At 39.0% G+C, this 288,358-nt stretch overlaps 5 protein-coding genes, 1 long non-coding RNA gene and 2 pseudogenes across 12 annotated transcripts in view; 2 read left to right on the top strand and 6 right to left on the bottom strand.

The window, feature by feature from the left end:
* Positions 1-17,870, bottom strand: part of KYAT3 (kynurenine aminotransferase 3) — a 58,049-nt gene extending 40,179 nt beyond the window's left edge. Inside the window, exons 1-2 of one of the 2 annotated variants that reach the window (XM_032361541.1) lie at positions 17,778-17,870; positions 12,017-12,113 (exon numbers count right to left, since the gene is read on the bottom strand). In XM_032361541.1, coding sequence (XP_032217432.1) covers positions 12,017-12,112 — 96 coding nt within the window. In that variant the 5' untranslated portion in view covers position 12,113; positions 17,778-17,870. Of the gene's footprint in view, positions 1-9,151; positions 9,504-12,016; positions 12,114-17,777 lie in introns of those variants that run through there. The other variant, XM_032361542.1, reaches the window with a different exon arrangement.
* Positions 17,871-30,579: 12,709 nt separating this feature from the next.
* On the bottom strand, positions 30,580-34,092 carry LOC116568186 (annotated as a pseudogene).
* Positions 34,093-34,606: 514 nt separating this feature from the next.
* On the bottom strand, positions 34,607-51,466 carry LOC116567894 (guanylate-binding protein 1-like). 3 transcript variants are annotated; one of them, XM_032303278.1, is made up of 12 exons: positions 51,384-51,466; positions 50,346-50,458; positions 43,841-44,049; positions 41,544-41,671; positions 40,284-40,393; positions 39,820-40,016; positions 38,718-38,960; positions 37,554-37,834; positions 36,693-36,905; positions 35,798-35,900; positions 35,371-35,564; positions 34,607-34,793 (listed from the first exon to the last, which is right to left on the bottom strand). In XM_032303278.1, exons 3-12 carry the CDS (start codon positions 44,028-44,030, stop codon positions 34,677-34,679), a joined length of 1,776 nt encoding a protein of 591 aa, XP_032159169.1. In that variant the 5' UTR covers positions 44,031-44,049; positions 50,346-50,458; positions 51,384-51,466; the 3' UTR covers positions 34,607-34,676. The 3 variants fall into 3 exon arrangements, with proteins under 3 accessions (XP_032159169.1, XP_032159170.1, XP_032159168.1); XM_032303279.1 differs by lacking the exon at positions 51,384-51,466 and adding an exon at positions 50,554-50,571; XM_032303277.1 differs by lacking the exon at positions 51,384-51,466 and having other exon boundaries at positions 50,346-50,511.
* A 10,597-nt stretch (positions 51,467-62,063) lies between these two features.
* On the bottom strand, positions 62,064-90,646 carry LOC116568185 (guanylate-binding protein 4-like). The gene is made up of 14 exons (XM_032303721.1): positions 90,335-90,646; positions 84,293-84,488; positions 80,676-80,803; positions 78,598-78,707; positions 78,188-78,384; positions 75,568-75,813; positions 74,384-74,664; positions 73,005-73,217; positions 71,814-71,916; positions 71,293-71,486; positions 70,344-70,434; positions 69,739-69,935; positions 64,957-64,997; positions 62,064-62,094 (listed from the first exon to the last, which is right to left on the bottom strand). The coding sequence occupies exons 2-14, from the start codon at positions 84,480-84,482 to the stop codon at positions 62,064-62,066; spliced, it is 2,022 nt and encodes a 673-aa protein (XP_032159612.1). The 5' UTR covers positions 84,483-84,488; positions 90,335-90,646.
* A 13,094-nt stretch (positions 90,647-103,740) lies between these two features.
* On the bottom strand, positions 103,741-129,682 carry LOC116567893 (guanylate-binding protein 4-like). 4 transcript variants are annotated; one of them, XM_032303273.1, is made up of 12 exons: positions 129,594-129,650; positions 128,340-128,375; positions 125,861-126,056; positions 114,854-114,981; positions 112,538-112,647; positions 112,133-112,335; positions 109,880-110,125; positions 108,732-109,012; positions 106,923-107,135; positions 105,583-105,685; positions 105,045-105,238; positions 103,741-104,141 (listed from the first exon to the last, which is right to left on the bottom strand). In XM_032303273.1, exons 3-12 carry the CDS (start codon positions 126,048-126,050, stop codon positions 103,923-103,925), a joined length of 1,887 nt encoding a protein of 628 aa, XP_032159164.1. In that variant the 5' UTR covers positions 126,051-126,056; positions 128,340-128,375; positions 129,594-129,650; the 3' UTR covers positions 103,741-103,922. The 4 variants fall into 4 exon arrangements, with proteins under 4 accessions (XP_032159164.1, XP_032159163.1, XP_032159165.1 ...); XM_032303272.1 differs by lacking the exon at positions 128,340-128,375 and having other exon boundaries at positions 129,594-129,682; XM_032303274.1 differs by lacking the exon at positions 128,340-128,375 and having other exon boundaries at positions 108,861-109,012; positions 129,594-129,682.
* On the top strand, positions 129,042-261,364 carry LOC116567897. The gene is made up of 3 exons (XR_004276419.1): positions 129,042-129,152; positions 185,355-185,440; positions 261,203-261,364. It is a non-coding gene; the product is annotated as an uncharacterized LOC116567897 (long non-coding RNA).
* On the bottom strand, positions 209,375-220,523 carry LOC116567895 (guanylate-binding protein 4-like). The gene is made up of 6 exons (XM_032303280.1): positions 220,406-220,523; positions 215,584-215,785; positions 214,361-214,445; positions 213,807-213,997; positions 212,691-212,870; positions 209,375-210,071 (listed from the first exon to the last, which is right to left on the bottom strand). Exons 2-5 carry the CDS (start codon positions 215,668-215,670, stop codon positions 212,697-212,699), a joined length of 537 nt encoding a protein of 178 aa, XP_032159171.1. The 5' UTR covers positions 215,671-215,785; positions 220,406-220,523; the 3' UTR covers positions 209,375-210,071; positions 212,691-212,696.
* LOC116567896 lies at positions 221,706-232,653 on the top strand (annotated as a pseudogene).
* Positions 261,365-288,358: the final 26,994 nt, after the last annotated feature.

The raw sequence follows: 288,358 nt of genomic DNA, 5'->3' as shown, positions 1-288,358 counted from the left end.
TTGTTACAGCAAGCAGCCATAGGAAACTATTAAACACAATCTATCTGACAACACAGAGCATGGTGATTAAAGACATTAGGAATGTGATTAAAGAAAATTACTAAACCCTTCCAAACCCACACTTCCTTAGCCATAAATTGCATATAAAAATAGTATTTACAAAATAGGACAGCTAGAAGGATTAAATGAGACAGCATGTGAAGCACATACTGCAGACGCACATGGTGAACACTCCCAAGACATTTATTATTACTGTCACTTGACTTAAACAAACTCTCTGCCCTCCCCTCTCTACCAGGATAGGCAAGACATCACCAGACACAATTCTAGACTCTTAACCTGCTGAAATAGCACCAGAGGAGTCTATGTAGGAACCCTCATTAAACTTCCCTTATTTTCTATTCTTAAACCTCTTTTCCTTTTCTTGTCACTTCTCTATAAATTTACTGTTCTTTCTTATGATGCTATCCAAGCCCAAGTTCTAACAATCCCTTTGAGTTAGTTATTCATTACTGAGCTCTCCCATGTGTACGTACAATGCATATGAAAATTAACTCTGTCCGTTTTACTCTTATCAATCTGTCTTTTATAAATCTAATTTGCAGGGCCTTAGTCAGAAAACCTAGGAGGCTGGATGACAGAGTTATATTATTCCTCCCCTACATTCAATAGGTTCACAAATCTTAAATAGTTGCCAGGTGAGCCACAGAATGGGAAAAAGTATTACAACACGTTATCTTACAAAGACAACTATTTGGAATACGTTAAGGAACTTCTACAACTCAATGGGAAGGCAAACAGGATTTGACAGCCACTTTGTAGAAGATATATGAATGGCCAAAAGCACGTAAAAGATCCCCAATGTCATTAATCATTAGGGAAATGCAAAGTAAAACCACAATGAGGTACTACTAGATACCCATCTGAATGGCTAAAATTATGGATACTAAGTGTTGGTAAGGATGTGTAGTAGCTGGAACTCACACAACTCTAGTGGGAAAGTAAAATAGTACAACCACTTTGAAAAGCTGCTTAGCGGGGCGCCTGGGTGGCTCAGTGGGTTAAGCCGCTGCCTTCGGCTCAGGTCATGATCCCAGGGTCCTGGGATCGAGTCCCGCATCGGGCTCTCTGCTCAGCAGGGAGCCTGCTTCCCTCTCTCTCTCTCTGCCTGCCTCTCTGTCTACTTGTAATCTCTATCTGTCAAATAAACAACAACAACAAAAAATCTATTAAAAAAAAAGAAAAGAAAAGAAAAGAAAAGCTGCTTAGCTTAAAAAGTAAACATAATTGTAGCATACAACCTAACCATTCCACTGTTAGGTATTTACCTAAGAAAAATGAAAACGTATGGTTACACAACTGCTTATACACAAATGTTCATAGTAGTTTTATTCACACTAGCAAAACACTGGAAAAAATCTGTAAGTCCATTAACAGGTAAAGGGGTAAACAAATAACGGTACATCATTTGTTTATATATGCTATATAATGGCATACTATTTAGAAATAAATAATGAACTACTGATATATTACAGCATGCATAAATTTAAAAATCATTAAGCATATGAGGAAATGATAAAATAGTACATATATATAATACAATTAATATAAATAATTTAAAAATTTTTTTACACATTTATTTATTTATTTAGAGAGAATGTGTGTGAATGGGGGTGGGAAAGGCAGAGGGAGAAGAGAGAGTCTTAAACTCCACGCTCAGTGTAGAGCCAGATGCAGGACTTGATTTCATAACCCAGAGCCAAAATCAAGAGTCAGAGGTTTAATCAATTGAGCCACCAGACATCCCTAAAATAATAACTTTTTTTTAAAAACAGCAAACTAATCCACGGAGCCAGAACAAATCAACAGAGACAGGGATCGACTGCGAAGGAGCATGAGGGATCTTTCAGGGTGACGAGCATGTTCTGAATGTTGATTTCAGCAATGGCTTCATAATACATACATCTTTTAGTAGTCAGTGAGTTTTACACTCTAAAATGGTTGCTATTTATTGCATCTTGATAAAGCTGATTTTAAAAAGCTGCCAGAGTAGTTTCTTATAAAACTAAAGATACTCTTACTATATAATCTCTCAATCACTTTCCTTGGTATTTACACAAAAGTGGTGAAAAATTATGTTCATAAAAAATCCTGTGTGTGCATGTTTATGCAGCTTTATTTATAAGTGCCAGAACTTGGAAGCAACAAAGACATCCTTCATTAGGTGAATGGATAAAGTGATACAACCCGACAATAGAATATTATTCAGTGCTAAAAAGAAATGAGCTATTCAGCAAAGAGACAATGCATGCGGAAATCTTACAGGCAAAATCATGAAGACAGTAAAAAGATCAATGGTTTCCAGGGCTTGGGAGGGGGAAGGAGGGATAAACTGGCAGTAAAGACAGGATTTTTAGGACAATGAAAATATTCTGCAGGATACTGTAAAGGTGCATTTGTGTCATTACACATTGTCAAAATCCATAGAATGTGCAACACTAAAAGTGAACCCTAATATAAACTGTGGACAATGTAGTTTCATCGTAGTTTCAATGTAGGTTCATCGATTGGAATAAATGCATAACGGTGGTGGCGGGTATAATAAAAAGGCAGGCTATGCATGTGAGAGGGCAGGGGATATATAGGAATTCTCTAGTTCCTGCTCAGTTTTGCTCTGAACCTACCTATAGTGCTCTAAAAACCAGAGATCTACTAAAAAAGAAAAAGAGAGAAAAAAAAGGTTCCAGAGCATTCTAAAATCTTATCTTCTTTCTCCCTTTGAACAAAATACTCCTCAATCAGGCAGGCATTAATAGAGCTATCTCATAGATTTTGATGTCTTCCAAGTTATGATTGTACATACAGTCCAAAAACACCCCAGACAAATGGGTCTTTCACCACTAGATGGCACAGAATGTTCCTGCAATGGTAGAAGAACCGAAAGTAAAACTCCTAAGCGGAAACATAGAGCAGGGATCAATGACTTAAGATATACATGGGGAAAATCTAATTATATAAAAGTCCAGCTTTTAAGCAACATATATAGTTGTTTCATGTTATACTTACTTGTGTCTAATATCCTGTAGCTATTTGGTATTTGTCGACTAAACAAGTGAGGGAAAGGGAAGGAATCTCAATCCCTTCTGAGAGACAATACATTGCAGAGAAAATGAGTTCTTTAGGGGAGAATATGGAGTGGTTACAGCACACCCTCACAGGGCTAATTCTAGCAGAGCTAAATTTGGTCTTTAACATATTTTGGACCTTTGCAGACTGAGGGTAACTGACAGACATGCAAACTCTGGTTCTAGAATTTTGATTGACTTCCCTCCATCCAGGGACTGACTTTCCTTTGAACTGGTTGTAACTTGTTTTATTCTCTCATATGAATAAAATAAAAATCCTTAATACACATTCATTTTTACATCTGTGTAAGTCAGGATTTTGCCCTTTTCTGAAAATTATCTTTTAACAATACCTGTAGAGAAACAAGTTTATTGGAAGCAAGAGTCTTCAAACCTGGGAGCTGACAGAATAAACATATGGTTGGAATGCCAAAAAATGGGACTTGGGTAAAGGAAAAAAAAAAGCCTGATTTATTCTCTTTGAAAATCAGGCTTGGGCGAAGATCCTGTGTGTTTACTGACCCCACCTACACTCACAGAGGTGAATCTTTTTGCCTGTCTGGACTATATAAACCCATGCCCCAACCCTCAAAAGTTAATTAGGTTGGGATGGACAGAGCCAAGTTAAATTAATCAGGACAACTCTCGGAAATATGGATTTGAGATTGGGCAAGAGGTCTTGGGTTCCTACTGTGTATTTGTACCAGGAAGATACATAAACTAGATCTGGGGCCCTGCCAAACTGTGTCCTGCAATATATGCCTATATTCCAATTAAAATTTCCAAGCTCATTTAATACAAAAGAGTTTCAAGCCAAGTAGATCTTACTTTGAAATTAAACATCAAAACTACAAGCTGTGTGAAGTAGGGGGTTACGTGACTTCTCTGAAACTCAATTTCCTCATTTGTTAATAAAGAAAATGAACCTGCGCCCCATGCAATTGCTATGATGCTTAAGCACAGTAAATCCGTAGTGGAAAACATACCATACACTTAACACCAAGTGTCCACTTAGGAAGTGGAAAAGATTACCTTAAATACAAAGAGGATGAGTGACTTAACACCAAATATGGTAAGGAGAATTGGGTAGGTACTAACTGTACAAGAGATAATATTTTCACATCAAAAAAGAGAGCTGTGATTTCTTTAGGAAGGACAGACCGAAGGAAAAGAGAGTTTTTGTTTCAGCTGCTATAAAATGAACGTTTTGTGTTTTTCTGATAGACATGTAAATTTTAGAAGATGCTTTAAAAAAATTTACCTATTTTTTTTTTTTTTTTTTAGTAGGCTCTATGCCCAGTATGGAGCACAGTGTGGGGCCTAAACTCACGACCCTGAGATCAAGACCTGAGCTGAAATCAAAAGTCGGATACTGGGGCACCTGGGTGGCTCAGTCGGTTAAGCTGCTGCCTTCAGCTCAGGTCATGATCCTAGGGTCTTGGGACTAAGTCCCGAGTTAGACTTCCTGCTCTGCCAGAAGTCCACATCTCCCTCCCCCATCCCCCACCCCTCCCTCCCCCTCCCCCTGCTTGTGCTCACTCTTGCTCTCTCATTCTATCAAACAAATAAATAAAATCTTAAAAAAAAAAAAAAAAAAGAGTCTGACACATAACCAACTGAGTCACGCAGGCACCCCAGACCTATCTTTTAGAGTAGTTTTAGGCTCACACCAAATTGAGTAGAAAGTACAGGGTTCCCATATACCCCCACGTACTCTCCCCACCAATAACATCCCGCATCAGAGTGGTGCATTTGTTATAGCTGATGAACCAATATTGACACATTATCACCCAGACTCCAGTTTATCTTAGGGTTCCTTCTATGTGTTGTAAATTCTATAGGTTTTGACAAATGTGTAACATGCGTCCACTATAGCGTCATATAGAATATTTTCCTTGAGAAGTCCTATTTAGGAAGGCTATTTGGAGGAGAAGCAGACAACATATTATTAATGAAAACAAAGCAGAAAACCCGTGGGCTACAAACTGTAGTCTGGATGATTAACCCTAAAATAAGGTTAGTCTAACCAAGGATAACATGGTGAGGTAGAAGAGGGTGTTCCGTGAGACATCTCATCAGCAAGGACTCCTTTCTTCCTTCTTTGCTTCTTCCCTTCCACCTTTCTCTCATCAATCACTAATTCTTTTCTTCGGCTTTCTGCTGCCAAGGGATAATAAAGACTTTATATCCCAGTTTCTAAGCGTTTGAGATCTAGGTGTTAAACAGGGGACAGATAGTGATTTTTATCCTGAGTTCCTCTTCTTTCTTTTCTTGCTTTATAGCAGTAATTCTTTTCTTAACCTTTAAAGTATTATTTATCATGTTTCTGTTGGCCATCTGGATGTCTTTTTTGCAGAAATGTCTGTTCATGTGTGGGGTTATGGACATTGGGAGGGTATGTGCTATGGTTGAGTGCTGTGAAATGTGTAAACCTGGCGATTCACAGACCTGTATCCCTGGGGATAAAAATACATTATATGTTTATAAAAAAATTAAAAAATTAATAAAAAGATACTTAGCCAATTAAAAATAGCATAAAATAAAAATAAATAAGCAATTTAAAGTATTATTTATCTAAAATTACAGAAGCAACAAAAATACAATGTTGTGAAAACAAGCAAGTGATAGACAAATTGTAGCCCAGCCCCCAGTACAGTCCTTTCCTCAGAGTTACCTTTTATGTAAAAAGTTTCCATTGACAGTCGTGATGATCTTTCCTGTTCTTTACCATCTATCCTTGAAACAGAAAAATTCTAACAAAAAATCCTTAATTTAATCGAGGTGCCTGAAATTTGATGGGCTGTTTGTAGTATTACTAGTATCTAGTTGGGAGGATTAAAAAAACCAGTACCTATAAAAATTCCTATAGATGTAATTAAACTTCTTCCTAAATTGTCTCAAATATCCACACAGGGCCTTGAACCAATAAGAGAAGACCTAATCAGCCAGGAGTCAGTTAATTCTGTACCAGCCCCTTTAATACTCAAGGGTCTGGCTAGTCTGGAAACCTATTGGAAAGGGACAGCAATTTGTCCAAATCTATCAACAAGACAGTTATTCCACCTTTCCGAAACATCCTTTTGTCACAAGTTCCACCTGACTCAAAATGGCTCACGTGGCAAACCTCTGTTCAGCCGCTTTAGCACCCCTGAAGATCCTGACAGCCAAGACCTACTTGCCCTTACTTAGAAAATCAATATATCTGGACAGTTGTATTCCGAGTCCAAGGTTCACAGAGATCCCTTTTTATTTCTCTGGATTAACCCAAACTTTCTCTGTAAGCAGACTGTCTTAGGATGCTCTTCTGCCTTTGCCACCAATCTTCATCTTAAACATTGTTAATATTCTTAATCCTGGCACATTATTGCTCCTGCCTAATGAAGGTGAGCCCCACGACCGGGAGGTACTGGCATCCTACTTCATGACGCCACATCCTGATCCAAGGCACACCCCTTTGACTAATTCTGATCTAATTTTGTTTGTGGATGAGCCATATTGTAAAAATGAAAAAGGGAATTTCCAGGCTGGTTATGCTATTACCACCCAATATAAACTACCTGGAGAGGGAAATCTCCCACAAGGTAAACTGGCCCAACAAGAACTCCACACCCTCACCAGACTGTGCCAGCTATCAAGAGGACAAACTATAATATTTATACACTAGTCAATACATTGTTGGGTTGTCCATGAATTCGGAATGTTATGGAAACAAAGGGGTTTTCTCATGTCCACTGGGACCCCGATCAAAAATGGACAAGTACATGACCACAACTGCTCTTTTACCTTCTGAAGTTGCCGTCCTCAAATACAGACACACACTAAAAGGACTAAGCCTGACTATAAGGGAAATGCCCCAGTGGACTTTCATGCAGAGACAACAGCAAGACAATCTGTAAAGGTTGTGGAACATGTGGGTAAAGTCTATTCCGCTTCTACAAAAGAATGACCTCTTGTTGCCAGATTTGCCATCCTAATGTCCTTGCGACATGGCAACAGTCTGCTCCTGAATCAGAAAAATTAGGATGGGCAAATAATGGCTATAATTTCAACCGTCAGGGATATGGGAAACCCAAGATGGGCCCTTCATTCTTCCCAGCCCCTTGGCAAATTCTATTTTTTGATTTTTACATTGCTTCACCCACCATGATGTGTTCAAAATAATTCAATTTATAAATAAACATTGGTGGGGAGATTTCTACAACACTGCAAAACAAAAACAAAAAACAAAAACCAGTTTATTGTCAGTATCTAACCTATCAGGTCCATAGTTCTGGAAAACCCATTTTTGTTCCCAGATGCCTCAAACCTCCTCCCTGTGGACCTTTGGAATACCTGCAGCTGGACTTCATTCATTTGCCACAATTCTGGGATTATCAGTATGTTCCTGTTATTGTTTTTACATTTTCTAGCTGGCTAAAGTTTTTCCCTGCTGTGAGACTAATGCCCTCATCACGGCAAAGAAACTGTTAGCAAACATGCTTTCCACTTGGGGTAAACATTCTACAATTTCTAGTGATCAAGATACCCACTTCACTGGGAAAATCATTCAAGCTTCAATAAAGGCCTTATCAACATCCTGGAATTATCATTGTCCCTAATACCCTAAATTACTGGCAAAGTTGAAAGAACTAATGGAATTTTCCAACCTAAAATCTCTAAGCTTAGACTCTACTGGACTCCCTTGGCCTAAGGCGCTGCTGCTAGCTCCGTTGCTAATTGACAATATCGTCCTTGGAAAATATACACTCACTCCATATGAGATGGTTACCAGTAGGCCAAAGTCTACTGGCATGCAACTTTCTGCTGATCCCCTGCCAGTATGATCCCTTTTCTGCCCTCATGCCAGTATGACCAGCTACTGTGAGCCTTTAATGACTAATGCTAAAGCCTACCATCAACAGGTTAAAGTAGGGTTCTCTGACCCCAGTTCAAAGGAGCCTGTGGGTTAGTCTGGAGCCTGGTGATTTTGGAAGCCCTGTTGCAGAGAGGGGGTAAAAGCAGCTCTCAAGCCACATTGGAAACGACCTTACCAAATGTTCCTGACACTAGAGGCCAAAACTAGAGGGCACTGAGCCTTGCCTATCACAGCTAAAGATGGCCCCAACTGACCTCTGGTCCTGTATAGATGCTGGAGATCTCTAAATTGAATAGACAAGGGAAGACAAGCTGTTCACATCAAGGTGAGCAGCTTCTGCCCAAGGTGCCAGATCAAGACTTCATACTTTTAACATGAAATCTTTTTTTCTCCTTTTTCTTTCCTCTGGTGACAGCCTGGAAAGATACACTCTCATGTGTATTTCCCAGGCCATTGAGGAGTGGGGAGGTGTCATCTTTCAGACTGCTGGCTGGTCATCAAAGATTCCAATCTGTCCATGATGCTAGAGACCCCCTCGTCCTCTCTGTAACTAATTTCTCTTCTTTTCCTAATGTCACTGCAAACTACAACTGACTCCCCCAGAAGACTCCCACTAATTTCAACGTTTACAGCCAGAACAACCTGTCCCTTGCTTTTATCTTTCTTCAACTATGAGTGTATGGACCCAAGGAAACACAACTACTTATGTAAACCTTGGTACATTTGCACCCCCATGTTCTTGTGATCATCTAGCTTCTGCTCCCTGCTCTAAGGCATCTCACCAGCAATACCCATCTTTGCAGGGTATTTAGAATGAACAACTCTCTCAGGCTAGGAGATTTTCTTCTGGTGGATTTTCTTCTGATTTTCTTCTGCTAGGTATTTAGAATGAACAACTCTCTCAGGCTAGGAGATTTTCTAACTGACCCCAGGCTGGAAAGGGTGAATGCAATAATCCCTGAGAATGAATTCATTAATAGCACCACCTAAAGGGAATGGTTGTGTGTCTTTGAGGCAGTTAACATTCTCCGTTGGCCTATGAATGCCTAGTTGGTGCACAACTGGGCAATGACTCTTAAGTTAATTGTACAGCTAACTTTTTACAAACAAACTAAGACATCTCATTAGTAGATTCCCTTGAACTTATACCATCGAGATAAAAAAGACCTACCAGGAGGCATTCATGATTCAGGATTTGCTTCTTTTTGGCAGGGCCATGCTTTCCTGGTTAGGAGTTAATGAAAACAAGATGTGATCAGAAACCTCTCCCTCACTCTTGAAGAAAACGTAGAATCTGTTGCTAATGGCCTAGACACCCAACAAAGACCTTGAGCCTCTCTGGCAAAGTTGTCCTTGATACTAGAACAGCTCTTGATGATCTTATAGCTGAACAAGGAGGTGTCTGTGGTGTGGCCAACACTACCTGCTGTGCCAAGATTAGCATTCTGGGAAACTGAAGCTAAATTACATGAGATCACAGGAAAAAAAAATGACTCCTGATGAGGGAGCAGGAGGCTGGCTGAGGACAAAGCAAAAGCTGGCGCCTTGCACCCCCTCTTCACCTGCTCCCCTCCATATGTGTAGCATTCCTCAGGCACCCCTGACTGCCATAAAACGATAGTTAACTTGCAGAGATCACAGTCCTGCAAGGCAGGAGTCTCCCTTGGTTTGCAAATGTCCTTGAGATTTACAACAAAGAAGTTACCTTATCAATAGCCCAATTTCCAAAGACTCAGAACTCAGTTCCTCAAGCCCTAATGTCACCCTCCCCTCCATAAAAAACCGAAGGAGGTGGAGGTAGAAGGAAAAGTAAATAAAGTTAAGTTTCTTCTAAACCTAAATCTCATTAACAAGGATGCTTGATAGCAGGAATGTAACATTCCACCAGGAGACTCCCAATTGTCTTTATGTTAATGCCTCATTAGAGGGAAAGTGACCTTGACTTGATAGTAACCAGGCCTTCAATATCCTGATAGTATTCTTTGCCCCAATAGCCCTTCTGAACACCCCTTTGTCCTCACCTACCCAACTCCTGTGTATATCACCAGCCACTCCTCACAACCCGGGGCAGCCGCAGCTCTTCCTGCCCACGGGTCCTGTCCCCGTGCTTTAATAAACCACCATTTTGCACCAAAGATGTCTCAAGAATTCTTTCTTGGTCATCGGCTCCAGACCTCAGCTCACCGAACCTCACCTAGGTTCTAGAACTTCATCACTTCCATGGGGGCTTTGACTTATTTGATTTTGACTGGTTTGGGTCTTGGGGCCGTGGCTGCAAAGTACACTCCAAACACTGGGAATTCTCCTCCGTACAGCAATCGTAATAATATTCCTGACGCACTGTATTCTCTCAAAAGCTTTACATGCATGTGTGTACCCATTAACCATCAAACAAATGAGTGGACCATCTAAGAAATGAGGAAAATAACCAACTTAACAAGTGTAAACTGGAAACTGTGACCTGTGAATATCAAGAAGTTGAACAGGAATATCAGGACCTATAGGCACCAGACAAAGAAACAACGAAAACTGTGAATTTCAGAGTGGTAGCTGAGAGTGGTGCTAGTGACTTAAATTTTGATCACATCTCTCAGTTACCTGGAGAATTGAGAGAATTGTTAAAAACAAAACCACAAGCCCAAAATGATGCCACTTAGATCAAATTCCCAAATTGGGGCTTAATACCTAATCTAATGACACTTTCAACCTCCACCAGAAATGTTCTCTTAACCAGTCAGCCAGGAATTTTTCAATTAGTGCCAAAAAGTCCATCACATGGGCCCCTCACATCCCCCAAAGAAAGATGAGGTAATCTGCATGATAAGATCCCTCGTCATCTACCCCCCCACCCCACCAATGGAAAGCCACCTGGCCTGGAATTCATTACTTTCCTTTGCTAATTACTTTCTTTCCCCACCCTCCTTCCGTTTTTTGTATCGCTCCCTGGGGGCTCTTCTCTGCCTCCCGGATGGGATGGGTGCCCTGCTCACGAGTCATTTAATAAAGCCTGTTAGATCTTCAAATTTTCTCCGTTGGCTTTTGTTTCTTTAACAGTACCATCTAGTACCCAGCCCATATACATATTTTTACGATTGCCTTTAAAAATATCTTTTTTACAGGGGCACCTGGGTGGCTCAATCAGTTAAGTGTCTGACTCTTGATTTTGGTTCGGGTCATAATCTCAGGGTCACAAGATAGAGCCCACAATGGGCTCTGTGCTCAGCAGAGTCTGCTTCCCCTCTCTCTGTCCCTCCTCCCTGCCCCTCATACATGCTCTTTCTCTCCCCACCACTAAATAAATAAATAAATGAATAGATAAATGTCTTTTTTGCATTTCATTTGATTGCATCAAGTTCATAAACAAGGTCCACACACTGTATTTGCTGGATGAAGTTCTCAAGCCTCTTTTCATCCTAGAGCGGTCCTTCTAAACTTACCCTCTCCCACTTTCTCCCATGTCACTGACTTACTAAAGAAATTAGGTCAGTTATCTACCCTGTGGTTATGACCCACATTTTGGATTTGTTTGCTTTTCCATGATTTCACGTAACTTGTTCCTCAATCTGCTATATTTTTTGAAAACTGGAAGTCACGGGGCCAGCACTGATAGTCACTGTAATATCCTATCTTGAGTAGACAAAGCATGCCCTTTCTTGGGAGTGTCCGTATTAGGCAGGCGTTGAGTGTGGTATTTTGGTTATGTTGCTTAAAATCTGTGACCTTGGGCAAGTTAACACACCTATCTAAGCCTCCATGGGAAGGAAGTATAACAATTCATAACTTTTTGAGTTTTATAAAGATAAAATGAGATGATGAGAAGGCAATGCCCACCCCATGTCTGATAGATACACACACAAGCAGTCGCTCAGGGAGTGTCAGCTCTAACAGTGACAGACGATACCTCCGGTTCCCATAGCATACAAATACTCATTCCAATAAAATGCTTATAAAGTACTTGAAAAACTGTCCTTTTTTTTTTTTGACATAACAGGATATGCACAATATTTATCTGTGTCAGTGATTAAGCAATACATACAGCAGAAGTAGGGAGTCCAAGGATTTTTGAAGAATTAATTGTCAGGAATTTTGCTGTACTGTTAAGGGACCAGAGTCTCCGCTGGGCCGAAAACATGCTGTAGAATAAAAGAAAAACTTTAAAAGGAAGAAAATGTATGGTATTTACATCACTATCAGATACTTGCAGCTACCTAATGGACCATAAGCTTATATAAAATATAAGTACAAATTGTTGATAGCTGTTTTCTTCCCATATGTAATCTCTCACCACTAGAATCATTCTAATAGAACCCTCCTTATATTACAAAAATTTATGCATCTGTCATTTTAAACTAAAGATGTGTAAGGATATTGTAAATTCAAAAAACAAGGCTCTCATTTAGTCAAGGGCATAAAATTACACTAAGTAAAAGTTTCATTTGTAGCAGCTATAAAAACCAAAGTATTTCAATCTAGGAAATACTCAATTCTCATAATTTCCTGGATAACAGTCACTGGTAAAACAGCACAATTTTTGACAGTAAATTAAAGTGGTTAAACAGAATTTAGTAAGTTGTTTGAAAAGGATTATATCAAGTCCTTGACAAATATAAAAAATATATGAATGAATCTTAGGTTATTTTCATAGATAGTACTTTCTTCAACAATCCCATAGACAGCGAGCAAACTATTTCAATAGATTCCAGTTACACAACAAGCATGCATTCTGAATTACATCTCTACCTGTAAGGAAATCTTACCAAAGAAATAAATTCTATTACTGTACTGCACTTACAAGAAAACCCAGCATTCTAAAAAATATCCAAATGTGTAAGAAGAAACTTCTCATATAAGGTTTTACTTATGAGAATGCTGTATCAAGTGGATGGCACTTCCTCTATCTCTGGTAGTTAATTAAACTTTAGAAAGAGACATACTCTATGACTCAAAGGAATCCACTGAAGCCAGCTAGCTATGAATCTATTCAAGTTACCGAAATGTTAAGGCTACAGAAAGATTTAAAGGTGAGAAATAATATATTGGATGCTTCTTAAAAGGTTAAATATAAAATCCTGACCTTGTCAACAAAATCTCAGCTTCAAGTGACAATCTTTTGCCATTCTATTTCACTTCCGCCCTTTAAATTCTCTGCAAAGCACTTTTGTAGCTGTTTTTTGGTTGGTCACTCATTCACTTATTTCATTATGTTTCATGAACAGGGACCTGATGTGTTTAGTTTACCAATGCATTCTCTGGCACCCGGTAGGCACTTGATAAATAACAATATTAAATGACTGAATAAATACAGAAAAATCACACTATAAATTAATGATTTAGGTGGACTATTTATGAGGCCTTTTATGAAATATTGATTCCTTTTTTTTTTTTTAAGATTTTATTTATTTATCTGACAGAGAGAGACGACAAGCAGGCAGAGAGGCAGGCAGAGAGAGAGGAGGAAGCAGGCTCCCCGCTGAGCAGAGAGCCCCATGCGGGGCCCGATCCCAGGACCCCGAGATCATGACCCAAGCCGAAGGCAGTGGCCCAACCCACTGAGCCACCCAGGCGCCCCAATATTGATTCCTTTTTAAAGTAAATAATTACCCCTCATGTTGTATGTCTTTCAAGTTGAAGAACAGGTTTTCTTAAATCAAGAAATGCCTAGTCTTCTGTCATTAACTGTTCCGTTCAGGAATAAAATATTAACTAGGTTAGGCAATATGGGTTGTTTTAAGGAAAGGTATTACCAAACAGGAACAATATCGAAAAATCTTATTTAGTATCACGGAGTTACTTGATTTAGGATAATACAGTTGTTTTCCCCCCACCCCCAGCAAACAAATGTCCATTTATTTAAGTTCAGCCCAATTTCTTAGGTATTCAAGCAAAGTGTAAGCAAAATGCTTTCTTGTAAGTAGAAAAAAATTTATTTTTGAGATAAACTAGGTGAAAAAACAGCATAGGAACCAGGGTACCTCAATTCTAGTCCTTATTCTGATATTTTAAAAAGTTCTCATACATTATATATTAATAAAAATAATTTTAAAAATTAAAAAGTTTTCTATCCTTGGACAAGTCACTGATTCTTGCTGAACCTCAGTTCCCTCATTTTTCAAAACAGATGAATATACAAACCGTTGATTTGAAGGTCAAGTCAGAAGGGGCTAGTAAATCAATGGCTCATCATGTGTGAGCTTAGGCACAATTCTTGGGAGATTTCACTCCACACTGGGTGAACCATACCCTCTGGCCAGCAGGTCTCAGTGCCCATTCTCTTTAGGGAGTCAACACTAAATCCATCTGTTTTCATCTGGAAATCCCAAAGTCTAAATTCTGCATCATCTCTAGCTACCTTCAACAGTATATTACATCCACGGTACAATGTAATCCCTGGCAAGTGACCCAGTTCTTCTTTTCTCTGCCACTTTCCATACCTTCCACTGTGTCTTTTGGAACAAACAGGCCATAATCAGCAAATTTCAATGTATCTTTACATTCTCAGTGTGTTTTCTTTGCTTTAATGCCAATCTTATTGTTCCCTTAAGATACCATTTCTACGTTCCTCAGTGCTGGCTTTTGTTTTAATATTCCACACCTAAGTCTTTCCCGTTGTCCATTTCACCACTTCCAGACTATTAGTTCCCTCATCTGCCTCACTAATGTTATCTCCTGGTCTGCTGATAACTTCCTGTCATTACTATAGGCATACAGTTTTCTTCTCAAGCCAAGTACTGTGATCATCCCAGATAATTTCAGTGGCTTCAGAGAGGATCCTCCCAACAGCTGACAATCCCGTATCTGTTGGTCTTCTGCTCCATTCCACCTTAGTCACTTTCCTGCCATTATATCCTGACCCTGCACCTTACCATTACCTCGGTCTGGTCTAATTCCAAAATAACTAACTGAATGAAACATTCTGCTTTTTGACCATAAGCTACCATCTCTTTCAGTTAATTATTCTATTCTTCAGTATTATCAAGATCTCTAGGAGGCTTCCTCTCCTTTTCCCAGTCAGCCTTCCCATTCCATGATTTTCCAAATTAGAGGCCAGTTCTACCACTTTGGTAATGTTCTTGACAATGCCTTACCCACCTGTCTGTCCTTTCACCTGTTTTCAACACTCTAGCCCTGGAGGAAGTCTTCCACAGAGTCTGGTTTTCCCAAGCTGTGGAATGCTGGGGAAAGTCAAATGGGACATGTTCGATTTCACCATTAAATTCATGGTCATCAATCTCAAGTTGATTCCCAAACTCTCCAGCATTTATGCTGTATTTTATAGAAGGATGGCAGAATATGTCACCTCAAAATATCCCACTTTAGCCTAAGAATTATTTTGAGCTAAAAGCACTTGAAAAACAGCAAACACAAGAAGAGCCATCTGATTCTTCTCCTTCTTTCTGAAAACAGGAGATAAAATTCCCATGTGGAAGGTGCTCTCCCTGCACAGGAAAAAAGAAACATTCCTACATGGAAGGTTGAAGCTGAGAGAATTCTGTAAACACAGAACTTGTTAAATAACTCTTACCTTCCTTTAGCCTCCCCAAATATTTTGGTTACTTTTCCACAATTGCCTCTCCCAGTTCAACCTATATAGCAACATTTGTTTTTGCCACTGCTTCAGGTCTTCATTTTCTTAGGATTCTTGTGTCACGTAGACCTTATATTAAATGTGTGTGCTCTTCTCCTGTTATCTGCATTATAACAGTTCAATTCTCAGGCCCAACTGGAAACCCTAAAAGAACAGGCCATACTTCTCTCCCACAGTTGAGAATGACTATATTTTAATTTTTCCCACACTCCTCTAACCTAAAAGCACTTTATTCCAAGTAGATAACCTTGATTCCTATCACAGAGAAAACAGAAGCTATCAGATTTGCCATTTCAATGTACTCAAATTGAAAACACCAAACCCCCAAATGCTTTCTTTCCCCTTCTATTATAATAAAGAAAGTGACCCTCCCACAAAAGGATAATTCTTCCTCCCATGACTCACTCTCTGGAGACCTTGCTCCAATGATTTTTACCCCTTTCTCTGGTATGTGCAATGTTCCTTGCTTATATTTCTTCTGGTTAAAAAACAATAAATACAAAATATAAACAAAAATTAAAATTCTTGACTCTACCTTCTCCTCCCTGTTGCTCATTTCCTCTTCAAATCAAAATTTCCAGTTACTTTCTCGTGAGAGCTAAGTTTTTAAAAAGTTATGTTCTCAGTTGTCTTCTTTTCCTCAATCTATACTTTTCAACCTGGTGCCAACTGACTTTTGTACCCAGGACTCCACAGACACGGCTCTTGTTCAAGTCAGCTTTGACCTTCATATTGTTAAGTCCAGTGAACATCTGGCAATCCTCTCACTTCCCTTGAGCTCCCTGCAGTTTTAGATCCTGTTGGTCAAACCCTGTCCCCTCCCAGAAATCCATGTACCCTTGGCTTTTGACATACTACAGTCCCTCATTTCCTTCCTACCTCTCCTCCAATCTGCCACTGAATGATGGAATTTCTCAAAACCCACATCTGGATTCTGTCTACTCACTCGTTAATCTCTCACTAACTAATCTGATTGTGGGAAGAATTGTGGGGACATCAGTGCAAAAAAAAAAAAAAAAAAAAAGCTCCAGAAAAATCTAAGTAGGCTGACATACAGATTCAGAACCTCTGAAACTACTCCTTTTCTTTTGTGCTTTACATACACATTTTGACCAGCACTTCCTAATGCAGTTAACACTCCATACATATATTCACAAATAATAAAAATAGATGAACAAATTTGGATGTCATTGAAAAGTTGGGAGAAAATCCAAATGTATATGGCTTTTAATTCTAAACAATAATTTCACTGTATTTTTTTCTAGTTTCTCCTTAAAAACAATGTTCTATTAAGAAAACCAGGCAATTGTGAATCAAGGTGATCTGGTAAACCAGATTATGGCATATTGTAGATAAGGTCAACTCCATATTCAAATACCATGATCAATAAAAACCAATGTATTTCTTATCACGGGAGCCAACTATTTAAAATGAAGTTATGTGTGGCAGAAGCTGAGAAGGCTGGTGAATTGCTGGGGGCGGGGGTGGGTGGGTAGGGTGCAGAATCCACAGCTACAGTGTGAAAAAAATGTAGACAAAGTGAATTGTATCAAGTTTGAAAGTCGGGCCTTAAACCCAGATGATCAATTTACATATAACCACTTTGCACCTGCGGAGGAGAGAAAGAGGAAGAGATTTATGTAACTTGACAAAGTTCCGAAAGTTCAGGTTAACTGCGAGGTCAGGGAAGGCTAAGGTGAATGTTGCAAACAAAGGCTGATGCTAATCAACGCACCACCCACGCTGTGACGTCCGAACAAAAGTTATTTCTGCTTCATGCTCTCCCTGCCCATCCACTTCTACAATGTTTATAAGGTCCCCCCGTGCAACAGAAGGCACCTAGAAGGAGAACCGGTACTGGCTGGGGAAGTACATTGGGAATAATAAGCCTCCAAGTCGTGACTGGAGCAAGAGTGGGAAAAATTAGCCATATTTAGCCCGAGCTAAAAGGCGGCGGATCCTGAAACTGCTGGAAAGCCGTTCTGTGAACAGGGGTCCGTGAACTATACATGTGCCCAGGGTCAGAAGTGGGGCTGCCTGGTTTCCAGAAGGAACGAGGTTTCTGCCCAGCACGAGGTGACACTTGCGGCCGCTGTGGCAGAGAGCGAGCTGCCCAGCTCTCGCCCCCCGCGAGGCGGGGGACCGCCCGGAGCCGCCGCTGGAGCTGTCCGGCTCTTTCCACGACGCGCTGGAGATTCCACACTTCACTTACTTGGCAGCAGAACAGCCTGCGTTCCCTTTCTTCTTAGGAAGCCCGGTTATGGACGAACTGGAGTCGGTGTTCCCACAGTGCCAGAGGCGTCGAATCAAGAGCCAAGGGAGGCACAAAGCCCGTCTTTTTGGATGACCGGGGGGCAGGGGCCGCACGCTGCGAGGCCAGCTACGTGCCCAGAAGAAACGTGATTCAGCGCGGGCGCCGGCCCCCGAGCGCGAGTCCGAGCCCTGAAGGAGATCCAGCCCGGCTCTCGACCCCGCGCAGCGCAGCGCTCGGCGACCTCCCTCCCGGCGGGCCTGGCTCCACAAGACTCCGCGCGCCGGGCCCGCTGCACCGGCCCCGTTGCACCGGCCCGCGGCGCACTCACCGCAGGCGCGCTCCAGTCCCGCCTCCTCCGGCTCCCCGTCCCCGGGCGTTCCAGGGCGGAGTGGGAGCGGAGGGAGTCGGAGTTGGGGGCGGCGCCCGGCGCGGCCGGACGCTGGGGCAGGGTGCAGAACGTGGATTGGCTGAGGCGTCGGCCGCTAGCGCGGACTGGTTCGCTCGGGAGGCGGGGTGGGGTGGCGGGGAGTCGGCGGGGCGCGGGCTGCGTAGGCAGGTGGAGGTGTGGGGCTGTGGTAAGTCGGCGGGGTAGAGGCAGGTCTGAGCCATGGGGTGGGGCGGGAGACTTGGATAGGCCGGGAATTGGGGATGAAGACTAGGCCCAGGGCCCTAATTAGATATGCATCCTTGATTTGGGTTGGGGTGGTTGTAGGACAAGGACTGATTTGGAAGAAAGGGCAAACTTGGGGCACTGAGTTTAGGACAGGGATTGCTGTAGATAGAATAATGTTGGAGCGTGCTGGCGGAGGGCAAGTCTAAACAGAATGTGTGGAGAATGTGAAAAGGGATTTGTAGATGTATTCATCGCCTGTGATGGGCGTAAGAAAAAAAGCAGGAATTGACCGGCGCCTGGGTGGCTCAGTCGTTAAGGGGCTGCTTTCAGCTCAGTTCACGATCCCAGGATTCTGGGGTGGAGCGCCGCATGGAGCCCTGCATCGGGCACCCTGCTCAGCGGGAAGCCTGTTCTTCTCCCACTCCCCCTGCCTGTGTTCCCTCTCTCGCTGTCTCTCTGTGTCTAATAAACAAAAGCTTAAGGGGGGGGGGGAAGCAGGACTTTACATCTCTTAATAGAAAAAAAAAAAAGAGTTCGATTAGAGAACCGACAAGGAAAGGGAGTGTGACACTGGAGGGAAATACACGACATTTCAGAGTTTAAGAAAAAATCGCCAAGGAGAAAAAGACCCCACCAGTCTTAGATGAAAACACACCACCAGTCTTAGATGATGTAGTGCTAGTGAAAGCACTGTTTCTGTTAAGAATCACATTTCACAATTGGACTTTCTTCCTCTCCTATTTTAAGAAGATGGGTGGATAGATGAAGTGAGAGTGACAGCAACATTGTTACTTAAGCCTAGAGGAAGGAGCAAAGGTAATCTCTGGTTGAAGGAATATACTCTTCAACTAGGTACAAGGAGGTTCAGGAGACAATTAGGTGAATGGAGAAATTACTGGGTGCTACAGAGACCCTAGCCCTAGATTGTGAATTGTTGTGGAAACCATTTAGTTGTCAATATTTTCCAACAATTTGTCAATACTCTCCTTTTTGCTGGGCAATATTGGTGGTCCGGAAGGCCACCAAGAACACACCTCTAGTCAGAAAGTTGGGTATATTACTGGTTGCAATGAGGGAGAACACACACCCTGGGGAGCCATGCGTTGGTTATTCCAATAACAGGGCGTTAGAAATGACTTAAAAATATTTTGCATGTATTAGGTGATTTGGGGGGAGGATTCAAGGAAAGGGAGATTCATTCTGATTTGAATCCTGTCAGGAAGTAGAGGCAATTGTAGGATGAGGTATCATATGACATTTTATATAGGAGAAAGGAAATTGCAAGTGTAAATCCGGAATTGGTAAAGAGGCAACAATGTTGCCAAATGGGAGAGGAGGAAATTTAGTATTTTTGCAGTTTCCATTATGACCTAGTTTTTAAATCTGTGTTTAGGCAAGATTATTATTTTTATTTTTTTTTTTAAGATTTTCATTTATTTGACAGAGATCACAAGTAGGCAGAGAGGCAGGCAGAGAGAGAGGAAGGGAAGCAGGCTCCCTGCCGAGCAGAGAGCCCAATGCGGGGCTCGATCCCAGGACCCCAGGGTCATAACCTGAGCCAAAGGCAGAGGCCCAACCCACTGAGCCACCCAGGCACCCTAGGCAAGATTATTAAGTGATCTTGTCTGTTATCTCACTTCATCATGATCACAGAGTGATTTTTGTCTCATGTTGGTGTTGTGTTAAACTGTTAAATTCTATAGGTGAACACTGCAGCCAGTTCCTAACAACACTGAAGCCTTAAGGTAAGTGTCAGTTCAGTTCCCAATGTCTGGTGCTGCTTTTCTTTTCCTCACAGCTAACAAATATGAATTGAGTACCTAGGTGCTGAGGCTACTTGAAAAAATGAGGCAGAGGAAGTGTGTGTCATAAACCTTACAGAGGGAGAAACACACATAGAGGCATTAATATATACAGTGACTTCGGATGATGATAAGTGCTATAAAAGAAGCAATAATGGGTGGAGACAGCAGATGATTTAAATAGGATGGTTGGGAATTTCTTTTCTTTTTTGTTAGGGGTGACATTCAATCCTGAATTGAATGATGAAGAAGCAGCCTTGCAAAAAATGATTCTGGAAAAGAAAATAATAGTGGTAAATGCCCTGAAAAGGGAATAAACTTGGCATGCACAAGGAATAAACGAGATCAGTGTGGTTTAAGTATAGCAATCCAGAAGGAAAGTGCTTCTAGATTAGGGTAGAGAAGAAAGCAGGGGCTGTATCATGCAGAACCCTGTAGACCCCAGAAAGGAGTTCAGATTTTATTTTGAAGCAGCCATTGGGAAACATTTTGCTGAGGAATAATGTAATCTTAATTACATTTTTGTAAAAAGATACTCTAGCTGCTTTTGAGAAGAGACTTGGGAGCAGGCAAGAGTTGAAGCAGGAAAACCTCTTAGGACGTTGCTAAAATGGGGAGTGATATTGGTCGGGACTAGGGTGGTGGAAGGGGAGGGAAAAAGGGCTAAGGATCTCAACATTCGATTCTGCTGACATTAAGTTACTGCTCCTATGTCAGCATTGCCCCTCCACCTTCAGGTGTGCTAGGTTTCTCCAAACTCTTTACTCATCATCTTCAGAGTATAAACTGCTAATCTCTTGCTAAGATGAAGAGGAGGCAATTGACAGGGCTATGTGGACCAGGAATGGGGGTCTGGAGATCTAATCGTTTCCTAGAAAGTCCTTTAAATGATCGTTCTGTGTTTAGTCCTGAACCTTTGGAGAGTCATCTGGGGGTAAATGCAGCTGCCATTTTTACTTTCTTCATGACTGGTTTAGGACTCAACTTACCTGAATCTGTTGTCTACTACCTGTCTGCTAGAAATCCCACTTGCTTTCTAACTTCTCTAATTTTTGTTGCCACTCTCTTTCCTTTTGTTTTTGTTCCCATGGGTTTATGGCTTAAAATAACCTCCCTAATGTTATTTTGGTGGGCTTACGTAGAGTTAAAACATAAATATCTTAGATTTGCTGTCTCTTGCTGTTATCGGTTTACATACAGACTCATTAAATGACTGAATGACCAAATGCTGGGGATTCAGATGCTTTGTTCCTACATTAAGCCTCATGTTATTCTTTATACTCATGTTGATGTGTAAGAGAAATCATGTTGATGTTAAAGAGAAATATAGAAATATAAGTGATTCCCTGGAATTAATCACTTAAATATAAGTGATTTTCCTTACAGAATAGATAAACTGGAAAGAAGAGCTTAGGGGGAAAAGTGGCACAAAGGTCAGTAGATACAAGCAGGTGAGCAGTGAAGTTCAGGTCTTGGGGTCTAGCTGGTGACAGAACTTCCAAAATTTCAGCAGAGTTTGTGGGTAGTTGGTATAAAGACTACATTTCCACCCTCTGTTGTAGTTGGGTTGGGGATTAAACTAAATTCTGGTCACTGGGATATAAATGGAAACTATATGCACTTCATCCAGGAAAATCTTAAAGGGCTAGCATGCCCTTATTGCTCCCTTGTTCTGCAGTTCACCTGACAGTCTGTGTACAAACAAGATGGCTGCAGATCTCTTGGGCCACCAGATGGAATGTGCAAGTTGAACATGGTGGAACAATAAATAGAATGAGAAAGAAGGAGGCTGAGCCCATGACATTAGGGAGCCACTATTCCAGCCCCACATCTACTGTATTTTTTTTTTAAGATTTTATGTATTTATTTGACAGAGAGAAATCACAAGTAGATGGAGAGGCAGGCAGAGAGAGAGAGAGAGAGAGGGAAGCAGGCTCCCCGCTGAGCAGAGAGCCCGATGCGGGACTCGATCCCAGGACCCTGAGATCATGACCTGAGCCGAAGGCAGCAGCTTAACCCACTGAGCCACCCAGGCGCCCCATCTACTGTATTTAAGTGTGAGAGAAATCAACTTCAATTCTGTTTAACTCTTTCATATGAATTTTCTGACATGCTGTTGTACTGTGACTGTTGATGTGTTCCTGACTTTGCTAGTTTGCTTACCAAAGGCATTCCACTTTACTTTTACATGACCTCCCAGGTGACAATAGAGGAGTAACAGGGAGGAGAACAAGGTGGAAGCAAAGCTCCATTGCCTGGAAATGCTTCACAAGAGGTATTAATGCTTTCCAGCTAGATAAATAATAGCTATACAAACATTAGTTTAAGTAATTCAAAAACTGTAGTAGAAATTATACATTTTCCCATGGAAAGCATGGATCTGTTTATCTGTCTATCTATCTGTCTATCCACACACACATTTGACTGGATTTATAGCAATGTAGCTATTAGCATTGGTTACTTAATGCGTTCAGAAAGTCTTCATAGTCTCTGAACAGTCTTTTACAAGAGAAAATAAATTTTGACTTTACAAATAAATTTGGTAGGAAAAAAATTAATGCAAAACATGGGGTTCATATGTAAGATACAATAATATTTGCTTTGGCAAATATTATACCCTTCTAGGCTAGGTGTGTGGCTTCTGGCTAAATAGTGTTAGAAAATGTCCCTACTCAAGTGATTATCATTGTGTTAGAATCTAGTAGAAAACGCTCTTCTCAGGGAGGTGTCATGTGTTTCTTTCTTTCTTTTTTTTTTTTTTAAGATTTTATTTATTTATTTGACAGAGACCACAAGTAGGCAGAGAGGCAGGCAGAGGGAGAGAGAGAGAAGAAGGCTCCCCGCTGAGCAGAGAGCCCGATGTGGGGCTCGAGATCCCAGGACCCTGAGATCATGACCTGAGCTGAAGGCAGAGGCTTTAACCCACTGAGCCACCCAGGCGTGCCAGGTGTCATGTGTTTTTTCTCAATCTACTCTCTCTCTGAAATTCAGGGTTCACATTCTTGATGGAGCTCTCAATCTTTCAGAGGCCTCTCTCTTACAGGCTATATGCAGATTCTCAGCTTCTAAAGAGTTTCTTTCCTTTTCTTTCTTCCTCTCTCTCTCTTTCTTCCTTTCTTACCTTCCTTCTTTCTTTCTTTAAAAGGTTTCCTTTATTTATTTGACGGAGAGAGATAGAGCCCAAGTAGGCAGAGCGGCAGGCAGAGGGAGAGAAGCAGACTTCCTGCTGAGCAGAGAGCCTCATGTGGGGCTTGATCCCAGGACCTGAGCTGAAAGCAGCCCTTAACTGAGCCACCCAGGTGCCCCGACTAAAGGGTTTCTATGGTGACGGCCTTTTGATCTCTGTATTTGTCATAGTGTGCAGTATCTCTTTGGCACTTGCTGCCTGTGGCAGTGCCACATGCGTTATGCTGGGTGGCTCTCCAGAGCAGTGGCAGGAAATTACCACCAGATTCTCTAGGTCTGTAAGGAAGAGATAATGATGAAATCCTTTGTGAGGAGGGAGAGGGAGAAGATTCTCCTTTAAATAGCACAATAATATAAATAACTATCAAATTCCTGCGATAGTCAATATGATGTTAAATAACCAAATGGTAAAATTTCAGGGAGAACTCTCAGGAATGGAGTTGTGATGATAAGCAGCATAAGGATGTTCACTTATATGTTTAAAGATATATATGGTATGAAGTGTTTACTATGGCAGGCACCCTTCTGGACTCTGCTGATTCCAGTGATGAACAAAACAGTTCCTACCCATGTGGAGCTTGTATTTTAGTGGGAGAAATAGGCAATATATACTGACAAACTGAAGTGGGGAAAAGCCGCGATAAAAATGCCATGAGGAAAAACTAAAATGTTGGCCACTAGATGGCGCTCATTGCCTTTTTCTTTTCACTTAACCAATCCACTCAAAAAGAGATGCTAAGTGCATGACTTACTATTAAAGTTGTGTTTTGGGGTCAGGTGATAGGCTGTCTCTCTCTCCCTATATTTCCCTCCTAATTTGGATTTTATTTTTCTGTGAACCGAAAGGGGGAAACAGAGTTAAGACATACTATGGAGCCAACCAAGATATCTTAGGATAGGTGGATTAGATCAGCTCCTTCTTATATCATAGAAATCCTCTCTGCCCTCAATTTCCTGGGTTTTTCCTTTTATGTATTTATTTGTTTAATATCTGTATTCACAACTAGACTATTAGCTCCTCAAGAGGGGGACTACAGGAATGTTTCCCAGTCCTTGACAGAGTACCTAGCAAGTACCTTTTGAATGAATGACTCCCTTTAATCCAAGTAATTCCTGTTTTCCAGGTGGTCTCACCTAACTCCCTAGGGACTCTGTTTTGATGTTTGGTTGGGGGAAAAAATCTCCATAATAAAACCTTAGGTAAGTTTGTCTGTCTTGTGTTCTGTGAATTCCTCTCTGCCAAAGAACTCTCAGTCAGTGGGAAATGTATGTGTGTGTGTGTGTGTGTGTGTGTGTGTGTGTGTGTGTGAGAGAGAGAGAGAGAGAGAAGTACTTTTTGGCTTTCTGAGTACAGGGCCGTATTTTTTCCTTTTTCTACTTAGAGAAAGCCTAACACACCAAATGGACACGCATATTCACATGCACACACGGATACACGCATATTTTCCTTTTCTTTTCTTTCTTTTTTTTTTTTTTGAGAGAGAGAGCATACCCATGCTTCCAGCTGTTCATTGCTTATATATAGAAATGCAGTTGAATATAGATTTTTGAAATTATTGAAGTAAAATTGACATACAATGTTACATTAATTTTAGGTGTGTAACATTTTTATTTTTATTTAAATTTTATTTATTTATTTTTAAGATTTTTTTTATTTATATGATAGACAGAGATCACAAGTAGGCAGAGAGGTAGGCAGAGAGAGAGAAAGGGAAGCAGCCTCCCTGCTGAGCTGGGAGCCCCATGCAAGGCTCGATCCCACAACCCTGGGATCATGACCTGAGCGGAAAGTGGAGGCTCAACCCACTGAGCCACCCAGGCGCCCAAGATGTGTAACATTTTTAGAAGTAGAGAAAAGACAGGAAAGTATCCCCCAAACTGAAAAGGCATTTTGAGACCAGAAAACAAAGCAGGCCACCCCATACAGTTTACACAGTTTTATTCAGGAAAACTTACCAAGAGGGAAGATCTGGTGGAGGAAGTCCATGTCAGCTGTCTAGTTATTCTGCACAAAATTCAGACCTTAGTCCACAGATTTTATGGAATGAGGGGACACTCAGAAGGGGCACTGTAATGAGATCAAAGGGTTAGCATGTACCTCAGAGGGCTTCCATACACCTGACAGCTACCCTTCAATTAGATTTTGTAGTACTACCTATGCATGGAAGGGGAAGGAAAGATGTTATCTCTAACAGATTCCTAGGAGGCCAAAGCAAGCCTGCCCCCTTCCCTACTTGAGAGGCATTTCTAAGGTATGTATATTAATCTCCAAGGGGCCCAAACTCGTAGTCAATGATGGAGTCAGTATTGTCAGCACTCCTGGAGACATACTGATTTGACAATTCTGTGCTTTACTCAATGTTTACTGTAACTATTATGGTCACCATCTGTCACTATATAGCATATTACAGTATTATTGACTATGTCTCCTATGCTGTACTTTTCATCTCCATGATTTATTCTATAACTGTAAGTTTGTACCTCTTAATCCCCTTCACCTATTCATCCTATATATACATATATATCAACCTACATCTGTATCTATATATCTCACCTCTTCTTTATCCATTCATCATTGATGGACATTTGGGCTCTCTCCATAGTTTGGCTATTATTGATAATGCTGCTATAAACATTGAGATGCATGTATCCCTTCGAATCTGTATTTTTGCATCCTTTGAGTAAATATCTAGTGGTGCAATTGCTGGATCATAGGGTAACTCTATTTTTATCTTTTTGAGGAACCACCATACTGTTCTCCAGAGTAGCTACACCAGTATGCATTCCCACCGGCAGTGCAAGAGGGTTCCATTTCTCTGTATACTCACCAACACCTGTTGTTTCTTGTGTTGTCAATTTTAGCCATTCTGACAGGTGTGACGTGATACCTCATCATGATTTTGATTTGTATTTCCCTGATGATGGTGATGTTGAGTATTTTTTCATGTGTCTATTGGCCATTTTGCCCATTTCTTAACTGGATTATTTGGTTTTTGGGTGTTGCATTCTTTATAGATTTTAGATACCAACCCTTTATCAGATATGTTGTTTGCAAATATCTTCTCCCATTAAATAGGCTACCTTTTAGTTTTGTTGATTGTTTCCTTCACTGTGCAGAATCTTTTTATCTTAATGAAATCCCTGTGATTCATTTTTGCTTTTGTTTCCCTTGCCTCTGGCTAGGTAACTAGAAAGAAGTTGTTATGGCCAAGGTCAAAAAGGTTTTTGCTTGTGTTCTCCTCTAGGATTTTGATGGTTTCCTGTCTCACATTTAGGTCTTTCATCCATTTTGAGTTTATTTTGTGTGTGGTGTAAGACAATGATCCAGTTTCATTCTTCTGCATGCTGCTGTCCAGTTTTCCCAAGGTCATTTGTTGAAGAGACTGTCTTTTTTCCATTGAATATTCTTTTTTGCTTTGTCAAAAAATAGTTGACCATATAGTTGTGGATTTTCTGTTCTCTTCCATTGATCTATGTGTCTGTTTTTGTGCCAGTACCGTACTGTCTTGGTGATCACAGCTTTGTACTATAGCTTGAAATTTAGAACAGTGATGCCTCCAGTTTTGTTTTTCTTTTTCAGAATGGCTTTGGCTACTCAGAGTCTTTTGTGGTTCCATACAAATTTTAGGGCTATTTGTTCTAGCTCTATGAAAAATGCTGGTGATATTTGGTTAGGATTGCATTAAGTATGTAGATTGTTTTTAGTAGTAGAGACATTTTAACAATGTTTGTTCTTCCAATTCATGAGCATGGAATGCCTTTTCATTTCATTGTGTCCTCTTCAATTTCTTTCATAAGTGTTCTACAGTTTTCAGAGCACAGGTCTTTTACCTCTTTGGGTTTATTCCTAAGTATCTTTACGGTTTTGGTGCAATTGCAAATGGATGGATTCCTTAATTTCTTTTTCTGCTGCTTCATTATTGGGGCATAGAAATGCAACAGCTTTTTGCATATTGGTTTTCTATCCTGAAACTTTGCTGAATTCGTGAATTAGTTCTAACAATTTTTTGGTGGCATCTTTCAGGTTTTCTACATAGAGTATCATGTCATCTGTAAATAGTGAAAGTCTGACTTCTTCCTTGCTGTTCTGGATACTTTTTATTTCTTTTTGTTGTCTGATTGCTGAGGCTAAGACTTCTAGTACTATGTTAAGTGGTAATGGTGAGAATGGACATCCTTGTCTTTTTCCTGACCTAAGAGGAAGGCTCAGTTTTTCCCCATTGAGGGATAGTATTACTTGTGGGTCTTTCATATATGGCCTTTATTATGTTGAGATATGTTCCAAATATCTCTACTTTATTGAAGGTTCTTTTTTTTTTAATCAAGAAAGGATGCTATATTCTGTCAAATGCTTGCTTCTTCTTCTTCTTTTTTTTTTTTTTTGCATCTATTGGCAAGATCATATGGTTCTTATCCATTCTTTTATTAATGTGATATATCATGTTGATTGATTTGGGAATATTGAACCAGCTCTGTAGCCCAGGAATAAATCCACTTGATCTTGGTGAATAATTCTCTTAAAGTACCGTTGAATTCAATTTGCTAGTATTTTATTGAGGATTTTTGCATCCATGTTCATCAGGGATATTGGCCTATAATTTTCTTTTTCAGTGGGGTCTTGTCTGGTTTTGGAATCAAGGTAATGCTGGCTTTGATGAAGTTTTAGAATAAAAGTGAGGTTCTGTGGGGTGAGGTCCAGAGCCGATGACCAAGAAAGAATTCTTGAGATATCTTTGGTCCAAAATGGTGGTTTATTAAAGCACTGGGACAGGACCCATGGGCAGAAAGAGCTGCTGCTCTGGGGTTGTGCGGAGTGGTCCATTATATACTTGCAAGTTGGGAGGGGGTTAGGGATGGAGTAAGTCTCTAAGGAATTTTGGGAGCAAGTTTTCCGGGACCTTGAGGGTCTAGCTGTTGTTGGGAAAAAGGTTATTCATTAATGATAATAAAACCTTTGTCATGAACCCTTTAGATGTATATCAGTGGGCCTTATGCTTGGGAATGATTGTATCTTGGAGGATTTAGAGATAAAGGAAGTTTCCAAAGGAATTGTTAAAGTAGACTTACAGGATCCTGGTTGGGGGTAGGGGTAGGTCAGGCTAGGATTGCCCTTTGCCCTTAACAAAGCCTAAAGCTGGAGGTAGTTGAGTCCCTAGAGGAATATCAACTCTGCCTGTTTCAAGGGCTTGTCAGTGGGTAAGGAAATTTAATAATTTTTCTTCTGCCTCTGTTTCCCATATCAGCTTCATAGAATGAGTTTGGAATTTTTCCTTCCATTTCTATTTTTCGGAACAGTTTGAGAAGAAAAGATATTAACTCTTCTTTAAATGTCTGGTAGAATTCACCTGGGAAGCCATCTGGCATAGGACTTTTGTTTGTCAGGAGATCTTTGACGATTAATTTAATTTCTTTGCTGACTATGGGTCTGTTCAAATATTCTACTTCTTCCTGTTTCAGTTTCGGTAGTTTACAAATTTCTGGGAATTTTGCATACCTTCTCTCAATCCCATAGATCCATGCAGGCAGCTGAGAGCTCTTACCCCTTTTCTTTGTTCTTAGTTACCCCAGAAGTTGTCTCTGCATGCTTGAATGAGTTGAGATAGAAGTAGATCTTTTGGGCAGCATCCTGAAAAGTGAGGGTAATGTCAGATAGTTGCTTCACTCATTTTTCTGCCCCTGAGGGAGAAATTGTGGGCTGAAGGGATTTTTTTTTAGATGCTGACTGTTACAACTAATGGGAGGGACTGATACCAGTAAAGTGAAATAGCATTCTTTTATCGGTGTTTTTGTTAGAGAATGAGGCCTAGGACTTCCTTTTCCATCATCTTGCAGATTTTACTTCCTTTTATTATTTTTGAACTACAAATGTTATTTCTTTAGAAGTTATAGTACAATTCAGGTCATCTATTTCACCTTGGATTGGTTTCAGTTTGTGTTTTTGTGAAATTGGTCCATTTCATCTAATTTGTTGAAAATATGCGTGTAGAGTGGTAACAGTGTTCATTTTTAGCTTGTCTATATATCGAATATTTAAAAGATTTCTTAAATCTTTATGTTTGCATTCACTTTTCATTGACTATCTTTTTTGGCCTACTTGATTCTTTTTTTTTTTTTTTGGCAATTAAACAAATATTTAATTCTAATGGAATAAATGAGAAAAAATAACTCTTCAATGAAATATATATATGAGGCAACCTTTCAAAGGGATGTGGTGGGGGAAAGATTGAGAGAAAGATGAAGAACCAGGGAGCTAAGTGGGCTGTTGGACAACACCATTTTTAGCAAGTCAAAGCATGGCTTTACCCTCTGCCAACATGTTAAAAAATATATAAATTTTTCTAATAAGTTTAGCACATAAAATAGGTACCAGAGAAAGCATGATTTTTTTTTCTTTCTGAATTTGTTCATTGCTCAGGAATATTTAGCATATAGGTAATAGTTACAATATATATATATGTATTTTTAAGCAGAGAATTAACTATACTCCCTGCTCCCCAATCACCTTTGCAATGTGTGCTGACTGACTTGTGCTCATATTTCACAGAAACCATCAATCCCCCATCATGTTTTAACTTTTTACTAATTATCTGAAGTGGAGTTAAGCAACAGCCTTGAGAGAAATTAGGAAGTACTTCCATATCCCATCTTACCCCCGGGCATTCTCAGGATTCTTCTCATCGCCCCTTTTATTGATCTTACAAAAAAAAAAAAAAGTTAAGACTTTAACAATCTGTAACAATGTGGACAGAGGGGAAAATATAGGGCCAAATACAGTGGTACCTAATGAGTTTTCTAACCCACTGAGCCACCCAGGAGCCCTCAGTGAGTTTTTTTTAATGCATGTAAAAACTCAAAAACATGATGTCTCTATTTTGAGGAATCTATTTCCTAAACATCACACCTAATTCTAACCTTTGTTCTCCATAAACAAAAGTCAATCATCCCATCAAAATCACCAGATGTCAGCAATTTTAGCAAATAGTTGGTCTCTCCTATAAGAAAACAAAACGGACTTAAGCAGTCTCTTTTAGGAAGGGGATATATAGAAGAAAGTATACATATGTACATATAAATTTTGCCCCTCAAAATAAACTGAATTTTTACATCTGCTGTATAAAAATGTCATTCTATTTTATTATGTGTATATTTATGTATAAAAACCACCACAGCCAATCTTTGTGAAAGGAGAAGGGGGCGTCTAGAAGATCCCACCAAGAAAATGGGGCTTGGTGCCTCCAGCCTAAAGAACAAATTCGAACTGTGTCTGTGGCCCTGTGGGTCTAGCCGCTTAGGGGTGGCTCCTGCAAGGTTTGCTGAGCAGGAGTACCGGCTTGGTACTGCCTTCTTGGAGAGGGAAGGGGGACCCATTTTAACAAGCATCCATCATGGAGTCTACGGAGCTGGTCTTCCTTAGGATAGATGGTACATGCCGTATCCGACTGGAGTCACACAGAGTCCAATGGCAAGATGGGAAGCACAGATCTATGGAAAGGGTAGGACGCCTTGTATATGCATGCTGCTCACAGGGACGAAATGATGGGGAAAGGGAGGCCGAAACCAGAGGGCAGGCAGCACGGGTTTTGCAGCCATTTTCAGCTTTTCTAGTTCTGCCTCCTGCAGTCTTTTCGCCGTGGCCCGTTGGTTCTGGAACCAGATTTTGACCTGGGTCTCTGTGAGGTTTGGAGCCCTGGACAACTCTGCCCTCTGTACAATGGAGAAGTGCTGCTTCCCGTGGAGTTTCCGCTCCAGAGCAAGAGGCTGGGCCGTCGTAAGGGGTATTCGCGGCTTCTGATGGGTCTTGTGCTTCTGGAGGGAGCAGGTGGCGGGTCTCCTGTGTTTTGGCTGCGGGGAGTATCTCCCAGGTTCCTGCATGCTGGGGGCCCCATCTCCTGAGTTTTCCGACTTGACCGAGGCAGTCTCCAAGGGCTTACCCAGGGGCCCGGTGGGGTGAGGGTGGTGATGGTGGTGAGGGTGGTGGAGGTGGTTTTGCCTGGCTGGCAGTGGGGATGCCCGCTTGGGCGGCTTCTTGTCCCAAAGGAGCATGAGCTCCCCCAGCTTAAGGGCAGGCTAGAGACCTCCACATGGCATTCCTCCACCATCCCCTTCACTCCCCCAGGCCCCGGCCCAGCTTAGCCACCGTTGCCTGGGCCTCCTCATCAGACGAAAACAGTTCCTTGCCTTTGATGCAGAAGCCATGACTTCCCTGACCTATGGAGCGCGGGACTCCGGGCCCAGCTGATTTTTGACCTGGGGAGGACAGCTTTCACTGAGGAAGCTCTGCTGTTTTGTCAGGATCTCAGTGTTCTGTGTTGTCTTTCTCTAAATCGGGGGATCTTATATATCCTTTCACTAAACCCACAGAAGGAAAAGTAACATCCTGACATTTAAACAAGAGAAAATATACTTCTCTAGGTTAAAAAGAATTTCGGCAGAAGAACACCATAAGGGTCAGCAAATATCAGTCCTAACGTGGGGTAGCTTTGGCAGACTGAAAGCTGAGAGCCTTGAATTACCTTTTTCTTGTTATTGTATCACCCAATGACCCATCTCAGATACACTATATCAGAAAGTCAAGAGAGGGGTAGGAGCCAAGGAATTTTATACTTAGTACATCGGTTTTATTTCACAGCTGGACTGAGGACCACTGTTGGAAGCAACATGCCTCCCTGGGGAGAGAGCTTTATTTTGTTCCCGGAGACAGTATGGAAAAGGCACTAAACCAGACAAATCATTCAATGGCATTAGCTGCTTCCCTATATTTCTCTCATCTTGTAATATATTGAAACATTGTGTAATACTTTCAAGATCCTAACATACAATTTAATACACATCCCCTTACAAATGTAAGCAATGTAAGGCAGATACATAGAATTTGATCAGTGTTTTAATAGAGCAGTAATCTGAAAACTATGGCTTGGGGGGTGCCACCTATATTTTAAAATAAAGGTGTATTGGACACAGCCATGCCCATCCATGTATGTATTTTCTATGACTGCTTTCACACTACATGGCAGAGTTGCACAGCTGAGACAGGAATTACAGAGACCACAATGCCATGAATAGTAATTGTCTGGTCTTTTGCAGGAAAGTTAGTCAACCATTTCGATGAAGAGTAAAGCCTTATTTTTTGCTGAAAACTGAAAAAAAACCCTACCCTATCAGAAATAAAAAGACTAGTGAAGCACATTTTATTTTCAGCTTGAAAAAAAATTTTTTTATTAACATATAATGTATTATTAGCCCCAGGGGTACAGGTCTGTGAATCATTAGGCTTACACATTTCATAGCACATACCCTCCCCAATGTCCATAACCCAGGCACCCTATCCCTACACACTTACCCACCCCCCAGCAACCCTCAGTTTGTTTCCAGAGATTAAGTCTCTTATGGTTTGTCTCCCGATCCCATTTTGTTTCATTTTTTCCTTCCCTACCCCCCACAACCCCCCACCCTGTCTCTCAAATTTCTCATATCAGAGAGATCATATGATAATTGTCTCTGATTGACTTATTTCACTCAGCATAATACCCTCTAGTTCTATTTGTGTTGTTGCAAGTGGCAAGATTTCATTTCTGTTAATGGCTGCATATTATTCCACTGCATGCACACACACAAACACACACACACACACCATATCTTCTTTATCCATTCATTTGTTGATGGACATCTAAGTTCTTTCCATAGTTTGGCTATTGTGGACATTGCTGCTATAAACATTCAGATGCACGTGCCCTTTTGGATCACTACATTTGTAGTCCGATTGCTGGGTCATAGGGTAGCTCTATTTTCAACATTTTGAGGAACCTCCATGTTGTTTTCCAGAGTGGCTGCACCAGCTTGCATTCCCACCAACAGTGTAGGAGGGTCCCCCTTTCTCTGCATCCTTGGCAATATCTGTTGTTTCCTGACTTATTAATTTTAGCCATTCTGACTAATATGAGGTGGTATCTCATTGTGTTTTGATTTGTATTTCCCTGATGTAGAATGATGTTGAAAATAATTTTTAATCATTTTAAGAAACAGTCACTTACCTAGGGTTTAGAAAATTAGGATAAATTCTATATACACTATGTAATACCAAGAACACTATTTTGTTGGCCAAAAAATATAAAAAGAAATCTATAATTTCTTTGGGGGGAAATCAGCAAACTTCCAAGTACAGACTGCTAAGAACTGGGAAAATATTGCCTAAATTATAAGACTATAAACAATCTAATAATTTAGTTCAGTTTTCTAATATATTATCTGTCATCATTTAAGGTCCATCTTTGTGAATTATATATTGTTATAAATACACAATGCATAATTGTCATCACGTTACTATGTTCAGCCCAGTGTCAATTACCTAAAATTCTAAAATGTCTCTTTGAATTTATAATCTGGGTGAATTGAACAAGAAAGGAGAGTTTCCTTTGTTGGCCTGTTTGTTTGTGACCCAACCCCTACTCATGCTAATGATTTCTTCCATCTTCTTAAGAAAATTCTGTAGAGGTTCTGGGTCTCCATATAAGGTGGCTTGCTTCAGCTTGGAATCCATCAGGAAGGCTGTCCTTTTCCAGGGCCTAGTGATCACATAACTGCTCAGACTGTGCAGTTGTGACACAGTAGAAAACTGCACACACACCTTCTTCACTAAAAAGCTAAAATGGTTGTCCCTGACATTGAAACCCATTGTACATGTGGCCAAACTGATGCTCCACTTTGTTCTTAAATTTTTACTTAAGATTTGGTTTTTATCCATTTATCAACTAATGGTCACACAGAAGAATAAACTGTTCCTGAATGTTACCAGCTCAAATACCTTCTGTGTTGTTGGAGAGGTAAAACTGACCTTTGTTACACAACTTAAAATATTTTTAGGAGGATGGACATGGTTTTAATTATAGCACTGCATGTCTTTGCAAATTTAGAGTGTTATAAAAATGCAAGATCTAATTATTTTCAAGTGTAATGCTATATTTCCAAATTCAAAAATTACTTAAGCTATGCCTTGGTTAAGAGTGACCAGAGGGGGAGCCTGGGTGGCTCAGTGGGTTAAGCCTCTGCTTTCAGCTCAGGTCATGATCCCAGGGTCCTGGGATTGAGCCCTGCATTGGGCTTTCTGCTCAGCAGGGAGCCTGCTTCCCACCCCTCCACCCTCCACCCCCACTGCCTGCCTCTCTGCCTAGTTGTGATCTCTCTCTATCAAATAAAAAAATAAAAGTTAAAAAAAAAAAAAAAAAACGAGTGACCAGAAAAGCTCTGTTCTTTAAGTCTTCAGCTTATGACGCATACTGTCCTTGGCCTTGCCATGTTCCTCCGGAGATTTTCTATCTCATTATGAAGTTGTTTGCTCTCATTTCGGAATCCTTCCTTTAGTAGTTGGGACTGTTCCTAAAAACGAAAAAATGGAGACCGAGTATATCAGGTGTCCACATTCATAGATTTTTAAAAATATTTCATTTCTTCTTGACATTTTCTCTACATATACTTTTCATTAGTTTCTCTTGGGCATCCTGTGATTACAGATTACATCTGTGATTACATTTCCACTGAGTGGTAAAGACAGTTCAGATATCTTACCCAGCTCTGTGACCCTATAAAAGTTATTGGAACTTTTCTGAACTTCTGTTTCTTTTCCCAAGTAATAGAGGCATGGTAGTTCTTGCTTCATACAGTACTAAGCAAGAGATACAAATAAGTGATTTTTCAGAAAGGCTAGCAGATAGCAGCCACCACTGATTGAAGGATGTACAGATAAAGGACTAGATGGGACCTAATGCAAATAAAATCTTTTAATAACCAGGCAGAAGCAGGAGCCAGGTCAGGCAGGAAGACAGAAATCGAAAAATACAAGTGGTGCAAGGACCTTCTTCTGGGCGTCTTGTTCTCACCGCTACACTAAGATATGATCAGGGACAGTGGAGAGGAAAGAGAAAAGCAGAAACCTCAAGGTAATGTAATTAAATACCTGAAGTTTGCAAGCTAGAGTTCTCTTTTGTTCTTCCAGCAACTGGATTCTATCCCTCTCCATCTTCTCAGTTAATTGTTTCACATGTTCCTGATAGCTCCTCTCTTTCTGTTCCATCATCTGCTGATTCTTTATTTGCATTTCCTCCAGTGCTTTTGCTGCAGCCTGTGCAGATTCGGCTTTCACACGTTCCACTGTGAGGAGGAAAAAGAAGAAAAATATATGTGAGAAAACATGCTGTCCCTTCTTTCCCTGCACACTTACCTGTCCTTGTTGCTGCTCACTGCATATGCCCTACTCAGAAATGACCTCAGCAAGGGCATCTTCGTTCTTTTTGCCCAAGTGTAAGGATCACAGGCTTACCCAGCCAAATTATTTAAACTTCGAGAGCTCTAGAGGCTATCTAGTCTCTGGACTGTCTCCTCACCTTCGATCTCCTTTTCCTTTTCTGTGAGAGTCTGGTCCGTCTGCAGAATGGCATCAGTCATAGACTCTTTGGACTTCAAGTATTCCTGAAGAACCTCTTCAGCCTTAGGACCAGAGAACATGGACTTAGTAATAGGAAATGGCTAGAAACTCTTGTTCCTGATTGTCTTCCCACCATCTTTTCCTCTAGGAATTGCTCCTCTGGGCCCTGGTGTGGCTGCTGGTCAAGATTCCTTGCCACTTGCAAGGTATGGGCACTTGCTCCAGGATGGCCAATCATGGCACCCTACTAAGCAGAATCCTTTATAGGAGACTGATAGAGACACTGGGGAAAAGAGATTCTTTGTTCTTTCAGACTAAGGGCTCTAGTTTGGGAGTTATTGGTGCTGTGGTATCCTTTTGAGTGAGTTACTGAAAAAGGAAGCCATCATGGAGAAAGCAGATCAAAGGAAAGTTAGAAGGAGAAGGAAAGACAGAAGCGTGGGGTTGAGGAGAGTAAAGACAGAGAGACAGGTGATGGCATTACTTGAAATCTTGAATCCAGCTGTCCTTAAAGCCAGTCTATAGCCTAAACTGATGAATTACCATTTTTGTTTAAGTGACCATTACTGGGTTTCTGTCCCTTACAGCATAAAGATCCAGCTATAATAGTGAATTACAGTAACAACTTGGTGGTTAATCTGAAAATCCAGTTAATAACTCAGTTATTAATTGAGTGCACTCTTTTGGATGAGCACATAGGACATATGTGGTATAATAGGCTCCCTGTACATGTTTATCAAATAAAAGCATGAATGCTGTTGTTCTTGCAATGTGTGCAATTACACTTGGTCATGCTGTTCTTCCAAGGAGGCATGTCAGCAGCTTTCCAGAATCAGCAGATAACTCTTGGGTACCTGTATCCCCTTCCCAGGTTTCTGAAGGTACTTTCTCTTTAGCTCTTGCATCTTCTGGATAAAGAGACGATATCCTCCTGGTTTAGAATAAATCCCCTGCTTCACAGCTTCTTCTAGAGGACTGAAAATATCCTTAAGTAAATCTGAGCAACGATCTGTTGATGCTTGCTGATTCTGTTTAAAAAAGTCATCTCGCTTCTTTTCTAGTTGGGCCTTTAATTTAAAATTGAAAAGTAAAAAGAAAAACAGGGAGAAGATGTTAGCTTGACCTTGGAGATATTGGAAAGGCATCTCAAGAACAAGTCTATGACCCTAGAAAAAGTTATAGGCACGTCAACAGGATCATATCCTTCCTCTTGCTCCCGACTCTTACTAAAGTCCTTTTTCCTTGGAGGTGAAGTTCAGAGCAGAGATTGCTGTCTTTTTTTTTTTTTTTTTTTTTTTTTTTTGCTACACCTTTAAGAGGTAGACTGCTTGTCAAATTATACCAGTGATTACATAGAATAGATGTGGCTCAACATAAGCCTGCATATGATAATCAGGACTACAATTTTCTTTGCCTTTGAATAGGATATCAAACCAGTCTGAAAACAGTGGACATTTGAATAGAAGCTCTGATTGTTACCTATATACCGTTAGTTAAATTTTGAGAAAGATTATTATTCATGAAAGAAAATTGTTTTAAAACTTGGAGTTTATCATAACAAACTTTGTTCTTCTTTTTATGATAATAACAAATAGTGATTATCATCATTCTAAAGTCTAGTAAACATTCCCTCTCTCAAAATAAATGCCCATTTCATTTTCTGTTAGTATTCTGTTTTCCAAGCCTTAATCCATATAAACTTGAGAATAAATTACCCCTAAGTCCTTTTGAAATAAATGGTCTACATCTTTGAAGGAACTATTCATAAAGAGTTCGATGGCCTCTTTCTCACACGCCTGGTGCAGGTCCAGCAGCTCCTGGAGGGTTTCTGTGGGCAGCTGCACCCTCTGGCTCATCTCCTGGTCATAGTGGGCAATGGCCTTTTGCACTGCAGCTGCATTCTCGATCTGGGCCAAGGCCAGAACTGCATTCTCCATGCAGGGCAGATCCCCACTACTGATGGCGTTGACATAGGTCAACACCAGGTTCTCTAGACCTACAAATGGAGAACAAATGAGAATACTTGTTGCTGGTGGGATGAGGAAACATTCTATTCTGTGTAATTCTGATCACGTCTATTACTACTCATTTGCCTCACAGCTTCAACGTCCTCAGGAAGCTTGCTTCCTTCCAACACCCAGCTGGAAGCTTCTTGGAAGTGCAGATTCTCAGCCTGTGCCCCAGATCAACTTAATTAGATCCTCCTCTCTGGCAAGAGGCCCAGGTGATATGTATACGCATAAAAGGTCAAGAATCTCTATTATGGTTAACATATGTCTATGTTTTTTGAGTGTTTGCATCCACTTTATCCCCCAAGCATCATTAGGACAGGAACCATACCACTCTCATTTAAGTCTTTGTCATCAGCCCTGGTCTGTGGTAAGCATTTGATCAATATTGTAGAACATAATCAAAAGGAGTTTTGTTTGTTCTAGCATAGTGTTGTCCAAGAAAAATTTCTGGAAGATGGAAGTGTTTTATGTGTATAATACAGTATGGTGTCCAACTGCTAGCCCCATGTAGGTATGGGCCTTTGAAATATCGCTGAATAATTGGAATTTTAAGTTATCCTTAATTTTAATTAATTTGCACTTAAATTGAGAGAGCTATACTTGTATAGTGGCTCCCATATTGGGCAATACAGGTCCCATTAACTAAAGTAAATTTAAGAAATAGAGCTTTTTCTCCTTTGGCCTCTCCCATCTTTTCTCATCCATGGGAATTTGGCTAGTAAAATCTATTAGAAATGTTGGTGTCATCTAGAATTTGAATGGTAATAACAGTAGGATTTGCATTTTTCAAAGCTGTAACTGTGTGGATATAATTCTACCCTCCTTTAGTCTTAACAATGAAAGAAAAAGACTAGGAAGAGGACTCACGAGGTCCATTGATTTGGATGCCTCCTGAAAGAGTTTTAGTTTTGGAATTGCTAAAGATGTAGGAACAGAAGAGTGCAGTTTGTTGCACAAATTCAGAATCCAGCTCATTATCATGCAATGTCTCAAGCTGGCCTAGCTTCTTCCTGTGAGTGGGTCGATCAAAGATAAAGCATTTCTTCTTTGGGAAAAACTTCCGGATACAGAGACGGGGCAGATTAAAATTGTGGTCACTTTCAGTGGTACCTGCAGAAAGATAAAAAAGAAATTTCCCAAATATAGAGGCTTGCAAACCTTTTTCTTTGAACAGCCAAACAGTAAATATTTTAGGCTTTTCAAGACAGGTGGTCTCTTTTCCAGTACACAGTCCTGCTGTTGCAGCATGAAAGCAGCCATAAGCAATCTATAAATGAATGGCTATAGCATTATTCCAATAAAATCTTATGCACAAAGACAGCTGGCAGGCTGGATTGGCCATCATTTGCCAACCCTTGGACGGAACACTGTTCAGGCTTTAATCTACTTTCTTCCAATCAAGGCCTATTCTTTTTATTTTATTTTATTTATTTATTTATTTATTTATTTTTCATTTTTTATTTGTTATAAACATATATTTTTATCCCCAGGGGTACAGGTCTGTGAATCACCAGGTTTAAACACTTCACAGCACTCACCAAAGCACATACCCTCCTCAATGTCCATAATCCCACCCCCTTCTCCCAAACCCCCTCCCCCCAGCAACTCTCAGTTTGTTTTGTGAGATTAAGAGTCACTTATGGTTTGTCTCCCTCCCAATCCCATAAATCAAGGCCTATTCTATTCCATAGTCCTTAGCTAATTGCAAGCCCTAAGCAAGGATATAAAATCAATCTAATAATAACACAGGAAAAGATGAAAGGAAAATAATTTATTCTTAGAAAAGAGGAGACTATAATTTAAAATCAAATTTATTAATTTGTGCATCAAATAAGCAATAATTCTTAGTTATAGCTAGCTATGAATAAAGAGAAAACTATAAATGTAAGAAAACCATAAATGGAATGCTGAACACAATAGTTTCTTGTGTTTTGTTATCTCCTTTTAATTATAAATCCCTGCCTTTCACCTCGTTTAAGCTTGAGTGAATTCTCCAGGTACTCATCTGCTGTGATGGGTAGTCCATTTACTTCCAAATCTAAGGAAAAATCCCTCAGTGTCCACACAAAATCTGGAAAGAAGCTCATAAAGTCAGCTGAATCTTCAAACCCATTGGCATTAGGGGAGGATTTTGCCCTGATTCGATCTGACAGCTCTGTCACATAGCTGAGTAGCAAACTAAGGAAAACTAGCAGAAAAGAACAGTGTCTTCCATCTCATATTAGTTCTATATATTTAAAACCTTCATTTCACCGTTGTTTTTAACCCGTGTCAATTCTTCAATGGGTACATTGGGTCTTTCCCTTACCCTTGAATTATTTCTTATGTTTTCTCTTTTTGTGCTTGATTCACCAGGATTCACAGCCAAGCAACTGGTTTTTAAATAGGTCTCCCCTCCTACTTTGGTGCTATTTTGAACAACAAAAAGGATACTGTAGTTGGTCCATGGCCTGCTGGTTGATGGTTCCCATGCTGTTGTACACAAAGGTGCTGCTCAGGAGTATTGCTAGGGCAAAGATCCAGGAGTCATTCTGGTTATTACCCTGGAAATCAGAACACATTTGGGCTGAGATGCTGAGATTATGTTTCATTCTCCTGGTACTTTGCAGATCAGCAGCAGTAAAAGGATGCTCATTTAATTAGAGCGTCATTGTGTTTGTTTGTTTGTTTGTTTTAGTTTAGTTTGCTTTAATTTGGTTAATGACCTATATGAGAAAACCAAATCCAAACAAATATGTGAGTGAGACTTCAGTTTTGGGTAATTTTATAATTAGTATTTTTAGTTTACATTGATTCTGTCTAGGTCCTCTTATGATCATTGACAGGTAATTCCAAAACAAATAATCAAGATTGGTGGGCATGCTAAGGCTTTAAATATAACTTAAGTTTAAAGTTTTCTTTTCCTTTTTACAGCAAAGTTGACTTACATAAGAGTAATAATATGTGTAGCTACTTCATTGAGCAATTATTAGGCACTTAACATTTTCCATTACTTACCTTATTCAAAACAATACTATGAGGCAAATATAGATATATAGATAGGCAAAAATCTGTTTTATAGATTTAGAGAGCTGAGGTCAAAATAGGTCAAATAACATGCCAACACCACTGAGTTAGTGACAAGGCTCATATTTAAATACAAAGGTATGGGACTTCAGAACCTGAATTCTTTTTTTTTTTTTTTAAAGATTTTATTTATTTATTTGAGAGAGAGCAAGAGTGAGAGAGATCACAGAGGGAGAGGGACGGGGAGAAGTAGACTTGCTACTGAGCAGGCAGCCTGATGCGGGGCTTGATCCCAGGACCCTGGATCATGACCTGAGCCAAAGGTAGACTTTGAGCCACCTGAGCCAACTGAGCCACCCAAGCGCCCCAGAACCTAAATTCTAACTAAAGTTCTCTGCAGGACTGAACTCATGACATCGATTTTATTTGTACTACTTTTATGTATCTGGGTTGACTGACTTAGCATATAGGCCATTGTTAATAATTAGAATACTACCCACTAACTACTATGATTTTCTCAGATTCTGCCTTTTGAATGTTTTCCTGATCTCTGGTTGCTAAACTTGGTCTCAGGGCACATAAACAGAAATGAAAAAACATATTTAAATGAAAGCTTTTATTAAAAAAATAAATACTGTAGAGAATATTATTAGGTTCTTATGCCAAAATGAAATCCTTAATCCTTACCTTCTCTACATCTCCCAGGCCCTCAGTGTCCAGAAGAACTAAGGTGTGGTTTGGCTTCTTGGGATGAGGCACACACCACATCCAGATTCCTTTCGTATGGGACTGCACTGTGGAGCCTAGAGAAAAGCCTATGAAGGGGAGTAGGGATAAGAGGGGGTAGAGTTAGAGATAGAGGATGGATCTAGAAGTCCTACAATGCAACACAAAAAACAACCTTGGTTAAGAAATGAGCAAAGCCCAGGAATAAATCCCACTTGGTTGTGGTGGATAGTCCTAAGAGATGCTGAGCTCTAAGATGCTAAGAGCTATTGAGCTCTAGCTCAACAACTGAGGGTTGCTGGAGGGTAGGGGCAAAGAATAAATGGGTGATGGACATTAAGGAAGACACTTGATGTAATGAGCACTGGGTGTTATATGCAACTGATGAATCACTAAATTCTACCTCTGAAAGTGATAAAAATAATTTTTCTAAATGAGCACAGGACTTGAATAGACATTTCTCCAAAGAAAATATACAAATGACCAGTAAACAAATGAAAAGATGCTCAACATCACTATTCATTAGGGAATTCATCCTTTCTGATGGAGGCATAATACTCTATCCCCAGGGGTACAGGTCTGTGAATCACCAGGTTTACACACTTCACAGCACTCACCAAAGCACATACCCTCCCCAATGTCCATAATCCCACCCCCTTCTCCCAAACCCCCTCCCCCCAGCAACCCTCAGTTTGTTTTGTGAGATTAAAAGTCACTTATGGTTTGTCTCCCTCCCAATCCCATCTTGTTTCATTTATTCTTCTCCTACCCACTTAAGCCCCCATGTTGCATCACCACTTCCTCATATCAGGGAGATCATATGATAGTTGTCTTTCTCTGCTTGACTTATTTCGCTAAGCATGATACGCTCTAGTTCCATCCATGTTGTCGCAAATGGCAAGATTTCATTTCTTTTGATGGCTGCATAGTATTCCATTGTGTATATATACCACATCTTCTTGATCCATTCATCTGTTGATGGACATCTAGGTTCTTTCCATAGTTTGGCTATTGTGGACATTGCTGCTATAAACATTAGGGTGCATGTGCCCCTTTGGATCACTACGTTTGTATCCTTAGGGTAAATACCCAATAGTGCAATTGCTGGGTCATAGGGCAGTTCTAATAACAAATCAAAACCACAATGAGATACTACTTCACACTCATTAGGATGGCCACTATCAAAAAAAACAGAATGTAGTAAGTATTGGGGAGGATGTGGGGATAATAGAAACTTGTGTTTTTCTGGTGGGAATGTAAAATGGTGCAGTTACTTTGGAAAACAGTATTTATTTATTTATTTATTTATTTATTTATTTATTTAATGATTTCTTTAAAATTTAAACATTACCATGTGATTCAGCAATCCCACTTCTGGGTATATACCCTCCAAAAGTGAAAATAGGCACTTGAACAGATATTTGTACCCTCATGTTTTTAGTGGCATTATTCATTATAGCCAAAAATGGAAGCAACTCAAGGATCCTTCAACAGATGAATGGAAACAAATTGGTATGCCCATAGAGTTGTTCAGCCATAAAAAGGAAGAGAATTCTGACACATGGTACAACACTGATGAACTTTGAAGATATTATGCTAAGTGAAATAAGCAAATTATAAAAGGAGAAATAATGTCTGATTCCTCTTAAATAAGATTCCTAGAGCATGTGTCATAGATACAGAATATAGAATGGTAGCCACCAAGGGGTGGGAAGTTATTGTTTAATGGGTACAGAGTTTCTGCTGGGGAAGATGAAAAAGTTATGATGACAGATGGTGGCAATGGTTGCATAACAGTGTGAACTTAACTTAATGCCACAGAACTGTATGTACACTTAAAAATTGTTACAATGGTAAATTTTATATTATGTTTATTTTACAACAGTTAAAAAAACCCAGCCAATATAGACCTAAACATTCCACTTAATAATCAGTGGAAAGTTGCTTTTACTGCATGAACATTTCAGCAAATGTCTTGTAGTTTATTATTTTGTACATGAATTGTTTTTGTTCCTGCATTATTAGTCTTTCTAGGAAAGGAACAATTTATGCTTTTAAAAGGGGATACTAAGGCAAAGTGGGAAGTGAGATGAACTGCCTTTTACACACCATAGGGAAGATAATAGCATAACTGTGGGCTGAAAGGTAACTTTCAATAGTCTTCTGCATCTCTGACTTCCTCTTCTTGCATCATTGCACTCAATACTGGCAGTGGGTGGACAGAAAGGACTTGACAGAGCTTTGTTGGTGCCACTCACCCTTATTCTTCCCAGCCAGCTTGTTCATCAGGTAGGATTTGCCTGTGCGGTAGAGACCCACAATAGCCACCACCACAAGAGGATTCTTATGGGCTGACAGGATCTTCAGAGCTTCCTGATTAGCCACCAGTTGCTCTCCAGTGTTCTCAATGAGGCACACGGGGGCTGGCATCACCATCTCTGAGGCCATGTTCAGAGTGTTCCTTAGTCTGCAAGAGAAGAGATGGGATGAAATAAAACTTCCAGTATAAGTAGATCAAATAATTCACCAGGTTATTTTACATTCAGAAGGTAGAGTCCCCAAATGTCCAAAAGTTTGATGTCAGCTTTGAGATAGATGAGGGTAGTATCTGTATCATTTTAGGAAGTGGCGGCAGGATTGTCAAAGTAGTCCATTGAAATAATACTGGTATGATAGTATCTTAGAAACATTCAGCCTCCCTCATAAAAAAAATTGTTCACTTAGGTCACCGTAGAAAACTTTCTTTTTGGATTTGCATTAAAAAATTTAGAGTAAACTTTAAATGTAAAATAGAATAGAATTTAGAAAGATTTATTTTACTTTCTGGTTATATGTAAAAAATTCAATGTTGATTTATTCATTACTTCTTACTACGAATAAAGACTTTCAGGGGCACCTGGGTGGTGGGCACCTGGGCACCTGGGCACCTGCCTTCGGCTCAGGTCATGATCTCAGGGTCCTGGGATCGAGTCCCGCATCCGGCTCTCTGCTCAGCAGGGAGCCTGCTTCCCTCTCTCTCTCTGCCTGCCTCTCTGCCTACTTGTGATTTCTCTCTGTCAAATAAATAAATGGAAAATCTTTAAAAAAAAAAAAAGACTTTCATACATCATTTCATGTATACCCTTTGAACAGTTCCCAGAGATTTTAAGTATTTTTTCCCCCATAGTTATTCTTATTTTGCTGCAGTGATGGTCCACAGAGCTGCTCACACTGCCATTCCAAAAGTGGAACCAATATAACTTACTTTTGCAAATTTTATAAAAACATATGCCCATGTGGGAGACACATGACTAGAGACTCATCCAAAGCCTTGGTGTGGGTTGTGTAAGCAAGGGGCCTTTAAACTTAAACTTCATTACCTTTACAAGTAAATTAGCCTCCAGCTACATGAAAGCACAAGTGCACAACTGGAAATACTTAATGTGGCTAAAAATTATGTGTATAGATATATACATATATACACATAAATATACATATATACGTGTGTGTGTATACATATATACACACACATATATAAGTAAGGGAACAAAAGACTGAAATAAGGAATAAATGATCAGGAGGCAGAGAAGCCTGGAAAGATTGTAGAATAGGAGGATCCTAAGCTCACCTCATCCCATGGACATACTTAGTAACAGCTACATCAGTGTAATTACCCCAAAATGAGGCAAAGACTGGTAGAGAAGACTGTCAACAGTTAATTGCAGAGATGAGACCACATCGAAAATAATAGCAAGGGTAAAGTTTGGTTGGAAATGAAACTAACATGCCAGACTAACCACAAGCAGGAGGAATAACACAAGTACAGAGAATGGAGAGGAAGAGACCCCAAACCAGTCACCCCAGACATGGGGGACCTGCACTGGGAATACACTCCCCATTACATCTGGCTTTGAAAACTAGAGTGGCTTAACTTTTTGAGTTTTTATAGTAAGTGGTCCTTAACATCAGGAAATTTATTTTTTTTTAAGATTTTATTTATTCATTTGAGAGAGAGAGAGTATAAACAAGGAGAGAGGCAGAGGGAAAGGGAGAAGCAGATTCCCAGCTAAGCTGAAAGCCTGAAATGGGGCTTCACCCCAGGAACTGGAGATCATAACCTGAACTGAATGCAGATGCTTAACCATCTGAGCCACCCAGGCACCCCTTAAGATTTTACTTACCTGTTTGAGAAAGAGAGAAAGCACAGGTCAGGGGATAGGCAGGGGGAGAGGGAAAGCAGACTCTCTGCTGGTCATGGAGCCTGACGTGGGGCTTGATCCCAGGACTCTGGGATCATACCTGAACTGAAGGCAGTCACATAACAGACTAAACCAACCAGGCACCTAACATCAAGAACTTTTGCAAATTTTATTGAGATAGATGAGGGTAGTATCTGTATCATTTTAGGAAGTGGCAGAAGGATTATTTTGGCTCTGAGAGAGCCTGGAGGGTGATGGAAAAGTGAGTCCCCACCCTTAAAGAGCCTGCATAAAAAGCAACCCAGTAAGACATAGCACAGAGGCAACAGTTTGAGAGGCAACTGGGGTATATGAGGAGATTTATTTACTAACCCCAGAATGTGCACAGGATGGGCAAGGATCTCCAAGAACAAAAGAACTGGTGGATGCCATTTCTCTCTCTCATCCCCAGCCTAGATATGCAGACACCTGTGGTAACTAGTGTGAACATTCACCATCTAGTTTCCTAACACTACATACCCTGTTCTCCTGCAGATCCCCCATCCAACCTACCCCACTGAGGAGGAGTTTCTCCAAAGTGTTTTGGCCGGGTCTCATCTTTCGAGTAGCTCTGATAGTTGTCAGCACCACTCCAAAGTGTCTGAAGATAACCACACATGCACCAGTTTAACTTCAGCCTCAATGGTCTTGATCTGACTGCTGGTTCTGCCCACCAACAAAAACCTCACAAGTGTCTGCACAGAGATCCCTGTAGTTTGGAGTCACTACAACCCCAACAGATAGACTGGAGTCAGACATTTGGTCTGACTGCAGGTCCTTCCCACCAATGAAAGCCTCTCAGAGGACAATGCAGAAAAAGCATCCTGCAGTTCTTTGCAACCACATTTCTGGCGAATGGGGTCAGAGCAGCCATCTGGTCTGACCTAACTATAAGTGCAAGGCTGCCCCAGACTGGTCCCTGAACAGATAGAGACCAAATCCTGCTCACAACAGGCAAAGAAGGCCATTGCAAAGAGCTGAGGCCACTACTTTCAAGATCAGGCGATATAGCTGACTTTGCTAATACATAAAACAAACACAGAGAGTTAGACAAATGAGGAGGCAAAGAAATATGTTCCAGATAGACAGAACAAGACAAAACCACAGTAATAGTAAATGAAATGGAGATAAGAAATGTCTGATAGAGAATTCAAACTAATGATGATAAAGATACCTATTGGAGAATGGAGAGTGGAGGATCTCAGTGAGACAAACAAATGGAAAGATATTCCATATTCAATGATTGAGAGAATGGGTATTGTTAAAATGTCCATACTACCTAAAGAAATCTACAGATATAATGCAATTTCTATCAAAATACCAATAGCATTTTTTCACAGAACTAGAACAAACAATCCTAAAACTTGCATAGAACTACAAACAGCCAAGGCAATTTTGAGAAAAAAAAAGAACAAAACTGGAGGTATCAGAATCTTGGATTTCAAGATATACTATAAAGCTCTAGTAATCAAAACAGTATAGTACTGGCACAAAAAGAGACACATAGATCAACAGAATAGACTAGAGAGTTTAGAAATAAACTCATGCTTTTATGGTCAATTGATCTACAACAAAGGAGGCAAGAATATGCAATGAGAGGGGTGCCTGTGTGGCTCAGTTAATTGAGTGTCCAGCTCTTGATTTTAGTTCAGGTTGTGATCTTGGGGTTGCAGGATTGAACCCTGCATTGGGCTCCATGCTCAGCATGGAGTCTGCTTGGGATTGTCTTGCTGTCTCTCCCCTTTATCCTCCCCCACTCACACACTCTCTTTCTCTCTAACATAAATAAATAAATAAATCTTTGAAAGAAAAAGAATATGCAATGGGAAAAAGTTTCTTCAACAAATGGTATTGGGAAAATGGGACGGCACATGCAAAAGAATGAAACTGGACAATTTTCTTATACCATACACAAAAATAAACTCAAATGGATTAAAGACCTAAATGTGAGATGTGAAAGCACAAAATTCCTAGGAGAAAACATAGGCAATAATTTATTTGCCATCAGCCTTATAAGCATTTTTCTCCAGAGGCAAGTGAAACAAAAGCACAAATAAACTGCTGGGACTACATCAAAATAAGAACCTTTTGCACAGTGAAGGAAACCATCAACAAAACAAATTGAATCAGAGAAGATATTTGCAAATGACATGTCTGATAAGGAGTTAATATCCAAAATATATAATGAACTTCCATAATTCAACACCAAAATACTAATAATCCAATTAAAAATGGGCAGAAGACATGATCAGACATTTTTCCAAAGAAGACATACAGATGGCCAATAGGCACATGAAAAGATGCTCATAACATCATTCATCATCAGGGAAATGCAAATCAAAACCACAATGTGATATCACATTATACCTGTCAGAATGTTTAAAATCAAAAACTCAAGAAACAAGTGTTGGCGAGGATATGAAGAAAAGATTCCTGGTGCACTGTTGGTGGGAATGCAAACTGGTGAAGCCACTGTGGAAAACAGTATGGAGGTTCCTCAAAAATTAAAAATAGAGGGGTGCCTCTGTGGCTCAGTGGGTTAAGCCTCTGCCTTCGGCCCAGGTCATGATCTCAGGGTCCTGGGATCAAGCCCCACATCGGGCTCTCTGCTCATCAAGGGTCCTGTTTCCCCACCTCTCTCTGCCTGCTTCTCTGCCTACCTATGGTCTCTCTCTCTCTCTGTCAAATAAATAGATAAAAACTTAAAAAAAAAAATAGAACTACCATATGATCCACTAATTCCATTACTGGGTATTTACGCACAGGAAACAAAAATGCTAATTCAAAAAGATATATGCAGCCCCATGTTTATTGCAGCATTATTTATGATATGGAAGCAACCCAAGTGTCCAATTGTAGATGAGTAGTTAAAGTGGATAAAGAGGAAGTGGTACATATATATAACATTATAATTGCTGTTATATGTAATACATATTAATAGAATAATAATATGCCTTTAATATGATGAAATACTACTCAACCATAAAAAATTAGATCTTGTCATTTCCAACAACATGTGTGGATCTATAGAGTATTAGGCTAAGTGAAACAAATCAGTCAGAGAATGGCAAACACCATATGATTTCACTCATATGTGGAATTAATTTAAGAAACAAGGCAAACAAACAGAACAAAGAAGAGAAAAGCCAAAAACAGACCCTTAAATATAGAGAAGAAACTGAAGGTTGCCAGAGGTGAGGTGGGTGGGGGTTTGGGTGAAATATGTGAAGGGAATTAAGGGTGTGCTTATTGTGATGAGCACTGAGTAATGCCCAGAACTGTTGAATCATTATATTGTATACATGAAACTAAAAAATAAAATCAGGAGGCAGATCAGGAGAGGTAGAGGGGAAGCTGTTCAAAGAAAATATCTGTATTTTCAGCCATACACTTCTAAGTTTTCTGTTCTGTTTTCTCTTCCATTTGGAGGAGAAGGAAAGGCAGGAAGAGAAGATGAAGGGGAGAGGGAGAAGAATGAGAGATGAGGGGAAGGGAGGAAGAGAAACAGAGAGCCAGAGGGAGCTGTCAGACAAGGGGATGATGAATCAAGCTTGCGCCAAGCCAAAGAATTCAGGGTAGGAGTTTCCAGAAGTCAAGGTTGGAACTGCTTGAGAGCACGGAGAGGTCAAGGCAAACAAAGATGTTGCCTTTAGTGATGCACCACAGTAGACTCTTTACAGAGGAAGCTTTTAGTAAAACAGGGCTGCAGATACTATTTGTAAGGGGCAAGAAATAAGTTGGTACCAAGAAATTGGATCTACTGAACCCAGATTATTTCTAAAGGAAGAAAAATACACTTTGAAATAAAGTTCAAGTATGTGATTAAAAAGTATGGTGTTTTCATAAATCTTCATCTTTCACTCTGGGTTTCAGTTTTCACTTTCTCTGTCTTTAACAGTTTCATTGGCTATTTAGCACCTCTTTTACTACTCATATGTAACCTATTTCAGTTGCCTTTTAGTTTCTCATTTGCAGTCAGATGGGTACCTAGCAAGTTTCATCAAAGACAATGACACTTTAAAAGAAAAGAGAAAGAAATCCTAATGCATTTCTTTTTTTAAAAATTTTATTTATTTATTTGAGAGAGAGACAGGGAGAGAGAGCATGAGTGAGGAGAAGGGCAGAGAGAGAAGCAGACTCCCCGTGGAGCTGGGAGCCCGATGCGGGACTCGATCCCGGGACTCCGAGATCATGACCTGAGCCGAAGGCAGTTGTCCAACCAACTGAGCCACCCAGGTGTCCCTCCTAATGCATTTCAAACTTAATTTAGGCCCATGTCTGCTGGTGCCTAATTCTGCAGAAGCACAGTGCAGAACAGGTGGGAACCTGCTACCACCAGGTAACACCGGTATGTCACCATCTGACCTGGTAGCCCACAGCAGGTTCACCTGCAGCCTGTCCCGATGCTGGTCACCTTTTAAGAAAACCACCCCTAATGAATACCTTCCCATCTCTGCCCCAACCTTATCATGAGTTCCGTTTCCCAGAGCAGAGCTTTTTTAAAGTTGAAGAGAAAGCTGCTTTGATGAGAAAGTGGAGTTCTTACCTCTTCTTTTTCCTTCTCAGTTAGGTGGAGTGGTTTCTGTTACTTCTCTGTTTCTCACTGGACAGTGGATCTTTTATTTCCCCTGTCCAATGTCATTGGACTTTCCAGATTTCCTTTAAAGACAGAACAGAAGTGAACAACCACTATAACAGACTTTATAGTAAAACGAAAATGAAAGCACTAAACACAAAACAATGAACTCAATGACCATAAAAGGAATTTCTGGAAGCTGAGTCAATGGGAGGGTAGATGGGCTTAACATAATTTATCAGTCAGAAACTTCACATTTCTTTGAAAGAAGAGATTTTAGAGAATATTTACTCATTTAAAGAAATGTCTATCAGATATTTAAATATAATGAAATGGATCTCAGACTTGGGGTTCAGTTTGAGAAACCCAGAATGAGGAACAAATCATGTAAATTTTTAGGTCTAATTTCCTTAAGTAATGAACGCAGATACAGTGGACTTGGCTTCTCATTTATACATACAGTAAGCTAAGAAAAGGACATGCCTCACACACTCACAATACCCAGCATCTGTGCTAATCCCCAGTGCACAGTTAGGAAGTGTCTCCATATATTGCACACATGTTCCAGGCTCTATGCTGATTGTGTACATAGGTTTCATAACTTATATCTCATGCTAAACTTTTCCCCACGATTTTATAGCAGCTGAGTCTCAGAAAGGGTGAATGTCTTAAGCCATATCACAGCACTATAATTAATCTGAACTGAATCAGTGTTGTCCCCTCTTGTTAAGCTACTTCATTGTGCAGAGATCTGAGTGAATAGCAATAGAAGTAACAGGTTTATCTCTCCTTTTTTAGCTCGTTCCTGGTAACAATCATGCTGAATAAGTGACATTGTCTTCATCTTACAGTGGAAAGAAGGAGGCTTGAGAGAGGGCATATTATATGCCTGTCCCTATTCAGTAAGTGAGTCAGAAGCATGGGAATCAAACTTTAAACTATTCCTCTTCCTCCCCATTGTTTCTGAAAGGAAGAAATAAGAAAATGAGGAGAAAGAGAGAGGTTTACCAAGTTCTCTGCTGATCCCAGATATTTTTCTATACCTAGAAGCCAGAGTGAGATATTTAACAAATAGAATTGTACACTTTCTTTTCTTGTCCCTTTTTGCATTAACTTTCCAAATGTCTCTGAGTAAATAGCTCTTCAATTTGTTTAGAAAAGTATGACGTCTCTGGGTATTTCCGTTACTGGTACACACCCAGTTTCTTCCTGCCTTAACGGACTGGAAACAGCAATTTTGCAGATGTGAAACTTTCTTATCCTTGATCTTGGTAAGATTGGTCCCTTTCTATTCTACTGGTCTCCCATGAGCCCTTTCTCAGTCTCCCATCACATCACCTTGATTTTTTTCCCCCTTATGACTACCTGAAATTCCGGTTCATAAAAGCAGTTAACTCACATATTCACAGCACCTACAGTAGGGCTTGGCATGGAACAGAAGTTCAATGGGCTATTATGTGACAAAATACAAAATGACCCAACTATGAGAGAAACCCCACACTTTTGCCAATTCGAATATATAAACTTTTTGAAGTATAGAAAAAATAGTAGAATACCTATGTAAAACATTTATTTGTTAATTTCATTATATAGTTCTTAAATTCCATATTACATGGATTTGTAATACAGATATATTGTTTCTTACTCATATTTTATAAAATAATTTTATTCAAATCTTCCCATCCTTTTTTAATATTTACCTTCATCATTATTAAAGCTATTTTAAAATCTTTTAACTTATTTCTTTTTCAGAAGCATCATTCTTCAGTCAAATAATTTGAACTATTGAAAATATCTGTGGGACACCTGCAGGCTCGGTCAGTTAAATGTCCAACTCTTGGTTTTGGCTCAAGTCATGATCTTGTGGTCCTGAGATGGAGCCTTGCACTGGGCTCTGCGCTGAGCATGGAGCCTGCCCGAGATTCTCCCTCTGTCCCTTCCCCCACTTGTGTATGTGTGTGTGCACACATGCTCTCTCTCTAAAAAAAATAAAAATAAAAATAAAATAGCTGCAAGCAGTCCTAAAGTCATACATCAAACAATGGAACATTTATTCAGGAAGATTTCCTACAACTCTGGAGAGAAAAGCTGAGAGTCGATGGTACTTGAGCAAAGACGCACTCCCTCCCCATTCCCAGTTCAGTTTAACAAAAGCTCCACTCATGGTGGGGTATGGCAAAAAAGATAATGGCTTGCTTTTCCCTCATTTTCCAAGCAGAGATAAGGTATCTCATTGGTAAATGCAGGTCACTGGTATTTCTCATCCCCTCCAACACTGAATTGCAGAGACTAAATTCCTGGTTAGTGTGACCAGGGACTGGGGGTCTCCCAGTCTCTACCCAGCCCTGCTTTTAGAGTGGAGGTTTTAGCCGGATTTAGCAGGCTGAGAACATCTGGCCTGACCACCCTCACTCTGGTTCATTTGTAGGGCGGAGTTTCCATGTTTAGGAAAGGCAAGTGAAAAACACCAGAGGCTACTGTACCTGCCCAGTGGAAGGGCACGGAGATTTTTATCCAAGGACAGAGGCAGTCCATAAACACAGAGCACCATGAAGCTCTCCCCAGTGGGACTGACTTTATTTAAAATGGAGTGTGGGGGAAGTTCAAGCCTGAGGACTTAAAAAAAATTTTATTGCTGCAGATTGACATTTATAAGAAATACTAACAGGAGATTTTCAGGCAGGGAGCAAGTGACCCAAGTGGAAAAACTACCACCACCAATGAGGGACTATGTAATTATAAAAGACAAAATAACTGCTTATTAATTTCTCTTTTCTTAACTGACTTAAAAAGAAATTATATAAAATAATATGCATATAATTGTATCAGAGGGCCTATAACATATATAAATGTAATATGTTAACAGCAGAACAAAGGAGCTACATGAGTGCAAAGCTTATTGGAATAAAGATGTAACTAACACCAGATATTGACTTGAATCCATGGGAATAAATAAAGAGAACCAGAAATTATAAGTAAGAAAGTTAATATAACAAGTCCTATATATTTATTCTTCCTATTTCAGCTACTTTAAAAGACACACAATTGTATAAATGAATATAACAATGTATAGTTGGACTAGTAATATATGTAGATGTAATATTTATTATATATAAGATTAGTAGCACTAAAAGGGGAGGGGGGGAGTAGGAGTGTAGGAGTAACAATTGTATATCTTGCTGGAGCTAAGTTAGCATAAATTTCAGGCTTAGAGAAGATTTATATCTCTAACTATTTATATCTTTGTTTATATGTGGTTAGCCCTGGAGTAGCCAAAGAAAATAGTAAATCTCAAATCAGTATCTTTTCACCTTAAGTAACTGGTAAAAGAAGAGCAAACGAAAATCCAAAGTAATGGAATGTAGAAAATAATAAAGATTTTTGTAAATGAATGTAATGAAATTAATGAAATAAGAGAAAATTAATGAAACCAAAAGCCTTTTTTTTTTTTAAAGATTTTGTTTATTTATTTGACACAGAGAGAGAGAGCCAGAGCACACAAGCAGGGGGAGTGGCAGAGGGCCAGGGAGAAGCAGGCTCCCTGCTGAGCAGAAAGCCTATGCACGGCTTGATCCCAGTACACTGGGATCAAGACCTGAGCGGAAGGCAATTGTTTAACCAACTGAGCCACTCAGGTGCCCCCTATCTTTGAAAAGATTAACAAAATTGACAAATTTGAAGTCAAACAGGCCAAGAAAAAACGATGGAAGACTCAAATTACTAAAATCAGGAATGAAAAAGGGGAATATTAATATTGACTTTCAGAAATAAAAAGAATTGTAAGACAATACTGTGAACAACTGTACACCAACAAATTGTTTCAAAAATGGACTAGTACCAGGGCACCTGGGTGCCTCAGACGGTTAAGCACCTGACTCTTGAGTTTTGCTCAGATCATGATCTCAGGGTTGTGAGATTGAGTCCTGCGTTGAGTTCTGCTTTTGCTTGTCCCTCTCCCTCTGCTTCTGTCCCTGCTCACTCATGCTCTCTCTTAAATAAATCAATAATCTTTAAAGAAAAGAAAAGAACAAGGGACCAGTACCTGGAACCACACAAACTACTTAAACTGTCTCAAGAAGAAATAGCTCATCTGAATGCACCGAAGTACACAAGTAAAGAGATTGAATTACTGATAAAATTCTCTGCAAACTTGGTAAAAGAAAGAAGAAATTTACCCAATTTGTCAAAACTTATTTTACCACATCTACTTTCCTCCTCTCTCTGAACTATTTGAGAGTTATAGACACAATCAATACCTCTTTGCTCCCAAATTGTCCAATGTGTATTTCCTAAAAAAATAATGCTCTTACAGAAGCTTATTATTTTCTTCGGTCATGTACTTTTTTGGTAGTTGCTGTTGTAAAAAGCTGGAATTCTGCCTCCCACCCCTCTTGGAAGGGACCACTGAATGTCTGAACAGACATTTTGGACTGGTTATTGCAAATATTAAATAGATATGTAGTTATAAGAAATGAGTAGTTGATGCCTCTTATCCATATATCTACCTCCTTTATTATGAAATGATGGAAATTTGAATCAAGACTGTGGCATCTTTTGGTGTCATTTTTTGAGCTTTTTAGGTGAGGGATTGGAGTTATTCTGTTGGGACTACTTAGGCCTATATTTGTCCCTGAGCTAATAAACAATATTCAAATTTTAAAAATTATTCAAGCTGTTATGAGATCATAGCTAGCCTATTCCAGAACTAAAAGTTTGTTTATGTTGTTTAGTTAGTGAATAATTTTCACCAGGACAGACAATAATTATGACATGTAGTTTCTAAACTGAGAAAAAAAGGAAGCCTCAAAATCTGATGAAGACTCCATAGAACATAAAAAGCTTTGCATTTCTTGAATTCAGTGTAAATCAAATATGAAAGTATTTACTAATGTCTTGAAGAAACTTCCCTATTATTTTGAATGAATTGTTGCAATTGATGTCCAATTGCAATTGATGTCCAATACTGGACATCATGATGAAGAGTGACATTCTTCAAATGTCATGGAAATCTTCCAGCTAGTTGCTGGACTTAATCCACTTTTGCACGACTACTTGGAAAAAATGCTAAAATTTTAAAAAGCACAACATATTCAATATCCGTATCCCAAATAGATTATGATGAATTAGTCAGAATAAAAGGAAAACATATTTAAAGTCAAGTGTTATGTAGAGTCCAAATGCTACTCCGTTATTGTAGATTTTCTGTGATTTTAACAAATACTGATCAACTGGAAATACTGTGCATTTAAGCTATTACATAAAACTATGAGAAATTTGTGGGTTTTTTCCCAACTGCAATAACTTATCTGTGACTTTATGTAACACAGTGAAATATATTCTGGGTGATTGTAACTTGCTTTTGGACAGTATTTGTGGGCATTAGTATGAGTATGTCATATAACAATGCAGCCATATAAAAAGTAAAGACAAAAGACTGCATGCAATCTTTATAAATGTTAATATATAAGTAGAATGTGTTGTCCCACGGGAGCTTATTACCTTTTTCATCGGAGTATAAGCTGGCCTTCTAGTACCTGAAGTTCTTAAATCCTTAAGTATGTTTCCAGTTATATTTTCTCTTTGGGTTAGTCTTGTTTTGTAGAATGAGTGTTTTAGACACACAGCTCAACTTTGTTAAGTAGCTAAAGCAGGATGCCTGGTTTTGGCTATAACATGGAAAATACAAAACGGGTGATGGAGGAGGGACATGGTGGACATCAATTATGGTCTATGACAAGTTGCAAGAGTTAAAGTCTGTGGCATGTACAAAGTCATGTGTAGTAAGTCCTTTATAGAATTGTAGCTAGTCACCAACTTGAAGATAAGATGATGGATTTCATTTAACATAAGGCACAGAGATCAGAGGGGTGCAAGGAGTGAACCATTGCAGATGCTTCTGGTACACGGACTTGAATCTTCTCCATCTCACCTCTGATGCCAGCTCTGGCTGTAGTGGGCAATTCAGAGAAAGCCTGAACTCATCTCAGGCTGAGAACATCTTGCTTTAGTATCTCTAAAAACCATGTCCTCACAAGAGACTACAGGGGTTATGGGCTTGGGGTTTCTCCCCTATAACTTCCCTCTTCTGGCCTCTCACAAACATGCTGAGCATGATCCTTCCCTAGGGCCTTTGTACTTGCCATTTCCTCTGCAACTTACACTGTTTCCGCATATATCCAAGTGATCTACTCCCTTTACAGCTTTAGCTCTTTGCTGAAAGGTCGCTTCACTGGTGGTGCTCCTGACACCCTATTTAAAATTGGTCTACTTCAAATTGCCAGCACTCTCCCCTATTCCTACTTCACTTTTCTTCATATAAATTGTCATCTGATATTCTGTGATAGTTGATATTTTTATTGCCTGCTAGAATGTTAACCTCCACGAAGGTAACGATTTTTGTTTGTTTGTTTCGACTTCTGAATCCCTCAAAAATAAATAAATAAATAAATAAAAAGCCTGGCATGTAATAGGCCTTCAGTAAGTATTTGTGATTGAATGGATCCAATTGTGAAAGAGAACACACTGGTGAAAGGTTATGCTATTTTCAGAGACTTTGGAGACATACTATAAAATTTGCTTCTGGAAATGTTCTTACTTTCCTACTCTCTAAATATGTATATAAAGTATGTACTTTTCACATCCTCCCAAACAAGTGGAATCATAACTTCTTAAAATCTAAGCTACACTGAGAGGTGGATAATATCATGCTATTTCAATAGACAATTTTTTATTATTGCTGGAAAAGAACATATATTTATATAATTATTTTACCACATTTTTATCTCATAGTATATAAGTTTTGTTGAGGCATTGAAGCCTGAAATAATGTTATAATAAATAAAATGCATTTGTGCCTACTATATGGTAGACATTGTGCTAATTCGTTATAGGTGTTACTAATTAAATTTAAGTTATTCTTTAGCACATGCTTATGAGTAGGTATTATCATTTGCATTCTATAGACTAGTAAATACAGTTTAAAGATTTTATTTACTTATTTATTTTAAAAAAATCAGTTAAGAAAACTATTTATATTGTCTTACAATTATATAATTCACTAGTGTTCTTTTCTTTTTATGTGCATTCATATTACCTGGGCTCACTTTCAGTCTGAAGAATTTCACTATTTCTTGTGAGATGAGCCTGCTAGCGAAAAATTCTGTATTTATTTATCTGGAATGTTTTTTAAAGTTTTTATTTGTATACCAGAAACACTGTATGTTAACTAACTGGCATTTAAAGATGTTTTTTAAATAAGAGTTCAGTGGGCAACAAGACAATTGAGATTTCCTTAAATGATAAGTAAGTGTATTAAAAGAGAGAGATCAAATTAAGTTCATCCATGACTCTGTATTTGCAAAAGTAGCCTGGGACACTCTGGTATAGTATATATCTTTTATCCCTACCAATTTTGACAGTCTGATTAGTCCTTTCGGCAAATAAAAGTCTCTGCTTCTCAATTAAGGGATTTCTTGTCTCAGTTAAGGACAACTTGAAAATGTTTTTATTGAACACATGTCAATTGAAAATGAAAGCAGGAACAAGCTCTTAGTTTCTCAGAAATAGGCCAGATGTTAAGAAAAAGCTCTTTCTTATGTCACATGATGAGTTGTGTGCAGTTTTTGTGCATTTTGTTTCTATGTCAGCCTTGCAAATTGTTCTAGGGACTTTTTCTTTTAAACACTGGGTATGAAGAAGCTATCTATATTTCCTTACTTTCTAGTATAATTGGAATTGCAGCCTTTGGAATACTTATTCTAAAAGACAGACACAAATAAAACTAATTTGTGTGTTAGTATTATTAAATTAAAAATTTATGTATGTATATATGCTTAATGGTTTCAAATGTTACCCAGAATTACACGTCTAGAATGTTTTTATATTAATCTGCTTTACACATGGAGAATTCCAAGCAGAACATTTTAAGGTACTCAGCAACAGGAATTCATTATTTAGTTGGGGTCACTGAGTCTCATATACAATAGGAGGCAAGACCAGTAAAACAACTTTCAGTGTGTGTGTGTGTGTGTGTGTGTGTGGAGAGAGAGAGAGAGAGAGAGAGAGAGCGAGCATTTCTACATTCCATTCTCTTCTCACTCGAGCCCTTGGTGACACCATTTGTAATTTCTGTGTCTATGAGTTTGATTAACTTAGATACCTCATATAGGTGAAATCATAAAATATTTGTCTTTCATAATTTATTATTTTACTTAATGTTTTCATGATTAGTTCTTGTTTTAGCATGTGACAGATTTCCCTTTTAAGACTGAGTAACATTCCATTGTATATATACAACATTTTCTTTATCCATTCGTCTGTCCATATAGATATATGGGTTGCTTCTACTTCTTGATTGTTGTGAATAATGTTGCAATAAATGTGGGTGTGCAAATATCTCTTCAAGATTTTGTTTCAGTTCTCTTAGATGTATACTCATTAGTAAAATTTCTGAAACAAATGGTTAACTCTATTTCTAATTCTTTGAGGATCCACCTTTCAGTTTTCCATAGCAACTGCATTTTTTTTTTTTTTTCGGAGAGAGAGAACATGTGTCTGGTACAGAGAAGGGCAGAGAGAGAGGGAGAGAGAGAGAATCTTAAGCAGACTTCAACCTCTGAATGGAGCCTGACCTGAGGCTTGCTCTCATGACCCTGGGATCATGATGTGAGCTGAAATCAAGAGTTGGATGCTTAACCAACTGAGTTACCCAGATGCTCCTGTTATTTATTTATTTATTTATTTTATTTCCATTCACATTATATAAGAGTTTCAGTTTCTCCATATTTCCACCAATATTAGTTATTTTTATTTTTTTTATAGTAGCCATCCCAATATGTATGAGATAGTGTCTCATTATATTTTTGATTTGCATTTCTCTAAGGATTAGTGCTATTAAGCAACCGTTTTAAAAACCGAGTTATTTCTTTCTTGTGAATTGTAGAGCTCTTTATATATTCTAGATATTTGTCTTCTATTAGATACATGATTTTGAAATACTTTCTCCCATTCTCTACATTGCTTTTTCATTCTATTGGTTTTCTTTTTTGCTTATTTGTTGTTGTTGTTTTTATTAAAGTCAGATTATTTTTTCTTTTTTTAAACTTAAATTCAACTAGTCAACTTATAGTACATCATTAGTTTCAGATGTAGTCTTCAATAATTCATGAGTTTTGTATAAAACCCAGTACTCATCACATCATAGCTTTTCCTTTAATGCACTGAAGTTTTAAAATTTGATGTAGTCCTGTTTTTCTCTTTTTGCTTTTGTTTCTGTGATTTGTTGTTGTCATATCCAAGAAATAATTACCAAATCCAGTGTCATGAAGCTCTCCTCTATGCTTTCTTCTAAGGTTTATAGGGGTGCCTGGGTGGCTCAGTCAGTTAAGTGTCTGCCTTTGGCTCAGGTCCTGATCACAGGGTCCTGGGATAGAGCCTCATGTCTGGCTCCCTGCTCAGCAGGGAGTCTGCTTTTCCTTCTTGCTCTCCCCCCCACCCCTGCTCCATCTCTCATATCTTATGTCTAGTTCTTTAATGTATTTTGAGTTAAATTTTATATATATTTTAAAGATCCATATTCATTCTTTTGTATGTGGATTTTCAGTTCTTCCAACTTTATTGAAGAGACTGTCCTTTCCCCATTGTGTAGTCTTGATAAGCTTGTTAAAGATCATTTGACCACATATGTGAGAGTTATTTCTGAGCTGTCTATATATGTCTAACTTTATGCCAGTACCTGGCTGCTTTAATTACTTCAGCTTTTTAATGTGTTTTTTTTTTTTTAAATTTTTTAAAGATTTTATTTATTTATTTGACAGACAGAGATCACAGGCAGAGAGGCAGGCAGAGAGAGAGAGAGGAGGAAGCAGGCTCCCCGCTGAGCAGAGAGCCCGATGCGGGACTCGATCCCAGGACCCTGAGATCATGACCTGAGCCGAAGGCAGCAGCTTAATCCACTGAGCCACCCAGGCGCCCTTTTTAATGTGTTTTTAAATAAGAAAGTGTGCAGTCTCCAACTTTATCAGCCTTTTTCAGGACTGTTAGGGCTATTTAGAGTTCCTTGAAAGTCCATATGAATTTTAGGATGCTTTTTATGTTTCTGCAAGAAATGTTATTGGAATTTTGATAGGAATTGCATTGAATCTGTAGTTTGCATAGATTAGAATGGACATTTTAACAATATTAAGTCTTGGAATTCATGAACATGGGATGTCTTTTCATTATTTGTGTCTTCTTTAAATTCTTTCAGCCAGGTTTTATAGCTTTCACTGTATAAGTCTTTTGCCTTCTTAGTTTAATTTTTAAAGTTATTTTAGTAATTTATATTTATATATAATAACTTATATTATACATATGTATATTTTAATATGTATGTTTATGCTTCAAAAAGTTATTTAAAAACATTCAGGAATAAATAAATCTAACAAAATGTACAAAGAGTATATGTTGCAAAATATAAAATATTACTGAACGATTTCAAAGGGCTAACAAATTGTGGGACATATGATGATGAATTAGAAAACTATTTTTTGAGTGTCATTTCTTCACAAACTTATCTGTAGATTTGATACAATTTCTATTTTCACACATGTAAAGAAAATTGATTCATGACAACTATAGCAAAAAGATAGTCTTCTCAATAACTGTTGCTAGGTCAATATTACATACTCATAAAAAAATAAAACTTGACTCTTACCTTCTGACATTATAAAATTGATTTAGGTGGATTATAAATCCCAATATGAAAGATGAAATAATAAAATGGTTAGAAGTAAGTCAAATATTATTTTCATGTCCTCCAAGTCAGGCAATAGAACAAATCAATAACTTGTAAACAAATAATTGATAAATTTATGTTACTATTAAAAATTCATGTTCATTAAAACACCACTAAGAGAATTTAAAAGTAAACTAAATGCTAATAGAAAAAAATTATAGAATATAGGATATATAGTCTCTAAATAAAGAAGAAAAAAAGGACAGACAACCCATTAAACATATAAGCAAAAATATTGAATAGGAAGGTATGCAAAAGGCAACAAACACAAAAATACACTCAACCCTCCTAATTACCACTAATTAAACAAATTAAACCCATAATTAAAACTATACACTTATTACAATGACTAAAATTTACAAGTCTGGCATTACTAAGTGATGATAAGAATGTGGAACTAGGAATTTTACATATCACTTATGGCTGTATAAATTTGGACAATCACATTGAAAAACTTTCTTCCAGATTTCTTTATTTGTAAATGATGCAAGGCAAGATAACTTTTCATATTCTGTAAGTCTAAGTAACAAGAGTATACTACTGTTAAAGAATGATTAAAATAGTTTCCTAAACTTAAGTTTCTAAAACTTAAGCTAATGAGAATTTAATAGATGATTTTTTTCATGTTTTGTTAATTTAACTCCAAAAAATAGGGCATTAACATTGTTTTAGAAATTGTGGTTATTTGACACGTGGTGCACTCATCTTTGGAGCACAGCGGAAATTCTCAGGCAGGAAGAATCTCCTTTAACATCCTTCTACTCCAAGTTTAGTGAAAAACCACAAAACAGCAAATGTATCAGCCCTTCAGAAAAGTACAAACATGAAATAATTTTAGTTCAGAAATGTGGTGAGTGCAATTGTTCATTTAAAAATTGAATGCTTTAAAAAATAATAGCTGTGTAGGGACAGGTTTAGGGAATTCGAGACCTGGAGCATTTAGCCCTGTAACATAAGAGTAAAAACGATCCAAAACCAAAATCACCTTGCATTTGCTGGGCTTTGAAAAACACAGAATAAGAGAGGAGAAATTCAGAACTACATAAAATTAAGATGATGGAACTTGCTTCGTGGTTTGACTGTGATACACATGGCAGCTTGTGTAACTGTCCCTCAGGACAATGTACTGACCAAACATGGTTGAGCAGGTACCTCAAAGCTGAGCAGCTGGGAACGCCTGGCAGGCTCAGGGTGGAACTCTCCTGTTCTTTTTTCTGTTATCTCCCCTTCTCCAGAGATCAGTTGTAGTTAATTAGATGATTCCTTTAAATTCCTACAAATCCTATACTGCTTGATCAGACATATCTTGCTTAGTTGTTATCTTGTATCTAGTAAGTACGGGACTGAGGAGTAGCTCTGGGCAGCAGTCTTCTCAACTGCCAACCCCCCCACCCATTCTTTTGAAGAGGGCTTGTTTGTGCCTCATTCTTCTCCCGTGCACCATTGGAAAGTGGCAACCTTGCATGCAAGCTGGTTTGAAAATTGCATCATGAGAAAGTATACCTTAAGTTCTGTCTTATTGCACCAAAAATATAGGTCTTATAGGGAAAACTGAAATTACAGAGGATTTTAATTTGCAGGATGGATATTTAGGAAAGAGTCTCCAGTAAGACTTGGATAGTAAAGTGTCAGTATAAAACATATTTATGAGTTGATAACTTGTCTTTCAAGCTATTCTCTGTGAGCTTTTGTGCTCATTCTCCAGAGGTTCAGGCCACGTGCCTCTCTTCCATCATCCATCCTTATATGCAGTAAGACCGGGGCATCTGGATGGCTCAGTTTGTCAAGAATTTGACTCTTAATTTCAGCTCAGGTCATGATCTCAGGGTTTGAGACTGAGCCCTCTTTCTCTCCCTCTGTCCCTCTCCTCACCCTCCCTCTCTAAAAGGAAAAAAAAATGTTACATGGGTTAAGACAGCCTTGTTTGTGCCACATCTCTGATGGTGAGGACAGGTGGAGTCCTAGACTTTGCCCATTCTTTTTTCAGGAGGACCATTCAGAGATTGAGATTGCTCTGATTCCCACATAATAGGTTCAAGTAAATGTACTAATATGTAAAGCCCCTCATCTTCCTTCCAGAAACACAATCTGGAATTCCAGAAAAATCTAGTTGATTCTGAAGAACAATTTTCTTCTAATTCATCCCCTTTATAAGTATGGGGTTGGAACTTGGAGCACTTCAGCAACTTTTCAAGTGACTGAATATTAAAAAAAATTAGATGTACAGCATGTTGACTATCATCAATATTTTATTTAAATTCAATTAGCCAACATATAGCCCATCATTAGTTTTTTAAGATTTTATTTATTTATTTGAAAGACAGAGATCACAAGTAGACAGAGAGGCAGGCAGAGAGAGAGGGGAAAGCAGGCTCTCCGCTGAGCAGAGAGCCTGATGCAGGGCTCGATCCCAGGACTCTGGGATCATGACCTGAGCTGAAGGCAGAGGCTTTAACCTACTGAGCCACCCAGGTCCCCCTCACCCCCATTATTAGTTTTTGATATAGTGTTCAATGATTCATTAGTTGCATGTAACACCCAGTGTTCATCACATCATGTGCCTTCCTTAATACTCATCACCCAGTAACCTCTTTCCCCACCTCCCTTTCCACAACCCTCAGTTTGTTTCCCAGAGTCAAGAGTTTCTCATGGCTTGTCTCTTTCTCTGATTTCCTCCCATTTAGTTTTCCCTCCCTTCCCCTATGATCCTCTGTGCTGTTCCTTTTACTCCACATATGACTAAGACCATGTAATTGGCTTTCTCTAATTTATTTCACTTAGCATAATGCTCTCCAGTTCCATCCATGTCTATGTAAAAAGTGGGTATTCATCCTTTCTGATGGCTGAATAGCATTCCATTGTATATATGAACCACATCTTCTTTATCCATTCATCTGCTGGAGGATATCTTGGCTCTTTCCACAGTATGGCTATTGTGGACACAGCTGCTATGAACATTGGGGTGCATGTGCCCCTTCTTTTCCCTATATCTGTATCTTTGTGGTAAATACTCAGTAGCACAATTGCTGGGTTATAGAGTAGCTCTATTTTTAACTCCTTGAGGAAACTCCATACTGTTTTCCAGAGTGGCTGTACCAGCTTGCATTCCCACCAACATTTGTAAGAGGGTCCCCCTTTCTCCACATCCTCGCCAATATTTGTTGTTCCCTGTCCTGTTAATTTTGGCCATTCTAACTGGTGTAAGGTGGTACCTCATTGTGGTTTTGATTTGTATTTCCCTGATGGCAAGTGATGTGGAGCATTTTTTCATGTCTCTATTAATAAAAACTGTTAAAATGTCTATGCTGCCCAGAGCAATCTGCACATTCAATGCAATCCCTATCAAAATACCATCAACATTTTTCACAGAGCTGGAACGAATAATCCTAAAATTTGTATGGAACCAGAAAAGACCCTGAATAGTCAAAGGAATGTTGAAAAAGAAAATCACAGCTTGAGGCATCACAGTTCTGGACTTCGAGCTATATTACAAAGCTGTAATCATCAAGACAGTATGGTACTGGCACAAAAACAGGCACATAGGTCAATGGAACAAAATAGAGAACCCAGAAATGGACCCTCAAATCTATGTTCAACCTATCTTTGACAAAGTAGGAGAGAATATCCAATGGGAGAGAGACAGTCTCTTCAATAAATGGTGTTGGGAAAATTGGAGAGTCATATGCAGAAGAATGAAACTGAACCATTCTCTTACATCACAGACAAAGATAAACTCAAAATGGATGAAACACCTAAATGTGAGGCAGGAATCCATCAAAATCCTAGAGGAGAACACAGGTAGCCATCTCTTTGACCTCGGCCACACCAACTTCTTGCAAGACATGGCTCTAAAAGCAAGGGAAACAAAAGCAAAAATGAACTACTGGGACTGCATCAAGCTAAAAAGCTTTTTTTACAGCAAAGGAAACAGTCAACAAAACTAAAAGCCAACCTACAGAATGGGAGAAGATATTTGCAAATGACATAATAGATAAATGGCTGGTATCCAAGCTCTATAAAGAACTTACCAAACTCAACACCCAAAAAACAAACAACCCAGTCAAGAAATGGGCAGAAGACATGAACAGACACTTCTCCAAAGAAGACATACAAATGGCTCTCAGTATTGTAATACACATTTCAAAGTTACCAAGAAAGTAATCTTAAGTTTTCATCACAAGGAAAAGAATTATAAATTTGCATGGGGATGCATGGTAACTAGACTTGTGTTGATCATTTTCCAGTGTATACAAAAGTTGAATCATTATATTGTAAACCCCAAACTAATATAATGTCATACGTCAACTATATGTCTGTTTAAAAAAAAAAAAAAAAAGGAAAGAAATTAGAAACTAGAATACTGAAAGGTCATAATTAAAACAAGATTAGGGCGCCTGGGTGACTCGGTGGGTTGAGCCACTGCCTTCGGCTCAGGTCATGATCTCAGGGTCCTGGGATCGAGTCCCACATCGGGCTCTCTGCTCAGCAGGGTGCCTGCTTCCCTTCCTCTCTCTCTGCCTGCTTCTCTGCCTACTTGTGATCTCTCTCTCTGTCAAATAAATAAATAAAATCTTTAAAAAAATAAATAAAAATAAAACAAGATTAGGATGCATATCTTATGGTTTCCAGTTCCCTGTTGTAATCAGCACTTCTATTGCACTGAATATGTTATTTCAAGGAGCATAAATGCTCCCATCCTGTCATTAATTGTTCCCTTTCTATGTTTTATTATTTTAGTTTTAATCTTAGTAATTTCATCTTCATTTCTAAATATGTAAAAATATATACTCTATAAAATGGAAGAGGCATGGAAGGCATGATGTAAAGTTGGCCATCTCTCAAGCCTCATGTCAGCTACCCAGGTCCATCCTCAGTTGTGACCATAGTTACTAGTTCATTCTGTATTCTTTGTGAGACAGATAAAATAGATGTATCTATTCATTATATTTAAATTTACTTATAGCAACTATGTATACTGTCTGCATCTTTGTTTTTTCACTTTATGCTAAATCTGGAAATTTTCTCATATTAGTACAAATAGAGTTTTCCCTTCCATTGAAGTGACTCTAGAATATTCTTTTGTACAAATGTCCCATGATTTCTATTACCAGTACCCAAAAGAGAAGTATTTTTTTTCTGATTTTTTTGCCATACGCAAGTGCTACAACATATACCTTAGTATGTATGACATTTGCCACATGGACAATTATATCTATAAGTTAAATTCCTAAATTTGAACTTGCTGGATCAAAGGTATGTGCATTTAATACCTTGATATAGAATTGTTTCAATTTCCACCTACTAGAAAATATGGGAGATTTTCTATTTCTCCAAATCCTTGGCAACCTAGGACCAAAGGTGTTTTCTTTGCTAATCTTAAAGATGAAACAGGAGCCTCATAACTTTATTTTGCACATCTCTTATTATTAGCAAAGTTGAATATGTTTCATTTCTTCTAACATATTTGTCCATTTTGGGGACATGGCTGTTTTTTTCTTCACTACTTTAAAGAAGCTGTGAGGAAAAGAAAATGGCTTAAAGAGATTATATCATTTTTTCTGATATTAAAATGTATTGCTCATTTTACCATTTGTATTTTTACTTTGCTTATGTTTTTCTTTTTTTCTTTTTTATTTGTTTTATTTAAATCCAATTAGCCAATATATATGCTTATGGTTTTCTATGAAGAACATTTTTTTTCTTAGATAGCTAATAGTCAAATTTATCAGTATTTTCTTTTATCTCAGTCTGACTTATTTCACTTAGCATAATACTCTCTAGGTCCATCCAGGTTGTCTCAAATGGCGCTATTTCATCCTTTTTATTGGCTGTGTAATATGCCATTGCATATGTATACCACAACTTCCTTACCATTCATCTATCAATGTACGCTTAGATTGCTTCCATACCTTTACTATTGTAAATAACGCTGCAAGAAACATAGTGGGGCATATATCTTTTTGAATTAGTGTTTTTGTTTTCTTTGGGTAAATACTCTGAAGTGGAATTATTGGATTATATGGTGTTTCTATTCTTAATTTTTTAAGGAACCTCCATATTGTTTCCATAATTGTTGTAGCAATTTACATTCCCACCAACAGTGTATGAGAGTTCTTTTTTCTCTACATCCTTGCCAACACTTGTTATTTCTTGTCTTTTTGATTCTAGTCATTCTGACAGGTGTGAGGTAATATCTCAAGGAGGTTTTGATTTTATTTCACTCCTAAGTAAAATCTAAAAAAACCACAAACAAAAAGTAGAACCAGCTCTGTAAAATACAGAAAACAAACTGACAGTTATCAGAGTGAAGGGGGTGGGGATTGGACAAAATGGGTGAAGAGTGGGAGATACAAGCTTCCAGTTATGGAATGAATAAGTCAAGGGAATTAAAGACACAGCATAGGGAATATAGTCCATGATATTTTAATAGCAATGTATGGTGACACATGTTTGCTAGTCTTGTGGTGAGTATAGCACAAGGTATAGACTTGAGAAATCATGGATGCCTGGGTGGCTCAGTTGATTAAGCAATTGACTTCAGATCAGGTCATGATCCTGGAGTCCTGGGATTGAGCCCTGCATCGGACTCTGCTCAGCAGGGAGTCTGCTTCTCCCTCTGATCCTCCCCTTCTTGTGCTCTCTCTCAATCTCATATAAATAAATAAAATCTTCAAAAAAAAAAAAAAACCTTGAGAAATCATATTATATAACTGAAACTAATGTAACATTGTGTGTCAACTACACTCAAAGAGAAAAAGCAAAATATATTTTATTTATTTCCATTATGTCATACTTAGAGAAGTTCTACCTACTTCAATATTATTTTTTTAACTGCCCCCTATTATTTAATTTTATGGTATAGTTTTTCATGTTTTTATCTTTGAACCATCGGAAAATTACCTACAAATGAGACCTCAACTTTTCTTTTTCAGTTGGCTACCTATAGTTCAAACACCATTTGCTGAATATTCCATGTTCCTTCACAAAAGAATACACCTAAATTATCATCTGTTCAATTTTCTCATGACTTTGCACTGATTTTTCAAGTCCTGTTTTGTGGTTGTTACAATATTCAGATGTTAGTACCACAGTGCTAATTGTTGGGGCGTTTTGACATGTGGCTAAAGCTAGTTCCCTTTCATTTGTCTCTTTTTCAGGATTGCACTGGATATTTTTGTTTGTGGCTTTCCATAAAAACTTTAGAATTAATTTTTCTACTTTCTGAAAAATTATGTTTGATGTGTGTTTTGGATCAAATTAAATGCACATATTAAGTTAAATTACACTGACATTTTAATTTCTGTCAATGTTTATATCTTATATAGCACTTAAAATTTTTCTTTATATAAACTTTACATACTTCATGATAAGTTTATTCTGCAGTATCATAGCGTTTTGATGTTACTGCAAATTTGGTCTTTTTTTCCACTGCATCTTTTAACCTGCTTCTCACTTGTTCAAATTAATTTAATCAATAGTAAGTTTGTCTTGTCTGTGTAAGGCCTTCCTATATTTAGGTAATCACTTTTTAAACTTTTGTTAATTGAAACTAACATGACACATAGATCTCAAAAATGAGTCACAGCATAACATGAGTTATGTCATAAATGAGTAGTCTCATTTTATACTTTCCTAACAGGAATTCTAAGTATATTTTGTTTGTAATCTGAGAATTTTAAATCCTTTAATAAGCATTTTATTTTAGACTTATAAAAGGGAGAGTTCACTTTTGAAAATTCCTAGTTATCAAGTTGGGTTTTGTATTTAACACTGGTAGCTAAGCTAAGCATATCCATCCACTTCTTTATTGTTGTAGTGCTCTTTTATGGAATTTTTCAGTATTTCCATGTTCTGACCCTTATGGTAAGACTATCTGTGGCTTATAACTTCCTATGATTTGCTCAGGATCATCTTGCTGAGGGTGGGGAGATGTTGGGGCTAAGTCAAGACAGTCGAGAACTATCACAGACATGCAGTTCTAATGATGCCTTTTGGGAGAGAATGTAGGTTTGAGTCTAACTAATTTTCAGTTCTACTTCAGGCAGCATGGCTGCCATCTATAAAAATGGGAATTGCTAACAATGTGTAGAAAACAGGCTATCAGGTTGCATGTTGAAATAAGGAATACCGTTTCCTTATAGTTTACAGAGTAATTCACACAGATCTGGAAACAAATGCATCAAGTTATAGGGCTTTCTGGATTTTGTATTTCCCATCAAGCATAATCTGATACACAAAATCCAGAGGATCGATTTTAGATATATCTGATGGTTGTACTAGTAACCTAAGTATTATAGGACTAACATCCTACTCACTCCAGGCATTATGAAAGCACACTATAGTCACTACAAACAGCAGTCTAGCAATCTGTGGGTGCCATTTGTTCACCTCAAAGACTAACACTGTAGAAAGGGTTAGAGTCTTGTGGACTTAAGGACCTCAGCAGGATCCACATGGATCTGAGGCATTAAGTGAATCATAGGTCTTTATGATTCCCCATGGGGTCATGGTTTTTATTAGTTTTGGTCCTTCTCCTGAGGAACCACAGCATTGTCCCTTGGGCACTGCCCAGGCTCTGTGCAGATTTACCGTTAGCTTGTGCTTCAACGTTTTTTCCTGTTCCCTCTGAAAGTTTTCACTTTCTCTTTCCAACTTCTCTCTCAGTTGGGCTAAGTTTTCCTTAAAGCTTCTCTCCTGAATCTCCAGTTTTTGCTGTTGCTCCTTGTATTTCCATCTTAGCAGCTCCAGTTTCTTCCCAGCTGCCTCCTCCTTAGCCTGCTTAGCACCTTAGAGAGAAGAAAGCAACAATCAGGTCTGATGATTTTATTTTGCAGTATTTTGTTTAGCTGCAACTGCAAATCTGGCCTTTTCTTACACTTCTCTTTTACAATCTTGTTTACTATTTCCTTAATTTGATCAAAATTAAGTCTGACTTTTGTATGTCACACCTTAGTAATCATTGATAATCACAGTTTATCTTTAAACTTATGTTAAAGAAACTAAAATGACACATGCTTCCAAAGTAAGTCAGAGCATCATAGAAACCCCTAAAGGAATTCTGGGCCTATGTCATTTTGAGCCCACAATCTTCATCCACACACCAGGTAACTCACTAGGACATGGCATTTCTTCACCTAATACTTTACCAATCAAATAAAAGACCCATAGATCCAATGAATATTTATTTTCATTACCCGCTGCAATCTCTTTTTTTAGTAGCTCTATCTCTGTATGCAAGTCCTCAGATTTCTGTAGGAATCCTTCATTAAGAAGTTCTTCTTGGATCTATAAAAGAGAAGGAGTCCACTTTTGAAAGTCCTCTATTACCAAAAGTAAGGGTTTTGAGTTCAACAGTTTCAGCTCTGAAGCACTGTGTCTACTGTTCTATCACTTGAGAGTGCTTTTCGATGGGTCTGTCCTGGAGACTGGGAGTATCCATGGTTTACACCTTCCCAGGAGTCCCTCAACTACGAGGGGAGTGGGGTCAGGCTAGGTCAGACCAGAGAACTATCCTCTTAAGAGGAGTTCCAGCACTGAGGATGCCCTTCAGAGTGATGTAGGATTAATTCTAATTATTTTTCAGTCCCACTGAGGCAGCATGAACACACACGTCTAACAGATAATGGAAACTGCTGCCCCCCTCTAGATTGCTGCTTATTAAGTGCCAGGTTGAGCTGAAGAATTAACTTTCCTCTGTGCTTTGTAGGATAACTCACACATATCTGGAAACAAATGTAATACATTTTAGAGCTTTTGGAATCCTGTATTTCAAGTCTAATCTGATACTTTTAAGACAAGATGGAGTTCTTACAGGTCTGTTTGATGGTTCAATCAAGAATCCTAAGGACTAGTGGACTGAGGCCCTATTTAACTGGGGCCCAATGAGATCACCCTAACAATCACTATAAAGAGCAGCCCAGCAGCCTCAGGGATGCTAATTGCACACGACAAATTCTCACGCTACATGAGGCACTGGAGTTTGTGGGTTTAAGGGCCTCAGCAGGGTCCAGACGGATCTGAGGTTTCAATGAATCATGTCTTTATGGTTCTCCTTGGGATCATAATTTTTATTAGTTTTGGCCCTTCTCCTGAGGAACCATAGCATTGTCCATTGGGCACTGCCCAGGCTCTGTGCAGACATACCTTCAGCTTGTGATTCAACATTTTTTCCTGCTCCATCTGAAGGCTTTCTCTTTCTCTCTCCAACTTATCTCTCAGTTGCTCTATATTTTCCTTGAAGCTTCTCTCTTGAGCCTCCAGTTTTTGCTGTTGCTCCTTATATTTCTGACTTAGAAGCTCTACTTCCTTCTCAGCTGCCTCCTTCAAAGCTAATTCAGCTGTTCCACAAATGTTTTAGAGAGAGAAGAAAACAAAAGTCAGACCTGATTCTCACCTCCTCAGTAGAGATACCAAACTGACTCTGAAAAGGTAGCTGAGAAACCTCAGAACTATGTGGGTTACCAAAAGCACATTTCAGAATGTGATCAAGATGACCCTCCTTGGCTTCCAGATTTAAAAAGCCAGCTCCGATTGTTATACTTAGCAGTGCTGTTTCACAGAAAGAGAGGAAGCTCTTTGTTTCAGGAAGGTTTTGCTCTCATCTAGGTCTGAAGTTAGTGCAGAAACCTACCCACTCTGCTATGAGCTCAACCCTGCACCTGTACCTGCTAGGGCCTTCTCCTGATAGGTGAGAACAACATCTCCCTGCAGGATGGAGTTCTCTACTGCCACCTGGTTCTGTAAGAAGTGCTGGAGAACTTCATTTGCCTGAAGAAACAAGGAGAGACATGTCATGTAACAAAGATCTTATCTTTTTAGGGAAATTATCATTCTATGAAGTCATAAATCTGGCCTTGTAAGTTTTGTATTTGCTTAGATATCCCTTACTAACTTTCCTTCCGTCGGTCCAATATAAATTCTGAGATACCTGAAACCTTCTATTGTGGGATACCTGAAACCTTCTATTGTGGCCTCCTTCCTAGCACTCCATCTTTCTCTCCAGGGAGGCCTTCCACTATCTATACCAGGTACAGCCAACCAGATTTCTATGCATGTATAAACAGGCACCCCTGTTTTCTCAAACATTTGCTCAATCTCTTTTCTGACAGAAAGGATGCTTATCTACCCTTTCTTAACTAGGATAACATTTATGGATACTTGCATCTTATATCTCTTACTCCTCTTACAGGGTGCTTTGCCAAGCTACATTTCCAGTTTTGAAGATAGTCAATTACTCTGAGCTGCCGTACCAGCTCTCCCACTTGCTGGTAGTACGACTTTGGGCAACTTGTTTACTTCTTTGTACAACACATTTCTTGACTGCATAACTATAGTATCTAAATTATAATAATATTCTGAGCATTAAATTGACAGTCCAATGAAAGTACCTATCTATGGGCTACTTACTATATGCATGGTATATGTTAGCCTTATTAAAATCATTGTTATTGTCATCATAATCATTACCATTATTTTCACTATCTGTTCATGAATGTATGATAATCACACAATTACCCAAATATTTGTCTTCAAATAAAGAAGACATCTTGGAACAAAGATTGTTATCTTTACTCTTTGTATACTCTATTCTCAGCAAAGAAATTATCACATTGTTTGATAAAGCAAAATTGTTCTCTTTAATCCAGAATTCCCAATTCTACACCATTTTTTTGGAAGAAATATTTCTAATCTCTTCAACAATATATAACTAATTGTGCATAAAAACTAAAAGGGTGGCGATATGGCCATGCTCTGCTTTCTCCCTTAAAATGGTGCTGTGATCTTACATTTTCAGAAAAAGCAACACCCTTTGACTCTGGGATTTTGACAACCACCCCTCTCTCTTTATTCCTCACCTTAACCCCTTTCCTGTGCACTTGGTTATAGTCCCATTCAACCTTTTCCTTTTCTTCTAAGTAAAGTTGATATCCTCCAGGAACACAGAAAGTTCCTCTTGAAATGCTTTCCATCAAGGACTCTGAAAGTTGCTTAAGCTGTGCCTGGCAAAATTTGACAGATGCATCTTCATTCTGCAGCAGGAAATCTTCCTTGATTTCCTCTATGGTCTCCTGCCAGGGAAATTATGAAGAAGTCAATTAGAAAGAAGCTGTTAGGAGGGAAAGTCCAATGTCATCCTCTTAGGAAAAGCATCATGATCACCTATGAGTAGACTGGAACATGGAATGGACCAGGAGTCAAGAGACTTTTAGTTCTAGTTCGTTCTTTCTCTCTCTCTCTCTCTTTCTTTTAAAAATTTATTTATTTGAGAGATAGAGAGAGAAAGAACACACATGCAAGTTGGAGAAGGGGCAGAGGGAGAAGGAGAGAGAAAGAATCTCCAGCAGGCTCCCTGCTGAACACAGAGCCCTGTGGGGAGCTCAGTTCCTCAAGCCTGAAATCACTACCTAAGCCAAAACCAAGAGTCAGACACTCAACCAACTGAGCCAACCCAGCATCCCCAGAGACTTTCAGTCCTAGTTCTGATTGATTCTGTTACTTGTCAAAAGCCCATTAAACTCTCTTGGATTCAGGCTTATCATCTATAAAATGATGGGGTTGTAAGATATAAACTCCAATTTTACTTCTGCTGTAGTATGATTAACAGTGACCCAACCATCAACAATGAAAAAGAGAAAGTTGAATTGTGCCTGGAAGTAGAGTTTCCTCAGAGGAGATTGAGAAAGCACAAGCAGGGGTAGTGGCAGAGGGAGAAGCAAGCTCCCTGCTCAGCAGGGAGCCTAATGTGGGGCTTGATCCCAGGACCCTGGGATTATGACCTGAGCTGAAGGCAGATGATTAACCAACTAAGCCACCCAGCCACCCCTCATGGCAATTTTTAATGCAGCAGAAAATTAATAAAATGTCTATGTTATAGTAAAAGCGTAATCTATAGCCTATAGAGCTCTGTCTCACAACAATCCGGGCTCCTTTATTTATTTTTTTTTAAAAGATTTTATTAATTTATTTGACAGAAATCACAAGTAGGAAAAGAGGCAGGCAGAGTGAGGGGGGAAGCAGGCTCCCCGCTGAGTAGAGATGTGGGGCTCGATCTCTGGACCCTGAGATCATGACCTGAGCTGAAGGTAGAGGCTTAACCTACTGAGCCACCCAGGTGCCCCAATCCAGGCTCCTTTAACCAGAATAAAGAGATGAACTATTTGATAAAAAATATATAGGCTCTAAGCATGATTTCCAAAGGAGAGAAATCAGGAGTGCTAAATGCTAATACAATTACCATGAGTTTTTTCTGGAACTCCCGCTTGTCGTCTTTGAAGGAGTACTCCATGAACACTGCAATGGCTTCCCTCTCACAGTGTGCATGTACATCCAACAGCTCCTGAAGCGTGTCTGTGGGCAGCCTCACTCGCTGGGCCATCTGCTCTCTGTAGTGGTCAGCTGCCTTCTGCACGGCCACAGGATTCTCAATCTGAGCCAGAGTTGTCACCACGTTCTCCAAGCAAGGAACTGCTTCATGATGGATGGCATCCATATAGGTTATCAACAGAGTCCCCAGCCCTATATAAGCCAGGGAATTTAAGCATAAATACCAAGGTCTCAATCAGTAGCTTATAGTTTTTATGAAGCATCATTCTAAGATTCTAAGATCATTCTAAGATCTAAAAGCCCCACCTTATTTACAAGGAAATTTTATTTTCTCCTTTTGGGAATCTACTCCTTTCTAACAGGATTATTGTTTTCCTGTTTTTTCTTTTATTGTTCTCCATTTTGTCACAGCACAATTTAAATTACCAACTATACAATATGCACTTATGTTACTGGAAAAATGGTTTCCCATTCATGAGAATGTAAAGGAATAGATTACACAGGTAAAGTAATAGACACAAACAAGACCAGCAGCATAATGTGTGTGCCCTGATACAAAACAAAAATGTGAACTCCTAGTTGAACATGATCGAGAATTCAAAACAGGGATAGAGGATCTTAAAGCAAGTATGGGTCCATCTCCACACAGGATACTATAGGACTGCGTAAGTTACATGCCCACGAAGCCTGCCCTACACATAAGATGACACATAATTCTGTTTCTCAGTGGTCTTGCAGGAACTCATAGCTTGCTCTTTATGACCTGACTCATGTAAATTTACAAAATAACCTGCTATCTCCTTCAAGACAAGAAGTTATCCCATAGGATTTCTCAATATACAGATGTCCTCTCTTTAACATCATCTTGTCTTCTTAGGATTAGTGGCTTATGTTCCTGAGGTATATCAGGTCTCAGCAGACCCTCACACAGGGAGAATTTAATGAGTAAACACACATGGATTTCTTTTCAGGCCATGAACATCTGCTTCTCCATAGTTACACACAGATGTAAACAAAATTACTGACAAATCCAGGCTCTCATCAAAGCACCACCACACTGACACAGAGACATGCTTTGGGACAAAGGTGACTTACGGCTCCCAGTGACAGTGATTCCCTCTCTTAGGGTCTTGGTCTTTGTGTGATTGAAAATATAGGTACAGAATTTCTTTGATTGCTCCTGGAAAGTACTGTCTAGCTTGTCTTCTGGCACCTTCTCAAGATGGAATAAGAGATTTCTATCACTTGTAGGCCGGTCAAAGACGAAGCACTTCCGTTTTGGAAAGAACTGCCTGATACACTCTCTGGGCATGTTGGAATTCTGGATTTTGGGATTTGTGCCTGCAAAAATGGAAAAAAACTGATCATTGAAAAGTGGTCTTTAGGTAAGGGAGTCAGAACTTTCATTTCCAGGCATCTTTGCATTATGGCATTTCCTGTGCCTATAAATCTCCTTTAACCCAATCATTTCAAATCAATCTGGGCCATCACCACAGGCAAGGAAATTCCATTTCTACATGGAGCAGAGCCAGGGAAATAGGGGAGTAGGAGGGGCATCAGTCCCAACTGAAGCAAGTTATGGTTGGTTTCCTTAGTACTGTTATGGAGTTTAGTGGTTGATATATTCATTAAATGTTTATCAAATGAGTGAGGAACCAAAAAAAAAAATGGTAAGAATTCCTTTTGTGATTTGACTGTCCCCATATTAGATATGAAATATGGACCCTAAAATAAAATAATACCAAAAGAAGAGTAAGATATTGCTTGTTAAAATATCAGGTGGAGGATGAATAATATCAAGGTAAGAAAAAAATGTCTAAAACTCAGAGTAAAAAAAAATCACTGAATCTCCTTTATTCTAATCATGAGCTTTGTAAATCGAAATTGTGCTAATTTACCAAAGTCAAGGAAAATTCCTTTCTGAACAGAGCTAAGAGTCGGGGAAGTACTTCAGGAGAGGAATGGGAGGCATTCAGCACAAGTGAATAAACTTATGCTAGTTTCCCTGGCATTTTTATGGGGTCCCATGGATTAAGAATCTAATGTTTATTGAATGACTAAGAAAAAAAGTCAGAGGGCCATAAATACAGAGAACTGGTGGTTGCAGAAAGGATGGTGGTGGGGGATGAGTAAAATGGGTGAAGGGGAGTGGGAGTTACAGCCTTCCAGTTAAGGAATGAAGTCAGAGGAAGAAAGGTATAGAATGGAATATAGTCAATGATATTGTTACAGTGTTGTTTGGTGACAGATGGTAGCTACACTTGTGGTAAGCACAGCATAATGTACAGAGTTGTCAAATCACTATTTTTCTACACCTGTAACTAATGCAACACTATGTGTCAACTATAATTTAAAAAGAGGTCAGAAGTACTTCTCCATGTCAAAAATGAAATATGGGCCTTAACGTGATCCCAGAGCAAAAGGGTAACACTTTGCTGGGGAAAATGTCGGGAAGAAAATAGATGATATCCAGGTCAATAAAGAAAAATTTTTATAAGCATAAGCCAAAAACATGTCACACCACAAATATGTTTAGAGATTCCTTTAATTGAAATCTCTAAAGTATACTTTAATCTAAATGTAATTTGAGACCTCATCATTTCCCTATATCAGATCGATTCAGACTTCATAGGATCTTACAGAGCAATTCTGTAGCACGTATCAGCTGTTCAATGAATAAATAAAAATGAATGTTCCCTATCCCTATAGATGTCTTCTATTATCCACTTTGCTAAATACATGTAACAAATTTATAATATAAAAATAGAATATTGTGTAAGGCTACAAAGTGAAAAGGATGATGTTATAAGGAAGGTAACATGAAGGTCTGACAGCTTTACAGGAAAGATATGTCAACATTTTTTCTGGACCTTTTAGTTTGCAAATATCCTTTCTGTGGAGAATATAACTCTATAGGTACTAGTAATATATAATTATTAAATATTATAACTTTATTTATTACTTTAAAATCTCTAGTAATTGGAGCTTAAGCTTACTAAAGAAATTCAGGCCCAAATATTAGATCAGATAATCTATTAATCAGATAAATTAGATCAGATAATCTATTAATAAGCCAACACTATTAAAATATACTATTCTACCATTTTGATTACTATATTATTATTACTATTGAAATACATTTTAAAAATAAGTAATTGATTTCAATGTGAACACTTAACAAGCCACAAAAGTATTTGGGCCTCAAGAAGTTATAGCAATGGGGCACCTGGGTGGCTCAATGGGTTAAGCTGCTGCCTTCAGCTCAGGTCATGATCTCAGGGTCCTGGGATCGAGTCCCGCAGCAGGGACTCAGCAGGGAGCCTTCTTCCCTCTCTCTCTCTTCCCTCTCTCTCTCTCTCTTGCTTTCCTCTCTGCTTACTTGTGATCTCTGTCAAATAAATAAAATCTTTTAAAAAAATGACACTTATAACCATGTAAAAAAAAAAGAAGTTATAGCACTGATTGAAATCTGGAAATATTTTTTCATGGTATCAATTAGCATTAAATTATCTGATCTAATATTGGGTCCTGAATTTTTTTAATGAGCTTAAGCTCCAATTGCTAAAGACTTTAAAGTAATAATAACCCACAAAGCCCAATCACCATTAGCACTGGCTTCAAATTCAAATAAACATTTATGTCATATGCTGAATGACAGGGCTCAGTTGATCCCATCATTAAAAAATCTGCCACCATTTAAGCCATACTCTGAGACCTGGAAGCAGCTTCAAGGCATCCTCCAGGTACTCATCTTCAGTTATGAAGAGTCCATTTATCTTCATTTCCAGTGTGAAATCTCGTAGAGCCCAAATAAAATCTGGAAAGAAACTCACAAAGTTGGCAGAGTCGTCTACCCCACTGAACTTTGAGGATGACTTCGCCCTGATTAGCTGTGATAGTTCAGTCACATAGCTAGGAACTTAGCTAAGGAACAAGTACTTTACATCACAATTTCCAGATCTCAGATAGAAATAAATGTTATAAGCACTAATTTTTATTCTGGGTCCCTCTCACTCCTTTCTGCAACCATGACAATTAAGTCACAGAAAAGATGACAGTCTCAGTTGAGAATGGCAATTCCTGTAAACTCAATGAAATTTGGTGTTTTGGTCCCTGAAAGGATACTGCAGCTGCTCCAGGGCCTGGTGGTTGATGGTGCCCATGCTGTTGTAGATCAAGGTGCTGCTCAGAAGCACAGTCAGGGCAAAGATCCATGAGTCATTCTTGGGGTCGACCTAGAAAGCACATTAGACAAGGGACTTAGAAGGCTGCTATTTATGCACCCATTGATTTATTCATTCATTCAGTTTTTCATTTATTATTTTGTTACTATATATTGCTGAAATCTTAAGACAAAGAACACAAGTTTTGAAGACAATAATAAATTCAACCTCATTTTTAGTGTTAACATAGTACCCTCTCAGGGCCCCAGTATCTTAGCTATTAAAAGAAGTAAATGACCTTGTCAATATGGGTAAAATGTCTAATGCAGTCCCTAGAATACAGCAGACATACAATAATGTGAGCAATTATTCCTCTATCAAACTTTTCTTCATATTATCTATATTTGCAACACAAATGTTATTCAAAAAAATTCTACAACTACTCTTTAGGCACCTAAATGCACCTACTGCATTTGGCTGTATGGATGCAAAAGTTATTGTTCTTAAGATGACTTAAGAAGGGGCAGATAAAGGCAACCAAGTTTATAATCTCTCACATGGCAAAAAGAATCGTGCAACTTCAGAGCAAGAAGTGACTATGGGGTCACTATGGGGTCTTGGTTATGGAGGGCAAAACTGGAACCAACATTCAGGGGAAGACCTGAAATTCTTTGAAGACCAGGAAAATAGAGTCAGATATCTCAAAGCATTCCACAATTTTAGTGTTAGCCACTGGTTCTGCTGCCATCAGCAGTTTACAACACACTATATCCTGTTGCCTTGTACAAGTGCAGTATCTAGATTCTATGCTTATCAGATTTGAACTGTAAGACTAGAAAACTTTTCATATTTTTGGCAAAAAAACTATTTTCCTCAAGTCCTTATTGTCCCTGAAAGTATCCAACGTAGATTGCTTTTTTTTTTTTAAAAGCAGGATTTGGGCCAAATAACAATCGTTTTCAACATCAAGAGAATCATTTTGCTTTTATATTGAATTTACTGTTAAGAGCTTTAAAGCTGAACACAGAATCTCTGAATACTTACTCCCTACATTTATGGAAGCCAGATATTTACCAATGCTACTTTGAATATAGGCTCAGAGTAATCTAAAATAAGGAGAAATAATTTGTTTCACTTAATAGTATAAAGAGAAAATATGTAAGATTATATCAGGTAAGATAATTTCAGTGGGTCAAGGTCATTCTCTTATATAAGTCAGAGAAGAAGTAATCTCTAAAATCAGAGACTTGAACTAAAACCTTCATGAATGCTCCTGGCATAGCTAAACTTCGTCTGAAGAGGATTTAAATAAATTACTTTACTGAAACCCTATTTCATATCTCTTACTTCTTTTACTTCTTTTTTTTTTTAAATTTAAAAAATTTTATTTATTTATTTGACGGAGATCATAACTAGGCAGAGAGGCAGGTGGGGGGTGGGGTGGGGGAGGGAAGCAGATTTCCTGCTGAGCAGAGAGCCAGATGCGGGGCTTGATCCCAAGACCCTAGGATCATGACCTGAGCCGAAGGCAGAGGCTTACCCACTGAGCCACCCAGGCGCCCACATCCCCTACTTCTAAATCACATCCATATACTTTAACTGCTAGGTCCCACTGACTTCATGGGTTACAGTTTACATATTATTTCTTCCAAGAAGCTTTTTCGAAGCCATGTGATTGGATTAGTTGCCTACATCTACGCATGGTTCCCCGTACTGATCACACTGTGTACATGTTGTCTCTCCTGCAGTTAAGCTCTAGGCATTTGCCCTATTTGCTGCAGTATCTGTAGTACTTAGCACAGAACACGGGAATTCAGCTGTTTGGTTAAGTATTTACTAAACTGTATGTTTATCCAACTGTTAAAAGTAAGAAGATGTTATTATTATATACCCCAATACTTGAGGTGACCAGAAAAGTAAGTTCAGGGAGAAATATATTCTCATTTTCATACTTGGGTTTAGAGTTTTTAAGACTAGGTAATAGAACTTAAATTGAGGTAGCAAATGAAAAGTAGAGTCAAGATTCCCCCTTGGCCTTACCTTTTCTATATTACCTAGACCTTCAGTGTCCAGAAGGACCAGGGTGTGGTTCAGCTTGGAGGGGTGGGGTACACACCACATCCAAATACCTTTGGTTTTAGACCTCACTGTGGAACCCAGGAGGAAGCCTGCAAGAGAAGAGAAGAAAGCAACATGGATGTATGGGGATGCTTAGAGTTTAGTGGACTGAAGTTCAGCACCTACTGCTGCTGAGCTAGAGAGGAGGTAAGATATTTGGAAAACCAGGGCTGCATGGTCTACATAGAAATAAATGACTAATGACTAATGGGGCCAGAGGCAGGTTCTCCTAAAAATCAGTAAGAACTAAACAAGACAATCCAATTATAATTTTTTAAAAAGACTTCAACAGGCATTTAACAAAATAGGAATTACAGAGGGCAAATAATATGTGAAAGTGTACTCAACCTTATTTATAGTGAGGCACATGACATAGAACCAAGTAGTCATCATAACAGTAAGAGTCAAAAATTTTTCTTTGGATGCGAGAATTCTTAATTGCTGCTAATAAACATGTAACTTGAACAGAGAGTTGAAAAAGACATTGATATTATCTGGAAGTCCTAAAGAAACAAATACTCTATGACATAGAAATTCCACTTCAGGATATATTATATGAGAAGTTTGTGTACCTATACATCAGGATAAAATTACAAGAATATCTAAGACAATTTTGTTCATAAAAGATAAAACTTACGGGGCACCTGGGTGGCTCAGTGGGTTAAAGCCTCTGCCTTCAGCTCAGGTTATGATCCCAGGGTCCTGGGATCGAGCCCTGCATCGGGCTCTCTGCTTAGCAGAGAGCCTGCTTCCTCCCCCCTCTCTCTCTGTCTGCCTCTATGCCTAATTGTGATCTCTGTCTGTCAAATAAATAAATAAAATCTTTTTAAAAAAAGATAAAAGTTACTATAGTGCCTTGAAATAAATTATAGGTACATACAAAAAATGGACGAATCTTAAAAACTTCTTGTTGAGCAAAAGAATACATCAAAAAATACATAAAATTTAATTCCATTTAAGAAAACTTCCAAACTCATTCTACCAGGTAATCAGCATTACCTTGATTCCAAAACCAGACAAAGACCCCACTAAAATGGAAAATTACAGGCCAATATCTCAATATTCACCATGATGAACATGGATGTAAAAATTTTCAACATGACACTAGCAAATTGAATTCAAGAGTACATTAAAAGAATTATTCACCAGGACCAAATGGGATTTATTCCTGGGCTTCAGGGCTGGTTCAGTATTCACAAATCAGTTGATGTAATATTAATAAAAGAAAGGATTAATAAAAGATTAATTAATTAATTAAAGAGTTATTATTAATATTATATTATTAATTATAATAATTATTTATTATTATTAATTAATTATTACTAATTCACATTAATAAAAGAAAGGATAAGAACCATATGATCCTGTTGATAGATGCAAAAAAAAAAGCATTCGACAAAATACAGTGTCCTTTCTTGATAAAAACCCTCAGTAAAGTATATAATGATGAGACATACTTCAACATCGTAAAGGCCATATATGAAAGACCCACAGCTAATATGCCTTGATAGGGAAAAACTGAGAGCCTTTCACCTATAGTCACGAATAAGACAAGGATGTGCACTCTTACCATTATTATTTAAGATAGTATTGGAAGTCTTAGCCACTCACCAACTAAACAACACAAAGAAATAAAAGGCAACTGAATGGGCTAGGAAGAAGTCAAACTTTCATTCCTTGCCATTTTCAAGGACATGGATAAAGCTAAGAATGTATTATGCTAAGTAAAATAAATCAGTCAAAGAAAGACAAATGCCATATAATTTCACTCATATGTGTAATTTAAAGAAACAAAACAGGTGAACATATGGGAGGGAGAAAAAAAAAAGAGAGAGGAAAACAAACCATAAGAGACTCTTAAACCGTAAGAGACTCTTAAAGATGGGCTAGATAGGTGATGGGTATTGAAATGGATATTAAAGAAGGCACTTCTTGTGATGAGCAGTGGATGTTGTATATAAGTGATGAATCACTGACTTCTACTCCAGAAACCAATATTGCACTGTGTGTTAACTAGAATTTAAATAAAAAATTAAAAAGAGAAAAAAAATTTTTTTAAATGGGACCTTGTTTTATTTCCAGGAAAGCCACAATACAGGTTGAGGCTATGTAGCCGGTAGCAGAATCGACACTGGACCTTAATGGAGGCGCACACAGAGCCAGTGTCTGGCTACTGTCCACAGCACTGACACTGAACACTGAGGCTAGGATTGCTATCTCTGCAGCCCCTGATGGCTGCATGACACTACTCTGACACTGCTCAGACCACCTGTGCCCAATGCACGGACACTGTTCCAGTGTGTCTATCACATGTTTTGAGTCAGAGTTGCAGGTGGTCATATGACTGTTGAAGCTTCCTGTCATGTCCAACTGTAAGACTGGTAAAGTAGATTCTCTCCTCTATGGATGGAGGTAGTCTCTGCCCCCATCAAGATTCTTTAAGTGTGGAATTGTTTTACGTGGGAAGAGAGGTACAAGTTCTAGGAGTAAATGCTGGGGACCAGGAATGGAAAAGAATGACAAATTTTCACATTTGGAGCTGTGATCTGAGACTAGAACTTGATTAAATTCCATTTATATTAATTTTAAAAGCAGTCCAAAATAAAGTATGCTTTAGAAATACAAACATAGACTATAAAACCATTTTTAAAAAGCAAAGGAATAAGTATCATGAAAATCAAAACATCGGTGAGCACTAGTGAGAGTGTGAGAGGGTATGGTTTGGGACTTTGGGTGTTGACAATAATTTTTTTTCTTTTTCTTTTTCTTTTTTTTTTTAAATTTTTATTGTAAGTAGGGCTTAAAATAAAAGCCTACTCAGGCTCACAGGGCTTGAACTCATGATCCTGAGCCGAAGACCTGAGTGGAGATCAAGCGTTGGATGTTTAACCAACTGAGCCAGCCAGATGCCCCACCAATGATTTATTTCTTGACTTAAGCCATGGTTACACAGGTGTTCACTTTATTCATTTTATTGTACACTGTGTTTTAGGTACTCTTCTGTATGTGTTAAAGTTCACATATTTGAAAAGGCTAAAAAAAGAGAGAGAAGGGGTTATAATTTATGAAAATTTTGCCTTGACATGGAGCAGAAAAATAAAATGGCAGCTCTAATGACATATAGGATAAAAAAGATTTTCCCCTTTTTCTCTTCCTTTCCTCTTCTAACAAAAGTGGTAAAATTAAAGTAATTTGAAGTTTCTTGAAATGACATTACAGGTTTGGCAGGAGTGATACAGGAAAAAGAAAGGAAGTAGTAGTAGAAGCTGAGTTTCTGAGAAGAGTGGATGGGATCCAGAGGAATTAGTTGGGGGAGGGGGGTTGGATCTCTAATAGGGTGTGGAAAATGGCATTCATTATTGGAGAAAAGAGGTTTTATGAACAAATGGGGTTGAGGTTGTTCATTAGATGGTCAATATTACAAGTTTTCTTTATTGGGTAGAGTCAGCCTCTTCCTTTAGATGACATCAGAGGAGCATCACCAATCTGCAGTTTCGCTGGTTCCAAGCAAATGACTCCAGTCCCAGGACAACACTCACCATGGTTCTGTCCTAATAGGCGGTTCAACAGGTAGGATTTTCCTGTCCGGTATTGCCCTACAATGCCTACCACAATCACAGGCTGAGAAATCTTGTCAAGAATCTGTAATGCTTTTCGATTCACATTCAACTGCTCTCCGTGGTTTTCCACTAGACAAATGGGTTCTGTCATGGTGGGTCCAGATGCCATGATGACCTGAAATGCAGAAGAGCCTCTCAGTAGAATGTAAGATCCCAAAGTCATCTTTAATGGTTATTCAAGGGATGTGCATATCTACTTCCTACGTTTTGTACGTTTTTAAGGGAGAAGTATACAGCCTGCCACCAGTAGATCACAGATTTCTTCTAACATGCCCATAATCCCTAGCATTATCTATGATGGCACATATGTATCATTTGTTTCCAGTGATTCTGTTCTCTAAAAATAATGTTCTTGCTCAGGAATCCCTCTGCATAAAAAGCCTTGGTAAAAAATTTTTTAAGGTGGGGTACCTGGGTGACTCAGTCAGTTAAAGCAGCTGTCTTTGGCTCAGGCCATGATCTCAGTGTTCTGAGATCAAGCCCCGCATCAGCAGAGAGCCTGCTTCACCTTTTCTCTCTGCCTGCTGCTCTGCCTACTTGTGCTATCTCTCTGTCAAATAAACAGATAAAATCTTTTAAAAGATTTTTTAAGGAAAAAAGACATATATGTATATATCTTTTTTTCCTTAAAAGAATCCCTGGAAGTTAAATAATTTTATCTTTTCTTACTGGATAAAGTAATGATAGTACAGATATTTAAGTTAAAGGATTGGTAAAGGCTTTATGGTCAGTTAGTGGCAAAAGCAAGAGTTGAATAGCAATCTCACTGCACTAACTACTCCAAAATCTAACCTATCAGAATTAATTTCCTCAAATACACATTTAGCAAATAGGTAAGTTTCTTGATGGGGAAACTGCAGGGTTCTCTATTGACTCATTAGGTATGAAGTCATTATAATACATAGTGTGATCTAAACAGATCCTGTTATTCTTGCACAATCATCAAGCCACCAATCTATTTCCAGACCAACCCCTCTATTTACAAGGTGTATGTCTCATTAGAGACTTCAGTTCATCTTACATTTTGTAAAAGGTATAACTCTTTTTAAAAAAAAGATTTTATTTATTTATTTGGCAGTGAGAGATTACAAGTAAGCAGAGAGGCAGGCAGAGGGAGAAGGGGAAGCAGGCTCCCTGCTGAGCAGAGAGCCCAATGTGGGGCTGGATCCCAGGACCCTGAGATCATGACCTGAGCCAAAGGCAGAGGCTTAACCCACTGAGCCACCCAGGTGCCCCACAAAAGGCATAACTTTGATATCCAGTCTAACTTATTACCTAATTCATTACCTAATCACTATCTAATTCATTATATTATTGATGAGCCTGATGCCATGTTCAATGCTGGGGATATAAAAATGAGTAAGATAGAGTTTCAACCTTCAAAGTGCTTTAGAATCCATATTAGCTGGCTTTGGTTCCTCTACGAATAACAGAAAAGCCTAGAAAGCCGCTGCTTAAAAAGCTGAAAGTGTACTACCCTTTGTCACAAGTCAACAAAGATAAAGATTATAATTCACAAAGTCATCAGGGGCAAAGTTTCCTTTTATTTCTTGCTTAGCCATCTTTTAACAATGCCATTTCATGGTACAAGTTGACTTATCATCACATGTCCCTTCTAACCAGCAGAAGAAGAAAGGAGGAAGGAGGCTAGGTCACCTTCCTTTAAGGATATCTCATGGATAACTGATCATGATGATCACACATCCGTTCAGCTCAGAGTTCAGTTACTACAATTATACCTCAAGAGCTTAGGGTATACTGGAGAAGACAGGCAATAGTCAGGCAGCATAAGTAGAGAAATGCCATGATAGACATATGCATGGCATAGTGTCCAGTAAAAGAAAGGTGCTCTAATATAGCTTGAAAGAAGAAATCAAAAGATACAAGTTGGTAACTATGACAACAGGAGAGGGTTAAACATGAGAAGAGACAGCATGTGTGATGACTTGGAAGATTAAAATGAGAGAGAGGCATCTAAAGTGACTCCTTGGTTTTTACCTTGGACACCTGGGTAAATGTCAAAAAGAAAAATACAAGTCTGTTTTTCGTGGGTGTTGAAATTTTTAGAAGTATTTAGTTCTGATATACTCATAGACTCATAGACATTAAATAGAATTGTGTAGACCTGAATGAAAGCATTACAGGCTGGTAAGCATTCAACCCATACTTTGTCATGTTCACTTGAATCTTTTAACACTAAGTTCAGTGAAGGTAAGGCCTCCACAATTCTCAGCACCTACTGGGCACTACATGAACATTTGCTCATTTGAATTGATGTGCAACTAGGAGAAAGATCTATCGGGAAAGTAAGATATGAGCGGTTGTAGTATATGCATCAAAACAGCAAGGATGTTTTTTTATCTCCCACACGATGAATACATAAAATGAGTTCCAAGAGCCTATGTGTCTCAGAAGGGTAGGTGGTGTGGGTATCAAGAAGGAGGAAGTGACCAGAAAGACTAAATATATGGAGTTTATATAAGAGAAGGACTAAAGATATTCTTAGGTTGTGAATAATCATTAATTTAACTTATATATGTGTTGTATACCTGCCATGTGCTGGGCATTATTCTAGGTGCTCTGTATTCAACAATGAACAAAATAGATATAAATTCCTGCCTCATGGAGCTCTATTCTGTTAGGAGAAGACCTCTAATAAGCAAAATATATTACATATATAGATTATATATATAAACATATACATACATATTATATGATACATGTAATATATGAAATGTTAGATGATGATGAGTATTCTAGAGAAAAATTATCAGGGTGTGAAATAAACAGGCAATAGGGATATGCGGTGTTAGGGCTGAATTCATACATAGGGTAGTCAGCGATGGTCTCCCTGAGAAAGAGACATAATGGAAGTCATCAGTGAGCTTGATGAAAACAGTGAACGGCTGGGGAAAAGAGCCTGGGTGGAGACCTGAGTAACATGAGAGGAGAGTGGCAAAGAATGGAGCTCTCTCTTAAAACAGAATTTATTAAACTGGAAGAAAAGGACATTTGTATGCTTTATAATGTTTTATTTTTGTTTATAGGCTTACAGAGAAGTGAGTCAGTTGTGTGGATGTTTAAGATTCTGCCCAGATCTGACAGAGTCCCATATCTGGGGAATTTTGAATATTTTCCTCTCAGTGAGTAGAGCATTTCATGAAACATAGAGAGAGAGATCAGTCATGCAGCTTTGACTCTCCCTTTATTTTTTCTACGACAGTGTTGAGCAGTGGTATTCCCACTGTTTCCAGCTTTCCATCCAAGGAGGTGTTTCTTTGACAGTGACTGAGGGAGTCCTGGAGCCCAAGTGGAAGACACTGTCAGGCTCAAAGGTGCCCCAAAGTTTAGCCCATAAGTCAAAGCTGAGCTCCCTCCACACAACTGAGCATCTGCATTCTGTGCCATTGTTGTAAATCTGTACAATACTTAAGCTCAATCTTGTATCATACAGGACAAACTATTGTCAACATGTAACAACAACTCTCTTACCTCATTTGAGATACTAAATGAAATACTAAAGAGCAACCAAGCATAACTTCAGGATAAAGAAAGCTTTTGCATACACTTCTCAACATTCTGTTTTGTCTCTACATTTTGTGAAATTAGACATTGTCCATTTATGTCCTGTGAGAAACAAAAAATTATTAACTGCATGGCAAATACCCAGGCCTTTCAGCTTATAATACAAAGCTGTCTGAAGGCACTGGTAATAGAGGGGGTGAGCTCCAATAGAAATAAAACTAGAGCAGGAACAAGAGTGATAACTGAAGAAAGGCACCATAATATGCTGTGTTTAGAGCCTGACTGCCTGGGTTCCTATACTGGATCCATTCTTTACTAGCTGTTTGACCACGAAAAGAATACATAATCTCTTTGTGCCTCTGTGAGTAATCTCATAAGGTGGTAATACTAATAGTAACTACATTATAGGTCACTGGAAGTATTAAATAATTCATGACAGTTATGACAACTTAAAACCATGGCTGGTGCATTGTACGTATCTGAGGAGACAGAAAAGATAGAATTCCAAATGCACGTGAAGGACCATTTTGGACAGAAATAGTGACACTTCTCTCATCCAGGAGTCAATGTGAGTGCGAAGGAAACAAGGATGGATGCAAACAAGGAAAGGGTACATCTCAGGAGAAGGAAGAACAGGCAAGAGAGGCACAGCACAAAGGGCTGACATGGAGGTCACTGATGCAGGGGGAGCCAGCAGGAGGAGCACAGAGCCATCTTTGGGTGTCCCAGTGGCTCTGGAGTCAGGCTATCAGGTTCAACTTAGAAGGTTCAAATCACCTACTGTCTGTGAAACCTTGAAAAAGGGACTGGGTAAGCCTTGATTGATTTTGTTTCTTTCTAAGATTTATGAGCTGGAGGGGGTGGGAGAGCGGAATGGGGTGGGAGGGAGGGAGGGGCAGAGCAGAGGGAGAGGGAGAACGAGACTCCCCACTCAGCAGGGAGTCTGATGCAGGACTCACCCAGGATCCCAGGATCATTACCTGAGCTTAAGGCAGATGCCCAATCAACTGAGCCTACCCAGGTGCCCCAAGCCTTGATTTTCTTATCAATATTAAGTGTAAAATAATAATTCCTTCTTCATCCATAACTGTATAGACTAACAATGAATAGGCTGTCAATGAATTACTTCTAATTTTCAACAGCTAATATACTCTTTCTGTAATTAGCAACTGAGGCAATGAGTTATTGTGTCAGTACATTTTATCAGGGGTACATTACCAAAAATCTAGGCTAAATAAAAATCCTTTTCTTAAAAAAAAAAATCAGTTCATTAGGTGCTAGAGAGTTAAAAAATATGGAGTAAAGCAAGAGTTTTGCTGGTGTACTATAGGACAAATTGCAGATTTCTTTTCTTGGACTTAATATTTTTAAAACTTTTGGGGAGGAATATATGGATTACAAAGCTTCTTCTTCTTCTTCTTCTTCTTATTATTATTATTATTTTTAGCTGCAAAGCAGGACTGAGGTATCCAAGCTAAGATGATTCTAAATCCAAATGAAATAGAATGAGATGGGCGCCTGGGTGGCTCAGTGGGTTAAGCCGCTGCCTTCGGCTCAGGTCATGATCTTAGGGTCCTGGGATGGAGTCCCGCATCGGGCTCTCTGCTCAGCAGGGAGCCTGCTTTCTCCTCTCTCTCTCTGCCTGCCTCTCTGCCTACTTGTAATCTCTCTCTGTCAAATAAATAAATAAAATCTTAAAAAAAAAAATAGAATGAGATGGTTCTACTAGACGGAGTTAGTCAATGGTTTACAAAAGTTATGGTCTATAAGAATCATCTCGCATGATGGTTAAAAATGCCCAAATCCATATTTTCAACAAATACTACAAGATACTCTGATGTAGTTTGTGTATGGAACACACATTTATAAACAGTGCAGGATAAACACGCTTAAACCTTAGGATTATTTTTAACAATCGATTCGCGTGAGATTGAATAACTCCATACACCACTGCTGTCTCTACGGAATATTACGTGTTACTAGTACACACACACAAGAAGTCGTCTTCCGGGATGTTAGTGGTCAGTGACACAAGGGCCATCCAGGCTGTTTTCCCGGTGCCCGGCAGGGGGCAGGCAGGACACGCCTCAGGAGGGAGGACGCCACCCAGCGACCCTAGGGGACGGACGGCGGGAGTGGAAGGTGCCTCCATCCTGCCCGAGGAAGACTTCAGTCCCCTTCCGCAGCGCAGGCGGCAGGCACCGGTGCGTCTCCCGTGCCCGGCTGCCCGTGGCGCCTGAGGGGCTGCGGCGCCTACCGGGACGCGGCGCGACCGGGGTCGCCCCGCGGGCGCCCCGGTCCTCGGGAGAAACTGAGCGGCGGGAGCTAAGCTCCCCGCGCCGGCCTCCCGCCGCCTTCCCGCTGCCCTGCGCTTGGGCCTGTGCTGTTCTCGAAGCCGAAACGGCCGCGCAAAACCAAGTTTAGGAGCGAACTTACGTGGCGCGGGCGCTGCAGTCAGGGCACAAGTTCTCGGGCGCTCTCCCTCTCCCCTCAGGCGCTCCGCCTGCGTCTGGCTTCTCAGGAAACTGCCTGTTCCCTTTGGAAGCGGGAGAGCTGCCGGATATTACAGCCATGCCGCCGTGGGTGGGGGACGCGGAGCACCGTAATCGAAAGTACACGCACAGTTTTTGCGGCGCTAACTGAGGGGGGATTTCGCCTGTTCACTGAGGCGGGAGAGCCGGGCGTGTGGGACGAGGCGCGCGGCAGGTGCGTGCGGTTCCTGCGCCTCAGCTGTCCCGGAGCCCAAGGCGGGCGGGCGCCGCATGCGCAGTCGGCTCCGTGGCCTTGGTCAGGGAAACTGAGCCCGCGGCGGGAGTGCGGCTGCGGCTGTGCCTGAGGCTGCCTGTCTCCCGGGGCGTCTTCCCGTCAGGGCACAGCTTTGTTCTGTTTTGTTCTTTAACTTCTTCTTGCTCTTTCCTCATTTCTTTTTTCTTTTTCCCCCATTTAAAGAACTACTCTCGCGACTAATGTAAGTATTCTTTCATAACGATAAAAATACGTATATCATCCCCAAATAATCACTAGTACTTTATTCCAGTTCTTTTTTTTTTTTTCTCCTCTTACGATTTTATTTATTTGACAGAGAGAGAGTAGGCAGAGAGGCAGTCAGAGAGAGAGGAGGAAGCAGGCTCCCTGCTGAGCAGAGATCCCGATGCGGGGCTCGATCCCAGGACTCTGGGATCATGACCTAAGCCAAAGGCAGAGGCTTTAACCCACTGAGCCACCCAAGCGCCCCACTTTATTTAGTTATTTTTTTCTCCATTTATTCTACGATGGAGGCAGTCGGGGGGGGGCATATTGCTTATATAATCTGGGGTTTGCTCTGAATAATAGGAAAATACGAAGTCAACAGTGAATTTTTATTAGAAATAAGCAAAGAAATCATAACCAACATCACATTTTAAAAAGCTGGCAAATGCTACATTTTCAGAAACTTCTGAGTGGATTAAGTAGACATTAAGTGTCAGTTCCATCTTCATCATTGTATTTGTGTGAAATAGGCTCTTTGGCAATAATAGTGTAAAAACTAAGTACCTGCCGATGGTTATAGACTCACTTTCTATATGCTATCAAAAATTTTATTAAATTATAAAAAATTAAAAATAAATTTCATTAAGTTATAAAGCTATTTATAGCACCAATATGACAAAACTGTTATCAGAAAATAAAATTTCACATTGGAAATTAAAAAAAATTTTTTTTTTAAGATTTTATTTATTTATCAGAGAGAGAGGTGGGGATAGAGTAAGCACAGGCAGACGGAGTGGCAGGCAGAGGCAGAGGGAGAAGCAGGTTCCCTGCTGAGCAAGGAGCCCGACGTGGGACTTGATCCCAGGACGCTGGGATCATGACCTGAGCCGAAGGCAGCTGCTTAACCAACTGAGCCACTCAGGCGTCCCACACATTGGAAATTTTAAATCCCCCTTTTCCTTTCATATGTAATGTAGTGCTACCATATTCTTTTGAAATCAATTACAGTTTTATGGGCAATTTGTCTTTCAATATGAACTTATATATTGTCTTCTTAATAGTATATAAAAATATACTCCTACTTATACCACTGGTGAAACTGGATGTCCTTTTAAAATTGCCTTTACTTGATATTATTAAAATTGAACAACAGTATTTTTTGTCCCACTGAAACATATAATCCAAACAAAGGACCCATCGCTATTGGGTATTTTTAGAGCATATCAGAATTCTCTCTTTTGGTGGATCTTTGGAGCAAATATTGTAACATAATGTAAGATGTGTTGGGTGTTAAGTAACGTGACAAATGAACTACTTGGTTGTCTGCAAAAGCAACAATAGATTATATTCAGAAGGATTTTAGATGGCCTCACAGAGGAGGTAGCATTACTTTTAGATCTTGAAGAATGACTCAGATTTGATTGAGGAAAGACTAGACAAAGTGTATTTTAAAACAAAGGAAATAAATTAGCAAATATACAATGGTAGTGAGCAATACTAAGAATCATCCAGGGTCCTGATAGCATTGAGGATGAGGTTGAAAGATCAGCTGGGATCTGGGTCAGACCCAGTGAAGTCTTTTTTTTTTTTTTTAAGATTTTATTTATTTATTTGACAGAGAGAAATTACAAGTACACTGAGAGGCAGGCAGAGAGAGAGAGAAGGAAGCAGGACTCGATCCCAGGACACTGAGATCATGACCTGAGCCGAAGGCAGCGGCTTAACCCACTGAGCCACCCAGGCGCCCTGACCCAGTGAAGTCTTAAGTGTTGTCAGACATGCTTTAAAGTTTACAGTTTTCACCTATCCCTCTGAGCAGGAGAGAGACTATAAAGTGGGGATACTGGAGACAGAGATCACTTTGGAGGCTATCGAACAATTTAAAGATGTTAGAGTCCTTCCACTGTAAGTTTGTTTGGAAACATTGCTCCACCAGATCATTCAAGGTGCAGGTTCCTTCTCCACCACTAAGGCATGTACTCCTTTGCAAGGTCAAACATTGATGGCTGCTACATCTGTGATGGTACAATAGGAAGGAAAAAAGGGACTGGTGGATTATAAACTCGAAGTTCTCTGGCCCCGACTTTTGAATGACAAAACTATACTTCTATACTTATTTCTTATACAAACATAATCATATGGCCACTGTTAGCTGTAAGAACCGCGAGAAAAATACAATCTCTAGCTGAGTGGTCATGAACTCATCTTATACTGTAGAATCTTACAATATTTAGAGCTGAACGTCTGTTATAGTGCCAGATTTTTTTTTTAAGTTTTAAAATTAAAGTTGACCATTTTGAGAGTTGAACCCAGGCTGAACTAAGAACATCATATTTTTTATACCATCTTTGTGTGGTGTAAGTTCTTTAATGGCATACATCCATCTTGCTTCTGCTCTCGATCTTATTCACAATATAATATTTCTTATAGCAAAATGTTTTTATTACAGACGCCTGGGTGGCTCAGTTGGTTAAGTGTCTGCTTTTGGCTCAGGTCATGATCCCAGAGTCCTGGGATCAGTCCCTCATCAGTCTCCTTGCTTAGTGAGGAACCTGCTTCTCCCTCTCCCTCCATCTGCCACTCACTCGCCCCCTGCTTGTGCTCTCTCTCACTCTGACAAATAAATAAATAAAATCTTGAAAAAAATGTTTTTATTAGTATTTAGCAATGAAAGAAAAAAATAAATTTGGAGGCTTTCTCTAAGTTTTCCTTGTTTATAATTACTTCAAAGCAAAAAATCATTTATAATTATATTTTGTAACTCTAAGTAACAGGAGCACAATATTGGCAAAGGAAGAATCATTACAAATGTTTTCCTAAACTGATGGAGGTTAAGGAAGTTTTACGTAACAAAGACAAAGTGTTTTTCATGTACTATTCATTTAATTCCAAAAATAATAGTCTATCATGTTGTTTTAGAAATGTTTTTATTTGGCACCTAGTGTATTCAGCTTCTGAACTTATTTGAAGTTCTTAGGAAAAGTCTCATTTTAACATTCTGCGACACATTGTGAAAAACAAAAAGTTATGGATGCACTAGCCCTTCCAGAGAGCACAAGGTAAAGCAGTTTCAGTTTTGATATCTGCTGACTGCATTTTTTCAGCTGGAAAAGACGTGTGTTGATTTTTCTTATTCGTAATTAATCTAAGAGAACAGTTCAGAATTACAGTGCCAACAATATATTTGATTACATATGCTTATGTATATATCTTGGTATGTATTATATATATATATGGATATAGATATAGATATATGCTATGTATACTTAAGTACATAAGAGAATGACAGCAGCAACACGAGGAATGGGGAGGAGGAATTAGGCTTATTTTCTTATTTTAAAGAACACTACTTGTGAAGTGGTAAAATATAATATTATTTGAAAGGAGATTTGGATAAGTTGTAAACATATATCATAAACTCTAGAGCAGGGATGCCTGGGTGGTTCAGTCAGTTAAAGTGGCTGTCTTTGGCTTGAGTCATATGAAAAATATATTAAGAAAGAAAGTATGCCTAGAGATGAAGAGTGATGCAGAAAATAATGAAAATCCCAGTTTTTAGGAGGATTTAAAACTGTTAATTTTTGCTAACTTTTCAAATTTTTTTCCAAAATATAGACTCAAATAAGCAAAAATGGGAATAACTATAAGAATAGAGAAGACTACAATTATAAAGAAACATTTACAATACTTCTGTGACAATTTGCTAGATTGAACCTATAAAATGCGGTAATATTGAAGATTTGAGCATCATGATTAGCAAAACTAAACAAATAGTTATTTACTACATAAATAATTTTGCTAAACTGTGGTAGAAAAATATTTTTTGGGATCAAAGGATTTCAATCAACTAAAGCATGGTTTACCTTGATACATGTAAGGAAACCATAATGAAAGGATAAATGGAAATCCCCAAATATAATTTAAAAATTCCACTTCTAAAATAATACTGTGGGTCTAAGAAGACTTCATGATAACGACTAAAATACTTTAACCTGAAAAATACTGATAATCCTTATATCAAACTTATAGGGTATGGGTAAATCACTTCTCATTGTGAGATTCATCAATTAAACTCATGTATGAAGGAAGAATTAGTTAAATACCAATCTCAAGAAGTTAGAAAGTGGACAAAACATGTAAGAAAGAAAAATAAAAAATCAAGAATTTAATAAAATAGAAAACAAATATGAAATAGAGTCAAAGCATCCAAAATGTTGGTCTTTGGCAAAGATTAATAGGTTGGTAAAATTGTATTAACTAATAAAGTGAATGAGTTCTTCTAACTCATACTAATAAAATGTATGAGTTCTTCTTTTTCTCTAGACCTTACAGAAAGGACCAGATATTCTAAAAAGTCATAATGTTTTACACATCTAGGAACTGACAACACATGGCAAACAGGTAAACTGAGTTCTCAAGACACCAATTTCTTTAGAAGAGACATTCCGCATCAAGTTTTAAATCTTTGACATAGCACAAAGGTAAGAAGAAATCAACTAAAAATTACTGATTTTTAAAAGACCGAATTGGAAGTACCATGAAAATTTAGAATTTTTGCAGCCTCCTGACACAATGAGAATGCACACATTCTTACAAGATGTCATTTGAGAATGATTCCAAGAGTTGTCTGATTTCAAGCTTTACTGCAAAGCTGTGATCACCAAGACAGCATGGTACTGGCACAAAAACAGACACATAGACTAGTGGAACAGAGTAGAGAGCTCAGATATGGACCAGCAACTCTATGGTCAAATAATCTTCGACAAAGCAGGAAAAAACATACAGTGGAAAAAAGACAGTCTCTTCAATAAGTGGTGCTGGGAAAATTGGACAGCTACATATAGAAGAATGAAACTTGACCATTCTCTTACACCATTCACAAAGATAAACTCAAAATGGATAAAAGACCTCAACGCGAGGCAGGAATCTATCAAAATCTTAGAGGAGAACTTAGGCAGTAACCTCTTTGACATCAGCCACAGCAAACTCTTTCAAGGCATGTCTCCAAAGGCAAAGGAAACAAAAGCGAAAATGAACTTTTGGGACTTCATCAAGATCAAAAGCTTCTGCACAGCAAAGGAAACAGTCAACAAAACAAAGAGGCAACCCATGGAATGGGAGAATATATTCGCAAATGACACTACAGACAAAGGGCCTATATCCAAGATTTATAAAGAACTCCTCAAACTCAACACACACAAAACAGATAATCACATCAAAAAATGGATAGAAGACATGAATAAACACTTCTCCAAAGAAGACATACAAATGGCTAACGGACACATGAAAAAATGCTCATCATTGTTAGCCATCAGGGAGATTCAATCAAAACCACATTGAGATACCACTTTACACCAGTTAGAATGGCCAAAATTAACAAGACAGTAAATAACAAATGTTGGAGAGGATGTGGAAAAAGGGGAACCTTCTTACACTGTTGGTGGGAATGCAAGTTGGTACAGCCACTTTGGAAAACATTGTGGAGATTCCTCAAAAAATTAAAAAGAGAGCTACCCTACTCTGCACTACTGGGTATTTACCCCAAAGATACAGATGGAGTGAAAAGAAGGGCCACCTGTACTGCAATGTTCATAGCAGCAATGGTCACAATTGATAAATTGTGGAGAAAACCAAGATGCCCTTCAATGGACGAATGGATAAAGAAGATATGGTCTATATATACAATGGAATTTTATGCCTCCATCAGAAAGGATGAATACCCAACTTTTGTATCAACATGGGCAGGACTGGAGGAGATTATGCTGAGTGAAATAAGTCAAGCAGAGAGAGTCAATTATCATATGGTTTCACTTGTGGAGCATAAGGAATAACATGGAGGAGATTGGAAGGTGAGGAAAAGGGTGTTGGGGGAAATCAGAGGAGGAAATGAACCATAAGAGACTGTGAACTCTGAGAAACAAACTGAGGGTTTTGGAGGGGAGGGGTTTGGGAGGTTGGGTGAGCCTGGTGGTAGGTATTAAGGCGGGCATGTTTGCATGGAGCACTGGGTGTGATCCATAAACAGTGAATCTTGGAACACTGAAAAAATAAAATAAAGTTTAAAAAAATGCTTAAAGAAAAAGAATAGTAAAAGTAACTATAACTACAATAAGTACTTAAGGGATAAATAAAAAGATGTAAAATACCACATTAAAAACATGAAACTTGGGAAAGGATTTAAAAATTAGGTGCTTTTATAATGCATTCAAATTTGAGTAACTATCAGATTAAAATAGACTGTGATAGTTAGATGATAGATGATAGATAGATAGATAAGAACTTCATGGTAACCACAACCCAAAAACCTACAATAGATGCACAAAAAAAATTAAAGAAAAGGAAACTCAAAATAACAATAAAGAAAGGCATCAAGCCACAAGAAAGAAACCAAGAGAAGAAGAAAGGAACAGAGAACTACAAAAATAATCAGAAAAAAAATTTCTAAATTACAATAGATAATACCTATAAATAATTACTTCAAATGTAAGTGGACTTAATACTCAGTAAAAAGACATGGGGTAGCTAAGTGTATAAAAAACAAGACCTACCCATATGTTGCCAACAAAAGACTCTCTTCAGATTTAAAGACACACACAGACTAAAAAGAATGGAAAAAGATAGTCCATGCAAATGGAGATGAAAATATAGTTGGAATAGCAATACTCATATCAGACAAAATAGTGTTCTTGAAGATTTATTTATTTATTTATTTATTTGAGAGAGAGCATGTGAGTAGGGGGAGGGATGAAGAGAGAGAATCTCAAGGAAACTCCTTACTGAGTGTGGAGCCTGACGTGGGGCTTGACCCCACCACCCAGGAGATCATGACCAGAGTGAAACCAGGAGTCAGACACTCAACCAACTGAGCCACTCAGGAGCCCCCAAAACAAAATAAATTTTAAAACAAAGACTGTAACAATGGACAAGGTAAAGGCAACAAAAGCTAAAATAAACAAATGGGATCACTTCAGACTAGAAAGCGTTTGCAGAGTGAATGAAACTATCAACAAACAAAAAGGCAGCCTACTGAATGGGAACAGATATTTTCAAATCTGATAAGGGATTAATATTCAAATTGATAAAAAAATATACAACTCCATATGAAAAAGCCAAGTAACCTGATTAAAAAATGGGCAGAAGACTTGAATGGACATTTTCCAAGGAAGGCATACAGATGGCCAATAGGCACATGGAAAGATGCTCAACATCACTCATCATTAGGGAAATGCAAATCAAAACTACAATGAGATTTCACTTCATACCTGCCAGGGTGGCTTTGAGCAAAAAGACAAAAAATAATAAGCCCTGGTGAGGATGTGAAGAAAAGGGAACCCTCGTGCACTGTTGGTGGTAATGTAAAATGGTATAACCACTTTGGAAAACAGTGTGGGGTTTCTCAAAAAATTTAAAATATTACTATTTGATTTACAAATTCCAGTTCTGAGTGTATACACAAAATAATTGAATTTAGTATCTCAAAAATATCTGTACACCTATGCTCACAGCAGCACTATTCACAATAATAAAAAGGTAGAAGCAAACTGAGTGTCCACCTACAGTAAATGTGATATGTATACACCCACAATCTGGTATTATTCAACCTTAAGAAGCGAGGAAATTCTTTTTTTTTTTTTAATTTAAAATATTTTATTTATTTATTTGACAGACAGAGATCACAAGTAGGCAGAGAGGCAGGCAGAGAGAGAGAGAGAGAGAAGCAGGCTTCCTGCGGAGCAGAGAGCCCGATGCGGGGCTCCATCCCAGGACCCTGAGATCATGACCCGAGCCGAAGGCAGCATTCCAAACCACTGAGCCACCCAGGCGCCCCAGAAGCGAGGAAATTCTGACACCTGTTACAACATGAATGAATCTTAAGAAAATTATTTTAAGTGAAACAAACCAGTAACAAAAAGACAAATAGTGTATGATTCCTCTTGTAAGAGGTACTTTCAGGAGGTAGTCAAATCCACAGAGAGGGAAAGTAGCTTGATGATTGTCAGGAGCTGGGGCGTAGGAGAAATGTGTTCAGAGGCTAAATCCAATTTATGCCTTCCTGTGGTTAGTGAAGGTGAAGAATCCTGGAGATTCCTTGCTCAATGATGTGAATGACTTAACATTACCGATTTATACACTTTAAAATGGTTAAAATGGGAAATTTTCTGTTATGTGTAGTTTACCAAAATTAAAAATTAAAAAAATAAAGTTTAGGAAAATGGGCAACATTTAGTAGGAGAGGAGAGCTCTGATAGAAAAAGGGGCATAAGAAAGCTTCAAGAGCATTGTTAGTGTTGTTTTGTTCCTATTGAACAGTTTAAAATGTAAAAACAAAATTTCTAGCAAAAGTCTGTATCATAATAAAAAGGCCACTTGGGTCTTTTAACCTCCTGAGCCACCCAGGCACTCCATAGCACTTGGGTCTTTTAATTATAAATATTTTGTGTCAAAACAAAAAAGCATGTTCAGAACTTTTGTCTTTTTTATGTCACAGGCAACTAATAGAAGTTAGACTCTTGCAGAATCACAGTGCTTGAAAAAATTGTTCATGATATTTGTTAAAATGGTCCTAAAGATTTTATCCAATTGGGACATGATAGGTATAGGTTCAGTAAAGTGGGATTTTGTGGTAGTAAAAGAGATGGAGCTCAACTCCAAATGTAAGGAAAAGTGGGAATTTACTACCAAGAGGCAGAAAAGGGGAGGTCAGCAGAGAGAAAATGACTAAGAGGAATCATCAGGGCTGGGGAGGATTTTGGCTAACTGACTACATGTTTTTTGGTAAAGGTAGGCCAGTGTGATCAGATATCACCTGGGGGATGGTGGAAGATAAAGAACCCAATCAGATATTGAGGATGAACATGTATCAAGAGTGAGAGGTTCTAGCTAACTTGACTTAGTAGGATTCTTGCTAAAATGGAACAATGCAGAGACAAACATGAAACCCCAAAGTCAAGACCTCCTTGTGAAGAGAATTCAGAGAAGGCTGACTAAAGTTTGGTCAAAAGAGGATTACTGTCCCTGGACAATTTTACATTCTATCCAGAATTAAAGTTTGTACCCAAATCATCAAGAGTATAGGCTCAGAACCTAAAATGACACCAGTGTGTCCATAGACTTGGGGGCTATCTTCAACTCCATTCTGAGAAAAACTGAGCCAGAGCTCATCAGTGGTGTTTGTTTCTCCTGTGGCCTTACTTGTTTGTAATTAACAATCTGTTAATGACTAAGCCTATAGTTTATCTCCATCTTTTTTATGAAAGTAAAGTCTGGTGTCAGTTTTAGGACAAATTTTGAAACTCTGTTTCTTGTTATTATAGGTGAGCTTGGAAAGGAAAATAAGGGCAGGGATACTTGAAAATAGAACTAATGTTAAGAAATTACTTGCTTTTTCTTCTGATAAGTGAAGTCTATTGTTTATAGGGAGCAGTCAAACATAATTCTAGGAAGAGCCGAATTTTCCTGTGAGTTTTGTTTATAAAGGAACTGAATTTCCTGCATACCCTCCCAAGCCTTTCCTGGGAAAAGGACATTTTCTGAGTAGCTTCTATGTAGTGGGTTAGTGCTTTTAGATTAGATATTTATTGGTTAGACAATTATTTAATAAGCAGTGACTATAAAAAAAACTTTGTCATACATTAGGGTTTAACTGGACATATTTGAGTTATTTATAGTATGATAGTTTGGATAGAAAAGGCTTCTTGGGATAATAGATTGTACCAATCCCTGGTTTGGACAAACACCAGGAGCTTTTCATATAGTTGCTGGATGAAAAGGATGCCTTTTCCTGGTGACCAAATGAAAGAGACAAACCATGAGAGCAATAGGTTGGAATTGGGGTAAATTATTTTATTAAAGTGATTACTTAATTTAAAGTACTTCAGAAATTGGGGCTCCTGGGTGTCTAAGTTGGTTGAACATCTGATTTAGTCTCAGGTCATGATCCTGGGTTCTGGGATCAAGTCCCATATTGGGCTCCTTGTTCAGCAGGGAGTCTGCTTCTCCCCCTGCCTTTCCCAGGTTTGTTCATTTTCTCTCTCTCTCTCTCACTCTCTCAAATAAATGAATAAAATCTTTAAAAAAGGAATAAAATACTTCAGAATAAGCAGTGTGCTCTATGTGTTCAGAGGCTAACTCCAATTTATGCCTTCCTGTGGTTAGTGAGCCAGTGAATTACCCTCGTCTCTAAGGATCATCTTCAGAGCTGGTGATTTAACACAGGAAGCACTCTTTTCTGTGGCATAAGGGTTGGCTAAATAATGAAGTCTGTGGAGTTTATGGTATGGAATGGATTAGGAGAAGGGAACAGGACCTGTTTACCCTTGTATGAATAAGACACAATGTATGGAAGTTCCAGTAGCTCAAGTCAGTTAAGCTTTTTTCCAGGGATTGAAACTGCTGTATCTTTTGTATCTAGACCCCAGAGATCAGTGTGGTGGGAGCTAAGATAAGAAGAAGAAGACCAAGTACCCAAGAGCAAGAGACAGAGGAGGAGACAGCTATAAATAGGTCATTTTAATTTTACAATTACATAAAAAGTGCTATGGTAGGAGTGACAAGGCACAATGGCAGCATAGAGAAGGGTCACTTCATCTGGTCTCGGGAATTCAGGAAATAGGAGAATCTGAAGGAAGAATAGAGACTACCGTATAAAGAACATCAAGTAAGAAACCAAGGTTATTTATTCTTTTAAGATTTTTATTGGTTTGTTTGCTTGTTTATTTATTTATTTGAGAGTGAGAGAGAGAGAGAGATAACTAGCGGAGGAAGGGGCAAAGGAGAAGCAGAATCCCTGCTGAGCAAGGAGCCTAATGTGGGGCTCGATCCCAGGACCCTGAGATCATGATCTGAGCCCATGGCGGATGCCATCTTGGTGCCCCAGAAAGCAGGGTTACATTAACAAGCATATGTATGGTGCAAAAACCTAGAGTCAAGATAAAACATGTGAAACTTGTAAAATCAGAAGGAATTCATTCTAGTCATAGCAGAATCAAAAGTACTAGACAGCTAGAAAGAATTCCATACGATTGATCTCGAAGAAAAATTTCCTTCTCTTTTACTCATAGTATCATTTTGAACTAGAACTCGGAGCCTATTCCAGAAGACTTTCTAAGTGCATTTTTATTTGAAAAGAAATTAGGGGCTAGAATTTTCGGACTTTACTGAAAAATCCCAATGAAAACAAGATGGGTGCATCTCTGTGCTTCATAGTTCCCTGTTCGACTAACAGACCCCTCCTGCTTCTCCCTATTCTTAAAACCTAGTCTTCTGTCAAACGTGTTGTTTCTTGCAAATCAGGAAAGTGAAACGGGTAGCTGATGGCTTTCCTTTACATAGTTCTTATTAGAAGACTTGATAAACTATATTTTTGACTTAGAGTTATACACATTTTCAGTGGGGTTGTTTATCTTTCCTCATTGATTTATAAGGACTCTTTATTGCTTAATGAAATATTATCATTGGGATATAAATTGTGAATTTATATCCATATTTCTATTTGTCTTTGTTTTTATCTTTTCTATGAATAACCTCATTATTTTTATATAGGGGGATATGTTAATCGTTTTTATGTTAATCGTTTTTATCTTCATTCCACACTGACAAAGGACTTTGCTATGATGAAACCATTTTTTAGTCTTTTATTATATAATTTTCCTTTTAAAATCTTTGGTACATCTGAAATTTGTTTTGGTATATGGAGAGAGGTAGACTCCAACTTTTTTTTTTGTTTTCCAGATGGCTACACCTAGTCCAAATTCCATTTACGGAATAACACTTTTTCCTTCACTAACATGAAGTGCCAAATTTATTATATAATAAATTTCTTTTACGAATATTTGTTGAAATCTAAACTTTCAATAGTATTTTATTGATGTTTGAATATTCAGGTGCCGGGACCACTATGTTAATTACTGAGGTGTTTTAACATACAATTAGAGATACTTGCCCCTCCTTATTTTTCTCTTTATAGAATTGCATTGGCTATTTTTGCTTGTAGTTTTTTTGTGTATACTGTAAAACAAATTTGTCTACTTTCAAAAAATGTACATGTACACTTGTACATGTATAAATCATGTACATATACATGTACATATACATATACACATATCATATATGTCTTATAAGTATTGGTATATTTACTTTGATTCATTGTTATAAATTTTTGTGTTTTTCATTAACATTTAAAAAAATATATATATTTTAAAGATTTTATTTATTTGACAGACAGAGATCACAAGTAGGCAGAGAGGCAGGCAGAGAGAGAGAGGAAGTAAAGCAGGCTCCCTGCCAAGCAGAGAGCCTGATGTGGGGCTCGATCCCAGGACCCTGGGATCATGACTTAAGTCAAAGGCGGAGGCCTTAACCCACTGAGCCACCCAGGCACCCCTAAAATATATCTTTAAGTGAAGTTTAGAGATGCCTCGGTGGTTCAATCAGTTAAACATCTGCCTTTGGCTCAGGTCATGATCTCTGGGTTCTGGGATCGAGCCCTGCATGGAGCTCCCTGCTCAGCAGGGGGTGGGTGTCTGCTTTTCCCTCTCCCTTTGCCCCTCTCCCCTGCTAGTGCTCTCTCTCTCTTACATGAATAAGTAAATAAAATCTTAAAAAAATTAGTTTATTCAATCAAAAATTGTTTGTCTTTTGTATGCCAAGAGCTGATGTTTTTTATAACCATTTTTTAATGACTTATTTATGTATTTGACAGAGAAAGAGGGAGAGCACGCAAGCGGCGGGGGGAACAGAGGGAGAGAGAGAATGTCTAGCAGACTCCCTGCTAAGTGCAGAGCCCAACACAGGGCTCCATTTCATGACTGTGAGATCATGATCTGAGCTGACATAAAGAGTTGGATGCTTAAACAATTGAGCCACCAGGCACTCCATGTAATCACTTTTTATTTTCAAGCATAAATAAAATTGTGTGAAAGTAAATGAAGTTGTGTGAAAATGTGTTGTGTGAAAGTGGCATAACACATGTATTTCAAAAATGAGCACAGTATTACATTATTAATGCAAAAGAAACCTCATTTTATAATATGCTTAACAAGAAATCTAAGCCCATTTAATTTTTTTCACTGAGAACTGTCTTCCCTTCATGGAATAGCTTAAAAATTTCAGGTAGTGCAACAATTAATACTTTCCCAGCCACTTCAATTGCATTTGAAATCAATAGTGAATCAGTTTTTTTTGCTGTCTCAATCTCTTTTTTTAGTCGATTTATCTCCTTATTCAATTCCTCAGACTTCTTTCCAAATCTTTCATTAAGCAATTCTTCTTGGACCTATAAAAGGAAAAGAGCCCACCTTTTAAGATCTCTAATTATCAAGACACAGTCAATAGTAAACAAAGGTGTCTATTTTTTTACCACTTTAGATTGTTCTTTGGGAGATGTCCAATGTGTCCATACTTTTTGACCTGGATAATGAAAGTATCCATGGTTTGTAACTTCCTAAGATGTCCTCACAACCCTCTCTCTGGGATGGGTAGGTGTTGGGGCTAGATCAGACTTGAGAACTTTTTCCACTATGCACTTTAGCCTAAATGATGCTCTTTGGGTAGCAGTACAGTTTTAATTATAATTAATTCTCAGTTCCACTTGAGGACGCATGGCCACAAACCATCAAATAAAAAGCGGTAACTGCTGATTCTGTATAGAGCATTGCTTATCAAGCTCCAGGTTGGACCAAGGAAAGATGTTCCTCTATATTTTATAGTAATCCCAGGATATTCAGACAGATGGAGCAAGTTTAGGAACCTTTGGTGTCTTGCATTTGTCTGGTAACAAATGCAGCAAGTTTTAGAAATTTTAGTGTCTTGCATTTCATATCAGACCTAATCAGTTACTTTCAAGACAAAACAGATCTATTTCAGATCTCTCTAATGGTTCTCTATAGGACTAGAAGACAAAGACTCTACCCAACTGGGGTTCATGGGACCATTGCATGAACACCACAAATAGCAACCCACTTTCCCAAGGGATGTTACGTATATACTCCGAAGTCTAGCACTGCAGAAAAGGCAGGAATAATATGCTTTTTAGGGTTACAGCAGGATACAGATGGATTCAGGCACTTAGTAAATCATATGCCATTTGCATTTCCCTCTTGGATCATAATTTTGCTTAAAATTTTATTTTTCTCTTCCTTGAGGAGTGAGAATCTGCCTCAATCCAGGCCATACTTACCTGCAGATAATGCTTCAACATCCCTTCCAGCATTACCCGAAAGTTTTCTCTTTCCTTCTTTATCTTCTCTTCCAGCTGGCCCAGGTTTTCACTGAAGCTTCTCTCTTGAGCCTCCATTTTTTGCCGTTGCTCTTCTTCTTTCTGTTTTAGCTGCTCCTGTTCTTTCTCAGCTGCCTCCTTTTTGGCCCGCTCCACTGACGCATGAAAGTTTTTAAAGGGAACAAAAGAACAGGTGAGACCTGACCTCCTAAGCTCAGAGACTAAACTGACTTTGCAATGGTGACTGGGAAATTTGTAATTTCACCAAATGGCCACACTGCTGGCAGGTTTCTCAGTGTGAAGATATAGGCTCTGCCTGGCGGCTGATGTGCAACTATCACTTGTCTTGTTATTTTCAGATTTGACTGAACAGAACATGTGTTCTGTGGCACAAGAGGAAACTCTTACTCTTTGCTGCAAGAAGGTCTTCTGGTCAGATCTGCCAGCAGTCCCTGCAGGAACCTACCCATTCCACCACAAGCCAAACCCTCCCCTGTACCTGCTATGGCCATGGCTCCTCTATTAAGGGCTGTGTCTAACTGCACGATGGATTCCTCTATTGTTGCCTGTGACTGTAGGAAGTTCTGGAGGATCTCATTTGCCTGAAGAACCAACAAGGAGCAAATACACATCAGGCAACAAAGATCTAGTCTCCCGCTATGGAAATAATTGTTCAATAAAACTCCAAATATAACCCTGTAAATTGTGTATCCCTGAGTAATTCCCTTCCTTCTATGTCCACAGTATAAATTCCAAGTCTATTGATGATCATGGGAAAACTCCATCATAGTCTTCCTAGTTCTTGAGATCGCTTTCTCACTGATACTGTCCCCAATCCCACCATGGGTTATAGCCAATCACATTTATAATTCTACAAATACATTATACCTATTGTTTACTTTTTTGGGATATTCTTTTTTTCTTCCTGGAAGCTATTCTAGCCTTTTTCAACAAAACATCTATAAATACTTCATCTTAAACTTCTAGGAACTACCTTCTGTATAATTTCTTAAACCGCAATCAGAGCTTTGAATGGCCACCAAGATACTGATTTGCCCTACTGGCTCCACCACTTACTGTTCATATGATCTTAGGCGATTTATTAACTTCTTTTTGCATCACATTTATCAAATGCATAATGTAGATAGTAGTATACTTAATTTATAATATTACCCTGAGGACATATACAATAATGCTCATGGGTATAGTATCATCATTTCTATACTATGTAGTACAATGTGCACCAAAAATAAAACTGTAGTATCTGTTATAATTTCATATAAAATATCATTTATGAATAAAAATATTGGGATAATAACAGACTGCAAAAAAAATATTACCCTGAGGATTAAATTAATAATCCAACAAAAGCACCTAAGACCATGTGCAGTAAAGAAAGTTAGTCTCAATGTGTTAACCATTCTTATCATCACTATCATCAGTAGTATCTTTGAATACCAGTATAACCTTTACCTTACCCTATCCTCTTCACTATTTGCCCATATCTTTGGTAAAATCCTCAGCATCTTGAGAGCAAGTTGTGTCTCTAATACTTGCATTCCCCAGGGACTTAGCCAAATATTAACACGTTTCATAAATGAATCAAGTATTTTGTGTCGCTTGAATTCATGATTGTAAATCCTTTCTTTGGGAGGAATTTAATTTCTGGTATCTACAGGAGTACCTACTAATTGTAGGTGTAAAATCTGAAAATTCGGACTTACTGGCTCACTCTGATTTTTTCCCATAATTGGTGCTGGAGTCTTAGATATTCCGGAGGAACAACAAAGACCACCTAACTCCACTCTACTGTTCAACCTTTTTCCTTTTATTCCTTACCTTAACTCCTTTCCTGGGCACCAGTTTATAGTCAAGTTCAACCTTTCTCTTTGCTTGTAAGTAGAGATCATGTCCTCCATGAACAGAGAAAGTTTTTTCTGAAATGCTTTTCTTCAGAGGCTCTGAAAGCTGCTCCATTATAGCCTGGCAATATTTGAAAGAGGCATCTTCATTCTGCTGCAAGAAATCTTCCTTCTTTTTCTCAATGTTGTCCTGCCAGGGAAATGTAGAGAAATCCAATAGAAAGAAGCTCTTAGAAGGGAAAGTCAAATGTCATCCTCTTAGAAAAACATCCCAATCACCTAAGAGTAGATTGGAACATGGAGAAGACCAGGAGTCAAGAGACTTTTAGTCCTAGTTCTGACCAATTCTAGGTGTGCCCTGTGGAAAGTCCCTTTACTTCCTTGGGTTGGAAGACATGAACTCCATGGTTCTTTCTGCTGTAGTATGATTAAAAGTGACCCATCCATTAACAGTCAGCAATAGAAAGTTGAATTATAGCTGAAAGTGGAGTTTCCTCAGAGAATTTGTGTTGCTATGGATGACAATGCACCTTCAACACCCCTGCCCTCCCAACAACTCAATCATCTGGTAAAGACTAAAGTGTACTCTGAACAGAGTTTGGAACTCTTCATAAATTCTTCTAATAAGAATTTGAGTGTGTAAAGAAAAAGAAATAAACATTTCCTCTGCTCTTGAAAATTACAATACAGCAGACTTTCTGGCACGTCTTCAACAGGAACAAAGAGGTTTTTTCACTCCTAGGCTGGTCATAGACTGAGACAAATTTCCACTGAAGGTGCCCATTTCCACTGAAGGTGCTAATTAGTTGTCCCCAAGAATTAAATTGTCCCCTAAGATTTTTTCCCTCTGATGTATACTCCTTCCACAGTCCAGGATTCAGTGAACTTGATGAATTTTATTACAGTAGTTAGGCTTTATTATATGGTACGAGTTGACATAAAGAAATGGAGATAACTGGGGTGCCTGGGTGGCTCAATCATTAAGGGTCAGCCTTAGGCTCAGTTCATGATCCCAGGGTCTTGGGATTGAGCCCTGAAATGGGCTCCCTGCTTGGCAGGAAGCCTGCTTCTCACTTTCCCACTCCTCCTGCATGTGTTCCCTTTCTCACTGTGTCTTTCTCTGTCAAATAAATAAATAAAATCTTAAAAAAATAAGAAATGGAGATAACTAGAGGATAGAGGTGGAGAAGTCTTAGATAAGAACATGAGCTCTGAGAGTTATCTGCAGGAAATCAAAAAAGCTAAAACATGAAAAGAATTTGATGCATCATTGTTGGCTTGAAGCAGAAAGGAGAACATGGAGGTATATGAAAAATGTTTCTGGAAGCTTGGAAGCACCCCCTGTCAGAAAGCCAACAATAAAGGGAATATGAGTCCTAAAATCAAAAGGAAGTTGATCTAGTCAACAACAGGAATGAACTTGGAGCCACTCCAGAGCCTGCCGCTGAGAGCTCATTTTGGCCAAAATCTTGTTTCCAGTCTGTGAGCAGACTTTGAGCAGTCTCTGAGCAGAGTATGGTGCCATCTTATGCCTCCTTTTGACCTACAGAATTGTGAGCCTATATAAATTAAGGGTAATTTTTCAAATGTGGCAATAGAAATTTAATAAAATGTCCACCTTTTAGTAAAAAGGTGAACAGTAACCTGGTAGAGCCCTGTCACTCAAAAGAACCCAGGCTCTGTCAACCATGAGAGCTAGATGAGCCACAGAGTAGGAAAAAAATGTACTCTAAGCCTGAATCTGGAAGGGCAGAAATCAGGAAGGATAAATGCTAAGACACATTACCACCAGCTTTTTCTGGAATTCCCGCTTGTCATCCTTAAAGGAGTGTTCCATGAACACTGCAATGGCTTCCCTCTCACAGTGTGCATGCACATCCAGGAGCTCCTGGAGTGTGTCTGTGGGGATCCTCACTCGCTGGGCCATCTGCTCGCTGTAGTGGTCAGCTGCCTTCTGCACAGCCACTGAGTTCTCACGCTGAGCCAGAGTTGTCACCACGTTCTCCAAGCAAGGAACTGCTCCTTTCTTGATGGCATCCACATAGGCTTTCAACAGAGTCCCCAGCCCTATATAAGCCAGGGAATTTGAGCATAAATAACAAAGTCTCAATCAGTGGCTTATAGTTTTTATGAAGCATCATTCTAAGATCACAAAAAACTCCACCTTATCTACAAGGAAATTTTATTTTCTCCTTTTGGGAATCTATTCCTTTTAACAGCATTATTGTTTTCCTGTTCTTTCTTTTATTGTTCTCCATTTTGTCACAGCACAATTTAAATTACCAACTATACAATATGCACCTATGTTACTGGAAAAATGGTTTCCCATTCATGAGAATGTAAAGGAATAGATTACATAGGTGAAGTAATAGACACAAACAAGACTAGCAGCATAATGTGTGTGCCCCGATACAAAACAAAAATGTGAACTCCTAGTTGAACATGATCGAGAATTCAAAACAGGGATAGAGGATCTTAAAGCAAGTATGGGTCCATCTCCACACAGGATACTATAGGACTGCGTAAGTTACATGCCCACGAAGCCTGCCCTACACATAAGATGACACATAATTCTGTTTCTCAGTGGTCTTGCAGGAACTCATAGCTTGCTCTTTATGACCTGACTCATGTAAATTTACAAAATAACCTGCTATCTCCTTCAAGACAAGAAGTTATCCCATAGGATTTCTCAATATACAGATGTCCTCTCTTTAACATCATCTTATCTTCTTAGGATTAGTGGCTTATGTTCCTGAGGTATATCAGGTCTCAGCAGACCCTCACACAGGGAGAATTTAATGAGTAAACAGGCCATGAACATCTGCTTCTCCATAGTTACACACAGATGTAAACAAAATTACTGACAAATCCAGGCTCTCATCAAAGCACCACCACACTGACACAGAGACATGCTTTGGGACAAAGGTGACTTACGGCTCCCAGTGACAGTGATTCCCTCTCTTAGGGTCTTGGTCTTTGTGTGATTGAAAATATAGGTACAGAATTTCTTTGATTGCTCCTGGAAAGTACTGTCTAGCTTGTCTTCTGGCACCTTCTCAAGATGGAATAAGAGATTTCTATCACTTGTAGGCCGGTCAAAGACGAAGCACTTCCGTTTTGGAAAGAACTGCCTGATACACTCTCTGGGCATGTTGGAATTCTGGATTTTGGGATTTGTGCCTGCAAAAATGGAAAAAAAACTGATCATTGAAAAGTGGTCTTTAGGTAAGGGAGTCAGAACTTTCATTTCCAGGCATCTTTGCATTATGGCATTTCCTGTGCCTATAAATCTCCTTTAACCCAATCATTTCAAATCAATCTGGGCCATCACCACAGGCAAGGAAATTCCATTTCTACATGGAGCAGAGCCAGGGAAATAGGGGAGTAGGAGGGGCATCAGTCCCAACTGAAGCAAGTTATGGTTGGTTTCCTTAGTACTGTTATGGAGTTTAGTGGTTGATATATTCATTAAATGTTTATCAAATGAGTGAGGAACCAAAAAATAAAAATGGTAAGAATTCCTTTTGTGATTTGACTGTCCCCATATTAGATATGAAATATGGACCCTAAAATAAAATAATACCAAAAGAAGAGTAAGATATTGCTTGTTAAAATATCAGGTGGAGGATGAATAATATCAAGGTAAGAAAAAAATGTCTAAAATTCAGAGTAAAAAAAAATCACACTAAATAAATATGTTTGGAGTTCTTTTAGCAGAAACATCTCTAAGGTAAGGTTAACTTAAAAGTAATTGGAAACCTTAACACTGTCTATATCAAACTATATCTGACTTGACAGTGCTTCACAGAATGATTTGGGGAGTAGTCAGATGTTTAATACATTTCTTTGAAACAATGAATACATGAATGATGAAACAGAAGTATGTATTACTTCCAGGTGCCATCAGTTATTCACCTTACTAAAATAAAATAAAAATAAACTGTTTGTAAAATTTACATGTAGTAAATTAATAATATTAAAGTGGTAACAAAATGTACAAGACTGTGAGAAAGAAGAATGTGAAATCATAAGGAAGATCAATGTGAATCTGAAAGTGTTACTAGAAGGACATTTTTCCTCCTGGATATTTACTATGTAAATATCCTTTCTCTGAAATTTGTAAGTATCTGGGCACTAGTAAAATATTCATAGAATATTTCATAGAAACATGAAATATATTTTTAAAATTAGGTCATTTAAATGTGGTATATAAATGCAAAAAAATACTATTCAGTCTTAGAAAGGGAGATAATCTACACATGCTACAGCATGAATGAATCTTTAGGACATTATGGTTAGTGAAATAAGCCAGTCACAAAAAGACAAGTAGCATACGACTCCATTTGTATGAGGTACCTATATGGAGACAGAGAATGGAATGGCAGTTGCCAAGGGCTGTGGGTGGGGGGTATTAAGGAGTTAGTCTTTTTTTCCTGTAATACTTTATTTATTTGTTTGAGAGAGAGAGAGCATGAGCTGAGGGAAGAGGCAGAGGGAGGAGCAGACTCCCCATTGAGTAGGGAGTCCAATGTGGGACTTAATCCCAGGACCCTGGGATCATGACTTGAGCTGAAGACAGATGCTTAATGACTGAACCACCAAAGCATCCCAGGGAGTTAGTTTTTAATGGATAGAGAAATTTAAATGGGGAAGATGAAAACTTCTGGTGTGGGTGGGTGTGATGATTCTACAGCAATGTGAATGTACTTACTGCCACAGAACTATAAACCTAAAAAAATGGTTAAAATGGTAAATTTTATGTTTTGTCTATTTTTCCATAACAAAATTTAGGTCCTTTTATTTCCTGTGATTCTAGGTTTACCAGCTTCTCCTCTGATGAGCTATTTCTGTCAGTATGGAACAGGAGGAGCACACAATAAGGAGCCCAAGTATGTGGGGCTTAGGAAGTTACAGCACTAGTACCTAGAAAAATGTTTCACAATACCTATTTGGTCTAAAATCGTTTGGTTCAACATTGGTCCTTAAATTTCCTCAATGAGATTGCTCCAGTGGCTGGAGTTTCACAAGTAATAATCTATGAAAAACAATCACCAAATGCCATTCAACAATTACCCCTCACTATTAAGACTGCATCTCAATCCAATATTAAACAAAAATTAAATTCAAGTGCTGACTGGCAGGGCTTAGTTGATCCCAACCCCCTGTTGAAACTTCCTCTGCCCAGACCATGCTCTGGAACCAGCTTCAAGGCATCCTCCAGGTACTCGTCTTCGGTGATTGGGGCTTCACCTATCTTCAACTCCAGGGTGAAATCCCGAACAGTCCATACAAAGTCTGGAAAGAAACTCACAAACTCAGTGGAGTCCTTCACTTCCTCAGAGGTTGAGGAGGATTTTGCCCTGATTAGCTGTGTTAGTTCAGTGACATAGCTGAGAATTTAGCTAAGGAAGGAGAAATTATTAACACCACAATTTTCAGCTTGTATTTAAAAACAAATTTTATAAACATTAACTTATGTCTCATGTTCCCTTCTCCTCAACCATGATAGTTAAGTCACAAGAAAGATGACTGTCTCAGTTGCCATTCCTATAAACTCAATGAAACTTGGTGGTTTGGTCCCTGGAAGGATACTGCAGCTGCTCCAGGGCCTGGTGGTTGATGGTGCCCATGCTGTTGTAGATCAAGGTGCTGCTCAGAAGCACCGTCAGGGCAAAGATCCATGAGTCATTCTTAGGGTCGACCTAGAAAGCACATTAAAGCAAAAGACCAGAGAGTCTACTCTTCATTTACTTGTTATCATTTCCATTCCATAACACAGTGACTGGAACATAGTAGGTATGCACCAATAAACAGGAAATTATTCCTACAGCAAATTTGATGTGTCATGGTCAACATTAAAAGCATAATGTTGTTTAGTTAAATTCAACAGCTGTTGTTTGAGTTTCTTCTAAATGCCAGGTGGTGCATTTGGTTAGGTGGATGCTAAATTCCATATGCTAGTCCCCGCCCTCAAGAAGTTGACTTTCTGGGTTGACTGACCAATAAGTAAACATAACACCTGCAACCAAGTTAATGATCTCTGCCGGGAGTAGAGCCAAAAGCTAAAATATAAAAGAAAAAGGGGGTAAATCCAAAAATGGGGGGAAAAAAGTGTCCTGGGAATTCTGAGCAAGACATTACTTCTGACTGTGAAATGATGGCAGTAAGTTAAAAAAAAAAAAAAAAAAAAAAAAAAAAAAAGCTGGGTTGGAACACCTGGGTGGCTTAGTTGGTTAAGCATTTGCTTTCAGCTCAGGTCATGATCTCAGGGTGCTGGGATCAAGCCCTGTGTCGGGCTTCATACTTAGCAGCGAGTGTGTTTCTCCATCTCCCTCCAGCCCTCCCCTTGCTCATGCTCTCTTTTTCTCTCAAATAAACAAATAAGATATTTTAAAAAATTAAAAAATAGCTGGATTTTAAAGAAATGACGAAGTTGTGGACTTGGACTTGTGGAAATGAAAAGATCATGCAGGTAGAAAGACTAACACAAGCCAAGTCAGCATTGAAAAGCACAATCATACAAAGATAGAATTATTTCCTTTGGCTGAAGCTATGTGTAAATGTGTGGGAGTAGACAACAAGGCTGGGAAGGAGACTCAGGTCAGTATGTGAGTGGCACTGAAGGCCAGGAAAGCAGAATTACACACTACCTAAATCATACCACATGTTCTAAATTTATTGAACTGTTCTGCTGCCATCAGTTATTAATAATATAATATGACTTGGTCCTTTAAACAAAAGCAATTACAGAAAAAGAAACAAGTTTGGTCCAAAATATGACATTTTGCACCATTAAAAGTCCTTCTTCATTTTTGGGGGGCAGAGGGAGGTGATAATTAGAGTAGATCTAACTCATTGGGAATTAACTTAGGGGCTGTGTAAAATAAGTAACAAGTAAGTAGGATTTCTTGTTGTTGTTACTCTTGTTTAGTGTGAAAAGTTGCTGGTACATTCAAAGAAGGAATAAACTTGTTAAAATTCAAACACGGTGAGATGAATTGATGAGGCCTGATACATATTGTTTTAGTTTCTCTTCTGTTTTTGTTTTATACTTTATTTTTTATCAAACACTTTACAATTTCTGAAGTTTTAAAACATTAAAAATTTTTTAAATTCAGAATTTCTAAATTTCTCCTTTACTTATTCTGGGGGGGGGCAGTATTGGAATCAAATAATCTACTGCAGCAACAATCTAGACTCAGAATTCTATAAAATAAGGGAAAAGTACTGATTGTAAAGACAACACACCTACAAGTATCCTGTTTGCACTGTTTTCTGCTGGTCAAGATCATCCTTTTTAGAAGTCGGTGAAGAATTAATCTTTAAAGTCCAGCAAGTTACACTAAAATCATTATGAATATTCTTGGAACAGCCGAAGATTTTCTGGGGTTTATTTAAATAGATTACTTTGTTTTAACCGTATTTTCATGACTACTATATTCAAGGTCACGAATCTATACATTTTAACTGGTAGTCCCATTGACCTGATGAGTTACAATTTAGATATTTTAAATGTTATTTCACCAGGAAAGCTTAAGTCTAATCGTTACTTAAAATGAGGTTGAATCCATGACACTCTGTACTGATTGAATTAAGTACTTGGTATCTCCCCAGCTGGCCTCTGGGTCTTTACTTTCTTCACTGCAGTGTCTCTAGTACTTAGCAGAGAGCCCTGGATTTAGCTGCTTAAATTGTGTCATTAATCCCGGCATTAAAAATAAGATGAATATCTTGCCTCCAAATACCAAAATATGTGTGCTCTCAAGGAAAAAAAGTTCAAGGTAAGAGAATCTAACCTCATTATCTATAATTTACACTTACTATTTGTGGAGATATGTCACAGAAGTTTAATTGAGGTGGTAAATTCATAAGCAAGAGCAAAGAAGGGTTCTCAACTCCCTGCCTTACCTTTTTCACATCCCCTAGCCCCTCAGTGTCCAGAAGGATCAGAGTGTGGTTCTTCTTGGTGGAGTGGGGCACACACCACATCCAGATGCCCTTGGTTTCAGATCTCACTGTGGAGTTCAGGCGGAAACCTGCAAGGGAGGAGTCCATAACATACAGGGACAGTGGAGAGTACAGGTTGCCCAGGAGCTACAGTGGTGAAGCTTGTAAGAAAGTAAGGGCCCAGCAGGGAGAAGAGTTTTTTCCATTTTGGTGACAATCTAATGTTAATTCAGATTAAGAACTTTCTATAAAAATGCTTTGGGTTCCCTATTCAACTTGCACCTGTAGAGGTTCAAATAGGTCAGGTGAAAGATTAATGTAAACTCTACCAACTTGTGTAGTTTTAGTTGACCCTTAAGAGGAAAGAAAAACAATGTCCACAATAGCCAAACTATGGAAAGAACCTAGATGTCCATCAACAGATGAATGGATCAAGAAGATGTGGTATATATACACAATGGAATACTATGCAGCCATCAAAAGAAATGAAATCTTGCCATTTGCGACAACATGGATGGAACTAGAGCGTATCATGCTTAGCGAAATAAGTCAAGCAGAGAAAGACAACTATCATATGATCTCCCCGATATGAAGAAGTGGTGATGCAACATGGGGGCTTAAGTGGGTAGGAGAAGAATCAATGAAACAAGATGGGATTGGGAGGGAGACAAACCATAAGTGACTCTTAATCTCACAAAACAAACTGAGGGTTGCTGGGGGGAGGGGGGTTGGAAGAAGGGGGATGGGGTTATGGACATTGGGGAGGGTATGTGCTTTGGTGAGTGCTGTGAAGTGTGTAAACCTGGCGATTCACAGACCTGTACCCCTGGGGATAAAAATATATGTTTATAAAAAATAAAAAATTTAAAAAAAAAAGAGGAAAGAAAAAACATGCATCCGTAAGTAGAATTAGAAAGGAGGCTGAAACAAGAACTCTGTGTTTGTGGTTCACACTTCACGTAGTGTCTCCTTTTCCTTATCTGGGTTATTGTTAAGGGAGAGCCTCTAAATGGAGAAAACACTGACATGGGAAGGATAGCACTGAGCTGTCACTTGAATCCAATTTTGTCCCAATGGTTGCCTAGTAGGAAAGCAGTGAGGACTGAATCTTGAAATGTAGGCACGTTATCCATAATGTGAGGTTCTGAATGCCTAGATAAGTAGACTGCATTTGTTAGATAAGAAAATCAATTAAGTTTTTGAGATGGATGGTAATAAAACCAAAAGTATATTTAGAAAAATCGGTATGGTATTGGAATAGGGGAGTAATTCAGAATTGAGATTCTGATGTAGTTAGAAGGCTTCCAGAAATTTAGAGCAGGGATGGACTCTCGTGACCATGCAGTCCACTGGGAAATTGCCTTGTTATTATTGATGTCATCTTGAGTGGAAAAGAAAAAGGAATTGTTGAAACTCCCTAGCTAATATTGAATCCCTCAAATAAAACTTATGAATTTATTTGGGTCAGACAAGGAAGTGTCCTTCTCTGATTGGTCAAGAATTTTCCTTAAAAGAAAAATAAAGACACGATATTTGCTTAGAAACTAATAGGAGATTGGAAAGTAAAATGGGAGAGAGAAGGAAGGAGAAACTATAGACTGAAAAAGAAAGGAGAAAGGGAGGAAGGAGGGAGAGAAATTGATGGGTATGTGGGATCCTGAGAATTTAGTGTACTGCAGTTCAACCTCTAGTGGTGTTGGGCCAGAGAGGAATTAATACATTTGAAAATAAAAGCTGCATGTTCTAAAGAGACAGAAAGTCCTATAGGATAGTAGAGAAATTTTCCTAAAGTACCAGTAAGAACCACAAGGAACAGCTAAGTTAAACAGCAAAAACAAAACTCCACATCAGGAAATAATAAGAACATTCACATTGTTCTGAACAACAGACTACGTTGACCCTAACTATTATATTTATTTTTATAAAGACTGTAACACTGAAGGGAAAACTCAATGTTTGTCAGTAATTAGCACAGTGTTGGACATTGTATAAGACCTAGAAACCACCTTTGGACTTCTTGTGACTTCTGGGACACTTATCATTGATGATTCAAAATTGTACAATTAATCAAGTCTTTAGGCATTGATTTTCAAATAAAAAAACTATGTTATCAATATTGGTATCTGAGCCAGCTAAAATAGTAAATGCTGTAGACTTCTCCTAAGTTGTTGTAACCACAGAGGAAAGGGCTAAGATTTTAGGTTTATTTGAGAGAGAGAGAGAGAGAGAGAGAGAACGTATATGAGCGCATGTGCTCGCACAGTAGGAGAGGGAGGGGCAGAGGGAGAGGGAGAGAATCTTAAGCAGCTCCCCTGCTGAGCACGAAAGGCTGAGATTTTAAATTGATTGTTTTGGGAGAAGTAGCAGGCTGAGACAACATCAGGTAGCAGGAGATCAGCTAGATAGCTTATCAAACCATCGCAAACACCTACAAATCCAATAGGAGATCAAAGAGAAGAAGAACAGCAATTCCAGAAACAGAAAATCGACCACTTTCTGAAAGGTAGGACCAGTGGAGAAGTGAATCCAAAGCAATGAAGATAGAATGTGGGGGGAGGGGCTGGCTCCCAGCAAGCAGCAGAACAACGGAGCACTAAATCAGGACTTGTAAAAGTCTGCTCCACTGAGGGACATTGCTCCAGAGGCTAAACTGGGGTGAAGCCCATGCAGGGTCAGCGTGGCCCCACGTCCCGCAGGGTCACAGAAGGATCGGGGGGTGTCTGAGTGTCACAGAGCTCGCAGGTATTAGAGCGGGGAAGCCAGCTACAGAGTCAGAGCCAAGGAGTGAGTTCTTAGCTGAGGGTTACCTTGAACCGGTCACAGGCTGGGTGAGCTCAAAGCACAACTGGAGGCCAGGGAGACAAGAGTGATTGAGCGCTTTTCTCCAAGCACAGCCAGAGGCCAGGGAGACAGGAGTGATTGAGTGCTTTTCTCTGAGGGTGCACTGAGGAGTGGGGCCCCAAGCTCTCGGCTCCTCCGGGACAGAGATTGGGAGGCCGCCATTTTCATTCCCATCCTCTGGAACTCTATGGAAAGTGTTCAGGGAACAAAAGCTCCCAAAAGCAAACCTGAGCGGATTACTTACCCTGGCCCCTGGTAAGGGTGGTGCAATTCCGCCTCAGGCAAAGACAATTGAGAATCACTACAACAGGCCCCTCCCCCAGAAGATCAACAAGAAATCCAGCCAAGACCAAGTTCACTTACCCAGGAGAACAGCAGAATTCCAGAGGAGGAGAAAGCAAAGCATGGAACTCATGGCTTTCCCCCCATGATTCTTTAGTCTTGCAGTTAATTTAAATTAAAAAAAATTTTTTTTCTTCCGCTAAATATTTCTTTAACTTTTATTCTTTCCTTTTAACATTTTTAAACTAGTTTATCTTAACAATCATTTTCATAAAAAAATAATAATCTTTTTTGAACTTTCATTATCATAGAGATATTTTATCCTTCATTGTATCTAACTTTATTTTTTGTAAACACATAGGTTTTTTCTTCTAAAAAATTTGGGACACAACTTCTTCTAAGATCAAAATATACCCTAAATCTAGCTCTGGGCTTGTTCTAGTCTCCAGCCCAAGTAAATTCTCTCAACTTTCTTTTTCTTTATTCTCCCAACCAACTTACTTTATCAACTCCTTTTTTAGAAATTAAAAAAAATTTTTTTCCATCTTTATAGGCATATTCCATCCCTTCATTGTGTTTACCCTTATATATGTTTTTCATTCTTTAAAATTTTAGGAGGTAGTTTCTTCTAAGAGACCAAAATACTCCCAAAATTAAGTGGGTGACCTGTTCAAGTCACCAGTCTAATATATATATTTTTTTCTTTTTCATATTTTTCTTTTTTTAATTTTTTTTCTAAACTTCTTTTTATCCACTTCCCCCCTCCCCTATGATTTGGGGTCTCTTCTGATTTGGTTAAAGCACATTTTCCTGGGGTCTTTGCCACCCTTTTAGTATTTTATTTGCTCCTTCATATATTCTTATCTGGACAAAATGACAAGGCGGGAAAAACTCACCACAAAAAAAGGAACAAGAGGCAGTACCAAAGGCTAGGGATCTAATCAATATGGACATTGGTAATGTGTCAGATCTAGAGTTCAGAATGATGATTCTCAAGGTTCATCATGATTCTAGCCGGACTCGAAAAAGGTATGGAAGATATTAGAGAAACCCTCTCTGGAGATATTAAAGCCCTTTCTGGATAAATAAAAGAACTAAAATCTAACCAAGTTGAAATTAAAACAAGCTATTAGTGAGGTGCAATAAAAAATGGAGGCTCTTACTGCTAGGATAAATGAGGCAGAAGAAAGAATTAGTGATATAGAAGATCAAATGACAGAGAATAAAGAATCTGAGCAAAAGAGGGACAAACAGCTACTGGACCATGAGGGGAGAATTCAAGAGATAAGTGACACCATAAAACAAAACAACATTAGAATAATTAGGATTCCAGAAGAAGAAGAGAAAGGAGAGCAGAAGGTATATTGGAGAGAATTATTGGAGAGAATTTCCCTAATATGGCAAAGGGAACAAGCATCAAAATCTAGGAGGTGCAGAGAACTCCCCTCAAAATCCACAAGAATAGGTCCACACCCTGTCACCTAAAATTTACAAGTCTTAGCAACAAAGAGAAAATCCTGAAAGCAGCCCAGGAAAAGAAGTCTGTAACATACAATGGTAAAAATATTAGATTGGCAGCAGATTTGTCCACAGAGACCTGGCAGGCCAGAAAGAACTGGCATGATATATTCAGAGCACTAAATGAGAAAAAAATGCAGTCAAGAATATCATATCCAGCTAGGCTATCATTGAAAATCGAAGGAGAAATAAAAAGCCTTCAGGACAAACAAAAACTGAAAGAATTTGCAAACACCAAACCAGCTCTACAGGAAATATTGAAAGGGGTCCTCTAAGCAAAGAGAGAGCCTAAAAGTAGTAGATCAGAAAGGAACAGAGACAATATACAGTAACACTCACCTTACAGGCAATACAGTGGCACTAAATTCATATCTTTCAATAGTTACCCTGAATGTTAATGGACTAAATGCCCCAATCAAAAGACACAGAGTATCAGAATGGATAAAAATAAAACAAAACCCATCAATATGCTGCCTATAAGAAACTCACTTTAGACCCGAAGTTACCTCCAGATTTAAAGTGAGAGGGTGGAAAACAATGTTCCATGCTAATGGACATCAAAAGAAAGCTGGGGTGGCAATCCTTAGATCAGATCAATTAGATTGTCAGCCAAAGACTATAATAAGAGATGAGGAAGGACACTATATCATACTCAAAGGGTCTGTCCAACAAGAAGATCTAACAATTTTAAATATCTATGCCCCTAACATGGGAGCAGCCAACTATATGAACCAATTAATAACAAAATCAAAGAAACACATCAACAATAATACAGTAATAGTAGGGGCCTTCAACACTCCCCTCACTGAAATGGACAGATCATCCAAGCAAAAGATCAAAAAGGAAATAAAGGCCTTAAATGACACACTGGACCAGATGGACATCACAGATATATTCAGAACATTTCATCCCAAAGCAACAGAAGACACATTCTTCTCTAGTGCACATGGAACATTCTCCAGAATAGTTCACATCCTTGGTCCTAAATCAGGTCTCAACTGGTATCAAAAGATTGGGATCATTCCCTGCATATTTTCAGACCACAATGCTCTGAAGCTAGAACTCAATCACAAGAGGAAATTTGGAAAGAACCCAAATACATGGAGACTAAACATCATCCTTCTAAAGAATGAATGGGTCAACCAGGAAATTAAAGAAGAATTGAAAAAATTCATGGAAACAAATGATAATGAAAACACAAAAGTTCAAAATCTGTGGGACACAGCAAAGGCAGTCCTGAGAGGAAAATATATAGTGGTACAAGCCTTTCTCAAGAAACAAGGAAGGTCTCAGGTACACAACCTAACTCTACTCCTAAAGGAGCTGGAGAAAGAACAAGAAAGAAAGCCTAAACCCAGCAAGAGTAGAGAAATCATAAAGATCAGAAGAGAAATCAATGAAATAGAAACCAAAAAAAAACCCAAAAAAAACAATAGAACAAATCAACAAAACTAGGAGCTGGTTCTTTGAAAGGATTAATAAGATTGATAAACCCCTGGCCAGATTTATCTAAAAGAAAAGAGAAAGGACCCAAATAAATAAAATCATGAATGAAAGAGGAGAGATCACAACCAACACCAAAGAAATACAATTATAAGAAGATACTATGAGCAACTCTACGCCAACAAATTTGACAATCTGGAAGAAATGGTTGTATTTCTAGAGACATATAAACTACCACAACTGAACCATGAAGAAATAGAAAACCTGAACAGACCCATAGCCAGTAAGGACTTTGAAACAGTCATCAAAAATCTCCAAACAAACAAGAGCCCAGGGCCAGGCGGCTTCCCAGGGGAATTCTACCAAACATTTAAAGAATTATTAATACGTAGTCTCCTGAAACTGTTCCAAAAAATAGAAATGGAGGAAAAATTCCAAACTCATTTTATGAGGCCAGCATCAACTTGATCCCCAAACCAGACAAGGATCGCATCAAAAAAGAGAATTACAGACCAATATCCTTGATGAACACAGATGCGAAAATTCTCACCAAAATACTAGCCAATAGGATTCATCAGTACATTAAAAGGATTATTCACCATGACCAAGTGGGATTTATTCCTGGGCTGCAAGGTTGGTGCAACATCCACAAATCAATCAAAGTGATACAATACATTAATAAAAGAAAGATCAAGAACCATATGAAACTCTCAATAGCTGCTGAAAAAGCATTTGACAAAGTACAGCATCCCTTCCTGATCAAAACTCTTCAAAGTATAGGGATATAGGGCACATACCTTAATATTATCAAAGCCATCTATGAAATACCCACCGCAAATATCATTCTCAATGGAAAAAAACTGAAGGCTTTTCTACTAAGGTCAGGAACACAGCAGGGATGTCCATTATCACCACTGCTATTCAACATAGTACTAGAAGACCTAGCCTCAGCAATCAGACAACAAAAAGAAATTAAAGGCATCCAAATCAGCAAAGAAGAAATCAAACTATCACTCTTTGCAGATGATATGATACTATATGTGGAAAACCCAGAAGGCTCACTCTAAAACTGCTAGAACTTGTATAGGAATTCAGTAAAGTGTCAGGATGTAAAAGCAATGCACAGAAACCAGTTGCATTTCTCTACACCAACAGCAAGACAGAAGAAAGAAAAATTAAGGAGTCAATCCCATTTACAATTGCACCCCAAACCATAAGGTACTTAGGAATAAACCGAACCAAAGAGGCAAAGGATCTCTACTCAGAAGACTATAAAGTACTCATGAAAGAAATTGAGGAAGACACAAAGAAATGGAAAAATGTTCCATGCTCCTGGATTGGAAGAATAAACATTGTGAAAATGTTTATGCTACCTAAAGCAATCTACACATTTAATGCAATCCCTATTAAAATCCCATCCATTCTTTTTCAAAGAAATGGAACAAATAATCCTAAAATTTATATGGAACCAGAAAAGACCTTGAATAGCCAAAGGAATATTGTAATAGAAAGCCAAAGTTGGTGGCATCACAATTCCAGAGTTCAAGCTCTATTACAAAGCTATCATCATCAAGACAGTATGGTACTGGCACAAAAGCAGACACGTACATCAATGGAACAGTATAGAGAGCCCAGAAATAGACCCTCAACTCTATGGTCAACTAATCTTCGACAAAGCAGGAACGAATGTCCAATGGAAAAAAGACAGCCTCTTCAGTAAATGGTGTTGGGAAAATTGGATGGCTACATGCAGAAAAATGAAATTGGACCATTTCCTTACACCACACACGAAAATAGACTCAAAATGGATGAAGGACATCAATGTGAGAAAGGAATCCGTCAAAATCCTTGAGGAGAACACAGGCAGCAACCTCTTCGACCTCAGCCACAGCAACTTCTTCCTAGGAACATTGCCAAAGGCAAGGGAAGCAAGGACAAAAACGAACTATTGGGATTTCATCAAGATCAAAAGCTTTGCACAGCAAAGGAAACAGTTAAGAAAACCAAATGACAATTGAATGGGAGAAGATATTTGCAAATGACATATCAGATAAAGGGCTAGTGTCCACAATCTATAAAGACCTTATCAAACTCAACCCCCAAAGAACAAATAATCCAATCAGGAAATGGGCAGAGGACATGAATAGACATTTCTGCAAAGAAAACATCCAGATGGCCAACAGACACATGAAAAAGTGCTCCACATCACTTGGCATCAGGGAAATACAAATCAAAACTACAATTAGATACCACCTCATACCAGTCAGAATGGCTAAAATTAACAAATCAGGAAATGACAGATGCTGGCTAGGATGTGGAGAAAGGGGAACCCTCCTACACTGTTGGTGGGAATGCAAGCTGGTGCAACCACTCTGGAAAACAGCATGGAGATTCCTCAAAAAATTGAAAATAGAGCTACCCTACGACCTAGGAATCGCACTACTGGGTATTTACACTAAGGATACAAACGTAGTGATCCGAAGGGGCACGTGCACCTGAATGTTTATAGCAGCAATGTCTACAATAGCCAAACTATGGAAAGAACCTAGATGTCCATCAATAGATGAATGGATAAAGAAGATGTGGTATATATATACAAGGGAATACTATGCAGCCATCAAAAGAAATGAAATCTTGCCATTTGTGACAACGTGGATGGAATTAGAGGGTATCATGCTTAGCGAAATAAGTCAATCAGAAAAAGACAACTGTCATATGATCTCCCTGATATGAGGAAGTGGAGATGCAACATGGGGGGTTTGGGGGGTAGTAAAAGAATAAATGAAAGAAGATGGGATTGGGAGGGAGACAAACCATAAGTGACTCTTAATCTCACAAAACAAACTGAGGATTGCTGTGGGGAGGGGCGTCGGGAGAGGGGGGTGGGGTTATGGACATTGGGGAGGGTATGTGCTTTGGTGAGTGCTGTGAAGTGTGTAACCTGGCGATTCACAGACCTGTACCCCTGGGGATAAAAATACATTATATGCTTATTAAAAAATTAAAGAAACAAACAAACAAAATTTAAATAAGCTAAATAAATTAAAAAAATAAATTGATTATTTTTTTTCCTCACATTTTACACGATTAATTACAGATGATTAAAAAATAAAGAATACTGTGGGCCACCTGGGTGGCCCAGTTGGTTAAACATCTGACTCTTGGTTTTGGCTCAGGTTGTGATCTCATAGTCATGGGATAGAGCCCTACATTAGGCTCCACATTCAGGACAGAGTCATTATGAGGTTCTCTCTCCCTCTCCCTCTGCCCCTCCTACTCTCTCTCTCTTTAAAATAAATAAATTTGGGGGCATCTGGGTGGCTTAGTCATTAAGCATCTGTCTTCAGCTCAGGTCATGATCCTGGAGTCCTCGGATGGAGCCCCACATCTGGCTTCCTGCTTGGTAGGGAGCCTGCTTCTCTCTCTCCCACTCCTCCTGCTTGTGGTACCTCTCTTGTTGTGTCTCTCTCTGTCAAATAAATAAAATCTTTAAAAAATAATTAAATAAAATAAATAAATCTTTAGAAAAAAGAATATTGTGGATTAAATAAAAATTTTAGATTTTATGAAGTCAGGGGGAGGAAATAAAGGAGAAATAAAATATTTGCACTAACAAAATAGGAAATACAAACACCAAATAAGTGTGAGAAAGTTCTCAGATTGACTTATAATGAGATATATGCCGTATGACTATACAGTTACCAGAGGGTGATAAGGACGTGAAAAAATCTCCATGACTGCTAGTAATCATGTAAATTGTATTTAAAGTTTGAAAAACGGTTTGATATTATCTGGAAAGGCTGAAAACAAATATACTCTGTGATCTTGCAAGTTCATTTCTGTGTATAATCAACAGGGTAAGGCTGAGTACCAGAATATAAGCACAAAAACATTTATGATAGCTGAATTCAGAAACAATAAAATCTGTTGACTAATATCAACATCCATTAATAATAAATGGAGAAAAATTGTGATATCTTCATATGATTGCACACTATAAAGCAGTTAACATAAATAAATTGCATATACATATAAGAAAGTGAATGGTTTTTATAAACTTGATGAGAAAATCGATATGCAAAAGAATGCATGCAGTATATACTAATTACATAAACTTTAAAAGCAGATCAAATTAAACTTTTTTGAAATACATAGACAGTGAAACCATTTTTAATAAATGCCATGAAAATGAAAGACATTAGTGACCACAGATGGGAATGTGAAAAGTGGTTTGGGCTTTTGATCTTGGTAATGTTAAACTTCTTGACCTGAGCAGTGATTATGCAGGTGATCACTTTTCATTTAATAAGTTTATAGTACATGACTGTTTTATATACTTTTCTGTGTGAGATAGAGTTCACTCATAGAAAATACTGAATACAGAAAGAAAGGGAGTGTAATTTATCAAAATTTATTATGAACAAAAAAATGAATCTTTGCTCCCTTGAGATTTGGGAATAATAGGTTTTACCCTCCCTCCTCTCTCTTCCTTCCTTTTTCCTTTCCTCTATTTTTTTGAATACAACACAATAAAATAAAATTTTATGCTTCTGGGAATGATCGTGTAGTTTGGGCAAAACTGATGCAAAAGAAAGGAAGAGAAGGGATCATAGCAGAAGCTAAGCTGATAAGAGTGGATGGGACCCAGAGGACAAGTAGAAGGGATCTATTGATAGGGTTGGGAGACTCTTCTTTCTTACTAGATAAAAGAATGAGATTTTGTAGAAAGGTTGGGTTGAATTTGTAGATTTGGTGGTGAGAGTTAGAATTTTTCTTCAGTGGGAGGAGTTAGGCTCTTCCCTAAGATGACACTAGAAGAACCATGACCAGCCTGCACTATCAGGGATTCCAAGCAAATGGCCCCGGTCCCAGGACAACACTCACCATGGTTCTGTCCCGCCAGGCGGTTCATCAAGTAGGATTTTCCTGTCCGAGACAGCCCTGCAATGGCCACCACCACCACAGGCTGAGATATATTGTTAAGAATCTCTAGTGCTTCTGGATTTACTGTCAGCTGCTCATTCTGGTTTTCTACCAGGCAGATGGGGGCCGTCATGGTGGCTCTAGATGCCATGGTGACCTGTAATCCAGAAGAGTTGTTCAATATAACACAAGAACCCAAAGTCCCCTCTGATGGTCATACAAACTATACACCTATCAGCTTTCTGTTTATGGAATATAGACACCATTTCTAAGGGTAAATTATGCACCCTAGTTAGTGTGTCAAAGCTTGAGACAGAAGACTTTCATCTCTTATGTTATTGATCTTAAAATGAATCTTAAAATAACCATATCCAGGAGATGTATAAAATGAATACAACAAAGAAAGCAAAGGATGGAGATGGAGACCTGAGAAAACCAGTATGTTGGGGGTAAGGCAGAATGAAACATAAAGATAGATGAGAAGAGTAGTCAGAAGAGTTTCTTAGAGTTCCAGGACAATATGGTGACTCATCAGTTCTGCAAATATTTATTGAGTGCAGCTGTGCTGTACTGTTGTAAGTGCTCAGTATCCAGAAGTGAACAAGTGGCTGAAATTCTTGCCTTGTGGAGTTCTAGACTAGTAGGGGCAGTCAGGTAATCAACAAAACAAATCAGCGAAGATATGTGTTAGAGGATAGTGAGTGGTCTGGAGAAAAGTAAGCAGGGAATGAAATACACAGCAATGGATAGGGGTTGGAATTGGAATTGGAATTGGAATTGGAATGGGGGTGGAATTATATACAGAATATTCCAAGAAAGAGACAAAATGAAGGTAATCAGTGTCCGTGATGAGGACAGATTTCATGAAAGGGCAGTAACATGAAGCAGATTGGTTGGGGGAGTGAGCGTAAAAGAAGGGAGAAGAAATAATAATGCAGCTTGTCTCAACATGCAAGATCTCTATACATTGTGCTTAAGGAAATATATGGGTCCAGGATTCATTCATGTAACTGGAAAATATTTCTCATTTATAAGTTTACAACAAAGAGAGCCAGTTGTAAAGATGTTTAAGGATCTTCCCGGATCTGACAGAGTCCCATGTCTGAGCTAGATTTTGCCTTGGTTGTTTTCGTCTAAATGAATGGAACGTTCCATCATACCGAAAGATAGAGACCTGCCAAAGAACATTTGCTGTGCCTTTAGTCTAAGATAATGCTTAGTAACATTCATGTGTCCCCACGCTGCTTCCAGCCCTCTGCCTAAGGTGGGGTTACTTGAATAGTCATTCAAGCAGTATGGGACCCAAAGTGGTAGGAGCTCTCATGTATAAAGGTACCCCTATGAGGCATTCCCACAAGTAAATTAATGCTCATTGGGCACAATTAAGCACGTCCTTCAAGAGAGAGAACTGAACTGAGTGCTCTAGATTATATAACCTGTATATTTGGGGACAGTTGGTGATACACAATTACAATTTTCTTAGCTGGTTTGAGACACTAATTGAAATATCAGTCTCTAATCAAGCATGATTTCTGGATAAAGAAGGCCTCATTACATAACTTTTCAATATTATATTTGCTTTTCGCATTTTGTGGGAATATAAAATATTGTCTATTTGTTTCTTCCAAGAAACAAAGATGATTAACTACATGGCAAATACGCATACATTTTTAGGCACACAAAAGGGGTTTGTCAAAGGTGTTAGTAAAAGACAGGGAAATGTAGAGCAGAATTTAATTAGAATGAGAGCAAGGAGATAAGATTGAGAGAGACAGAGAGAGAAAGATTGAAGATCCTGGAGAAACAAGGATGACTGACAGAGACAGCATCATACTCTGTGTTTGGAGCCCAACTGCCAGGGCACGAATACTGGATCCATCTTTACAAGCTGTGGGACTCCTGGAGAGATATCTCTCTGGGCCTCTGTTTTTTTCATCTGTGAAATGGGAATTCTTATAGTAACTAAATTGTAGGGCCAGTAGAGTAAAAACATCCCAAAATACATACATACAGAACACTTAAAATTATATTTGATACCGAATAAATGCTATGCAAGTATTGCTTAAAAATAAGTATCTAAGGAGCACCTGGGTGGCTCAGTGGGTTAAGCGTCTGCCTTTGGCTCAGTTCATGATCTCAGGGTGAAATTCCAGAAGGCAAAAAATTGGTTTGGGAAAAATGGTGACAATTCTTTCCCACGAATAAAAGCTGGTGTCAAGGAGACAATGATTACTGAAAGCAAATTGTCCCATGAGAAGCCAGAGTTAGCAGAAGCTAAACCAGCATGAACCACTGACTAGAAGGGTATTACAGTGTCAGGTAGGGGCAAAAGAGAGATGTGACCAGATGTTAGCACTGATTTGGGAGGGAAAATGTTGTAGTTAAACACTTAAGAGTTCTAATCATCTACTGCCTGGGAGACCTTGAAAAAGGAACCTACCTCTGTAAATCTTGACTTTCTTATCAGTGTTACGGGTTTAAGAAAAAAAGAAAGTAATTTCTGCTTAATCCATTACTGTACAGGGCAATAACAAAAACTTCCCAATACATTAAAATTTCCACAGTTAATGTACTGTTTCTACAATGAGCCTCTTAAGCCATGGAGTATTGAGCAACAAGTTCTGTAAACGGGGAATACCAAGAAATAATACGGTAACTAAAATAGTTTTTCTTAAAAAAAAAAATCAATCTGATTCTGAACAGACTTCTGTGCAATTTCTCTTCTTTTCTATGGATGGGTGGGAGAAGAGATTAGAAGTAAAACATGAGCTTTGTAATACCGTGTGAGGAGGAAACGTAGACTTCTCATAATTAATATTTTGAAAAGTTTTGGGGAAGAGATGATATTACAAAATGATTTAAAAATTTTTTTTCATGCAAAGGAAGAACCTTTATCTCCAAAATAAACAAGTAGAATGCGATAGTTCTATTCTATACAGATAAATGATCATTGGTTTCCTAAGATACTGTCTGTACGAGTTATCTGGAGTGATGGTTAAATGCTCAAAACCTATATTTTTAATAAATACTGCCAGTTATTATTTGTGGGGATTGTGCATTTGGAAACAGTGTATGATGAACAAACCATATAGTTCCGTCACACAGTTATTTTTAACAGTTGATTAACAATGATTAGGAAGAATGCCAATGAATTATTCCATGTAATATAGCTTTGTAGTATTTTCAGAATATTGGACGTTATTAATAAAAGAACAATAGACAATCCAAATTTTAGATTCCAATTGTCTCTAAGGTAAGGATCATCTTTTTGTTTTTCCAAAGCTCAGCAGGGCGCAGGCAGAACCTGTTTGAGGGGGAAGGGCGTTGGAAAGTGGAAGGAGCGACCCTACCCTACGCTGGGCCTCTGCGACATGACCCGGGGTCCTTCAGTCTGAGAAGGGGCTTCATCCCCCTTTCTGTGGGTGCGGTGGGATGCACTCCTTCCGTGCAGCGCTTTTTATGCACACGTGGGGGGACGCCAGAGGAGGAGCCGCGCATTCCGGGGATACTGTGCGTGCGCGCCGTGGCTTTGCCGCCAAAGCAAAGCGCCCCAAAGGGCACACACCATCTAGCACCCTCCCGGTTCTTTTGCTGTCTTTGCGACCTGCCAGCGTGGAGTCTGCGTTTGGGAATTTGTTGTTGTTGTTAGTTAGCGGCTATATGCACGGAAGACCAAGTTTAGCAGCGAACTTACCTAGGGCGGGCGCTGCAGTCAGGGGACACGTTCTCAGCTGCCCTCGCCTATCCTTTCCCGCTCCCGCGTCTGGCTTCTACGGAGAGGGTCTGTTCTCTTTAGAACTTAAAGCAAACCGGATATTACAGCCTTGCTTTTCATGAAGGTTCGGGATGGAGACCGAAATCGAAAGGAGAGGTATTATTCCTGTTCCATCTATGTGGATTTTCACTGCTAGCCGTCAGGATACCTGACTGTGGGAATGAGGCGAAGTAGAACATCTTTGGTTCTCCCGCACCCCTTCCTCCTGCACAGCTGGTTTAGGTTTCCTTGGCACCCCCAATAAATACGGAGCAGTGGGAGTGAATGTGAGCAAAATAGGTTGAGAGTATTTGAACAACCTTTTCTCTGAGGTACTTTGTCAGGAAGAGGTTTTTGTTTGTCCTTTTTAAGTTTTTACTTGGTTACGTGTTCTCTCATTGCCTTTTTTTTTTTAATTAAAAAAAAAAAGCCCTTCTTGGTATTACATAAGTATTTTAAAAATAACAATAAAATGCATATGTATACATATAAAATTAAGGGATATGTATATATAATTTTGAAATTATTATTTTATAGTTAAGAAATAATCACTATTATCTTAAGTCGCAGTTTATCCATTTTTTCCCCCCTAGGGTGGATGCAGATTTTGGGAAACTGAAGCTTATACATTTTGAGGGTTCACTCAAATACAAAGAAAATTTCACAAGTAGATATTTATTTAAAATGAGCAAAGAAAATAGGAACAAAAAAATGTAAAAGCCTAACATGCTACAAAAGTGTTTTTCTATTATTTTTCTTCTCTTATGGTACTCTTTTTTGTATCTGAACTTTAGTATGAGCAATAATTCTGGAAAAATAACAAAAAAATATGAATTTAAGGCATTGCATGGTATTGTGCTACAGAACTGGACTATGTAATCAATGACTCTTTTACTACAATGTGTTGCCTTCTGGATGGATAGATAGGAGCTGTGCCATGGAATCTCTGCGGCCTTTGGTTCATGGGCTGCTTTCCTCTGCCGAAAATGTTCTGAGTTAACTGAAAAGACAGTGAGAATATTAATTACATTTTTGTTAATATGTTTGTGTGAAATTGGCTCTTTGAAAATAACATGGTAAAAACTAAGTACTAAGAGATATTAGAGATTCATTATTTATAATACTATTAAAAACAGTTCCTTAAAACCAGACTTGAATTAAGAAAGCTGTTACTTGTGGTATCAGACAACAAATTTCTAATTGTCAATTTTAAAGAGACCCATTTCCTTTGATATGAGATGGAATGTAAGCAATAACATTTATTTTTAATTGTGTTAAAATATATATAACATAACTCTCTTAACTATTTTTTAAGTATATAGTACAGTGTTAAGGATATTCACACTGTTGTGCGATCACCAGAACTCTTTTTATCTTGCAGAACTGAAATCCTATACCCAATAAATAGTAATTACCAGTTTTCCTCTCTCTCAGTCCCTGGCAGTCACCACTCTACATTTTCTTTCTATGAACTTGACTACTCTAGCTATCCCGTTTAAGTGGAATTACAGTTTTTGTCTTTTTGTGATTGGTTTATTTCACTAAGTCTTATAATCCATATACACAAGATGTCTTTCCATTTATTCTTATCTTCTTTAATTTACCCTTATTTTATTTATGAGAGAGAAAAAGAGAGAAAGGGGGAGAGAGTGAGAGAGAGCGTAAGCAGGGGTAAGGGCAGAGGGAGAGGGAGAAGCAGACTCCCCAGTGAGCAGGGAGCCTGACATGGGGCTTGATTCTAGGACCCTGGGATCATGACATGAGCCAAAGGCAGATTCTTTGCCAACTGAGCCACCCAGACACCCCATGTCTTCCTTAATTTCTTTCAGCAATGTTTTGTCATTTTTGAATGTATAAGCTTTTAGTTTCCTTGTTCAAGTTTATTCCTAAGAATTTATTGTTTTTGGTGCTATTTTTAAAGAAGATTTTATTTATTAATTTGAGAGAGAGAGAGAGTATGAGCAGAGGGAGAGGCAGAGAAAGAAGCAGACTCCCTGCTGAGCAGAGAGCCCAGTGCAGGGTTTGATTCCAGAACTTTGAGATCACCACCTGAGCCAAGGCAGACACTTAACAGACTGAGCCACCCAGGTGCCCCTGTTTTTGGTACTATTGTAAATGGATTGTTTTCTTAACTTCCTTTATGATCTGTTTATTGTAAGCTTATAAAAATGCAACTGATTTTGAGTATTAATTTTATATCCTGCAACTTTGCTGAATTCATTAATTATAACTTTTTTGTATGTGAACATTTAGGGTTTTCTGCATGTAAGATTATATTATCTTCAAATAGGGATAATTTTATCTCCTCTTTTCCAGTTTATTTCTAGCTCCATTCCACTGTGAAGGATAGGTAGCATGATTTCAATAATTTGAATGTATTAAGACTTATTTTGTGTCCTAACATTACGTCTACCCTGGACAATATTCCATTTGCATTTGAGAAAACTGTGCATTCTGCTGTTGGGTGTAGAGTTTTGTATATGCTTGTTAGGTCCAGTTGGCTTCTAATGTTGCTCAAGTCCTCTTTCCTTATTGATCTTCTGTCTGGTAACTGTACTCATTCTTGGAAAGTGAGGTATTGATTTTCCTATTGTTATGTAAATGTGTCTGTTTCTTCCTTCAATTCTGTCAATGCTTGCTTCATATATTTAGGAGCTCTGATGTTGGGTACATATATATTTACAAATGTTTTATCTTCTTGAGGTATTGATCTCAATACATAATATAATGACCTTTTTTTTGTCTTTGTAATCTATTGAAGTCTACTTTGTATGATATTAATATTTATCCTGCTTTCTTTTCTCTGCCCATCTCCAAAGAAGTATTGATGGAATTTCCATAAATGTCGTAGGCATCTTGATCCAGCACAACAAATTTAGAGAACCAGATTTGAATGTGAACAAAATAGTGGCAGGATGAGACTATCTCAACAGCCTTTTGTCAAGAAGGAAGGATTTTTTTTTTTTTAATTGCTTTACTTAGTCATTCCTTTTCTCTTCCCTCCTTTTTGGGAAGGACTTTTATTATTGACCTGTTTTTTTTTTTCAATAACAAAAAACCATATTTATGTGTGTATATATAAGATCCCTAATTTTATAGTCCAGAGATATTCATTAATATTTTTTCTGTTGTCTTCCAGGTTTCTTCTCTGCTTATAGTAGGATGGATTTGGAGGTTTTTTTTCGGGGGGGGTGGGTACCAGGTAAAGCATAAAAATACAAAATTTAGAGCTTAATGATCTAACTCAAAAGTATATGCAACAGTATCACAGACAGATGTCTTTAAGTCCTGAAATTGAACACAGGAGCTTCAATACTGTTAAACCCTAGCTGGGCTAAGTATAGGGGACATGCATATCTTGAGAAAAAAAGGTTTTATAGAAGAAAGGGTGAGCACATGACCCAAGTCCTATGAAGACAATCCTTCAGCCAACTTGGTTAGAATCTTCTCTCTCTTTTGTTTTTGTTCATGAGGAGACTATAAAAATGCCAAGTCCAGAGATGAAGAATTTAAAGCTAGTAATTTTTGCCCAAAAGATCTAAAAAATTATTTTTATTTATTATTTGTACTTAATATTTTATATATTTTAAATTTAACATTTATATTTTACAATTTTAAATAAAGTATGTATTACCTTAAAAATGGTAAGGTTATTATTATTTTAAAATGTAAGAAAATAAATTTGGAGTTTTTCTTTTAGCTTCCCAGGTTTGTAATTGCTATGGAAAAAATGTCTTAAAGTTTAAATTTAAAATTATGAACAAGTCATAATGAGAGTATAATATTGGTAATGAAAGAATGGTTGAATAGTTTCCTAAATTTATTTATGGAATTTATGGAAATGAATGAGACAATTTAGCTAAAATGAAGTTTTTTCATGTTATACTACTTTAACTCCAAAAATAATGATGTTATTTTAGAAACTGTTTATTTGATGGAAATTCTCAGACAGGAAGAGTCTCATTTTAACATCCTGCTATACAACATTTGGTTACAAAGCTATGGATACTCTAGCTCTTCTGAAGGGACACAAACTTAAAGCAGTTTCTGTTTAAAAAATCTATTTAATGCAATTCTGCCACTGAGAAAAATGTGTGTACAAAGGAAGCAAGATTCACATGCTTAAAGAATTCTAGAATCAGAGAGGGTCAGCATGGTGATTTAACTATAAAAATCAACCCGAACTAAAAGCATGTTGGATGTTGTTGAGCATCAAAAAAACCCACAGCTTTTAAGTCTTTAATCCACTTTTGAAGAGATTTTATTTCTTTATTTGAGAGAGAGAGAGAAATTAAGAGAGAGTGCAAGTAGGAGGGAAGGGCAGAGGAACAAGCATTCTTCCCCTGAGCAGGGCGCTGGATGTGGGGCTCCATGTGGGACTCTATCTCAGGACCCTGGCATCATGACCTGAGCTGAAGGCAGAAGCTTAACTAACTGAGCCACCCAGGTGCCCCAGTCTTTCATCCATTTTCAGTTTATTTTTGCATATGATGTGAGGTAAGTGTCCAATTTCATCCTTCTGTATGTGGATATCCAGTTTTCAGAGGCTATCCTTTCCCTATTGTGTGTTCTTGCTACTTTTGTTGAAGACCAGTTGGCCTTAGATGTGCTTATTTCTAGCCTCCATATTCCATTACATTAGCCTAAATCTTGGCTTTTATGCCAGTATATACTGTTCCTATTATTGTAGATTCTTAATATATTTTAAAATCAGGAGATGTGATGCTGCTAGCTTAGTTCTTGCTCATGATTGCTTTGATTATTCAGGGTCTTCTGTGACTCTGCACAGGTTTTAGGGTGATTTTTCTATTTCTGCACAGAATACCACCAGAATTTGCATAGGTATTGCTTTGAATATGTAGAGCACTTTGGGTAGTATGGACCTTTTAACAATATTAATTCTTCTAATCCCTGAATGTGAGATGTCTTCCCATTTATTTGTATCTTCTTTATTTTCCTTCATCACTGATTTATAAGTTTCAGCGTACAAATCTTTTACCTCTTTGGAAAAGTTTGTTTCTCCGTATTTTATTATTTTTACTGTTACTGTGAATGATAGGTTCCTAGGAAAATTAAAAAAAAAAAGAACTATTATATTACCCAGCAAGCCAGCCCCTGGGTATATATCCAAAGGAAATGAAATCAGGATCTCAAAGAGATATTTGCATCCCTATGTTCACTGAAGCATTATTCACAATAGCCAAGATATGGAAACAATCTAAATGTCCACCAGTCAATAAAGGGATAAAGAAAATGTGGCATATAAGTGAAGTGGAATATTACTTTGACTTAAAGAAGGAGATCCTGCCATTTGTGACAATGTGGATTGAACCTGGAGGACATAATGTCAAGAGAAATAGGCCAGATGCAGAAATGCAAATACTGCATTATCTCATTTATATGTGTAATCAAAAATAATAAAATAATAGCAGCAGAGAGTAGAATGTCAGTTGCCAAGAGCTGGGGGAGGAGGAAATGGGGGATATATTGGTCAAGGAGTACATTTCAGCTATGTAAGATAAGTTCTGGAGATCTAATATACAACAATGTGACTATAGTTAACAATACTGTATTGTATAGTTGAAATTTCTTGAAGGGTTGATTATGTTTTCACCACATACACACACACACACACACAAAAAAAAACCACAATAAAAGAATAGAATTCAGAACTATGCAAAAAGTAAGGCAATGATCTAGCTTGGCTGTTGACTATAATAAGCATGTCCCCTTGCCAGCAAGCTAAAGAGTACATGACTAGAGGGAGGGCACATCTTCATTTTAGTGATGATCTTTTGGAATACAGGGCATACATGAAAAACTAAAATTATAGAGGATTTTAATTAATGAGATAGATATTTAGGAGAAGAAAGAGCCTTGAGGAATGCCTGGAAAGCTACTACTGTATAATTACGAGTTTATGGCAGTCCAAAGCATCTCTCATGTCACTTTCTGAGAAGCCCTAGAAAATTCCCTGTTCCCTTATTCCATACAAGTTCAATCCAGTGAGTTCCCTCCAATCACCTCACCTCACCTTAAATGATGTGAGACTCAGCCTGGAACCACATCAGTGACAATAACAAGTACTCCCTGGTTCCAGGCACCTGGTTATTCTTCTTTCTGGGAGACCCTTCAGAGACACAGCTCTGACTTCGCAGGGGGACAATTCAGTGACATAAATGGGCCTGATGTGAAAAACCATCTCATCTCTGTCCCAGAGACCCAATCTGAAAAACACCTTCACAACAATTAGTGGGTGTGACCTCCATAGCCCACTGCATCTGTTTTGGTGTGAAGACATAGGTAAGTGCACTGGCCTTAGGCCACACCTCAAGAAGTACTTCCTTTTCACATTTGGTCCACTTTAAGTTGAGAAATCCTGAAATTTTGACTTGGGTATTAGATCTCACTGTTAGGCAGTTCTCACTGTAAAGCCACATCAGGCCCGGTTTATGAGGGGGAAACGTTATCCCTAGCTTAATGTCTCCTTTTTTACCGTTTCTTGAGTGGCAGAGTCCACATACCAAAGATGGAGAGACTTTAAGATTTGAAGAGGGAGGGGGTTGTCTTTTAGAACCACCCCAAAGGAAAAAATCAGAATCTAAGAAAAGAGGGGCACAGGGAGTTGCTGCTTAACACACATAAAGTTTCAGTTTTACAAAATGAATCAATTCTAAAGATCTGATGTAGAACCAACATGCTTATGGCTGATAGTAATGTACTGTACATCTAAAGATTTGTTAAGGGGGTAGATTTCATGTTGAGTGTTCCTACCCCAATAATAATAATAATAAAACGAATCTAATACAAAACCTGAAGACCTAAGTGCCTGTGTACTTGTCACCATAAAGAGCTCACACTATAATGGAAATTTCACATTCAGTGCTGTGGGTTCCATTAAGCCTCCTTGCTCAGGAGGAGGGTCTACCTTCTCATTCCTTTCCACAACTCTTTCAGAATATGTTTCTAATAATCATGCTACAGATGTAGAAGGAGAGGGGCACCTGGGAGGCTCAGTGGGTTGAAGCCTCTGCCTTCAGCTCAGGTCATGATCTTAGGGTCCTGGGATCGAGTCCCACATTGGGCTCTCTGCTCAGCGGCGAGCCTGCTTCTTCCTCTCTCCCTCTCTGCCTGCCTCTCTGCCTACTTGTGATCTTTGTCTGTCAAATAAATAAATAAAATCTTTAAAAAAAAAAAAAACCAAAAACAAAACAAATGTAGAAGGAGAGTGCGGCCCTTGGACTACATTTTACCATTTCATACAATTCCTGCAGTGGGAGGACTTTTAGAGAGCCATCAGCCAAACCCAATCTCCTTTGTCTTGGTGTTACATTTCCTAGAGTATGAGGAAAATGGAAACTGCATTAATGACCTGCTAGAGGCCTACTCTGTTTAGGAATTGGATCAGTTTTTATTTTTAGCATATTATCTTAATATATTTAGCATAAATACCTTCAATATCGTCAATTGATATTGACTGTTTTTTTCCCTCTACACATGCACTGGTCCACTGAAGTGATAAAGAAATAAGAGTAAGCAGCTCGTTCTTCAAAGTCAACTTACTAATTGCTGTTAAAGCTATGGCTCCTCGGCTAGCCCCTTTTCTACCCTGGCTACCAGGAGGGCAATGTGACATCAACATCTGCCTCTCAAGGTATGCTTCTTTGCAATCCTTGCCAATGAACTTGGATACTGACACAACACAAAATGAGTTTAAATTTGTGTGATCATAAATTCAACTGATAATACTACAGAACAAACCATTTAGATGTTGCTGGCTCAATAGAGCTGTGAAACAGATACTTTAATTTTCCATTGTGGTAAAATACATATAACTAAAACTTACCATTTTAACCATGTTTAAATATATAGTTCAGTGACGTGAAGTACATTCACATTGTCATGTAACCATCACCACTATCCATTTCCAGAACTTTTTCATCATCCTAAACTGAAGCCAAACTAAATGTATTTCAACCTTAACCTTACATAAATGGAATTGTACAACCCAGGTCTTGAGGGCCTCACTTTGTCACACTTAGTATATAGCTAGAAATGGAATTGCTGGGTCATAAGGGAATTTTACCTCTAATCTTTTGAGAAGCTGCCAGTCTGTTTTCCAAAGTGGCCGTCCTACCTCTCGTTCTCACTAGCGATGTATGAAGGTCAAAACTGCTCTACATCCTTCCTCACCAACACATTACTATGTGTCTTCTTGATTCTTACCATCCTAGTGGGTGTGAAGTGGTATCTCACTGTGGTTTTGATTTTACATCTTCCTAATGGCTAATGATGCTGAGCATCTTCTCTTTGGCTTGTTGGCCACATGTATATCTTCTTTGGAGAAATATTTATTAATATTTTTTTGCCCATGTTTTCCTTGGGTAATTTCTCTTTTTATTATTGAGCTGTAAGAGTTCTTTATATATTCTAGATACAAGTTTCAAAGGTTATTTGGAAGACAGAAGTAGAGTGGATACCATGATTCCAGGGCAATTTGGGGCTTCATTCGCAAGGCTGGCCAGAAGCAGCTATTCTGCAGATCTCTCCAGTCTTGTATTGATAGTCAGATGGGTACAGATTTTTGGACTTTCCCACAAGCTCCATCTTCTCTATCTGCATGAATGCTTCAGGCTCAATGCTTAGTAACTCTTCGTCCCACCAAATCTCCCCAATCAGACCTTCACACCTTAGCTCCCCTGCATCATTTATGTTTCATTTATATTTATATTATATTTATATTTATATATTACATTTATATTTCATTTACATTTCCTATTTATGTTTCCTATATTGACATGAAGCATAATCAATGCATGGTGGTCACTCTATTTTCCTGATCAAATCCGTACTAATGCACCAGCACAAGGATAAAATTCCAATAGAAGATAAATCCAACATTTTTAAAAAAGATTTTATTTTTAAGTAATCTCTCAACCCAACATGGGGCTTGGACTTACAATCCCAAGATCAAGAAACTCATGATCTACTGAGTCAGCCAGGCACCTCTGATTCCAACGTATTTGATTGAAAGTGTTCACTGCATTGTTTCCCCTACACTGTTTTCACACTATGACCATTGGACAAAAACAGGTAAGTCGTTTGATTAGAATATGGTGTCTGTAAGTTGATGGTTCTAACAACTTGTATTTAGAACATTTATATAAGGAATAGAACTCTGTAATAAAGTCTTTGTATATCCTTTCATCCTGAATACACTGAACAAATGTGTATGAAATATGAAAAGAGAAATTAGCCAAAATACCAAAATGTTAATAAAATAATTATAATGTACTAATATTTTTTGAATCATTTATTTTTGAACTTTTGTTGAATGAAACTAGTATGACACATAGACTTCAAAAATGAGCTACAGTATTATGCTATTAAAACAAAAGACGCCTCATTTTGTAATATCCATGCCAGGAAATATAAGCCTGTTTTGTCAGTGAGCTGAAAATTTTTATCCCCACACCAAACAGATTAGCAGTACCAGGTAGTGAAACAATTACCACACTGCCATACATATCTATGATCTTTGAAAGCAATAACCACTTTTATTTTTAGTTGTTTCAGTTTCTTCTTTTAGTTAATATAACTCTAAATGCAACTCCTCAGACTTCTTTTTCAATCCTTCATTAAGTGATACTTTATTAAGCAGTTCTTTTTTTTTTAAGATTTTATTTATTTGACAGAAAGAGATCACAAGTAGGCAGAGAAGCAGGCAGAGAGAGAGGGGGAAGCAGGATCCCCACTGAGCAGAGAGCCCGATGTGGGCTTGATCCCAGGACCCTGAGATCATGACCTGAGCTAAAGGCAGAGGCTTTAACCCACTGAGCCACCCAGGCGCCCCTATTAAGCAGTTCTATAAAAGAGAAAGGGTTCTCAATTCCACAGAGGTAGCATGAGCACATGCATGTAACAGTTAAGAACGCTTGACTCTATATCAAACACTAGTTATCAGGCTCCAGGTTAAATCAGTGAAAGAATTTACATGATCCCTGGGAATTTGTTGGATTTTTCATATCACGATTAGGTTATATGATTTAATACAAGTTGACCTTTAAAAATTGAAGTTACCCAGGTTGGCATTACCTATGCCCAAGACACCCAGGTGTCACTTTTTGAAGGATACTATGGCCAGTCCACTCAACTCCCTTGCAAGATAGTCAAAGTAATCTCCTGTTGCGTCTTTGGGGTAGTATTACCCATTGGGTATGTCAGAGCTTATGAATAGGCAGATTCCTTGCTCCTCCAAGATTCTGCTCCTAGGACTCTGCCTCTCCAGATACCTACCTGTTCCAGGTCCCTGGCTACCCTGGCCTTCCAACGGGAAGGAGCCCAGTACACATTCCACCTATGACTTTGGGAATCAGGGTCCCTCCAGGCCTGTGGAGCTCGGGTGTGTGACTAACCACCTGTATAGACTCCACGCTGGAGGGAGCACACCTACTGAAAATTCATCTGAGGTGGAGCTTTAAACTGGCAACAGTCAGTCTTCATTTGAACTTGTGGTCTAATTGGGTCACAGGCTTCTCCTATTATCACGGCTCCCAGGTGTTTCCTGTTGAAGGAAAACAGGATGAATCAGCCCAGTCCCTCCCTGCCAATAACCTCACATTTTGCCTTCATGAGGAATATAAGTCAGTGGCTAGTTTAGGGCTCATGACTGGGCAGATGCTTGTTTACCCAAGGTCCTACTCCTGTGATCAGCCTCTCTCAACCCTTGCCATGTTCCATATCGCTGATAATTCTGAAATGAGCTGTAAGCACATGTGTAATACACAGTCCTTCAGTAAACCCTGGGCAGCTGGGGCTTACCAGGGCTGGGGATCTGGGGCCCAGGCCTAAAGCCCTGGATACCTTCCAGAATATAAGGAGTCCATATCTCAAAAGGTTCCACTCTGAGGTGGCAGCGGCAAGTAGGCTACAGTCATTCTCCATTTAGACCTGCTGTTGATTGTGTACTAGGCTTCTCCCACTAGAGCTCCAAGGTGTAATTTATTGGATGATACTGGGAAGTCAGCCACATCTTCCCTGGCAAGTCAGCAGTATGGTATCCTCCAGTATTGCCTTTAGGGGGAATAGGCTCATTTGTGTAGGTGAGAGCTTGGAATTAGGCATATTCCATAAACCCCTAAGAGCTGTGACTCAGCCTTTCCCTGCACTTGCCTGATCCATGTCTCAGGCTACTCTGACCTGTTCACCCATGCCTGAACAGTACATACTCTGCCACCCAGCCTTGGGCAGCCGAGGCCCTCAAGGCCTGAGAGACTTGGGCCAGTTCCCAATCACCTGCATAGCCTTAAGGGTGGAGTAAACTGGCTCACCGAAAATCTTCCTGAGGTGGGAGCTTTAAACTGGTGACAGTCAATCCCTATTTGGATTTGCTGCTGGATGGGATCCTGGGCTTCTCTACCAATCAAGGGTTCCAGGTGTCTTGTATTAGAGGATATCATGGCAAGAGGGCCATTCCTCCAGGTCTGCCTTCTGAGAAAATATGCACATTTGTGTAGTTGAAGATTTGGAATGAGGTAAATACCTAGTGCTCCCCACTCCAAACCCATTTCTGTGACCCAGCATATCTGGACGCTTACTCTATTCCAGGCTTCTGGCTACCCTGTCCTGCAAGGGCACAAGCATGTGAACTGTGCAATACATTGGCTGGCTTTGGACAGCCTGAGCCTTCCATGTTTGTGCTGCTTAGACTGATTCCCAAATACCTGCACAGTCTCAGGTTAGAGAAAGTCCACCCCAAGAAAATTATTCTGAGTGAGCAGCTTTCAACTGACATCACTCCCTCTGTGACCTTCTTGCCTGATGGCAACCCAGGCTTCTCCTGACACCAGGACTACCAGGGATATTCAGCAGGGATATTCATCTTTGGGTACCTAGTGAGTGGGATTAAGCAGATGCCTTGCACCCCCCAAAACCCGTTCCCGAGACCCGACTCCTCCCAGCACTTGCACTGTTCCAGTGCTGTGGTGGAAAGCCTGCGCACACGTAGTAAGCATCCCATCCGACAACCTTGGAACTCCAGGGCCTTTCATACTTGCAGAACTCTAGCCCATCCCCACTCACCTCCGTAGCTTCCAGGGCATAGATAGCCCGTATCCTGAAACCTTCTTGAGGCAGTAGCTTTAAATTGGCCATAGTGAGTCCTCATTTGGACTGGCTGCGTGATATGATACTACTTTCTGATTGGTCTGATCAGACTGATTGGATCTACTTTCTGATTAGGTCCTAGGCTTGTTTTATTGGATGAAACCCTTGTCAGTCAACTCTGCCTTATACTGGGGTTAAGATCTGATTCTTCCTGCTTCGCCTTCAGCGAGAGTATGTGCTTTTCTGTAGGACAGGTCTTGGAATTAGGTCAATACTTTATACCTCTAAGTGCTTGCTCCTGTGATTAGGCCTTGTTGACACTTGTCCCATACGCAATGCCCAGCTCCCCTCACTTTTGAGTCCAATGTATGTGTAGTCTGCACCCAATCAGCTGGTCTGGGTGGCCTAATGTGTTTTCTCCTCCTGACTCTTAAAAGAGTTGAAACCCCCTGGTTGTGCTTTATTAGCATAGGGGCCCTAGTTCCTTTTGTATGCTGCTTAGCTGTTGTTTAACATGCCACCTCATGGGTAAAATTTTCTTACCTTCACATGTACCTTGCACTCAGCAGAAGAGTATAGGGAAAAAGAGACAATGTTTCCTCCCTCTAAGCACATTTCCTAGGTGATTGATTATGCATAATAACATCTCATTATAATTATTTACTAGAATTACATGTCATGGCAAGATTATCTGCAAAGAAGCCCAGGGCATTTAGTGTCTCTAATTGTAATTCCATATTCTACTTAAATTAGAAATTCTAATTTCCAATTATAAATGCAAATTGTGTGTCATGCGCCCCGGTAAAAATCAAGTGTTCTTTTTCAATGAGAAAAGGAGAGAGTGAGTGCTCAAGATAAATCCTAGTGTTTTCCACAGCAACCATGGATAATTCTAGAACTTATGTTGTATTGATGTAGATAGACAATACATCATTGCACCCTGAGTAGAGAAAGCAGCATGATAGATATAGGTACAGAATAGTGCCTCAATAAAAAAGAAGGAAAGTCCAAATGGAGAGGGAGATAAAGGCTTCCAGTTATGGAATAAATAAGTCAGAATAAAAGGCACAGCCTAAGGAATACAGTCAATGATACTGTAATAGCCATGTAACAGGATAGATGGTAGTCACACTGGTGGTGAGCACAGCATAATGTATAAATTTGTCAAATCACTAAGTTGTTCACCTGAAACTAATGTAACATTGTGTGTTAACTATACTCAAAAAAGGATCATGTAATATCACTGAAGGAAGACTGAACCAAGAAAATTTCTAAAAGGAGCAAATTAGTAAAGACAGTTAAAATTGAAAAGTAACAGCATATAGAATGATTTAAAGGATTAAGATGATTAGAAGGTATCTAAATGATCCCTAGGTTTTTCACTTGAATAACTAAGTTGATGTCAAAAAGTAACACACATAATCACAGCAGTGTCTTTTCAGCGGTTGTTGACTTTTTTCTGGACATGTGTAACTAGTTGTAGACTCATAGAATATTCAAATGGAATAGTATAACCCTGAATGCATGTATCTCCTGCTAGAAAAGCATTATTCACAGTTTATCCTGCTCATTTGTATCTCCTGATAGTAAGTTCTCATCTCAGTAAGAGGAGAAGCCAATTCTCAGTTCATACAGGATACCAAATAAACATTGCTACTTTGAACAGCGGTGGAGCTCAGGAAAAATTTCTGCCTGGGAGTTAGGTGCATATTCATTGTATATCTGTAAGACTGCAGTTTATGCATGGAAACTGTAGGAATGTCCTTATAAGACTTTGCCCAGAGGATGCATAAAATTAAAATGAGAAAAGCAAAGGACTGATGATGGAGCCTTGAGAACACTCATATTTTGAGTATTATTGCTAACAGAATAAGACATGAGGGAAACTGAGGAGTGGTCAGAGAAGGTCCTAGGAGTTCTAGGAGAACATGCCTCAGAAGCCTAGGATGAGTGCATATCAAGAACGAGGCAGTGGGGTACCTGGTTGGCTGAGTTGGTTAAGCATCTGCCTTCAGCTCAGGTCATGATCCCAGGGTCCTGGGATCGAGTCCCCACATTGGGCTTCTTGCTCAGCAGGGAGCCTGCTTCTCCCTCTGCTGCTCCCCCTGCTTCTGCTTCTCTCAAGCTCTCTCTGTGTCATATAAATAAGTAAATAAAATATTTAAAAAAAAACAATGAGGCAGTGATCAGTAATATAAAATATACTCAGAAAGTTCACATAGAAAGACTAAACATATCATTAGGTTTACCAATATGTATTACATTGACAAAGATACACTGAGTATTCACTATGTACTGGGCATTGTTTTAGATGTTCAGTACTTGGGATTCTCAAAAAAAAAAAAAAAAAAAAAGGAAAAAGAATACAAATTCTTGCCTCATGAAGCATTAAGAAACCAGAAATATGTGTATGCTAGGTGGTGGGACATGCTCTGCAGTAAATGAACAGGAAATGATGATACAGCATATTGGGTGGTGCAATTATACAAAGAGTATTCTAAGAAAGAGACAAAATGAAGGTGATCTGTAAGCTTGCTGAGATTTATAGTAAATCTGTGGGCTTTGGAGGCAGTTTGGATGGAGAAGTGATCTTGAGAGAAGAGATAAAGAATTTGGCTCTCTCCAAGTAAGGAAGGATAGGGCACATCCTGTCAAGAGAAGAGCAGGCAGGAGCAGTCATCAGCAAGGGCTGACTGGGAGGGCATCCTTGGAGGATGTCAGGCAAGGGGAACCCAGTGCTATCTAGGGCTGTCCCAATACATTCTGGCATCAGGCTGTCAAGAGTTCAAATGTTCAGTTCAAATCACTCCTATGAGAGCTTTAAAAAGAATCTTATCTCTGCAAGCCTCAATGTTATTATCAATATTATGGGTGAAACAGTTATTCCTTCTTGATTCATTACTGGTTAATGACAAGTAGTTTCTCAGTAAGTTATTTTTAAATTCCCAGAATCAATATACTATTTCTCCAATAGGCAAGTGAGGCCATGAGTTCATATGTGTCAATAAGCCCCTATAAGCTGTAAAGTACCAAGAAATCTAGATAAACTAAAAATCCTTTTGTCAGGAAAAAACATTGGTTCCACAGACTTCCTCCGAATAATATATCTTATTTTATATCAGCTCTTGAGGAGCAGTATGGAGCAAAATATGAGTCCTTTCTTGGTGTGTTATAAGCAAGAAGAATTGCAGAGTTCTTAGAGTTAATATTTCAAAAAGCTTTGGGAAGGAGTAAATGAGCTTACAGAATTGTAGGTTTGGTTTTATTTGGTTGGTTGTTTGCTTGGTTTTTGTTTTTCCTGCAAAGGAGGGCTGAGATAGCCAAGAAAAAAGTTTTAATTCCAAATTAAACAAGTTGAATGAGGTAATTCTATTAGATCTGTAGACAGTCAACAGTTTCCAAAAGTTATTATCCATAAGGAGAATATAGAGTGATTAAGATCTTCCAGATCCATATTTGCAACAACTGCTACAGGTCATTCTGATGCAGTTTGTGTATGGACCATGTATTTAAAAAGCACCTGATAGGGATACCTGTGTGGCTCAGTTGGTTAAGCGGTTGCCTTCGGTGCAGGTCATGATCCCAGCATTCTGGGATGGAGGCCCGCATTGGGCTCCCGGCAGGGAGGCTGCTTCTCTCTCCGCCTCTGCCTGTTTGTTCTCTGTCTCTCTCTCTTACTGTCAAATAAATACATAAAACCTTAAAAAAAAAAGTGCCTGATAAATAAACGCAAGTAAATTTTATATTTTCAACAGTTGGTTAATGTAAACGAGACCGAATTGCTCTATATAATACAGATTTTTAGAATCTATGGAATTAAATGTACTTAATACAAAATAAGCCAGAAAAAAATCTGTGATTTAAGTAGTCTGTGACAGAAGGGCCATCCAGGCTGTTTTTCCAGCACCCGGCAGGGGGCAGTCAGGATACGCCCCAGGAAGGGCGACCCCACCCAGTCCGGGAAAGGCGTCAGTCCCCTTCCGGAGCCCAGGCGGCAGGCGCCGGTGCTTCTGCCGTGCCCGGCTCCCGGTGACGCCTGAGGGGCTGCGGCGCCTCCCGGGACGAGGCATGAGCGTTGTTGCCCAGTGGGCGCCCTGGTCCAGGGGACACGCTGATCGGCGGGAGCTAAGCTCCCCGCGCCGGCCTCCCGCCGCCTTCCCGCTGCCTTGCGCTTGGGCCTGTGCTGTTCTCGAAGCCGAAACGGCCGCGCAAAACCAAGTTTAGGAGCGAAGTTGACATCCGGAGGGCGCTGCAGTCAGGGCACAAGTTCTCGGGCGCTCTCCCTCTCCCCTCAGGCGCTCCGCCTGCGTCTGGCTTCTCAGGAAGCTGCCTGTTCCCTTTGGAAGCGGGAGAGCTGCCGGATATTACAGCCATGCCGCCGTGGGTGGGGGACGCGGAGCACCGTAATCGAAAGTACACGCACAGTTTTTGCGGCGCTAACTGAGGGGGGATTTCGCCTGTTCACTGAGGCGGGAGAGCCGGGCGTGTGGGACGAGGCGCGCGGCAGGTGCGTGCGGTTCCTGCGCTTCAGCGCCTCAGCTGTCAGGAGTCCGAGGCGGGCGGGCGCCGCATGCGCAGTCGGCTCCGTGGCCTTGGTCAGGGAAACTGAGCCCGCGGCGGCGGGAGTGCGGCGGCGGCAGCGGGGCCTGAGGCTACCTGTCTCCCGGGGTGCATCCTCCTCAGGGGACAGCTTTGGGGTTTGCTTGAATCAGTGTGTGTGTGTGTGTGTGTGTGTGTGTGTAAGCACTCTTGCAGTTAGCACGAGTATTCTTTTATATTAAAAATATTTATATAAACATTATAGTATTATAATGTAAGTTACATATTTTATGTATAAGACTAGTATTATGGGGCACCTCCGTGGCTCGGTTGGTTAAGGATCTGCCTTTGGCTCAGGTCATTATCCTGTGCTCCTGGGATGGAGCCCTGCATCAGGCTCCCTGCTCAGCGGGAAACTCAGGCTCAAATAAATAAAATCTTAAAAAAAAAAAAAAAAGCAGCTTTAAAAAAAAAAGGGAAACAAATTGAGGGATGCAGAAGGAAAGGGGTGGGGAAATGGGCTAACTGGGTGATGGGCTTTAAGGAGGGCATATGATCTGATGAGCACTAGGTATTGTACCCAGCTAATGAATCAGTGAACACTATAAAAAAACAGAAAGACTAGTATAACAGTTCAGAGATAATGACTATGTTGCATATTTTTCTTGATTTTTGCTCTGCTTATTCTAGCGTACATGGGAGTTTTGCTATCTTGAAGTTTATATAATTTAGGGTTCAGCTTTAAATTAAATAATAAAAACTCAAAAGTAAATGTTTAAAAGGAGCAAATAAAAAAATAAAATGAGCAAATGAATCATAAGCAACATTTTTTTGAAGCTGACAAATACTACAAACATTTTACCTTAGTTTCTAAGTCTTAGTTCTGTTAGAGCACTTCCTATCATATTTGAATTTCAGTATGAGCAATAATTCTGACATAAAAAGTTGAGATGAACCATTTTAATACATCTTAAAATTTTATTCCCTTATGCTGAGCAATAGAACAAGAATTGAAGTTAAATTAGTTTTTTTTTTTATGACATTTCATCTTCTGAATGAATACAGGTAGGAGCTGTTTTGCTATAACAATGTACTGTCTGGTTCATCAGTTCTTTTCTTATGTCCAGAATGTTCAGAGTGAATTGAGAAGATATTAAGAATCTTACCCAATTACACCAATATATTTTTGTGAAACTGACTCTGATTACAATGAGACAAAAAATAAGTACCAGTGTTTACATATTAGAGATTCACTTCCATACCTTTCTTAAGTTCCTAATATGACAAACTTGTGTCATAATAGTGTAACCCATATGTAAGTAGAATTTCATATTGAAGCTTTAAAATCTTTTTCCTTTGATGTATAATGCTATTAATCACATTTTTATTGGAAAGTTGACCTTAAAATGAGCTTATATATTATCCTGCCTAATATTAAATGCTAAAATGTACTCTTCTTATGTAATACCATTGTGAAATTAGATTATTGGTTTGTTTTCAGTTGTCTATTTATATTTGGGATTATTCAAATTGGGCAATGAGGGTTTTTTTTTTTCTTCCTGCAACAGTTGAGGGCACATTTTACTAAAGCATATAATTCAAGATGGGACCCATTGCTAATGGATATTTAAAAATGAACCAAAGCAAAGTTCTCACTCTTGGTGAAACTATATCTTGAAGGAGCAGATACTGTAAATAAAATGAGAAGTGGTCAGTGTTAATATAATGTTACAAATGAAATATTTGAATCTCTTTAAAAGCAACAATTAATTATACTTAGAAAAATTATAGATGGCTTCACAAGAAGGTACCATTTATGCTGAATTTTGGAGGATGACTCCAATTTCATCAAAGAGATAGGATGAATTGTATTTTAAAACAAAGAAAGGGAATGAGTAAATATGCAATGGTAGTGAGTAAATGCTAGGAATCAGCCAGAGTCCACTGTAGCCAATGGACACTTTGAGGATGAGGTTGGGAGATCACTTGCAGCCTTGGTCATAGACTTTATTCCAGGGACAGTGAAGATTATTAGGTATGCTCAGAGCTGTGCTTGAGGTCCATCCCTTTGATGGCAGGAGAAGAGGGAGAATAGGAGATACTGCAGAAAACTTATTCAGGAGGAGACTCTTGGTTCAGCTTAAAAAACATGCTATAGTCATTCTGCTCTTGGCTTGAATGGAAACATTGCTCCACAGGATCATTCAGGTATACAGGTTCCTTGCATCCTGTTGTTCTGTACCTAACCCACTAAGTCACTGTATTCATCTACAAGGTCAAAGCTTGACTGCTGCCACATCTGTGATCCAGACAGTAGGAAAGAAAAGAGATCCATGGAGTACAGGTTCAGAGTTCTCTGGCTCAGATCCACAAGTGACATACATGCACTTCTGTTCATATTATATATAGAACATAATCACATGACCACACCAAGCTGGAAATGTAGTTAGAAAAATATAATCTCCAGCTGGGTTGTATGAGCTCATCTTGAAAAATACAACCATATAATACTTAGAAATGAAGTATATGTTATAATTGTATATGCAACAATATCAGAGACAGATTTTTAATGGGTCCTGACACTAAACTTGGCTATTTGGAGCATTGAACGCAAGCTGAGACATAGACATTAAGGTACGAGGTAGGTAGGCATATGAGTAAGGACAGTCTTTTCTCTCCTAACTGGATTGAAGAAGTGTACCCCCACTTCTTTTTTGGACTATAAACAAGATTTTTAAAAATTTTATTTAGTAATGAAAGTAAAAATAAATTTGAACTTTCTTGCAGATTCTATGGTTTTTAATTGTTGCAAAGAAGAATACCTTTTAAAATTATATTCAATAAATCTCAGTCACAGGAGTATATTATTGGTAAAATAAGAATTGTCAAAATGGTTTCCTAAACAGACAGAGGTTAATGAGGCTTCATTTAATGGAAGTGTTTTCACATTCTATTCGTTGAACTCCAGAAAAAATGGTCTTAGTATCTTGTATTAGAAATTGTGGGGTTTTTGGCACCTACTGTATTCAGCCTTGGGGCCAATAAAAATAAACAGACATGAAGAGTCTCATTTTGTAATATCTTGCTACACAAGGTTAGCTGAAAGACCATGAAAGTGGCCTCCGTCAGGCAAGTTTAGTGGAGAGCACGAGACATGAGGGAGCCCTTTGGGCCACCTAAACATTCCATCATTTGCGATTGCACAGCAATACCTTTAGAGTAGAGATAACCAGGTTAACTTGAACCAAAGTCCCAGCAGCCTATCACTGGGGCAGGAACAAGAGCCTAAAGAAAAAGACCCTTGTGACATAGATATGTCAGGGCTGCTAAAACTGGGAAAGGAATAGCAACATCAAGACAAACATTCTGGCATTTTAGGCCTTACATAAAGAACAATGTAGTAGCAGAACTCCACTGGAGAAATTTGAGGCTTCTGGTACACTGAAGGTAGCTATAGAAAAAGCAAAGCAAAACCCAGAGCTAACTGAACTACAACTCATTGAATCAATGCTTGCCACAAACATTGTAACATAAAAGAGGTCCTATTTCTAGGTAAATATTACTATCCCAATCTCAACTATTTTTGAAACAATGCCTAGCATTCAATGAAAAAAAATGAGATATACAGAAAGATAAAGTAAAACTATCCATTGTGAAAAGATAAAACAAGCACCAGAAACAGAGATAGATCAAGTGTTGGAACAATCAGACAGGATCTTTAAAAAACTATGATCATTGGATAAAGGGATCTAAGGGGGGAAGTGAAAAGCACATACAATCACATGTGTATAGTCACTGGAGAAATGGAAACTACTGATAGAGTTAGATGGAAATGCTAAAAATGAAAAGCACAATATCAGTAATCATGTACTTCAAAAGAAATGGAAAGGAAAGAGAACAGGACTGATAACTTTCCAGAATTACTGAAAGACAGTTACCCACAGATCCAGAAGTTCAGGGAAACTCAAACAGGATAAACACAAAGAAAAACACAACTAGGCACACTGTAGATAGAGTAATGAAATCTAAATATGAAGAAAAAAATCTTGAAGGCTGCTGGAGAAACACAAACATTACATACAGAGAAACAAATGAAGAATGTGAGGGATTTGTTTCTTGAAGCCGAGCAAATTAGAGGAAGTAGAAAAACATCTCTTAAGTACTGAGAAAAAACTAATGGCAACCCAAAATTCTTTACCCAGTTAAAAAATTTCCAAATGAATAAAATGTTGATTTCAAAGTAAAGCTGATAGAAATATTTTTTAATGGATTCAGTTTAAACCCAGTGAAAATACAAACCATTGCTTGGGGGTATAAAATGATTTTACAATGTATATAGAAACACAAATGGTCAAGGAAAGTCAAATGTACTTTTGAAATACATTTTAGAAGGATTGGTTAGAACAGAAATAAAAACTTATTAAAATTTTAGTAAGTAATATGTTGTAATATTTGCATTTGGATTAGTAAATAGACCAAAAGAGAGAATCCCTGAACAGGTATACTTATATATTGATATTTAACTTGTGGCAGAGGTAACCCTGGGGGTGTCTGGCTTGCTCAGTCCATAGAGCATGTGACTCTTCATCTCAGAGTTGTAAGTTTGATCCCCATGTTGGGTATACTTAAAATCTTTAAAACAAATAGCAAGAGATGACAGAGTAACCCTTCACAGGGGTGGGGAAATTGATGAGAAAATGAGTGCTCCTCCAAAAAAATGTTTTACCCTTATACTTCCCACCACATGGGGAAAAAAGTTCTCAGTGGATTATGGACCTAAATATGGAAGGGAAAATGATAAATATTTTAGTACAAGAAAAATAATTCTTACAGAACACGCACACACACACACACACACACACACACACACACACAGGCTCCACTACCCATAAAGTAAAATGTTGTTAGATGATATGAACATTAAAAATTCTTTTCATGAAAAACACCATAGAGTTAATGATGCAAGTCACCAAAAGGGAAATGACATTTTCAAGTTATTGAGCCAACAAAAACTCGTGTCCAGCATGAATTATGGAATCGTACAAATTGCCTGGTGGTGGGTATTTAGGAGGGCATGTATTGTGTGGAGCATTGGGTGTCACACATAAACAATGAATCTTAGAACACTACATCAAAAACTAGTGATATATTTTATAGTGACTAACATAACACAATAAAAAAATAAAGATGGAAACTGGAAAAAAAAATCATACAAATCAAGGAAAAGACGGACAACCCAGTATATAGACATCAACAGCCATTTCACAAAAAAGGACAAAGAACTAGCAAGCAAGCATATGGAAAGATAATCTATCTGATTTATGTGAGGAAAATGCAGATTAATATCTCAATGACATATTGAGATATGTCATACAGTCATTATGTTAAGAGAAGTTAAAAATTCTGATGTTTGATGTGGAGTACAATTCTATTCTGCTGATAAGTAGGTAGATTGTGAAAGAGACTGAAATCATGTTAAACCCGATCTAGAAAGACTAGATGCAAATTCTCTTTGACTTAGGAATTCCACTTCTGACTTTATCACACAAGGGAATTTTATACATATATTCAACAAATCCTTAATCATATTTCATAAAAGATAAACCTGAAAATCCAAATGCCTATCAAATAATAGGATGAATAAATTATTGTTCTTGTATAGCTCAATAGTTATAGTTTACAATACGCACAATGGACTAGATGAATTTTACAAATATCTGTTGAACAAATGATCAAGACACAACATAATACATACAATGTAATTGCATTTACAGTTTGAAAGCAGGCCAAACTAAATTATACTATTTAGAACTCAGGTATCCATGATAAGATCTTAGAAAGGAATGTGAAGCTGATGATATTGGTTGGCTCTTAGCAAGGTTATCAGGATTTTAGGAATGCACCTTTAGGCTTTTAAACTTAATAGGAACGTTAAATTTCTATAATTAGGTATTTGTTTTAAAATTATACTGTAGGGATGTCTGGGTGGCTCAGTCGGTTAAGCTGCTGCTTTCGGCTTGGGTCATGATCCCAGAACCCTGGGATCGAGTCCCACATGGGGCTCCTTGCTCAGCAGGGAGCATAGTTCTCTCTCTACCTCTGCCTGCTCGTGCTCTTCCTCTCTCTCTCTCTGACAAATAAATAAATAAACAAAATCTTTAAAATTCTATTGTGTATAGTGGAACAAGTCCTTCATGAAAATTTTCCCAATCTCGTGAATGGAACCAGCGTTCAGGTACTAGAGGCTGAATGGTCTCCACCCAAGATTATACATTCCAAAAAAAATCACGACACCTGATAGTCAAATTGAGGAATTATAATTGTAGGTATAATCTCTTGAAAGCCGCCAGGGCAAAGAGGCTCTTTACTTACAGAGGGAAGCCCATCAGAATAACGTCAGACCTGCCCACAGAGACCTGGCAAGCCAGAAGAGGCTGGCAAGATATATTCAGGGCACTAAATGAGAAGAACATGCAGCCAAGAATACTTTATCCAGCAAGACTGACATTCAAAATGGATGGAGAGATAAAGAGTTTTCAAGACCAGCAAGGCTTAAAAGACTATACAACCACCAAGCCTACACTGCAGGAAATACAAGGGGGGTTCTACAAAAGAGGAAAAATCCCAAGAATAGCATTGAACAGAAATATAGAGACAGTCTACAGAAAGAAAGACTTGAAAGGTAACTCGATGTCAATAAAAACGTATCTACCGATAATCACTCTCAATGTGAATGGCTTAAATGCACCCATAAAACGGCACAGGGTTGCAGATTGGATAAAACGACAGGACCCATCCATATGTTGTCTACAAGAGACCCATTTTGAACCTAAAGATACACCCAGACTGAAAGTGAAGGGATGGAGAAGCATCTTTCATGCCAATGGGCCTCAAAAGAAGGCTGGGGTAGCGATTCTCATATCAGATAAATTAGACTTCAAACTAAAGACTGTAGTCAGAGATACAGAAGGACACTACATAATCCTTAAAGGGACTATTCACCAAGATGATCTACCAATTGTAAATATCTATGCTCCCAATATGGGAGCAGCCAATTACTTAAGAAAACTGTTAATCAAGATAAAGAGTCATATTGATATGAATACACTAATCGTAGGAGATCTTAACATGCCTCTTTCAGAAATAGACAGATCATCGAAGCAGAAAATCAATAAAAAAACAAGAGCATTGAATGACACATTGGACTAGATGGACCTCATAGATATATACAGAACATTCCACCCTAAAACAACAGAATACTCATTCTTCTCAAGTGCACACGGAACCTTCTCCAGAATAGACCACATACTGGGTCACAAATCAGGACTCAACCAATACCAAAAGACTGAGATTATTCCCTGCATATTCTCAGATCACAATGCTTTGAAACTGGAGCTCAATCACAAGGAAAAGTTCAGAAGGAACTCAAGCACCTGGAAGCTAAAGACCACCTTGCTTAAGAATGCTTGGATCAACCAGGAGATCAAAGAAGAACTGAAACAATTCATGGAAACCAATGACAATGAAGACACTTCGGTCCAAAACCTATGGGATACAGCAAAGGTTGTCCTAAGGGGGAAATACATAGCCATCCAAGCCTCCCTCAAAAAAATTGAAAAATCCAGAGTACACCAGCTGTCTCTACACCTTAAAGAACTGGAGAATCAACAACAAATCAAACCAACTCCACACATAAGAAGGGAAATCATCAAGATTTGAGCTGAGATCAATGAGGTAGAAACCAGAGATACAGTAGAACGTATCAATGAAACTAGAAGCTGGTTTTTTGAAAGAATCAATAAGATCGATAAACCATTGGCCACACTAATCCAAAAGAAAAGAGTCAAGGCACAAAAGATGGAAGACACAAAAAGATGGAAGACCATTCCATGCTCTTGGATCGGAAGAATAAACATTGTTAAAATGTCTATACTGCCTAGAGCAATCTATACTTTTAATGCCATTCCGATCAAAATTCCACCGGTATTCTTCAAAGAGCTGGAGCAAATAATCCTAAAATTTGTATGGAATCAGAAGAGACCCCCGAATCGCTATGGAAATGTTGAAAAACAAAAATAAAGCTGGGGGCATCATGTTACCTGATTTCAAGCTTTATTACAAAGCTGTGATCACCAAGACAGCATGGTACTGGCATAAAAACAGATACATAGACCAGTGGAACAGAGTAGAGAGCCCAGATATGGACCCTCAACTCTATGGTCAATTAATCTTCGACAAAACAGGAAAAAATATACAGTGGAAAAAAGACAGTCTCTTCAATAAATGGTGCTGGGAAAACTGGACAGCTATATGTAGAAGAATGAAACTCGACCATTCTCTTACACCGTACACAAAGATAAACTCAAAATGGATAAAAGACCTCAACGTGAGACAGGAATCCATCAGAATCCTAGAAGAGAACATAGGCAGTAATCTCTTCGATATCAGCCACAGCAACTTCTTTCAAGATATGTCTCCAAAGGCAAAGGAAACAAAAGCGAAGATGAACTTTTGGGACTTCATCAAGATCAAAAGCTTCTGCACAGCAAAGGAAACAGTCAACAACAAAAAAAGAGGCAACCCACGGAATGGGAGAAGATATTTGCAAATGACAGTACAGACAAAAGGTTGATATCCAGGATCTATAAAGAACTCCTCAAACTCAACACACACAAAACAGGCAAACATATCAAAAAATTTGCAGAAGATATGAACAGACACTTCTCCAATCAAGACATACAAATGGCTATCAGACACATGAAAAAATGTTCATCATCATTAGCCCTCAGGGAGATTCAAATTAAAACCACATTGAGATATCACTTTACACCAGTTAGAATGGCCAAAATTAACAAAACAGGAAACATGTGTTGGAGAGGATGGGGAAAAAGGGGAACCCTCTTACACTGTTGGTGGGAATGCAAGTTGGTGTAGCCTCTTTGGAGAGCAGTGTGGAGATTCCTCAAGAAATTAAAAATAGAACTTCCCTATGACCCTGTCATTGCACTCCTGGGTATTTACCCCAAAGATACAGATCTCGTGAAAAGAAGGGCCATCTGTACCCCAATGTTTATAGCAGCAATGGCCACGGTCGCCAAACTATGGAAAGAACCAAGATGCCCTTCAACGAATGAATGGATAAGGAAGATGTGGTCTGTATACACTATGGAGTATTATGCCTCCATCAGAAAGACGAATACCCAACTTTTGTAGCAACATGGACAGGACTGGAAGAGATTATGCTGAGTGAAATAAGTCAAGCAGAGAGAGTCAATTATCATATGGTTTCACTTATTTGTGGAGCATAACAAATATCATGGAGGACAAGGGGTGTTAGAGAGGAGAAGGGAGTTGGGGTAAATTGGAAGGGGAGGTGAATCATGAGAGACTATGGACTCTGAAAAACAATCTGAGGTGTTTGAAGTGGCAGGGGGGTGGGAGGTCGGGGTACCAGGTGGTGGGTCTTATGGAGGGCATGGATTGCATGGAGCACTGGGTGTGGTGAAAAAATAATGAATACTGTTTTTCTGAAAATAAATAAATTGAAAAAAAAAAAGAAAAAAAAGTAAAAGCTGGAACATACCCCCCCACAAAAATTCTATTGTGTATTTTACATTTTATATTCTATGCATTCTTATGCATGTATCATATTTTATAATTTTCTAAAACAGAAGGGGTGCAATTTATCAAAATAATGATTTGAAAAGGAGCAAAAGATTGTATTGTGATTGATATATGGGGTCAAGATATTTCTTTTTTCCTGCACCCTTTCCTTTTTTCTTCCCATTTTACCTGAAATTGGAAATATTCATTGTTGAAGACTTCCATTTCCAGAAAGATGAAGTAGAAATGCTTTCCCTATTACCCCTATTAAGTACCACTAATCGCCCTGACTATTGTATACGTAACAAACCTTAGAAAATTCTGGAAGGGAAAGAGGAGGCAAATTAGATGTGTAGCAGTTTTGGTGCTGGAAAAGCTGACAACCCAGAAATAGCAACTTGTTTGGAAGCTTCCAAACAAAAACCTCATCAAAGCACATTTTCTTTATCCAGAGGCCTAGGAAAGAGGCAGCCTGGCAAGACAAAGAAAATTCTAGACAAAGGGCTTTACTCCAACCAGACAGCACAGTAAAATCTGTGGCCTAACCTCCAGCCTCCTAGAAGAGGAGAGGTGTAGACTTCTGCCCTCTCCTGGCTGTAAATAGGTACTGCTTACCCACTGCCTGAATGGGTGTCAGAATATGCTTTAGGAATTCAGACTCACTCTTACTGCATGATTATGAGGCACCCTTCCTCCTTCTCACTGGGTAGTGTCAGAGAAGACCTAGTGGAGAGATGAAATTTTCAGGGGGGTAGGAGGCCACCAAACAGCGAGTGACAACAGAGGCCATGTAGGGAGCAATAATGAGGATTCCTTCTCTCTGCAGCCAGTGTTTTATCAGCAACAGCCTTATGGGATCTGAATAGCAGATCACTAAGATGAAAATTTAGGAGGATTTCCTATTTGTAGAATGGACACTCAGAGAACAAAATAAGTGTCCTTCCAAATATGATATCACCTATTTGTAAATATGAAAAAGATAAAAGGATCTTTTACGTCACTCTCTAAGAGGCACTCCAGTTCCTTGTTCCTTGTTCGACCGATTGTACCCTTTTATCCTCTTTCACCCCTAACTCTGTATATTCCCTTCATGACACATCATTGATGGTGACCACAATGGGTACTGCAGGTGCTGCTTGGACTCTGGGTCTTCCCTCAGCTTGCCCTGACCCAGGAACAGATTTAGCGCCTTGAAGTAAGGCCAACTGGAAATAGCATCTTCATCTTTGTCCCAAGGTCCAAACTGTGAAATTAAAACAATAGTTAGGTAATTTGGCCAGTGACCTTGGTTTCTAGATGATGAATATTGTGTGTGAGTAGATTGCTGTAAAGTTGAATGTACCCATAATACATTTCCAAAACTTTTCAAGAATAGTTCATTTTAGGTGAAGGAATTTTCCAGTTTATGACTGGGGCATCCTGTTGGTTAAAACCCACTATTAAAAGCGATTGAGTTGCATTTTGCCTGTTTGTCATTATTAGAGCTCCAAGGCCCTCAAAACCAACAGAATTGATAGATAGAGTGTAACCTGAGAAAAAGGCTCATATTAGGAAGTATACAGGCTCTGAATTCCTTGATCTAAGTCTCCTCCGAGTGCTTTTTGAAGAGTTCAAGGTCTTGGGACATCCTGGAGTCTGGTAGTTACATGGGCTTTCCCATATTACTTGAGGTGCACCCTCCAGAACCTCAAGGCCAGAGTTAGGTCACTGATTGGACCAGCTACTTAGGAAAAAATCCTTCTCCAGGGTGGGAATCCTTCCCATTGTGGGAGCAATGACCAAACTTGAAGGAGAGCAGCATCAACCCCTTGTATCTGAGGAGAGCTGTTATTTTTATAGTGATGCCACTTTCTGCTGAGATGGCATGCCCAGCGTGTTTCAGAGAAGTTTGGCAGAATCACAACCTTTCCTTCTTTTTCCTTCTCTTTCCCTTATGTCTTTTCCTCTTCTCCTACTCTGTAAACCAAACATCCATAGCCTGTTGAATCACAAATATGTATTTATTACAAAACGTATTCCATACCTTATTTTGCTGTTTTTGCAGGAATATATTATTTGTAAACAGATATAGTTACTATGAATAGGCTAACTAAACACACACATTGTTATGGCCTGAAAAATACTACTCCTGAAAGGCTACTTCTGTTTCACAAGACGTTAGGGTGGCCGGTGACATGGGTGTTGAAGAAGTGCACAAAGAGTAGAGCAACAAGCAAGACAAGAGTTTATTCACTCTCTAATGGAGGAGAAAGGCCAACATTAAGAGAGATGTGCACCCTGAGTTTCTGTTAGGCTGGGCCTTTTAAGGGGGTTTGCAGGATGTGAGAGGGTTGCAGCTCTGCCCATGGCTGGGGTGTGGGGAGGGGGTCCACTCTTGGCCAGGTAGGGAAGGGGGTGGCTGGTTTTTTGAGGGCTCTGTCTTTTTGAACCCTCTGTTGAGGATTGTGGGCTGTGGTCAGGCTAGAGAAGAATATGTTTTGTAGTTGGGGGTCTATTTTCTAAGAATGGAGGGCACATATCCTAGAAAAACAAAGAGTTAGGGCCAACTATGGACACCTATAAGTTTTGTTTGTAAGCTTGGCTTGGGGGGAGCAGATGGGGACTTTAAATAGATTCCTTTCAGAAATCATTGTAATTTTGAGGAGGATTTAAAGTCATTTTGAAATGATGTTTGGAATTATTTACTGAAGTTGAACCTAAGTAGCCAGTTGCCTGCCCATTTCACTCCTAATTATACATCCAGTGGACATATATGAACCTACCCAACACAGCAGAATAATCATAGTAGAAGTGTTTATCATATAGCTACTGTAACATCATAAGTGCCCATTCAGACTGGATTACTGTGATAGGTTTAAAAAATGGCCTATCAAAGATGTATTCATGTCCTAATCCCCGTAACCTGTGAATGTTACCTTTCTTGGAAGAATGGTCTTTGTTTTTTTGATCTGGGTAATAATTATAGAGATATGTTCATTTTGTGATATTTCATTGACTATGCACTTTTTAGCTGAGCATTTTACAGTTTCTATGTTGTATTTTAATTGAAACGTTAAAAAATTTTCTGTTAGAAGTCCTTATATTAATATAAATACCCCTTGAAATCTTTAATTATCGGTCTTAATCACAAAGCAAAAGAAAATAAACATGCTTTGAACTGCTGCCTTTTCTATATCAAAGTTATCTAATAAAATTGGGACACTTGGGGATCACTGGGCAATTTAAAGCCTGATATGAATTAGAATTCTTACCAAACTCAGGAGAAAATAGTCTCTGACCCTAAAATGACTATCAGTGTGTCAAAAGAGTTTGTAACTATATTCCACTCTAATCTGGGAGATACTTCTCAAGGACTCAATGATTCTGTGTGTCTTTCCTCTTATCACCTTAAATTTCTGTTTGATAACTTTTTTGTAGTTGATAAGATCTAGAGTTACTCATTTCTCCATCAATGTAAAAGCAGTTCCAATTTCAAGACAAAGTTTAAAACTTTATTTTCTATTAATATAGCTGAGACTGAAAGTGACAGTAGGGCAGGGCAACTTTCAAATTGGTCTAATGCTGAGGAATAAGCTGCTTTTTCTAATGGCCAATACCATCTATCATTTTATTCCAGTGAACTAAAAAGAATTTCAGGGACAATTGAATGTTTTGTGAACTTTGTACACAGAAGAACTGAATTTCTGAATTGAGTGAACTGCATCTGCATCGTTCAAACTGCTTTCCAATAAATTTATTGATTGTAGATAAATTTGGAAATGACAACTAAGAATAATTCATGGTATATATAATATTCTGTTCCTGAAAACAAAGCCTTATATATCAATAATATATAAATAAATATGTATTCCCAGAAGAATATACAATTAAAAATTAACAGTGTTTCTAGCTCAGCAATATGTTTTATAACAAAGTGTATTCCGCACATTTTTTTGCTAGTTTCAAAGGATTAGAGGTTACATTTCTTTTATACTTTTATGTATAATTATATATATTGTGAATTTGTTTTCAATAACAATTATTTTTATTATCACAGAAGTATGTATACACACATCTATATATATGTATATATAAAAAACACATTTTCCCACTTTGGTTAAAGAAAAGCACATCTGGAAAGATATTTCTGTTTTAAAAATCATTATAATTTTGAAGATGGTCTAATGTATCACCTAATGAACTTCAGCTTGAATGATTACTACACTCTGTGTGTGTGTATATGATGTATGTGTGTATTCATAAAGACTTGACATAGTATGTATATGTAACTACAGTATATGTGAAATGTAAAATGGATACAGAATATATTTGCAAAACAGTATATATATATACACATATATATGTATATCCAACACAATGTTATATGTAACTAACTACACAGTGTATTTATACCTGCTAATGAGAGGCATTATGAAACGCTTGAAAACTGTATGTTTACTGACTTTTCTAAAACCATGAAAACCTTTGGCCTGGATTTCTACACTGTGAAGACTTAAAGAGTTCAATGATAGTTTAGTCAATGTATAAATGCTTGGATGTAACCCAAGTAAGCATAAAGACTTTAACTCTACCATACCACACAACTATAAGCAGTTGAAAATTAGACGTTTTATAACAGGAACAGAAAACACTTTAAGACACATAGCAAGTGAGTGAAAATGGGGAAAATGTCAAGGAATATTGATAAATGGTTAAGCTCGAAGAAAAGTACTCAATATAATGCCAGTTTAATAGCAGTTCTTCTGTTGTGTAACCTCTACTTTAGTCAAGTGTAAATAAATTAAGGCCTATGTCCTTACATGACTCTCAGTTTAAATCCCTCATAAATAAAACAGGACTCAGAAGGTCTGCCTGGCATCCTACCCTAGGCAAAGTTCATCAGGTGATGAGGAAGTTATATGCAGGTTTTCTATTCTGATTGCCCAATCTGAGACATGCGTGTGGCATGCTGAGCACTTGGGAAGTGACTACAACCAGTATGCCAATGTGACACCCATAATGATATGTTGTAGCTTTTCTTTGTTTCTTTGTTTCTTTCTCCTTCCTTCCTTCCTTCCTTCCTTCCTTCCTTCCTTCTTTTTCTCCCTCCTCCCCCTTCTCCTCCTCCCCCTTCTCCTCCTCCCCCTCTTCCTCCTTCTTCTTCTCCTGAATCCTGTAGCTTTCTTTTTAAATTTAAATTTACTTAGTTAACATACAGTGTAATACTGGTTTTGGGAGTAGAATTCAGGGAGACATCACTTACAAACAACATCCAGTGCTCATCACAAAAATCCCCTCTTTGATATTCAACAACCATCTAGCCCATCCCCACCCACCTCCAACCATCAACCCTCAGTTTGTTCTCTAAGAGTCTTTAACAGTTTCTCTCTCTCTCTTTTCCCTCCCTCCCATATGTTCATCTGCTTTCCTTCTTAAATTTCACATATGAATGAAATCACATGGTATTTGCCTTTCTCTGTCTTATTTCACTTACTGTAATACATGCACTCTAGCTCTATCCATGCCATTGCAGATGGCAAGATTTCATTCTTTTGGATGGCTGGGTAATATTCCATTGTTTATATATACACCACATCTTCTTTATTGATTCATCAGTCGATTGGCATTTGGGCTCTCTCCATAGTTGGGCTATTGTTTTTTTTTTTTTTTAAAGGTTTTTTTTTTTTTTTTAAAGGTTTTATTTATTTATTTGACAGAGAGAAATCACAAGTAGGCAGAGAGGCAGGCAGAGAGAGAGAGAGGAGGAAGCAGGCTCCCCGTTGAGCAGAGAGCCCGATGCGGGACTCGATCCCAGGACCCTGAGATCATGACCTGAGCCGAAGGCAGTGGCTTAACCCACTGAGCCACCCAGGCGCCCTGGGCTATTGTTGATAATGCTATTATAAACATTGGGATGTAAGTGTCCCTTTAAATCTGTATTTTTGTATCCTTTGGGTAAATACCTAGTTTACCTCTTTAGTTAAATTTACTCCTACATCTTATTGCTCTGGGTGCAGTAGCAAAGGAGGTTAATTCCTTGGTCTCTTTTTCTACTTCTTTCTATTGGTATAGAGACATGCAGCATATTTCTGCACATTGATTTTATATCCTGCTACTTTGCTGAATTCATGTATCACTTCTAGCAATGTTTGGTGCAGTCCTTTGGGTTTTCTACATAGATTATCATATTGTCTGCAAACAGTGAAAGTTTGACTTCTTCCTTGCCCACTCAGATGGTTTTTATGTCTTTGTGTTGTCTCATTGCTGAGGCTAAGACTTGCAGTACTGTGTTAAATAGTAATGGTGAGAGTGGACATCCTTGTCTTGTTCCTGATCATAGGGGAAAGGCTTTCAGTTTTTCCCCATTGAGGATGATATTAGCTGATGGTTTTTCATATAGGGCCTTTATGATGTTGAGGTGTGTTCTTCTATCCCTCCTTGGTTGAGGGTTTTTATCAAGAGTGGATGCTGTATTCTGTCAAATGCTTTTTCTGCATCTATTGAGAGGATGATGTAGTTCTTATCTTTTCTTTTATTAATGTGGTGCATCATGTTGATTGATTTGGGAATATGGAACTTGCCCTGCAGCCCAGGCCTAAATCCCACTTGATCATGGTGAATACTTCTTTTAACGTACTGTTGGATTCTATTTGCTAGTATTTTATTGAGACTTTTTGCATCCACGTTCATCAGAGATATTAGCCTGTAATTGTCCTTTTTAAAAAAGTGGGGTTTTTGGAATCAAGGTAGTGGTGGCTTTGTAGAATGGATTTGGAAATTCTCCTTCCATTTCTAGTCTCTGGAACAGTTTGAGAAGAATAGGTAGTATCTTTTCTTTAAATGTCTGGTGGAATTCCCCTGGGAAGTCATCCAGCCCAGACATTTTTGATTACTGATTCAATTTCTTTGCTGGTTATGGGTCTATTCAAATATGCAGTTTGTTCCAGTTTTGGTTTCCAGTTTCAGTTTGCGTAGTTTGTAAGTTTCTAGGAATTTGTCCATTTCTTTCAGATCACCTGCTTTGTTGGCATATAATTTTTCATAGTATTCTCTTGTAATTGTATTTCTGTGGTGCTGCTTATGATCTCTCTTCTGTCATTTGTGATTTTATCTGTTTGGATCCTTTCTCATTTCTTTTTGATACGTCCAGTAAGGAGTTATCAATTTCATTAATTCTTTTGAAGAGGCAGCTCTTAGTTTTGTTATTCTGTTCTACTGGTTTGTTTCCATATCATTGATTTTGACTCCAATCTTTATTATTTCCCTTCTTCTGCTGGCTTCAGGCTGTACTTGTTTTTCCTTTTCTAGCTTCTTTAAGCATAAGTTTAGGTTGTATATTTGAGACTTTTTTGCTTCTTGTGGTAGGCCTGTACTGTAATGTACTTCCCTGTTAGAACTGCCTTTGCTGTATCCTACAGGTTTTGGGTTCCTGTGTTTTCATTTTCATTAGCTTCCATGTATTTCTTAAAATTTCTTCTTTAATTTCCTGATTAACCCATTCATTCCTTCATAGGATGTTCTTTAACCTGCATATATTTGAGGTCTTTCGAATTTTTTTTTTTGTGGTTGACTTCCAGTTTCATAGCATTGTGGTCTGAAAATATGCGTGGTATGATTTCGATCTTTTTGTATTTGTTGAGGGCTGATTTGTGACCCAGTGTGTAATCTGTCCTGGAGAATGTTTCATGTGCACTTGAAAAGAATGTATACTCTGTTGCTTTAGGATGAAGTGTTCTGAATATATCTGTTAAGTCCATCTGGTCCAGTATGTCCTTCAAAGCTATTGTTTCCTTGTTGGTTTTCTGCTTAAGGTGATCTGTCGATTGGTGTAATTGGGATGATAATGTCCTGTAGTATTATTGTCTTATCATGTGAGTTCCTTTATGTCTGTTATGAATTGATATATATGTTTAGGTGCTCCCAAGTTGGGGGCAAAAGTATTTGCAATTGTTGGAGCTTTTTGATGGATTGACCCCTTAATTATGATAAAATGTCCTTCTTCATCTCTTGTTACAGTCTTTGTTTTAAAATCTTGTTTGTCTGCTCTAAGTATAGCTACTTTGGTTTTCTTTTGACATCTGTTAGCAGGATACATGGTTCTCCATCCCCTGACTTTCAATCTGCAGATGACTATAGGTCTACAATAAGTCTCTTGTAGGCAACATTTAGATGGATCTTGCTTTTCTTATCCATTCTGATACCATGCATCTTTTGATTGGAGCATTTAGTCCATTTACATTCAGAGTGATTATTGAGAGAGATGAATTTAGTGCCATTGTGTTACCTATGGAGTTGGTGTTTCTGGTGATGTTCTGTGGTCCTTTCTAGTTTTTGTTGCCTTTGATCTTTTTTCTCCCCTCAAGGAGGCCACCTTAAAATTTCTTATAGGACTGGTTTAGTGGTCATGAACTCATTTAGTTTTTGTTTGTCTGGAAATGTCTTTTGCCTTCCCTCATGAATAAAAAATTCTTGGCTATATATTTTCCCCATTCAACATATTGAATATTTCCTTCCACAACTCTCTGGCCTGCCTAGTCTCTGTCAACAGTTCTGCTACAAATCTGACCTGTTATCCCTTGTAAGTTAAGGAGAGTTTTTCTCCTGCTGCTTTCAGGATTCTTTCCATGTCTGTCTGTTTTGTGAATTTGACTATGATATGACTTTCTGATGGTGGGATTTGTTGAATTTAATGGGGGTTCTCTGTGTTTCCTGGATTTTTATTTCTGTTTCTCTCCCCAGATTAGGGAAGTTTTCAGCTCTAATTTGTTACAGTACACCTTCTGCCCCTTTATCTCTCTCTCTTTGTCTTCTGGGACTTCTATGATATGAATGTTATTACACTTTTCTAAGTCGTGGAATTCCCTACTTCTACCTTCATGCTCCATTACCTTTCTTTCCCTCTTCTTTTTGGCTTCATTACTTTCCATAATTTTATCTTCTATATCACTGATTTTTACCTCTGCTTCATCCACCTCTGTTTTTATGGTGCTCATTTATGTTTATATCTCAGTTATAGCATTTTTAATTTTGGCCTGACAATATTTTAATTCTTTTATCTCTGTAATAAGGGATTCTCTTTTCTATGCTCTTTTCAAGCCCAGGTAATATCCTTATAATTATCTTTTTAAATTCTACTTCAGACATCTTACTTAGGTCCATATTGATGAGATCCCTGGCCATGAGTTCTATGTCATGTTCTTTCTTTTGGGGTGAATTCCTCCATCTTGTCATTTTTCCCAGAAAAGAAAAGAAGAAAGAGGAAAAAACAACACATGCACGCGCACGTGCGCGCACACACACACACACACACACACACACAGAATCTAACAAAGAGAAAGACAAAGCAAAAAACAAAGGAAGGAAAACAAAAACACAAAACAAGAAAACAAAAAAACCCCACTAGATCCTGGGTGAGTTTTGGTCTGTTTGTTAAAAGAATCTAGATCCAAAAAAAAAAGAAAGTAGAAAAAGATCGAAAAGTGTATGAAAATTTAAAAGGTTAATAAAAGATTTGGAGCTATAAGAAAATAATTGAAAAAAAAATTAAAATAAATAAAAGTAAAAAGGAAACTCAATCCTATTTCCTCTAGAGCTGAAGCTTTGCAACACTCTGTGATCAATAAATTTGGTGCAGGGTAGTTGTTTGCACTAATGTCCTGAGGGAGGGGCCTGCTGTGCTGATTCTCAGGTTGAGTTCTTTCAGTGGAAATGCTTCTCCAGGGCCCAGGGGGTCGGCCTTGGTGGAAGTGGCTCTGGCCTCCAGTGGGTGGACTGTTTTGTTCCTGGGAGGCTTTCTAAAGGTGATCGCTTTTCTACTTTTTGACTTGCAGTTTTTGTTCTCACAGACCTCTGATTGACTTCTTGGGTGTTTAGCCCAGTTTGATAGCTACCTAGCCCTGTTCAAGGGATGAGACAAGTTCAGGATGCTCCTACTTCTCCACCACCTTAACTACTCCCCCCTCACTAGTTTTTCTTAGAAGTAGTTAGGTATCTGCAATGAATAGTCAAAGTTAGTGAGGGTAACCAGGGTACTTAAAATCCAGATTTTCATTAGAAAGACAAAAACAGTAAGTGTTGGCAAGGGTGTGGAGAAAAAGGAACCATTGTGCACTGTTGGTGGTTATGCAAACTGTTGGCAGCCACTGTGGAAAACAGAGTGGAGGTTCCTCAAAAAATTAAAGGTAGATCTACCATATGATCCAGTGATTCCACTACTGGAAATTTACCCAAAGAATACAAAAACACTAATTCAAAAAGATAGATGCAAATTCAAAAGATACTGTGTTTAATGCAACATTATTTACAATAACCAAAATTTCGAAACAACCCAAGTATCCATTGACTGATGAATGAATAAAGAAGATGTGATATACATATACAATGAAATATTACTCATCCATAAAAAATGAATTATTGCCATTTGCAACAACATGGACCTGGAGGGTGTAATATTAAGTGTAACAAGTCAGTTAAAGACAAATACCTTATGATTTTACGCATATGCAGAATTTAAGAAACAAACAAAAGAGACAAATGAAAATAAAAAATAGATTCTTAACTATAGAGACCAAACTGATTATTACCACAGGGGAGATGGGAGGGAGTGGATGGATGAAATAGGTGAAGGGGACTGGAGTACACTTAACAGTGATGAGCACTGAGTAATGTGTAGAATTATTGAATTGCTATATGATACAACTGAAACTAATGTAACATGGTATATTAATTATATTGGAATTAAAAATAAAAGGAAAAAATTCAAGATCTTCAATTGTGCAAAACAAATTTGGCCTATACACATAATATGTATATGTGTTGCATTGACCAGTTATTATACACAGGACAATTTACATTACTGATCTTGTCTAATATTCAAAGCAGTGCTATAAGATATGTTTGTAACTACTGTTTTCATGTTACAGATGTGGAAACTAAAGCACAAAATGAGGTAACCAGTTTGATTTTGTGGCAAATTGAAAGCAAAATGAAAATATGAAAAACAAGAGAAATACAATGGAAAGATTCTGTTGGATGCTAGAGTCAGCTCATACCAGCTCACAGGAGCTGACTGTACACATCTGTTCTGAATCCTGAGTTTAATGACTTCACTTTGGAAGCTTTTATGGGAATATTTAGAAAACTGGCAAGTGCTACAAATCCTCCTAACCCCTACACAGTGGGCTGGTTATTAAATGCCAGCATAGTAATGAAAAAACCCCATGTGTTTACTGTGAAGATGCTAAGTTGCATAGGACCAAAAGGAAAATAAAAGATCTGGGAAGATTTACTTGTCAAAGTCAGAGAGCTACAAGTGCCATAGCCCTTATTCAAACCCAAGATCCTCTGATTACTAAAAATAGGGAAAAAATGTGTAGTCTTTCAAAGAAGTACAAATTCAGAAAAACAAAAACAAACCTCCTGTGTTAAGAATGTTCAGAAGTGAGGAGGAATCAAAAGGCATTCTTATTCCTTAACTTTCAACATATCCTAGACCCTCTGTGTCCAGAAGAACTAGGATATTCAGATTCGCTTGGTGTGAGACTGTACCGAGATTCCAATAGAGAAGCCCGCATTGGGAATAGGAGAGATAGTAACAGAGGAGGGGATCTGGAAGTTGGAGACCTTCTTGACAACTGAGCTAGGGTTTTAGGAGTGCAAGATGAGGACACATCAAAAAGTATAACCAGTATTGATCTGAATTAGAATAGAGGAATGGGAAAACGAAAGTATCAAATACATAGGTTGTAAATTTGCTGTTTTTCCTTTTTATAAGAATGTCACACTAAAATTTTAGTAGTTCATAATAGCATGTATAGAAATTATTTTATTGCTGTCTTCCTCCTGAAGATTGGGAAATTTGCATTTTCCAGGGAGAAATTAAGAGAAGAAAAATAGGTGATATGTCAGGAACAGACCTCTTCCTTTGTTTCCCAGAAACAAAGCCACCTGTGGCCCAAACATTAGCTTTCAGTATTACTCCCCATCTCTAACTTTCTCTCCTTGCATCACTACACTCAATGCTGGCAGTGTGGGTGGATGGAAGGGAGTCAGCAGAGTCATGCTGGTGCTACTCACCCTTGTTCTTCCCAGCCAGCTTGTTCATCAGGTAGAATTTGCATGTACAGTAGAGGCCCACAATAGTCACCACAACAAGAAGATCCTTGTTGGCTGACAGGATCTCCAGAGCTTCCCGATTAGCTACCAGTTACCCTCTGATGTTCTCAATGAGGCACATTGGGGCCGGCATGTGGATCTTTGGTTGTCATGTCTACAGTGTGACTTTGTCTGCAAGGGAAGAGATAAGACAGATTTAATTTTCCAGTTTTATAGAAAAGAAATCATTTTGCTTCCTGAACCTGGTACTACTTCCCACAACGGCCAAAGTTTCTGAAGAAATTTTTGAAAAAAAGACAGCAAAGAAGGTCATAGTAAAATAAGTTCTAGGCCCTTCTGAGGACTATCATAGGCTACCCCACTGGTTCTTAAGTATTTGGTAGGCATAAGGAAATCCATTTCCTGAGTTTTACCTATTGCTAGCTTAAATCTGACTCTTCCCCTTTGTGTTTTTGGCTTGCTTGTGTTCTCTTGTTTTTTTTTTTTTTAAAGATTTTATTTTATTTATCAGAGAGAGAGGGGGAGAGAGCGAGCACAGGCAGACAGAATGGCAGGCAGAGGCAGAGGGAGAAGCAGGCTCCCTGCTGAGCAAGGAGCCCGATGTGGGACTCGATCCCAGGATGCTGGGATCATGACCCGAGCCGAAAGCAGCTGATTAACCAACTGAGCCACCCAGGCGTCCCTGTTCTCTTGTTTTTATCTCCCTAAATCCTTAAATTTAGTCTTTATGACCACCATTTGTTATATTACACTTCTTGCTTTTACCCATTATCAACTTGCTTCCTCTAATGTAGGTAGGGCTATGTCTAGTTAAACTAGACTAAATCCTGCCAGGTCATTATGTAGCATAATCTAGCAAATCATAATTGTTTACTTCTTATAGCTGTACTTTAAGAAAAACTATTATTTGTTGGGCCCCAAGAGGCTAAGATGGCGCCGGGTGGCCTTCTCTTCCGGATCGGGAACCCACATGGCCGACCACAAAGGCGCCAAAGTGGCGGTTTCGGTTTCCCATCAGTTTCGTTTCCCGCGAGTCTCCACCCCCTGCAGGGCGTGTCTCTCCCAACTCCCCCCGACAGGGCACATCTCCATTGGCCCTCACTTTGCTGACCTCACTTCCCTTCCCTCACCCCATATAAGCTGCTGCCCTGCTCAATAAAGCGAGATCCTGCTTCGACAGACCTCCCGAGCCCGGTGTCTTCTGTGGGTGTGTTCCGGGTTCGCGACACTGGCCATCCCGCTCAGCCCCAAGGAGAGGCCTCCGGCTGGCCCGGGCGCTTCCTCCCCTCGGCGGGGAGCCCAACAATTATTTATTTATTTATAGAGAGAAGGGGTGTGCACAAGCCAGGGAGGGGCAGAAAATGAGGGAGAGATTCTCAGGCAGGCTCCATGCCCAGCACAGCCCAAGCATGGGCTCCATCTCAGGATTCTGAGATCATGACCTGAATTGAAACCAAGAGTCAGATGCTTAACCGACTGAGCTACCCAGGCATCTCTTACAGCTGTAATTTTAATGAATTTTTTGTATAGTGTTAGTAGTGCCTTCTTGAGAAAACTTCGATGTGTGATTATTTTATGAATGAGAGAGTGAGTGAAAACACCTTTGTAAATAATACTTGGTCATTGATTTCTGGGCATCAATTCCTGTAACCTGAAGAGTTGCTGATAAAGCATTTTTAGGCTGTCTGAGACTCAAGCAAATGTTTGTTTTTCTGCCTTGACTTATTATAAGAGAAATTTTCTTCTATTTTAGAAATGATTATTTGCTACAGAAGTTAAAAATCCAATATCTGCTTGACTTCTTCTTTCACTAAACTCTTACAATGAAAAGTTATGGATTCCCTTATAAGCCAGTGGCAGAAACTGTTTTTTAAAAAATTAAAAAGACCCATTCTGCCCTCTTCCTCATAGAGAATGCATTGGAGATTATTCAGGTGACAAATAAAAACAGACTGCTTGAGAACAGATCACAGGTGATCCTTTGCAAATGGCAGAGTACCATGGAAACGGGAGCCACGAGATGCCCAGGCCAACCCAAACCCAAGGAGGGATTCCATGGTTTTATAGACTCAAATGTCAAGTATATTTTCATTCTAATGCATCTCTAATACATTATTGGTACTATACATTTATAGATTTCTGGTTGCCTGATTTATATAGAGCAGGGACCATCATCATTTTTAGATTGCAAAGATATGGGGAACTGGCAGTGATCATTTACAACAATTAGCTGGAAAAACAGAAGAAACACAATCCAAATCTGTTTGCAGATATTGGAGGCTTACAAGATCTTATACTTTAGGATGATGTCACTAATGGGAGAAGGAACTAATTGGTCTGAATTTTCAGACCTCCTAAAGAACAACATGAGCACTATATATTTATATTAATAGAAGTATTTTACACATTGCCCCAAATGTTATCTGGGCGACCTCTTTAATGCTTTTGGGAGAGCCCAGTCTCTAAAATATCTCTGCAGATTCAACATGAACACGCCCATATATAATTAACTGTTGCTCTACCTTTCCTAGCCCAGCCTGTGATGTGTGCTTTGAGATGCATTCTTCTTAACTCTCTTAGAGCCTCATAAACTTTGTAAACAAATAAAAACAATGCAAAAGGGGTGCCTGGATGGCTCATTTAGTTAAACATCTGCCTTTGGCTCAGGTCATGATCCCAAGGTCCTGGGATCAAGCCCCACATTGGGCGCTCTGCTCAGCAGTGAGTCTGCTTCTCCCTCTCCCTCTGTGATGTCTCTCACTTTTGCTCTCTCTCGAATAAATAAGTAAATAAAACCTTAAAAAAATACAAGAATGGATCAATACCCATGCACAAATACACATTTGGTTTTGAAGTAAGGCAGACCTGATTTCCAACACTAGCTCTACAACTGGCTATTTGTGTGACATTGGCATTTCTACTCAGTACTCTTAGCCTATTTGTGAAAAAAATAGAGGTGAATAAATGTTTATTTATACCAGTATAACTTATAGCTTAGAAAAGGGAGCTGAAGAAAAAGGGAAAAAAAGTATAAAGAAGGAAAATGCCAAGAAATACAGGAGAAAAGATTCAGAAGTGCTAGTGATGGTGTTTCTGGAGGAAATCATCTCTGTTATCAGTCATACAATTCTAGCTGGTTTCGTTTGTTATTACTGTTTGCTTTTGCTTTGTTTTGCATTGTTTTTCATTTGAGTTTGGAAGAGGAGGAAAGTCTTTTAGCAAGGAGATAAATGGAAATGAAACAGGAAGATGCATGAAGCATGTGTATGGTAAGAAATTCAAAATTACGAGCTCTGAGGAGAAAACAAAATTGCCAGACAGTATTGATGGGTCAAATTGGGCAACTCGAATTAAATGATTCATTATAGTGGAGACAATAGAGGAGAAACAGAATCTAGTACAAGAAGCCTTAAGGAGTGAGTGTGTGCCAGAAAATAAAAAATAATTTATCCAGGGCTATTTCTAAAGGAAGAAATCCTCTTACTAGCTTCAAGACTATGACTACAAACATAGAGCTGTTTTCATTAAACCTTTTCATTGTTTACCTGAATGTCACTTTTTTTCCATTTTTAACAATGTAAGCAAGCTATTTACCTTATATTTCATTCATTGCTCTTTCTCATAAAAACAATACAGTGGCAGTTCTTCAAACTGTCAGTCTGTAGTTTCAAATAACCAGGTTTTATAAAAAACAAAGGTAACTTAAGTGGTAGTTATGATCTCCATAGATCTCAAGGTGACAAAGGAAAACAGTGTTAAGACATTTCAGATTGTTGGGGCACGTGGGTGGCTCAGTGGGTTAAGTCTGCCTTCAGCTCAGGTCATGATCTCAGGGTCCTGGGATCGAGCCCCGCATCGGGCTCTCTGCTCAGCAGGGAGCCTGTTTCCGCCTCTCTCTGCCTACCTCTCTGCCTACTTGTGATCTCTCTCTCTGTCAAATAAATAAATACAATCTTTAAAAAAAAAAAAAGATTGTCTTAAAAAGATTGTTCTTCCTTAAGTCTTAAAAAAAAAAAAAAGACATTTCAGATTGTTGGTTTAGTCCCCACTCATGCTTGTGTCTGATTCAGCAGTAAGGATATGTAGCTGGAGCCCAGTGAATTCTGTTACCTAAGAACATCACAATTTAGTCTTGAACAGTGTCTAATGATCCACATCAGGCTTGGATGCACCCTATCCTGGAGAAAAAGTTTTGAAAACATTTTGACCCTTGCAATTCTTTTCTACCCTTGCCCCAGTATTACCTTAACTGTAAAATCAGTAGCAGAGATCCTTTAGAGCTGGTAAGAAAGCTGCTTCCCTGAGAATGTGCTAAGAGTTCTTCGTCCCTCAGTTTCAGTGTGTTGGTTTCTGATCCACTTCTTTCCCAGTCCTGGGGATTTCTTACCATCACCCCTCTCCTGGGCCCTCAGAGGCCAGAGGATGAGAATGTAAAACAGAAGCTGAAAGTAGGAAAAGTCTTCAAAACCTCACTACAGAAACTCAGACCCCAAGGCAAGCTCAGTCACTTGTCAACAGTAATTTCCTGAGTGTTTTCTGGTGGATGGCTTGATGTTTGGCCTGAATTCTCAGAAACTGCTTGTTGTTAGTGGAAGAGATTGTCTTGCAATTTTTGAGATTGAGATCAGTTGTAATTTTTTTTTGTACTCTAAACCTGGTCCTCAGGGCAGTGAGGAAACGTAAGTGCACAGTTATAATGAATATAACCCGAAAGTATGTCTCAGTTTTGTGAATATACCATTTTTGTTTGTTTTTGAGGAAGCAGCCTCTTTTTTAAAAATTAACATATAATGTATTTTGCCCACATATAATGTATTATTTGCCCACATATAATGTATTATTGCCCCATAAAAATGTTAATTTTAAAATTAACATATAATGTATTATTTGTAATTATTTTTAATTAACATATAATGTATTATTGGTACAGGTCTGTGAGTGGTCAGGCTTACATACTTCACAGCACTCACCACAGCACATACCTTCCCCCAATGTCCATAACCCAACCACCGTCTCCCTACCCCACTCCCACTGGCAACCCTCAGTCTTTTTTTCCATTGGACATTCTTTCCTGCTTTGTCAGATTAGTTGTCTATCTATTTCTGGGTTTATTTCTGGGCTCTCTATTTTGTTCCATTGATCTGTATGTCTGTTTTTGTGCCAGTACCATACTGTCTTGATAATGACAGCTTTGTAATAGAGCTTGAAGTCTGGAATTGTGATGCCACCAAATTTGGCTTTCTTTTTCAACATTTCTCCGGCTATTTGAGGTCTTTTCTGGTTCCACATAAATTTTAGGATTATTTATTCCATTTCTTTGAAAAAAATTGAAGGTATTTTGATAGGGATTGCATTAAATGTGTAGATTGCTTTAGGTAGCATAGATATTTTCACAATATTTGTTCTTCCAACACATGAACATGGAACATTTTTTCATTTTTTTGTGTCTTCCTTAATTTCTCTCATGAGTACTTTATAGCTTTCTGAGTACAGATTCTTTGTCTCTTTGGCTAGGTTTATTCCTAGGTATCTAATGGTTTTGGGAGCAATTGTAAAGGGGATTAACTCCTTAATTTCTCTTTTTTCTGTCTTGTTGTTGGTGTATTTCTGTGCATTGATTTTATATCCTGACACTTTCCTGAATTCCTGTATAAGTTCTAGCAGATTTGGAGTGGAGTCTTTTGGGTTTTCCACATAAAGTAAAATATCATCTGCAAAGAGTGAGAGTTTGACTTCTTCTTTGCCGATTCAGATGCACTTTATTTCATTTTGTTGTCTGATTGCCAAGGCTAGGACTTCTAAAACTATGTAGAATAGCACTGGTGATAGTGGATATCCCTGTCATGTTCCTGACCTTAGGCGAAAAATTCTCAGTTTTTCCCCATTGAGAATGATATTGATTGTGGGTTTTTCATAGATGGCTTTGATGATGTTGGGGTTTATACCCCCATCCCTACATTTTGATCAAGAAAGTTTTGATCAAGAAAGGATGCTGTACTTTGCCAAGTGCTTTTTCAGCATTTATTGAGAGTATCATATGGCTCTTGTTCTTTCTTTTATTAATGTATTATAGCACATTGATTGATTTGTGGATGTTGAACCAACCTTCCAGCCCAGGAATAAATCACACTTGGTCGTGGTAAATAATCCTTTTAATGTACTGTTGGATCCTATTGGCTTGTATTTTGGTGAGAATTTTCACATCCATGTTTATCAAGGATATTGGTCTGTAATTTCTTTTTTGATGGGGTCTTTGGTTTTGGGATCAAGGTGATGCTGGCCTCATGAAATGAGTTTGGAAATTTTCCTTCCTTTTCTATTTTTTAGAACAGTTTCAGGAGAATAGATAGCAAGTCTTCTTTAAATGTTTGGTAGAATTTTCCTGGGAAGCCGTCTGGCCCTGGGCTCTTGTTGGGAGATTTTTTTTTTTTCCCTTTTTAAAAAAATTTTTTAATTTTTTAATAATTTTTTATTTTTTATAAACATATATTTTTATCCCCAGGGGTACAGGTCTGTGAATCACCAGGTTTACACACTTCACAGCACTCACCAAAGCACATACCCTCCCCAATGTCCATAATCCCACCCCCTTCTCCCAAACCCCCTCCCCCCAGCAACCCACAGTTTGTTTTGTGTGATCAAGAGTCACTTATGGTTTGTCTCCCTCCCAATCCCATCTTGTTTCATTGATTCTTCTCCTACCCACTTAAGCCCCCATGTTGCATCACCACTTCCTCATATCAGGGAGATCATATGATAGTTGTCTTTCTCTGCTTGACTTATTTCGCTAAGCATGATACGCTCTAGTTCCATCCATGTTGTCACAAATGGCAAGATTTCATTTCTTTTGATGGCTGCATAGTATTCCATTGTGTATATATACCACATCTTCTTTATCCATTCATATGTTGATGGACATCTGGGTTCTTTCCATAGTTTGGCTATTGTGGACATTGCTGCTATAAACATTCGGGTGCACGTGCCCCTTTGGACCACTACCAGGTTTGTATCTTTAGGGTAAATACCCAATAGTGCAATTGCTGGGTCATAGGGCAGTTCTATTTTCAACATTTTGAGGAACCTCCATGCTGTTTTCCAGAGTGGCTGCACCAGCTTGCATTCCCACCAACAGTGTAGGAGGGTTCCCCTTTCTCCGCATCCTCGCCAGCATCTGTCATTTCCTGACTTGTTGATTTTAGCCATTCTGACTGGTGTGAGGTGATATCTCATTGTGGTTTTGATTTGTATTTCCCTGATGCCGAGTGATATGGAGCACTTTTTCATGTGTCTGTTGGCCATCTGGATGTCTTCTTTGCAGAAATGTCTGTTCATGTCCTCTGCCCATTTCTTGATTGGATTATTTGTTCTTTGGGTGTTGAGTTTGCTAAGTTCTTTATAGATTCTGGACACTAGTCTTTTATCTGATATGTCGTTTGCAAATATCTTCTCCCATTCCTTCAGTTGTCTTTTGATTTTGTTAACTGTTTCCTTTGCTGTGCAAAAGCTTTTGATCTTGATGAAATCCCAAGAGTTCATTTTTGCCCTTGCTTCCCTTGCCTTTGGCGTTGTTCCTAGGAAGATGTTGCTGCGGCTGAGGTCGAAGAGGTTGCTGCCTGTGTTCTCCTCAAGGATTTTGATGGATTCCTTTCGCACATTGAGGTCCTTCATCCATTTTGAGTCTATTTTTGTGTGTGGTGTAAGGAAATGGTCCAATTTCATTTTTCTGCATGTGGCTGTCCAATTTTCCCAGCACCATTTATTGAAGAGGCTGTCTTTTTTCCATTGGACATTCTTTCCTGCTTTGTCGAAGATTAGTTGGTCATAGAGTTGAGGGTCTATTTCTGGGCTCTCTATTCTGTTCCATTGATCTATGTGTCTGTTTTTGTGCCAGTACCATGCTGTCTTGATGATGACAGCTTTGTAATAGAGCTTGAAGTCCGGAATTGTGATGCCACCAACTTTGGCTTTCTTTTTCAATATCCCTTTGGCTATTCGAGATCTTTTCTGGTTCCATATAAATTTTAGAATTATTTGTTCCATTTCTTTGAAAAAGATGGATGGTACTTTGATAGGAATTGCATTAAATGTGTAGATTGCTTTAGGTAGTATAGACATTTTCACAATATTTATTCTTCCAATCCAGGAGCATGGAACATTTTTCCATTTCTTTGTGTCTTCCTCAATTTCTTTCATGAGTACTTTATAGTTTTCTGAGTATAGATTCTGTGCCTCTTTGGTTAGGTTTATTCCTAGGTATCTTATGGTTTTGGGTGCAATTGTAAATGGGATGGACTCCTTAATTTCTCTTTCTTCTGTCTTGCTGTTGGTGTAGAGAAATGCAACTGATTTCTGTGCATTGATTTTATATCCTGACACTTTACTGAATTCCTGTATAAGTTCTAGCAGTTTTGGAGTGGAGTCTTTTGGGTATTCCACATATAGTATCATATCATCTGCAAAGAGTGATAATTTGACTTCTTCTTTGCCGATTTGGATGCCTTTAATTTCCTTTTGTTGTCTGATTGCTGAGGCTAGGACCTCTAGTACTATGTTGAATAGCAGTGGTGATAATGGACATCCCTGCCGTGTTCCTGACCTTAGCGGAAAAGCTTTCAGTTTTTCTCCATTGAGAATGATATTTGCGGTGGGTTTTTCATAGATGGCTTTGATGATATTGAGGTATGTGCCCTCTATCCCTACACTTTGAAGAGTTTTGATCAGGAAGGGATGCTGTACTTTGTCAAATGCTTTTTCAGCATCTATTGAGAGTATCATATGGTTCTTGTTCTTTCTTTTATTGATGTGTTGTATCACATTGACTGATTTGCGGATGTTGAACCAACCTTGTAGCCCTGGAATAAATCCCACTTGGTCGTGGTGAATAATCCTTTTAATGTACTGTTGAATCCTATTGGCTAGTATTTTGTTGAGTATTTTTGCATCTGTGTTCATCAAGGATATTGGTCTATAGCTCTCTTGTTTGATGGGATCCTTGTCTGGTTTTGGGATCAAGGTGATGCTGGCCTCTTAAAATGAGTTTGGAAGTTTTCCTTCCATTTCTATTTTTTGGAACAGTTTCAGGAGAATAGGAATTAGTTCTTCTTTAAATGTTTGGTAGAATTCCCCCGGGAAGCCGTCTGGCCCTGGGCTTTTGTTTGTTTGGAGATTTTTAATGACTGTTTCAATCTCCTTACTGGTTATGGGTCTGTTCAGGCTTTATATTTCTTCCTGGTTCAGTTGTGGTAGTTTATATGTTTCTAGGAATGCATCCATTTCTTCCAGATTGTCAAATTTATTGGCATAGAGTTGCTCATAGTATGTTCTTATAATAGTTTGTATTTCCTTGGTGTTAGTTGTGATCTCTCCTCTTTCATTCATGATTTTATTTATTTGGGTCCTTTCTCTTTTCTTTTTGATAAGTCGGGCCAGGGGTTTATCAATTTTATTAATTCTTTCAAAGAACCAGCTCCTACTTTCGTTGATTTGTTCTATTGTTTTTTTGGTTTCTATTTCATTGATTTCTGCTCTGATCTTTATGATTTCTCTTCTCCTGCTGGGCTTAGGGTTTCTTTCTTGTTCTTTCTCCAGCTCTTTTAGGTGTAGGGTTAGGTTGTGTACCTGAGACCTTTCTTGTTTCTTGAGAAAGGCTTGTACCGCTATATATTTTCCTCTCAGGACTGCCTTTGTTGTGTCCCACAGATTTTGAACCGTTGTATTTTCATTATCATTTGTTTCCATGATTTTTTTCAATTCTTCTTTAATTTCCCGGTTGACCCATTCATTCTTTAGAAGGATGCTGTTTAGTCTCCATGTATGTGGGTTCTTTTCAAACTTCCTTTTGTGGTTGAGTTCTAGCTTTAGAGCATTGTGGTCTGAAAATATGCAGGGAATGATCCCAATCTTTTGATACCGGTTAGGACCCAGGATGTGATCTATTCTGGAGAATGTTCCATGTGCACTAGAGAAGAATGTGTATTCTGTTGCTTTGGGATGAAATGTTCTGAATATATCTGTGATGTCCATCTGGTCCAGTGTGTCGTTTAAGGCCTTTTTTATTTCCTTGCTATCTTTTGCTTGGATGATCTGTCCATTTCAGTGAGGGGAGTGTTAAAGTCCCCTAATATTATTGTATTATTGTTGATGTGTTTCTTTGATATTGTTATTAATTGGTTTATATAGTTGGCTGCTCCCACGTTGGGGGCATAGATATTTAAAATTGTTAAATCTTCTTGTTGGATAGACCCTTTGAGTATGATATAGTGTCCTTCCTCATCTCTTATTATAGTCTTTGGCTGACAATCTAATTGATCTGATATAAGGATTGCCACTCCTGCTTTCTTCTGATGTCCATTAGCATGGTAAATTCTTTCCCACCCCCTCACTTTAAATCTGGAGGTGTCTTCGGGCTTAAAATGAGTTTCTTGGAGGCAACATATAGATGGGTTTTGTTTTTTTATCCATTCTGATACCCTGTGTCTTTTGACAGGGGCATTTAGCCCATTAACATTCAGGGTAACTATTGAGAGATATGAATTTAGTGCCATTGTATTGCCTGTAAGGTGACTGTTACTGTATATGGTCTCTGTTCCTTTCTGATCTACTACTTATAGGCTCTCTCTTTGCTTAGAGGACTCCTTTCCATATTTCCTGTAGAGCTGGTTTGGTGTTTGCAAATTCTTTCAGTTTTTGTTTGTCCTGGAAGCTTTTTATCTCTCCTTCTATTTTCAATGATAGCCTAGCTGGATATAGTATTCTTGGCTGCATGTTTTTCTCGTTTAGTGCTCTGAAAATATCATGCCAGCTCTTTCTGGCCTGCCAGGTCTCTGTGGATAAGTCAGCTGCCAATCTAATATTTTTACCATTGTATGTTACAGACTTCTTTTCCCGGGCTGCTTTCAGGATTTTCTCTTTGTCACTGAGACTTGTAAATTTTACTATTAGGTGACGGGGTGTGGGCCTATTCTTATTGATTTTGAGGGGCGTTCTCTGAACCTCCTGAATTTTGATGCTCGTTCCCTTTGTCATATTGGGGAAATTCTCCCCAATAATTCTCTCCAGTATACCTTCTGCTCCCCTCTCTCTTTCTTCTTCTTCTGGAATCCCAATTATTCTAATGTTGTTTCGTCTTATGGTGTCACTTATCTCTCGAATTCTCCCCTCGTGGTCCAGTAGCTGTTTGTCCCTCTTTTGCTCAGCTTCTTTATTCTCTGTCATTTGGTCTTCTGGATCAGTAATTCTTTCTTCTGCCTTATTTATCCTAGCAGTGAGAGCCTCCATTTTTTATTGCACCTCATTAATAGCTTTTTTGATTTCAACTTGGTTAGATTTTAGTTCTTTTATTTCTCCAGAAAGGGCTTTTATATCTCTTGAGAGGGTTTCTCTAATATCTTCCATGCCTTTTTCGAGCCCGGCTAGAACCTTGAGAATTGTCATTCTGAACTCTAGATCTGACATATTACCAATGTCTGTATTGATTAGGTCCCTAGCCTTCGGTACTGCCTCTTGTTCTTTTTTTTGTGTTGAATTTTTCCGTCTTGTCATTTTGTCCAGATAAGAGTATATGAAGGAGCAAGTAAAATACTAAAAGGGTGGCAACAACCCCAGGAAAATATGCTTTCAGAAAGTGGTTGTTTTTCTGTTTCCAGAATTGCTGTTCTTCTTCTCTTCGATCTGCCGATGGATTTTCAGGTGTTTGCAATCTTTAGATAAGCTATCTAGCTGATCTCCAGCTAGCTGAAGTAGTCTCAGCCTGCTACTTCTCCGCCATCTTGACTCCTCCCCCTTGTTGGGAGATTTTTGATGACTGCTTCAATCTCCTTACTGGTTATGGGTCTGTTCAGGCTTTCTATTTCTTCCTGGTTCAGTTTTGGTAGTTTATATGTCTCTAGGAATGCACCCATTTCTTCCAGAATGTCAAATTTGTTGGCGTATAGTTGCTCATAATATGTTCTTGTAATTGTTTGTATTTCTTTGGGGTTGATTGTGATCTTTTCTCTTTCATTCATGATTTTATTAATTTAGGTCCTTTCTCTTTTCTTTTTTATAAGTCTGGCCAGGGGTTTATCAATCTTGTTAATTCTTTCAGAGAACCAGCACCTAGTTTCGTTGATTCATTCTGTTGTTTTTTTTGGTTTCTATTTCATTGATTTCTGCTCTGATCTTTATGATTTCCCTTCTCCTGTGGCGTTAGGCTTTCTATACTGTTTTTTCTCCAGCTCCTTTAGGTGTAGGGTTGGGTTGTGTACTTGAGATGTTTTTTGTTTCTTGAGAAAGCCTTGTATTGCTATATACTTTCCTCTCAGGACTGTCTTTGCTGTGTCCCACAGATTTTGAACAGCTGTGTTTTCATTATCATGTGTTTCCATGAATGTTTTCAGTTCTTCTTTAATTTCCTGGTTGACCCATTTATTCTTTAGTAGGATGCTCTTTAGCCTCCATGTTTGAGTTCTTTCCAACTTTCCTTTTGTGATTGAGTTCTAGCTTCTTCAGAGCATTGTGGTCTGAAAATAAGCAGGGAATGATGCCAGTCTTTTGGTAATTGTTGAGACCTGATTTCTGACCCAGGATGTGATCTATTCTGGAGAATGTTTCATGTGCATTAGAGAAGAATGTGTATTCTATTGCTTTGGGACGGAATGTTCTGAATATGTCTGTGATGTCCATCTGGTCCAGTGTGTCATTTAAGGCCTTTATTTTCTTGTTGATCTTTTGCCTGGATGATCTGTCCATTTCAGTGAGGGGGATGTTAAAGTCCCCTATTATCATTGTATTATTATTGATATGTTTTTTTGATTTTGTTATTAAGTGGTTTATATAGTTGGCTGTTCACATGTTAGGGGCATAGATATTTAAAATTGTTAGATATTCTTGTTGGACAGACCCTTTGAGTATGATATAGTTCCTTCCTCATCTCTTATTATAGTCTTTGGCTTAAAGTCTAATTGATCTGATGTAAGGATTGCCACCCCAGCTTTCTTTTGATGTCCATTCGCATGATAAATTGTTTTCCAGCCCCTCACTTTAAATCTGGAGTTGTCTTTGGGTCTAAAATGAGTCTCTTGTAGACAGCATATTGATAGGTTTTGTCTTTTTATCCATTCTGGTAACCTGTGTCTTCTGATTGGAGCATGTTTTTTTATCCATTTTACTGTATATTTTGTCTTTTCCTTTTTGGTCCACTACTTTTAGGTTCTCTCTTTGCTTAGAGGATCCTTTTCAATATTTCTTGTAGGACCGGTTTGGTGTTTACAAATTCTTTTAATTTTTGTTTATCATGGAAGCTTTGTATCTCTCCTTCTATTTTAAATGATAGCCTAGCTGGATATAGTATTCTTCGCTGCATATTTTTCTCATTTAGTGCTCTGAATATATCATGCCAGTTCTTTCTGGCCTGCCAGGTCACAGACCTCTTGTCTCAAGCTGCTTTTAGGGTTTTCTCTTTGTCACTAAGACTAGTAAGTTTTACTATTAGATGAAGGCGTTTAGGACCTATTTTTATTGATTATGAGGAGGGTTCTCCCTGCCTTCTGGATTTTGATGTTTCTTCCCTTTGCCACATTAGGGAAATTTTCTACTGTAATTTGCTCCAATATACCTTCTGCCCCCCTCTCTCTTTCTTCTTCTTCTAGAATCCCAATTATTCTAATATTGTTTCATCTTATGGTATCACTTATCTCTCGAATTCTCCCCCAGTGGTCCAGTAGTTGTTTTCTCTCTTTTGCTCAGCTTCTTTATTCCCCAACATTTTGTCTTCTGTAATACTAATTATCTCTTCTGCCTCATTTATCCTAGCTGTAAGGGCCTCCATTCTTGATTGCATCTCATTAATACCTTTTCTGATTCCATTTTGGTTAGATTTTAGTTCTTCTATTTCTCCAGAAAGGGATTTTTATTTCTCCAGACAGGGTTTCTCTAATATCTTCCGTGCCTTTTTCAAGACCAGCTAGCACCTTGAGACTCATCATTCTGAACTCTAGATCTGAAATATTTCCAAGGTCCATATTGATTAGATCCCTAGCCTTTGGTACTTTGGTACTGCCTCTTGTTCTTTTTTTTTGTTGTGAGTTTTTCTGCCTTATCATTTTATCCAGTTAAGAATATATGAACAAGAGAATATAATACTAAAAGGGTGTTAAAGACTCCAGAAAAATGTATGCTAACTAAATCAGAAGAGACCCCAAACCAGGGGGAGAAGAAAAGGGGTAAAAAGAAATTAAGAAAATAATTTTATACACACACACACACACACACACACACACACGTGTCTGTGTGTGTGTGTGTGTGTATGTATATGTATATGACTGGTGAATAGAACAGAGCCATCCACTTGATTCTGGGTTATTTTGGTCTCTTAGAAGAAACTATGTCCCAGAATTTTTAAGAAAGAAAAACTTATGTATATATACAAAAATAAGGGTAAACTTAATGAAGAGATGGAATATGACTGTAAAGATGAAAATTTAAAAAAATTCTAAAAAAAGGAATTTATAAGATACGATGGTTGGAAAAAGAAAGAAGGAAAAAAAAAAAAAAAGAAGAAGAGAGACTGTGCTCAGACTGGAGACTAGAGCAAAGTCCTGTTCTAGATTTAGGGTATATATTGATCTATTAGAAGTATTGTATCCCAAAATTTTTTAGAACAACAAAAAAACCCTATATGTATACAAAAAATAAGGTTAAATACATGAAGGATAAAATATGACTATAATAATGAAGGTTTAAAAATATTATTTTAAGAAATGTATTGTTAAGATAAAAGTTAAACGTTAAAAGAGGAAAGAGGAAAAGTTAAAAAAATAGAATAAGAAAAAAATAAAATTAAAAAAAATTAATTTAACTTTGCAAGACTAAAGTATCATGGGGAGAAAGCCATGAATTCCATACTTTGCTTTTCCCTCCTCTGGAGTTCTGCTGTTCTCCTTGATCTGTGAGCTTGTTCTTAGCTGGATGTTCTTGCTGATCTTCTGGGAGAGGGGCCTATTGTAGTGATTCTCAAATGTCTTTGCCCAAGGTGGAATTGCACCGCTTTTGCCTGGGGCCTGGCTAAGAAATCTGCTTGGGTTCACTCTTGGGAGTTTTTATTTCCTGAACACATTTTGTAGAGCTATGGAGGACCGGAATGAAAATAGTGTCTTCCCAATCTCCGGCTTGGAGGAGCTCAGAACTCGGGGCCCCACTCCTCAGTGCACCCTCAGAGAAAAGGGGTCAATCACTCCCATCTCCCTGGTCTCCGGCTGCGCTCTGGGCTCACCTGGCCTTTGGTGGAGCATTTCTGTCTCTGGCGCACAGTGTCATTTGGATTCTCCAAACTCAGCAGATTCCTGCCATACTCCTCCTCCAGAGAAGTAACGTGAGTCTCCCTGTATATGCCATTTGTGGGGTCCCTGCTCAAAGAGCAGTGGTCTGACAGTGCTACAGATCATGGTTTAATGTAACCCCGAGCTGAGAGCTCACTCCTCGGATCTGTCTCTGAGGTCAGCTTCCCCGCTCTGATACCTGGGAACTCTGCCACACGCAGACACCCCTGATCTTTCATTGACCCCGTGGGTCCGGAGACCCACTGTCCCTGCGAGGGGTCCACCCTCACTTAGCCTCTGGAGTGATGTCCCTCAGTGGAGCAGACTTCTAAAAGCTCTGATTTTGGGTTGCACTCCTCCACTGCTTGCCAGAAGCCAGCCCTTCCCACCACGGTCTATCTTCCCGTCACTTTGGATTCACTTCTTCACATGTCCTACCTTTCAGAAAGTGGTTGATTTTCTGTTCCTGGAATTGCTGCTTTTCTTCTCTTCAGTCTATGTTGAGTTTGTAGGTGTTCATGATAGTTCGATAACTATCTAGCTGAACTCCTGCGACCTGATGTCATTTCAGTCTGCTACTCCTCCACCATCTTGCCCCTTCTGGAGAGAGTATTCTTGGCTATAGACCTTTCCCAGTCAGCACTTTGACTACATCATACCACTCCTGTCTGGCTTGTACAGTCCCTGCTGAAAAATCAGCTGATTGCCTTATGGGGTTTCTTGCATGTAGCTGTCTTCTTTTCTCTTGCTGCTTTAAAAACTTTTCTTTGGGGTGCCTGGGTGATGAAGTTGGTTAAACATCCAACTCTTGGTTTTGGCTCAGGCTGTGATCTCATGGTCATAAGATTGAGCCCTGTGTCCTGCTCTGCACTTAGGACAGAGTTTGCTTGAGAATCTCTCTCCCTTTCCCTCTGCCCCTCCCTCTTACTTGCACGTTTTCTCTTTCTCTAAATAATAAATCTTTAAAAAGATTTTTTTCTTTACCACTGATTTTGTCATTTTGATTACCATGTGTCTTCTTATGGACCTCCTTTAGCTGATTTTGTTGGGGGGGTCGTGGTCTCTGTGCCTCCTGGGTATGGATATCTGTTTCTGTCCCCAGATTAGGGAAGTTTTCAGCTGTAATTTCTTCAAATAAAATTTCTGCACCCTTTTCTCTCTTTTCTGTTTCTGGGACCCTTATAATATGAATGTTACACACTTGATGGCGTCACTGAGTTCCCTAAGTCTATTTTTATTTTGCATAATTCTTTTTTCTCTCATTTGTTCAATTTAATTACTTTTCATCATTCTGTCTTCTAATTCATTAATTCATTCCTCTCCTTCTTCCAGCCTATTTACTTCATCAAGGTTATTTTTAATTTAATTTATTGTGTTCTTCATTTCTGATTTTTTTTATGTTTTCTACCTCTTTCTTAAAGATTTTTACTGATGTTCTTTACTCTTTTCTCAAGTCCAGTGAATGTCTTTATCATCATTACTTTAAATTATCTATCAGGCATATTAGTTATCTCTGCTTCATTTAGGTCTCTTGCTGTGTTTTTGTTCTGTTCTTTCATTTATGACATATTCCTCTGTATCCTGATTTTGCTTAATATTCTGTGTCTTTCTGTATGTTAGGAGATTCAGCTCTGCCTCTTGCTCCTGAAAGTAGTGGGTGGGATGTGCACTTTTGAGTAGGTGGTACTGGTCCTCCTGAACAGGGGACATGAAGCTGTGTGGACACTGAGGGTGCTGGGGCTGCTCCACAAAACACACATTGGTAAGTGGGGGGAGGCAAGTGTGGTGCTTGTCCTTCTCCAACAGTGGATAGATAGCAAGTAACTGTGGAGTCCAGGGCCTTCTAGTTCTGCCCTGCAAAACATGAAGATGTGGGGGATGTAGTTTTAAGAAAGTAACCATGTTCTCCCTAGGATATCAGGAGATGCGGTGTTGGCAAAAAGTTGTGTGGGTTGTCTGAGGGAGGGGATCTGCAAAACCAGGACCGAGGCAGACCGGGCTAGAGGAGTTGGAACACAGTAATCAAGTTAGATAGAGAATAACAGTGTCACACTTGTTCCCCTAGATGACTGTGTGTTTATGATAAGGACGGGGGAGGAAAATGCCTGCCAGCTTCTTTGCTCCTGGAGAAGTCCCTCACTGAACTCTGAGGTAACCAAGTAACTCTCTCTCCCATAATCTCAGGTGCCTTTCAGACTGCTGTTTCCAAGGTGTATCTAGGTGGGCTGTTTGCTCTATTGTCTTTTTAAGGACAGGGGCTCAGCTTCTCATCACCTTCCAGGCTCTCTCAGAGCCAAACCCACTGATTTTTAAGTTCTGGGCTTTAAGTCCCACAGGTTATAAGCACTCACCAAATTTGGCCCCTCTGATTTTCCAGACAAAATGCTTTGGGGATTCTTCTTGCCCTTGCAGACTCCTTGGTGTGATAGTCTGTTTTCTGTACCTCTCCACACCTGTGGCTCCCTCCCTCCAGAGGTCAAAACCATGGAGTTTAGGTTCCCACCAAATCCTTGCCTGTCCTACCCTTTTTGATGTGGCCTCTTCTCTACATTTGGTTGTGGACTTTGGCCAGTCTATGAGGCCTTTTCTGATTGTTTGGTCTTATGTAAGTGTTACCTAGTTGTATCCTTGGGAGGAAAAGAGTTTAGGGCCCTCCTGCTCTGCCATATTCCCCAGAAGTCTTATGCCAATTCTTTATTTTGCTTTAACTAGTTTGAATTCTTCTATTGAATTCTTTTTTTTTTTTGAAGATTTTATTTGTTTATTTCACGGATAGAGATCACAAGTAGGAAGAGAGGCAGGCAGAGAAAGAAGGGGAAGCAGGCTCCTTGCCGAGCAGAGAGCCTGATGCGGGGCTCAATCCCAGGACCCTGGGATCATGACCTGAGCCGAAGGCAGAGGCTTTAACCCACTGAGCCACCCAGGCACCCCTGAATTCTTTATTTCAATTATATTTTTTCAGCTCTGTAATTTCTGTTTGGTACTCACATTTTCTATTATTTTTATTTTTTTGAAATTCTCATTTTGTTTATACATTGTTTTTGACCTCAGTATTTATTTTGAATTTGACTTTTATTTTGAGCCCCTTATCAGATAAATCACTCATTTATCTCTGTTTCATTAAATTCTTTCTCTGAAACATTATCATTCCTTTCATTTGGAATATATTCCTCTATTTCTTCGTTTTCCTTGACTCATTGTGTTGGTTTTTATGCATTAGATAAAATCATCATCTATACCAGTTTTGAGGAGTTTTTTCATGTAAGAGGAAAACTTTATTGTTCAAGCCATCCCCAGCTTAAATCTTTGTGATTGTCTAAGCAGGCTTCTTTTTTCTTAGTGGCTCCCAGTAGCTGAGATTGTGCCAAGACTTATCAGTGTCCCAAAGAGAAGGCTCTCAGTTGGCACCTAGATGCAGTCTGATTGGAAGCCAAACTCTCAAGCAGAAGCTTTTAAAGTATGCAGGTAGACCTCTTTTAGGGAAATGTTGGAAGATGAGTGTTTCTGTCTGTTTCTTCTGCATCGAGCTCTGATGGGATAGCCACTTGAGAACTGTTTCTTTGTTTGCTACCCTCCTGTTGATTCCATGAACATAAGCTCCACTGGCCACCAGAGCCAGGCTATTAAGGGATCTGTCCACTGTCTGGGTGGCAGCCACAAAAGCCAGGGTGCCAGACAAATGCACAAGGTCCTTTCTCAGAACAGAGCTGACTTGAGACAGGGTGAGAGTGAGAGAGCAAATATGGTGTCTGCTTGCCTCCTGCTTTCTAGAGGATTGCAGTGGGCCTCTTGAAGGGTGTTAAATTAGAAGTCTGCTCCTGAGGCCACAGCTTTTAATATTATCAAAGAGATCTCTTTCATTGAAAGACTGGGCATTCTTATCTGCTGTCTCTGTGCTGCACCATGTGGGAGGGTATCCAAATAAGAAGTTTTTCTTGATTTTTTTATAGTTCTGTGGGCCCTATGAATCTAAACTCTGTGGCCACCAGAGCCAGGTGATCAGTGAGTGTCCCCTGGACAGTAGCTGCAAAAACTGAGGCACCAGACAAGTACTCAATCTCGTTTCTAGGAGACACCTGTGACTTGAAGTGAGGGAGAGGGTGAAGATGGCATCCACTGCCCTCTGCAATCTCTGGAGAGTATTGTAATCAACGCCTAGATGGGTTTCAAGGTAGAAGCATACCCCTAAGGCCTAGGCTTTAGAATAAGCAAATAGGATTCTTTCACAGAAAGACTGTTGCATTTCAGTTTGTTGCCTCAGCACTGGGCCTTGGAAGTTGGCAATGTTGAGTTTACCTGAACCATTTAAGAATCGTCTCTGAGTTTGTTATAGCCTTGTGGTTCTCATGGATGCAAAACACAGTTGGCTTTTAAAGCTAGATATTTTGGACATCATCTCTGAGGTGGAAGTATTAAAAGTTGGGCACTAGTGGGGTCTAAACCCTTTGCTCCTCCAGGAGAATCTGGAAATTGTGTGTTCCCTCCCAATTGTGTATTGCTGCACTAGGGGTGGGGTTTATGGCAAGACTGTATCTCAGTTTCTCCTGCCTGTTTCCAGGTGTTGTGTGTGTGTGTGTGTTTCCTCACTTGCCCACTTGTAGGAGTTTGGATTTCTCTCAGAGGGAATTTTTCCATATGTAGCTGTAGATTAGGTGTATTTGTGGGATGAGGTGAGTTCTGGAGACTCCTTTGTCACCACCTTCCTATTCTTTTTTTTAATCCTTAGATTTTTTCCTTTCTTTCTTTTTAGCATAACAGAATTCATTGTTTTTGCACCACACCCAGTGCTCCATGCAATATGTGCCCTCCTTAATACCCACCACCTGGCTCCCCCAACCTCCCACCCCCTGCCCCTTCAAAACCCTCAGATTGTTTTTCAGAGTCCATAGTCTCTCATGGTTCACCTCCCCTTCCAATTTCCCTGAACTCCCATCTACTCTCCATCTCCCTATGCCCTCCATGTTATTTGTTATGCTTCACAAATAAGTGAAACCATATGATAATTGACTCTCTCTGTTTGACTTATTTCACTCAGCATAATCTCTCCCAGTCCCATTCACGTTGATACAAAAGTTGGGTATTCATCCTTCCTGACGGAGGCACAATACTCCATAGTGTATATGGACCACATCTTTCTTATCCATTCGTCCATTGAAGGGCTTCTTGGTTCTTTCCACAGTTTGGTGACCATGGCCATTGCTGCTATAAACATTAGGGTACAGATGGCCCTTCTTTTCACTACATCTGTATCTTTGGGGTAAATACCCAGTAGTGCAATGACAGGGTCATAGGGAAGCTCTATTTTTAATTTCTTGAGGAATCTCCACACTGTTCTCCAAAGTGGTTGCACCAACTTGCATTCCCACCAACAGTGTATGAGGGTTCCCCTTTTTCCACATCCTCTCCAACACATGTTGTTTCCTCTCTTGCTAATTTTCACCATTATAACTGGTGTAAGGTGGTTTCTCAATGTGGTTTTAATTTGAATCTCCCTGATGGCTAGTGATGATGAACATTTTTTCATGTGTCTGATAGCCATTTGTATGTCTTCATTGGAGAAGTGTCTGTTTATATCTTCTGCCCATTTTTTTGACATGATTATCTGTTTTGTGTGTGTTGAGTTTAAGAAGTTCTTTATAGATTTTGTATGTACTGTCATTTGCAAATATCTTCTCCCATTCCGTGGGTTGCCTCTTTGTTTTGTTGACAGTTTCCTTTGCTGTGCAGAAGCTATTGATCTTGATGAAGTCCCAAAAGTTCATCTTTGCTTTTCTTTCCTTTGCCTTTGGAGACATATCTTGAAAGAAGTTGCTGTGGCTGATATCGAAGAGGTTAGTGTCTATGTTCTCCTCTAGGATTCTGATGGATTCCTGTTTCATGTTGAGGCTCTTTATCCATTTCAAGTTTATCTTTGTGTATGGTGTAAGAGAATGGTTGACTTCATTCTTCTACATATAGCTGTCCAATTTTCCCAGCACGATTTATTGAAGAGACTGTCTTTTTTCCACTGTATTTTTTTTCTTGCTTTGTAGAAGATTATTTGACCATAGAGTTGAGGGTCCATATCTGGGCTCTCTATTCTCTTCCACTGGTCTATGTGTCTGTTTTTATGCCAGTACCATGCTGTCTTGGTGATCATAGCTTTGTAGTAAAGCTTGAAATCAGGTAATGTGATGCCACCAGTTTTATTTTTGTTTTTGAGCATTTCCTTAGCGATTCAGGGGTCTCTTCTGATTCCATACAAATTTTAGGATTATTTGCTCCAGCTCTTTGAAAAATGCTGATGGAATTTTGATTGGAATGGCATTAAAAGTATATATTGCTCTAGGCAGTATAGACATTTTAACAATGTTTATTCTTCTGATCCAAGAGCATGGAATGCTCTTCCATCTTTTTGTGTCTTCTTCAATTTCTTTCATGAGTGTTCTATAGTTCTTCAAGTACAGATCCTTTACCTCTTTGGTTAGGTTTATTCCCAGGCATCTTATGGTTCTTGGTGATATAGTAAATGGAATCGATTCTCTAACTTCCCTTTCTGTGTTTTCATTGTTAGTGTATAGGAAAGCTACTGATTTCTGTACATCTGTGACACCACTTTTAATTGGCTCCTGGGTCTTCAACGTATATGGTATTTTACCTGTCTTGAAATACAGTGATATTAATCTGAAGTTTGGAAGCAGAACTGGGAGAGACTACATACACTTTTTGAGTTTAATTTCCTGAAATAATAGATACACATAGGACCAAGTTTATTGCTTGTTTATAGTAGGTTCAGTAGCTGAGTACTTAAAATAATGCACAAGAAAAGACAAAGTTCTTGGATCTTAATACAGAATGAATGATAATGAGGACATTATTTATTAAATAATGTGCTATGATCCATACATAGTGCTCACTCTTTTATATAGATTATCTTATTTTAATTCTCATAACAAATATTTGCCCCTAGTTTTTCAAGAACTAAGGCAACAAGAGATTTAGTAACTTGCCCAAAATCACAGAGTTACAAAGAAGTAGATCTTATGATTAAAATTGAAGTATGCTGAACCACTTCATTGTACTGCTTCTGTATTTGCTGGGGGAATTATCATCATCACCATCATCACCATAATCCTTCTTTTTTACTAATTGGCATCTAAGATCTGGACACTTTAAATGTCTCAGTTTATCCTGATCATGATTAGTTAATTTCATTTCTATTTCATAAAGAATAAATGGGTTTTTAGGCTGTTTAATGAGAAGCAGTTCCCAAGTCAAGTATTTTAGAGCAAGTTTATTTGGAAGGTTATCCTAAGAAGCATGGTGGGAGAATGAGAAATTGAGAAGTAGAAGGGAAGGAAACCAATAAATGAGAACATATATTGCAGGTCCCTTTTGGGGACAAGGAGCTCAAATCTTTTGAGATAACTCTAGGAAACAGTGTTAAATCTGCTTCCAAATCCCTTCTAAAATGGATGAGAAATGTGGGGAACTTCCTTCCATTATTGGATGGGAACCAATCCTGTGACTATAAATCCCTAACACTTCTGGCCTGGCCTATGTGAAGGTCAAGAGCAGACCCTCAGAGGGAGGGTCTCTGGTATACGGTAAGGTTTCACTGGGAATACATAAATGGTGAGTGACAAGGGGCTATGGTTGGGGCACCAACGGCATCTGTAAAGCTATGTTTTGCTCTGTTCAGATCCTCTCATATCTCATATAAAGCTGACTCTCTTCCATCATTGCTGCTTTAGTTTGGTGGCCAGTCATGACTTCTTAAACATATATACATACACAGTAGTCTAAGATACAGTCCTCATTGTTGCAACTGATTTCACAGTCATGATTGATATTCACTATCTCCCCCTCTACTATCCATTCTAGATTTTGTTTATATTTCTTCAGTAATTCTGCTGGTCTAGGTTGCTTTCCTGGAGGGGGAACATGCATTTTTATTCCTAGCGAGTATAAAACCTGCTACTGTGCTCAAATTAAGCTGTGGCTGCTGTGAAAACATTTTCAAGGTCATGGAAACACCAAGAGTATCATGATGAATCCTTTGAATTCTAGATCTACTCTATCTGGCTTCCATTATGTACTATCTCAGCATGAAAATCATGGTCATTTAAGCCTGCAAAGGAGCAATCTGCTTAATTGCCTGTTGGGTGATCTACTAGCATGAAGTTCACACAATGATCAGGTGGCAGCCATAGTTTCAGATTTAGTGGAACCTTACTGTGATCCCTGGTAGAATTACTGCTAACCTCTCACCTTGGGAACCTGGTGCTCTAGTCCAGCAGAGACTCAAGTAGTGGGCAGTAGAGCACAAATTGCCAAGTGAGTTACTGGGACACTCCTACCTCCACCCTTTGGTTTTGGACTTCTGTACTTTAGCTAGCTGCTATGGACACAGCGCTGTACAATGGCCATTAGTTCACTAATTATATATTGCATCTTGAGTGACAGTGTCAAACATTTCAATGTGTTATAGCTATACCTTTAAGTGACCATTCTAGTGTTCTGTTAGGTGGACAGTGTCTCGATATATAGACGGGACTAGTGGATTCTGTGGTTTCATTCATATTGTTAGACTTTTATAAAATCAGAAACTTGTCTAAGATGATGTTTAATCAGATCCCATGACAACAAGCTAGACACTATCAGTCCTTGAACAGGTGATAACCAAAGTTCTCTAAGCAGAGGAGGCAAACCCATATCCAGAATTCACATTAATTCCAGTAAGAAATTTGTTCCCTCATTTAGAGTATAAAGGGACTGGTGTGATCATCTTGTCATTTAGGGGCTGGTTCATATCCTCAAAACATGGTAACATATTAAAGGCTCAACAGTGAGCTCTGTTGCCTTCAGGTCAGACATTTCACAGTTAAGACGACTAGCCTTGGTGAGATGTAGTGCAGGCTAACATGTTCATATGAAGCCTCTATCCCAGCTACCAAGTATATTCTGAAGAAATGGGTGGCTGAGGAGAAGATGACTCAAATGTATTAGATGGGTCATTCTTTCCACCTGACTGCTCAGTGTCTCTATGGAGTGTATACTCTTCGGTGAATATTGATATAAAGATCCACGTACCCAATATGCCCACTGTCCAGATTAATGCCCACTCTCCTTATCTCTGATTACCTAATGATGGCCCTTCTAAGCTGTGGCCAACCAGATAAACCATTACCACTGTTCAAGATTCTATGTATAAGGTTACTTCAGACCCCTTTTTCCTTTATACAAAACTGATAGCCTGTTGTTTGACAAGATTGCTCCACATTAGTGTCTTGGGGCCATCCCTATATGCAGCAGCAATCAATTTTCAATTTGGTTTTTATAAATAGAAAAATCCAAACATGGGAGTTAGAACAGCCATAAAATTTTATCCTCTGAATTGAGGTTCTCAGGTGTATTGAAAATTCCTTGCACAAGAATCCAAAATTCTGTTGGCCTTATATCTTACTCTAGCCTCTGACATTGTTACCATTTCAGCAGCTTTGCTTAGGTGTCATTGGGTGGTTTCCCATCTGGGCTGGTGCCTCTCATTCTATGCTTTCACAGTGTGGGGCTCTAATGAAAGTTTACTCCATACTCTTTCAGATACAACCCAAAGTGTACAACAATGGAAGGAATGGCAGCGAATGAGAAAATGCTTCCCTTTTTTTTTTTTCCTTCTATGTGTTCCATTCTGAGATGCTTTTCATAAAGTATCTCAGAGAGTTCCGATGAGATCAGTTAGCAATTACTCACAGTTATGACTAATACAATGATTTAGGTCTTTCATTGATGGTTCTTTCATTGATCTTCTTCTTCTTCTTTTCATTTTTTTCCCTGTTTTATCCCCCTGATCTTCTATCCTAATCCCTATAGCCTTTTCTGGGATCATTTTTCTAAAATCATCTCTTTTCACTCAGGCTTTTGTTTTAGGCTCTGAATTTAGGAGAATCCGGATTAAGACAGCTGGTAATAGAGATCCCAGCAAGCAACCCTCATGGTGCCTTCAGACTGGATCATTTACTCGTCAGAGAGTTATAAGGGCTCTGTTTGTGGTGATAAGTGAAATGGCAATAATCTCTAACATTTAAGTGAAGGAAGATGAAATGCAGGATGGCAGATGATCATTGGATTATGCTTTAAGATTTTAAACAGTATGGGCCCATGGAAATTATAAGAATTTTGGAATTGCTGACTCTTGTTAGTCAGCTTAGTTAGTCTAGCTTAGACTGACTTACATGAGTCTAGTTAGTTAACTAGCTTAGTTAGTTGGTCTAACTCAGAAACCCAGGAAAAGAAAAATAGGGGTCCCTGGGTGGCTCAATTAGTTAAACATCTGCTTTCAACTCAGGTCGTGATCCTGTGGTCCTGGGATTGAGCTCTGTGTCAGGCTCCCTGTTCAGCAGGATGTCTGCTTCTCCGTCTTCCTCAGCCCCTTCCCCGCCTCTTGAATCTTTGCTCTCTCTCTAATAAATAATACTGTCTTTGGCTCAGGTCGTGATCCTACAGTCCCAGGATCGAGTCCCACATCGGGCTTCCTGCTCGGCAGGGAGTCTGCTTCTCCCTCTGATCTCTCTCCTCTCATGCTTTCTCTCTCTCTCCCAAATAAATAAATAATAAATAAATAAATAAATAAAATCTTTAAAATAGATCCAGAATCTATTTTCAACACTTTTCTACTTATCTTCCTGGTACAGGCCATCATCATCTCTAGTTGATTATTGGGAGAAATAGGTCTCTCTGCCTCCACCCTTTCTTGCCCTGTCTCAGGATCTAGAGTTAGATTTTTTAAAATGTAAGTTAGGTACTATAAACCCTTTGCCCCAAATTTTTCTATGATTTTTGCTAAATCTTTAAAAGACCTGTAAAAACCAAAGTCTTTATATTGGCTCAAAAAATCTGGCCCCCATTCTCTTCTTCAACTCATCTGCCCACCGCTGCTCGGTGCACACCGCTGCTTTCTTGTTGTTCTGTGAACGTGCTAGAGATGCTGTAGTTCAATTCATTGTACATGGCTGCTCCTTTTACATGCAGAGTTCTTCCTTTAATTATCTACATGGCTACTCTCTAATTCAGTTTACAAAATCTGCCTCCTTCTCTGACCTAAATTTCCGTCTCTCCCCTCTTTTTTATCCGCAGACCATTTATCATCATTTGATATATTTTACTGATTCATATGTTTATTTTTTCCTATCTTAATTTATTAGAATGATCCATGTGAGGGGTCTTTGTATCATTGTTTGTTCACTGCTGTATCCGTAGCACTTCAAATGCTATGTAACATATAATCAATAAATGTTGATTAAATGAATGAATAAATAGATGAATGAACATATAACCTGTGGTAGCTATAATATTTGTAAGATGTGATACCAATTTGGGATGGATAGCTGATTGAATTATAACCTCTCATAGATAATTTCCCCAATGTCCCATTGGTACAATGGTGGACACCTAAACTGAGCTAATTCAGTAGTGCTTCTTTGATTAGGGACCACTGATCTGGATTTTCAATGACATGATCAAGCATACAAATATTATTTAGACAAGTCAGAAGAGTTTGACTCCACTAAACAATCAGGGTAAATATATAAAACTGAAAAAAGGCAAATATGAGAAGCAGAACAATTTAGGAATTTCTTTTTTTTTAAATTTTCAGCATAACAGTATTCATTATTTTTGCACCACACCCAGTGCTCCATGCAATCCATGCCTTCTATAATACCCATCACCTGGTACCCTGACCTCCCACTCCCGCCCCTTCAAAACCCTCAGATTGTTTTTCAGAGTTCATAGTCTCTCATGGTTCACCTCCCCTTCCAATTTCCCCCAACTCCCTTCTCCTCTCTATCTCCCCATGTCCTCCATGCTATTTGTTATGCTCCACAAATAAGTGAAGCCATATAATAATTGACTCTCTCTGCTTGACTTATTTCACTCAGCATAATCTCTTCCAGTCCCATCCATGTTGCTACAGAAGTTAGGTATTAGTCCTTTCAGATGGAGGCATAATACACCATAGTGTATATGGACCACATCTTCCTTATCCATTCGTCCGTTGAAGGGCATCTTGGTTCTTTCCACAGTTTGGCGACCGTGGCCATTGCTGCTATAAACATTGGGGTAGAGATAGCCCTTCTTTTCACTACATCTGTATCTTTGGGGTAAACACCCAGTAGTGCAATGGCAGGGTCATAGGGAAGTTTTATTTTTAATTTCTTGAGGAATCTCCACACTGTTCTCCAAAAAGGCTGCACCAACTTGCATTCCCACCAACAGTGTATGAGGGTTCCCCTTTTTCCACATCCCCTCCAACACATGTTGTTTCCTGTCTTGCTAATTTTGGCCATTCTAACTGGTGTAAGGTGATATCTCAATGTAGTTTTAATTTGAATCTCCCTGATGGCTAGTGATGGGAGAAGATATTTGCAAATGACAGTACAGACAAAAGGTTGATATCCAGGATCTATAATGAACTCCTCAAACTCAACACACACGAAACAGACAATCATATCAAAAAATGGGCAGAAGATATGGACAGACACTTCTCCAATGAAGACATACAATTTAGGAATTTCTAATTCACATCCTCAGTGAGAATGGATGTGCCTTTGCTCTAATTAAATGAGAAGGCTGTCCTGAAAAAAGTCTATCCTTGTGACATGAAAATAGTCTCAAAATAAAAAGATGCATATGTCGACATGTAAAATCAGAAGAGGTACTGAAGAGGAAGAATGGATACTGCTTAAAACTGATTACTAATAAGAAAATAAAACCATCAAAAACTAATGAGGTACTATATGTTGGCTAATTGATTTTAAATAAAAAAAATTTAAAAAAAAAGAAAGAAGAAAATCAAACCAAGGAGTCTTTGAAAGCAGAGCCCAGGAGCAAAAAGGCAACATGAAAGAAAACACACAGAGACTGGTCCCTGTGATGCATTATCCACTTTGGGAGTTCCAGATACAGGAATAGGAGAAAAGCAAACAAAACAATAATTAAAGAATACTATAGGAAAAATTTATTCATCTAAAGTGTATGCTAGAGGAGAAGCAACTAGAAAAATAAAATACAGGAAAGAAGGAAGGAAGAAAAGAAAAGAAGGAAAAGGAGGGAGGAGGGAGGGAGGGAAGGACAGAAGGAGAAAGGGGTGATAGGTTTGTCAAGTGTTGCTGAAACGTAAAATGAGGACAGAGAATTGACCACTTGCTGTGGCAACATGGCAGAGGTCTTGAGAATGACTGATTGTGCTGGATGCTTGAAATTGAGATTACGGGGGAGGTTTAGTTACCAGTGGAAAAATGTCTACGCTGAGGTCAGATGGTTGACAAGACTTTGAATATGAGAGATCAATGGACCAAGAGGTCAGGGTGTTAGATGGCTGTCTACTAGATTCTGAAGACCCCAAGATTAATAACAAGAGTAGTAGTAAAGTGGGGAAGAATCAGGTGCTAAAATCTTCAATGAATGAAAGGATTGTGAGATCTAGGACCCCTGGAATAAGAGTGAGTGATGAGTAATAGAAGTCTGATGATATGTGTGTTTCAAAGATACTTTGTGGTTTGTTGTTGTTCTGTCATTTTGTGTGTGTGTGCGTGCATGCGTGCATGTTTTAATGGGAGGGTGGGGGGAGCTAAAAAAAAGGATAAATGATCTGGAAGTCATAATAAGGAGCAGGAAGGGCATCTAATCTACCTCACAGCTCTATCAAATTAAGAAAGTAGAGGAAAAAGCAACTGCTAGAAGGAGCTGGCCACATAACACTTACGTAAATCAACTGCCCCCATCAGCTTTCAGTTCTCTGTGACCTCCTCCATCATTGTCAGTAGGTTATATTAATACCTAATTCATAAGGACTTGTGAGGCTTGAGGCAATATATATAAAAGGCTTACCACCTATCAAACTCATCATGATATTTAAATATTGGCAACTTTTAATTATTTTAATTAAAGTTAATTAAAATAAAAAATAGAGCTACCCTATGACCCTGCAATTGCACTACTGCACATTTATCCTGAAGATACAGATGTAGTGAAAAGAAGGGCCATATGTACCCCAATTTTCATAGCAGCAATGGCCCAAATCGCCAAACTGTATAAAGAGTCAAGATGCCCTTCAACAGATGAATGGATAAAGAAGATATGGTCCATATATACAATGGAATATTACACCTCCATCAGAAAGGATGAATACCCAATTTTTGTATCAGTGTGGACAGGTCTGAAGGAGATTATGCTGAGTGAAATAAGTCAAGCAGAGAGAGTCAGTTATCATATGGTTTCACTTACTTGTGGAGCATAAGGTATAACATGGAGGACATTAGGAGAAGGAAAGGAAAAGTGAATTGGGGGAAACCGGAGGGGTAGATGAAGTATGAGAGACAGTGGACTCTGAGAAATAATCTGAGCATTTTGGGTGGGTGGGAGGATAGGTGAGCCTGTTGGGGGGTATTAAGGATGGCACATATTACATGGAGTACTGGGTTTGGTGCATAAACAATGAATCTTGGAACACTGAAAAAATAAAATAAAAGTAACTCTAAAAAATCAAAAAATTTCTTGATCTTGTTAATTCAATACATGCTCCCTCTGGAAAAGTTTTCAGGACACAAATTTTGTGTTCTGTCATTTTTTGTGTGTGTGTGTGCATAAATTATCATTTATGTTCCTATTAATATTAGTTTCTCTTTTATTACTTTATACACATGTAAAAATGTCTATTTCAGGATTAGAATATATACAAATTCTTAAAGTAGAGTTTTGCTTCTGTATGAAAAAAAGATGACTTTATAAACAGCATACTCTGATGAAATTGTTTACCTGTTTTTTTTTTTAAAGATTTTATTTATTTATTTGACACAGACAGAGATCACAAGCAGGCAGAGAGGCAGGCAGAGAGAGAGAGGAGGAAGCAGGCTCCCTGCGAGCAGAGAGCCCGATGTGGGGCTCGATCCCAGGACCCTGAGATCATGACCTGAGTCGAAGGCGGAGGCTTTAACCCACTGAGCCACCCGGGCACCCCTGTTTACCTGTTTTTGACAAATGCTCATACTATGTGAACAATGTAGGGGGAAGGGACAGTAAACCCTTCAAAAATGCTGGAATTATTCTTCTTTAGAATTTTGTCCTCATATGATTTTGGTGCATTAGTGTGAATTCTCTCAGGAAAACAGAGCCACTACCAAGCATTAAAGGGAGAATGTTTTTAATGCAGGAATTACATGACCATAAGACTAAAAAAATGATATAGGGAAGGTGGGATGTGAAGATCTGGAAGGGGATAACTTGCAGAATTAAAGTCACTAACCATATCAACCTGAAGCACAGGTGAGATGGACAGAGTGAAGCTTTGGACAAGTCCAAAAGTCTCTGCCTGTCTGGCTGCCCATGTGGGACCAGAGAAGTCTGGTGAACTGTTCTCTCCAACCAACACTGGAAACGAGGCCGCAGCTACCCAAGGATAATGGCATTGGTTCTACTTCTGCCTCCTGAGTAGCCTATGGCTTTCCCTCATTAACAACCTCTCACCTAGATGCGTAGAGGGAATGGAATTCTGCAAACTAGCTCCCAGCCTTAGACAGGTGTAGATGATAACAAACCACGCAGCACAGCTGGTTTTGAGGGCCTCCGAATTGAATTCAATAACAGAATTTTCCCATTACTATGTAGAAAGAAAAATGATACATTTATTATAGTAAATTGGAAGCCTGAACCTCGTTAAAAAACATTTAAGAATGTACTGCTACTTTGACACCGGAGGTATTTTATTTTCTTTCTTCATTATTCTGCATCTCTTAGTCCCTCAGCGTCAAGCAAAAGCAGATCTTTTGGGATGACACACAAAGTATGTGTGGATTCCCTTTGGGATGAGGCTCACTATGGAACCCATATGGAAGCCCGCAAGGGGTAACAGGGCTGTTACTGTAGCTGTAAGAACAGGGAACTCTGGCAGTCAGAGACTATTTTGGTAAGTGGAACATATCAAATTAAGGTCAAGAGGTGAAAGTGGAAATGACACCACTAGCTGTTACCCCTAGTGACCCACTAGCAAAATGTTTACTTTCTGTTCTCACAACTTTATGCTGTGCTGGTCTAGAGGTCTTAGTTCCAGAGGGAGGAATGCTTCTACCAGGAGACACAGCAATGACTCTATTGACCTGGAAGTTAAGACTACTACCTGGCCACTTTGGGTTCCTTTTACCTCTGAATCAATAGACCAAGAAGGGTGGTACGGTGTTGGCTAGGGTGATTGGTCCTGACTACCAAGGGAGAAATTGAATTAGTGCAATGGAGGTAAAGAAGAGTATATCTGGAATACAGGGGATCCCACAGGACATGTCTTAGTGTTATCATAACCCATGATTAAGGTTACTGGAGAACTACAACCACCCCATCCAGGCAGGACTACTGATGGTTTAGACCCTTAAGGAATGAAAGTTTTGGTTACTCCACCAGGTAAAGAACCACCACCAGCTGAGGTGCTTCTTGAAGGTAAAAGGAATATGGGATGGGTAGTGGAAAAGAGTAGTCACGAGTACCAGCTATAGCTGACTCTCCAGTTACTGTCATGAGTATTTCTTCCTTATTTTTGTATGAATATGTATGTGTATTTGTTTTATTTTTTTCTCTTATTTTCTTAACCTAGCATAATACATACTGATTTTATGTTATAGTATTGAAGTGTTGTTATTTTTACATTATAATATTTAAGTTATGGGTTATCAAGGAGAAGAGTAAACATCATTCAAGGACTTCATGTCCTCTTCTGTAAAAATAGAATTATGACTTTATTATTTTCTTTATTTAGAGAATAAATATGATTTAAGGAGATGTTTATGGGCGCCAAGTTGACAAGGATGGACTTAATGATAATTAACTTTATGTGTCAGTTTAACTGGCCATGGAGTGATCAGATGAAATAATATTTCTGGGTGTGTCTAAGAGGGTGTTTCCAGATTAGATTAGCATTTGAATTGATGGGTTTACTAGATTATGTCTCCAATGTGGGTGGGCATCATCCAATCCATTGAGGACCTACATAAAACAAAAATGGTGGAAGGAGAAATTCACCCTCTTTTTTTTCTGCTTCACTGTTGACCTGAAACATCTCATTTTCTCCTGTACTGAGTCTGGGATTTACACCTTTGACTTTCCTTGGTTCTCAGGCCTTGGGACTCAGACTGAGTTACACCACTGGATATCATGAGTCTCTAGCTTTCAGATGGCAGATTATGAAACTTCTCAGCCTTCATAATTTTATCAACCAAATTCCTAATTTATATATATATAAATAAAATTTATAAAATAGAATTTATATTTTATTACATAAAATAACTTTTATGTAATAAAATATAAATTCTATTTTATAAATTTTATTTATATATAAAATAACTTTTATGTAATAAAATACATATATAATTTTATTAATAATATATATTATATATTATATATGTGTATATACATGCTGTATATATGTAACATATATTACATATATACAGTTACAAAGTACTATATATATGTTAGTACTTTGTAACTGTATATATGTATGTACATACATACATATATATATGTATATTAAACCTCTTATTGGTTCTCTTTCTCTGGAGAACCTTAATATACCCTCCAGAGGGAAAATAAGATCAAGGAGTGACACCATTATATGCCTATGATTTGACATTTGGTAGTTTTCCAGGGCTAGCTGAGATCATGCTGGGTCATGGTCTGACTACCTGTAGTATGACTTTTGCCATCATGGTGAAGGTGACTTCTCAGGTTTTGGAGGGTAATTTATCTGAGATAGAGTTGGATATAGCAGCTCCTATGGAGCCCATTCTCAAATGCAGGCTCTCTAAAAAGCGTGTGTGAGTGTAGTAGATGTCATTGAAAATGTGGGGCGTGAGCATCTTTTTCCTAAGATTCTTTGCCCATCATAACTTGGAGGTGAACAGAGCCTTCCACTCCACTGAAGATCATCTCCTACCTTGATGACCCCATTCTCTTCTTCCTAACTCTAACTACTTCCCTCCACCTACAACCTTGCTCTTTGGAATAAACAAAATTATGCTTAACAAAGTAATGGAGAAGTCATTTTTCATTGTTTGTGTTTCTGCCAACTTACATGCCAACTCTGCTCCAGCTGGCATGCCAATGAATTTTTACAAGCATGCACATTTCCTCTCAAGAATTTTGGGGTGATATGTTCAGATGTTCACATAGTAAACATTTTATCTTTTCATAATATTATCCCAGTAGCTCTCCCCCTGCAAAAGAGAAGAGGCTGTATTAAAAATAGGGAGAATTGTGATTTGTGCACAGAAATCTTTGCTTTGGAAACTGTGTGGAAAAATATTCCTACAGGAGGGCAGAGGCATTCAGCTTAAATTGAATTACATGTTTTGAGGGCTTTGGATCTTTGGCGAAGTTTTAAGCCAAGCAGGAGCTGCACATGCCATCCAATTTTTCTAGTCCTGGAAACATGGTGTCCCTGGGTAGAAGAAGGAGGTGTCTCAAGAGAGTTTGCAAAGGTCCCTTCAGGACAGTGGTTTAGTTGTCCTTTAAACACTTTTTCTGCAGTCTTCCACAGGTTTAAATAGTTTAAAAATCATGTTCTTGTTTTGCTAGAATGGGAAAGCAGCTGATTTCCCAGAATTAAGCCTACCAGGTAGGCTTTCAGTTTTGATCTGAAATACATTCCAGGAAGTGCCATTTCACGTAGCCTTGAATTGACCTAAGAGATTGTTTTCTTGGCAGGAATCCTTGACGCTAGGTTATTTTAAAACCTAATTTCTGGAAGTGCATGCAGTTTGGAGGGTCTAAAGAGAGAGCACTTCCCTTGTTCTACATGAGCAAGTATCAGGCATTCAGCTCTAAGTCTTCCTACAAACAGGCTGGTTCAATGTAGGAAGCTTCAGGCAGGACTCTACTGCCAGGGCTGGTGTCATGACTTACAATCATTTCTTTCTTTCTTTCTTTTTTTTTTTTTTAAAGATTTTATTTTTTTATTTGACAGACAAAGATCACAATGAGGCAGAGAGAGAGGGAGGAGGAAGCAGGCTCCCTGCTGAGCAGATAGCCTGATGCAGGACTCGATCCCAGGACCCTGGGATCATGACCTAAGCCGAAGGCAGAGGCTTTAACCCACTGAGCCACCGAGGAGCCCCTTTTTTTTAACCTTTTCTTAAAGCTCCTATTTTAATTCCAGGGTAGTTAACATACAGTGTTACAATAGTTTCCGGCATACAATATAGTGATATGACAATTCCATACATCACCCAGTGAGCATCTTATATTCTCCGCATTGCCACATGGACCTGTGTTCAGGATCAACCATGCCAAGCTGTTCCCAATTCAAGAGTTCTGCATAAACTCACCTTCTGCCCAGAATTCATCTTCTTCATTTATTTCCTAATTATACTCTTACTAAAAATTATTTTAATGCTCACTTTCTCAGGGAGACATTTCTGATAGGTTATTTAACTTGGGTCTCCCTTCTACACTGACTCTGTCCCCCTGCACTCATTCTTTACAATGCTTGTCAGAAATTGAAGTTTTTACATTTGTTGATATGACTATTTGTTAATGTCTAACTTCAATTTAAAAAAAAAAAAAGATGAGCACAAGGAACTCTGACTACTTTGCTAATCACAGGATCCTCAGTGCCTCTGGGTGGCTTCCTTAGTGCCCAGTACATGATCAGGGGTCAGTACCTACCCAGCGAATGACTAAACGCAGTCACATTTTAAAACAACTGCTTTGGGGGTCCCTGGGTGGCTCAGTTGTTTAAGCATCTGCCTTCAGCTTAGGTTATGACCCCAGAGTCCTGGGATCGAGCCCCGCATCAGAATCCCTGCTCAGTGGGGAAGTCTGGCTCTCCCTCTCCATCTGTCTCTCTACCCTGCTCATGCTCTTTCTCACTGTCTTGCTCTCAAATAAATAAATAAAATCTTTTAAAAAAATAAAAATAAAATAAAAAACACCTGCTTTGGTGTCAGGAAGGTCCATACTTGAGTTGCACTCACAGCTTCCTGGTTGTTTGATCTAGTAAAACAAAATTTGGAAAGTCTGTCCCACAGTGCTCAAACGTGATTCTGTGAATGTGAGCTAAGCTTCATACTAAGGTATTTGTTGTTTTTATCATTGTCATTGTCTTTCTCCCACCCCTCATCTTACTGGGTTGGGCCATGATGGTTCTGTGACCCAAAGAAACCCCTCTCTGTATGAGATAAACATATGGTACAAAAGGCAGTATGTTTAGAAGTTTTTTTTTTTTTTTTTAAAGATTTTATTCATTTATTTGACAGACAGAAATCACAAGAGGCAGGCAGAGAGAGAGGAGGAAGCAGGCTCCCTGCTGAGCAGAGAGCCTGATGCGGGGCTCGATCCCAGAACCCTGGGATCATGACCTGAGCCGAAGGCAGCGGCCCAACCCACTGAGCCACCCAGATGCCCCTAGAAGTTTTATTTAGATATATTTTGTTTTGGATTTCACTCTGAGTTACTTAATATTATTCTGCATGAAAAATAAAAGGGAGAATTAGAAAAGACTTCCGAACTTAGCAGCACTTGAACTAGGTAACATGAAAATTCTTTCATCGAAAAACATTGAAAAAAAATTACCAAAATGTGGCATATAGCCACACACACAAAAAAACCCCAAACAAAACAAAAAACAAAAAAAACCCCTCAGAGATCTGGGAAAGCATGAGCCCACAGGTTGGATCATGTTACATTGTGTTCTGTGCAGAGTCAGATAACTTAAATATATTTGAGATAAAGAAGATTTCTTCTTAGATGTCGTTAAGTGACCTCTCCTTCCTCACATTTCTTTAGCTCTCATAGCTGTTTAGACTGGGATATGTTTGAATAGAACCATTTTAATTCTTTCTAGCTCCATGGTTCCCAGTAGGGGGTGATTTGTGCTCTGGAGGATATGTAGCAATGTCTGCCCACATTTTTGGTAGTGACAGCTGGGTTGGTTAGCACAACAGGTGCTATTGGCATCAAATTGGTAGTGTCATGGATACTGCTAAACGTCTTACGGTGCACAGGACAGCCCCCACTCAAAGAATTCTCCAGTTCATATGCCAAGAGTGCTGAGGCTGAGAAATCTTCTATAGGGCAATGGAAGAGAGGAACTCCTGTGGTATAAAACAAGGATGAGCTTCACAAACATAATGTTGAGTGAAGGAAGTCAGTTAGAAAAGACGATATGAAATTATATTAAGTACAGAAACAGGCAAAACTATTCTGGGGTGATAAAAGCCAGAATTGTGCTTAACCTTGGGTTGGCCACAATGAAGGAAACTTATGGGATATTAGTAATGTTCTCCTTTTTGATCTGGTGGGAGTTACAGGGATCTATATGTTGGAAGAATACATCTGAAATAAGTCTCACCTTGTGTGTGTGCGTGTGTGTGTGTGTATGTGTATTTTGTCTTTTTATTGATATCATTGTTTATCTTCTGACTCAGAAATATGACTTTAGACAGGTCTGCTGTTTTTATGACCGTAGACTCTGAAATCTATGGAATTTGAAACAACAGGCTCACATTTTGCAAGATAGAAACAAATATCTGATCTTCTCAAATGTACTTTCTGTACTCATATTTTCTAAATCTAACTTTTACTGTTGCTGTTTAGGTCTATAGACATATTACATGGCAAGATGAATAATAGCTGCTATTAAGATGTTTATTATTCTCATGCAGATGATCACATTGTGTACTTTTTCTTAGAGGACAGAGTATAGTTACTCTTTCTTTACACGACCTTTTGAAGTCAGTCGTATGAACTGCAGTAAACAGAATTGGGACTGTCTTCATTTGGCAAGGACTCTAATGGTTTCTGTTTTCTGAATTGAAGGGTGAATAGATACAAGCAAGGAAGGGTTTCAGTGTCTTTATTTTTTCCAAAGAGTACTGTGGTTAACTCATCTACCACCATCTAAAGCAAACAGAGGGTATTAGCATTCCTAACACATCCCTGGTTCTTTAGCCACAGATGTACTAGTTTAACCACAGATATACTAGATTAACTTGGTTTCTAAAAGAAACTGTTCCTCTCTAATTAGAACACCAATGACAGTAAATGTGTAGGTTTTTCTGTACCAGCAACCACTTCTCCAACTCTTCCTACACTGCCTGGATATCCCACAATTCAAATCAAATCAATTTGACACTGTGTTTCTGGCGTTAGTATCAGAACCCACAGGGTAAAGGCCCAGTTCAGATGTGGTTTGAAATAGTGGGGTTTGGAGTCAAGGGCCACGAAGGAATTCTTGAGATGTTTTTGGTGCAAAAAGGTGGTTTTACTAAAGCACTGGGATAGGACCCATGGGCAGAAAGAGCTACACTGGGGTCATGACAGGTGACAGATTATATACTTTTAAGTTGAGAGTTGGTCAGGAACAGCACAAGCCTCCAAGGTATTTTGGAAACAAGGTTTTCAGGACCTTGTAGGAGCTAACTCTTGCTAGGACAAAGTCATTTATTACTGTTTAATAAGACCTCTCTGTCATGAGACCCTTCAGATATATATCAGTGGGTTACATGCTTGGAGGTTGATTGCTAACATATATCTTGGGGGGTAGAGGTCAAGGAAGTTTCCAAGGGAATCTTTATATGTTAAAGCAGACTTACAGGATCCTGGAGAATAAGGATAATATTAAGCTATTGCATTTTACCCTTGCATAGTGTTAGTGTGGAGGCAGCCGAGTTCCTAGAGAAATATCACTGTTTGTTTCAAGGAGTTGTCAATGGGCTGGAAGTAGTAAGGAAATGTAATTTTTCTTTTGCCTTTGTGTCCCACACCAAGTCCCATTTTATACATCAATGATGAGTCCAGGCCGTTGGTACTTCTGACCAACTTGACTACAATTTGAGGTTTCCCATACCCCTCCTTAGGTTTGATAATTCGCTAGAATGGTTTACATAACTCAGGGAAACATCTTTGTTTACTGGCTTGTCAAAATGGATACAAATAAAAAGCTCCAGAAGAAGAGCCACAGAGGACAACGTATAAAGGAGCATGCATCTTCCACACCCTCTCAGGTCACGCTACTATCCCAGGATCTCCCATGTGTTCGCTCACCCAGAAGCTCCCCAGGGAGCTTAGGGTTTTTATGGGGCTTTATTACATAGATATGATTAGTAATTAAGTCAATCTACAACCTTTTACCTCTTGCTGTACCTTGGGGAGAGGTGCTGATAATTCTAACTCTATAATCATATGGCTAGTTCCCAGGGTAACCAGCCTTCTTCTTCCTAGACTCACTCATTAACATAATCGCCAGTGTCATTGAAAGAGTCTTATTATGAATAACAAAGAACACTCCTCTCATTCCAATCTCTCAGGAAATTCCAAAAGTTTTAGAAGTTTTAGAAGCTTTAGTGTCAGGAATCTGGGACAGTGAGTGACCTAATGTGTATTTCTTATATCACATCTCAGTTCCCAAGGTGAATACAATGGTTTGTTTTCATTTGTGTTTTCTAAGACCTTGGATCAACTGCAAATATCTGTGCAGTGAAGTATTATTGGCTAACAGAAATTTGTATTATTACATGCGAGTCCCTTCTTCTCCATAAAGATAGTTAGTTAAAGATGAGAATGCATAAGGTCATGTCACACTTATTACTCCATATCCATTTAAAACATTCCAAAGTAGTCCTTCATGTCTGTTTTGAAGACTAGAGAACTGTGGTACATCTCCTTTAAATGATGAGGCCATGACAAGCAATGATAAGTAACAAAAAGGCACTGAAATAAAATACTTTATAAACTGACAACTGCAGGCTTCTTCACCACAAACTAACATAAAAACCAAAGTAATGAAACAATTGTATTCTGGAATTTCATTGGTACCTTGATAAAATTTAATAATCAGCTGTGTCTCACAATATCCTAAATGCTGAGTTTCTGGAATTTATATGTAATCCTAATCATTCAATAATTTATCATTACTGTTTTAATTAAAGTTCAAGTCTGCTTCTTGTTACATTAAATTATCCCTAGGAATAATAGCACAGTTGAAAAACCCTACAATATGAATTTACTTGATTTTTTTAATGGACAAGCTGATTAAAACCCTTAATTGAAGCTCAGAGTATCTGCAATTAATTGGAGATCCTTGAAGCCCTGGTCAAAACACTTCCTAAAGTCATACACAAAAAATGTTACACATTTTTGCAACATGCTCAAGTCACTAGAGAGCAAATTTGGAAAGCCTCAAAATGAAAAAGAATGTATCTGTGTGGGAATTAAGAAAACAACTACAATTTCAAAACATCAAAAGTATACATAGTTTTATCAGTTAAAAAGGAATGTTTGTATAGGGAAAATCCCTTGATGGTGAGTAATTCAAATACAGTGTTTGTAAATAAGCATAAAAAGATATCAACAACAACTTTATTGATTTCTCCTCTTTTATATTAGATATTGGACATTTGTTCCTTTTCTTTGTTCCTTTATCAAACTTGATAGAATTTTGTTACTTTTCTTAGTTTTTCTCAGTAGCAAAATTCTGGTATGGTTTATCCTCTCTATGGTACTTTTTTGTTGTTGTTCATTTCTGCTCTTATGGCAGTTAAACTTCTTCCAGAAGATTTGATTTATTTTGTTTTAATTTTTAATTATATTTAATTAATTTCCTAAGATAGATGGCCTGCTCAACCATATTTTAACTTTCAGTTTTCCTAACATGTAGATTTGTAGGCTATAAATTTCTCTAAAGGGACTGCTTTAGCAGCACCCTAGGTTTTATAGGTGACATTTTCATCACTGTTCAAAGTTCAAAGTTTCTACTTTCAAACCTTTCTTTTTTCTCTTTTCTCTCTCTCTCTCTCTTTTTTTTTTTTTTAGATTTTATTTATTTATTTGAGAGAGTGAGAGAGCATGTGCATACAAGCAGGGGGGCGGTAGGCAGAGGGAGAGGGAGATGCAGATGCCCCACTGAGCAGGGAGCTTGATGCAGGGCTTGATCCTCAAACCCTGGGATCATGACCTGAGCTGAAGGCAGATGCCTAACGGACTGAGCTAACCAGGTGCCCTTACTTTCAAACATTTCTACCTCTTTTATCTATTTAGAAATGTATTTTTCAATTTTCAAATGTGAGTTTCTTCTAGTTCTTCTAATATTAGTAATTCCCAGTTTATATGCATTGTTTTGCATGGTGGTGTATTTTCAGATTTCTTGAAACCTGCTATCTGAGTACAGGTAAATTCAATGTGAAAGTTCCAAGTGTACTTTGAGGTAATGCTTATTCTACTTCTCTGGGTTTAGATCCCTATATTAATATGATAAGCCACATTGGTTAGTCATTTTTTCAAATATTTTCTAACTTTATTGATATGTTTAGTCTGCATTTTTTTCTGAGGTACTGAAAAGTGTGTTAAAAATCTCTCATGCCTGTACCGTGGGCATTAAGGGGACACAAAATCTTTTAACAATAGGAGACCTGAACTGGAGACATAGTGAATCAGTCCTTTTCTCAGGAAGAACATTGTGGCAAGTCTCAATTAGCACATCATAACAGCCCTATTTTCTAGGAATTGCCGTTCTAATTCATTCTGCCCACTTTATATTGGGATCTTAAAACTGATGTGATTTGATGTGGGATTCAGGAGCGAATGGTCAAGAAAGAATTCTTAAGACATTTGTGGTGCAAAAAAGATGGTTTTATTAAAGCATGGGGATAGGATCCATGGGCAGAAAGAGCTGTATTAGGAATCTGAGGAGTGATTGATTATATAATTTTAAGTTGGGAGGGGTAGAGACAAAGGAGGTTTCCAAAGGGATTTTAATATGTTAAAGAAGACTTACTGTGGCAGGAATTCTCTGCCTTTAGTGACCACAATTCTTGGTCATGCCACTATGAAGAATGAAGAGGTAGACCAGAATAAGAATGGTGGACATTGAAGCAAAGTTTATTGAGCAAGAGTGCAAAGCTCCTGGAGAGAGAGGGGACCTGAGTTTCTAAGTTTAAGGGGCTTTATGAGCGCATCTGCAGAACCCTCTTAAGCCATCAAGGTGTGCTGGTTGTGCTAATTAGGACTTTGGTCATGTATCTGGGCACCTATAGGTTAATGTGTACGTGATGATGGTCTTTTTTTGGTTGACATCTGTGGGCTATGCTTTGTGGTTCATTGTTTTATTTTAGGGTGTTTTGCAGAAGTCATTTCTGCGAAGGCTGCAAAAACAGAATGTCAGTACAGCCCTGTCTAAGCTACAGAACAGGATGCTAGTGCTGTTTTATTTTAGCTGTCCCGACTATTTTCTTGTGGGGGATCTGGACCCGGACCACATAACTGCAACTAACTCCTAACATTACAGGATCCTGGAGGTCTGACTATTGTCAAGCTAAGGTTGAGTTTTGCCACTAGCAAAGCATTGCATTAAGACCGTTAGGAGTTCCTGGAGGTCTCAAGTGTTTGTCAGTGGGCTGCAAGTTATAAGGAAATTTAATTTCATCCACATTTCCTTTTGCCTTTGTTCTCCATATCAAAAACTACACCCTTTGTTTTAACAAGACTCCTTTGAAGCATTTGCCCTAATGAGATTATAGAAAGTGGGAAACTTTATTCAACCAACATTTTCCAGTTATTGATCAAGTGCCAGACATGGAAATGGGAACTAAGATTACAATGGTAAAGATCAACTGGTCCTTGGTGGCGAGGCATCGTCAGAAAGACAGAATCAATGGGTAATTGAAATTTCCAAAATCTTGCTGCAGGTGCAATGAGAGTGCAAAGGAGAGCCACCCTACTCAGTTTTGGGGGTTCAGGAAATCCAAGACTTCAAGGAGAATCCAGTCTGCAAAATAAAGGTGAAGATCAGTAAGAGAGGTTGTTTGAGGAAGTCCGAGTACTGTATGCAGGTATCTAGAAAAAAGGGGTAATGTGTGCAACTGGAAGTAGTTCATTATACCAATAGCATAGTGTGCAAATATTAGTCAGCTGAAAGGGAAGTCCCCAAAACACCAAAGATACACTGAAGTCCCACTCTCTAACACCTTAACCTGTAAATTGCAGCTGGAAAGTAAAAGATAACAGTTGGAATTTCAGAATCACATCATACTTTATATCTTATTTTTCAAAGAATTGGAAGAAAGTATAAGTCAACTCCATAATACAAACAGGATTAGAATATATGTGTGGTTTTTTTTTTCCCGGTATCAGACCTCACCATCAGACCTCTCTCTTGAACTGACTGATGCTTTCCTAAGAATGCAAAATTCCCTGTTACCACCACATCATCACCAGAACCATCACCCTTGTTTTTTCCTTTCTTATCCTTCTGAACAAGAATTGCATACTCCTTATAAAATTTCCAAACATATAAAGTTTTATACAAAATAAAATAAGTATTCCTCTCACTCCTGATCTCAGAAACCTAGCTTCCTCTAGAAGGAACCAACATTGCCAGCTCATCATGTTCTATCAGAGATCATCTAAGTGTATACATAAAGTATATGTAAGTGCCAATTTTTGGAAAAAATAGTGCAGTATTCCTATTGGTTTGCACCCTACTTTTCCCACATTACAGTATATCTAGTAAATTGTTCTGTGTCATTACAAATAGTGCTCTGTTTCTCAATTTTCTGGCTATATGATATTCCATTGTGTAAGGGTGCTAAAACTTATATTACGACTCCTATATGGATGGATGTGTAAGTAGGTCCAGTCTTGAAAGTTACAATCAGGGCTGCAGTGGACATCTTATAAATACATAATTTTTCTGACTGCGTGTATGAGAGGGAGGGTGTGTGTATGCCTTAAAAACTGAATTTGTGGGGCCAAATGGACATCGGTTAAAACTTCAGAACTGTTAGACATAGTTTGCAATAGATATTAAACAATTTGGGCTCCCCTGCAAGGACATGTTTTCTGAAACACTGGAAACACAATTTGATAGCATATGAGGTGAGATACTACATTTCATAGTTTTAGTTTCATTTCACTTATTTTGAGTTACTTGAACATCTTTTCTATAAGCTATCTACTCAGAGCTTGCCTATTTTTATTGACTTGTGGCTCTTAATGATATACAACTTATAAAATCAGCTCTTTCCTCTGATATAAATCAAGGCTGTCTTCAGAACATTTTGGCTTCTGAATTATCATTGGGTTCTTTTTCACCACAACAAATTTATTTTTTATGTAGTTTTGTCAGTACTTTTATGTCTTCAGGTTTTATGACATTTAAAAATAAGTTTGATGTTCCAAGACAATTTTATAAATTATTTGACATTTACTGATCTTATGCAGTTTTCCAATGTTCACTCTGAGGTCAAGCTGAAATTTACTTCATGCAAAATTTACAATAGTTCTAATCATGCTTTCATTCTGCACTGCTGTCTGGTTATTTGAAAACGGGCATTGTATATAGTTCATACTTTCCCACTAATTTGAAGTAATGCTTTTCACATGCACGTAATTCCAATATGTGGTGGGGTTCTATTTTTGGACTACACAATGTGTTCTGCTGTTATGCCTTTATGCCCAGTTGACACACTGTGCTAATTACCACAGTTCTATAAATTTTATCGTACCTCTTCTGAATTGTCTTGACTTTTAAAAAAATTTTTTATTTTTTGTAAACATATAATATATTTTTATCCCTAGGAGTACAGGTCTGTGAATCGCCAGGTTTACACACTTCACAGCACTCACCAAAGCACATACCCTCCCCAATGTCCATAACCCCACCCCCCTTCCCTTCTCCCAACCCCCCTCTCCCCAGCAACCCTCAGTTTGTTTTGTGAGATTAAGAGTTACTTATGGTTTGTCTCCCTCCCAATCCCATCTTGTTTCATTTATTCTTCTCCTATCCCCTTAAGCCCCCATGTTGCATCACCACTTCCTCATGTCAGGGAGATCATATGATAGTTGTCTTTCTCTGCTTGACTTATTTCGCTAAGCATGATACCCTCTAGTTCCATCCACGTCGTCACAAATTTGCCTTGACTTTTTAAATTATTTTTTGATCAGCTCCATTTAAATTTTACAATTAACCTTTCTGAAATTTTAATTCAGAACACACGCGATTTATAAGTCAACTGAGGGAGAACTGATCTGCCTATGGAACCAGCCTGTCCTACTCAAGAACACAATATGGGTTGTCTTTTGTTTAGTGATTCGTGTGCGACTTTCAGAAGCATTTTTTGATAAATATAGTCTAATATGTTTCTTTTTCAGGATATTACAGATTTGACCTTCTCTTTGTCTTCAAATCTGTAATTTCCATGTCCATGGAATATGAATGAATAAACTATCCAACCACATTGACTATATCTTTTGTTTGCTAAGCATTGATGCCCTGTAGTAGGTATTTTGTATTTTTCTATTAAAATTTTGCTAAGAAACAGAAAAGGTACATATAGGTATAACTAAGCCATATCAAAAAGCTGTTATGAAAACTTGTAAAAATTACCTGAAATTATCCACTAGAGAAAAACTTGGCAAGTAGTGAGGTCAACTCTTGTATCAGGTCACAAATTTTAGACCACCATGAGTGCTCTGACCTGTTTTCTTCCTTATCATTTGCCGTTTTCTCTGAAGTGCAGTCATTTTTATCGTTTTGCTTCTTTTCAGTCAGCACTTCAATTTGGGCCTAAAAGGCACGTGATTTAGTCATAAAAGGAAAGCACTCAAAAACTCCAAACTTTCAGGAATAATGTCTTATATTAATAATTTACAAAATTATCTGCATTTTCCTTTTTAATGTAGTCTCTCTTATTAGATAATTTACAACAGGGATATCTCCTGGTTTAGGGGTGGGAAATGAGAAGAAGCATAGTAAAACCTTGTTTATAGTCATCCATCACTAGGGTTTTACAAGGTGCAAAACAGGCATAAGGACAACTGCTGTGAGATCTTCTAGCTAAAATTAAGCTGTTTAGGAGAGAGCCTTTGACCAGAATGTCACAAATGCTCACCCACATCTTAGAAATAATGGGACCTTCTAAGCTGGTTTAGAAATCTGATACAAACACTTCCAGATAGGAGAAGAGGGAATAATTCCCTCTGTGCTGTGTGCTGACTTGGGCAGGCCATCCTCACCTGGAGACAGCTCTAGGTTAGGAGCTGTCGGTCCCCCCAAGTCTGTATATAGCTGATAGTTTTAGGTCAGCAAGCATCTTCTTAGTGTCACTGGGTGAGTAGGGTGCCTGAAAACCGGCAGTAATCTTGGGAAAGTGAACCAATTGCTGCTTCTATTACACACACCCAGTTAGGACATCTATGCAATAAACCTGGGGACCCCATTTAATATTGCTCCATGAGCTCATCCAGGAATTTCCTAGAACAGCAGCATCTTCTGTAAATGCCTGGAGCTACCAAGTTTTTACTGGATTCTCTGGAAACTCAATGTGAACCCAATTCAAGTGCCTGGACACAAGCCATGACAAGTTCAGGGCGTGTAGTGAATCAGATGCTATAAATGACAGTGGTGCTTCTCTCTCTGACTTCTCTGTGACTTTCACCACTCCCTTCTTGGGGCTTCCAGGCTTTGTTCTGCAGTCCCTGCTGGGTCCCAGGCCAGGCTTACCTCAAGCCTCTGAATCTTCTCATCCCGCTTTCTCAGAAGGTTTTCTGTCTCAATCATCATCTCTGCTTTCAGTTGGATTATGGATTTATTGAACATTATTTCTAGAAGCTTTATCTTTTGCTGCATCTCTTTACACCTTTCCTCAAGAAGCTGCTTTTCCTGCTCTGCTGTCTCTCTTTTGGCCTGCTCCTCTACTCCAGGAAGATTTTCATTCCGAGAGGAAAGATGACAGAGGTTAAGCCTGAGAGCTACAGCCCCCTGTCCCACAACACCCCACTCTCTCAGACACCAAATTGTCTTTAAAGTGCAGAGGGCAATGTCCGAAATCGCCTGGTGACCACACCTGGAGGGCAGGTTGGCGAAGGTGGTGGGAAAGACCCTGACCGCCTGGCTGTTGAGCAACCACACCCTGCCTTGTTATTTTCAGATTTGAGGAGCATGCATTCCACAGAAGGCGAGGAAATGCCTTCCTTCAGGAAGATCTTCCTGTTGGGCAGTGCTCCAAGGGCACATGGGAGCCTCCCGCCCCATCATGAGCTAAGCTCTCCCCCTACCTGCTAAGGCTCTTTGTGTATCACGGAGAAGCTCATCTTTCTTCTTACAGCTTTCCTCTAGTTCTATCTTCATCTGTAGCAATTCCTGGGGACCACAAATGGCAAAGATATGTCAGGCAGGTCAAACCTGAACTTCCATTGAAATATTCTGAGAAAAAAACCAAGTTACATTCCTTATTTGCTTCTCCAACAAATAGAATGTTCTAAGATTCTGGTTATCTCACTCACTAACCCCTCCAGCCTCCAGAAGAATGTGCAGTTTTATAAACACCATCTTGGGTGCTTTCCTTCTCCTCCAAACTCAGATACCTTATCTGAAGCAATGTCAGTAGACACTCCTTGACTGAATGCTGGCAGTTTTCGGTGTTCAGAATCCTGCTCTTTTTTTTTCTGTTTGTGGATTCTCTAGTAACCTCCCACCCCGGATAGTGTGTACAAGTCTTTTGAAATTTATGTCACACTCCTCTTCCAGGAAGATTTCCTAGACCACCTAACCCATATAAAAGAAGCCATTGTATATTTTCATTTGTTTACTTTTGTCAATAAATGCATGAAATTTATGGTATGTAAATTACTGTTTTTTTAACTTAAATTCAATTAACCAACATCTAAGTACCTCATTAGTTTTTGATGTAGTGTTCAATGATTCGTTAGTAGCATATTACACTCATTGAATTACTGTTAAACTTGAGTTCCTATCATCTCAGAGAGAAATACTCCATTAAGACCATTGGTAAGTTTCTGAACTCCCTGAGCCTTCCTTGTGACATGTTTAGTCTGCATTATATAATCTTGATGGTTCCTTGCAGCTGTAATGTCCTGTGACCTACAAGGCATGGTTAACAGTAATACAACAGGAAGCAAAATAAAAATAAAGAATGATCTGGTAACAGAATCTTCTCAGAGAAACTTGGGTTGCTGTAAATGGGAGAGAGTACACAGAAAAAGCAGCAAGCTCAAAATAATGTAAGTGTGTTCCAAGCACATAGGGAAGCTGCCAATATTCAGTCAAGGAGGCCATCTGTGTGTCTATACTGACTTTACTTTGGACGAAGTGTCTGAGTTTGGAGAAGCAGATAAAATAGAGTAATAGTGTCCTTTATAACTCTCTCACTCAGAAGAATCAGAATCCTTCCACCATGAAGGCTAGCTAATTTATGGCCAGCCAGTTAGCTTCTAGGTAGAGGGGATAACATGGAGAATCAAGTATTAAGACCAAGTACCAGGTACTGCTTCTGTAGCTCGTTATCCTGGGAGGGCTGCAGTGTGGGGCCTGCCTCCCCATCCAGGTGCGGGAGTGCCAGGACCATTTCTGTGGGAATCACTGAGTTCTCACACTAGGACAAGGGTATCCCACGTTGTCCAGACAAGGAACTGCTCCACTGTGGAAGGCATCCGTAAAGGTCACCGTCAGAATCCCCAGCCCTGAATGAGGCAAGAAATTGAGGGGACCAGTGAGATCCAAAATCAGAAACTATAATTCTAAAATGATTTTTTAAAAAGATTTTATTTATTTATTTGACAGAGAGAGATCACAAGTAGGCAGAGAGGCAGGCAGAGAGAGGAGGAAGCAGGCTCCCCGCTGAGCAGAGAGCCTGATGCGGGACTCGTTCCCAGGACCCTGGGATCATGACCCGAGCCGAAGGCAGAGGCTTTAACCCACTGAGCCACCCAGGCGTCCCTCTAAAATGATTTTTTAAAGACCCTAATCAGTTTGAAACTTTTCATCAGTCATTCTCATCCTACTAAATCAGTTTTCTTTCCAATCACTGCAGTTAAAAATGCTAAGTATCTTCCTTCAGTTATCATGCTCTGGTATCTTTTGGATATCTTTGATATCTCCCCCAACGAAGCATATTAAGAACACAATTGAAAGTCATACAACTCAATAACAACAACAACAAAAACAATTGATTAGAAAATCAGTAGAGGAACTAAACAGACATTTTCCCGAAGAGGACACCAAATGACCAACAGTATATGCAAAGATATTTAACATCACTAATCATCAAGGAAATCAGGGATATCTTAAAACCGCAATGGGAGATCACCTCATACCTGTTCAAACGGCTATTATCAAGAAGAGAAGAGATAATTATTAGCAAGGATGTGGAGATAAGAGAACCCTTGTATACGGATGATAGGAATATACATCGTAAATTGATCCAGCTACCATGGAAAACAGTATGGAGGCTGCATAAAATCAAAAATAGGACTACCATATAATCCAGCAATCCCACTTGGTGGTATTTATCCAAAAGAATTGGAATCAGGATCTCAAGGAGATATCTGCACTCTTGTGTTATTGCCACATAACTGACAATAGGAAACAAAAAGTGTCCATCAATAGACGAATGGATAAAGAAGTTGTATACATATATACAATGGAATATTGTTCATGCATGAGAAATAAGGAAATGCTGCTTTTTGTGACAATATGTATGGACCTTGAGGGCATAATGTCAAGTGAGATAAGTCAAATACTATATGATATTACTTATATGCGGAATATAAAAAAGAAAACACTGGGGGCACCTGGGTGGCTCAGTTGGTTAAGCATCTGCCTTTGGCTTAGGTCATGATCCCAGGGTCCTGGGATTGAGTCCCACATCTGGCTCTTTGCTCAGCAGGGAGACTGCTCCTTTCTCTGCCTGCCATTCTCTCTCTCCCCCTCTCTCCCTCTCTCCAACAAATAAATAAATAAAGTCTTTTTAAAAAAATGAACTCCATAAAAACAGTAGAATGGTGGTTATGGGGGGCTAGGAGTTGGGGAATTTGAAGGTTAGTGGTTTATAAGGGTATAATCTTGCAACCAGTAAATAAACAAGGCTGGAGGTGCATGGCATAATGATTAAAGACAACAATACCACATTATAAACCTCAAAATTGTTAAGAGACTAGATAGATATTATTAAACTAGATCTTATTGTCAACACATACACACACATACACACAAATATGATAATTAAGTGAAATGATAGAGATGTTAGCTAAGGCGGTAATCATATTGTCATATGTAAATGTACCAAAGCAACATGTTTTACACCCTAAAACTTACATGGTGTTCTATCAATAAAAATAAAAATAGATAAGAGGTGAATAGTTGAGGCAGGTAAATGAGATTATATTTATTCCTATTAAAATTCCACCTATTGGAGGTGTAGGTAGCTCAGCTGGTTAAGCATCTGACCCTTGGTTTTGGATCCCGGATGATTACAGGGTTGTGGGATCAAGCTCTCATGTCAGGCTCTGCAGTGGGCATGGAGCCTGCTTAAGACTCTCTCCTTTCTTCTCCCTCTAACCCACCCCACTTGTGCATGTACCCTCTTTCTTTCAAAAAAAAAAATTAAAAAAAAAGTTCAACATACTTTAAGGAATCAATTGTTTGAAATTTTGTTTTCTCTGATATATATATATATATAAATATATTAATATATAATATATTTATATATGCTTTGAGAGGAGTGTTTATCATACAGGATGTTTCCTCAGATGCAGTGGAAACTTGCAAGCCCAGAAGAGTGAGTCTCACAGTAAAATAAGACCGCAAAGTCATTCTCTTGCCTCAGAGTTATTCAAAGGATGCATACATTAGCACTTCTGTACTTCTCTATAGCCCAGAATGCCGACTGCTGTCTTCATTATTCTCCAAATTCCTGATGAAGCTAGGGATGAAACCTTGGGTATCACCAACTGCAATGTTTTGCCCTCATTGATATTTACAAGAACCTGCAGAGTAGGCTTATGATACCCACTTTGCAAATGAGCTCAGTGGGGCTCAGAAAGTCTAAGGCAGGTATTTTTCCAAAGCACATGTGAATAAATGGTAGATCCATGATCAGAAACCTGGAGGGTCTATTTTACTATTCCATGTTTTGCACTTAATTACCCGACAAGACAGTTTTCCTCAAAAACGTTGGTTACGCATGCTTGATGACCATAACCTCTAGAGGATTTCTGTTGACTCTCCTATCCCCAAAACACCGTCTCTAGTGTATTATTATTCTGATCTACTGGGCTCCTCTTGTTTCTGCAGCATCAGGTTGTCATCCCACAAACGACTCAGTGTTTCCAGACCTGAATCTTTTCTGTCACAGCTAGTGCTTGCCAGGGGCTACAGCTCACCGCCAGTTTAGGGAAGATATCTTTCCATACTTTTATTCCTTGATCTCCAGTCCCATTTGTTGTAGCTATTTTTTTTTCCTCCTCAACACATTGGTTGAACTTCTATTGTGTGCTACACATTGTGCTTGTGTGCTAGAGAAGCTGTGGCTCTTGTCCTCTGAGTGATATTAAGGTAAATGTATTGCTTAGGATTAGGTTCAACTGTGATAATTAGAAAAAAAAATCTCCTAAACAATTTACATGATTTCTCCCTCATGAATTTCGGGGTCAGTAGTGTAGAGATGGTATGTGCTTTTTGTTTTGTCATAAGGTTTGAGGCTTCAGAACCTTTTTGTCATATGCTTGGTCATCTATAAGGGATGGCCCATGTTGTGAGACGATGAGCTGTCATATTTGTATTTTAAGCCGGGAATGGACAAGGGGAAGATAGGCCTCTGCTTTCCTGACTCTCCATGTCTACATAAACCAAATTGCTTCTTAGATTCATCTGTATTCCCATACGCAAACATAGGAGAGGCTGGAATTGGCATCATTATTCTGGGAAACTATGTGCATGGCAAATTAGCAGGAGCCCTATTAGTACTGGAGAAAGGAATAATGGAGATTAAGGAGAGAGTTAATAGTGTTTCCTGGTAACCTTCTCAAACTAGGAAGACAGCAGGCAAGACAATGATGATACTCTACTGTTTCTCATCATTGTAATTATCTCCACTAAATCTAAGCTTGAGGAGAAATGTGTCATATCTGTTCTGTTCTCTTCTTGGTCCCCATGTTTGGCACATAGTAGATTTGTGAAACTGAAATAATCCTGAGGAAAGAGATATAGGTGAGTGATGGGAGTTAATTGAATTACGTGTAGAGATGACTTAATTCAACTTATGAATACAGAAGAAGAAAAGCCTGGGGGAACCTTAAAAGGTGGGAGGCCTGGGAGATGGGGTTTCCGAGGCAATGCAGACAGAGTGAGCATCCAGAAGCAGGGAGAGGTTAGCTACATTAAATACCCAGAGTATCCCCACAAGTATTAGTAGGATGGCCAGGGATGTCCTCACTGAGTACAGACTTACTGGAGTGATGGAAATAGGGGAGAGGAAGGAGCAGCCATGGGGGAATGAAGTGGATCCAAAGAAAGGAAGAAGAATTATTTCTGGATCCCAAGATGGAGGTGTGAGTATTTAGTGGAGAAGAGTTATGGCCTCTGTTACTTGTTCCCCCAAATAATAATCAGAATAAGAATGTAAGTAGAAAAACTTCCATATCTGTTTAGAAAAAGAATGCAAATATCACAAAATATCACCACAGGTTAAATTTAAGTGAAAGGTATGTCAGATTTCTTAAGCTTCCACTGTAATTCAGATTTGTTTTTAATATGTAGACTTTTGAATACATAGATTTTTTTTTTTTTTTTTTAGATTTTATTTATTTGACAGAGAGAGATCACAAGTAGGCAGAGAGGCAGGCAGAGAGAGAGAGAGAGGAGGAAGCAGGCTCCCCGCTAAGCAGAGAGCCCGATGTGGGACTCGATCCCAGGACCCTGAGATCACGGCCTGAGCCGAAGGCAGCGGCTTAACCCACTGAGCCACCCAGGCGCCCCTTGAATACGTAGATTTTAGAGCAAGAATATGTAAACAACATTAAGTAGAAATCTCAAATATAAGGTTTTTTCTTTTTAAGATTTATTTATTTATTTATTTATTTATTTGACAGACAGAGATCACAAGCAGGCAGAGGGAGAAGGAGGGGAAGCAGGCTCTCTGCTGAGCAGAGTCCTGATGCGGGGCTCGATCCCAGGACCCTGGGATCATGACCTGAGCCGAAGGCAGAGGCTTTAACCCACTGAGCCACCCAGGCACCCCAGAAATTAAAGTTTTAAGCCCAAACCTAAAGTGCCTCTAAAAGAATGTTTAGAAATGAACATACCTGCATCTTAGCACTGCTGGTCTGTTCACGAATGAGCTTTCAGCTGTCTCTGAACTCACCCTTGTTCTGTTTCCTCCTCCCGCAGAAGCAGAGAACAGACTGAGAAAGTTGAGAAAGGAAAAGGAAAATGAAATGGAACCTGAAAGTAAAACTACTTTAACTATTGGTTACATATTGAGAGAAGGCATGCCAGAACTGAGTCACCAGAGCTTGAGGAAGTAGAGGAGGGAGGGAAGTCAGAGAATATTAGTCACTCTGTACTTAGGCCTTACTAAATGTCACCCTAACCAGCTTTCTTTGTTTTGTCCCCAACTTATCTGTCCGCAAATGGACTATTACCAGAGGCCAAGGGCATAAGTGAGTCTAGCTCCAGGATTCCTGAGCAGACCAGGTTCGGCCACTTGCCATTGACAAAACCCCAAAACAGAGAGACCAGTGATGGTGCAACAAGAAAGAGATTTATTCCAGGGAAGCCAAGGGGAGGCAGAGGACTAGTGTCCGAAGTCTGTCTCCAAAGTCTAGAAAACTTCTAGGTTTGTATAAATATGGAGAGTGTGGGACAGAGGTCAGTGGGTACATGCAGGAGGGCAGTCAAGGTCAGGTCATTGTCTTGGGGTCAATCATGCAGGGTCTTGCTGGTCTTAAGGGAACTTAATCAGTTAGAAAGTACAGACTGGTGTCCAAATGTAGGTAGTTTTGGTAATTCCCCAAACTGGGTCCTCTTTCAGGACTATGATGTAAGTGAGGTATGCATTCTGTTGTACTTTTATGTCTTCGAATTCATGGAGCTTCTTGAATGAGTCGACTAATATTTTTCACAAATAATGCATGTATCTGGTTATTTTTTCATGTTTTATGTCATACTTCTTACCTTGAGTCAATAGATACATATCCTTTGTCGACACCTGGTTTCAGAAGGCATTATTCCTGCATACGCAAGGCCTCATTCACATTCAGCTAGGTGAATGTAGGAAAGAGTGAAGCAAGGAAAGTAAGTAAACAGATCTGAGGACATGTTATGGAGCCCCTCTGAGTCCCTGGGGCTCAGTCCTGCCAAAGTACTGTGAGTGGAATTCAAGGAGTATTAGAGAATGCCTCATTGCACAATGTGTCTGATGAAGGGAGAGCCATCAGTGTAATAGAGGTTGGTGATAAGGGACTTAAGCCACCTGCTTATGTAACTTTGTTTTGTCCTGTAGCCACCCAAATAAACTTGAGATTTGGATGGTCTAACCATGTGTAGCTCATGATGAAAAGTTCTACTCTTGTAATGACTTGATATATTGAAGTCAGAAGCTCAGTCTCAACAACAACCCCAAAGTAGCTTTACAAATAGTGAGTAACCTCCTGATGCATAAGCTTTGACCTTGTCCTGAGACAATAATAGCTCTGCTAAGACTGCTAGGATTGCAAGATACCTCTCCTTCCTCATGCTCCCTTTGTCACCACCATGTCTCCCTTGGCCACATCAAGGTAACCGCTGCCCTGCTTTGGCCCTTGATACAGCTGGATCCCTAAAGTGTGTATTCTGTAATATTTCATGTCTTGTACTCAGTACTATGCATGTGAGATTTGTCCATATTCCTGTGTATAGCTATAGATTGTTTATTTTCTATGATGTATAGTAGTCAATAGTAAGGATATTCTAGAACTTGTTTATCCAATCATTTATTGACAGACCATTTGACAGTTTCTCGTTTCTTGGCTGTTATGAAAAGGGCTGCTATAAACATTCTTGCATGCATCTTCTAGATCACATATCTGCACAATCTCCTTGTGTCTATACCTACGAGTGGATTGTTGAAGTGCTTATGTTCTGCTCACAGATTTGACAGTGTCCAACAGTCTCATAGTTGTACAAATTTATGTTTGCACAAACTCTGTAGAGCATTCTAGGTGCTGATCAAGCTCATCAGACCTCAGTAAGGTCTGCCTCTGCTTCATCTGGTAGATGAGTAGTAGTGGTTTGCATTGTGGTTTTAATAACTCATGAAATGAGGTGTCTTTTCTTATGTTTTTAGCTTTTGGGATAGTCACTTTTGTTATTTTTTGTAACAAAAAACATTGCCTTTTTAAAATATTATGCATGTTTTCAATTGTTTGTGTTTCTATTTGATCTTTGTGTCACTGTGTGTGTGTTGTATTCTTGAATAGCTACTTAGAGTAGATATAATATTTGTATTTCACAACTGAAACACTTTAGGCAGTTTAGAATTCTTTGGTTTTTTTCTGGGACTGTTTTCTAGGTTTGGTAGCATAATTATCTCTAGCTCATCATCCAGGGAATATCTCAGTTTCAATCTCATGCAAGGAACTTGTGTGCAAGACACTCTTTTGACACATGAGACAAAATAACAAACATGAATCTGTCTGAGATTATGAAAGGACCTCCCTTCCTCTTCCTGAGACCACACTTTCAGAGCTCTCCTTCACAAACTAGGTTGTGACAGACTTATTTACTCTAGTAAGGACACCTATTATGCCAGAATCTCATTTATCACTCAAACATATCTCAAGGTGCATGCTCTCCCAAAAGGGAAGAAGATCAGAGACTGATTCTCACTGCATTAATGTAATACTTGTAATATTTGAGTGGTTTTCCAGGGCTATCTGAGACTGTGCTCAATCACTTTCTGTTTCCTTATGGCAGAATTTTTGCGGTTATTGTGGAGGTAATCTTTTACCTTTGGAGTTTAACACATCAGAGAAAAAGCTGGATATACCTTCTCTTATAATTCTCACTCCCAAATGCAAGACTATCCCCAAAGCAGGTATAAGTGTAATGGGCTTTACTGAATAGGGGTAGGGGATATCATTTTTTTATGATTTTGTCTTAATTCCACCTAGTTAACATACAGTGTTATATTCGTCTCAGGTATACAATATAATGATTCAACACTTCTGTACATCACCAATGCTCATCATGATAAGTACACTCCTTAATCCCCCTCACTTACTTAACCCAGCCTCCCACCTGCCTCCCTTCTAGTAACCATCAGTTTGTTCTCTCTAGTCCAAAGTCTGTTTCTTGGTTTGTCTCTCCCTTTTTTCCCTTTGATTATTTGTTTTGTTTCCTATATTCCACATATGAGCAAAATCATATGATATTTGTCTTTCCCTGACTGACTTATTTTGTTTAGCGTAACATTCTCTAGTTCCATCCACGTCATTGCAAATGGCAAGATTTCATTCTTTTTTATTGCTGAATAACATTCGATTGTGTATATGTATACCACATCTTTTTTATCCATTCATCAATCAGTGGAAACTTGGGTTCCTTCTATATGTTGGCTATTGTAAATAATGCTGCAATAAGCATAGGGGTGCATGTATCCTTTTGGATTAGTGGTTTTGTATTTTGGGGGTAAATATCAGTAGCTTGAGTGCTGGATCACAAGGTAGTTCTATTTTTAATTTTTTGAGGAATCTTCATACTGTTTTCCTGAGTGACTACACCAATTTGCATTCCCATCAACAGTACAAGAGGGTTCCTTTTTCTCCACATCCAGCAACTGTTGTTTCTTGTGTGTTTTTAATTTTAGCCATTCTGATATCTCATTGTAGTATTTTTTTTACAAAGATTTATTTATTTATAAAATTTTATTTTAGTTTTTCAGTGTTCTAAGATTCATTGTTTATGCACCACACCCAGTGCTCCATGCAGTACGTGCCCTCCTTAGTACCCACCACCAGGCTCACCCAAATCCCCAACTCCCTGCCCTGCAAAACCTTCAGTTTGTTTCTCCGAGTCCACAGTCTCTCATGCTTCATGCCCCTCCTCCGATTTTTCTTAACTCATTTCTCCTCTCCATCTCCCAATGTCCTCTTTATTATCTTTATGCTCCACAAGTAAGTGAAACCATATGATAATTGACTTTCTGCTTGACTTATTTCACTCAGCATAATCTCCTCCAGACCTGTCCATGTTGATACAAAAGTTGGGTATTCATCCTTTCTGATGGAGGCATAATATTCCATTGTATATATGGACCATATCTTTTTTATCCATTCATCTGTTGAAGGGCATCTTGGCTCTTTCCACAGTTTTATTTATTTATTTATGTATTTGAGAGAGAGAGCACGAGCAGGGGGAGGGGCAGAAGGAGAGGGAGCAAGGGAATCCTCAAGCAGACTCCCCTGTGAGTACAGAGACTAGTGGGGGCTCCATTCCAAGACTCCAAGATCGTGACCTGAACCAAAATCAAGAGTTCGAGGCTTAACCATCTGAGCCACCCCTCTCATTGCAGTTTTGATTTTTATTTTCCTGATGGTCAGTGATGATGAACATCTTTTCATGTGTCTGTTGTCCATTGGAATGTCTTCTTTGGAGAAATGTTCTGTTCACGTCTTTTTAAATTGGATTAGTTTTTTGGGGGATGTTGAGTTTTATAAGTTCTTTATATATTTTGGGAAAATGGTGTTAGCAAAATTTGCATTGGATGTCTAGTCCAGTGCTGGATTCCCAGAAGCACTGCCTTGGCTGGGGACTGCCTTCCAGGGTCCCGGGAGGAGGTTGGGTGCAGCACACAATCATGGCTGCCCACCCCCCAGCTGGGGGTGGTGTGGCAGCTGTGCAAGTTTGGACATAGTCTGCAACAGTGGATGGGGTACATGGTTGGGCACTGTAGGTGGGGGCAGCTGAACATGAAGTAGCTGGGCAGGGATGCCGCTTAAACAGAATTTGCCCTGAGCGCTGGGTGGAGGCTCAGGGTGTTGGTGCAGCCCTGCCTCTGGCAAATGGCTGTGTTTATTTTGGAAGACAGGGGAGGAAAATGGTATCTGCGGGCTCTCTCATTTTCTGAGCAGTCCCCCAACACGTTCTAAAATTAGAACAGACCTATTTCCCCTTTGCGGTAGGGTTGTGTAAATTGCTGATCTTAGGTTGCCTTCCTGTACAAGCTGCTGTTTTTTTTAGGGCCGCAGCAACCTGGTTATTAGTCCCCCCTCCAGACTCCTCCCAAACTGAGTTAGCTGACCTTAAAAACTCCAGGCTCCAGGCCCACTGGTTTTACAAACTCACGGAATTTAGCTCCTCTAGTTTTTAAAGCAATAAATTATGGGGATTAGTCTTCCCCTTGTGATCTCCCAGGTACAAGGGCTCATTTCTCTCCCCTCTCATTGCACACAGCTCCCTCCCTCCTGAAGGGAGCCTCTCTGCCTTGCTGACCTTCTTAACCTTTCAGACTCCGCTTCTTCTCTGTACTGTGTTGTAGAGTCTGTTCTGCCAGTCTTCGGATTGCTCTCTGGTTTCTTGACTCCATCAAGAAATCTTGGGTGGGGTTGACCTCAGTATTCTCCTGTTCCTGAGTCCCCCTGCAAGCTCCCCTAATTCAGGGATATTTTCGCAACCATCTTTGCCTATCAGTTTTGGGGAGAATGACGTCTTCCAGTCCTCAGAAGCCCAAACCCTTTTGACCCTGTGGGTGCTCTCTCTCTCCTCTACCTTTTCTGTTTTCTTTTCTCTGGCCAGGATCTGATTTAGGAGAAAATAAAATGGTCTAGTAAGGCAAGTTAGCAGTCCCTTTTCATTATTTAGCTTTCTTTTTTTTTTTTTTTTTTTAAAGATTTTATTTATTTGACAGACAGAGATCACAAGTAGGCAGAGAGGCAGGCAGAGAGAGAGGGAGAGGAGGAAGCAAGCTCCCCGCCGAGCAGAGAGACCGATGTGGGACTCGATCCCAGGACTCTGAGATCATGACCTGAGCCAAAGGCAGAGGCTTTAAGCCACTGAGCCACCCAGATGCCCCTTCTGTTGAGACTTGCAACCTGGTAGTTTCCTCCTTTGTTCCAGGAAGCACTTCAACATATTTTTATAAACATATGCATTTTCTTCTATGTCAAGAATAATAACCTGTTAGAAAAATAACCTTTGTTTTAGACAATATCATGTTATCCCAGTAGTTACTCTGCTGTGAGAGAGGAGGAGACCATATGTAAACTATGAGTTTTATAAATGGGGCACCAACACCCTTGGGAAACCCTGGGGCACAAGTTCCACAGGTGGACAGAGGCATGGAGCTGAAATGAGGGCTCTGGAGCTCCGGTGACACTTTGAAACAAGTAGTAGCTACACGTGCCATCACGTTTTTCTAGTTCATGAAACACGGGGGTGGAGGATGCAGTGGAAGGAGGTGTCTCGAGAGAGTCTGCACCTTCTCTCGAGACAGAGGTGACAGATGTCCCCTTAGGGACAGTGGTTTAGCTGTCCTTGAACACCCTGATGCAGTCTGCTAAGACCAATTAAGTTATGTCACTTTTCTGCACAAGATCTTAAAAGCTTCTGATTGCAGTTAGAAGAAAGTTCAGTCTCCATACAAGGCCTGTAAGATTCTATACAAGAGATTTAAAAATCATGTGCGTATTTTTCCCCAATGAAAAAGCAACCAATTTCCTGAAAATGAGCCTGTTATGAAAGTAGGTCTTCATTGTTTTCAGTTACGATCTGAATTAAAATAGCAGGAAGCACTGTTTGTTTCATGTGGACTTGAATGACCTCAGAGATTGTTATTCTGGCTTGAAACCTTTATGTGAGTTTATTTTAAAACATGTGACTATCTGGTTCAAAAGATAGAAAGGATTGCAACAGACAGGAAAGTCTGTGAAGCAGAAGTTGATAACAGGGGCAGAGTTTGGGTGCAGCTCCCAGTAACAGGAACAAGCAGATGCCTTCCATTGTGTCAGCTTTCTGTCTAACCCCTTGGGGATTTTATGTTGTTCTCACTGAAACAGAGACAAATAAGCATGCTATGTCTAGGTCTGAATACAGGCATATGTAGTAGAAGTATGTGGATGAGAAAAGAGAGGGTGGGAAAAGTTTAGCTTGTTTTGGGGGAAGAGACGGGAAAGGTACAGAACAAAGTTCTCTTAAATAAAAAAGTACCAAGCTAACAAAAATAAAATTTCAAATGTTTGAATTTGGAGGAAAAAAAAAGATACTATCAATTACACTTCAATAATAAACATTAAAAAAAATGACTTATTAAATTCAGGAAGAGAAGGTAGAATGGTGATTCCCAGAGGTTTGGGGGAGGGGAAAATGTTGTTTTTTAATGGGTATAGTTTCAGTATTTCAGAATAAAAAGTTCTGGAGATCTGTAACATAATACTGTGTGTATAGTTAACACTACTGAACTGTATAGTTACAAATTAAAAAAAAAATACCCAAGAAACAATGATGACTGCAAGTATGTGCAGTTGGGAAGGAAAAAGTTTATTGTTTGTCAGCAGCAAGAATATGGGTAGCCCTTGGGGTTTTAAATCTTTGTACACACCGTCTGGTCATTTTAGGAAGCTGCGAGCCGATCTATTGTCGGGGCTGCTGATGTACCGGGAATCATCCCTGGGCCTCATCCAATTCATTCTCCATTCAGTCATCACAGTGGATTTTTTTATTATTATGTTAATCACCGTCCAGCATATCACTAGTTTTTGATGCAAGATTCCACGATTTTTAAAAAACTACGAATTAAGTCATGTCACTTCTCTGCACAAAATCTTAAAAGCTTCTATTTGCAGTTAGGAGAAAGTTAGATTCCATACAAGGCCTGTAAGATCCTACACAATCTAGCTCCTGCCTGCTGTTCTCTACAGTCATGCTTGCTGTCTCTCCTTCACTACGTGGATTGTCATTCAGGTAAATACAGTCTCCTTTCCCCAGTAAGCAAACAGGCACAGTCCTCTGCCTGAAACTCACTTCTCTCATATCTTTCCTAGTTGTGCTCTTACAAATTCATCATACTTTTTCTTCCTCAGGGAAGGACCCCTGAACTGATTAATCTAAATTGGGGTTCCTTCTACATTTACTCTTTGTACCCTGTACTACTTTTTTGCAATGCTTGTCAGATGTTCGAAGTCTCATTTGTTGGTATAACAGTTTGGTTAATGTTTTATTTCTAAATAAAAAACTCCATGAGCCTAGGAACCTATGTTGTTTTGATAAGCTAAAATCCTTGATCCTTTCCACACTGTGTAGCAGTCAATATGTATTTATTGAATGATTAGATGTAATCATGTTTAGAAGTGCCTGCTTTGGTGTTAGTAAGGACTATGTTTGAGTTTGATTCCTAGCATCTTGGCTTTTTGATCTCATGAGACAAGCTATGGAAAATCCATCCCATAATGCTCGTAAATGACTTGATGAATGTGAGCTTGTGTTACTAACCTATCTTGTGTTGACCTTCTTTTCATCCTTTTCATTGCCATAATCATCATCTTATCATGTTTTCTTTACAATGGATGGGTCATTAATCCAGAGATTAATTAATCTTATCTTTATGAGATAAATACCTTATACCAGAAGTGGTAAGCTTAGAGGCTTTACTTAGATTTGGTATATATTTCCAGTGAAATGAAAGTTTTGAATTTCATTCTGAGTTCAATTAATTAATATTATCTTGAGTAAGAAAATGAAAAGGATTACAAGAACCTTTGACATTTGACAATATTTTAAGGTTATTAAATATTAAGATATTTAAATATTAAAATGCTTCACATCAAAATGTTAAAAAAATTTGATAAAATTTGGTAAAAATTCTTACACATTGATAAATTAATGGGTAAGGTTATTAAATATTAAATTCGAAGGTTATTAAATATTAAAATATTTAAATATTAATATGTCTCACATCAAAATGTTTAAAAAATTGATAAAATTTGGTAAAAATTCTTACCGATTGATAAATCAACAAAAAAAGAGAGAATGGGAGAATTTATGTTATGAGTTGATAAGCTGGCTCGTGTTACTGTTGTCTTCTCCATAGAGAGTTAGTTTAAACACATTTTGAAGCAAAGAAGACCTCTTTCTTTTGTCAAGTGGCCCCTCCTTCCATGCTTTCACCCAGCCCTTATGGCTGCTTAGACCCTGGAATACCTATTATGAGAGTAGAATGTGATTAAATGGAGATAGTTTTATTTATTCCAGTTCAGTAGTACCCAACTGTGGTGATTTTGCACCAGTGGTGATTTTTCAAAATGTCTGGAGCCATATTGGCACTTGATCTTAGCCAAAAGGCCGAGAAGCTGTTGGAGCCATATTTGATTGTCACAAGTGGATTGGTTAGTAGAACAGGTACTACTGGCCTCAGGGGATTAGAGGACAGGGTTGTTGCTAAGCTTCTTATAATCAAGTGCAGCTCCTACAATAATCCAGCCGCAAATCAAGAGTGCCAAGGCTGAGAAACATTTTGTAGTGCAATGAAAGAATAAACTGCTGGCCAGGAAAGAATTACTGGTCACAGGGTCACCTGGGTGGCTCTGTTGGTTAAGTATCTGACCCTTGATTTTGGCTCAGGTCATGATTTTAGGGCTGTGAGATTGAGCCCTGAGTCAGACTCCACGATGGGTGTGGGGCCTGCTTGAGATTCTCTTTTTCCCTCTGCCCCTCTGCCCTGCTCATGCTCTCTCTCCTCAAAAAAATAAATAAATAAAAATAAAAAAGAAAAACTGTAACAAATGGACTGTTGAGTAAGGAAGTTATTCAGAAAAGAGTACATGAAGTTGTTTTATATGAAATTCAGAAACAGATTAAATTTTTTGCTTGGTGATAGGAGTCTAAATAGTGTTTAACATTGACTAACCATAATGAATGAGGTTAACGGAGACTTCATTTCCATATGCATTTGATTCTATTTTCGAGTGTATTCTGTTGCTTTATTTCCAAATGTGGACCCCAGAGGCATACTCAGAATTCTAGATATTGTTAGATGTAAGTCTGTTAACTTGGATCTAAAAGTAAGGAGATTGGCTACTAAAAGTTGAACTGTTAAACAACCTCATCCTTTCATGGATAAGATTTTATATCAACAATTTATAAAATTGTATTTTTCTTTTAAAAGTACTTTCTCTCATTAGATCATAAGAGGATACTTGCAAGAGGATGCTTGATTTAGTCTAGAAAACAGGAAGGATATCACACCTTTTCTGATATTTACCCAATATGAATGTAATACTTGGGTGTTATTTAAGGTTAGAGTACATTTCTGTGAGGTTCTCTAGCCACAATTATTCTGATGGGAGAGAGTTCAAGGTCTGAATGACATTAATTTTCACCCATATGTTAAAAGAAAAAATGGGAACTTCTAAACTGATATAGAAATCTGATAGAAACACTTCCACGTAGGAAAATAAGAGAATTCTTCCTATGCTGTGTGCTGATTCAGGCAGATTCTCCTCACTTGGAAATAACTGCAGCATTCCTGTGTCTGTGCTTATCTACTGGCTTTAGACCAGCATGTGTCTATGTCAGCCCTTGATGGTTGTAAGATTCCTGCTAACTGGCAATGACCTTGGTAAAGCAACCCATTTTCTGCTTACATTAGATATGATCGATTAGAATTTCTACTTGAGAGGCACCAGAATGGCTCAGTTGGCTAAGCATTCAACTCTTGATTTCAGCTCAGGTCATAATCTCAGGGTCATGGGATAGAGCTCTGTGCTCAGTACAGTCTGCTTGAAGTTCTCTTTCTCTCACCTGCCCCTCTCCATTTACATGCTTTCTCTCTAAAATAAATAAATAAAATCTTTTTAAAAAAGAACTTGTACTTAATACCCTGGAAGCCCTATTTAATTTTGGCTCTGTTAGAATCTTCTAATACAGCAGCATATACCAAAGGGATATTATTTAAAACATGTAGCCTTTGATGTTTTCACATTCTTGCATATTCTAATTTTCTACCTGGGGCTCTTTTCCACAGGTAAGAACTCAACTTGAGTAATAGGTGCAAATACGACAAAATTTAATTTATACTCCTTTTTCCAAGAGGCACAGGACCCTTCTCTCATATGCTCAGCCAACTATGAGGGGCCAGCCAAGTTTATCTGTTGCATTAGATGAAGAATAAACTATGGTAATCACAATGAACAAATTGATCTGTTAGGTAATGTATTTAAATGCATTCTTTAAACTTTAAATTACAAAAACACAAGGACACAGATTTTTTGTTAGAATGGAACAATGATATGTTGAAAACACTGTTATATTCAATTTCTCTATGTTATATTCTCCAGGCTTTGGAAAATAATGTTAAATAAAAGTAAAATATGAGGTTCATCTTCAAGTGGCAGCCATGGCAGGTCAAGAGGATCTGGTACAGCGGAAGATTCACTAGGACTGGGCGAACCAAGAATACATTGAGGTCATCACCAGCAGCATCAAGAAAATTGCAGACTTTCTCAGCTCATTCGATATGTCTTGTTGTTCAAGACTTGCAACACTAAATGAGAAATTGACAGCCCTGGAATGGAGAATAGAGTACATTGAAGTGCCGGTGACAAAAGGTGAGACCCTCACCTAGAGCTACACCATGCTGCTGCTGGGAAGTTGCTTCATGGAACACAGGCTGATGTGGGAAAGGCCCCAGCAGCCTCAGCTCCTTCTTTTTTCCTTAAAGAGCAACAGGGCTTATTCTTGTCTTTTTTTTTTTTCTCCCCAAAGCGTGGACTTTGCCTTCTGCCATGTACATTGGAGTTGATGTGGCATGTGAGAAGTCATCCAGGGAAGCTCTTGGAACCAACATTAGGTGTTTTATCTTTTAAGTAGCATTTTGTAGAACTGTCTGTCAGTGTATGAGGCACTCAGAGCCAGATGCCTGGGACTCTTTGTTAAGGTCCTCCCCAACCTCTCTTTCTCTCAGACTTTCCTTACAGCTCTTATTGCCTCTGCATTGATTCTAGAAGCAGTCTTTGTCTCCTTTTCACCTGTGGTGGGGGTTGGGAGGCAGTCCTGGCTGAGACACTTATGCCCTGCCAAGGTGGTCACCAGAGAATGTTGTTGCTAACCCACCAGTTTCTTGTCCTTTGGGGGAGGTAAAGGTCAGGCCCTCACTTGGCTTGAAGGGACATTTTCAGATTTTTCTTTCTGTCACTTGGGGTGTCTTTGCCTCTCATATTTCCCTAATAAACTCCTCAACTTAAAAAAAAAAAAAGGAAAATATGAGCCACAAATAGCCAAATAATAATCACTGGTTTGTGTAGTCTCCCCTGCAGAATGCGAATTAAAGGGAGCTGTGGGAAGATGTGGATTTTAATGCATTTTTGAAATTAAAAACCTGGCCTGTGGTGTCAAACTTCTGAATGGACCATGGGACATTTAACTCCCAATAAAAAAAAGTAGGGAAGTTCAAGCCTCTTCAGAAGTAGTTTTCAAAATTTTATGTATAAGAGAATCACCTGAGGTGATTGTTAAAGACCAACCCAGATTATGTCAGGCACCCTGCTCAGTGGGGAACCTGCTTCTCCCTCTCCCTCTGTCACTCACTCTGCTTGTGCTCTCTCATGCACACTCTCTTCACATAAATAAATAAAATTTTTTTTAAAAATATTAAAAAACAACCTAGACTCTTATGGCCCAGAATTTATACATGTAAGTACCACTGGTGAGTCGGATGTTTCTATAGGAAAAATGACCATGATCAAAACTCATTTTTGACTGAGGTGTTATTTTTAACTGATAGAAGTCAATTATGTAAGGATTCAGTTCATTTCTACATAGAGACCTGCGGAGGATTCACCTACAGGAGACTCATTTTGAACTGAAAGATGTTTCCAGATTGAAGTTGAGGGGATAGAGAACCATTGTTCATACTAGTGGACCTCAAAAGAAAGCTGGGGTAGCAATCCTCATATCAGACAAATTAGATTTTAAACCAAAGACTGTGGTAAGAAATATAGAAGGACACTATGTAATACTCAGTGGGTCTATCCACTTCTTACCAAGAAGATCTAACAATTGTAAATATCTATGCCCCCAATGTGGGAGGAGCCAATTACATAAACCAATTAATATCCAAAGTAAAGAAACCATTGATAATAATACATTAATAGTAGGGGACTTCCAACACCCCCATTCACAGCAGTAGACAGATTATCTAAGCAAAAGATCAATAAAGAAACAAAACTTTGAATGACACACTAGACCAGATGGACTTCATAGATATATATAGAACATTCTATCCTAAAACAACAGAATACTCAGTCTTCTTGTGCCGATGAAACTTTCTCCAGAATAGATCACATACTGGGTCCCAAATTAGGTCTCAACTGATACCAAAAGATTGAGATTCCCTGCATATTTTCAGACCACAATAAGAAGAAATATAGAAGGAACTCAAACACTTGGAGATTAAAGAATATCCTGCTAAACAATGAATGGGTCAACTAGGAAATTAAAGAAGAACTTAAACAATTCATGCGAACTAATGAAAATGAAAACATGTCAATTCAAAACTTATGACTACTGCAAAGGCAGTCCTAAGAGGAAGTACATAGCAGTCCAAGCTAATCTCAAAAAATTGGAAAAATCCCCAATACACAAGCTGATCTTACACCTAAAGGAGCAGGAGAAAGAACAGCAAATAAAGCCTAAGCCAAGCAGGACAAGAGAAATAATAAAGATTAGAGCAGAAATCAATAAAATAGAACCAGAAGAACAGTAGAGTAGATCAAGGAAACTAGAAGCTGATTCTTTGAAAGGATTAATAAGATCGACAAATCTCTGGCCAGACTTATGAAAAAGAAAAGAGAAAGGATGCAAATTAATAAAATCATGAATAAAGGGGAGAGATCAAAACCAATACCAAGGAAATACAGGTAATTGTTAGAACTATATGCCAGCAAATTAGGCAATCTAGAAGAAATGGATGCATTCCTGGAAACTTACAAAGTTCCAAGACTGAAACAGGAAGAGGTGGAACATCTGAACAAACAAATAACCAGCAAGGAAATTGAAGCAGAAATCAAAATCTCCCAAAAAACAAGAGTCCAGGGCCAGATGGCTTCCCAGAGGAATTCTACCAAACATTTAAAGAAGAAATAATACCTATTCTAATGAAGCTGTTTCAAAAAATAGAAATGGAAGGAAAACTTCCAAACTCCTTCTATAAGGCCAGCATTACCTTGATCCCAAAACTAAACAAAGACTCCATCAAAAAGAATTACAGACCAATATCCCTGATGAAGGTGGACACAAAAATACTCACCAAGATACTAGCCACTAAGATCCAACAGTACATTAAAAGGATTATTCACCATGACCAGGTGGGATTTATTCCTGGAATGCAAGGGTGGTTAAAGATTAGCAAATCAATCAATGTAATAGAGCAGTTAATAAAAGACAAGAATCATATGATCCTCTCAATAGATGCAGAAAAAGCATTTGACAAAATACAACACCCTTTCTTGATTGAAACTTTTCAGAGTAGAGGGATAGAGGGAACATGCCTCAATGTCATAAAAACTATCTATGAAAAGCCCACAGCAAATATCATTCTCAGTGGGGGACAATTGAGAACTTTCCCCTTCAGGTCAGGAACATGACAGGGATGCCCACTCTCACCACTGTTGTTCAGAATAAGTACTAGAAGTCCTGGCCTCAGCAATCAGACAACAAAAGGAAATAAAAGGCATTCAAACTGACAAAGAAGTCAAACTTTCTCTCTTTGCAGATGGTATGATACTTTGTGGAAAATCCAGTGGGATGCCTGGGTCGGCTCTGTCAGTTAAGCGTCTGCCTTTGGCTCAGGTCATGATCCTGGGGTCCTAGGATGGAGCCCCACAGCAGGATCTTTGCTCAATAGTGGGCTCACTTCTCTCTCTCCCTCTGCTGCTCCCCCTGCGTATTCTTTCTCTCTCTTTCTCTCTGTCAAATAAATAAATAATTAAAAAGAAAGAAAAGAAAACCTAAAAGACTCCATCCCCAAATTGCTAGAACTCACACAGTGATTCAACAATGTGGAAGGATGCCAAATCAATGCACAGAAATCAGTTGCATTTGTATACATTAACAACGTGTCTGAAGAAAGAGAAATTAAGGAATCCCTCCCAGTTACGATTGCACCAAAACTCCCAAGATGCCTAGAAATCAACCTAACCAAAACGGTAAATGATCTGTACTCTGTAAACTACAGAACACTTACAAAAGAAATGGAGGAAGACACAAAGAGATGGAAAAGCATTCCATGCTCATGGTTTGGAAGAATAAACATTGTTAAAATGTCTGTGTTTCCCAGAGCAATCTACACATTCAGTGCAATCCCTACCAAAATACCATTGATATTTTTCACGGAGCTGGAGCAAACAATCCTAAAATTTGTATGGAACCAGAAAAACCCTGAATCGTGTTGAAAAAGAAAACCAAACTGGGGGCATTGCAATGCCTGACTTCAAGCTCTGTTACAAAGCTGTAATCATCAAGACAGTATTGTACTGGCACAAAAGCAGACATATAGATCAATGGAACAGAAGAGAGAGCCCAGAAATGGACCCTCAACTCTACGGTCAACTAATCTTTGACAAAGCAGGAAAGAATAGCCAATGGAAAAAACACAGTCTCTTCAATAAGTTGCTGGGAAAACTGGACAGTTACACGCAGAAGAATTAAACTGGACAATTTGCTTACACCATACATAGGCAGTAACCTCTTCTTAGTCACAGCAACTTCTTTCAAGACATGTCTCTAAAGACAAAAGAAGCAAAAGCAAAAATGAACTATTTGGTCTTCATCAGGATAAAAAGCTTCTGCACAGTGAAGGAAACAATCAACAAAACTAAAAGGCAACCTATAGAATGGGAGAAAATATTTGCAAATGACATAGCAGATAAAAGGCTGATACCCAAGATCTAAAAAAAAACTTCTCAAACTCAACACCCCCCAAAAAAAAGATCCAGTTGAGAAATGGGCAGAAGACATGAACAGACACTCTTCAGAGAAGACATACAAATGGCCAGCAACACATGAAAACATGCTCCACATCACTCGTTATCAGGGAAGTGCAATTCAAAACCACAATGAGATACCATCTTAGACCAGTTAGAATGGCCAAAATTAATAAGACAGGGCACAACAAATGTTGGAAAGGATGTGGAGAAAGGAATTGTTGGTAGGAATGCAAGCTGATACAGCCACTCTGGAAAACAGTATGGAGGCTCCATAAGACATTAAAAATAGAGCTACCCTATGACCCAGCAATTGCACTACTGGATATTTACCCCAAAGATACACATGTAGTGAAAAGAAGGGGCACCTGCACCCCAAAGTTCATAGCAGTGATGTTCACAATAGCCAAACCATGGAAGGAGCTGAGATGTCCTTCAACAGATGAATGGATAAAGAAGATGTGCTTTATATCTTCTGGAATGGAATATTACTTGGCCATCAGAAAGGATGAATACCTACTATTTGCATTAACATGGATGGAACTGGAGGGTATTAAGCTAAGTGAAATAAGTCAATCAGAGATAAAACAATTACCATACCAGTTTCACTAATATGTAGAATATAAGGGATAGTGCAGAGGACCATAGAGGAAGGGAGGGAAAACTGAATGGGAAGAAATCAAAGAGGGAGACAAACCATGAGAGACTCTAGACTCTGGGAAACAATTTGAGGCTGAAGTAGGGAGGGGGTGGGGAAATGGGGGAAACTGGATAACGGGCATTAAGGAGGGCATGTCAAAAACGAATAGTGGACTATATGTTAGCTAATTGAACTTAGTAAAAAAAAATATAAATTTTTTTAAGAAGTATAAACAATGGAAATATAAATTTTAAAAACCCAATCTTTTCTGATGATAATTTTCTGTAAACTCCTAGATGAACTGTTGTTGTTCTGTATGTCCAGAAACAGCCATCTGTTGAAGGGAGGATGGTACTTGATCTGAGAGGCCATCAGAGAAATGAGCCTCCCTTTTTGAAAATCTGTTTGCATATGGGCATGAAAACATTTTAAAAGATTTTGCTTGAGAACTTTGAATTTAAACCGATCTCACACATCACCATTCTAGCATATGTGTCCAAGGGATGTAGTTAGATATCAGTATATTTTAAGTGCACTGAGATACAGGCTTTTTCATTGGGAGACAGCCATTCTGGTTTTGCCTAGTGTTTCCTATAACCGGCTAAACATTATGGTCACCTGGCAGGAGTGTGGGTTGTTTAGAAAATACTGCCAATTGGGCACTCTTTAGATTAATTAAATCAGATGAGGGCAGGAGAGAGAATTATTGGTACTTCCTCTACAGCTAGGTTGAGAACCAGTGGTCTATCATAATATACATTATAGAGATGACTTGAGGTCATGGATGAAAACTGTCTCCCTGCACCTTTTTAAAGGACCAGAAGAAGACCTGTTTTTCTCCATGCAGTGTTCATTTCATCCCACTTGCTGCTGCCCAGGGTTATGTGATATGATGGGAGGCTGTCACCTCCCAGCACCCTCTAATTCAAGTGGAGAAGCTGAACTCCCGCAGAACTGAAACCAATAACTGGTCCCTCCTGGCTAGACTATAAGGCCACCTTCTTCCTTATCTCTCCATTTTTCCAGTGCTATTTTGAATTAGAGATGGAGAACTTTAGGCTTATGGGTAAGTTGCATGTAGCAGAAGGCTTAAGAATAAGCATTTCTCATTCTCATCACTGCAGGGCAGTGAGTTCAAGAGCAAGCTCTCAGCTGCCTCTCTCAGCCTCACTCCCTGACTCTCCTCCTACCCTGCTGTCTCCCTTATGGAAGCTGAAAGAAACTAAGGACATCAACACTGCCACAAAGGAAATGAGCAGATGATAAAACCGGGGACAACAAGGAAAAAGCCAGAGAGGCCAACAAATATGAGACAAAGTAGATTTCACAGCAATTAATACCATGAAGAAAGAGAAGGTCCTTTCACCATGAGAAGCTGTATGTTCATCAGGAGGACATCAAAATAAAAAATGCTTATGTATCAAAAACTGAGCTTCAAGATGGAGGAAGCAAAATCTGATAGAACGTCCAAGAGAAATAGACAAATTGGTAATTATAGATGGAAATTTCCATACCTCTATCTCAATAACTGCTAGGACAAGTAGATGGAAAATCAGCATATAGAAGACCTGAAGAACTTTATTGACTAACCTGTCCTGATTGATACTTATGAAAGATTTCACCCAATAATGGCAAAATACATATTCTCTTCAAATGAACATAGAACATTTCCCAAGGTAGAATACATAATGGGAGGAAATAAAACATGTTTTAATAATTTATTTTTTTAATAATTTGGCTAGACTATTTTAGTGAAGTTTCTTTCCCCCTCACTGTGAAGTGTTTGGTATCAGTCCTCGGACAGCCCATCCTTGGGCATGCACACAGTCACCCTGGGATGGCAGAGATTTTATCAGGCTTTTCTTTGTCTCTTTCCCTAATCTCTCTGTCTTCCATTACTGGTATCACAACCAGCTGGCAAAGCTCCACTAATTTCCAGCTGATTGCTCTATGGTTTTTGACAGTGCCTTGGGAAATAATTGCTCCAGTCTGATCTAATCAAACTCAGGGAAGTATCATTTTTGAGGCCAGGTTTTGGGGTTCTGAATGCAGAAAGGCTCTTAACTCCCTTTTTTTCTGGTTCTCTCTGATGAATTAGCTGGACTATGCTGCTTTTATTTAAGAGGAGTATATAATTTCTTAATTGATTACTACCCAAATTGCCATTGGTTTTGACAGTGTTCTTAGGCTTGGACTCCCCTAAAATTGGTTCCAAACAAAGTCAATTCCTCTGGAGAGAGTTTCAGAGTCTCCCCCCCCAACTTAATTTTTTATTTTTATTTTATTTTTTTCCACCAAACTTAATCACTAAGTTGTACAGACTTTCTCCTTTTGATGTAAGCCTTCTCACATTTGTGGCTGGCTCAACTAGTTTCCCAGAGAGATATGTACCAAAAAAGATTGAGCAAAAATCTGGCTCTTTTTTATATCAGTTCTTTGCATGAAGTCTCCAAGTAAGATGCTCTTCAGTGTGGCCAAATCAATTCAAGATTGTTCTGTCAAGATTTAAAGTTCCTGTGTATATTAACTCCAACAGTTTCTGAAATCCATCAGCCTTCACCTGACTCTGATCAAGGAAGACATTATTCTCAGAAGTGCTTCTGTAGATCACACCAAAATACTCACTAAATGAAGCAAACACATTCCTATGAGATTCACTGGAATTCCTTAATCACTATGGTGCAGTCACAAAGAAAACCTGCTTCCTGTTGTTTGTTCATTCTTTCTAAAAGGTGCTCACAGTGGTGTGAAAACTGCGTTTTGATATCCGTGTTCTACTTTTGTTCTAGAGCAATTTTACTTTTGTTCTAGAGCAATCCAAGAGGGAACAGTTTCTTCACACTCTCTATGCTATCTTGGAAGGATACCTCAGAGTCTTTTATATTATGGACCCTTCCCTCTCTCCACACAAAATCTCTGAGATGTGGTCCAGGGAGGGTAGAAGTGGTGAGATAGTGGCCCACTTCCCTCTGAGTGACACCTCTGCTTTAAAGCAGGGTGCTGGGCAAGGCCAGTAGCCAATTGTTTTCTCTCCTTGTTCTCCTGAAGTGGAACCTCTGCCCCATGAGTGAACCATGAAATTGTGATCAGGATTCCAGTATTCTCCACCTGCTGCATGGGCCATAGCTCTTCTACCCAATCAGTGGAGAATGGGTAGAGGGAAGAAGCCCCTCACTTCTTAGCTGCACTCATTAGGAAATTAACCTCTGCCACTCAGAGCTGAGGGTGATGAAGAATGGTGGTGGTCTACCCCTCTCCATGTGATATATTGTCCCTTGACTGGAAGCTGAGGGTAGGGAGATCCTTGTTTTCTTGGTCACACCTACCCAAAATGGACGTTCTGTTTCCTGTTGAGCTGGGAGTGGTTGGCGGGGGATGGTGTGGGTAATGGCTTGAGTGCCATGGACTCTCATTGTTTTTTCCAAAATTTAGTAAAATTTCTTAAATAATTATTTATTTGCTCTATGTCCCTAGGGCAGCGTCCAGAGGCTTTAAATGGTTGCTTTTTAAACAACTTTAAACATGATTGTTTTGCTGGAAATTCAATGCCATTCCAGAAGTTGAACTCAACCATTTTAAAAATAGTTTAGTGTAGGGGCACCTGGGTGGCTTAGTCGTTAAGTGTCTTCCTTCAGCTCAGGTCAGGATCCCAGGGTCCTGGGTTAGAGCCCTGCATGGGGCTCCCTGCTCTGCTGGGAACCTGCTTCTTCCTCTCCCTCTGCTGTTCCTCCTGCTTTGGTCTCTTTCTCTGTGTCAGATAAATAAATAAAATCTTTAAAAAAAAATAGTGTAGTAGTATCAAGAACAGAGAAAGATCTTATCGTGTCTCACAGGAAGTGGTTTCATAAGCCCACAGCTGGAAACAAAGGTGAGATAAATTAAATGTTCGCCATTCTCAGCTGAAGGAACACCCAGCTTTTCTCACCAGCCATCTCCCCGCACAGGCACAACTGGGACCACTACCCTCTCTCCTCCTCCACTATCATTTTCCAGGAACCACAACAATATCGTCAAAGGACTGCCACCAAGCATTCACTAAAAAGCAGTCACCTAACGGATGTAGCTAGATGAAGTTTTTCAGGAGTTGCCATGCAACTCTTTCCTTAGGGCCTGTTTCTGTTCCAAAATATAACTTATTGTCATGAAATCCATGTCTGTTCTTCAGTTCTTCCTTCCTTTCTAGGGAGTGCTTAGAGACTCAACAGATAGAAAGTAAAAGAAACTTGGAATGTTTCCCTTCTCCCCTACCCGGTCCTCACAAAACAAGAGAAATAAATTCAAGGAGAAGCAGTATACTTGTGGGAAAGTATACCATATCTTTGGAGGTATTCAGCAAAATCATAAATGATACAAAAATACTTTATCTTGGTATGCTTTGACCCTTATTTGGGAAAGAAGAACATAGAAATCATTCTGTTTCTTATTTCATTTCATTTCATTTCATATCAGAGGGAGAGAGAGAGAAAGGTGCAAGAACATAAGCCAGGGAACTGCAGACAGAAGGAGAAGCAGGCTCCCTGCTGAGCAAGGAGCCCAAAACGGAGCTCAAGCCCAGGACCCTGGGACCATGACCTGAGCTGAAGGCAGACACTTAACCGACTAAGCCACCTAGCTGCCCCCAGTCATTCTGTTGCTTTAAAAGCCTGAATTAGAATGTCTTGGACAGGAAGCTATGGAGTGATACTTACTCTTTTAAACCCACTCCCACAGCAAAACACTTCATACCTTCTGAATATCAAGCAAGCAAGAAATAGGCATTCTGATATTTCCTCTAAATATATTAGCTTTTATCTTTTTAATGACCTTGGTTAGGATTGCACTGGTCAAACTGAAGAACAGAAATGCATTTTTATGATGAAAAATCTTATTTTGGAACATAAAACAACTCTCAAAAACTTAAAAGGAGGGAGGAGTCAAGATGGCGGAGAAGTAGCAGGCTGAAACTACTTCAGCTGGCCGGAGATCAGCTAGATAGCTTATCTAAAGATTGCAAACACCTGAAAATCCATCGGCAGATCGAAGAGAAGAAGAACAGCAATTCTGGAAACAGAAAAACAACCACTTTCTGAAAGCATATTTTCCTGGGGTTGTTGCCACCCTTTTAGTATTTTACTTGCTCCTTCATATACTCTTATCTGGACAAAATGACAAGAAGGAAAAATTCAACACAAAAAAAAGAACAAGAGGCAGTACCGAAGGCTAGGGACCTAATCAATACAGACATTGGTAATATGTCAGATCTAGAGTTCAGAATGACAATTCTCAAGGTTCTAGCCGGGCTCGAAAAAGGCATGGAAGATATTAGAGAAACCCTCTCGAGAGATATAAAAGCCCTTTCTGGAGAAATAAAAGAACTAAAATCTAACCAAGTTGAAATCAAAAAAGCTATTAATGAGGTGCAATCAAAAATGGAGGCTCTCACTGCTAGGATAAATGAGGCAGAAGAAAGAATTAGTGATCTAGAAGACCAAATGACAGAGAATAAAGAAGCTGAGCAAAAGAGGGACAAACAGCTACTGGACCACGAGGGGAGAATTCGAGAGATAAGTGACACCATAAGACGAAATAACATTAGAATAATTGGGATTCCAGAAGAAGAAGAAAGAGAGAGGGGAGCAGAAGGTATACTGGAGAGAATTATTGCGGAGAATTTCCCCAATATGGCAAAGGGAATGAGCATCAAAATTCAGGAGGTTCAGAGAATGCCCCTCAAAATCAATAAGAATAGGCCCACACCCCGTCACCTAATAGTAAAATTTACAAGTCTCAGTGACAAAGAGAAAATCCTGAAAGCAGCCCGGGAAAAGAAGTCTGTAACATACAATGGTAAAAATATTAGATTGGCAGCTGACTTGTCCACAGAGACCTGGCAGGCCAGAAAGAGCTGGCATGATATTTTCAGAGCACTAAACGAGAAAAACATTCAGCCAAGAATACTATATCCAGCTAGGCTATCATTGAAAATAGAAGGAGAGATAAAAAGCTTCCAGGACAAACAAAAACTGAAAGAATTTGCAAACACCAAACCAGCTCTACAGGAAATATTGAAAGGGGTCCTCTAAGCAAAGAGAGAGCCTACAAGTGGTAGATCAGAAAGGAACAGAGACCATATACAGTAACAGTCACCTTACAGGCAATACAATGGCACTTAATTCATATCTCTCAATAGTTACCCTGAATGTTAATGGGCTAAATGCCCCTGTCAAAAGACACAGGGTATCAGAATGGATAAAAAAACAAAACCCATCTATATGTTGCCTCCAAGAAACTCATTTTAAGCCCGAAGACACCTCCAGATTTAAAGTGAGGGGGTGGGAAAGAATTTACCATGCTAATGGACATCAGAAGAAAGCAGGAGTGGCAATCCTTAGATCAGATCAATTAGATTGTCAGCCAAAGACTATAATAAGAGATGAGGAAGGACACTATATCATACTCAAAGGGTCTGTCCAACAAGAAGATCTAACAATTTTAAATATCTATGCCCCCAACGTGGGAGCAGCCAACGATATAAATCAATTAATAACAAAATCAAAGAAACACATCAACAATAATACAATAATAGTAGGGGACTTTAACACTCCCCTCACTGAAATGGACAGATCATCCAAGCAAAAGATCAGCAAGGAAATAAAGGCCTTAAACGACACACTGGACCAGATGGACATCACAGATATATTCAGAACATTTCATCCCAAAGCAACAGAATACACATTCTTCTCTAGTGCACATGGAACATTCTCCAGAATAGATCACATCCTCGGTCCTAAATCAGGACTCAACCGGTATCAAAAGATTGGGATCATTCCCTGCATATTTTCAGACCACAATGCTCTAAAGCTAGAACTCAACCACAAAAGGAAGTTTGGAAAGAACCCAAATACATGGAGACTAAACAACATCCTTCTAAAGAATGAATGGGTCAACCGGGAAATTAAAGAAGAATTGAAAAAATCATGGAAACAAATGATAATGAAAATACAACGGTTCAAAATCTGTGGGACACAACAAAGGCAGTCCTGAGAGGAAAATATATAGCGGTACAAGCCTTTTTCAAGAAACAAGAAAGGTCTCAGGTACACAACCTAACCCTACAGCTAAAGGAGCTGGAGAAAGAACAAGAAAGAAACCCTAAGCCCAGCAGGAGAAGAGAAATCATAAAGATCAGAGCAGAAATCAATGAAATAGAAACCAAAAAAACAATAGAACAAATCAACGAAACTAGGAGCTGGTTCTTTGAAAGAATTAATAAAATTGATAAACCCCTGGCCCGACTTATCAAAAAGAAAAGAGAAAGGACCCAAATAAATAAAATCATGAACGAAAGAGGAGAGATCACAACTAACACCAAAGAAATACAAACTATTATAAGAACATACTATGAGCAACTCTACGCCAATAAATTTGACAATCTGGAAGGAATGGATGCATTCTAGAAACATATAAACTAACACAACTGAACCAGGAAGAAATAGAAAGCCTGAACAGACCCATAACCAATAAGGAGATTGAAACAGTCATTAAAAATCTCCAAACAAACAAAAGCCCAGGGCCAGACGGCTTCCCGGGGGAATTCTACCAAACATTTAAAGAAGAACTAATTCCTATTCTCCTGAAACTGTTCCAAAAAATAGAAATGGAAGGAAAGCTTCCAAACTCATTTTAAGAGGCCAGCATCACCTTGATCCCAAAACCAGACAAGGATCCCATCAAAAAAGAGAGCTATAGACCAATATCCTTGATGAACACAGATGCGAAAATACTCAACAAAATACTAGCCAATAGGATTCAACAGTACATTAAAAGGATTATTCACCACGACCAAGTGGGATTTATTCCCGGGCTGCAAGGTTGGTTCAACATCCGCAAATCAGTCAATGTGATACAACACATCAATAAAAGAAAGAACAAGAACCATATGATACTCTCAATAGATGCTGAAAAAGCATTTGACAAAGCACAGCATCCCTTCCTGATCAAAACTCTTCAAAGTGTAGGGAGAGAGGGCACATACCTCAATACCATCAAAGCCATATATGAAAAACCCACCGCAAATATCATTCTCAATGGAGAAAAACTGAAAGCTTTTCCGCTAAGGTCAGGAACACGGCAGGGATGTCCATTATCACCACTGCTATTCAACATAGTACTAGAGGTCCTAGGCTCAGCAATCAGACAACAAAAGGAAATTAAAGGCATCCAAATCGGCAAAGAAGAAGTCAAATTATCACTCTTCGCAGATGATATGATCCTATATGTGGAAAACCCAAAAGACTCCACTCTAAAACTGCTAGAGCTTATACAGGAATTCAGTAAAGTGTCAGGATATAAAATCAATGCACAGAAATCAGTTGCATTTCTCTACACCAACAGCAAGACAGAAGAAAGAGAAATTAAGGAGTCAATCCCATTTACAATTGCACCCAAAACCATAAGATACCTAGGAATAAACCGAACCAAAGGCACAGAATCTATACTCAGAAAACTATAAAGTACTCATGAAAGAAATTGAGGAAGACACAAAGAAATGGACAAATGTTCCATGCTCCTGAATTGGAAGAATAAATATTGTGAAAATGTCTATGCTACCTAAAGCAATCTACACATTTAATGCAATTCCTATCAAAATACCATCCATCTTTTTCAAAGAAATGGAACAAATAATTCTAAAATTTATATGGAACCAGAAAAGACCTCGAATAGCCAATGGGATATTGAAAAAGAAAGCCAACGTTGGTGGCATCACAATTCCGGACTTCAAGCTCTATTACAAAGCTGTCATCATCAAGACAGCATGGTACTGGCACAAAAACAGACACATAGATCAATGGAACAGAATAGAGAGCCCAGAAATAGACCCTCAACTCTATGACCAACTAATCTTCGACAAAGCAGGAAAGAATGTCCAATGGCAAAAAGACAGCCTCTTCAATAAATGGTGCTGGGAAAATTGGACAGCCACATGCAGAAAAATGAAATTGGACCATTTCCTTACACCACACACAAAAATAGACTCAAAATGGATGAAGGACTTCAATGTGCGAAAGGAATCCATCAAAATCCTTGAGGAGAACACAGGCAGCAACCTCTTCGACCTCAGCCGCAGCAACATCTTCCTAGGAACAACGCCAAAGGCAAGGGAAGCAAGGGCAAAAATGAACTATTGGGATTTCATCAAGATCAAAAGCTTTTGCACAGCAAAGGAAACAGTTAACAAAATCAAAAGACAACTGAAGGAATGGGAGAAGATATTTGCAAACGACATATCAGATAAAAGACTAGTGTCCAGAATCTATAAAGAACTTAGCAAACTCAACACCCAAAGAACAAATAATCCAATCAAGAAATGGGCAGAGGACATGAACAGACATTTCTGCAAAGAAGACATCCAGATGGCCAACAGACACATGAAAAAGTGCTCCATATCACTCGGCATCAGGGAAATACAAATCAAAACCACAATGAGATATCACCTCACACCAGTCAGAATGGCTAAAATCAACAAGTCAGGAAATGACAGATGCTGGCGAGGATGCGGAGAAAGGGGAACCCTCCTACACTGTTGGTGGGAATGCAAGCTGGTGCAGCCACTCTGGAAAACAGCATGGAGGTTCCTCAAAATGTTGAAAATAGAACTGCCCTATGACCCAGCAATTGCACTATTGGGTATTTACCCTAAAGATACAAACCTGGTAGTGGTCCAAAGGGGCACGTGCACCCGAATGTTTATAGCAGCAATGTCCACAATAGCCAAACTATGGAAAGAACCCAGATGTCCATCAACATATGAATGGATAAAGAAGATGTGGTATATATACACAATGGAATACTATGCAGCCATCAAAAGAAATGAAATCTTGCCATTTGCGACAACATGGATGGAACTAGAGCGTATCATGCTTAGCAAAATAAGTCAAACAGAGAAAGACAACTATCATATGATCTCCCTGATATGAGGAAGTGGTGATGCAACATGGGGGCTTAAGTGGGTAGGAGAAGAATAAATGAAACAAGATGGGATTGGGAGGGAGACAAACCATAAGTGACTCTTAATCTCACAAAACAAACTGAGGGTTGCTGGGGGGAGGGGGTTTGGGAGAAGGGGGTGGGATTATGGACATTGGGGAGGATATGTGCTTTGGTGAGTGCTGTGAAGTGTGTAAACCTGGTGATTCACAGACCTGTACCCCTGGGGATAAAAATAGATGTTTATAAAAAATAAAAAATTTATAAAAAAAAAATAAAACTGTTTTTTTCTTGGAAAAAAAAAACTTAAAAGGATTAAAATCATACAGAATATGTTCCCTGACATAAAAAAATTAGATTAAAAATTAATTTCAAAAATCAATAAAATGCAAAATATTTGGAAACTAAGTAAGCACACTTATATAACTCTAGAGGTAAAAGTAAATCACTAGGGTAAACTAGAAAGTATTTTAAAAATAAAGCATATCAATATTTGAGCAATGTGATTTATGCAATGATTATAGAGAAATTTGGAACTTTAAAACTTCATAACATACAAAAGAATTAAAATCACTGATCCAACTGATGTCCTAAGAATAGGAAGGAGGAAATTAAATGCAATGTATATAAAAGAAAGAAAATTATAAAACAAAACTTAGCATGGTCAAGAAAAAGTGAAGAAAGCACAAATCATGTGTAAATCATGAAACTGAACATATTGTGAGATACCTTGCACAATTGTGAACCTAATGGAGAAATTTCATAAACATCTATTTATTATCATGCCAATAGACAACCTGGATGAAATAGATTCCTTGAAAATTCCAGCCTATCAAAAGTGATGCAAAAAGAGAACATTTGAATAACTGTATATAAACTAAAATTAATTTCAGAATTAAACCTTCTCAAGAAAACATCTTAATGAGCAGATAGATTTATTGGCAAATATTATCAAATTTTGAAAGAAAAATAAAACCAATCATATACTACATTTTTCAAAAGATGTTACAAGAATTTCCCAAGTCATTTTTGGGGCCAGCATAAAACTAACTCCTAACTATGATAAGAACATTACAAGAAAATAAAATGAGACAACAAACCTCTGAAGAACTTTTACTACGAAAATCCTTAACAAAACATTTGCAAATTGAAAGCAGCAAGATAAATTAAATGTATTTTATCATGACCAAGTAGAGTTTCCCCAAGAAAACAAGATTGATTTTTCAACCAAAAATCAACAAATGCAATTCACAAAATTAAGAGAATAAAGAAGAAAATGGATGCAGAAAAAATATTTGACAAAGTCGGCACATAATCTTAACTGAGAAAGAGTGAAAATCTGTAGGCAAATGGGAAAAGAGCACTTTCTAAATTGGATCAATGTTATCAGTGAAAACCTAAAATGAATATTCTACACCACAGTGAACTATTGAATATTTTCCATCTTCTATCAGGAGAAAAAAATGATTTTTCTCACCACTTTGATTAAACCTTACACTAGAGATTCTCACATAAGGCAAAGGGGAAAATGGTGTAAAGATTTTAAGAAAGAAACAAAGCTGTCTTTATTTACGAATAAAGTGATTTTTTTGCCTCAAGGTAGTCTCTTCACTTTATCAAACACATAGCCTCTGGGAGCACCTGGGTGGCTCGGTTGATTAAGGGGGTGCATTTGGCTCATTCGTGATCCCAGGGGCCCCGGGATCAAGCCGAATGTCAGGTTCCCTGCTCAGCAAGCAAGTCTGTATCTGCCCCTCCCCACCTCTGGTGCTCTCTCTTTTGCTCTCTCTCTCAAATAAATAAAATCTTTAAGAAAAAAACATAGCCACTAACAATCTGCATTTCATGTATTCAAAGAGACAACAGGAACAGATGGAGATTGGGGCCTTTTCTAGTCCAAATATATTAGGGAAGGGATTCATTAATTCATGTCTGATCAAGGACTTTTCCTCGATCAGTCAATGCGGCCAAGAGTGGGCACTATATTCAATCTAGCCTGGTGCAAATGGCACACACACTAAAAAAGTGTCAAGAGATAGGATTATATCGTCTGATGTAAGAAGAACTCAATTCAATAACAGTTTTGAAGCCACACTTCCAAGAACATTCCAGAATTGGTATATCAGTCAGTAGTCATGAAAACAAATTTCATTTGTTGAAACATAATTCATTTGCAGAATTGATAGAGGACCTGAGACCAAAAGCAGGGCCTCATGAAGCAACCCAAGGCTAAGTCAACTGCATGGAGAAGGCTAGAGAAACAAGTGATAAGATGGTGATGGCAAGCCCAGAGGCCTGGGCCTGAAGGCAGAGTACCACACAGGGCCTGTCTTTTGGGAGTTGGAGCTTGGAGAAGATGACCCTGCTTCCAGATATTAACTGAAGCAAGCAAGATAATCACTAAGACTTAAGATGGAAAGCCACTTGAGTGTTTAGTTAAGGTCAGAAACCTGTTGTGCTAGCCTTACTCTGGGACTCTGGGATTCAGAACTATCAGGCCCAAGCCCTGCTCTGTGAGGGAACATGCATATTGTACTTGCTTCCCCCAGTCCAGTCTTATAGAGCCTTGCATCAGACTAGTCTGATGCATCCTAGTCAATGTCTAATCAATGTCATCCTACTACTTGGGAACCTCTCTGTGGTTTTTTCCCATCAGATCCAAGAACACATTTTCAGTAAAAGTCTACTTTCTTGACAATGAGTTACAGGAGAGATATTTATTACCCCTTGAAATGATAAACAAGTATTACCCTTACTCGTTCAAGCAACTGTTCATCTCTTTATTCATTGTTTCAGTCACCATGCACCTTGGGTTTTACTACGCTTTCATGGTAATGTGTTAGGTTCTTAGGACTCAAAAATGAATATCTCTTGAAGAAGCATGTAATTTTATTTCCAGGAAATATAAATTAGATTGAAGCAAAATGTAAGGAAAAACTTGGTTCCTATTCCAACAGATAATCACTAGCCAGAAAAGAAAAAAAAGAAATTCACTTCTTATTGCTAGATAGCATCCTCTATTTTAAAGTCCCTATATAGTGTAAGCTTCATGAAAAAAATAACTTTAGCTATCATATTTCTTTCTTTCTAGGGATCAGACAATGATAAGTATAGAATGAGAGCTAAGCAGACAGTCCAAATAAAGGAATAGTTAAAGCATATGAAAATTACATGTATAAAATTATTCATTAAAAATATTAAAAACATTTTTATTTTTTTTCTTTCAAAGATTTTATTTATTTATTTGAGAGAGAGAGAGCACACAAGCATGAGCAAGGGGAGGGGCAGAGGGAGAGGGAGAAGCAGGCTTCCCACTGAGCAGGGAGCCCAAGGACACAGGGTTCTGTCCCAGGACCCTGAGATCATGACATGAGCCAAAGTCAGACACTTAACCTACTGAACCACCCAGGAATCCCCAAAGCATTTTTTTCTTTTTGTTCTTTAATTCATCGTGTATTGGTTTCCTATTGCTGCTGTAAAAATTACCACAAAATTAGTGGCTTAAAATAACACAAATTTATTCTTTTACAGTTCTGAGAATCAGAAGTCAAATGTGGGTTGACAGGGATGCTTTCCCTCTTGAAGCTCTCAGGGAGAGTGTCTCCTTACCTTTTGAAGCCTCTGAAGGTACATTCTATTTTTGGCTCAACCTGCATTTTCAAAGACAAGGGGTAGTCCCTCCCAAACTCTCTATAGTCATCTCACTTTTTCCTGACTTTTACTCTCCCTCTTAAAGGACCTTGTGATTACACTGGGCCCATCTGAATCATGGACCCATCTCAAAATCCTTAATTTAATTACATCTGCAAAGTCCTTTTACCGTGGGAACCTATTTATAAGTTCTGAAAATTATATGATAACATTGTTGGTGAGTCATTATTCAGCCCCACCACATAGGCTGCCTCTAGTCTAAGGGATTGGAACATCTCTTTGATTCACGCTCTCACTGGGGCAGGAAATTCTATAGAATAGCTTGCTTTTCCAAGTCTCCAACTTATTGGCCTCATGTTCATTACTGTGGCCTCTTTTAAGAGAGGAATCTCTTACTCTTCATTCTGAACACTTGAAGTCATAGCTGGATAAAGCAGTTGAAAATCTCTGGAGCAGATGTGTTAACATCCTCATAGAGGCACAGCTACTGTGACATCTAAGGTCACAGGGGAGGAGAATTCACCAGAAATATTTCTTTGGTTCCACCGGTCTTTATTTTTTATTATTATTTTTAAAGATTTTATGTATTTATTTATTTGTCAGAGAGAGAGAGAAAGCACAAGCAGGCAGAGGCAGAGAGAGAAACAGGCTCCCTGCTGAGCAAGGAACCCCACATGGGACTCCATCCCAGGATCCTGGGATCACGACCTGAGCCGAAGGCAGTGAGCGGCCTAACCGACTGAGCCACCCAGGCGTCCCTCCACCAGTCTTTAAATTGCTTTGGAGACCTGAGTCTGGTCTCTTAGTTTAAAATGCAAAGTAGCTATTACACTGTAATTCTTACAACTGAAATTTACTATGCATCATCCTTTGGTCTTTTAAAAGCTAATTTAGCACATTTGACTCCTGAACATACTCTGAGAGAATGCACAGAAAAATGTTCCCTGTACTCAGATGAACTTGATTGTCTAATTGGAAGCAAATACTAGCTCCTAGTTAGTTGTGCTGAGGAAGAACTCTCTTTATTACCAGGACCCATGTGTCCCACTTTAACAGGGGACTGACATTATGATTCTAGCTAGTATCTTGGTATCCATGCCAATTTGGATCTCAAGTCAAAAGTTTTTAAATGTTTCGGTATCCCCATCTCCCCAGGCTTGTCTACCTGAGTAAATGGCCCAGGGTCTGCTAGAGGGAGGGCAGAATAAATCATTTTCATTATTCTTGACCTGAAATTTCAGGGCCCTTTTTCCTGAGGACCTGGCTTTCCCCCAGGTGATGAATTCAGGGTATGAAACTGGCTCATATCACAGCTGGGGGTTGTCACACTTGAATGGGTCTATAAATCAACAGCTTCCTCATAAACTGACTTCATTGATTTTTTTCTCTCTATCCCTCTTGACCATTGTCTTCAATTCATCATCTGAATTCTTCGTGGTCAGGTCTATCAGGCTGTCCCTCTAACCTTGCTGCTCAGCTCTTCCTGTATCAGCTTGACTTCTGATGCTCAAGTGCCAACACTTGTCTTCCATGTGTCAGGGTGCCTCATCCCCAGCACTACTGGAATTTCAGTTCTGCGATAGAGGGTTGTCCCATCTGCCCTGAATATGGGAGAGATGCCACTACTGAATGTTTTAAGGGGGGGGTGGGACCCCTTTCACCCACATGTTCTCGTTTTCTGGTAATTCTGCTTATAACACTTTAAAGGTGTAATTCAGGGATGGAAAATAGAAGCCACTCTAGCTGAGATTTCAGAGGGTCACCAGGAACTTGATAACTTTGTTTTAAAGTGAATATAGGGATTAAAAAACCAAGGCCAAAGTGAAAACAAGATTAGGATGCAATTTTGGTGTCTTCCACTACTCTGATTCTTAGCCTGAAGCCCCTCATTGGATTGCCTGATGTGACTTGTAGGAGCAATGAGCAAGTAATCATTAGTGGTCAATTTCACATTCCTATTAGTTTTTAGAAGTAGTATTACAGTATACTTTTCTTTTCTTGTTTATGAATAGGTAATGTAAGCTTCCTTTACAAAATTTATGTTTTCCTCTCATTCTTAATCCCATGCAATTCTCCCCAGAAGGAACCACTGTTACTATTTCTCATGAGTTTTTTTTCCATAGAAACCATACTATCTATATATATGATATTGCATCTCATTTTTTTTGCCTTATAGTTTGAAGATTGCTCTATGTTAGTATATGTAAACCCTGTTGTCAGATTATTTAACAACCATGCAGAATTCTACTCCGTATATGTATTACTTTATACTACCACTTATATTTATAAAAATTTACATTTGTATTACTGGTCTTTCCATTAAGAGCAGTGCCACAGTGGATCTCATTTGTGTTTGTGTGTGTATGTAACTTTGCACATGTATTTTTCTAAAAATGAATATGCTATATCAAGGCACAACTGCATTAAAATATAAGAAATATTAGGACAGCCTCTCAATAGAAGTGATACAGTTTGCATTCCCATGTGAGAGAGACTCTTTTCCTTTAACTTTCAATCTGAGAAGTGAAAGATTATAGCCAGTGGTTTCAGTTTCACTTCTGTAATTGTGAGTAAAGCTGAATATCATGTATTTTTCTGTTTGTTTTATTTTCTATTAACTACTCACATGCTGAGTTTTATTTCTTTTATATTGTAGCATAGAAACATACCAGTTGAAAATATATTTTCAGAGTGCTGTTTGTCTTTTGACCTTTTTTTTGTATTCTTTTTTTTAAATTTCTTTTCAGCATAACAGTAGTCATTGTTTTTGCACCACACCCAGTGCTCCATGCAATCCGTGCCCTCTCTAATACCCACCACCTGGTTTACCCAACCTTCTACCCCCCGCCCCTTCAAAACCCTCAGATTGTTTTTCAGAGACCATAGTCTCTCATGGTTCACCTCCCCTTCCAATTTCCCCCAACTCCCTTCTCCTATCTCCCCATGTCCTCCATGCTATTTGTTATGCTCCACAAGCTCCACAAATAAGTGACTTTTTTTTTTTTACATAAAAGATTTATTTCAGTTTTATGTACTTTTGTATATGTCTCTCTTCTGGGTTTTATGTCATGCTTAGAAAGAACTCCATGTTTTAAGATTTTTATTTTATTTTATTTTTTATTTTTTTTTTTAAAGATTTTATTTATTTATTTGACAGAGAGAGAGATCACAAGTCGGCAGAGAGTCAGGCAGAGAGAGAGAGAGAGAAGCAGGCTCCCGCTGAGCAAAGAGCCCGATACGGGGCTCGATCCCAGGACCCTGAGATCATGACCTGAGCCGAAGGCAGCGGCTTAACCCACTGAGCCACCCAGGCGCCCCGTGTTTTAAGATTTTTAAAAAAGATTTTGGATCTCCAAATTTTATGGTTTCAATCTTCATGTTTAAATCTATAGTACATCTGGAATTTACTTTGCTATCTGATCTCTGTGTTCTCTAAGTGGTTAGCAAGTTGCCTTGACAATTTATTGGACAGTTTGTTATTTCCCACAGACTTGAAAGCCTTTCTGATAAACAGTTCCTAAAAGTATTTGTTTCTATCTCTGGACTGTATTCTACAGCTTTGTCTGTCTTGTTAGGACCTGGTGCTACACTGGTCTAATTACTGCAGCTGTAGAAGAGGTTTTCATACAGAGCAAATACTGTTCTTTTTTGTTACACTTCTTCTGTATTACCCTGACAATTTCTTAAAGCATTGTAAGCATTTCCATTTAGACTTCTATAAAGGTAGTAGCCTACCTATCGTCATGAAAACATCTTTTTTTTTTTTTTTTTTTTTTTTTTTAAATCCCAGAACACATTACATTTATAAATCTATTAGGGGAGAATTGACTTGAAATATGTTTATATATTATTTTCTTATTTTGTGATTTCAGAAGCATTCTTGATAAGTTTCAAGGTTTTTTTTTTTTTTTAACCTCGATTGCAAATTTGGTTCATCTCCTAAACAAGTAGTTGGCAAACTTTTTCTGTAAAGGGTTGCAAAGCAAATATTTTAGATTTTGTGAGTCATAGAGTATTTGTTGCAACTACTCAAGTGTGCTGTTGTGGCATTAAAGGAGCCACAGATAGTACGTAATTGAGTAAGTGTGGTACTGTTCCAATAAAACTTTATTTCGAAAAACAGGCAGATTTGGCTTGTAGGCTAAGGTTTGCCAAAGTCTGTTATAAAAAGTTGTTTTTCTTCAAACTAACTAATAAAACCAACATTTAATCTATCTAATGTGTGTCAGGCACTGATGTATCCTCTAGTAGGCACTTTTTATGTTTAATGTGTGCCCGAGTGAAACTTTAAAAAAGCATACCGATACAAAATAAGGTGGAGCGTGTATCCACATTCTTTAATTTTGTGAAAGAAAATTTAATCCTAATTAAACAGTGAGCTCAGGCTCTTCAGACTCTGACCATCAAGTCTAGCAGGAACTGGCAGAACTGTGGGCTGCTTCAGTGGCAAGTGTGTCCAGGTTCTGTGGAATCCAGGGAGTTTTATCCTTTCTAGTAATCTCACATATAGGAGACAATCTATTTCTGCATTATCTCCTCAGATTTCTTCCTAAATCCTTCATTAAAGAAATCCTTTGGGATCTAAAGCAAAGGGTTGTGGGGAAAGGAAAGAGTCGTTTCAAAAATCCACCTTTTTTTTTTCTTTTTACAAATTGTATATTTAAGAACTTTGTAAATTGTCTCTCTTTTATGATAAAGCTGTTATTTCTTACTGGATCATCAGAGGTTAATATTAGGACAGAATATCTTCTGAGTTCGACCTGGGCAGTCAGAGAATGACATTTTCCAACCTTACCCATATGCACGCACATCATTAGCATTTTGCTAAGGGTGCTAATCCAGGCATGGGGACAAATGCAATACCATGTTCCAACCAAAACTGTGGGTTGGGAGGGAGTTATTAGTTCACGTGTGTTATATTTTCAGCATGGGCAGGATAGCATGGTCACCTGTATCATAGAAGTAATGGGATCTTATAAGCCGATAAAGAAATCTGATATGAACACTTCTAAATCGGAAAAGAGAGAATTCCCCTGGAGCCATGCAGTGACTTAGTCAAGTTGTGCAGCAAGTTTTGAAGGTAGCAGCTCCCCCTGTATTTCTAAGCCTGGACATATCTGATACTTTTAAGTCATCATGGATCCATGTCAGTATCTTGGTGGTAAAAGGGGTTCTGATAATTGACAGTGATCTTGGTAAAGCACCCTGTTGCTGCTTATATTAAAAACACCTGGTTGGGGTGCCTGGATAACTCCATCAGTTGAATGTCAGACTCAGACTCTGATTTCAACTCAGGTTCATGATCTCAGGGTTGTGAGTTCAAGCCCCACGTTGGACTCCATGCTGGGCATGGAACTGCTTAAGATTCTCTCTTTCCCCCTCTTCTGCACCCTGCCACAACACCTCTACTTTCCTGCTCTCTCTTTCTGTCTTAAAAAACAAAAAACAAAAAACAAAAAAACACCTGGTTGGATTATCTACTTGATAATCCATGAAACCCTGTTTAATTTGGGTTCCATGAGACCATTCCAGAATCCCACCAGTATGGCACCTTGGAGAGGTTATTTATCTTCTCCAGGGACTTGGAAGGGCCAAGGTCATCCCCAGGGCCTCAGTGCAGAGCACAACTCAAAGACCTCATGAAAAGCCAGGATTCAATACTTTCAGTGGATCAAATGCAATGAATGGCAGTAATGCTTCTCTTTGCCATTTTGCTTTAGCTTTCATCCATTCCTTCCTGATGTGCCAGGGCGGTGGCTCCCAGGAACTGCGGTTCCTGCCAGGTTTGCATTGATTGTTCTGGTGCTCCAGTATCCTTGTCTGCACTCGCAGATCATTGTCTGTTTTTCTCTCCAGCTTCTTGCTTAGTTGGATGTTGTTTTCCTTGAGGTTCCTTTCTGGAGCCTCCATCTGCTGTTGCTGCTCCCATTTTTTGTCTCAGCCATGCCTGTTCCTTCTCATTCACCTCCTTCCTGCCTTGCTCCACTGCCCCATGCAGATTTGAGAAAGAGAAGAAAGTCAAAGGTCAGGCCTGAGCTTTACCCTCTTGAAATCAGAGACCAAATCAAATTTGAAAGAGAGGGTAGCCCCATCTTCAAGAGCAAGTCTGCAAATATGATGGGAAAGGCCCTGACCATCTGGCTGACATACAGCTACAGCTCTGCTGGTGAGTTTCAGGTTTAAAAGAGTATGCATTCCACAAAAGAAGGGGAAGCTCATCATTCTGGAAAGTTCTTTGCCCCCTCTGGACACTGCAGGATCTAACCCACCCAAGAACAGAGCCCTGCTCTTGCCTGCTATGGCCTTGTCCCCAGAGGTGAGAGCTTTATCTGTCTACAGGATGGATTTCTTTATTGCCGCCTATGACTCCAAAAAGCCCTGAAGGACCTCATTTGCCTGAGGCATCAAGAAGGAGCAAAGGACCTAGATGTCCTTTCAGGTGATTTGTTCTATACACTCAAGGCCATCCAGATCATTTTTACTTTCTACTTAAAATCCTCCGTGAGCCCCCTACTAAGTGTCCAACTTGCCTTATTAGAAGGGCAAGAATCCAAGTGTCCTCCCAGTCTCCTTCCCTCCCCCCACTCAGCCTTCAGCCAGTCAGAATGCCATGAGGCTGTACAAACCCACAGTCTCTGGTGCTTTCATGTATTTGCATGTTTAGCTACGGCTCTTCCCTTTGGGTAGCATCTCAACCTGAAAAACAGGTACAAATACTTCAAAATTTACATCCCCCTCCTCTCTGGGTATATTTTCCTAGATCATATGCCCAGTGTAAGATGTAGATTCTAATCCATGCTGATGTTCTCCCTTGCTACCTGCTAGATGTGTAGCTTTTGGCAAATTCTGTAACCTGCCTATGCTTTTTAGTTCATATCTAGAAAATGTGGGTAATAATAGCTGATGCTTCCTAACATTTTCCGGAGGGTTAAGTTAAAATATCTAGAGAAAGAGCTTAGCACTATGACTGTAGGCAGTAACAGTTTAGTTTACGGTGGTGTATGATTGTTTTGTTTATTACTACCACCAGCACAGTCCAGGAATAAATATTATCCCTCTCTGTCCAGTTGTCTATTTATTTGACTCTCTCACTTTGATCAGCCTTGAGTGCAAGGATTCTAACTACATCATAGATCCTCAGCCCTTGGCACAATGACTGTCATATTGTTGGGTAAAGAAATAAATAATTTCTGTTCTGTCTCTCGTGGATTTCAGAAATCCATACTGTTTATTTGGGAATAGGCATTTCTACTTTCCTCAGGAGTAAATAGCAAATAGTGGGCCTTAAAAGGTAAAGCTATCATGACATCCCCATGCTGTCTTATCACCCACAACTGGTGTTGTGCTCTCAGATTATCTGGAGACCCCTGTGACTCTATTCTGTAGGGTTCCCATGTTCCCCTTCTTCCTTCCCTCATTCCTTTCCTGGGTACCTGCAAATAGTTCCAGTCAGTCTTGGCTGTAGAGCTTGAGCCCTTCAGGAGCAGAGGAGGTTTCTGCTGAAATGCCTTCTGTTCGGGCCTTTGAAAGCTGATCAAGTTTAGCTTGGCAGTATTTAACAGAGGCCTCTTTGTTCTACAGCAAGAAATCCTTCTCCTTATCCTTTCTGATTTTCTGCAAGGGAAATGCACAGGGATGTCACCACAAGAAAGGAGCAGAGGAGATCAAATTCCCAAGAATCTACTAGATGGGTGGTCTAACTGCATTTCTCTTAAGAAAAGCATCTTAGTGAAACAGCATAAGCAATGCAACTAGAACCAAGAGATCTACTGCCAACTCTGAAAACTTGCAAGACCTTCCTAAAGCTTCCAAACCTCCCTGGGTTTCTCAGGTTCTTCATCTATGAAATGTTGAAGTTGCACGATCTATTCTCTATAGTTCCTAGAAGCTGTAGGATCCTGTGATTCTACCTGCAATAATAAAATGACACAACTGAAACAAAAATAAATATAATGAACAACCTGCTTAGAGAGTCTGTCCCAGGAAATTAAGTGTCTGCGAATCAGAGTGACTGTACATAGAGAGCTTCTAGCTCAGGAGTGACTTGGGAGAGTTTTGAAACCATGCCATAGTTCACTAAAGGAGAAATTATTGCTGATTTTGCTTGAGAGATCACAAAAATCCTAAATAAATTTCTCAGGCTTTGAGGGGAAAGATGGAAATAGAGTCCTCTAGAATTCTCTCTATCATGTGGATCCATACTACTTTACCCTAAGTAGGAGATGAGCTATAGATTGAATATGTAAAACTTCAAGCATAATTTTAGAAGGACAAGAATGAGGAAGGTTGAATACTAAGAAAAAGTACCGCAAGCTTCTTCTGGAACTCCTGTTGGTCATCCTTGGAAGAGTGCTCCATGAACACTGCAATGGCTTCCCTCTTACAGTCTGCATGGACATCCAGCACCTCCTGGAGCATGTCTGTGGTGAGCCTCACTGGCTGGGCCATCTGCTCACTGTAGTGGTCAGCTGCCTTCTGCATGGGCACTGAGATCTCACACTGGCTCAGTGTGGTTACTGCGTTCTCCAAGCAAGACACTGTTCCCTGATTGATGGCGTCCACATAGGTCACACATACACATTTCTCTCTGGGTATGAATATTTATAAGTACACATGTATATATAAAATGATACAAAACTATTGAAGAACACATAATTAGCACATATCAGGCCACAGAGAAATATGATTTTGGACAAGGAGACTCACTATTCTCAGTGACCTTGAGTTCTTTCCCAAGGGTTCTAGCCCTAACCCTTGAATGGGTACAGATATAAGAACAGAAATTATTTGATTGTTACTGGAATTCAGGATCCAGTTGGTTTTCCTAAATATCCCCAGTATGGGCTAGGAGGTCCTTTTCATGTTTTGGCTACTCAAAGACAAAACAACTCTGTTTGGGGAAAGAAAACCTTTTAACATTTGATGGGGCCTTTACATTCCCTGGGTATGTTGGAATTTTTAGCTTTAGGATTCTAACCTGAGGAAGAGAGAAAGCAGTTACATTAAGCACACTCTTGGGATAAAGCAGCTAAAGCTTTTTATTAGTGGGAATTTTCAATCTTTGGAGTCTTCTAAACTCAGAACTTCTTTAACATATTTGTACAGATGGCAAATTAAACTCATGTGAGTGACATATCACTGGAGAGGAATTTAGAAAAAAAATTTAATTCAAGTCTAATTAATGTACAGTGTCTATTAGTTTCAAACGTAGAATATAATGATTCAACAGTTCTATACATTACTAGTGCTCATCACAGGAATTGTATTCCTAATCTCCTTCACCTATTTCACCAGCCCCCCCACCTCTCTTCTTGCAACCACATTTGTTCTCTATATTTAAGAGTCTGGGGATTTTGTTTGTTTCTTCTTAATTTGTTCATTTGTTTTGTTCCTTAAATTACACGTAGGAATGAAATCACATAGTATTTGTCTTTCTCTGACTGACTTGTTTTACTTAGTATTATACCCTCTAGGTCCATCTATGTGGTTGCAAATGGCAAGATCTCATTCTTTTTTTATGGCCAAGTAATATCCCATTCACCACATTTTCTCTATCCATTTATCTATCAGTGGACACTTGGGTTGCTTCCATATCTTGGCTATTGTAAATAATGCTGCAGTAAACATAGAGGTGCATGCATCTTTTCAAATTAGTGTTTTCACTTTCTTTGAATAAATACCCAGTAGTGGAAGCACTAGATCATCTGATAATTCTATTTTTAATTTTTTGAGGAAACTTCATCCCTTTTTCCACAGTGGCTTCACTAGCTTGCATTCCCACCAGTGATCCATGAGGATTCCCTTTTCTCTACATCCTCACCAACACTTATTTCTTGTGTTTTTGATTTTAGCCATTCTGACAGATATGAGGTGATATTTCATTATAGGTTTGATTTGATTTTTGATTTTCAATGATCATGACTCCTTAAAGAAATTAAGCTAGTTGATGGCATTGTAATTAGGTCAAGACCTTAAAATAGTCTGAGGAATAGACAGATAACTTATTCAATAATCATTAAGTGCCTATTATGTGCCTGGCATTGGGGCTATGTTCAAGGCTAAGAAGATACAGTAGTGACTAAAATAGACGATGCCCTTTGGAGTCATATAGCTGATAAGTGCTAAGACTGCTAATGTATAACCAACTATGGCCAGGCAGGCGGAATTTGGTCTTAATGGAAGAAGTATTGGGAGAAAGGAATGGGTAAAACATAACAAAACATTCTTTTAGAAGCCTTCATTAGGGGCATCTGGGTGGCTCAGTGTGTTTAAGTCTCTGCCTTTGGCTCAGGTCATGATCCCAGGGTCCTGGGATCAAGCCCTAAATCGAGCTCTCTGCTTGGCGGGGAGCCTCCTCCTCCCCCCTCCCCATCTCTGCATGCCTTTTTATGATCTCTGTCTGTCAGATAAATAAATGAAATCTTAAAAAAAGTTTGTGACTGCATCTCACTTCTTGCTTGTTTTGAAGATGCCGTGAATCATAGCTAATTCAAGGGATCTCAACAGCAGTTGAAATATTTGCTAAGAGGAACATTAACCTCACATGCATTCCCACCTATTTTTCCTGTGCTGAAGGGGAACAGAATTTCCGAGATCCCTGCAAAGAATCAGGTAGAAGTGGGGATGGGTGGTTGATACTATGTTGTCATTTTCTGCCTTTGAAATTAAGTAAGGTGTCCTTTTTTTCTTATGACGTTTTGTACATGCCCGGCATCAGAATGCTCTACATTAAACCTTACTCATTGACTTTGTAGGATCTGGATATGCTAGTCTATAAGCTATTCTGCAACACCAAGATACTTTGGTCTAATTAGAATTTTCATGAAAGCTAGGTAGAGCCAGTGAGTTCATAGATAAATAATCTGATTTGCCTTTTTGTTTTTAAAATTCAGGTAAGGAAGGAATTATTGTGTGCCTACTATATTCTACATACTGTCCTTGTTGCTGGAAATTGGCAGCAAAGAATCAGCAAAGGTAGGATTTCTTCCTCTATAGATTTTAATGTTAATAGAAGAAGAAGAAAAAGAATAAATAAAGTTATAAGTAAATATGTTCATATTGTGTTAAGTTCACATGGAGGGGCAACCTGAGGCAGGATGGACAAGGAAGACCTCTTTGAGAACTGACATTTATGCACAGCCTTGAAAAAAAAAAAAAAAAAAAAAAGGAGCTACCTGGTGAGGGAGCAGCAAGCATTGTATGCAGAGGGAACCATGCATGCAAAAACCTGGAGACAGGAAAGGAATTGCAGTTTGCAAGCTAAAAAGGAGGCTAGGGTGGCTATGGTGTGACCATGGCAGAGAAAATATAATAGATGAGCTTGGAGAAATAAGAAAGACTGGGTCATGGTGTGCCTTTGAGGAGTATGGATCTTATGTTATAATGCAAGCTTAAGGAGGGTATTAAAAGCAACTGAATTAAAGATCACTCTGGTTGTTTTGAAGAGAATTTATTAAAGACGGTCAAAGTGAAACTAAGAAGGACACTGGGTGACAAAAACAAGTATTTTAGGCAAAAGAGGAGGGTGACCGAGCCTAGGATGGTAAAATAAAAACGAGAGGACTGATGTATTGGGTGTGGGAAATAAACTAAGCGAGGGATATAGGGTTTAGGGCTTTAACCCTCAGGCTGGTGGCACACTATTGAGAAGACGAATGAGAAAGCAAGAAATATGCTTTAATTTTGCTTTGTTTTACTTGATTTCATTTGGGTTTAGGAGTGATCAAGGCTTATATTGTGAACATGATAACTTGAAATGGACAGCTTGCAAAAAAGTGAAGAAATTGGGTTGTTATTTGATCTATGCATGTGAATTTCAGAAGAGATATCAAGGCAAGAAATATCAATTTGAGAGGTATCCGAATAAAAATGACATTGAAAGTCCAGAGACTGGATGAGGACATTTTGAGAGGGGATAAATGGAGGAGAGAAAAGAATCCACATCCTGGAGAGACCTACAATTCAGATGACCAGATGAAAATCAGAGTCTGGTAGGAAGACTGAATGGAGCTAAACACAGGGATAGGAGGAAAGCCAGAGTAGTGTGGCGACTTGGAAGGCAAGGAAGGAAAGAATTTCAGGGGGAGCAGGGAGAAGAAGGGGAGTAAGATAGATGCAAAGAGACACCAACTGACTCAGAGAAAATGGAGGTCATTGGTAAAAAGCATTCAGTGAAGTGTTGGGTTAAAACCAGAGAAGAATTCATTGAAGACAGAGGTGAAAAAAGGAAATTGAGACTATATATTTTTGCATGAAGAGGAGTAAAAACACAATATGGGGTGATAGTCATAATGAGATGTAGAGTCCAGGGAGAAAGATAATAGTTATTGAAGCACATTGGTTAGTTAATAAGAATACTCCAGTAGAGCAAACAAAATATGATATGGGAGACATAATTGCAAGAGCTCCATGCATGATGGGTCAGAAAAGATGGCTTTGAGAACACCAGTGTGAGGGAGTTTTCTTTTACAGGAAGCAGAACAGCTGGAGTAGAAATTTGGAACAGAAAAAGTTTAGGTTGCAATTTTGCAGGTGAGAATTAGAATTAGATGTGTTTCGTAAGAAATCTGGAATCTCCCTTCACTCTGGAGGAGTGGTGAGAAACAGAGATTCACTTGGAATTAAGCAAACAGCTTCTGCCACAGAACTTCACTCACCAAGGTTTTCTCTTCCAAGGCATTAGTACATCAAGTAAGATTTGCCTGTATGATGCAACCCAGTGCTAGCCACAACCACCGCCAAGTTGAGAAATCTTGTAAAGAATCTTTAAGGCTTTCTGTTTCACGAACTGTGAATGAGCAGCTACTCATTCTTGTTTTCCACCAAACATATGGGAACAACCATGATGGATATAGATACCACGGCAATGTGCAAACCCCAAAGCTCTCTGTAGAAATAAGATCACAAGTTGATTTTCTGCCTCAGGATTAATCAAAATTTGTGTGCATCAGCCTGGGGCTGGGGACCTTTGTATTTTTCTGTGATATAAAATGGAGGATGGCATTAGCAATCCACAGAGAGTTTCCCACACAATAATCTCAGATGATGGTAGTGAAGAAACAGCAGATATTGTCAGCCCTCCAAGTTTTATTTCCATAATAAAAATAAAACTCAAGCAATGCTTATCATGTATTGAGAATCTGCCTTGCATTGAGCTCTGTAACAAGTGCATCCACAGAACCTGACCTACTTGTGCTTGTAAGAACCTTGCAAGTTTGGGCTTGTTATGCCCATTTTGCATATGTAGTAAGTGGAGTTCAGAATAACTGAGAAATTTGCTCAGATTTACATATGAATAAGTGGCAGAGCCAGGATTTGAAACCAGCGAAGTCTGTTTCATTTTGCCATGCTTTGTAGCCACTTATCCTGCAGAATCATCTTTCTCAGCAACACTGATTACTCCATGTACTTCATATACAGGGGCTTTCTATTGCTTTCCTATACCAATAATGCATTGTCTAATGAATTTAGTAAGATGAGATGGGTTCCTCATACTTCTTATCCCATACATCAGCAATTTCGATTCCAGGCTCTTTCCATGCATGACCAGTGTCTCATCAAGAGCTCCAGATCACCTAGTATTTTTTGAATGGTATACTGTCGTTTTCATTCCTTGATATCCAGTCCTATCAATACTGTGTTTTTACTTATTGAAATGTATTGAATGAGCATCTGTCATGTACCTGAAACCACTTGTTTCCTGGGACAAAATCATTTATGAACCATGGCTTCCACCCTCAAAGTAAGACTAGAGTAACCATATCAGTTAGAATCAGGTTTTGCTGTGAGAAACAGAAAAAAAAAAAAAAAAGAAAAAGCTTCATAAACAAATATGCTACTAAATATATTAAAGATGTTACTGTGTTATGTAAATTCTAGGATCAGTAGTCCATAACTGTCAGGATAGATAAGTGTTTCCCAAGATTGGGGTCCAGGACTCTCCTATCATATGTTTAGCCATCTAAGCAAGTATACCATCATATCTCTAGTAAGAACAGATTGGAGAAGGGGAAGAAGGATAGGTCCCTCCTTTAAGAACTCATCACTTCTACTTAAAAACAATACCTCTTAAGTAATTGCATTATCATATTGAACCACAGGGGAAGCTGAAATTGCTGTGAGCATCCTGGGAACACACATATATAGCAAACAAGCAGGTATTCTATTAGTGAAGGAGAAGGGAAGGATGGTAATTGATTTTCTCCATGGTTGTTCTATTCTCTATTTCATTTATTTCTAATTCTTCTTACAGGTTTCCCTCTGCTAGCTTTGAGTTTAGTTTTTCCTTCCTTTTTCTAGTGCAAGAGCATCTAGGAAAATATGACCTCTACCTGAGTTGCCACGAGCTCATCTTATAAAATAGAAACATATAACATTCAGAGCTGAAAATTCCATCATAGCTCTAAAAGTACGCAATGATGTCAGAGACAGCTTTTTAAAAAGACCTGAAACCAAACGGAGCAATTTCTAGACTTGAATCTACACTGGGCTAAGTATAGTGACCATGTACCTACTGAGATGCAGAGATTGGTACAGAATGAGGATTGGGCACTGCCCCAAGCCCCAGAGAAGGGTCCTTCCTCACCAACTGGATCAAAATAGCCCCTTAGCTGTCTGTGTGTCTGTCTCTTCCTTTCATTTTTGCTTTATATTTTGTTCCATGACACTATAATACAAAAATATGACTCTAGAGATAAAGAATATAAGGCTAGTTAGTCCTTTTAACCTTTCTTTTTTTTTTTTTTTAAAGATTTTATTTATTTATTTGACAGAGAGAGAGCACAAGTAGACAGAGAGACAGGCAGAGAGAGAGAGAGAGAGAGGAAAGCAGGCTCTCCACTCAGCAGAGAGCTCGATGCGGGGCTCGATCCCAGGACCCTGAGATCATGACCTGAGCCGAAGGCAGCGGCTTAACTCACTGAGCCACCCAGGCGCCCCCCTTTTAACCTTTCAATCAATGTTTTATTATTGTTATTTTAATCATATTTTAACATTTACCATTAACTTACTTTTAATATTATTTTTAACTTATTGTTGTTGTTATTATTGAAAAATACATTCAGAGTCTTTCATCCCGCTTCCATGTTGGGAAATCGTTGCAAGAAAAAAAATATTTTAAGAATATATTCTGTAAGTCTGAGTCACAAAAGTATAATACTAGTAAATGAAGAATTATTAACATGATCTTGTAAACTAAAGGAGGTTAATGAGGCTTGATTTAACTGAAATGAAATTTCTTCATATTTTGCTAACTCCAGATAAAATGATCTGTCATCTTGTTTTTGAAAGTGTCCTTATTTGGCACAAAGTGTACTCTGCTTTGGGGCCTAGTAGAAACTCTCAGGCAGGAGGAGTCTCATTTTAATATCATGTGCACAAAGCTTGGTAGAAAGCAAAAAAGCTGCAGGTGTGCTGGATCTTCCAGACAAGCACAAACTTGAGGCGGTTTTGGTTTAGAATTCTGTGGAGTGCAGTTTTTCAACTGAAAGAAGTATAGGTACAAAGGAATAATGGCCCTTTGGAGATAAGATTTATAGGCCTGGGAATCCTAAAATTGGAGAAGCCTGCTGTGAAAAACAATAAAAACAAAGCAAAACTAAACAGTACCTTGGATATTGCTAGGCATAGAAACAGAATAAAAGGCTAGGCTTTCAGAATTACACAAAATGTAAGGCATGGAAATTGCTTGGTGGATTGGCTGTGTAAATATATGGCTTTGCTGACAAGCTGAAATAAGATTACTTCCCTAGAGAGACAGAGTACACCCCCTGTTCTTCCCGTACCTGGAACTTGGAGTTTCAAATTAAAAGGAAAACTGAAATTACAGAGGTTTTTAATTTATAAGTTGAATAGTGGAAGATAGAGCCTCTGGTAAGACCTCCTAGGTACTGGAATGCTAGAATTCCATATGAATGTATAAAAATCCAGTTTCCCTCATGCCACTTTCTGTGACGAGAGGCCCTGACAGGCTCATTTTGCCCCTTCTCTAGTCTCTTAAAACCCATGGTGCCTTTAAGGGTGCATCCACTCTTAACTGAGGTAGACTAAGCCTTGTGCCACGTCACTGATGATGGCCACAAGCCCTTCTTGGAGCCCAGCTCTATGCACCTGGTCATTCTTTCTTCCAGGAGTACCCTTTGTTGGAGGCCACAGCACGGTTGGAGTCGAGGACCAAACCAGGCCCTGACTTGTGTCTCCTTCAAAGTCTGGACACCTTGACAAGGTTAAGGACGGGAAAGTTGAGCAACACTGAGAAAGGGTCCATGCTATGTGATCTGTGCTCGCCTACGTGACTTCCCACACCCTCTCCCTACAGAAGGGAACAACGTGGTCAGGGTCATGAGTTCTCAGTTGGTCCTTGTTGTTCCTGTACTTCCCATAACCCACTCCCTGGTTGATTGTCTTGCTAATGGCATTAGCCAAGACTACCTGGCATCACAAGGTTTGCTTGTAGTTAATGTAAACTTGTTATAGAAACTTGCGGTCATGTGACTAGATACTGATGTATTACTCCTCCTATTGTGGTCTGCCTTATAAATGCTTGTAAGATGTGGAATAAAATTGACACTGTTGGACGTCATCCTCAGTGTCCCTCCTGCCCCCATCTCTTTGTCTCTTAATTTCTCTTCACCATCCTCTTAACCCTCACATTTCCTGGTCGATATGTCACGCCGGCCACGAAAACCCTTCATAGACACTGCCCTGGTTTCAACAGTTCAGTGACTTATAAATGGGCCTGATGTGAAGAAGCATCTTGTCCTTGTCCCAGAGACTCAATTAGAAAATACCTTCACAACAGTCAGCTGGTGTAGCCTGTCCATGTCTCACCACATCTGTTTTGGTGTGAAAACATATGTGAGTGGACTGTTTTGGGGCCACACCTGAAGAAGTACCCCCTTTACACATTTGTAATACTTGTAAGGGCTGGTCCATTTAAATTATATGTAGGTTATTAAAAAGATATTCCAAATTTTCGACTTTAGGTTTCGCATCTCACTGTTAGACTCACTCTAAGGTCCCATTTATAAAGAGAAAAAAGTTATTCCTGGCTCAGTATTTCCTTTCTACAATTTCGTTGGTATTAGAGAGTTCACATAAAGTGGGGAGACTTTAAAATTGGAAAGGGAGGGGCTCGGGTGGCTCGGCCAGTTGAGTGACTGACTCTGGATTTCAGCTCAGTCATGACATCAGAGTCCTGGGATTAGTCCCCATTATCAGGCTCTATGCTCAGAGGGGAGTCTGCTTAAGGATTTTTCTCTCCCTCTCCTGCTGCCCCTCCCCCTGTTCTTGCTCTCTCTCTCCAAAAAAAATTAAATAAATCTTTAAAAAAACTTGAAGGGGAGTGTGGGAGGGAAGACTGTCTCTTAGAGATACTCAAAGGACATCCCATAGAATGATATCAAAGTACTTAATATACATGTAATTGGAATAGCAAAAGAAGAAGAGGATAAGAAAGGAATATGTAATTTTCCCAAAATTAATAAAAAACAAGAAAAAATGTATTCAGAGGTTTAGAGAACCAGCCCCATGAAGAATAAATAACATGCAAAAACACACCTATGCCCACCATCGTCTAATTCATGAAATCCAATTATTCAGAGAAAATCGTAAAGACAGCTAGAGAAAAAAACAGCACTACCACAGAAGACCAAAAATATTAGTCAGAAGACGTCTTCCTAAAATCTATGCAAGTAGGAAGAAAGTGGAATAACATGTCTAAAGTACTGAATGAAAAAGAATGTACAACCAGAATTCTCTACCCAGTAAAAATTTTTCAAAAAAAAATGCAAAATAAAGACATCTTCAAAGTGAAGCTGATGTCACAGTATGGGATGGTCTGTCCATTCCAGTGTGCAAGTAAAATGAGGAAAAAAGTATAAGGATTGAAAATAATCAAAGAAAACTGTTATTATTTGTAAATTATTGTGGTGGTGAATGTGTTCTATAAGAATTTCTGTCATCCAGAGTCATTGTGTTATGTACCTGTATTATTTTCTAAAATATTTGTTATTTTACCTTTCACTTTTAGATCTATAATTCTTTGAGAATTGATATTTTCAGGTAATCTAAAGTGTATTTTTAGAGGTGGGTACACTTTTTCCAATACAATTTAATCATATGAATGGGGGAAAAACTATTTCACATATATAAATAAAGCCATGATCTTAGATGAGAAAAATATTTCTTACAGAACACACATACATCCTACCACCACCTCCATAAAATAAAATATTAAGTTTGACTATATCAAAACTAGATACATTTTTTGTGGAAACACTCTTAAAAGTGTTAAAAGGCAGTCGCAGACTAGATGACATTTGCAATCACCTAAGCAATAAAAACTCATATCTGAAATATATAAAAACATTCTTAAAAATCAAGATGAAAAAGACAGACTGCTCAAGAGAGACATCTACAGGGATTACATGGGAAAACAAAATAGCAGATGAACAGGAAAATGTACTCTTATTTATAGTGAAGAAAATGCAAATTAATGTCTTTGTGAGATAGTTGAGAATCTGGTAGAAATTCTTTAATGCTTCCTAATTCACTGACCACTGCTGAGTTTTTTCTCTGGATACATGCGAGCCAGGCTCCAGTAAATAAAGGAGTCTCGGAAGAGGCTACTAGACCACAAGTCATCCCCTGACTCAGAGTCATCCTGCATGTTGACCCAGTGGGGAAAGAGACACTTTGTGTCTTCTCACTATGAAGACTAACATTGGCAGATGGCACCACTCTTTCTTTATCATGGCCTTACTTGCTAGTGATGACTCATGGGGTATAACCAGTCTCCAAGGATTTACTTCTGTAATAGCATTCTAGGGCTGCTTAATCTTTCTTGAATCCCTTATTGTGTCCAGCCCTGGTCCAGATGTCTTAATCACATGATCTTACTGATTCTTGCAAGACCCTTTAAGGTTAAAGATATTTATTTTTCCTTTGTAGATAAATATAGTATATTAAGGCTGACAGATTTGCCAAAAATTGTGTAGTGAGAGACAGAATCCAGAAGTAAATACTGGTCTCTTTGTCTCTCGTTAGACTTGGTGATGCAACAACTTACTTGAAATTAAGTCACTTTCTTTTTTTCTTTAAGATTCTATTTATTTGACAGAGAGAGAGAGTGAGCATGAGCACATACGCAGGAGGAGCAGCAGACAAAAGGAGAGGGAGAAGCAGGCTCCCTGCTGAGCAAGGAGCCCGATGCAGGACTCTATCCCAGGATACTAGGGTCATGATCTAAGCCAAAAACATACAGATGTTCCGAAATTAACTTTCTTACCATTTTTTAAATCCTATAATAAGCCCCTTGTAAATGAAGTATGGGTATACTGTTTTGATTATCACATAGCAGGTTTATAGTATGCTAGTATAAACCAAGGAGATGTTATTTCTGCAGTGTCTGTCATTCACCCCACAACCTCTAAACTGTTTCTAGACAAATCTTCATTTTTTTAACACCTCATCAAGGAATTCAGTTCATCTCACATTTTATGACATCCAGCCCAACTTGTTATTTTTATTCTACTGCTCATCAGATGTTTGATGAACACCTATTATGGTCAGATATTATGCTTAATTCTGGAGTCAAAAATATGAACAAGATAGTCCTTGCCTTCAACCTTTCTTAGAAATTATAACAGCTAAAGTTAGATTCATTCAAAATTAGGTTCACTGTTACTCATCTGAGTAATAGAAAAGATCCAGCAAAGCAAGGATTAAAGAAGATGAAATTTTTATTTTATTTATTTATTTATTTATTTACCTTTTACTTGGAAGTCCTTTGATAAGTAATCCAGGACTGGTATTGAGACTCTGTTAAACAAAGTCAACAGGGGCACAAGGTTCTTCTTGAAACAGAATCAAAGCTGGATACAATAGTCACATACTCAGTAAAACTAAGGAGGATACCAGAGTCAAAAGTGAAAGTAAACCTAGCAGCTCTCAACTACCTAGGACATCGTGTGGATGTTAGTGGATTGCAGAATAGCTATGAGTGATAGGGGCTTGGAAAATCCACATTTTCTCCCTACTCAGCCTTCAGGAATCCGAAGACCATCTACTTGCCTATTTTCCCTCCAACTCTGATCCTGGAAGAGTTTCACACAAACATTTCTTCACACACTTCTTCCCACTACCTTCAGTGTCCTTGCCACACATGACAAAGAATGTATTCTAATGATTTCAACAGCTTATTTCTTAGGAGGGATTTCTTAGATAATACCTTAGTCAGAGAAGTTTCAATTGTTTTACTTGTTCTTTTTAAAATATTCAGTTTAGGGGTACCTGGGTGGCTCTGTGGGTTAAAGCCTCTGTCTTCGGCTCAGTTCATGATCTCAGGGTCCTGGGCTTGAGCTCCACATCACCTTCTCTGCTCGGCAGGGCGCCTGCTTCCCCCTCTCTCTCTGCCTGTCTCTCTGCCTATTTGTGATCTCTGTCTGTCAAATAAATAAATAAAATATTAAAAAAAAAACATTTAAAATATTCAGTTTAGGGATGCCTGGGTGACTCAGTTGATTAAAAATCTGCCTTCGGCTCAAGTCATGATCCCAGGGTCCTGGAATCGAGTCCTACATTGGACTCCTTGCTCGGCAGGGAGCCTGTTTCTCCCTTTGCCTGCTTTGCCTGGGCTCCCCCTACTTGTGCTCTCTCTCTCTCTCTGACAAATAAATAAAATCTTTAAAAAAAAAATTCAGTTTGATAAATAATCAATGTTTTTATAAAACAACCAGAAATCATAGATGAACAAAGATGACAACCAAATACTCTCCTTAAAACTTTTCATATCTGCTGTTTGGGGGACTGACTCCTCACATTTAAACCCTTATCTTTCCCCTACTTCCCCCTCACATATATCTGCTTCTGAACATTGTGGGGCAATATTCATGTTCATATAGCTCAAGTCACATCAGATAGCAAAAACATCATTACTGTTGACCTATATGGAGCTTCTCCTCATGAATCTATGTAATGTGCTGTTCAGTAAATCTAATTACAGAGGAGGGCATTAGTGTATTGGTAAGAATCCATTAGTAAGGGAATCGTAATGAGAAGCTTGTCCTAAACTGATACGGGTTAAAAAATAGTAAGTTTAGTTGAATTGGAATAATATTTTTTCATGTTCCATGAATTAATGAGCTTCCAACTCTGAAAAATTGTTTGAGCACCTTGCCTAGAAATGAAATGTTTGGCACCTAGTGTTTGCAGTTGTGGGGACTTCGGCGGACAATCCTAGACAGGAATCATGAAACATAAGAAGAAGGAGCACAAACCTGATGACATTCATATTTGTGCGGGCTTCCTGCAAACACAGGCATTAAGCAGTTTCAGGTCAGGAATGTTTTTAGTGAAATTTCTCAGCTAAGGAAGTCTGGCAATAAAGGAAAGAAATATCTTTAGAGTCAAGATTTATAGGCTTTAGAATTCATAAACAGGGGAAAAAGGCAGTAGCTCCTGTGACAGAAAGCCGAAAACAATAGAATGAACACTGTGTGTATTGCTGGCATGGAGAACTATAGAAAAAAGGAACAGGAATTGATACTGTGAGTGACTGAAAGTCTGTTGTCGGTTCAGCACTTACTGTGCCTAGGCCCTGAGGAGCAGACTGGAAACAAAAATTTAAGAGAATTTAATATTTTTAGAATACACACTTGAAAGAAGAAAACAGCTTCCTCTAAGAACAGAGTAGTGTATTTTGTATTTATGACCTTCACAAAAGAGAAAAGGGCCTCTTGTGCCACTCCCTGAGAAGTCCTGGTGTTCCCTCTATTTATGTCCTTTATTTTAGGCTCAGCCAATTGTGCCTTCTGCCTCCTTCTACCCCTCACTGAACATATATGTGTTAGGTCATTTCATTGACGGTGACCAGGTATCCAGGGTGTAGCGCAGATTCTTGGTCATTCCTCATCTTGCTGTAACCCTATTCCCCAGGGAACAGACTTGGTGCCTTGCAAGTGAGACCAGTTGAAATGAGTATCTTCACCCTTAATCTCAAGCTCCAGGCTGTGAAATTAAAGCTAGGTTGGCCTCCTTCCAGTACCTGTGACATCTGGTTGGTGACAGTGAATATATATGCAAGCAGAGTGTTGTTAATCTCCATTGCTGGATATGCCCCTTAATACATGTGTTCAAAATGTTTCAAGGATAGTTCATTTTAGATTAATTTTAATAGAGTGCTGGGAAGATGGTGGAGTAGGAGGACCCTAAGCTTACTTCCTCCCAAGGTTACAGCTAAGTAACACTCACATCAGTGTAAATAACCCAGAAAACAATCTGGAGACTGGCAGAACAAACTCCATGATGAAATGTGGAGAACAGGCCGCATTGAAGAGGGCAGAACGACACAAATGTGGTGGGGAAAGTAAATGGACATTCAGGACTGTCACTGGCACAGAGAAGGGAGAGAAACAAACTATCACATTGGGTAGCTGGCACAGGGAAAACAAATTCCCATAACAGTTGGCTTTAAAAACCAGAGCGTCCAAATTCTGTGAGTTCTTACAACCAGCAGAATTTTAAAAATCAGTGGACTCGGCTAATTTTAAGATGGCGGAGAAGTAGCAGGCTGAGACTACATCAGCTAGCCAGAGATCAGCTATATAGCTTATCTATAGATTGCAAACACCTGAAAATCCATCGGCAGATTGAAGAGAAGAAGAACAGCAATTCTGGAAACAGAAAAACAACCACTTTCTGAATGGTAGGACCGGCGGAGATGGGAATCCAAAGCGACGGGAAGATAGACCCCGGGGAGAGGGGCCGGCTCCCGGCAAGCGGCGGAGCAACGGAGCACAAAATCAGGACTTTTAAAAGTCTGTTCCGCTGAGGGACATCGCTCCAGAGGCTAAACCGGGGCAAAGCCCACGCGGGGTCAGCGTGGCCTCAGGTCCCGCAGGGTCACAGAAGGATCAGGGGTGTCTGAGTGTCGCAGAGCTTGCGGGTATTGGAACGGGAAAGCCAGCTACAGAGACAGAGCCGACAGTAAGCTCACAGCTCGGTGTTACCTTGAACCGGTCGCAGGCTCGGTGAGCTCGGAGCACGGCCGGAGGTCAGGCAGACGGGAGTAACTGGGCGCTGTTCTCTGAGGGCGCACTGAGGAGTGCGGCCCTGGGCTCTCGGCTCCTCCGGGCCGGAGACCAGGAGGCCGCCATTTGTATTCCCGTCCTCCGGAACTCTACGGAAAGCGCTCAGGGAACAAAAGCTCCTGAAAGCAAACCCGAGCCGATTACTCACCCCGGCCCCGGATAAGGGCGGTGCAATTCCGCCTGGGGCAAAGACACTTGAGAATCACTACAACAGGCCCCTCCCCCAGAAGATCAACAAGAAATCCAGCCGAGACCAAGTTCACCTACGAAGGAGTGCGGTTTCAATACCAAGGAGAGCAGCTGAATTCCAGAGGAGGAGAAAGCAAAGCACGGAACTCATGGCATTTTCCCTGTGATTTTTTTTTAGTCTTGCAGTTAATTTAATTTTTTTCTTTTTCATTTTTTGTTTTTTTCTCACCTTCTGGTTAAATTTTTTTTTAACTTTTACCTTTTTCTTTTTTAATGTTTTTTAACTAGTTTATCTAATATATATATTTTTTCTTTTTTATATTTTTCTTATTTGTTTTCTTTTTTTTAAATTCTTTTCTTTTGTTTTTTTTTTTCTTTTTTCTTTGTTTTTTCTTTCTTCATTTTTGAACCTCTTTTTATCCCCTTTCTCCCCCCTCACGATTTGAGATCTCTTCTAATTTGGTTAATGCATATTTTCCTGGGGTTGTTGCCACCCTTTTAGTATTTTACTTGCTCCTTCATATACTCTTATCTGGACAAAATGACAAGACGGAAAAATTCAACACAAAAAAAAGAACAAGAGGCAGTACCGAAGGCCTTTCTCTTTCCTCTAAATATATTAGCTTTTATCTGTTTAATGACCTCGGTTAGGATTGCACTGGTCAAACTGAAGAACAGAAATGCATTTTTATGATGAAAAATCTTATTTTGGAACATAAAACAACTCTCAAAAACTTAAAAGGAGGGAGGAGTCAAGATGGCGGAGAAGTAGCAGGCTGAGACTACTTCAGCTGGCCGGAGATCAGCTAGATAGCTTATCTAAAGATTGCAAACACCTGAAAATCCATTGGCAGATCGAAGAGAAGAACAGCAATTCTGGAAACAGAAAAACAACCACTTTCTGAAAGCATATTTTCCTGGGGTTGTTGCCACCCTTTTAGTATTTTACTTGCTCCTTCATATACTCTTATCTGGACAAAATGACAAGAAGGAAAAACTCAACACAAAAAAAAGAACAAGAGGCAGTACCGAAGGCTAGGGACCTAATCAATACAGACATTGGTAATATGTCAGATCTAGAGTTCAGAATGACAATTCTCAAGGTTCTAGCCGGGCTCGAAAAAGGCATGGAAGATATTAGAGAAACCCTCTCGAGAGATATAAAAGCCCTTTCTGGAGAAATAAAAGAACTAAAATCTAACCAAGTTGAAATCAAAAAAGCTATTAATGAGGTGCAATCAAAAATGGAGGCTCTCACTGCTAGGATAAATGAGGCAGAAGAAAGAATTAGTGATCTAGAAGACCAAATGACAGAGAATAAAGAAGCTGAGCAAAAGAGGGACAAACAGCTACTGGACCACGAGGGGAGAATTTGAGAGATAAGTGACACCATAAGATGAAACAACATTAGAATAATTGGGATTCCAGAAGAAGAAGAAAGAGAGAGGGGAGCAGAAGGTATACTGGAGAGAATTATTGGGGAGAATTTCCCAAATATGACAAAGGGAACGAGCATCAAAATTCAGGAGGTTCAGAGAACACCCCTCAAAATCAATAAGAATAGGCCCACACCCCATCACCTAATAGTAAAATTTACAAGTCTCAGTGACAAAGAGAAAATCCTGAAAGCAGCCCGGGAAAAGAAGTCTGTAACATACAATGGTAAAAATATTAGATTGGCAGCTGACTTATCCACAGAGACCTGGCAGGCCAGAAAGAGCTGGCATGATATTTTCAGAGCACTAAACGAGAAAAACATGCAGCCAAGAATACTATATCCAGCTAGGCTATCATTGAAAATAGAAGGAGAGATTAAAAGCTTCCAGGACAAACAAAAACTGAAAGAATTTGCAAACACCAAACCAGCGCTACAGGAAATATTGAAAGGGGTCCTCTAAGCAAAGAGAGAGCCTACAAGTGGTAGATCAGAAAGGAACAGAGACCATATACAGTAACAGTCACCTTACAGGCAATACAATGGCACTAAATTCATATCTCTCAATAGTTACCCTGAATGTTAATGGGCTAAATGCCCCTGTCAAAAGACACAGGGTATCAGAATGGATAAAAAAACAAAACCCATCTATATGTTGCCTCCAAGAAACTCATTTTACGCCCAAAGACACCTCCAGATTTAAAGTGAGGGGGTGGGAAAGAATTTACCATGCTAATGGACATCAGAAGAAAGCAGGAGTGGCAATCCTTATATCAGATCAATTAGATTGTCAGCCAAAGACTATAATAAGAGATGAGGAAGGACACTATATCATACTCAAAGGGTCTGTCCAAAAAGAGGATTTAACAATTTTAAATATCTATGCCCCCAACGTGGGAGCAGCCAACTATATAAACCAATTAATAACAAAATCAAAGAAACACATCAACAATAATACAATATTAGTAGGGGACTTTAACACTCCCCTCACTGAAATGGACAGATCATCCAAGCAAAAGATCAGCAAGGAAATAAAGGCCTTAAACGACACACTGGACCAGATGGACATCACAGATATATTCAGAACATTTCATCCCAAAGCAACAGAAGACACATTCTTCTCTAGTGCACATGGAACATTCTCCAGAATAGATCACATCCTGGGTCCTAAATCAGGACTCAACCGGTATCAAAAGATTGGGATCATTCCCTGCATATTTTCAGACCACAATGCTCTAAAGCTAGAACTCAACCACAAAAGGAAGTTTGGAAAGAACCCAAATACATGGAGACTAAACAACATCCTTCTAAAGAATGAATGGGTCAACCCGGAAATTAAAGAAGAATTGAAAAAAATTATGGAAACAAATGATAATGAAAATACAACGGTTCAAAATCTGTGGGACACAGCAAAGGCAGTCCTGAGAGGAAAATATATAGCGGTACAAGCCTTTTTCAAGAAACAAGAAAGGTCTCAGGTATACAACCTAACCCTACAGCTAAAGGAGCTGGAGAAAGAACAAGAAAGAAACCCTAAGCCCAGCAGGAGAAGAGAAATCATAAAGATCAGAGCAGAAATCAATGAAATAGAAACCAAAAAAACAATAGAACAAATCAACGAAACTAGGAGCTGGTTCTTTGAAAGAATTAATAAAATTGATAAACCCCTGGCCCGACTTATCAAAAAGAAAAGAGAAAGGACCCAAATAAATAAAATCATGAATGAAAGAGGAGAGATCACAACTAACTCCAAGGAAATACAAACTATTATAAGAACATACTATGAGCAACTTTACGCCAATAAATTTGACAATCTGGAAGAAATGGATGCATTCCTAGAAATATATAAACTACCACAACGGAACCAGGAAGAAATAGAAAGCCTGAACAGACCCATAACTAATAAGGAGATTGAAACAGTCATTAAAAATCTCCAAACAAACAAAAGCCCAGGGCCAGACGGCTTCCCGGGGGAATTCTACCAAACACTTAAAGAAGAACTAATTCCTATTCTCCTGAAACTGTTCCAAAAAATAGAAATGGAAGGAAAACTTCCAAACTCATTTTATGAGGCCAGCATCACCTTGATCCCAAAACCAGACAAGGATCCCATCAAAAAAGAGAGCTATAGACCAATATCCTTGATGAACACAGATGTGAAAATACTCAACAAAATACTAGCCAATAGGATTCAACAGTACATTAAAAGGATTATTCACCACGACCAAGTGGGATTTATTCCAGGGCTGCAAGGTTGGTTCAACATCCGCAAATCAGTCAATGTGATACAACACATCAATAAAAGAAAGAACAAGAACCATATGATACTCTCAATAGATGCTGAAAAAGCATTTGACAAAGTACAGCATCCCTTCCTGATCAAAACTCTTCAATGTGTAGGGATAGAGGGCACATACCTCAATATCATCAAAGCCATCTATGAAAAACCCACCGCAAATATCATTCTCAATGGAGAAAAACTGAAAGCTTTTCCGCTAAGGTCAGGAACACGGCAGGGATGTCCATTATCACCACTGCTATTCAACATAGTACTAGAGGTCCTAGGCTCAGCAATCAGACAACAAAAGGAAATTAAAGGCATCCAAATCAGCAAAGAAGAAGTCAAATTATCACTCTTCGCAGATGATATGATCCTATATGTGGAAAACCCAAAAGACTCCACTCTAAAACTGCTAGAGCTTATACAGGAATTCAGTAAAGTGTCAGGATATAAAATCAATGCACAGAAATCAGTTGCATTTCTCTACACCAACAGCAAGACAGAAGAAAGAGAAATTAAGGAGTCAATCCCATTTACAATTGCACCCAAAACCATAAGATACCTAGGAATAAACCGAACCAAAGGCACAGAATCTATACTCAGAAAACTATAAAGTACTCATGAAAGAAATTGAGGAAGACACAAAGAAATGGACAAATGTTCCATGCTCCTGAATTGGAAGAATAAATATTGTGAAAATGTCTATGCTACCTAAAGCAATCTACACATTTAATGCAATTCCTATCAAAATACCATCCATCTTTTTCAAAGAAATGGAACAAATAATTCTAAAATTTATATGGAACCAGAAAAGACCTCGAATAGCCAATGGGATATTGAAAAAGAAAGCCAACGTTGGTGGCATCACAATTCCGGACTTCAAGCTCTATTACAAAGCTGTCATCATCAAGACAGCATGGTACTGGCACAAAAACAGACACATAGATCAATGGAACAGAATAGAGAGCCCAGAAATAGACCCTCAACTCTATGACCAACTAATCTTCGACAAAGCAGGAAAGAATGTCCAATGGCAAAAAGACAGCCTCTTCAATAAATGGTGCTGGGAAAATTGGACAGCCACATGCAGAAAAATGAAATTGGACCATTTCCTTACACCACACACAAAAATAGACTCAAAATGGATGAAGGACCTCAATGTGCGAAAGGAATCCATCAAAATCCTTGAGGAGAACACAGGCAGCAACCTCTTCGACCTCAGCCACAGCAACATCTTCCTTGGAACAACGCCAAAGGCAAGGGAAGCAAGGGCAAAAATGAACTATTGGGATTTCATCAAGATCAAAAGCTTTTGCACAGCAAAGGAAACAGTTAACAAAATCAAAAGACAACTGACAGAATGGGAGAAGATATTTGCAAACGACATATCAGATAAAGGACTAGTGTCCAGAATCTATAAAGAACTTAGCAAACTCAACACCCAAAGAACAAATAATCCAATCAAGAAATGGGCAGAGGACATGAACAGACATTTCTGCAAAGAAGACATCCAGATGGCCAACAGACACATGAAAAAGTGCTCCATAACACTCGGCATCAGGGAAATACAAATCAAAACCACAATGAGATATCACCTCACACCAGTCAGAATGGCTAAAATCAACAAGTCAGGATATGACAGATGCTGGCGAGGTTGTGGAGAAAGGGGAACCCTCCTACACTGTTGGTGGGAATGCAAGCTGGTGCAGCAACTCTGGAAAACAGCATGGAGGTTCCTCAAAATGTTGAAAATAGAACTGCCCTATGACCCAGCCTTGCACTGTTGGGTATTTACCCTAAAGATACAAACGTAGTGATCCAAAGGGGCACGTGCACCCGAATGTTTATAGCAGCAATGTCCACAATAGCCAAACTATGGAAAGAACCTAGATGTCCATCAACAGATGAATGGATAAAGATGAAGTGGTATATATACACAATGGAATACTATGCAGCCATCAAAAGAAATGAAATCTTGCCATTTGCGACGACATGGATGGAACTAGAGCGTATCATGCTTAGCGAAATAAGTCAAGCAGAGAAAGACAACTATCATATGATCTCCCTGATATGAGGAGTGGTGATGCAACATGGGGGCTTAAGTGGGTAGGAGAAGAATAAATGAAACAAGATGGGATTGGGAGGGAGACAAACCATAAGTAACTCTTAATCTCACAAAACAAACTGAGGGTTGCTGGGGGGAGGGGGTTTGGGAGAAGGGGGTGGGATTATGGACACTGGTGAGGGTATGTGCTTTGGTGAGTGCTGTGAAGTGTGTAAACCTGGTGATTCTAGCACCATTTTTTATTGCGTTGTCTTCACATCCTTCCATTCGCCCCCTCTGCTCCAATGGCACGTCAGTGAGTTTTTACAATGCATGTCTGTCTCTCTATCAAGAGTATCGGATGTTTAATAAATCCTTATCTTTTTATATTATCCTGTATCTGTTCTGTTACAAGAAAGGAGGGTGATGTGAGGAAGGCTCTGCTTTCAGATAACACCCAGATACCTTTGTTTTGGAAACTCGGTAGCAAAATGTATCAGAGAAGAAGAGAGCCCTGCAGTTTAAATTGAATACACGTTTTGGATTACACCACTCTGGGGTTTTGGTGAAGTTCCCAGCCAAGCAGCAGTCCTGAATTCCTTCTGGCCAGTGAAATGCAGGTAGCCTTAGAGGAAGACTATGGTGTCTAAAGAGAGCCCGCAAAAGCACATTTGGGACAGTGGTCTAACAGAACACTTGTAACACATTTTGCTAGAGATGTAGATGATCAAAAAAAATAGCCTCTTGGTTTGCACATACAGAAAGATACTTGGTTTCCTGGAACGAAGTCTCTTATGAAAGTATCTCTTTGTTACTTTCAGTTTCATTCTGAATTATATTCACAGCAAATGCCATTTTGAAGGCCCTTAACAGATCTCAGAGATTATTTTTCTGGGTAAAAAAAAAAACAACCCCTGAATATTAGAACATTTTAAAACCTAATGGTATTCGCCTTAAACTTACAAGATGTTCTGTGTCAATTGCATTTTTCTAAAGCTGGGGAAAAAAAGTAGTGGCTGAAAGTGTGTGCAGTTTGGAGGGAGCAAGGGGGAAAACATTATGGCTAAGAGTTCCTGCACCTCTTTTTTTAAGCAAGTGTATGGCACTTAGGATTTTAAATCTTTTACAGAGGGTCTAGTAATTTTAAAAAGCCTATTTTTAGGGCTGATAGCATGACCAGGGATCATTTTCAGTTTCAGTTCACTTCATTTTCACCCAGTCATCACAGTGAGTTTTGTAAAAGAAGTAAGTCACGTCACTCTTCATATAACCTTGTGGTTGTCATTCTGGGACCACAATGTCCTCCAATCTGCATGCTGCTGGCTCCTCTTCCCATCACAATTCTCTCCACTTTAGGGCATGGACTTTTATTTACATACCGAACACACCTGACTCCTGTGGAATCAGGAATTTTGCACACAAACCCTCCGTCTGCCTGGAACTCCCTCCCCTCATTTCTTCCCTAATGCCGCTTTTAATGAAAAAATGAATCTTCCCTCATTTTGTCAGGGTAAGACGGCTGTCTGACTAATCTAAATCGGGTCTCCCTTCTATACTTACTCAAGGCACCCAGTATTATTCCTTTACAGTACTTCTCAGACATTCAAGAATTACATTTGTGGGTGTCACTTGTTTTAATGTCTGATTTCTAAACTAAAAAATGCATGAGCACAGGGACCATGGCTATTATGCCAACCTACAGAATGCCTTCCCAGTGCCTTCCACAGTGCCCAGCACGTAGTCAGTGGTCAGTACATCGTCACTGAGGGACTAAATGCAGTCCTTTTTAAAAGTGCCCACCTTACTGTCAGTCAGGATTACACAGTGCCTTTTGCTCTCTGCAAAAAATATATGAAAAATATATGAAAAATCCAGGGTCAGTCCACAGTACATGAACTGAGGAGGCTGAGCTCTTGTTAGCACTGTATTTGTTGCTGTCATCATCATGATCACTGTCACCTACATTAGGCTTGCTTTGATTGGTCTGTGACTCAGAAAAAAACCACTCTGTCCAAGAGACAATATATCATACAAAACCCAGGCAGTTGAGGGATTTCGCTTAGATTTCTTTTGTGTTATTACTGAGAGTTTGGGATTTTTATTTTGATTTCAGTTATTTATGTAACATTGTTCTGAATAAAAAATAACAGGACAAAATACTGAAAACATTTAATGAACTAGGGCATACTTCCTCACCCACTGGTAAAGCAACAACAAACAAAGACCCAAAGAAGTACAGGAAGAATCAGTGGGTTGGATCATGTTACTTTTATTTTCTCTACAGAGAGGGTCTAATCTGCTTCTAAAGCCATATTTTGAGTTTTTCAGAAAAATTACTCAATTTTCGCTTTGGAATTTCTATAAGCTCATTTTCAAGTACATTATGTAATCTTGTAGTTCACCATTTCCTGCAAATATTTTGAAGTTTTTCTTTTATTTATTTATTTTTCTTTAAGATTTTTTTTTTTTAAATCAGGTTACTGATCATGACCTGAGCTGAAATTGAGTCAGATGCTTAACTGACTGAGCCACCTAGGCACCCCTGTCTTTTATTTCTTTAAGCATAGAGAATTTAAGCTTTTTTAATGTGCTTTTTTTTAAAGATTTTACTCATTTTATTGGAGAGAGAGAGAGAATATGTGAGCACAAGTGGGGGAGGGGGAGAGGGAGAAGTAGGCTCTCCACTGAGCAGGGAGTCCACTTGAGGCCCTATACCAGAATCTCAGAACCATGATCTGAACCAAAGGCAGCCACTTAAATGACTGTGCCACTCAGGTGCTCCTAATATGCTTTGGATAATTCTATGTCTAAAGAGTTTGAAGGTCTCTACTTGCTTTACTTTGTTTTTGCTACTTCCTATTCATAGTGCATCCTTATACTGTGAACTTAGTTAAGGGTGAGCTGCTTTTATTTTTTTCTGTATCAATATTTTATGGGATTCTTTGAGTCTCAGTGAGGATTTTGCCAGGTTCTTCCAGGAACATATTGGTTCTCTTGTCCAGTCCCATTTTATTTCCTTAACATTTTTTTCTTTGGATGCATGTTTTTATTTCTCTTGGGTAAATAACTTGAATTGAATTGTTGGGTGATAGAGTAAGTGTATGTTTAGTTTAAAAGAAACTGTTGTAATTTTTTCCAAGGAGAGGTAGTATGTTATGTTCCCACCAACAATATATAACAGTGCCACTTATTCCACGACCTCACCAACGTTTGGTAGTCTTTTCAATTTTAGCCCTTCTGATGGGTATATATTCTTAGCTTATGGTAGTTTAACTTACATAAATATGTGAATATTTTTTCATGTTCTTATTGGTCATTTGTATATCTTCTTTTGTGGAGCATCTGTTCAAGAATTTTGCCCATGTTTTTTAATTAAAAAATTAATTTAATTGCACATGAGCTTTGTATTTTTTAGAGCAATTTTAGGTTCATAGCAAAGTTGAGTGGAAAACACATGTAGTTTGTACCCAAAGACAAAGATTTCTTTCTTTTCTAATCTTTAGTGAGGGCTGTAGGGGCCTGGTTAGCCAGAGGGAGCCATTTGGTTGTAAACTTAGATTGACCCTGCCCCTCCCAGAGGAACTTACTTGCAAACCCCGGATATAGGCGGGCCAGGCAGGATGGAGACATCCAATCAGTGGGGCGCACATATATTTACTGTGGTGAGTTGAAATCTCATTGGCCACCTGTGTGTGTGGGCCAGGCTCAACCACCTCTATAAAGGTTAGTCTGTGAGGCTGGGGTGGGAGGAGTAGTAGAAGTTAGAATAGCCATTGGGATAGTCCTTAGACTATCTGTTGGGATAGCCATTAGAGTAGCCATTGGGATAGCTGTTAGGGTAGTCTTTGGAGTGATAGTCATTGGGAGCCATTAGGGTAGTCATCGGGTAATAGTTGTTGGGAGCAGCGTCGCTGGGAGTGGCCCACCGTGAGTGGCCTCGCCACCCCGAGCCGCGGCCCTGCCGTGAGCGGCCTCACCAGAGCGGCCTCGTCTGGGGAGCGGACTTGCAGGGGATTGGCCTGGTCTGGGGAGTGGCCTTATCAGCGAGCAGCCTGGTCCAGAGCAGCCTTGTCCGGAGTGGCGTTGTCCGGGGAGTGGCCTTGTCAGAGTGGCATCATGGGGAACATAGTCTGTGTGGTCAGGGTTGTTGTCCTCCCCATCGTCATCGCCTCTTTGTTGTCAGGAGTAGCGTCGTCTGGGGAGAGGCCTCGCAGGGGAGTGGCCTCTTTGGAGCTGTGTTATCATCCTCGTCATCATCACCTCTTCGTCGTCAGGAGTGGCGTCCTTGTCGTCATCGCCTCTTTGTAAGAGATGGCCCTGACTGGTCGGTTTGATTTTCGATGCTTGGAGTGAAATAAAGCTTTGTTTGATTTTTGCTTTGTGTCAGTCTCATTCCTTTGATCATGGAACCTAACATTGGGGGCTCGTTCAGGATCAAATGAGCGCTGAGCCAGCATCGGAATTTATGGGAAAAGCCTCCAGAGGTGTTGGGATCTTGTCTGTCTGGTTGGAGCTCCAGGGTATGGCCCACTGGGGAGAAGCTGGTTGCAGCCATGCTCCCCAGGGCTGGTGTGGATGCTGGGATGCCCCATTCCTCTGCTGGTAGACTGATGAGGGGTTTGAGTCCCCCTGGGTGGTCGGGGGGGGGAGTTCAAGTCCCCCTAGATGGTCAGGGGGTTTGAGTCCCCCTGGGCAGTCTCCGGGGGTTTGAGTCCACCTAGGTGGTCACCGGGGACCGAGAAAATCTCCACCAGCAACAGGTTCTGGGTAAGGACCGCTGGGTCTGCGGTTGTCTTTGTGTTGTCTGTTGTGTTGCTTGTTGTGCTTGAAGGAATGGGGCAAGCAGAGAGTAAGGGGAATCTGACTTTCATCTCTCCATTCCTCATAATAGATGTGGGGCTTCTCCCTCACTCATTTCATATGTTAAGGGCTATAACTGGAGCCAACTGGGGTTAGTCCCTCAGGACAGAGACTTTAAGGAATATTCCCAATCAGCTGCTGAAACTCCCTTTGTTTCAGGGAATTCCTTGCCTTCTCTGGCCCAACATGGACTCCCTAGCCCCTCCCCCCTGCTGGTGGGAAAGCATGGCGTCTGAAGTGGAATGGGCCCAGGTGGAACATGAGGTCTGTTAGCAAAGAGATGATCGAACTGATGGTTAATTGTCTGTCTCAGGTTTTTAATGGGTAATTGTTAAAGTAGCTTTCTGAGTCTTTGGTAACCTGAGGCTTTGAAGTTTTGCTTGGATGACAAATGGGATGAAGTGCTAGGGCGCTGGTTGTTGGAACTAGGTTTGTGCTTTTGAAATCTGTTGGTAAACATGTTTTGTGTTTAACTTCTATTGTAACAGTTCACAATTGGTTAATATTTAGTCTTCACTAGAGATTGAGATGTTTCTAGGAAAATGTAAATGGTTTTCTTTGTCCACCCAGAATTGTAAATGAGATCTCTTTGACTCATAAGGCTTTTCCCTGATATGCAAAGTTACTCAGGAAGTACTGCTAAATCAATGATAAACCTTGGGTTACATTTGGGTAAATGCTGTAACTACTCCAGAGGTTCGATACATTTCCTAAAGTTTTAATGTTTTGATAAGGGTCATCATTTGATATTTAACTATATCTATTCTGAGTTTTTTGTCATTTGTAATTGTTTTAATTCTCTTGTAAGATGAATTCCGCCTTAAAGGAAATTCATGTGGGAGACTTTCAGAACAAATACAGGTCTTTGATATGTTGAAATTCTGGAACTGAATTTCCAGAAGTAAAAGTTGCACTTGGACTAAACCAGAATTAGTATGGTGACTCAAGGTAAAAGTGAGTCCCCAAGAGCTTTCCTAGAAAGGCTAATTGAAGCCTATAAAATGTATAGCCCGATCGACCCTGAGGCACCCGAAAATCAGAGGGCAATGAATCTTGCGTTTGTCAGTCAGTCAGCCCCAGATATAAGGAGAAAACTTCAGAAAATTGATGGATTTGAAGGGAAGAATCTGACTGAGTTAGTGGAAATAGCAGAAAAGATGTTTAACAACAGGGATGCACAAGACAGACAAAAAACTGGTAAGGTTTTGGCATTACATGAGGCGGGGAGGAGACAGGTAGGGGATAGTAAGTGGAAGGAAAAGTCTAAGCACAGAGAGGGCAGGCGGTAAGACTAGATCAGATCAGTGCACTTACTCTAAGGAAAAAGGACCTTGGGCCAGGGAGTGCCCCCAAAAGAAGACGGCAATGCTGGCCACTGGAGTAAAAATTAAAGTTGAGGGGAAATCAGTTGATTTTTTGGTGGACACGGGAGCCCAATTTTCGTCATTACTTAAACCTATGAGAAAACCACTTGGAGAGGAAGTCTGGGTACAAGGAGCAAATGGCACAGAGAGACATAAGTGGACAACAGAAAGGACTTTAAATTTGGCCTTGGGAGTAGTTAAACATCAATTTTTGGTCCTCCCTAATGCCCCACATAACTCGATGGGAAGAGATATCCTCCACAAGTTAAGAGATGGCATTCAGTTCTTAGAAGGAGACATAATTGTAACCTTGAGACAACCCACTGTACAGGTGCTTATGGCAGCAGTAGATGAATACCTCCTTTACATGCCAGTCTCAAAACCAGAGGAGACAAAGTGAGGGAGCCTTCTCCAAAGGCTCACTTTTACAGTTTCTTTCCTGGGGTCTGGGCAGAAGGGAAGCCCCCTGGCTTGGCCAGGGGACAACCTCCAGTGGTGGTACAATTAAAGGCAATAGCTACGGCTGTTCGTTTCTGGCAGTACCCCCTTCCCTGGGAAGCAAAGGAAGGGGTCAGAAAACACATTAACCACCTCTGAGGAGACGGGATCCTAGTTCCTTGCAAATCTCCATGGAACACACCTTTGCTGCCCATGAAAAAGCCTGAGACTGGGAATTACTGACCCGTTCAGGACTTGTGGGAAGTTAATAAACGGGTTGAAGATATCCACCTGACGATGCCTAACCCTTATACCCTACTGTTCCTCCTGGGCCCCAAAAGAACTGTGTATACCATCTTAGATCTCAAGGATGTATTTTTCTGCATATCTTTAGCAAGGGAGTCTCAGCCCCTTTTTGCATTTGAGTGGTCCGACCCACAGGAAGGGTTCCAAGGCCAGCTCACCTGGACAAGATTTTCCCAAGGATTCAAGAATTCACCCACCATTTTTTGATGAGGCCCTACACAAGGATTTGCATGAGTACAGAACCTCCAACCCAGGAGTCACTCTGTTACAGTATGTTGATGACTTGCTACAGTATGTTGATGACCCCCCACTCTGTAGCCGCTGAGGACTATGAGTCATGTTTGAGGGGGACAAGAGCTCTCTTACAGACTCTGCAGGAAAAGGGGTATCAGGTGTCAGCAAAGAAAGCACAGCTTTGTCAGAGCCACATCACTTATCTAGGCTTTGATCTCCATGAGGTAGTGTGTTCACTGTCTGAGTCCAGGAAACAGGTGATCACCTGATATCCCCGCCCCACCACGTCCTGACAAATGAGGGAGCTTCTTGGACAGTGGGTTACTGTAGGCTCTGGATACCATGGTTTGCAGAGATTGCCCGACCTCTCTAAGAACTGGCAAAAGGGGGGCTCACTATGGTAGAGTAGACAGCTGAGGCAGAAGAATAATTTCAGGAATTACAAACAGCCTTACTAAGTGCCCCAGCATTGGCCATCCCAAATGTTACCAAGCCCTTCCACTTGTATGTAGATGAAAAAGCAGGGGTGGCCAAAGGAGTTTTGACTCAGACTCTGGGGCCTTCGCAAAGTCCAGTAGCCTTTCTAGCAAGAAACTAGCGGCTGGGATCGCCTCTTGCCTCTGCATAATTGCTGCCATGGCCCTCTTGGTCAAGAATGCAAATAAATTGAATTTGGGTCAAAAATCTCATCTTGACCACCACCCATGCTATCAAGGGCCTTCTCCAGACTCCACCAGACCAATGGATGAGAAACACCTGAGTGACGGGGTATCAGGCCCTCCTCCTCAATGAACCAAGAGTGACCTTCCAGACCCGGTAGTGCTAAATCTACCCACGCTGCTGCCGGAGGAACTGGCTGACCATCCACACAACTGCAGGAAGGTCCTAACCCAAGTCGCAGGAATAAGGCTGGATCTCAGAGACATTCCCCTCCCAGATGTCGAGATGACTCTGTTCACAGATGGGAGGAGCTACATGGTCAATGGAAAGAGGTATGTGGGGGCTGTGGTAGTTTCCCTTGAGCAGGAACTCTGGACAGCATCCCTGCCACATGGAACCTCGGTACAAAAAGCGGGACTGATTGCACTCACTAAGGCACTGCATATGGCCAAAGGTAAAACCGTCAACATCTATAAGGACAGCAGGTATGCCTTTGCTACTCTCCATATAGATGGGGCTATTTATAAAGAAAGGGGTCTATTAACAGCAGAAGGAAAAGGAATTAAAAACAGAGGAGAAATATTGGCTCTCCTCCAGGCTATTTTGGAATCAAAAGAGGTGGCAGTTATTCATTGCCCAGGACACCAAAAGGGGACTGATCTGAATTCAAAAGGAAACTACTTAGCAGATCAAGCCTCAAAGCAAGCAGCCCGAGAAACAGTGCAAGAACTGGTTACACTCCTGGCTCCAGCCCTACCAGAAAAACTGAACTATTCAGAAGAAGATTTAAACTATTTGCAAAATGGGCTAAATTGGACTATGAAGGGGACTGGGCTAAGACTAAAACAGGAAAAATAATTCTTCCTCGAAGACTAGGTAAGAAGTTAGTAGACCAGATATATCAGGGTACTCATTTGGGGACACACAAACTCAAGGAGCTTATAGGCAAGCAGTTCCAGGTGTCTAAATTAGGGCATATGGTTCAGGATGTAGTTGATAGATGTGCTCAATGCCAGGCAGTTAATGTGGGAAGAACTAGAAACGGAAGAAGGAAAAGAGAAAGAGGTAAGGAACCAGGAATTTATTGGGAAATAGATTTTACAGAGATGAAACCCAGAAAATATGGGCACAAGTATATGTTAGTTTTTGT

This window comes from Mustela erminea, chromosome 10, assembly GCF_009829155.1.
Source record: "Mustela erminea isolate mMusErm1 chromosome 10, mMusErm1.Pri, whole genome shotgun sequence".
Taxonomy (NCBI): Eukaryota; Metazoa; Chordata; class Mammalia; order Carnivora; family Mustelidae; genus Mustela; species Mustela erminea.
This window is presented reverse-complemented; position numbering and strand designations above follow the sequence as displayed.

Excerpts from the sequence above, each read along its gene's own strand:
- LOC116567894 (XM_032303278.1), bottom strand. The coding sequence starts at position 44,030 with ATGGCCTCAGAGATGGTGATGCCAGCCCCCGTGTGCCTCATTGAGAAC. Across the intron at positions 40,017-40,283 it reads CAGGCCATGGACCAACTACA|CTATGTGACAGAGCTGTCAG; the intron begins GTATCCTTTTTG and ends TTTGCTACTCAG. Across the intron at positions 38,961-39,819 it reads TTCACTCAAGCTTAAACGAG|GTACCACTGAAAGTGACCAC; the intron begins GTGAAAGGCAGG and ends ATCTTTCTGCAG.
- LOC116568185 (XM_032303721.1), bottom strand. The coding sequence starts at position 84,482 with ATGGCATCTGGACCCACCATGACAGAACCCATTTGTCTAGTGGAAAAC. Across the intron at positions 75,814-78,187 it reads TGCCTTGAAGCTGCTTCCAG|GCACAAATCCCAAAATCCAG; the intron begins GTCTCAGAGTAT and ends CCATTTTTGCAG. Across the intron at positions 64,998-69,738 it reads CGTTGAAGCACAAGCTAACG|AGCCATGTCTTGCAAGAAGT; the intron begins GTAAATCTGCAC and ends CCTTGCTTTTAG.
- LOC116567893 (XM_032303272.1), bottom strand. The coding sequence starts at position 126,050 with ATGGCATCTAGAGCCACCATGACGGCCCCCATCTGCCTGGTAGAAAAC. Across the intron at positions 112,336-112,537 it reads CAGGCCCTGGAGCAGCTGCA|CTATGTCACTGAACTAACAC; the intron begins GTATCCTTCCAG and ends CTAAATTCTCAG. Across the intron at positions 104,142-105,044 it reads TGTTGAAGCATTATCTGCAG|GTCCAAGAAGAATTGCTTAA; the intron begins GTAAGTATGGCC and ends TTCCTTTTATAG.
- LOC116567895 (XM_032303280.1), bottom strand. The coding sequence starts at position 215,670 with ATGGTCCTGGCACTCCCGCACCTGGATGGGGAGGCAGGCCCCACACTG. Across the intron at positions 214,446-215,583 it reads AGCTACAGAAGCAGTACCTG|GAATTGCTACAGATGAAGAT; the intron begins GTACTTGGTCTT and ends TGTGGTCCCCAG. Across the intron at positions 212,871-213,806 it reads AGAAGATTCAGAGGCTTGAG|GCCCAAATTGAAGTGCTGAC; the intron begins GTAAGCCTGGCC and ends CGTGCCTTTTAG.